The sequence below is a fragment of the Triplophysa rosa genome, linkage group LG5 (genome assembly GCF_024868665.1).
Source record: "Triplophysa rosa linkage group LG5, Trosa_1v2, whole genome shotgun sequence".
In the NCBI taxonomy this organism is placed as follows: Eukaryota; Metazoa; Chordata; class Actinopteri; order Cypriniformes; family Nemacheilidae; genus Triplophysa; species Triplophysa rosa.
This window is the reverse complement of record NC_079894.1, coordinates 9948637-10236994: the sequence shown is the minus strand read 5'-3', so window position 1 is coordinate 10236994 and position 288358 is coordinate 9948637. Positions and strand designations below refer to the sequence as shown.

Below are 288358 nucleotides of genomic sequence, written 5' to 3'. Positions count from 1 at the left end.
CGGGTAAAGAGAGCAAGGTATTAAACGTACCCCTTCAAATTGCCTCACACCGGCATGAACACCAAGATCCCCAAATAAAGTTCAACACAACATGTTTGGCTTTTTAATTACAGCCTCTCCCACAGTACAGCGTCTTTTTGAAGGCTCGTGATATGTGAGAGACGTTTGAGCAAATATTCCGGTACAGTGTGTGTGTAATCTGTGGTAATTAGAGAGGTTAAGACCACCCACCGCACACATTGTTTCTTAATAATTGTACAACGTGTTCTCAGGAGCGAAAAACCCAACGGAAGACATATAAACAGTAATATAGCCTCTCTCATAGTCCCTCATCTAACAGCCTACATCTTTCACTAGCCCCCACACAGCGTATGCCATGTCCTTAACCAATGTGTGTTGCTCACCGTAAACACAAAGTGTGGCTTTCAGTACCGTTACAGATGGGTTTCGATCTTACATTGCACGCGCACACGTTTGACGGACCGACAAACACACACCAGCATTTTACCGCATGACAGCTTTGGTTTGTACGTGTGCGGTTGCAAGTATGAGATTTGTTTGGCGTGACCAGTCGGGCTGTATGCGTTTGTGTGTGTGTGTGTGTGTGTGCGCGCGTGTGTGTGTGTGTGTGTGTGTGTGTGTGTGTGTGTGTGTGTGTGTACCTGTGTGTGTGTGTGTGTGTGTGTGTGTGTGTGTGTGTGTGTGTGTGTGTGTGTGTGTGTGTGTGTGTGTGTGTGCATGTGCAGTATGTGGAGGTGGCACACATGGCATTACACTTTAATCACCCACTATAGCTGTAGGAGTGAGTCAGCATCTCCAGTCTCATCAGAGGAAGAATCCTGCATCCTGGGCCCAGCTGACACAACTCCATAACCGGCTCATTGCTTCTCCTCTCAGCTCCAGCTAGCCGTCAACACACTGTGCTGCTAATCCCAGAGTATATAAAAAGTATTCCAGGATTAATTGTAAAGTTAATTTTTCCGGCAGGGTCGATGTGTGTTTCACAATATTTAGACAAACTGTAATTAAATTATAATCTATGTATGTGTGATAAACATTCAGCTTTTTTACAACGTCCAGTGATGGATGTGGATGTTTGTAATGTAATTTGTTGCAATGCGCTGGCAGCGTTTAGCAAAAATTCAACACTCTGACATTCAGAACTCTTCTCCAGGGAACCTTATTGTACACATAAACACAGATGTACACAAAAAAGAAGAGGCAGGGAGAAGCACAGGACAAAAGCATCAGGGGAGAGATGAGGCTCTCTGATACGGGCCCTATCAACAGCGCTCAACATTTTTGCAAGAAATAATATTTGGACAGTCCCAGAGGGAGCATGAGGTCAACTCATCGGGAGACAATGGCTGCCTTTTTCATCCACGTCACTTCCCTGTGCCTAGAATAACACTGGGACAACACTGGCCCTCAGTGAATGAGACGCACATCAGAGGCCGTCCCCAAGCCTGGCTGCTATCCCAACAAGCCAACTCAAGCATGAACAGTCTAAGCTTTTAAGAGAGGCAGTTTCTCATTTATTCCCATCTGCCGATAAATTCAAAGCCGGATTCATGTTTTTCCAGTTTCATATTTTTTGATGAATGAAAAGTTGGTCTTAGACCAGTTTTGTTTGTATGTTTTAACTGTAATGACATGAATGTATCAGATGTGGCAAAAGGTATTTGAAATAGTGATAATATGAACACACTGATAGACTTTTTATTGAATAGAGTGTAAAAGGCAAATTGAGAGATTTTTACATCATCTGAAAGCTGAATAAATAAGATTTCTATTGATTTATGGTTTGTTAGGATAGGACAATATTTGACCGGTGCAAAAAAATTGAGAAAATCGCCTTAAGTAAAGATCTTTACTTAATATCCTATTGATTTTTGGTATAAAAGAAAAATCTATAATCTGTTCTCGTGCTACTTAAGACTGGTTTTGGCACTAGCAGTACAAAAACATTTTTAAATTCAAAATAAGTGATATGAGTCCATGTACAACAGAAATGTTAGTTACATCCATTAATAATGGCTTTTTTAACAATGTGATACAGCAGTGACTGATGGCAACTGATAAAATCATAACAATAAAACAATATCTTTAAGAATAATCAAACAATAAGTCAAACACTGTAAATACAGCCAATATTATTGTTCAAAATCTATTATATATAACAAAACACACCAGTATAATGGTAATGAGTCTACAGGCACAAAGCTTACAAGATCCATTCTAGGCTTGTCTCTGTTCTGATGCTGAACTGGCACTGGTACATTGCTAGACAGATGATCTGAAGAGAAACAAAAAGAAAATGTGTGAGAAATGGTCATGGATTTTTCTCATTTAAACTCATTTAAACCAAAAGCCAATGGATATATTCTTTATATGTATCATTTCCTATAAAATAGCATATGCATTGAATTACTCACCTCTGTACCATCACCCGCATAGTGCATGCTGATACTCCAGATTAACACACGACAAAGGCATACAGATGGATAGCTTCAAGACCTAGCCCTCAATGCTGACCATCCTGTAGGTTGCAGACATCAAAATACACCATGAAATAAAAACATCAGCTCATTTATGGCATTTAATAGAATATCACAACATACTCTCACAATATAGAATTTTTCATACCTAGCATAATAGGTATGTCTCCACAGGTATGTCTCCACCGTACCTGACAGAATGAACTGGCCAAAGGAGAACCCAGCAGGCATGATGGAGTCGGACGAGGCATTTAGAAGCCGCCAGGCTCACCTCTTGTTCTGCTTCTGTCAGATCGGGGTTTTGGGTGTCGCCACACCGTCCTCCTCACCCCCTGCAGCCCCGCCTCCAGCCAGCCTCGTTGGCAAGCGTGGAGGCGAGAGTCTTGGGGGTCCTCGTCAGAGGCCTCCAACCCCGAACCTGCCGTGCCCTTCACCTCTTTCCTCCAGCCGACCACCAGACAGGTGGCTCGGCTGAAGAAGAAAAGACAACGGAGGGGGGCACGGAACCCAGCACAGCCGGCGCTGCAGCCGGCGTCCCAGCTGGTGGTCCAGCCAGCGATGCAGCCGGCATCAAAGCCAGCGTCCATCCCGGTGCAGCCGGCGTTCCAGCCGGCGTCCAGTCCGGTGCAGCCGGGATCCAGTCCGGCCCAGCAGTCGGCAATCCAGCCGGCGTCCAGCCCGGTGCAGCCGGTGTCCAGCCCGGTGCAGCCAGTGTCCAGCCCGGTGCAGCCGGCGTCCAGCCCTGTGCAGCCGGCGTCCAGTCCGGTGAAGCCAGGATCCAGTCCGGCCCAGCAGTTGGCAATCCAGCCGGCGTCCAGCCCGGTGCAGCCGGCGTCCAGTCCGGTGCAGCCGGCGTCCAGCCCGGTGCAGCCGGCGTCCAGCCCCGTGCAGCCGGCGTCCAGCCTGGTGCAGCCGGCGTCCAGTCCGGTGCAGCCGGCGTCCTGTCCGGTGCTTCCGGTGTCCCAGCCGGCCTTCCAACCGGCACTCACCCCTGTCCAGCCGGACTTACAACCGGTGCCCAATCTTGTCCAGCCGTTTTCTTCCCAGCCTGCCCCTGCCATGTTTATCCCTTCCTGTCCTGCCCATCCCATACCCCCCGCCCCAAAAGAAGTACCCCAGCCAGGTCGGTCCCTTCCCGTCCTGCCCCTCCTACACCTCGCCGCTCTAAGAAGCAGGTCCCTGTTCCTCCTAGGTCCCCACCTCCTGTCCCACCCCAGTTTAGTGTTCCCAGTTTCTTCCAGCCCATGCCCCCCTCCCTTCCCGTTGATGTTTATCTTATTGTCCAACCCTTTCATAGTTATGTCAGCCCTGCCCCTAGTATGTTCTGTTCTGTGTGTGTGGTGTCTGTCTTCATTCCTGCCGGTAGTGAACGTTAGATATTAAAAAGTAATTATATTGCATGGTTAGCAGCTACAGAGACATCACAGTCAGTGGTGAACTTCAGAAGTACTTGCCGATGTGATGCGGCGTTGAGCGGGGTAACGTACATGAGTGCTGAGCGCCGGGTCTCCGAATTCATATGCGCCAATTTTTAAACAGACGCTATCTTTATTAACCGACTGCATATTTGAACTTTAAAAACACACATTCTCGACTTAAAAAAGTCTTAAAACTACATTTTGTGACAAAATAACAGTGATATTATAAACTTTAGGCAGTTTTACTGCTCCACTGCTACTGCTGCTGCTGCACAGTGCATGTGAGGAAATACTTGTGTGAGGAAATATACATATATTAGCGTTAATATTTCATTGAAAATTTAACTAAGCAAAACTAAACATATACAGGACTTATTAACATTTCGCTAGGTATTTTACAGAAAATCTATTTTTAGCAGTTCTCACCTTCTGTCAGCCGCTCACTCCCTCCGGTGTCGCTCTCAGACGGACCAACGGTCGTGCTCATGCCAGGGTTGCCAGCTCTGCGGTTTTTACACGAAACACGCTTTCGCAGTAGTAAGTTCAAATTTGGCTTCAGGCTTGCATGCTTTAGTTATCCTTTTCTGTTCCTTAAACAATTGCCAATTTAAAATGTCTCTATGTGCTAAAGTTTAACTGACACATTTTTAATATCTTCCATGATCAAAGTCAGACTTCAAATAAAGTAACACTACTGCTTTGTGTCAACAGTAGAATACTGTAAATTCCCAAAATACAGTGCATCACTGTAAATTATAATATTACGTCATAAAAATGCCCACAATGCAATGCATATCACAGTAATTAACAATAACAAAAGATTATAATATTTTACTGGGCATTTTGTGGTAACTATAAAAACTACAGCAAAGTCTAACAGTGCATGGATCACAAATGTGCATTGAAAATTGCCAGCTGATAAAACCTGTGCTTTAGGCATTGTGTACTAGCTAAGGCAAAATATAACTCTTAACTGACTGATTTAGACAGTGATTAACAAAACCAGCAAGTCCCCCCAGCTGTCATTGGCTATTGAAATCTTTCTTGCAATAAATCAGAATGCTCTTGATTACATATAGAGGCATACTCTATGTATTTGTGAGTGTGGTGGTGCTCATGGGTTGTCGATCTGGGACGGATGAGTAGGCTGGGGGATCACACTCACTACAAAAAACTAGACTACACCACTGGCTTTATATGTAGAATTATTGCAATGTACAAACATAAAATATTTCTTAAATGATGTGTTTCCTGGCCATCGGTTTTTACACATACTGTATTGTATTGTTTTGTTCCCATACTGATCCCTGAAAACATGCTCTTCAGCCTTGGCCGACACGTTGTGCGTATATGAAATTATAAATAATTACATAAGTGCATGCTGAATGATGTCGTTCAGTCCCATTAGAAACTCTCTCATGGCATTTTGATCTGTAAATATTGCGCCACACACTGAGGCACTTCAGGCAGAATCCAATCCGTCCAAGTGTTTCCGTAAAAAGCGCTGACTAACCTGTCAACAGGGTCACTGCACTTTGTCTGTTTGCACAATGTTTTCCTTATTTACCTTATTTTCACTCAATCCATTGGTTTCAACACTCCCCCTTTGCACCAGTACATTTGTTCAGCAAAAATTCATGGACTGCTTAAATAAACTTTACCCATTTGTGAAATGGAATAAGAGTTTACTACAGCGCATTTGCATAAACTAAACATATTGGGAATGCAGTTTCATCAAGCTGACAGCCCGCACCTTCTCTTTTGCCTGAAGTGACTCCATTGCGTCGTGTGCTTTGTGAACATTTGGGGAAATTATAATGTGTCCCGGAGAGGAAAGGGATTCTTAAATTGCCATTAATTTGAAATAGTTTGCTGGTGTCCTCAGGAAAGTTAAGAATTGCAAGGTGCATTCAAAACAGATTTAAAACAAAAAGAAGATATTCAGTAACTAAATAATAAAAAAAACATGCAAATTCTCTTAGGGGATGACAATTATGTTTTTATCCATCTGGTCTTCATTTAATTACCTAAAAAAGAATTTTATCACTACCAAGTGGCCTTCACTTATTGGGACTTTATGCGTTAACATCTGCAGGGTCTTGATTGTGACATTGCTTATTGCCGTAAGATATCTACATTTACTTGTTGTGTGACTTGAATGACTTTTGTCTTAATGTCTTTTTTAATGCAATAGTATAAAAAGAGCGAGAAGAAAGAATCCGCGTAAAAGTTAGCTGAAATGACTTCACTATTGCAAGCAATGAAGTGTGAGCTTTTTTATAAAATTATTGCGCAATATAAGTATACATTTAAATAAATCCTGTTTTAGGAGTCAATGTTGGCCCGTACAATAATGGTGGCACTGACACAAAAACTAATGAAAATCCACAAGACACCCGAAAACTGCTAATCACAAATGCATTGATGAGATTTTGGGTCACTTCACAACTGAACGGTGCCATGTCGGGCCGTGCTCTCCATTGCCAACCTGAGTCTTATCTGCCCTCTTTCTCTTGTCCTGAATGCACTTTCTGTGCCCTCGGCAGGTATTACTTTACAGCTGTCCATGTTCAAGTTCACATACTACGCACTATAAAGGAGTTTATGTCTCAGCGGAGAGAAGAGGAGTCAGGGGTGGAAAAAAAAGGAAGAGAAGGTTTACAGTGATAACACAGGAGCCGTGCAGTCTGTAAGCTGCCGATCTAAATTTTCTCGGCAAACAAAGAGGCGAGTGTTAGATTTCCCAGTCACTCTCACTTCTATTGTCAAAGTGAGAAAGCTGACCAGACCAGCAGACATGATACGTTGTTCTCAGCCTTGAAAACAACAGACCACCTTGTGTGGACTTCTACTGTAGGCCAAGCCAGCAAGATCTCGTTTTTTTACCCGTTTTTTTTATCCTCCTGACTTTTTTTATCACGCTGAAAAGAGTGTCAAGATTTGTGCAACCCCTCGGAAGCCTGGCATGAGATTAAGCTCTTGACAACCTTGAGATAACTTTCTTCACTGGAATATTCCCAGGAGGCTGCCATTGTCAAGGCCCTTTTGAGTCTGGAATGGAAAGCTTGGGCTGTCTGCACATCAAGTATAGGATTAGCACCCAGGCCTACATCATGTGTCTCTAAAACGATGCTATTATAGCAGTTATCTGTTCATAGTTGTCGTATAATTTTGACCATTTATTCTTACATTGCCCTGTGGGGGAGATAAACTGACCAACTTTTGGAATTTTATCAGTTTTTAAATTGTTTTGTGACTAAAATGCATATATGCGTGCATAATCTTTGAACAGAGGATACTATTTTTCACAACTTTTGAACAGGGCACAGATCAGTATTGACCTTTTTAAGCCAGTCAGTCACCATTGGAGTCTGTAAATAAGGGGGCGCTGGCCTGATTCATGGGGATAAATTGTGTCAGCCTGTCAGAGAGATGGTATACACTGAGTCCAAGACATGTCGAGCACAGCTCCTGTCGTCATTTTGACAGATGAGGTGTTAAATAAACACTTAAGCCCTTATAACGTATACAAACACCCTTCCCAATGCATTTATTCTGGGTGGATTGATAATGCGTTACTCCCACACAAATTCTGCACATCCTTCCTCCCTCCCCTCTGGCTTTATTCATTTGTTGGGGGTATCTTAAATTCTCCAAGCTCATGTCCTTGAAGGGCAGGAATGCATGTGCTGTTTATACCTCGCAAGGTTGACTTACAAAAGTCAATGTCACTCTATCAGTGAGTTTGTTCCTAAATGCAAAATTACAGTACATTCAATATTGGTGCGGCATTTGTGTTCACTTGGAGTAAACTACATAACCTCAACTGTTGGTTTTGGTTTGGCTTTTAATATCCCAGACACAACAAACACTGCTTGTTATCACGTTAGAAATATTGCGGTTTTGCATGACACATGTCCTGCATTGCGCATGCAATAGTTGCAAAGCATTTATTGTTTCTGTGTATAGACTTAAAACTATCAGCTTTGATAGTTGACCTAAAATATGTTTACATTTCTCATAGAGTTTTCAGAGACGGAAGTCATATAACACATTTGTCACAGTTATTTTAAAGAAGGCATCTATAAGATATGAAAAGTAATTTGATGTGGGTTGATTTGCATATGATCTTTGAACATTTCTTGCATAACAAGCGCATAATGCCGAGAGATTTATTTCAAATCATGATTAGTAATGAATGAGCTGAGGCAGTGATGTTCTATAGCTGTTCTCTAAATGGCACGAAGGGTTTATAGGGAAGAGATTATGTTCTCCTCTGAGAGAGGCTCTTTTTCACAGGACCTGTGGGGGTTTTATTTGCTGAGTGATGATAGTGGTAATTACCTTTCTACCCCTGGGTCACATCTCTTGCCCTGACACTGCAAGCCAGGGTGCTGACATGATCCCTCTGCAAGTGCGCAGATTTCTGATTGAAGGCCTTTTATGCTTTGACTATGTTAAATAGAAAAGCACATGGTGGTAATACATACAGTGCCACTTTGACAAATAGAAAAGTCTTATTATTGATGCGAGCTGTGATTGGGTAGTTTCTGTATCTTTTAATGTACTTTTTTAAAAAGTTTGGATTAAAACTATTTGCTGGACTCATTTGCAGCAAATGATGCAGTTTCGCAGCAAACTGTATCATTTGCTTAAATGCTACAATCACCAAACCAATGTGTCAAAGAAATCTTTGTTCATTTGAAAGTCACTTGCCTGTGTTTGTTTTGGCCTGTGCTTAGCAAAGTGTTCATGACCTGCTACTCAAATAATTAACAGGTAAAACTGCAGATTTTCAATCACATTATGTGACAAATTTAACAATGTATAATAAAAAAACACTAAATATTTTAAACTTTCTATTTTTTATATTTCAATAAAATGGATTCAATATAATATAATATAATATAATATATTTATAAAAACAAATTGCACTGAGGTTAGAGCTGGTACTAATGATAACGATTAATAGTTTACAGGGGTGTAACCACCTGATAAGAAATAAGGAGTAATAGCTTAGACATCGGGACAAATCCACATTGGCACAATATCAGTTTTTTGAGAACTCTCCCAAATATGTACATCTGGGGATGTATATTTGAGTTAAACTTAATTTGAGAATTACCAGGTCTCTCTCTAAAACAGTTGAAATCTCACTTTAGACAGTTGCTATGTGGACTGAAATACCTTATGAACAGTGTTGGGTGTAACTAGTTACTAAGTAATTACTGTAATTTAATTACTTTCCCCTTGAAAAGTAAAGTAAGGGACTACTCTTATTTTTTCTGTAATTAATTAGTTACTTCTGATGTAATTGAACTAAATACTGTTTTAATATATTCAATAGTGGAAATGACATCAAAATTAAAAAGTCTAACTTTAAATATATGCATTAATGTATCCTTCTCACATTTGTATACTTTGGTCAGTTAATAAGAATAATTTATGTGGTTCTTTATTATTTATTTGAATGAATTAAATAAGTCGTTTCATGTCTATCCTTGATTCAATTCTAATCAAGGTTGATATAGGATATAGAAAGTAATTAGTAATAAGTAATTAAATACTTTTTGGAGAGAGTAATTTGTACAGTGATCTAATTATACTATTGAATATGTAATTAGTAACTAGTAATTAATTACTTTCCAGAGTAACTTACCCAACACTGCTTATGAAGTTTTCACTAGTTTGCATAGCATCTGTGCCTTGACAGACTGGTCAATCAATTCATAAACTACAGTGAAACTAGATTTAATGAAATGTAATACCAATAATTTTGTGGTATAATTGTGGTGGACAGCTTAAACACACTTAAACCAAATGCTGTAGTTGTACATTTTAGCTTTAATAGTGAAGCAGAGATTATGCTGCAAAATAAATTAGATATAAAACATAACAAGCACATATTTTGATTTGTACAACATAACAACATATCACCATATGTTGTATAACTCTACACAAAACAGAGTATTTTTTTAATCCAAAGTCCTTTAGTGTCTTAAACTTTGTCCCTGACAAAGAATCTCCCTGCCAGGAGATTTTTCTTTTTTATGTCCAGAATAACGCTTGAAGGCTGAGTTTCAGTACAGATTCTAAGACCTTTGTTATACATTGGTAGAGACAAACACTGTTGAAACACAGAGCAAAAAGTCTTCATGTTAACATTGTGGCTGTTTCAGGAAAAACAAACAGACAAACAAACAGAAAAATATCTTATGTGCTATATTATGTTAATGGTATATTATGTTGGCCATACACTGTTGTCGCTAATTTCAATAAATTTACTGAGCCTTGCATTGCAGCGATTTGCTCTGAGAACGGGGTGTGTATGGTCTTTGGTTTGCTATTTTTAATTTCCAAATGCATATAGTTCTACACTCTCATATGGCAACTGGAATGCAGCCCGTCCTGCTCTGGGGCTCAAAGGAATAGTTCACCCAAAAATGAACATTTAGTTATTATTTACTCACCCTTATTCGTGTCATTTAAACCACCCTATGGTTTTCCTTGTTCAGAACCAAACCAGATATAGTTTTAAGTTTGCTTTTTACAATGGGAAAGAATTGCGACTGCCTCATAGAAAGCTCCAAAACGATGCAAAAGCTTCATAAAAAAACTCCATGTGACTCATCCTGTATATTCCAAATACCTTCAAGGCATATGAACAGGTTTGTTGAAAAACTAAAATCCATCATTTTTTGAGTGTTTTGACCTGTGCCATTGTGCGTTCACGAGTGCAGGAAAACCGGCTTTGTTTTGTCCTGCACACATTTACATGATTACATATGGCACGAGTTGCATAGAAATGTATTGATTTTCTGCTTTTGCATCCTTTTGAAGCTTGAGAAGAGGCAAATGCAATCCACTTGCATTGTAAACCAAAACAATAAAATGCTGTTTAATAAACAAAACACAGTTTAGTTCAGAAATGGATGAAATAGGGAGGGCAAGTAAATGTTAACGTTTGGGCGAATTCTCCCTTTAACAAAGTTAAAATGTCAGCTTAGTGCAAATTCATATTACTTTTAATAAACATTCATAATGTATAATAATAACAATAATAATGTAGTTTGGCTCCAGCAGCTGGTCAAACTAGGTTTTGTTCAAGTATTTCTCAAAAACAGAATGAAATAAACACAACTACTTCTTCAACGTACTAAAATATGACTCTTTTTGTGAGAAACGGGTTTTCAATAAAAATGGCATAAAACCAAAAGCTAAGACAAATAAAAAAAGGACATCCAGTAATAATACTTGACATTGCATAGAGTTGCATGGTTGTCGTTCTCAGAATATATAATTCCACACTTCAGCATTATTGTCTCTTTATTGCAGTGCAGAGAATCAGGGCTGACACTTTTACCCCATGCACCCGTTCCCTCAGTCCGTGTGTCCCTTCATTAAAAAAAATATATTATCCTCCTTCATTTCATATATGAAAGTGCCACAAAGACCACTCCAATAACCAGTCCTATTGGAACGGTCTATTAACAATTACGTTGCCCATGTTCGCAGTTACCAGTTTGAAAGTTTGCGGGGCGAAAACACCATGCCAATCCTCCGATATGTGCTTTGTACCAACATATACGATTTACGTCCATAACTGTTTGTTAGGAGTCTTATGAGCAGCCACACTCATCCACTATCATGTTCTCGATGTCTTTTTTAACGATCATCTGCTCTTCATTGTAGTAGAGCATGGACATGGCCCGGAGGCGTGTGGGCACGCAGCAGGACTTGATGTTGTTAAAGGGGCTGTAGCCGTGCATGCGATAGTGATTTATCACGGTGGAATGAAAGGACAGGGCTGAGCCTGTGATGCTGGCCACATGGCTGGGACAGTTGCCCTCGCAGTAGTTAGCATGATATCCGGACGGGGCGATGATCCAGTCGTTCCACCCGATGTCCTTGAAATTGACGTAGAACTGCCGTTTACAGCAGATGCGGATTTTGCCGTCACACTCTAGGCCGCGCTTGCTCCGGCGGTGCTGGTGTTCTTCGGCTGGCTTGAGGACGACCATGAGGAAGGGTCGGTGCGATTGGTCTCTCTCCTTGGTCTTGCTGCCCTCTGCGGGAACCAGGATGGGTGTGGCGCCGGCTTCACCGCACAAGGGACAGGAAACATGTAGGCTGAGCGAACTGCTGTCCCCGTCCAGCAGGGCCTGAACCGTGCCGGGCACAGGTAACGTGTGCCAGCCGCTGCGTCGCGTGTCCACCGCCTTCTCAGAAACCACCACTTCCTGGGGTCCTGTGGTTAAGCTTTGATTAGCTTTTTCATGCAGTAGTAGCTGGATGGACACCTTTCCCTTTCTTTGGTTGCCTTTGGCAACCTTAAGAAACAGCCAAACATTGGCCTGCTCCACCACGGATACAGTGCCACTCTCCTTGGAGACTTCAAATTTCACGACGTCAGGGGCGTCACCTGTGGAAAAGACATGAAGCAATGGGTTACAGTGGAATCGCATTTAGTTGGGTAATGCAGACAAAATATAAGAAGGGCTGAAATTCTAATACTGACAAATACATAAAGGAAGAAGACAAAACTATTAAGGATTTGCAAAACTAAATATTTTCATTTTGGTGCTTTACATTTAGGCGCAACTTCCCTGACGCTACTTAAAGGAATAGTTCACCCAAAACGAAAAACTTTGTCATCATTTATTAACTCTTATGTTGTTCAAAACCTGTTTAAGACTCTTTTTTCTGTGGAACACAAAAGACTGTGATTATCGATACAGTGCTAATTCACATAAGCCTACCGTAATTATTTTTCGAATTATTCAGCACCCGTTTAACAAAAAAACAACTGAGAATGAATTTGACTGATTGCCTCCTTATTTATCTATAAAAAAAATGTTTCAGTAGATATCACAATGTCATTATTGTGAAATCCTTTGGCCATGATAGTCTTGTAATTAAACTGTGATATCGTGACAGCCCTAGAAGATATTTTGAGAAATGTGTCCATACAGTGGAAGTCAATGGGGGCCAATGTTGTTTAGTTACCAACGTTCTTCAAAATATCTTCTTTTGTTCTCTGTAAAAGAAAGTCATACAGGTTTAGAATGACACGAGGCTGAGTGAATTCAAATTTTTGGGTGAACTTTAAATCATTCTCTAAATAATCCAAAATAACTATATTACCCAAAACTAGACCGCCTTATCGGCATCTCCTACTAATGGCATAAACTTACAGTACACTCAGTTCCCTTGTTAGATTTTTATCAATTGATTCATGGCAAAAAGAGCAAAACATTGTTATGCTTTGTTGGAGCCAATCCAAACAAATGAGAAAGTTCAAAAGAATCAGTAATAAGACTAGATGCACTAACATCTCTCTTTTTCAGCCGACTCTCTCTTTCTGTGAGAGAAGATATGTACTTTTTGCAGTCAAGCTCCACCATCTGCAGTCTTTCGTCAACACCTAGCCTCAGTCCATAAAAACATTTCCTGCTTCTAAAATCCTGGCACTCCATTTGTGTACATAAAGCCTGTTATGTTATGACAAGGGCCTTCCCCATAACTTGCACATGACTGTCTGCTATAAGCCAGCTCAGCATCAGTAACCGCTGCTGATTTACACATCTAACATATCCACTCTCTTAAATTACTCGGCCAAGCCCTCTTCAACAAAACTGCTATTAATTCAACACTTTAGTCAACATGTCCACATTAAATAAATCCTGTGTTATCTGATATAAGTGATAGCCAGCGTAGCCATGAAAACACCCCCTTTTAAAAAAAACACACTCTTTTATGGTCTTGAATGTGGAATTGAGATACTGTATCTCAGAGAACTGCAGGTTTGCTTTTATTCAGTCATCTCACATGACACTATATAATAGCTCACGATGAAACATAAGAAGGGTCAGTGCAGTCTCATTCAAGTGTGCCTTTGATTGTCTTTCCTTTATTGACAATGTCCATTCAGACTACTGTTTAATAATTGTTCAGATTTATTCATACTCTTAGCTACTTTACTAGGTGCAGAAAACACACAAAACAGAACAACTGCTTTTAAAAGTTAAGTGATTTTGGATGTTAAAATACTTCCTCGTTTCTTAGCTTAATATGCAGAGACAAGCATATGTAAGCCATTCGTAGGCTGACTTCCCCAAATATGTAAACACTGCGGCTGTCTGGCACTTTCAAAACATTTCTGTGTTTGTCGGAGCATTCTGAACAGCCCGACACAGCAACACTGGCTTAACCAATGGTAAGGGCTGGGATGAGACTATCTGTTTGCTCAGCAATGGCAGACGGTGGGACTGTTGACACACTTCACTTTAAAGTTAAATCGAAGTGTTTTAAGGCAATATTGCCTTACACTGGATCAAGTTGTCAAACAGTTTAGTGAGAAATGGAGTGCCACCACACTAATGTGAATTGAAGTTTCCGTTACGTTCTCATACAACTGATTCATTTATGAGGTTTCTTTTCCACATATATTTCTGTCGAATGGCCCCTTTAGTCACCTGAGCAAAAACTCAACACACAGTAGGCTATATATGATCACACACACAGCCACGGAAAAATAAGACACCATTTCAAAGACCATTTTCAGTTTTTCTGAATTTACTATTTATAGATATGTGTTTAGGTAAAACGATTATTTTTGTTTTATTCTGTGCGCTACTAACAGTATTTCTCCCAAATGTCAAATAACAATATTGTTTCTATTTGAAAATGAAAACTAGAGAAACAGGTCAAATGAATACAAAAGATGCTCTGTATTTTTTCAGACCTCAAATACGGCAAAGAAAACAAGTTCATTTTCACTTTTAAGCAATACAACAGTAAAATTTGTACATGTAATTTTTTATGTGATAACCTCGATTTTAATCATAGTTTTCATGTGTCTTGTCATGCTGTCAGACTTTCACATTGCTGTTGGATGACTTTGTCACTCCTGAGGTTTGATTTTGTTGGAATGACTGGAATGACCACAATACGTCTAGAGAAATAAATAATTTGAAACAAGTTTCTGCGGCTATGTAGCTAACTGCAGTTTAATGGGGAAAAACCAGTGATAATATTCAAATATGAATATATTTAAGAAATATTTCACCCAACTACACATAATGAGTCTTCTCTGTGAAACAAACACACTGAAGCGCTGACTGGCTTTCTATGCAGGTGAATGCAGTTGCTCTCTGTATCATTATCCGACCCCGTCTCTTATCAGAGCACCTCGTAACTCAAACACGACCTGAAGTGTGTAACTATGTAGAAAGAGTCAGGCTTTCTTTCCATATTAAAGGGAAACTACTCTTTTGCCACTGTTGTGTAGTTTCTGAATCAGTCTTATGCAGAGTTTACTGTAGCTGACTGTTGTCTGAATGCCACGTGTCTCTTCTGTAAGGTGGACACTTAAGATACTGTACTTTAGTTTTAAAAGGTCATGTAAATCCATGGGTGTATGTTTCTCAACACATGAGTTATTCTTCCCATTTATCCATGCTTATCATACTGTCGCCATTTTGTATTTGTTTTATCTGTTGAAGGTTTGCAACTGTCTCTGCCATTATATCAGGCTTAACAAAAGAAAATTCTAAAACGTTGCATTGAAAACATTTGTGCGTAAACTGCCCTTCTCTTAGATTTAATCTGTCCTGCAACAGAGATGTTTGGCATTGGATGTGAAAATAGAAATTCACAATCAATATTAAAATGACTATGAAGGCATATTTCTTAGTTTCAGTGTTGCCATTACCTGTGTTCACAAACTAATGTAAAATCACTCAATTTATTTCGCAAATAGACTAAAAGTAAATCGCTTTATTCTTCGATAAAAACAGTAACCAAAAACAGATCTCAACCAGAGATTTCACTGTGCTCCTGTATTGTTGTAGCAGGATGTAAATTGATATCAATGTATCTGATCACAGCAGCATAAAAGATATTACGCACATAATCAAGAATTCTGGCGATTACCTATAATATAGTCTTGCACTCCTTTGTCTCTTTTACAATACACAAAAATAAAGCTTTAGGTATGAACTGTCAGGAGGCAAGGTTGAGACAGGGGTCAGAAGACAAAACAAAAACGAGTTGTGCCAAGAAGGCCAGGGCCCCGGGGCCTCTGTCTGCTAAGAGCCTCTAGTGGTGTCCTGACACTTGCAAATAAACACTGCAGGTGTAACATCGCTATACGGATAGCTTGAACGTGCCAGTGCCAGAACGTGACATGAATAATGAATCAATAAAATGAACAAGTGTGCTTGGAGGAAATCAAGGAGAGATTAAAGGAACTTTAAAGCACCTGCAGTAATTTATCAGTGAGTTGAGTCTTGAGCAGTTTCAGGAAGCTGAGCAAACAGGCAACAAGCCAAAAAAGAACAGCAACACCTAGTTCCACATCCAATGCCCACGTGATTAAAGAGCTGCCATGATTGACCTGATTTCTTCCTATTTGTCAAGTGCAAAAAGCTCTCTCCTACACCTCCAGATCGCATCAATAAAAACATTTCCAGTTTAGCGCCCTTTGCGAGCATGACATCCCCTATACAGCTGTAAATGAAGCATCGTTCCATCTCCGAGAAGCCCAGAACTGGCACAGGAATGTCATTAATTTTTTTAAGTCATTTAATTTTGAACTTTTGACGAGTCTTTCTTTCCCTCATCCAGTCTTTCTGATACTTTCAAAGAAACCCCGACCATTCCACACTCAACAGAGTAATTACTGGGCCCCATATTTTGATGAATGGAGCTATTATGGCCAGATAACTGCCCTGTGGGTTTTGTATGGGATCAGACCCCCCCACCCCCAATGCATCATTAACACCCCTGCAATCTCATAAAGAGGGGCCTTTTTTAAATCTTAAATTCATTCAAAAGAACTATTTATAGCATCAGGGTATTATGCACATTTATGTAAGCGACACTGCGTCACATGTTTTCTGTCTGTCTCTTGCGCTCAGCGATGACTGCAATCATCACGCCACGGAAAACATCCCATTAAGGAACACAGCAGGACTTTTGGTGGTCAATAGATGTATAAAATTATCGTATGTGACTGGCAATCAACAAAGCGTCCGATGGCTTTCTAAACATAGTGCCGCCGTGATATCTTTGGAAACACTGTTATATTGCTTTTGCTGGGAAAGGAAGAAAATAATGCTGTGCAATAATTGGTGCGCATTCATCCACCTCCACGGCACACTGTACCCCATTCAGATAAATGCTTTTTTTACAGCAGTGTAATGCTGATTTGTGGATCAGTGACATTGTTATAAATAAGTCATGAGGAACCAATTAAAAATGGAATGCACTTGTGGATCTTCTCGTCCAAGACTTAGCCCATTGAACCTACCAGCATGTCATGTTTATTACTGGTGGTTCCAAGAAAGCATTCAAAAAGATGATTTTAGTTTTCTCTTAACCACTATAAAAAACTACACAAACATCATTGGTTTACCACACTCTTATTTCTTTAGTCCAGAATTGCTCTGGAACTGTGAACAACACATAGAGGTTTAATATTTGGCAGTGTCTAAAGTTTTAATAACTTTAGTTTCTAAAGTCTAACGGCTTCCGTTTTGAATTCATTTTGACACAGTCTCAAGTTCTGCATTACTCGAATGTGCTGAAGTGGCCACGTTCAATAGCTGTTAATAGGGGCATCATTTCCTCATCTCGTGTCAGTAGCGCAGCAGCGCGCAGTCAGAGTGTTAATACTCCACAGCTGCAGAGCATGTGTTGCTCTCCCTCAGACCTCCACTAACACCTACCTGAGTGCTTTTTAAAAGCACTCCTAAGAAACGGCAGTCTGAGCGGAGCCATTTAAGGTGACATCCCCTGTACATCATATATACCGCAAGCCTTTTCTAGGCAGATCATGAAAAGGGAACTGTTAACGGCCTCGAGCTTAACAGAGTGTAAAAAAGTCGTTTTGAAACGAAAACATAGTCTTTGATGCAACAGAAATGCTTTCATAATGTGAAAACACATTATGAGCATTTAAGTAAAGCTTAAAAATCACTAGTTCATATACATTAAATAAGAATAAGAAATGTAATAATTTCGTTTCTACACCTTAACGGTGATCTGTTATTTCATTCAGTTGAATTAAATGCATTGTTATAAATAAACAGTTTAAGTTCACATGCACTTAACTTCTGTCGTCTCACTCAACAGGTGAGAACTCATTACCTAGCACCACAAACAGGCTATTAATGTCAGATTTCGAATGCAGACACAGCCCGCACTGCTACACGGGCACTGAAACACTCATAAATAATGAACTCACCCGGTTCTGCAAAGGTGATGATCTCAAAGGGCTGTTCCTCAGGTTGCTCTCTGTGCTCTCCGAGCCCCATTCCATCGTCCTCCATCTCCACCGTCCCATCTTCACCCACCCGCCCCACGTGAAGCTTCCGGATGGCATTCAGCAGGGCGGCGCGGGGCACCGGGTGCGTGATGTTGGGCCGGGTGTTCAGATGCAGCATGCTGAGGATGTGCCTCTTGACCGCCTCCAACATGCCGGTCTGCTCCCCCGAGTCTTTCTGTCTCTGGGCTAAAGCGCAAGACGGGCAGAGGGTCACAGGATCGTCTGTCTGCTGCACACCTTGAACTGCCTGATGCTGCTGCTGGTCCAGACCTTCTACCCCAGGAAGAACGGTTTCGGCGGGCGTGGGTGAGCAGCCGCCCGACAAGCAGCCGGAAAGCAGCAGCACCCCCGTCACGAGCGTAAACGAGGACATCCTGAGTGACGGCGAACTCACACCTCTGCTTCACGCGGACAGTCAGACGGACCCGCTCGGCAGTCAACGCTTGGCTTATTTGTCAAATCGATAGGGAAAACGAAGGGGCCAGTCCAGAAATAATCCTTATCTGAAGGGAGCAGTCATGTTGATAAAGTTAAAGAGAGAGCTGTCGCCGGTCCTCTGCAGGTGTACGTACGTGTACATATATCACGGCTCCTGCAGATTGGTCTTCTATAGGTCCTCGGTCCTGGTCCGTCTGCAGTGTTGTCTGCAGCAGAGCTTTGGAGAAACCTGACAGTGCAGAGCTCACTGTACCGGAGTTGAATGGTTTAGTGGAAAGTGGGCAGGGTTAGACAATTCTCTGACTCTTTCTCCTGCACTCTCTCACTCTCTGGCTTCTGTCTTCTGTTTGTCCTCTCTCTCTCTTCCTCTCCTGTAATTATACCTTCCACCTCTTCATCCCTCCCTCTCACTTTATTACTATCTTTCTCACTACTGAGTCACTTTTTTATCTCCCTCCCTCCCTCTCTCGCTCGCTCCCTCGCTCGCTCACTCACTCACTCACTCTTCAGTGGCTCCTCCAGTGTAGCGATATTTCTCTGGAGAAATATAAGTTGCTTTTACGCTTTCTCTCTCTTTCAGCAATCATTCATCTTTCCAGCCATCAATCCATCAGCACCTGTTGTGCAGGCTGGTTAACCGTGCGGTGGAATATTCTCGTGGGGAGGAAGAGTCGAAGGATCAATACGATTGTCACGGCTACCTGTGAGCATGACACACACACACACAGCGACGTACTCGTGCAAAGTACAAAAATGCTCGTCCTGGAAAAGACACACTGGGGATATATGTGAGAGTAAGTCACTTCCTGTACACCAAAACTGTTGTTTTTAATCATTTAGATTGATCGGGTGAGATATTGGCTTCATCCGTTTACATTTTTTAAAGAAAGCACCAAAATGAGAATTGCTGATGATTTCTATTGTTCAAAAAACATTTCACACAACAAGTCAAGGCAGAGTAAAACGAAATTACGTTTCCCAGGAAGCCTTGGTGCAACATATAACGACAAATAACATTTAGTAACATTTTCTAGTAACAAGCCGCAAAATGACCATTTATGCCTATGGCGCAAAAACTTTCTGTCATCATTTATTCACCCACATGTTGTTTAAAACATGTATATGACTCTTTTGTCTGTGGAACATGAAAAAAATATATTTTGAGTAATGTCTCAGTAGTTTTGTGTCCGTACAATGAAAGTCAAAGGGGTCCAATATCGTTCCATTACCAACATTCTTCAAAATATCTTCTTTTGTGTTCTGCAGAAGAAAAGAATGTTTTGTGTGTGTGTTTTGCACAGACAAGAATTTCTTACATTTCTGTCCATAAAATTTGATCTACAAGTCATTTACCGTAACGTTAACAACTAAATTAGATAACAAATTAAAACTATTTCTAACTTTCAAAAATGATATCTATATCTAAAACGTTCAGTTCATACAGCACAGTACTGCATGGCAGTCATACACCCTACTCCCTCTTGTGGTTATAATCCAAACATTTCCTATAATTAAAAATGATTTGAAACTTTCACCACAAGTAGTAAATAAGGAGTAATAAAATTAAACAAAAAAGAAGAAGCTAAACAAAACCATAGAAGGTTATTCCGCCTAACACAAGAATGTTGATGAGTGCAGAACAGAATGCACCAGTGTCTCCAGATGTTTGTGAAGTTCAGACATCGAGACCTCCAGAGACCAATGAGAACTGTTAGCTGGCCACAGCCCATGTGTGCTGCTATTAGACAGATGCACGTCTGGACCGTGCGTGTGTCTGAGAGACCTGCATCTCACCTTTCATACTTTGCTCTAAAACAAGCATTGTTCACAGCTCAGCTACATCCTCCAAAACTCCAGTTTTCAAGAATGTTGTCATGTATGTCTCCAGGTAGAAGTCTAGGCTGAACAAACAATAGACATTTTAATGGTTTATATACAGTAATATAACCATTAAAATACTATACAGACATATTCTCAGTTTAAAATGTCTGTTATATTTCCTCACCGTAAAACTTGCATGTCTTGCCTAATCATCGATTGCATCAGGCCAATGTTTTCATTTTGATTAAGGATAATGTGTACTAAAGGACATTGACTGAATTCTTTCATAGTCCTCATTTAAAGGCCATCAAATAAACCTTATGGGGCGGTTTCCCGGACAGGGTTTAAGGCTAGTCCCAGACTAACTCAAATGTTAGGGTGTCTTGATCGAAAACAACTCACACTGACATATCTTAAAACATTTTAGTGTGTTTGTTTTGTCTCGAGATGCACACCAGTAATGTTTTTATAAGGTATGTTCTTTTAAAAGGACTTAAATATCCTAATTTAACGGAGGCCTAGTCCTGTTTTAAACTAATCCCTGTGGCTGAAACTGCCCCTATAAATTACATTCTATGTAAAGAAATAATATAAACTGGCACGCTATATAGCCAAGCATATGTGGACACCCGAACACCAAGCATAACTTCAAACTCACTGGCATTAATAGGAAAAAGTAAATGAGAAATTGGGAAAAAACACTGGCATTGTTAGGGAGGTAGTTCTCTCCGACAGCTGCCACTCTTTTAGAAAGGCTTTCAACACAGTGAGGTTGGGCAGTGATGTTAGGTCATAAATGTGTTTAAAGGGATAGTTCACCCTCATGTCATTTCAAACCTGTATGACTTTCTTTCTTCAGCAGAACACAAAAGAAGATATTTTGAAGAATGTTGGTAACCGTACAACATTGGCCCCCATTGACTTGCATAATTTTCTACTTAAATAATTATATTCAACACGCTTGACAAACTATCTCAAACTTTCTTGCTGATGTGCATGTGGGTTCATCATAAGGGCAACCCTACATCTACCCACTGGCATCAGTGTAGCTATTCCGGGACTTGTTAACACTTCGAAAAGAACACAACACTCTAATGGATGATTCTCAGCTCTTAAACGCTTATTCTTAGCTTTGCCACATGTTCGCCTGGGCAGCGTGTGTAAGAGTGTGTGGTGAGTTTGCTATTTCTGAAAGGTGCCCATAAGGTGGTGTCATCACACATCCTACTGCTGCCATGCCTCCTCTCGCTCTATACGTAGATGACACACGCCGGGACTCTAGGAATGAGTAAGACAGACTTCATCATCTTTGCACATTCTCACGTGTTTCACGTTTATTTCTTCTAGAGAAAACGTCTACTGTCATTTCACAAAGCTCATCTGATCCTAAACGCTTTAATCAAACCCATCGTTTTTTATCGTTCATCTGTGGGCAAATTCCACATCTGCAATGAAGAATAAAACGACGAGAAGTATTCTCGCAAAGTTGTTATAAATGACTTGGTCTCTCTGTAGAATAATGGAAGTATTTTTATTTGGTGTTGTGGTATGGTGTCATAACTGTAAGTCTGATGATGTAAGAGAGGCCGTAAGTAGTTGAGTGTAAGTGTGCGAGTTTTGGCAGGAGAGTCCGCACCCACTACTACACCGCTCTGTGAGTCAGGGCCTGCCGAGTGACGCATCCATGGGTAGGCGGGATCCCTCGATCTCACGCTCAATGCTTTACCTGCTGCACCAGACTCTTATCATCGCCAATGAATCACCTGAAGTCATGTTTGCATCTTTCACAGCCAGCTGCCTCTGCATTTCTTGAAGCGATCACGTCCTCGCACACGTTCCTGACTCCTTCAACTACAAAATGACTCACAGTCAATGTTCCTCAAATCTCTACAAGTCCTTATGAAAGTATTACACAAAGCACTGGGTATTATACTACTTACGCATGACCCTGGATGGAAACACCCAGAACAAAATACCAGAAGTATTCGCTTGACCTAGGGCTGCTCCACGATGAATCGATTAATGTTTCCATAATATATAAACTATGTATATTTATTTTGTATTTATAAACACATACATGTATACATATTTAGGAAATGTATTTATTTATATTTATAATAAATATATTTATAATTAAAATTATATATAATTATATATCCACATTTATTCATTTTTATATTTTTCTTAGATATATACATGTGTATGTGTTTATAAATACAAAATTATTATGCACAGTGCACAGTCATATATTGACCTCTGTTTAAATGCATCCCAGTAGGTTTAAAGGTGAACAATGACTTATAAAACACTAGCCTAAAACGACACACTGGACCATCTGGGACAGGGAGTAACGCAGTGACTCAAACACTCCTTTGACATCCACAAGCTGAACTTTCTAAAGCCATCACTAACTTGCAGTATGACTTTGAGTCTAACGGTACCCACTTTCCTGAGGCGAGCTGGTAATGTATGCAGGTGATGTCAGAGTGTGGGGAAGACTTCAGTTAGTGCTGAATCAGAGGAGACAGCGAGGGAAGCCTCTTCATGTTTGCCTAGTCTAAATGTGGACATCCTCCCCGGCGGGCGGACGAGCGGCTGATTCATACTGCTGTTTAAACGGAGCGCTCCAGCAAACATTACGCCATTGAAGTGGGCTGTGGTGTATTTTTGAACTCTCATCACGAAGAGACATCACGAACGCTCGTGTGAATACATTTTTTGGTCTGTGCTTTCTTTTTTTTAGATGTTACCAGACTCCCACGGGGGTGCTGCAACAGTTCTTGAGGGGAAAATATTACTCATAATTGCTTACAGCAAACGAGAATGGAATAATGGCTCTGGGTAAAGGAATAGTTGACTGAAAAATGAAGATTCTCTTAAATTTACTTGTTCTCATGACATGACATATTCCGAAATGTTCTAAAAAGGACAATCACCCATTAAAAAGTAGTCCAAACAACAACAAATATTTTCAGCTTATTTTGCAAAATTGAAATACATTATGGTGACACGTCAATAACTTTAAATATAATTGGTTCTCTTAAAGGGACAGTACACCCAAAAATGAAAATTCTGTAATCATATACTGACTCACCCTCAAGATGTTTCCAAACGGTATAAAAATCTTTGTTCTGTTGAACACAAAAGAAGATATTTTAAAGAATGTGGGAAACTAAACTGGAGCACCAATAACTACTATCTTAGCTTTTCCCTACAATGGAAGTCTATAGTGCCCCAGACTTGTTTGGTTACGAACAATCATCCAAATATCTTTCTTTGTGTTAAGCAGAACAACAAAATCTACACAGGTCTGGAACAACTTGAGGGTGAGTAAATCATGACAGAATTTTCATTTTTGGGTGAACTGTTCCTTTAAGTGTCTTGTGACTAAATATGACTATTTGAAGTTACTGACATGTCACCACATAGAACTTCTTGATTTCAATTTTTATTTTGGTTTTCTAAATGTGACCCTGGACAACAAAACCAGTCTTATGGGTCAATTTTTTGAAATTGAGATTTTTACATAATCTGAAAGCTGAATAAATAAACTTTCTATAGATATATGAGTTGTTAGAATAGGACAATATCTGGCTGTGATACAACCGTTTAAAACTCAGGAATCTGAGAGCGCAAAACAATCCAAATATTGAGAAAATTGCCTTTGAAGTTGTTAATCAGGGGCACTGTGGCAGACCATCCACTCACAAAAATAAAGTTTTTATATATTTAAGGTAGGAAATTTACAAAATATCTTCATGGAACATGATCTTTACTTAATATCTTAATGATTTTTGGCATAAAAAAAATCTATAATTTTGACCCACACAATGTATTTTTGACTTTTACTAAAAATGTTCCCCTGCTACTTAAGACCAGATCCGGGGTCACAAATATAACGAGACTTTAAATTCACTTTAAATTCAAGACTTTCATTTCTCCTTGAGTTAATCCTAAATTTTATGTATTTCTCTCCAACATATCTCAGTTTATTTCTTAAACAATACAACCGTTCATACTATACTATATGTATTAAGAACTAAAGAGAATCCATTTTAAAGTTTACAATCTGTGCATTTATTCAGCACATGTTAAAGCCTTTTTCACAGAACAAAATACACATTTACATGTACTGTAATATCAAGCAAAGCTTGATGAAGTCACATAAGGACAATACATATTATGTTGACGTGTTCTGAATGTATTCCCAAAGCTTTCCAGAAATGTCACAATAAAAGTATCGTATCTGTACTGTCAAATAAATACTGAATCTACCTTCTTTAGCTCATCATCAACATAATGAACTATTGAACGGATTTCTGTATGACTTCATTCAATAGAAATGCGATTTGCGTAATATGCACATAGCAGCAACTTAGCAGCAACTAAGCAGCTGCAAGAGCAAAGAACGATAGAGGAAAACATGTCAAAAATGACCGCTCTGATTTTAAAACACTGAATATTTTGTTTCAAAACAGGCTGCATGAAGTAACATCGAAACGCAGGGCTGATGCTCATGGTGGTGCAAATGTGAGAAAAGACGGTACGTTATTTAACATGGATGACTTATGTGCTGTCTACAACATTCATCAAGTTCAATGCAGTCTTTCAGACAACCAGTAAGCAAACAGCACTGCAAACAAACCTCTTCCAAAAGGTCAAAATGTGTGGCAGTTAGTGCAGTTCAGTTTTAAACTGAAATGTAATTTACAGAAAGTAAAAACACAGCCAGCACGTCATAGAGGAAGAGATAGCAGGTGAAACTCAAAGATAATTTAATAATAAATTGTCTATATTTATGTATATTTATGTTCTCCTAGCCAATGATTTTGAAATAACTACAAAAACATTGCTTCTTTGTACATTTACAGCGCTTTCGCCTTGATTTTAAATGATTTTTGGCAAAGAACTTCTGCGTCACATTAAATCATCTCACCTTTTAAAGATGTTCTATGCAATTCAAAAACTGGATTTTTACACTGTAATACAATCAGCTTCAGCAAATAAAGAATGCGTTTAAACTGTTTACATTTCATAAACACCCTACTGTTTACAATATAAGTCCAATGCTTACCATTGGGAGGGAGCCCTCCAATCAGAGCTCCTCTGCAGAACAGGCTTACTTGAGTCAGTGTCCGCCTGACAGGGGCATCACGAAAAGCACTTCCCATCTCATAAATAAGTGCCATGACCTTTCAGGCCGTAATGAAAAGAGGGTCCTTAGAAGGGCATGCCACCAGTGATCTGCCGAGCCACCTGTTCCTCCGTAGACTCCTCCTTCTCACTGCTCCGCTCCCTGTTCCAGTCTTTCAGGCCTTCTGGGAGCGAAGTATCTTCGTCCATGCTCCCAGTTCCCTCAACAAAATCTTCATAAGTTGACTTTTCAGCAAAAGGCCTTCGGCCCAGCAGCTCCACCATGTCGTTCTTATCCAGCACCTCTTTCTCCAGTAGACGCAGTGCCACCTTGTGGTGAAGAGAGAGAAGTTACTAGACAAACTTGTTTTCTTGAGACATGCGACAAGAGTGATGAGAAAAACAAATCAATGCAAAAAGCATGTCAAATGTTCTTGAACTCAATCTCCTGCTGTGCTGTACCTTCTCCACCTCTGGTTTCTTCTCAGTGAGCAACTGTGTCGTGTGCTCATAGGCCATGCCGATGAGGTTCCTGACCTCAGTATCGATGAGGCGAGCCGTGGCCTCGCTGTAGGGCTTCTCCAGAACCATCTCTCCTTGACGTGGCAGGTCAAATGACACCTGTCCCACTTTTTCGTTCATGCCAAACTGCACGATCTGTAGACAAAATGTGTGTGTCAGTGAGTCACAACACAGGGTCATAACAAAATAATTGTGCATACGGTATATAGGTTAGCCAAATAAATAGTAAAGTGTTAAAAGGACATAAAATGCTGTATTAAAAAAGTTAGTGCATTTTAGCTTAAATGTATCTGTCACTTAGTTAAAATGGACAGATTGTGTAAGATGCCCTTATACTTGAAAACCATAAATAAAACGTATAAAATTATATATTCATTAAGATATAACGTGATCTACCTGTGCATATGCACTCTGTGTAACCTTCTTCAGGTCGTCCTGTGCCCCCGTGGTAATGCGGCCAAAAAAGAGCTCTTCTGAGACACGCCCACCCAGCATCATGCACATCCTGTCCAACAGCTGCTCTTTGGTGTACAGGTACTGCTCTTTAGGCAAATACTGTGCATAGCCCAATCCCTTCCCTCGTGGAATAATGGACACCTGAAATAAACCAACCAATTAATGGTCAAGTTAATAGTGAGGCTGAGAAGCCGCAGGAAGGTTACAAGAAAAAGTCTGTGTATTAAAATAAAGATGCATAAGATGTTTTTTTTACTTTAAGGAGGGGGTCAGCGTGCTCAAGGAACCAGCCAGCTACAGCATGACCAGCCTCATGGTAAGCCACTGTTTTCTTCTCTTCAGGTTGGAGCACCTGTGTTTTCTTCTCAAGACCTACACATACAGAGATCGTTTCGACTTTTACTAAGCACAATGCACATGTTGTGAATGTATCATTTAAAAACTAAAGTAAACTTCTGTCACCTACCTCCGATTACTCGCTCGATGGCCTGCTCAAAGTGTTTTTGGTTAATGGCATCGGAAAGATGGCGGGCTGCGATTAGCGCTGCCTCGTTGCACACGTTAGCAATGTCCGCACCTGTCAAACCAAGCAGTGAAGTTTAGTTCACATCACTAACTCAGAACACAACACAAACTGTAATTTATTCAAACAAGTCTTTGCTTGCCTGAGAAACCAGGTGTTAGGGCGGCCATTTTTCTTGCCAGCGCTTCTTTGTCCAACTCTGCTTCCAGCTTTAGTGGCCTCAAGTGTACTTTAAATATAGAGGCTCTGCCTTTGATATCTGGTGGCCCTGTAAATATTATACATTACATAAACATGTACGTCACTAAAAACTTTCTGGTTGTGTATAGATTCTCTCCAAGTTTCAACAGTATAATAGATAGGAGAACATGTGTATCTACAGTATATAAGGAATAAAAACATCTAAAAGAACATTTACCAATGTATATCTGCCTATCAAAGCGTCCTGGCCTCATCAGAGCTGGATCTAGAATGTCTGGTCTGTTGGTGCCTGCTAGCACCACAACATTGCTAGCAGTGTTAAATCCTACAAGACAAGTAAAATTAGACTATAAGGAGCATTTCAACATAATGCACCACTTCAGTTTTGCTGTGTTTATTGTTATAAAACCAAGGTATCATTAAGCAATAGTTAACCCCCAAATTTTTATTTTCTCATCATTTAATCTCCGTCTTCTACGAAGTACAGCAAAAATATATTTTATTTGTATATTTTTGGGTAACTTATCACCCATATATATTCATGGAAACCGCTGTTTGTCGGATACATACCATCCATCTCCACTAGTAACTGGTTGAGTGTGTTCTCTTGTTCACTCTGCCCACCAAAGTTGCCTCTACCTCTCTTTCGTCCTACAGCATCAATCTCATCTATGAAGAGAATGCATGGGGCATTCTTCCGGGCTAAGACAAAGAGATCCCGAACCTGTAAAAAGAAAATGCATTAAATACTATGAGCAAGGTACATTAAACAAAATCATATCAAAAGCTTTCAAACTAATATACTTACTCTGGCAGGCCCAACTCCCACAAACATCTCTAAGAATTCTGAACCATTGACCGTGATGAAGGGGACGTTGGCCTCGCCTGCCGTGGCTTTGGCTAGTAAAGTCTTTCCTGTGCCTGGGGGTCCTGTCAAGATGGCTCCCTAAGAAGCAAGATGTTGATTGAATTAACATTCATTACTGCTGTTCTCTTAACAATGCAACTTTATGCAATGTGGAAAAGTCATGCAATACCTTTGGAATCTTGGCACCCAAATCCTGGTATTGCTTTGGGTTCTTAAGAAAGTTGACAAACTCCATGATCTCCAACTTTGCCTCCTCACAGCCTGCCACATCCTTAAACTTGACGTCGATCTCATCCCTAAGCACTTTGGCAGTGGTCTCACTGACGCTGAAGAGACCACCCATTCCTCTCCCGGGCCGGCCCGCACCTGCTGGCCCTCTCCTCAACATGAAGAGCAGGAACCCAATGATCAGTACAGTGGGCAACATGCTAAGGAGGAAGGACCTAAGAACGACAGAAGAATAAGATTTGAAATTGAACATCTGGTTCAAAGTCCTTTTTTTCCAGAGATCAAACCATGATACACATTTAACTTCTTATCTCACCCATCACTTTCTGTGGAATAGACCACTGGAAGTCTATTCTCTCCTTCGATACCCAGCTCTAACTGAGCAGTCTCCAAGTTCCTCTCGAATGTGTCCACGCTGCCAATGTTGAACCACACATATTGCTGTTTGACAGAAAGTTGAAAGAAAGAAACTGGGTAATGTGTTTGATTATATGATCATTGCTGACAATGCCTTTATTATTAAAGACTACACAAAAATAATAATAAACATGATTGTACAATAGATAACACAAAAACTCACCCCATCAACTGGAGTTTTACCAGGGGTAAAGATGACTTTTACAAATCGCTTGTTTATGACCTCCAACCTGTCAACCTGCAAAAGATATGATGTATGATATCGCGGGTCAAAGTTTATTCACACTGTAGCTACAAATAAACATCACGTAAGTCGACACAATTGATGTAATATTAAAAGTAAATACATACCACTCCTTTAGCAAGGTAACCGTTTACAAAATCTTTCCAGGTAACCTCTCTTCCACCATCCCGAAAGAAAAAATAATACGTGACAGCTGTCCAGAAGGCCGTGCCAAACAAGAAATACATACGAAACTCTTTATCATCCCATGGGACATCACCCTGCATGAAAATGAAGGTCTTTAGGAACTTTGCAAATGATTCACAAACGTATATGTTGGATTTTTTTAAACCCCACTTTTACTACAATATATGTAAAGGAAGTAGATATTATTGAAATATGAAGTTATACTTGTTGTGTAACCAACCTGTATAATGAATTATAATAATCTATATACTACTACTATAAGGCCCAGTTTCACAGACACGGTTTAGCTTAAGCCAGGACTATGCCGTAGTTGAATTAAGATATTTATGTCGCTTTTATAAAAATGCCTTAGAAGAATACATTACTGGTGTGCATCTTGAGACAAAATAATGGCACTGATATATTTTAAGATATTTCTGGGCAAGTTATATTCAGTTAAGACAGGACACACATTCATTTTAGTCTGGGACTAGCCTTAAGCCTTGTCTGTGAAACCGGGCCAATGAGTTTAACCTTTTGAAGACGGCTGAACCATGTGGATTCATCCTTCCTTCCGCCTCTTTTCCCTCCTCCTCCTGCTCCACTTCCTCCTCCACCAGTGGCCTTCTGAGCATTGCTTGGTTTGGCCTCTGAGTTAAAACAGACATACAGGCATTGTACATAAAACACAGCTCTGCATAGTGATTAATCCACTTACAGGTTATGAGAAAGATTACCTTTGACTTCTCCGTTGGATGGCTTGGCCTCACCGTTTTTTGGACCACCATTCTTACTACTTGGAAAGTATTTTTCAAACCCTTGAATACAATCAGAAACGCAACAAGGATGAGACTCAATGAATGACAGTACCGTTGATAATCTGAGGATTTTGTAATTCACCTTTGGGGGGTTTAGAACTTAATCTTCTGTATGTGCCCAAGACCTCAGAGAGTAAATATCTTCTGTCTAGGGCAAATTCTCCAACACCTGTAACCTACAAAGATAAACATATTCAGCTGATCCACAGGAAACAAATTAAACATTAGTTTAACATTAGTTTTTCTGAAAAGCTGCTTTGAAACTATGAATAGTATGAATTGTGAAAAATAGCCTTAATCTATAACAATTGCTCGACTATAGTTTATAAGGAATTAGAGGTTCCGTTTTAAACACATATAGTAGCCTAATATATACTGCAATTCGATATCAGTAATTTACAGTAACGCATATAGGCAACACAGACTACACAGAACAGTAAAAGCATTAGACAAGCAATACTCTTTATTTATGGAAGGATAATGTTCTGGAAGATGTCTTTGTTGGGAACAGACAATATAGCAAGTCTGAAGAACAGTGACATAACAGCATCTAACCGCGTTACTCAATGCAATGTCACTCAGGCCGACTCTTGTTTATTAATTAACGTTACATCTCCGCGTTACAGCCTTTAACTGTACACCAGAGACAAACAAATGGATGCCATACGTTATAATATGTGTGTTTACGATAAGATCACATTCAGAGAAATAAAGTCAAGTTGCTCATTTACCGATTGCACACGGTTTGTTGATCTGACATTTGACAGCAGAGCGTGGAGAAGATTCCTGCAGCCTCGCGACATATGCAGATATCGGTGTGCCATTGTGGCACGTGCGCTTGTGATGCGAATCAATACAAACAATATAAACAACACAACATCGGAGGAAAAGTTTTCACAACATGAACTTGGAATGTAACGCTTGCCATTCTAGACAATGTACTTCCGGTGCACGCTGCTGATGACGCGCACACTGGTTAACCCGTTGTGGTGCAGCGTGCGTACTGTATATTAAGGTAAAATATTTATTTTCCTTCGTTTTCTTGCTATTTAGAAAAGAAACTGCTGCATCTTTAGAAAACATCGGTTTACAGAAAATTGGGGAAATGTGCATGCTGCCAAATAGCATTACACAGTTAGTAGACAAATAAATGTATGTGTCCTATGGTGTGACAGCAAACATGTAGAAAAAAACGAACAATGTAGATAAATCTCTTTTATGCTGTTTATTTTATAAATATAAATATTCATAATAATTATATATTATTAACCGTTTGTTTTCTAATTATTTGCTGTCACACCATAAGACACATGATATGGTTTATTTGCGTGTCCAAATTGGGAAATTAATAATTATAGTGTAAATTATTAAGTTGAATAATTATGTTATTAAATAGTCCAATAGGCAGATATGTGTTGGAAAAAAGAGATCAAAAGATATACATTACAATAAATGTTAGTGGGGTGTTTAGTGTAAACACATACTTATGTTCATCATTAGGGGGCGCAATACACCTTTCTTAGGGCATCAAATCAAATGGAACCACAGACTTTAGTTTGATAGAAACATTTTTTTGCTTATAGTTATTATAACTGTACATAATCTATAAATAATTGTGTGTATTATTTGCAGCATTTCTCAAAAGGAATATTAGGTTTTTTTAATAGAGTTAACCTTTTTATTTCTAATTAATTTATGATTTGTCAAGACTGTGTGGTCAGACTTAAATGGCCCCAGTATTTATTCAGAAGGGTCACAGCAGGGTCATAGCAAAGGACGGAGCTAAACACAAACAGAAATGTGTGCCGTTGCATGAAGCAACACGTTTCTCTATTCTTTGACTTGGCATTGCATCCTGCCCAACTGGAATGTTCACATTCTTGTTGAAATGTTAGGTTGTCCCGTTAAAGGGACCAAATCCTCAAAGAGCCAAAGACCCCATATAATAAATCATATATGTCCTACTATAATTCATATGATCTTAACACTGTGTAGTAACTCAAAACTTTAACAACCATTATCACATTATGTAGAACTTTTACCTTTAGATCCCTCTCTCACTTGCAGCAGGCCAGGCACATTGAAATGTAAGCAAAAGTGTTTCTGTAGACTTGTTAACACATCGACATTAAGTGGACTTTAGTTATAGTGGAATAGCAGAGGCTTTGAAAGTGGTTGATGATACAAAGAATCTTTGCAGAATGAATATTTTGTGAGCATACCATGCATGCCCTCTTCCCACATAACCATAAATGTCTCTCTGTTTCCCACAATCACTAACATGCATTGAGACTTTCAACTATTCACAAACAGAAACTTATTGGACACAATGCCATTGCAATTACAGCTAAATATTGTTTTTGAATGGCCATATTATGTTGTTTTTTCAAAGTAACAAAAGTAAAAATGTAAACATTCTAGAATTATAGATTTTTTTTGTTTAAATCCACTTATAAATCCACAATAAAACATATTAATCAAACCATTATTGTTTCCTTTACCTACATATGGAAGTCTGCAAAATGATCATATGAAATATATTCTTCTGATCATAATTCAATGTAGGGGTATCCATCATTCAAATAACATTTGCTTTAACATTTCTCTCTAAAATATGATTTAGACCAGAAATACTATTGTAGCAGAGGCGGACAAAAACAGATCGTCTGCATACGTATCCAGGGCCCCTTCAGCACAGAGATGGATTTGGGAAATGTTGTCTCTTCCTGAGACTGCAGATTGGCCTAATGTTAAAATGCACTCATCCCAGAGCTGACACTGCTCTCAGGATAAGCCAGCCATGAATGGGACTGCTGATTGGCACAACTGCAAACAGCTACTACATGATTTTTTGTTGTTGTATTGGGGCCAAGTAAATACCAAACTGATACACAGAGTGGAAAAGATGACAAGACATTTGCTTCCATAAAGCCTAAAGAGTTCTGCATGTTTTTCTACAGACATTTCTCGATCATGTATTAGTCTGGGCAGGTATTTTATCTTTGAAAGCTAAGATCTTTGCTCTGCCTGTAGGATGTAGATGTTTGCATGTCTTGGATTGTACCAATAGCGAATACATGGCAACAGGTACTTTTAACAAAGGGACAAAGCTACTTTCTGATCATTGAGGGGTGACACTGAGAAGTGATAAAGGGAGAATAAAAAGTCATTTTCTACTCTTCCAGTCCCACAAGTGAATTCTGTATGTTCAACACTAACAAACATTACACTGTTGTAAGAATTATAGTTCATTGAAGGGGACTTTCCTCGAAAGTGACAAACAATTCACAATACAGGGCACGATTTTGTGACATTAGCTGAGTAATAGAATATCAGTAGGATTTATTCAAGTTAATTCTGGCAAAAACAAATCTGTGTGCTACATTAAAGGCATTTCATTGCGACATTAAAGTGTTCCTTGATCACTATCAGTCTGCCAAAGGAATTCCCCCAAAAGAAGATAGTATTTTATCAACCTCTTACTCATAGCCGCTTTACATGAAAACCAAAGAAGAATTAATAATGTGAACTGATAATCAACACTTTTAGGAAGAGAACCCAAAACATCAAGACAAATACGTGTCAAATGTCTCATAGGACTGTATGCAGGGTCCAAAGGGATTTACAGTTTTTTACCTGTGTATTTGTTGGATTGTGCATTGCATTATTAGCACAAATGTCATGTGTCCCCATGGAACACACATAGCTGAATGCACTGTAAGTCAGTTAAAGTGATAGTTCACCCAAAAATGAAAATCCTGTCATCATTTACTCACCCTCAGATTGTTCCAAACCTGTATAAATGTCTTTGTTCTGCTAAATAGAAAGAATATTAGTAACCAAACAGATCTCAGCCCCCATTGACTCAGTAAATAGGGGATGAAATCTGTTTGGTTACTGACATTCTTCCAAATATCTTCCTTTTTGTTGTCACATTGTGTTTATCCCTGAGGATGCACTGTGCTTTCTTTTTGCAGCGCTGGGTTCTCAAATGCAAGCTGCTTTGGATAAAACATCTGTCAGTGCATAAATGTAAAGGTAAAAAATAATACTGCTCAACTCAAGACTCAAGAGTAGTTTAAAAAATTAGGGAGTAGACTCTAGAGTAGTAAAGGAAATTAGGGGAGTGCTTCCACAAAGGCAATTCTTGCTTACCTGTGAATGAGCTGATTGACCCACTTCGGTAATAATAAGTTATGAAGTGACAAATATACTGACTTAAAAAAAACATGCACACTAAATATTACCTGACATTAAAAAGCAACTTTCACTCAGGAATTTCAAAAGAGAAGAGGATTACTATTTGCTGTCTTTTCTACATTGTGTCCCTTTAAATGATAAGTAAGAGGAAATGCAGTCCAAAGTGGAAGGATTTTATTTTTCATTCCCCTGTACGGTCAACATACAACTTTCAAAATCCACTTTACTTCTGCAATGCAACATAGTTCTAACTGAAACATGATATTAAACAAGAATGTTGAGTGAGACGGACTTCTTCTGAACTAAAACATTTGAGTTACACCACAGCTATGCAACTAGATAAATTGTTATGCCTCAAAAACAGACCTTCACAGATCTGCTTGTTGTGTATAAGTTCTTATAACCGATTCGATTAGTTTTTATTATCAAAAATATTTTGAACAATAAATCTTTGGACTGTCAGTCTGTGCTGGATTTGTCCCGGCCCCCTACAGGCAGCTTGAGGCACTGCACGCAGCACTTGAGATGCTGAACTAATGGGTGGTTGGTGAGGCACTAACTACATAGGGGAGTGGCTCATCATGAGATACTTTATACTGGGACGATAGCACCCTGCGGCAGGTAATCCGTACCTGTGACGAAAGGATTTTCGATTTATATCCGTTTTGTTAGTTTGTTCCTCTCTTGAACGGGTTAACTGTGCGAAGTTAAATGTTATTTTTCTGCTGACGTTCAGAACATTGGATACATTGTGTACAACGAGGATAAAACAGTCTGCTGTTTTTACGAGAAATGGATTCCAACGGTATTGCTGATAAACAAGGTAAATTCTGAACGAAAAATGAAACTTAATGAGTTGAAATTAAATGAAAGTGATTTATCGGTGTTTGTGCGCATCAGAAGTCAATCGACTAACGTCTGAAAGTTGAGTTTGAGAAGCGTGAATGTCCAGACCTGTAAACCTGCACGCGCTCTTGAGTTCCAGCCACGCGCAACTTGATGTTAACCGCTGCTTGTTAAACACGATACTTTGAAACATGATGCATGCAAAGTTGTGTTTATCGATGTTGCATTTCGTGTAAACGTTTTAGATTGTTAAATTTAATTTTACTTTTTATTATTATACACTTCACAATTATTTTTTATTTAGATTGAGTTCAATTTAGATCAGTACCTTTTAGAATACTTTAAAACTATTGCAAAGCACAGATTTTTTTGATCAGCTTTTTATTTGTAAAAGAAAAAAACAGATGAATGGCTACTGCTAGTGTAGTGTAAATAGAACGGGCATTATAGTCATGCCACACCCTTAGCAGTTGTATTGTCATTTGTTGGGTGTGTTTGTTCATCTTACTACAGTGCTCCAATTTTGCAGCTATATAGTCAACTGCATTTTCTATTGAGGATGAGGGAGAGGTTTCAATAGCCTGAAGCAACATTCCGTCGACTGTCTCGCATAACATATCCCTTTCATTACTTCAGTTCCTCTACCTGAAAGTCTGACAGATTGTGGGTTTACGCACTTCAAATAAATGTTCAGCTTCATTGTTTAAGGGTTACAGAAGTTCATAATCAAATAATAAAGACAAAACCCTGGTGGTGATGTGTTATATAACTTGAGTCACATTTGAGTTCTTAAAAAGCACAATGGCATTCAAGAACATGCTTGTTGTGTATAGATATTATCTGTGTTATCCAGGTGGATCTTGACGCCAGCTGTATTTGTGGCACGAATATACCAAACCTGTATGACTTTCTTTCTTCAGCGGAACACAAAAGAAGATATTTTGAAAAGTGTTTGTAACCAAACAACACTGGCCCCAATTGACTTTCATTGTGTGGACACAAAACCACTGAAACATTTCTCAAAATCTTCTTTTGTGTTCCACAGAAGAGAATTAATAAATAATGACAGAATTATTGTTTGTTTTTGGATAAACTGTCTTTTTAAAGGAGACATCCATTACTTTTTCCCTTATAGCAGAGTTATTCTAACCTTGAAATTATAACGGCCTGAATATCTTCAGTGCAGATACGCTCTTCAACCATTACCTCACTATGCAAGGTGTAGAAAGTAGAGCCGATCATTCAATCAGTTATCCACTAGATGGCGCCATTGCTCGTCGGCACAAATAATAGCAAATCCCAACAGGTATTTCCCTACCCTAGACGTTTGCGTATTGGTGCTGTTTTGTGCTTTCATAATTAGTCGTATACATTTAACTGTGTTAAGTTACCAGTCTTAACGTGTTGTTTTAGTTTTATCAGCAAATTTAGCAGCGAGTCATCGGATCAGACAGGCGCACTGTATCGCTCACTACAATGACCATTACTCTAGGAATGAACTTTGAATAGTGCACGCCCCTAATCCCTAGATAAGCGAGTGTGCGAGGTACACAGTCATCGGGTTATGATTTCGGCTGCCTTTTCCACAAGCTGATTTCATTTCTGCGCGGAAAATTCACACCATGCAGTGCGTACGAAAACAAAATGTACGGAGCAAGTCTCAAGAGTTATTACACAGCGCGCACGGCAAGGCGAGCGCGAGCGACAACATGAGGCGGCTAGGTAAGAGTATATATCTCGGTATTGTCGCATCTCTTGTGTACGTTTTAGCTATGCTTTCTAACTTTAATTTACAGTTGTAATATTTTATACATGTTGGTTCATTGGCCAAATGTTGAGAGATTGAGCCGCTTTAGTAAAAAATACATATGGTTACTGTATCTCAAATCCGCCTACAACGCATTTTGGACATGGGTCTCAAAATGCTTTCTAGGTAGTCAGGTTACTAGTTTACAGCTATTGTCTTAAAAAGAACAGGAGCAAGTCACACCTGTTGATTCATGCTTGTGTGTATATTGCCGCTAAATACACACCACGCCTAAAACAATGGATCTTTGCTCAGGCTATTTGACCTAATAGCTCGACTTGGTCTGTGTCAAGTGTCCTGTTTTCAAGCAATTACGGCGGTCTGTTTTATTTGCATACGTTTTAAGCCACGTTCTATTTCTCAGCGTGTTGACTCATGAAAGGGTGGTTTCCTTCCTTATTTGAGCCATACCGTGACTATACAATTCTTTTGTTTGTTTTGCTTTCATGCAAAAAGGATGTCATGATCCACAAATCAGGCGTCGAAAAGGAAATAATTACAGCTTTGAAAAGATGAGCGGTCTTGGTTTTTCTTCCTCCCATTAGGTTTGGAGGGTGATACAGACCTGCAGTTCTTGCTGAATGGAGGGGATCTTTTGAAAGTGCGCTCAAACTCATGGAAAAAGAATCGCTACTACAAGCTGCAGGAAGACTGCAAGACAGTGTGGCACGAATCCAAAAAAACCTTTAAGTCCAAACAGACCTGTGAGTAGAAGGATGTTGACAGGGGTGTGGTAAAGCCAGCCCTTTCTTTGCATGTGTGGAGTGTCTGCCCACCTGTCCTGCATTGACCCGTATTGTATTTTGTGATGTATTTTAGTGAGTGTGTGATGTTATCTTCCATCGTTTAGTGTTATTTTGCATATTAATCCTATTTTAATCGTGATAACGATTTATGCTTCCCACAATTAACTGAGCATAATCGTTGTGATATTCATGTTTTAAATGCAAGCACAAAACATTAAAAAAAGGTTGGAAAATCACCGCAAAAGCTTGTAACTTTTAAACTGCCACTTCACAGCAAATACACATTTTTTCACTGCATTTCTATTATGAAGGCTGACCAATGATTTATAAACGAAAGACCAAGAAATCCAAAAAGGAGTAGCATGGTTTCATTCCGAAGGTCACAAAATGTATATTTTTGTGGTGGTGTGTTTAGATGATTGATTGCGGTGTTGAAGACGTTCAATGGCAGCAGATTATAACATATTCATTGGCTGTAAAGTATATAGGCCTAATAAACATGCGAAATTAAGTGAAATTAAAAACAAAAGTTCTGAACTGTCAAAATAATCGTGTTTATTAACTGTGATAAAAATGTTGATGATCATTTTACCCATGATCGTGCAGCCCTAGCTTTGCATAATTGTTACATGATTTATAATGCTGGTATTTTAGTTCAGGTTACAGTACAGGTTACAGTGATCATTATATTTGTTTATTTAGAGAGGGAAGTCATAGTCGGTGTGTTTGCTTTATATTGCTATTTGTATTTTCCTGTGTTCCAGGGTACATTATCACAGCTTGCTTAATGCATTTCTCAATGCCTTTTCGTTTTAAATGAGAAAAATCTTGAGATTTGACCTTGATTTTCAAATGAGTTTGCTTATCAAAAGGCATCGTTGAAACTGACACCACTTACATACTGAGAGACCCAGAGATATATTGGCATGTTGTGGTCAATGCTAGGGCTGTCACGATTATTAAATAATCGTCTCATCGCGATTGTTTGACCTCATCGCGATGATTTCGGATCATCGCAATTATCGCACATCTCTATAGAAGACACTAGGGGGAGCTGTAGTGCATCTGCATATTGCATATTTTAGTGTATATATTGTTACTAAAGCATGGTAATACTTGTAAAAATGTACCACCACAACACAATCACTTAAAAAAATAAATAAAACATATACAAATTACCTGCAGTACAATTTAATATTATTTAAGCAAATCTCAGTGTGAAAACCAGTCTACCAAAATTTCATTAACACACAAGTAAAATTTTACTGTAGTCTTGCAAGTGAGAAAAAAACAGACTAGAAGCTTTTCTATGACTGATAGTATTTTAATGGTGGCTTCAATTCACACCTGATCAATTTACTTCATTTACAAGTATTTGGTGGTTGTATTATTGACAGGTAAAAGCCTAAACCTTAATATATGATGACCCAATTTTTTCCGATGTATTTCCAAGAAAAAAACATAGTCTTGTATTCAGAACAATATGGTCGTTTCAATCGCTGAATCAAAAATGAATGAGAATTAAAAGTCAAAGCTCAAAAACAGACAATTAATCGTCATAATCGCCAAAGCCCTAAAACAGACAATTAATCACCATAATCGCAATGATTTATTAGACAATTAATCGTCAATCAAATTTCATAATCGTGACAGCCCTAGTCAATGCCGTATAAAATAACAACCTGGGGCATCATGAAAACCGAGTTCACTATGCTCTTATTATTATGTATGACGACCAATATACATATTTTTCCATATGCATATTGCCATCCAGACATGTGATACAGGCAGGCCTACGTGTAACTGCAAGTCTAAAAACTAGAAAAGAGGATTTTCTTACAGAAACTGCATCTTAAATATATAGCATTTACCTTACCCAACTTTTGCTTCTCCAGAAAATATGTCATGATAAAGGAACAGTTCACCCAGAATATGATAAATAGATATTTGAAAGAATGCTTGTAACCAAACAGTTTTGGGGCACCATTGACTTCCATAGTACAGAAACTACTATAGTCGTCAACAATACTGTTTTAAGTTTCCCATATTCTTCAAAATACAGAACCTAGAATTTTATAGAGTTTTGGAACAACTTGAAGGCGAGTTTTTTGGGTGAACTATCCCTTTAAAGGGGTATATTTTAAACACAGATGCTAATTAAGCATTTTACAAAAGCTATAATAAGACTATCCATCATTTTGAACTAGTTTCTGTTGAGGAAATTGAGGCGGTACGAACAGGCCGACAGACTGAGGGTTTGAAGAAGTACACAGAGGATGCAGTGGAGGGTCGAGCGTTCTCCATTCTGTTTAAGGGACGGCAGAAAAGCCTGGACCTGATCGCCAGCTCTGACGAGGAGGCCAAGAAGTGGGTCAGCGGTTTGGTGAAGGTCGTATCAAACACGAACAATCTCACCCCGCAAAAGAAGACTGAGCAGTATCCTTCTCAAACCCCTAAAGCTTTTAGGTATGATTAAAAAATCTTAACTAGATGGTGGTCATATATTGTCCTTACATCAGCGCTCTAGCTGGATCTACAGCTGCATGCGTAAAGCAGATAAAAACTTGGACAAGAAGATGAGTCCTAAAGAGCTGAAGAGCTTTCTGCAGCACATGAACATTGAGGTGGATGATGAATATGCGAAGATGCTCTTTGAGGTATTTATTTTTAATAACGCAGAATACATTTAGTTTAGTGTAAAATATTGTTGAATTATGAGTCAATAAGCTACATGTTTTTGATATTTGTAACCCTGCCCCTGTGAAAACCAACCTAACAGTGTAGATAACTGCAAAACGGCACGTTACATATAATTCTCTCCTTTTAGAAATGTGACGCATCCAATTGCGGATACCTGGACGGAAAGGAGATCGAGCATTTCTATAAAATCCTGACTCGGAGGGAAGAGATCAACGTCATCTATGGAGAATATGCAAAGACGGGTGGTCTCATGAGCGCCGCTGACCTGCAGAACTTCCTGTTGAAAGAGCAGATGGAGGACGTGTCTCCGAGCGATGCTCTTCAGCTGATTGACAAATATGAGATTGACGAAAACGGTAACTGTTGGATCTGACCCTCAGTTTCAGTTCGTTATTCAGCTAAAACTGCACCGCATTCATTTCAGAGAAGTCTCGGGAGTAAGTTTTCTGTGTTTAACTTTGCAGCCAAAGCCAAACAGTTAATGACAAAGGATGGCTTCCTAATGTACCTGCACCACCCGGAGGGCCTGATCTTTAACCCGACCCATAAAAGTCTTTACCAAGACATGAACCAGCCTCTCAACCATTATTTCATCTCTTCCTCTCACAACACATACCTGACGGAGGACCAGATCAAAGGACCCAGCAGCACTGAGGCTTACATAAAGTACAATATCATTTTACTGTAGTTTGATTGTGATAATAAACCCAAATTCAGTCTCTCTGTGAACAACTAATGTAAAGTTGCCATGTCCTGTTCCAGAGCGCTTGTGAAAGGCTGTCGCTGTGTCGAGCTGGACTGCTGGGATGGATCTGACGGCGAGCCTGTCATTTATCATGGACACACTCTCACCTCGAAGATCCTCTTTAAGGATGTGATCAGAGCTATTAAAGACTTTGCCTTTAAGGTATAAAGATCAAGGCTAATATTTGTTGTGGGACTTGAAGAGCTTTTCCGCATGTGCCTGACTGTTAACAGTCGTTTTATTTTTGAACAGACGTCTGAATATCCTGTGATCCTGTCTTTGGAGAACCACTGCAGTGTGGAGCAGCAGCAGATCATGGCTCAGCACATGATCTCCATCCTGGGTAGCGCTCTGGTCACCAAACCCCTCGGCGATAAGATGCCCACATGTTTTCCTTCGCCTGAGGTTAGCGACAGGATACACATTTTTTTGTAGGGCCACTGATCTGCTTAGCTCAGTAATATCCTGTTACTGTTTGCTGCACTCTTTATGGTTGTTTTATGTGCCACTGTATTGTCAATGCCAATTGCAAATCAAGTATTTGTTTAAAGCTTTTAAAACGATCAAGCCTTTGAATAAACCAGTAGGTGTGGATTGGCCAGTGATGATTTCTAGCATGTCTCAACAAGAGATTGCTTTTCAAGTTTTGTGCGAATGTAAGGAATGCACGCAGCTGGTCTCTTTTAAATCACCTCAGTATCTCAAACTATGTTTCAGACATTCAGCGATATTAATTACAAATGTCCTTTTTTGTGAACACAACACTGACTCTTAGCATATACCCTGCTCTCACACAGCACAAATATGACATGAAGCAATAGCAAAAGCAGAGCTATGTGATGATGTTTACTGTTCGGCGGTGACCTGCTTTCAAAGCTTCACTGAATTGCTATGGTGACTCGTATGCTGCTTTGCCTGCAGGGGGATGGGTCATTATCATAGCTTACATAACATTTGTTTTCCATTCCCTGCAGTCAAGGTGTGGCCTTGGTCACTGTCACAGTCAACAATAGAACCACTGGTCTCCTCTAGGGTTTCATTTGCGGAAGCGGTTTCCTAAAACTACTGCTTAAGAAACAACTCGCTGTTCTTCTGCTTGTGATACTACATTCAGGATGCAGCGAATATATTGTGTGGTGAATGTACATTTTTATTTTGTAAGTGATACCTAGGGACTGCCACTCGCTTCACTTTTTGTTGCTTTGCAAGTTAAATGGACAAGTTAGTGTAAATTGTTTCCAAATGCCTTTTGTTAAAGAATTTAAATGATCGGATGAAGTGGAGTCGCACATGACTTCCCAGTAAATATAATTGTTTTAATGGTGAGTTAACGTTAAATTGGTTTTTCTAAACATTAGTTCAGCATTAAAGGTCCAGTGCATGAAATTTTGCGGCATCTAGTGGTCGGGTTTGCGAATTGCAACGGCTCACTCCACTGCTCGCCCCTCCCTTTCTAAGCACTACGGTGGCTGACACAGGACAATGATGTCATCACGTTTTCACTTCTTTGCCAAAGGAGATAACGTATTTACAAAACGCGTTCTGTAGAAAGTAGAAACAACATGGTGAATTCCATGTAAGGGGACCCGCGGTGTATGTTGATAGAAATAGCTCATTCTAAGGTAATAAAAACGTAACGCTTCATTATGGAAGGTCTTTATACACCTCTCATAGTTATGTATATTATATAGAATTTCTGTCAATAGATCCTCCACAAAATAACAGGCAGCACCTTTAACTCAATTATGTTTACTGCCTGGGTTATGTTTGATATAATGTTGTTTAATATTCAGATTGTATTCTGTCCCTATTTCTTCTAGGAGCTAAAAGGTCGGTTTATAGTCAAAGGGAAGAGACTGGGCAAACTTGAGGACACGTTTTCAGATGAAGCTAAAGCAGCAGATGATGGAAGTGTAACGGAGGAAGAGGACGATGAGGAGCAAGAAAAGTCTAAGGTAAGCTGGTTTCTGCGATCTCTCTCTCTCTTAACGTGCACATATGAATGTGGAAAGTTATAATTTGCAGACTACACTTTCCCCGAACAGACGTCAAAGTCACTGAAGTTAGCGAAGGAGCTGTCGGATATTGTCATCTACTGCAAAAGCGTTCACTTCCACGGGTTTGAAGATTCTCGGGACAAGCAGTCCTTTAATGAGATGGCCTCCTTTAAAGAGGGACAGGCTGTAAAGCTGGCAGAGGACTCTGGTATGATGTCATGACTCGATTAACCGCACAATATAGACATGGACTCTGCTCAGCTGCACTGATTTATGACTTTATTATATGGCTTTACAATTATGCGTTTGATAGCTGTTTGTTTTCAAAGTGACTTGCAGTGTCAGTATCTGAGATGACCTTGGTTTTGCTGTGCATTTTGACTGTTCATTTTCTTATGTAAACACGCATTCTACAACAAATAAAGCAAGTATAAGTGTAAATGGAAAAAGACTGGGATGCAAGTACACAATATTCATTTATTTTTCTCTGTCACAGCAAATGAGTACATCAGTCACAATACAGACAAACTCAGCAGAATTTATCCATCTGGACTGAGGGCAGACTCTTCAAACTATAATCCTGTGCCTCTGTGGAATGCAGGCTGTCAGATCGGTAAATCTGATATCGATTGCTTATTCACCATTCTCTTGCTACTAAAGAATGAAACTAGCGTACATTCAGTATGTACTCAACAAGGCTAGTCATGGTGCAGGATGATGTTTACAGGGTCAACACAGTCATGGAAACCTGATAATATAATATCCTCCTGACACCGTGCAATTCGTTTTTGTCCACTGTGGTTGAAATGGGTCTGAGATCTCCAAGTCAAGCACAATTGACACAATCTAAGTCTTACTGTTTAGTCAAGAGGACATCTTGGGCTTTTTGGGGACGACAGACCGCACAGACTTCTTTTCTAAATGGCTACACAAGCCTACTTTATTTAATGTGTGTTGTAGTGGACATCAGGATTTACTAATTCCTGTATTTTTTATACATAAAAACGTATATGATATCATTACATTTTGTAATGAAGCAAGACCCGATTTCCACTACAGGGGATGTTTTTTTTGTTGTAAAGTGTTTCTTTTAACCAACATCTTTAAATTTGGTAAATAAAATCTAAATGTCAATTATCCAAACTTTTTCTGGGTTTCAGGAGGATAACATTTAATTGATTTTAAAATATATATTTTATAATATAATGATATACATGATTCTTCTATGACTATAAATTACAACGCTTTTAAATATTTTTTTCTAACTATGCACAATTTAAAATGTAATTGGCTATGAACTGCTTCTTTTCAGTGAAATCTACACTGCAAAAAATGACTTTCTTACTTATTAGTCTTTTTTTCTTATTTTCCAGTAAAAATGTCAAAAAAATCTTGAATCAAGATCCAATTTCTTGATGATCAAAATGCCCTAAGAAAATAAGTCTTCGTTTTTAGTCAAAAAATATGAAATTTCAGTGAATTTGTTCTTAAAACAAGCAAAAAAAAAATCAGCCAATGGGGTAAGAAAAATAATCTTGAATTAAGGTTTACCTTTTTCTTAGTCGCTCAATTCAAGATTCTTTTTCTTACCCCATTGGCAGATTTTTTTGCTTGTTTTAAGCACAAATTCACTGAAATTTCATATTTTTTGACTAAAAACAAGACTTATTTTCTTAGGTCAGTTTGCTCATCAAGAAAATGCATCTTGATTCAAGAATTCTTAGTCTTTTTTTCTTGTTTTCCAGTAAAATGTCTAAGAGTCATTTTTTGCAGTGTAACATTTATTTTTTGAAAGACATTTTATAATCACGAATGACTAGGAAAATGCTAACATTCAAGAGGTATGAGAACTCAAAGCACTAATCTCTTGTTTCTTAACTCTTCAGTGGCCCTCAACTTTCAGACGCCCTGCACAGAGATGGATCTGAACCAGGGACTTTTCCTTCAAAATGGTCAGAGCGGCTATATTCTAAAACCTTCTTACCTGCGGGACCGAGCCACAGAGTTTGACCCCATCACTCTCACTAGAGGACCGTGGTTAAAGCAAAAGATTCTTCACGTGATGGCAAGTGGACTTACATCACTTTTGGACTGATTATAAGCGTTTTACACATGAACCTTAATGTGAAACACATTTTGCTTTTGTATTTATATACTGATGTAACATGTTAAACGCCATTACTGTTTGTCAGGTGATCTCAGCCCAGCAGTTACCCAAAGTAAATGAGAGGAAGCACTCCGTTGTGGATCCTTTAGTTCAAGTGCAGATTTATGGTGTGCCAGCAGATACGACCATGAAACAAACACAGTACATTGAGAATAACGGTATAATATTTTGTAGACTTCTTAACAGTCAGCATGCAGAGAAACACAGGCTTGTGCATGTCAGCTAAACGGACTTCTCTCTTCTTTCAAGGGTTCAACCCCATGTGGAATGAAAACTTCCAGTTTGAAGTGTGTGTGCCGGATCTAGCACTAGTGCGCTTTTTGATCGAGGACTATGATTCTACATCAGGCAATGAGTTTATTGGGCAGAACACACTTCCCTTCAACAGTCTGAGAAATGGTGAGTGTTCGAATCACTTTCTGTATGAATCACATAGTCAAGTGCATAATTTCTCTGCTCTTAAGGGGCTTAATGACTTGTTTTACCACAGGATACCACCATGTGCCACTGCTCAACAAGAATGGAGACCTGCTTTCCTCGGCTGGGCTTTTTGTTCACATCATGGTTGTTCATTCTGAATAGCACACACATTAGCACAGCTCAGACTGAATCAGATGTGATCTTGCGCATCACCACATTTAACAATGCAGGCATATCTTTTTTAACTGGTCGACTCTACAACAAATAAGGCAGCTCTTAATATTAATGATTTTACTTTTTTTAAGCTTTTTTTAAGACGTGCAGTACAGCAACTGCATATGATGATCTCAAGTTCAACTACCACATTTTTTACTTGTAATTTACATTATACATTTCTGTATGCTATTTGCACTACAAATTAGCATGCTGCACATTCATATTCAATCTTGACAGTCTAGTGTTTTAGATATCCATTTTTAGCAGAGGAACAAATTTTCCAGCTTTGTCCGATCTCACAATATGTTCGTAAACCTGTATACATTTTTTTCTTTGTCTTTTATGTAGCTTTTATTTCATAAGGTACTGTGTCATGCATCTATTGGAACATTTAATAAACAACTTGCAAAGTCAGTGATTCTAATGAAACTTATTGTCAACTGTACACTACCTTGTGAAAGATAATAAACATAAGTTATTCAAAAGTGTGTTGTGAGTTATTCTGCAATTGTTTCAACCAAGAGAAATCCGTTTATAAATGTATCTTGACCAAAGGGATAGCAGCCACTGTTATATCATGATCAGTTGGATGCATTTCTTGTTGAACTCTATTATTTGAAACTTCAGGATGGTTCTGTCTGATGTTAAAATCAACCTTATAAGTTTTCTTTTGTTGCCATCCGGTGAGAAACTATGACATGACATAGAAGAACGTAAGGAGTAGAATAGAATAGGGAATATTATTTCTAGTTAACAGAAGCCGGTTAAACTTTGCAATTCATGTGATTCCTGAAATTCAAGTGGTTTTTGCTTTAGTAGAGTTCAAATAAATATTCCTGGTTTAAAGTAAACAAAGCTCAATCAAGTACTGAATTTATATCATGTTGAACAAATGTGAGTGTTAGCATTTTTTAAAGTGTGCTGTTTTAACAAAAATTATTATGGTAACAAAGCTCTGCAAATTCCTTTTTAAAAACTAGGTTGCTACCTGAACAGTTGTAGTTCTGTTGTAATTTCAATACATTCTGAAATGATTTAAACACAATTCAAATACTTTTAAAATATATTTGAGTGTTTTTACATTTAATACTGCATTATAAGAGTTGATCTCCCACTTCGTTTCACAACCTGTTGCATCTTTATTTTAAATCATTGAGACAAATTAAGTGTCTTCGAGTTACTAGCCAAATGTAAGCACAATGTTTCCTTCCTTGTGTTGACCTTCACAAGATGTTCATACTCGATCTTAATATGCTGAAACAGCATTACTTGCAGAGTTCAAAGCAACAAGAGCATACCAAATACTACAAAATGATGAAACTTAATTTTTCACATCTTTAACTCAAATTGTGTCTAAAAATTGCCAAATTTAAGCTTTTACTACTGTACAATTTCAAAATGTTATAAAACTTTTTGGCATCGGAGTCTATGGGTTAAGATTGTTTTCCTTGAAGTAATTCTGAACACAAGGTGTGCAAAAACAAAACAAAAAAATATTCAACAATCACGACTAAAGAATGCTGCCGTTTTAGTGAACTGCAATATAAAAAGGTCAAAATAAGGCATTTTCTGTTTTTTAAAAAGGTGCTTTAATATGTCAAGAGTCCGGAAGAAAACTTGCAACAATACAACCATGAATCAACTCAACTTGAAATATATTTCAAAATGAGCACTGTACAGCCTCTCCAAAGTGACTTTAACCCAAGTGAATCTGTTCAACGTATAAAGTGTCTATATGGCTTAACTGTAACGATACCAATAAAGTAAATACAAAACGTCAAATGTGTCAGCTTGAGACAACGAAGTGACAAAGAATTAAAACCGCTCTACACCAGACGCTTAGAAGTGAAGAACAAAACCAAAAGTGTTCTTACATCAGATCGTTGTGATGTCAAACGGTGAATGTGAATTATGCAAATGTGGAAAATATTGTGATTCTCACCACCACATGAAATAAAACCAAGCTAGAAATCAAATATCTAAATACCCAAGTATCTTCAACCACCAGATTTGAAAAAGCTGGCGAGAAGGGGAGGCTGTACAGCACCAAGACAAAAAACAGCAGGTGTGAGATAAACTAGTTGAACGTCTCAAATACTGACAGATACATGTAAGAATCAATCTCTCTCCTTTGCCTGAGAGAGATGGAGAGAGGTAGACGATGAAAGACCAAGAAAAGAGAACAAAAATGAAGCAGATGAAGTATGATGTGGCGGACTCTATGCGGAGAGGTTATTGCCTGCTCAGCAGCAGAACAGGAGACGCCACTGCTGCTCCTCTCATCTTAGGCACTGCGGTAGAGAGTCTGTGCAGCTCGCGCTCTCAATGGCAAGAATCCCAGCAGGAGAATTGGGTTCTGTTCAGATCTTGATGGGGGTCCGACCTAAAGCAACGGCCCTACGAAGCACACAACCGTTCTTTAGCCGCACAGACATTTCTCTTGTCCCTGGGCTGGTACTGTTTGTACCCTACAGGGAGGTCTTTAGTAGTGTAATATACAGTGGTAGCAGCAACAGGGTATGGTTTAAAACAAGTGAAAATTATAAAGTTGATGGACCTGTACCAATTGTCAACAATCCACTAATCAAACAAAGAAATCATTAAAAACAAAAGGGATACATTTGCAATTGTGCATCCTGGCTTCTAAAAAAGTACACTTCCACTTGAAAGTACAATAAAAGGGCAACAAATGCAGTGTCTACACTACTTCACCAAAGGCCATTGACTGTAAGTTGAAAAAAAGACTAACGACTACAATTCTACCTGTTATAGTAACTGGGATGAATTTTGAAATGTCCAAACATTTGTCTACGAAATATTACGCTATAAAGCACCAATATTACAACTATCAAATTCAGTTGCTTAATCTTGGGCAGGTAAAGATGGCATCACATTGTAAGACAAACTAACAACGATTGGCACAATACAACCTTATATGATTGTTTCTCCTAGTCTGGTAAGCAAGAGAGTTGGCAAGAGAGGACAGGGCAGACGAGAAGAGTAACCTAACAAGTGCAAATGCATTCCTTTGCAAACAAACTAAACATATACAAGTCTAGATAGAATCATTCTATATAATGGTACAAGCTAAAGCCAAAAGGAACCAGAGACAGGAACAAAAGAGCACAAGACTAAAAATGGAGATGTGTACCCAGCTTTACATAATTAGAAACCTCTGGCTTCTTTAACAGTGCTTTTATAAAAAAAGAGCCTGCCCTGCCTCTATTTTAAAGCATATCATTCTTGCAAAGTTTAGGTTCTCTGGAAATACATTGTGTACAAAATGTTATTTTTCCCCGTAAAAATGACATTCAAAAAAGGCACTTTGTTGGGTCGAAGAGGAAAACCCACAGTCCTTTAACCCTACAGAATTATCTGCATAGCAACACCGCAAAGAACGGTATGACTTGAATCATTTCATTTCGAAAAGGGAAAACAAGACATTGATTTTTTTTGGTTTGTCATAAGCACTTTTCAAAAGAGAAAGATTTGAGCGTCCTATAAATGGTAAAAAGTCTGCGTGTTTCCTATTGAGAACGCGGGTGGTGTTGTGTTCCTGTACTGTGAGGAGAGGATTGGTGGTAGCTGCAGGCTGGAGGAGAGGGGTTGCTTTGATCTCCACCGGGGGCTCCACTGACTCCCCATCAGCCTGCTACCTGCCCCTCAGGTTCTGCAGAACTCCATACACGTCCTCCTCTTTGCTCAGTCCCTCAAAGAAAGGCAGCAGGTCCAGGAGCTCCGTGTCAGTCATGTCATCAAACCACGACTGCACCGGAACCTTCACAACACAGTAAAAGTCTTTTAGATCGTAGTCCAGATGAATATCACCCGTCACGGTCCTAACCAGACGATATGTGATAAAACCAACCATCTTAAATGGATTTATTGCTGGCTGCTTAGTCTCAGACACGTCACTACAATGCGAAAAAAGCATTTTTTATAGCTATATTATTATAGGAAAAATATAGCTCCAGAAAAAATTTGGAGACCACTCTAGTTTTGGCTTTAATCTGCATTTCTACGTGCATTACGGTTATTCTAGTCCAGTGTATCAGTTTACTTAAAACAAACCTCATGACTGAGGAAATACCAAGACACATGAAAACTATAATAAACAAATCTGCATTTTCAACCAACCATTAATTTTTGAACTGATCCTAAAATACAAGTACAACATTAGTACATTAGATGTTCAAAAAAATAATATGAACTTGTTTTCTTGCAGTATTCAAGATCTGAAAACGTTGCATTTTTATTCTTTTAACTGGTTTGTCACATTTCAGTTTTCAGCAATTAACACAAAAAATATATTATTAATAATGAATATGACTTTTTTGGAATTTGGGAGAAATGTTATCATTAGTTCACAAAATGAAACAAAAATGATAAATTTACTTAAACATACTTATAAATAGTAAATTCAGGAACCCCTAAAATTTGGAGTGGTCTTATGTTTTCTGTAGCTGTTAGAAAGTGACTCAGACTTCCGTCTGGAGCTTAACCAAACTTGAACGTTTTTACCGACAAATCAAAACTCACAGCATTTTCGGGATGGAAAATGTAGGAAGCAGGAGAGTTGTCCACAATGATGACATTCCTGAGCTCTCTGCCGAGCCGGCTTAGGTCTTTAACGTAGTTCCCTCTGTGGAAAACGCAGGATTCTCGGAAGAGTCGCACCCGAAAAACACCCCACTGGTCCAGCAGGTCAGCCACCGGGTCGGCATACTGAAGCACACACACAGAGAAATGACATTTAGTCTCACAACTTATTTTTTAAAGACGATCAAGCTGGTCATGCACTGTCTGAACTGTTTTAATCCACTCTGGAATCCTCCAGTGGCTCCCTGAAACAAATACAGAGCTAAAACACAGATACAGAGAAAAGCAAGCTGCTACGGCAACAAAACACACTATTCTACAAAGAGGATTGTAAGGAAACCTACAAAACCATAATCGGATACAGTAGGTGCTCCTCAGTCAGAAAGCTTGCTATTAAAGCAAATGAGCCATTATGACCTCCATAAAACAAACATGAAAGCGATCGTACCACAAGATCTAAACTACAGAGGCTGCATACATTCCCGGCAGCCAATGTGTCATCAACAGGTATGAGAGAACAAAACACGTCAGGGACATCAGCTACAGATATGACCACAAATGAAACTTCACAGCATACCATTAAAGCTGCCAAACTAAAACGATGTGTGCTTTGAAAGGTGAGAGTAGCAGCGTGTGCATCTACGGGCGTGGATACTGATACACGGCACGCAAGAGTCAGTTGCCATAGAGACACTTACCCATGCATTAGCGGCTAAAACAAACACAGGCCACACAGAGACAAAGAGGGGGGTCAGATATTAGAAGAGCAGGTATGAAATCAACCCAACCCAACAGGCCCTACATCATCCAGTAGCACATAAAAAGGCCATCACAGCATTTTCATATGCATCAGTGTCAGCGGATGTGAACCCCTTAAATAAAATTTGGGCTGCTTTAGTCAAAGACGTGGCTGCAGTGGTGTAATCTGTTTTTTTTGTCAACAATAAATGAGTGAAAGATGGAGTGTGGAAAAGACAAACCTTGGCTAGGCTGGCTGTGAAAAGCACACACTCAAACAATTCGCCCATTTTCTGCAGGAACTCGTCCACGTGGGGTCTTTTGAGCACATATACCTATGAACAGGAGATAATGTTATGCAAAGAACTACTAAAGGTACAGGTATAGTTCACTTAGACAATTCAGTCAACTTTTCATCCAGGGAACACAAAAGGCAGAATCAGTCACCATTCACTTTCATTGCACATAATCAAAGTGAATGGTGACTGGAAGTTTCTAAATTCTGCTTTTGTGTACCAGGGTAGAAAAGAATGTCATATACAACACAATAATACAAAAATAATTATTTGTTTTTTGGTTTGAACTATACCTTTACTTAAACGTATAATAATTCATAATTCTTGCAAACACTAACATATTAACTCTCATGTTTGTACATCTGAATATGAAGACAGTGAGGAATGTAAATCAAGCATACACGATTGACATCTGCTCCTTGAAGACATACGGCGGCCACCTAGTGCAAGTAATCATGAATAGGCCAACCAGGACAGACAGCCTATCCTGGATTACTTGAACAAGGTAACAGCCTCTCAGCCACTGGGTTTTTCACCATTCATCGATCAAGTCTGACACTTTCACACATATAAACAATACGTGGTGAGACACTTCAACTTGATCATCTCCATCACTGTGATGTTATCAATCGATTAGGAATATTGTTTATTCATTGCTTCTACTAATCCTGTACCTGATGCACTGTGCCGTCTATCTCCACCGGGACGATGAAATCAGCATTGCTTATAGGCTGTGAGACACAGAACAATAACGATGAATTACGACTGTTTAAGATTCTCAAGCTCACATTTTATTACACAATGAATAACTCAGCTTACAGATAAGGTAACAGTGGTTATCAAGAAGCCATAAACTTTACTAAGCCATAAACTTTTTTCATTCTAAAATGTTTTAATTCACTTTAAATCATAATTTTTAAGTTTTTTAACATTTATTGTTGTGATTATTTTTATGTAAAGCACTTTGAATTACCATTGTGTATGAAATGTGCTATATAAATAAACTTGCCTTGCCTTACTTATTCAAGATGCATAAATGCAATAAAAGTCCATCATAAAATGAAACAGCAGAGGGCGCTGTTGTTCTTTTATTACAAACCCTCATGTTCTGAGGGAACAAAAATAAAGTATAAGGGAGAATTGAGATTTGTATTTCTTAATTGTCAGAAAAGGCTGAGAAACATACACATGAGCTCAAATCAATTTGAACAATTTCACCCCTGTACCCTGTAAAGGCCTGTTCACACCAAGAGCAATAACTATACTGTTTTTTTAATCTAAAATGATAACTCTTACTAAAGAATCTAAATGTTCTAATTATTTTGAACCTGAATTTAAGAGAACAGCAGTCCCAATTATGACAATAATGCAACAAAGGAACATATTGTTTTTTGCAGTTGCTGAATGACTTTGCCAGCCAATCAACATCCACTTAAATGGAGGATCTGAACTTTATCCAAGAGAGATGAATGAATTACCTTAAACGAGCTGTGCACCAGAGTCTCATCCAAGTCTATTACCACACACTTCTTTCCATAGTCATTTATGTTAACCTCAGGCAGGAGGTACTTCTCTGGAGGCTGTGGAGATGCAAAACACACAGGTTAACTGTAATCAACAGAGACTAGTTTTATTCATATGAGTGGGAATGGAGGCGCAGGAGTTGTTAAAAAGAAGACCGTTATCAAGCAAAGAGGGGGTGAGAAGCGGCACGGTCCCTGAACATCAACACATTTCCTCAGGAAATTTCAAGAAAAGCTTCAGGCATAGGAAATGTGTTTCCTGTGGTGCATAGACGACACATGCAGTTACACATCCCAGCTCTTCCACACAAAATTCTCCAACAGGAAGTGGAAAAGATTACAGCTGTGTGTGGGGATTACAGGTTTTTCACACATTATTCAGAGATGCAGGATGGGTAAGGTTAGAGAGGGGGACTTCAGCATGGCTAGCCTGTATGAAATCTCATCATGTTATATATAAAGTGCGGGTGAACGGGTCCCTCTCTCTTGATATAGTTGCCTAATCCTGCCTGGTCTTTCTCAATAGAAGCGGAGGCGATCTTGTTATAGATGGAGGCAGTATGCTGTGGAGGCTATCTAGTCTAAATCTCTGTCTTTTTAATGGGATGAATCAAGCTTGGGAGGAAGCACTGGAGTGCAGTTAAGATCCTGGTCCGAACTGCTGACAAATTTACGGATTAGCTGGAGTATGTTCCTGTACAGTATACAAACAACACTATGGCGTTACAGCAAGTCAGCAAGCTTGGCAAAATATTTACCGGGGAAGAATACGGAACATTAAAACTTTCTCTTAAAGGTCCAATGTGTCAATTTTTGGAGGATCTATTGACAGAAATGCAAACGGTGTATAAAGACCTTCCATAATGAAGCGTTCTGTTTTTATTACCTTAGAATGAGCTATTTCTATCTACATACACCGCGGATCCCCTTCATACACTTCCCCCTTCCCCTGTTTCTACAGTAGCCCTAAACGGACACACTGCTCTACAGAGCGCGTATCGCGAATACGTTATCTCCTTCAGCAAAGAAGCGAAAACATGATGACATCTTAGTCCTGTGTCAGCCACCGTAGTGCTGCAAAAGGAAGGGGTGAGCGGTGGAGCCGTTGCTTGCAATTTGCAACCTCACCACTAAATTTCACTGGACCTATATGTCATGTTTTGGAAGATGATGGTGAAATCATTAAGGGATTCATTTACATCCATATGGAAACAAAATGCCTTCCATTCAGATGAACAGCACAACTGACGCGCTATCTATTTATAAATGTTTCTCAATGTAATTTGTGTGTTTTTATTAACTATGAGCAAAATGTGGGATGTTTCCCTGAAAACGTAAACAATCTAGATCTCGGATCACTTTCAAAACACAGCTCCATTCGACTGAACTCCAACACTGACAAAACCACTGCCGTGAGTTTAGGGCTGGGCTATCTGTTTATCCAACCAATGGCGGAGGGAGAAGGTCTGGCAAACGGCGGAGGGAGAAGGTCTGGCAAACCTCTTTAAATTCCAATCGGTGCTGGACGTGTTGTTCAAATCAGAACTAGTCATACTTGTTTAGAACATGTAGCTGTCATATTTCATAAGCTCCCAACAGTTCAAAGTGAGCAATGTCTTGACCCAAACTGCATGAAAAGACGTTAGGCTTTCCAGCCGCCTCATAGGTGTAATGCGAAGTGCATGCAAGCATCCGAGAGGCATCAGTCAAAGGGCATCACTGTCCACAGAGGCACGTCAAAAGGCGGGTCGAGTGCACGGGGGAGCGATGCTCCGTGTGGCATGCAAGAGCACAGACACAGTGAACGGAATGGAGTCATACATACACTGGGAATAGGGATGACCTCAACCTGGTCACACTGGGTCATGAGAGATGAAGACAGAGAGGAAACATACAGGAGAAGAAATGAGATGCTGAACCACAAGACAAATGGACAATAATTGTGACACATGTGATACAGTCTAGATCGATAAGGAAGGTGTGACGATTTTTTAACAGAAGCACAATAGAAATGACGGGTGTTTATTATAGAGGTCGATTCCGACCGGACATTGAAGTCTCTAGATCCGGAAGGATGTTTGGGGCCGTCTCACCTTTGGTGGAGATCCATTCTCCTCCACAGGTGGGGGCAGAGGGCTGCTGTTGTTGTTGGGGGTGGCGGGGGGCTCGGCATCAGGACTTCTCAGGCAGCAGAACAATGAGCTGAAGATGCTTCGAGTTCTCTTCTTCTTCAAACTGCTGTTAGACAGCGAAACTGATGAAAGAACAGAAGAAAACATGTCAAATCAGGCTTGAAACATTAAAATTGACTAAGGTTGCATGGTTTATTGTAGGCTAATTCAATATTTGCTAATATTAGATTTTGGACAGTAATGAATATTAATATGGATTATTTCTTAACATGATATACTTTATGACACCTACGATACTATGGTTCATAAAGTTCTCTAACTCTTGTATTAGTAGTCTTAGTGTTACACGCTTAAAGGGATAGTTCACCCAGAAACGAAAATTCTGTCATCATTTAATCACCCTCTTATTTCAAATCTTTATAACTTTCTTTCTACTGCAGAACACAAAAGAAGATATTTTGAAAAAAGTTGGTAACCTAGCAGCACTGGCCCCCATTCACTTCTATTGTACGGACACAAAACCAATGCAAAGTCCAGTTAACAATTCTTCTAAATATCTTCTTTTGGGTCCTGCGGAAGAGAGAAAGTCATACAGGTTTGAAATGACAAGAGGGTGAGTAAATGTTGAAATTTCTCATTTCCGGGGGTGAACTATCACTTTAATCAAAGTTCTGGATTATAATTTGCTATGGATTTTGTCTATAAATTGCACACTGCAAGTGCAAATGAACATCAAAGAGCCTTGTGGTCCCTCTCATTCTCCCACACACCCTAATAATAATCCACCTTCATTCCAGCACAACGGCAGATGTCTAAATGTTAACACTGAGGTCACCAGCAAGAGAAGGCCCTTTATAAATAGTGACAAGTAGAAAAAAGATGAAATTAGACCCCTCTTGCTTACAAACCCCACCCCGTCCCCTTTAGGCTCCTAAACCCTAGTCCTTGCACTCATTGGCTGCCGACTCTAGCTCCATTTTAAGGGACAGAGCTATTTTCCCTCGTTCCTGAAGCTACAGGCAAGCAAAAGCGTGGAATGTTTGAGAGAGAAATAGAGAAGAAGAGGTGCCGTGAGTGAGGAGGAGCTAAAAAAACAAACAGCCAATGTGAGTCTGGCTTTCCTCTCCCGCCCCTTTAGCCACCTCTAGACTAGTGCTCTTACAGTAGTCCCTACAGTTTATCATGTCGACATTTTTATATTCAAGATAATATGAGTGTAACATTTTACACACTTATCTACTATGTTGTTAAGGAGGTGCTGACAACTATGTGAATGCATTTAGTGAAAGCTGTTAATACATCCACTGCACTTTCTAGTGTCTACATAGTTATGATGGAGATTGTAATTAAGCTATACAAGGTCTTTTTGTGTGTTTTTAAAGGAGTGGTAGCATCGTTTCTCATAAAGAGGAGGAGAGAAGTTTGAGAAATATAAGAGGAAAAGCATGGTCTGTATTTAGTAATCATTGAGAAAAAGAGTGATGAGAAAATCTTTTCACAACACAGACCTGCACACAAAAAAAACACATTTATCTGTAGAGTTGCATAACAAAAACAGAAAATAATCCAATAAAGAAGTAGTTGTAATATTAGCTCAATAAAATGTAAATGCCAGACAACATGGATCACTGCTGCACACCAAATATATCACCATCATTAGAAGTGAAGCCAGAAAAAGATTCACCTGTCTTAAAAATCCTGTAATTATTACTGACTTTAATTACTTCCATCCCAATATTAACGTACTGCACGCTTTCATATAAGGCAGCTCAGAAAAAACAAATTAAAAGGGAAACCAAGTCAAGTGAATGAGATCATCAAGGCAGTAATTGTGGGCCTCAATTAATTTTAAGTGTTACCTAATAGGCCATTAACAGCATGAGGACAGTTTTAGAAGGTTCAGATTCATTCTGTGCTGTTGTAAGAGGACAGCTGTTTAAGAGATGCTCCACTCAGCCACCCTGAGATCAAAGGTAAAGCTTTGCATGTGACCCATAGGAATTATTGCCGTCACCGAGCCGGACATCCTCAGCCCTGCAAAACTGCCTGAATATCTCTGCACCAGACATACAGAAACGAACTTATCTTAACTTTAAGATAAAAATCTCACATTTTGAACAAAAAGCGCATTTTTAACAGAACCCAATTCACGTTTATTAAACAACAGAAAATGTGACGTCTAAATGTTTAAATGCACCCGAATTATTAAATCCACATGAATAGCACACCTAACCAACTAGTCGTGCTGCTGACTTGTCTGAATGTACAACAAATCAAAGTCCACTATTATTTCACCTCATTGCTTAATAAAACTATCAACTGAGCAAAAATAATAAAACGTGTATTTTAAATATACAATATACTTTTTACACATTCTTGCAGCACTGCAACATGTTTATGTTGGTTTATGTTGGCCACATCACTGGTGACATTACCAAACTTTCAGTCTCTCCCAGTTACAACGTCACATTCCGCCTTTACGACCACCGAGCTTTAATAAACACAGTCTCTAAAATGTCGTTGTGCATGAACAAAAAAAAACCACGGTGATATGAAAGGATATAAAAAATAGCAAACAACGCTACATTCTCACTTCTGTCATGTCAAACAGAGATAACATTCCCGATTTTTGCCCTATCCGCGGACGCAGTCTCGCAGCCCGCTCGTTTAAAATGGTGGGCAGAGCTCAGGCTAACAAAACGCGCTGCGCCGATTAACCTCAACCCCCCAAAAACACCTCTCACCTTTCTCAGCATTTGACGAGAGTATCTCCTCCTCCTTGGGGTTCGTTACCTGCGTTATTATGGACGTGTTGTCCATGGAAACAAAATGTTAGCTCCTTTTTCCAGCGAGTTCTAGCCGTCTCCGTGTTTCAGACCGTGCTAACAGCTAGTCGACTTAATGGCAGATTTCCAGCCAGCCAGCCAGCAGACTGCTGTCGCTCAGGCTAGCGTGGGCGAACGGACTGCACCCGACCACTAATCTTTGCGTTTTGTTGCATTAAAATAAGCGTCGCGGACACACATCTGACCAATTAGCCCGTAAGGATGCGCATAACTAAAACAAATTTCGCGAGCGCGGCTAATAAGTAACGTCGTTGAAGGCAGGGTTGCTAATAGGATAGCTTTAGCGAGCTGACCATGAAAGCTCCAAATGCGTGTCGAATAAATCACTCGCGCAATATCGGAACGCTTGCGATTAAACTCTTGGAGCTATCTAGGAGAAACACGACATCTGTGCGCTTAAATGATCGTCAAAATCGGCCTCTTCATATTTTCCCGTGTTTTCTGATCTCTGCTTCCAATATGGAGACGGCGGGTGTTTGATATTCACGAGATAGAGCTGAGGAGCAGCGGGAGGAGGTATTTTCTGGGAACCCCCTCCCTCATAATAAAAATAAAAGCACGTACGGGGCTCCACACGCAGTCCATCCAATGACAGTCCGCGCAAGTTGACTGGTTACTTCAACAGTTTAGACTAAAGTTGCGCTATTTAAACAAATGAAAGTCAAAATACATTACACGATTGTATTTCGTCTAGTTGACTAATGTTAATTTTGTCGGTATCAGTCAAAATACACTATACCGTGGGGGATGAATCAAAGTTACTATGAGTGTATTTATAGATTTATTTACTTATTAATTTGATCCTTTGGCGTATTGCAGTTGTTTGTAGTGTATGATGTCAATTTGTACGGCCTTAATACAGCTGAGAATTATATATGAAAATCTCTGTCATTTATATTAACGATCTGCATATGGGCTTCACACTGTAATTTGTTTGTGCGTGTCTTTAATGGGACTAGTCGTGTATCAAAACAGACCATATTTCTGCCTTTGAGGTTTAAATAGTTAAGGGCTTTCCCTGCTTGCTCATTTAGACGGAATGTCTCCCTCTGCTGTTCAAAGTTTTTGTTGCACATGTGTACAATACTGTTTACATTATTTCACCATTTTAAAGTTATTATTTTAAAGTAATTATTCGTTACTTACTATTATTCAGTAACAACACTGACTACTTTCACTTCACAAAACGCTAAAATTGGTTAAACAAATATGAAAACAAACTATACGGTATTTAATTTAAATGTGGATTCATTTAAAAGATGGCAAAACATACAATATAGGGTTAGTTCATCGTTGCATTGATAGATAGGTATAGGCTTTTTTTTTTTTTTTTATAGGGAATGCACACACATTGGCTCATAATCCACCTTTCTCTGTATATTTTTCAGGTGGTGGCTTTGAAGCATGTACACATGTAGTTTTATTTGATCAATAATCTGTAGTCAGTTATTAAAACGATTTTCTTATAGCCTAATGTAATAGTTTTCCCTATTAATTTTCTCTTACAATAGGTTATAAACTAAACTATAAACTAAAATATGAAAATTAATACATGTAGGGATCCCAAACACAATGCCAAAGCTGAAGGAAATAGATGGGCTATCCTCAATGTGTTATCACATGGGACTGCTTCCTGCACAGTGGCCTACATCCTCCAGACCACAACCGAAAGTATTCATACAGCATGGGATTCTATTGCAATAACACGCACCTGCACCATTCATCTTTGTATCTTGAATTTGTGCGCCTCTTTGACGGACAGTGCTGGTGCCACCCCTCTGCAGCTCCAGTCCTTATTATAAATACACTCTACACCCCCTCCCGCAACATCCACACCAGCTACCGCTGCCTCTTACCCAGTGCACCATCGGCACTGGGAAAACGGGACGGATGTATTAGAAGCCCATACTTCCCCCCTTTTATTTTTTATTTTTTTTCCAAATTTGTGCGGGTTGACATCTGTCTCCAAACATCTGTACGGCTGTTAAAGGCAGATACAAGGTTAGTACTGAGAAAGTGTCCTCCTTTTTGATATAGCCTATTGTAATTACTGTACACTGTGTCGCAAACAAACAAGAACCATTTTTGAGTCGATATGTGGGCGTCTAGATTAGTGCAGAATCATTTACATTTCAAATGAGCTCAGATTTGCATGTATCACTTTTGCCAGCACGAATACCCAAAACTGAACTCACGAGATAGAAGCATACGTATTGTTTTCTTAAATAATTAAATGGTTAAATGAAACAAGTGCGTTCACTTGGGTTCATTTTATGTTTTTCATACTCCTGAGATTTTCCCTGATGTGTGGAAGATCGCATAGCGCTGCAGCTGCCGCACTGTACCACGAGCAACTGCTCAGACTAAAATAGGAAGGTTGTACTACGGCGCAGCTGACTTTGCTCTTTCTGAGGAGCCGTGAAAAGAGGCACTCCTATTTAAGTCACTGACTTAGTCTTGTCTTCTGAGAATTAGATGGGTGTTAACACTGCTGGAATGCTTTTTGTTGTTTTGTTTGTTTTTAGTTATGTTTCTGCTGTTGTAACTGGATATCCTTAGGCTGAGACTGCAGGGTACGTCTTGACGTTAACGTATAATGCGTGAAAGTATAAGTAAGTGTTGGTGGTCACTATATGAGAAGTTGTTGGACTGTGCAGAGAGAGAGAGAATGCTTGACAAAAAAAACAATAATGAGCCATTTCAGAATACATTTCATACATATTTGTATTATACTGCTGATAATCTTAGGGGGATTGTTCGGATAGATTCATGTTAAACCGTTTCTACATGTCTATTAAAAAGTAGCTGCTATTGTTTTTCACGGTAACGAATAAATAGTACGGAATGAGCGCACATTAGCCTACGTCTCTCAATAAATGCCATATCTCAACAATTTACAACAATTTATCAACAAACAAATTAAAGGCTCATATTTCACATGTTTTTGCTGCGCTCTTTTTTGTTCCTGTTTACTTCAAAGCATTTAAACAGATCACCACTCCTTTTTAAGCATAATTCTATTTTGCAAACTAGCTCTGCAGGTACAACTTGATTCTGGGTGTCACAATTTGCGCTATATAGCCTATGTGAAGTAACTAAAGCGCAGTAGTGATGGACAATGATTACACGGATTGATCTTCTAAGAATTCATATTTAAAATGTATTTTCTATAAACACATATCAAAACCACTATTTTGAATGCTAATTTCTTATGAGGTTTCTTGCCCTTTATTTGGACAGATTCTGAGCAATTTCTAACGTCATGAATATTAATATAACGTCCCCAACGTCACACTGTGATTGGACAGATAGTTGACAGATAGATATCATTTACCTCGTCTTCTCCGTCAGCTGTTGCTTCGCAGTGTACAGTAACCGTTATGTTTTGCTTGTCTAACATTTCATATAAAAAAAAAACATTTAAATAAAGCACCAAAACATCATCACATTGAGCATTTAACTGGTTGTAAAGTATCTGAAAGAAGGATCAGTGGATATCTGAGCAGTTGGAGTGACGTTTGAACTGTAACGGCCGTTAGTGAGTGTGATGCAGCGGAGCTAATAATAAAACACTTACAGACTACACAAACATTCAAACTAAGTCTTGGTGGTTTTTTGCTTATAGGTTTCTGTTAAATATTTCTTATAACCTGGAGTTGTTCATGTATCAGCTCAAGTGAAACAAGCTTTTTAATGTTAAGGCTTTTTAACAGGTTAACCATGGGGATCAAGGCAGCCCTTCCCAATTTTGAGCTGTACATCTACACTGCTGTTCTCGGTCTTGCACTCTTATGGGCAGGCAGCTGGATCATTGAAGCCTCTAGTGGTAATCTGTTTTCTTTTGCATTTTTATTATTATTAGGTTAATGAACATGTTTGTAATGAATTCATATTAATACTAGTACACATATAGTAAATATTTAAGCTTTCTTGCCCTAATTATGATTTATTTATAACCCTTATAAACAATACATGTAAGTGTGGGCAGGGTTTTTTGCTTATTGATTTCTGAGCATTTACTGGAGCAGGACTAGGGGCCATATTACGGAAACATCTTAACTCGGATTTCTATCTTATCCGTTTAGGAGCCAAATTATAAAAAAATATAAAAAATTAAAGTGATCCGATTCCAACTTTGCACTTAAAATACAAAGCATCTCTAATATGGCCCCAGTTAGTGAATATGATGACTTTCTGATTCATAAATGCATCAGATTAGGGTCTAAATGCTAGTCTTTCACTTACAATCCTTACCACCTTTAACTCTCAAAAAAGGTCTGTTATGCAATATTTGTATTATACTGTAATTCGAATGAAAAAGATTTGTCTGATTTCACGGGATCAAACAATCTCATAATCTCAAAATATATTTGAGAGGCTGGATTATTCAAAAGGTTTCTGAATAAGCAGGCAGGCAATTTGCATTATGTAATGCTATTAATATTTAAGCTTACTGCTAATGTACAGCCTAATATGACCCAAAACAAATGTTGTGCTCTTTTTTGATGTTCCTAAAATCATGATCATGATTATATGGCAGGTTTTGTTTGAAAATACATATTTACACTGCGTACGATACATTTACTACTGCTTTTTTAAATCTTTTCTCTCGTATTTCCAGAGAATGTAAACAGGAAAGCATTTAGGGAGAGTGTGAAACCAGGATGGCACTATTTTGGCAGAAGAATGGCAAGTATAATATTTATTACAATATGTATTACATAGCCTAACCGTGTAGGATTGAGGATGCAGGCATCTCTATTGTTTAATGTGATTATAGGCTTTTAGTGACTGGTGTATTATTTCTCTTTAGGATGTATCAGATTTTGAATGGGTTATGTGGTTTACCACTTTCCGTAACCATATCCTGTTTGCCCTCTCCGGTCATGTGATCTTTGCAAAGATCTGCTCAATGCTGTCTCCAAAGGTACATAGTTATCACCTTATGCAACATGGTTGAATACTGTACTGAGATTTAATATATGGTTTGTTATGATGGTTGTGGTGTTTATTTGTGTTGCATGGTCTGTTGTCTCCACAGAGGCGTCTGTAATAAAATGACATTAAAACAAATGCATTTTGATGTTAACAATGCATGTTTGAAATGATCTTATCTAAACCTTATAACAAATGTTACATGAATTCTTGTTTTTGTCTGCTGTCAATGTAGATTGGTATAGATGGATGCCAGGTAACTTTAACAGTTCTTGTCACTGCCTATTTTATTTGACAGTACTAATTTATTTACTAATACTTGTAACTATAATACAGCTAATACTGATAAAACTAATTTCACTTATACCTCTTCTGCTACAACTTTGGCAATCACATATCTTATTTATTACTGTTGCATTTGACAGCTGGATAATAGAAACTGTGTAAAAACAATGCTTTTCTTCTAACAGCACAGATCATTGATCTACATGGTGTATGGCTGTCTGGCTGTCCTGATTACTATGGGATGGACATACGTCTCTCTCATCCTGTCTCACTGCATCATCATCTACAGCGTGGCGCTCATGAAGAAGAAGTGGCTCTGCTTTGTGGCTGGACTTACCAGCCTGGCGACTATCAAGATGGAGCCCTTTAACACCTGGCAGGTGAGTCCATAGCCTGTATTTTATCTCTCAGATGTCAGCATATTAAAACATTTTGCTTTGTCACATTTATAATCTCTCTGTGTTGTGACGCAGGAAGGCTTTGTGACAGGCTCCTTTGATCTACAAGATGTCTTGTTCTATGGGGGTTGTGGATTCTCTATTATGCGCTGTATGAGTTTTGCCTTAGAGAACTGTGAGAAGAAAGATGGTAACTACACGTTCATGGATCTGATCAAGTACAACTTCTACCTCCCATTCTTCTTCTTTGGACCTGTCATGACTTTTGATCGATTCCATGAGCAGGTGAGTTCTGTATATTCAGAGAGACTGCTATCTTTCTTAATGTTCTTAAAGAACATTATTGTTTTTATTTCTATCACGTTTAGTCTGTGTTTTGCCACTCTGGTTAAGTGATCCCTCTGATTTTCTCAGGCTAACAACCCTAACTTGACTCGTAAAGAACGAGAGATGTGGAACATCACCATTCATGCTGTGGTGCAGCTTGGGGCTATTTTGGTGGTGGATGTCTTCTTCCATTACTTGTACATTTTGACTATCCCTAGCGATTTGAAGCTTGTGAAGCAACTGTCTGACTGGTCTTTGGGTCAGTTTGATCAAATTAGTAATTATATAAAAGAGTTGTAGCAACAAAACTATTATTGCAAATAAAAGTCATTTTTTATAAGAATATTTTGTATTTGGAAATTTTAAATTGCAAGTGTTTTTATGCAGTCACATCAGTGATATTTATATTGTTTTTTAGCTGGTTTGGCGTACTCTAATCTAGTGTATGACTGGGTGAAAGCAGCGGTCATGTTTGGTGTCATTAACACCGTATCCAGACTGGACCATCTGGACCCTCCTCAGCCCCCAAAATGCATCACAATGCTCTATGTCTTTGCTGAAACGTAAGTAATTGTTTGGTATCTGTAGATGTTTGATGTAATCAGGTTATACAGAGTTTATTAATTCTAAAATGTACTTTACAGGCACTTTGACAGAGGAATCAATGACTGGCTATGCAAGTGAGCAAATCATTCATTAAATTATATTTATAAATAATGTGAATCCTACTGAATTATTATGAATTGACTATATTGTTTTATTCTGTGTTCAAGATATGTCTACGATTATATCGGAGAAAACCATGATGCCATCTTGAAGGAGCTTCTGGCGACCATCTGCACGTTTGCTGTCACAACTCTGTGGCTCGGACCTTGTGAACTGGTTTACATTTGGTCTTTCTTTAACTGCTTTGGGCTGAACTTTGAACTCTGGGTGGCTAAGCTTTTCTCTCTGCCTCCATTCTCCACCATTGAGGTGAGATTCCGCACATCCACTGAACTCATGCCGTTTAATTACTTGTGATGGATTTGGGTTGCAAAAGTATCAAGCATCATTTAAATTTTTCCAGAATAATCTTATGTCTGAAGCAGTGTCACGTCGAATCAGGGGTTTGTTCAACGCTGTCAACTTCTGGCAAATCGTCCTGTATAATGTCCTGGCACTGAACAGTCTGGATTTTGCTCAGCTGGTTGCTAAGAGATTGCTGCTTAAAGGTAAGAGATTTGTTTCAGTTCACTGTATAATGATAATGAAAACTGAAACAAATTTGACTGATGTAAAAGTAATTAAACATTACATTTTTATATACAGTAAACAGTCCAACAAAACAAATAGGCATTTGTAAACTAATAATGTAAACTAATATATTAATTTATAATGTTATATTTTAAAACCCTAATAAACTTATTATTGTGTAGTGGTTAGTTGAAAAGTGTATTAGTGCTATATTTAAAAAAATAAACGCTGTTTGGTTTTATATAACACAGTGGCATTTAAACATTTTGAAGTGTGACATTGGTTTCCAAAAAAACTTTAGGGCGACACCATCCACCACTTATTTATGAAATATAATAAGTATATGATATAGTTATACATGACATTTATATCAGCACAACAACTCCATAATGGAAAAAACACAGCTTGTACCTGCAGAATAATAGCTCCCTTGTGTTTCCCTCAGGCTTCCCTGTGTCCACTCTCATCGTGCTGTTTGTGACTTACTGTGGCGTTCAGCTGATAAAAGAGAGAGAGAGAAAGCAGGCTCTGCTGGATGAACCAGAACCAGAACCAGTGCCCACCCCAGAGCCGGGCAAACAGAAAGCCGAGTAAAGGACAAAGAGGTCACTGAATCTGATCCAACTCTCGAGGTCTCTCTTGTTAATTCTGCCACTGAGCGTTCATGCCAGACCGCTGCAGTCCCGTCACTATGGTCACTACTTTGCACAAATCTGTTTTAGAAACAAAAATCTTTTTAACTGTGAATAGTTCTGAAGTGCACTTGCTGTATCCAAATGCAACCTGTAATACAGACAAACTATTATACACGTGCATAAATGCATTTTTTATTTATATTTTAAGTGGATATTTAAAGGATGGGCTTGCCAAATATTTTATGAATAAATAATATATTGAACAATAAAGAGAAAATGTGAAATATTTTGTGTGTGTATGTTTAACGATTATGGTTAAATCAAACTATGTGAGAATTTCAATTTGTAAAGATTAATGGAGTTAACTTATTATATATCATACCGCATAACGATTTAAACATATGTTTCATAAAAATATGTTTGTAGTTCAGCACACAGTTTACTCACTCACATTTAACTTGCTTTAACTTGTTTACTTCATTGTGGAGATAAAGAGCCACACTGTTTTGTTACTCACGTCACACTCCAGCAGACGATATTATCCAACATTAGGCTTTGTCCTACATTGAGCTTTGAGTGGCACACTGGAGATTTGGGTTGATTAAAAGGCCTAAAATACACCCTGAGACACACTGCTGTTATCAGCACACAATTACATATCTCCTAGTTTTGATCTCCCTTTGGATTTCTTTCATGTTACAAACTTGGCCTTTTCCTTGTAACGTACAAAATGTCAATTTTAACTTATAATTCAAAATGTTTTAATTATATACCAATTTATTTATATGCATATTTGAAAAGTATTTGGGGCAAAAACGTTTTTTGAAGAAAGTCGTTTGAAGATGTGATTCACACATACATGTGCTTCAGCATGGAGCTATGACAATTCTGACAGTTCTCTCTTTGCTCTGATATTTCTTGACCTCTCTGTACAATAATAAATAAAAATGTAATAAAAATAGCAAAATGGCCAACAAAAATCTCATCAGTTTAGACACTGCAACAGCTCATCTCCACAGTTTATCTCCACGTGTCTTGATTTGTGTGCCTTAGGAATAGTTCACCTAAAAATAAAAATTCTGTCATCATTTACTCACCCTCAAGTGGTTCCAAATCTGTATAAATTTCTTTGTTCTGATGAACACAGAGAATTATATTTGGAGAATACTTGTAACCAAACAGTTCTTGACCATCATTGACTACCATAGTAGGAAAAATTACAATGAAGTGCCCCAGAACTGTTTCTTGCTGCTTTCCTACATTCTTCTAAATATCTTATTTTGTGTTCAACAGAACAAATACATTTACCAAGAATTTGTCCTACTATGGTAGCTAAGAACTGTTTCATTACAAGCATTTTTCCAAATATCTTTCTCTGTGTTCATCAGAACTAAATACAGAAATGCAGATTTGGAAAAATATGAGGGTGAGTAAATGAAGAAAGAGTTTTCATTTTTGGGTGAACTGTTTCTTTAAATGTAAGAGCCCATAATACTCAGTAACTCCTCTACAGGGCTTCATGAAGAGACTATTACCTACTAAAGCACTACCAGCAACAAACACTTCAACTCCTTTTTTTCTACTTTTCAATGGACTGGTATGTGGTATCAGTCTTGTTGTGGTGCTCTGCTCCCCAGAAGATCTACAACTTAATAGTCCCTGTGAGTAACGTTTCAGCTGTTGGTATGATCAGTCCGGTGGGGGAAGGGAGAAACCAGCTTGAATTTCAGGCCTTCTTAAACCGACTGTGGTTCGTTTACTCATTTCTATATATAGACAGATAGACAGTAGCTGATAGCTTGTGACAGCTGTAGAAAGAGACCACACCAGCACACTATGGGATCATCCCATCCACGTTTCTCATTTAGAGGGACTCTGTTAATTCAGTCAGTCCAGTTTTCTTGTGGGAGAGGACCAGGACACCCCTCCTTCCTACTGAAATATCACATCGAACCATAACAAGATGGCCTCCATGTCGGTGGACCCGGTGACAGAGCCACGCATGTATCAGCAAACGCTTCTACAAGATGGACTTTGTGATCTCCTAGAAACCAACAAGTTTGTGGACTGTGTTCTGAAGATCAAAGACAGGGAGTTTCCATGCCATCGGCTAGTGCTAGCAGCGAGCAGCCCTTACTTCAAAGCCATGTTCCTGTCAGACCTGGAGGAGAGCAAAAAGCGTGAGATTGTTCTAAAAGACATCGAGCCTGGAGTTATGGGAATGATCTTGAGGTACATATACACCTCGGACATCAATCTTACTGAGCAGAACGTCCAGGACATCTTCATTGCGGCCAACATGTACCAGATTCCGTCCATCTTCAGTGTGTGCGTGTCATATCTGAAGCAGAAGCTGGTTCTCAGTAACTGTCTTGCCATTTTAAGACTAGGATTGTTACTGGACTGCCCACGTTTGGCCATGGACGCACGGGATTTCATCTGTGACCGCTATCAGCTCATCATCCGAGACCAGGACTTCAATCAGCTGGGTCCCAGCGAGCTGGCTGCTATCATCACATGCGACTCTTTGAACGTGGAACGAGAAGAGGTGGTGTTCGAGTCTTTGATGGACTGGGTTGAGTGCGACACGGCGGAAAGGCTAAAGGACCTGCCAGAACTTCTACACTGCGTACGTTTCCGTCTCATGCCGACGAGTTACTTTAAAGAGAAAGTTGAAAGTCATAGACTGATCAGGACGAATCACGAGCTCAAGAAGGAGCTTCAGCTTATCAAGGATGCACAGAGAGGAGTGCTACACAGGGTCAAAAGGTCACAAAAAGGAAAGAAAAAGGAAGGAGCGACGACAGATTCTGAGGACGAGGATGAGGAGGGTCTGCTGCCGGGGATCCTAAATGACAACCCACGTTTCGGAATGTTTCAAACGGACCTTATATTAATGATCAGCGACACGGGAACTGTGGCGTACGACCCTGGCTCAAATGAGTGTTTTGTGGCATCTGCATCCACCGAGATCCCTAAAAACCACTGCAGTCTTGTCACAAAGGAGAATCAGATCTTTGTTTCTGGAGGTCTCATGTATAATGAGGAAGATAAAGATGTGCCTTTCAGTTCATACTTCCTACAGGTAAACACACATTCATGTAATCTATACTCTCTAAAAAAATGTTGGGTTATTTCAACTCAAAGTTGGGTCAAAATGGACAAACCCAAACTTTCGGTTCTAAATTATCCTTTGCTGTGTTCTTTTAACCCAAACCCATTGTTGGGTTGAAAATAAACCATTTGCTGGGTTAATTTTACCTAACAGCTGGGTTTGTCCATTTTTGACCTAATGCTGGGCTGAAATAACCCAACATCTTTTAGAGTGGTAAAGTATACTATCATAGTCTCGATCATGTCTTCAATATAAATAAATGACTCACAGAGTTCCAAAAATAAGTTTGTGAGTCTGTCCATTGGGGTCTGTTCTGCTTCTGAACAGCTGTTATACTGTTGTACCTCATGTGTCATGTTTTCATTATCCCTACATGACTCCAGTCTTTAAAACCCTTCACATTCAACATTATGTTAAACGGAAAACTTTTGTATCATTATCGTGTGCTTTATGTCATAGTTTGATCCTATGAGCTCAGAATGGCTGGGGATGCCCTCATTACCAAACCCTCGCTGCCTGTTTGGGTTGGCTGATGCTGAGAACTCCATCTATGTGGTTGGAGGCAAAGAACTAAAGGAGGGAGAACGTGCTCTAGATTCAGTCATGATCTACGACAGACAGTGAGTCCAAGCAGACGCAACAAAAACAATGCGTTGGAGCTATAGGACTTGAAACAGCTGAAGTTAACGTCATTTTTTGTGATTTATTCTCAATCCACACAGATCGTTCAAATGGGGAGAGTCTGACCCTCTTCCCTATGCAGTGTATGGACATGGGACCATTTCACATAAAGGGTTGCTCTATGTGATCGGTGGAAAAACAGAGAGCAAGTAAGTTTGTCAAGGTTTACATGACATACATTTTATCAGTCCAAAATGTATAGAGAACAATTGTAATCTGATTTTTGTATTAACACATGGATCTTTTGGAATGTGATGATATAGGAAATGTCTAAGGAGGGTGTGTGTCTACGATCCCAGCAAATTTGAATGGAGAGATCTGGCACCCATGAAAACTGCCCGCTCACTGTTTGGCACTGCTGTCCTTAAAGACAAAATCTATGTGGTCACTGGAGTCACCGACACCGGTCTTACCAGCAGTGTTGAGGTCTATGACATTGCCAGTAAAACGTGAGTTTCATCACTTTCTGTAAACATACACAACACATTTAAAGGAAGAGTTCACCCAAAAATAAAAATAATGTCTTCATTTACTCACTCTCTAGTTGTTCCAAATCTGTATAAGTTTCTTTGTTCTGATGAACACAAAGATATTCGGAAGAATGCTTGTAACCAAACAGTTCTTCTAGGGCACCATTGTCATTTTTCTACTTTGGTAGTCAATGGTGGCCAAGAACTGTTTGGTTACAAGCATTCTTCCAAATATCTTTCTCTGTTTTCATCGGAACAGAGAAATTTATACAGATTTGGAACCACTCGAGGGTGAGTAAATGATGAGCAAATGTTTCTTTTTAGGTGAACTGTCCCTTTAAGGGTGAATCTGTTATGGATAACTGTGTGTCTTTTGTTTAGCTGGTCAGAGTTTGTGGAGTTCCCTCAGGAAAGGAGCTCTCTTAACCTGATCCAACTGGGCGGCTGCTTATATGCTGTGGGGGGTTTTGCTATGATGCCCAATGAGACAACAGAAAAACTGGAGCCCACTGAGATGAACGACATATGGAGGTGAGCATTTTGGTTAAGAACACATTGTTTAGTCTTTTGTCGTGACTCTTAACTTTGTTTTAGAAGCTGCCGTTTTTGGCTACTTTATTACGCAAACTGGTTTAATTGGATTTATTTAGCTGAAACAGTGTTTGCCGAACCTTTAAGAATAGCACCCCCTCTCTTTAGACTTTTGCACACAGAGTACTGTCACATGATGTATATTATGTCACTATAGCATATATCATACAATATTAAACACACAGCATGATTTTTGAATTTTCAAAAAGCAGCTAGTAGAAAACCAATAAAACGTTTTCAGTGTGCTGCAGTACACGTGTGGCTAAGAATATATGTACTGTAAATGCCATACAATATATATGATGCACACTCATGCTTTAGATATATTAACCTATTTGTTTTACATAGACATTAGCATTGTGCTGTTGTGTACCAAAGTTTTTAAATTCTGAGAATTACATCACCTCAGCTATATTAGTCATTAATATAAAAAAAGTTTGCATACTCACATTATCATTCTCCCAGTTTTGGAACAACTGAGCTTAATGAAACCTGGTTATGCATTTAGGGCAAGGTGTGTCAAACCGACTTGTGCTTTTCAGGTTTGATGAAGAGGAGAACTGTTGGAATGGGATCCTGAGGCAGGTATGCTATGCTGCTGGGGCCACAGTGCTGGGTGTGCATCTGAACACCTTGAGACTCACTAAAATGTGATCTACGGGCCTCATCTACAGGCAAAACCACATCAGCTGTATGATACAGACGACATGCAAAACATTAAGACCCCGTATTCATGGAACAATACTCTTTAAATATCTTTGTCTCTTAAAGAATAGTTCATTTGTGATTGATCCAAAGCTAAGTGGTGTGTCTGGATCTTGTGGAAGTGGGTTGGTCTGTCTACAACAGTTATGCAATTCTTTAAAAAAAAAAATCTGTTTCCAAGACATCTCAGCAGATGGAGACAAAAGACAGGACCATTTTTTTCATAGAAACATTTTAAGTCATGACTGGATAACTGCTGGATAATTTGAGTTTGTTTACTTTATATATCTATGTACATTGATTGTTATCATTCTATGATATGTTATATTTCAGATGACATCTACAGTTTAACATTTTGCTATTATGACCAAGTACAATGTTTTAACATTAGGAAAGGAGAGAAATAAATGAAAGGGATTGCAACACAACAATGACCAAAGTAAAATGAAAACAAATAACATACAAATCAGTGTTGACTATAGGCAATAATGAAAAGGTCAAATAATGGTTATAGATAATAAATTTGTGATATAACACTGAAACTATAAAGGACACTACACAGAATAATAGAGCATAGGAATACCATATGAAGATCTAGCCTTTTTTAAAGGGGTGGTGCAACGGTGTGTCATGCATTCTGACTTCTTTACAATATTAAACGTGCTGTCTTCTCATGCTTTATATGATCAACTTGTCAAAAAACGAGTTGGGTGTATTACGTAGTATTTCTGTGCTCACACTCCCCCAGCGATCGTACAGGTTTCTGAAAGTTTTTTTCGAACATATAAAACGGTTTCGTAACAATTTTTCTTAGTCCCTTATTGGACAATTCTCCCGGAAAAGCACGTGGCAGCAAGGAGAGCAGGAGAAGGAGCATGCGCAGACGTCACTTTCACTTGTGTGCAGGAGAGAGAGAGCATACGTTCACGAAGTTCAGGTGTTTGCTTGTTCACTGCATTTGGGTGATGAATGTTATAAAAACGGTGGATATAACGCTGGATTTGGAGATCGTTTAAAATTGATGTACTGTATGGAGCCGTCCCAGCGCTAAAAGATGCCGGACATGAACCGCATGCGGTGAGTGAAACTGATGTCTGTGTTTTGTTGGCAATGGGTGCACACGTGCTTTAGTTCAGCCTACCCCTCCTCCCTGCACGCGCCGTATGCTCTTGGAAATAATCGTACAGCTGTATCTATCTTTTATAAATGTGATCAAACTAAATACTCTTCAAAGATTCGAAGTATGCAATACTACTCTATAGATACTCAAGATTAATATGAGATTGGCAGAAACCACGTGTGTTAGGGCCGCTTTAATACATTTGCACTTTCCATTGACAGCTCGACAGCCAGTCCCTTTTCAATAAAATGAATGTAGGGCACAGTTTTGTGTTGCTGTTACCATTACATGCTAGAGTAGCATTGAACACAAGTTTTCCATCATGATTAATAAACAGCTAATGCAAAAGCAAAGACATAAATACTTTTGTCAACTAAATGAATAGTAAAAATGTATCTCTTGTTTTGAAACATTGTGCTTACAATATAATCTTAAAGGGACACTTCAACCAAAATAAAAATTCTGTCATCTTTCACTCACCCTTAGATTGTTCCAAACCTGTATAAATTTCTTTGTTCTGCTGAACACACAGGAAGATATCTGGAAGATTGTCAAATCTCACCCCAAGTATTTATTTTCCCTACTATGGCAGTAAATGGTGGGTGAGATCTGACATTCTTCCAAATTTCTTCCTGTGTGTTCAGCAAGACAAAGATTTATACAGGTTTGGAACAATTTAAGGGTGAGTAATGACTACAGAATTTTCATTTTGGGTGAAGTAGCCTATCCCTTTAACAATTTAACAGCAAATGTTAAACACTGGACATTTTAAACATTTTCTCAATTGATTATTTTTTTGCTATGTAAACATCTTAGAAGTACAACAGAGACTGTAAGTTCTCTCTGTTCAAAAAAGTGTACAAATGACCAGATAAAAATGACAAAAAAATGGACTTTAATTCGTAACATTAGTCTCCCTTTGACACTTTGTGATGTATATCAAATTGTGGACAGTATTTGCTTTTTTTAAAGATTTATACAACAAAAAAGTGTCACGTGATTTACCTTTCTGTTGTCTAACAGAATTACCATGATATGAACATCAGCCGAAACGCATTCATGATTTTGGACTCCACCAACAGCGTACAATTTTAAGTTTTGTAGCATAACCATAGTCATAAATTGTTGACTCCTAAATGACCAGCTTCACAAGCTGCTAAAACATATAATGTATAGTAATGCACAGTTAGAGAATAAGAAATAGACAATTAGTAGACACCTATTATTAAGGTGCTTCAATATACACACAAAAAAAATATGTAAATGTGTTATAAAATAGATAAACTGCAGACAACAAAGGTTTCTGAAGCCCATCACGCAAGCCAGTAAAGTGCCAGATTTGAAATACTGACTCACTGCAAAAAATGACTTTCTTAGTCTTTTTTTCTTGTTTTCCAGTAAAAATGTCAAAAATTTTTTGAATCAAAATCCATTTTCTTGATGAGCAAAATGCCCTAAGAAAATAAGTCTTGTTTTTAGTAAGAAAATATGAAATTTCAGTGAATTTGTTCTTAAAACAAGCAAAAAAAATCTGCCAATGAGGTAAGAAAAATAATCTTGAATTAAGGTTTACTCCTTCACTGAGGTCACTCAATTCAAGATAATTTTTCTTACCCCATTGGCAGATTTTTTTTTCTTGTTTTAAGCACAAATTCACTGAAATTTCATATTTATTTTACTAAAAACAAGACTTATTTTCTTAGGGCATTTTGCTCATCAAGAAAATGCATCTTGATTCAAGAATTCTTAGACATTTTTACTGGAAAACAAGAAAAAAAGACTAAGAAAGTCATTTTTTGCAGTGCTCAAATCTTTACCCCGAAAACAAACAATACATTTAAAGCATAAGACCAATAAAATGTAAAGACAAAGTATAAACTGAAAGCTCTATAATCATATCTGTTTATACTACTGTGCACAAAAACATACACTGCTGTGCACAAAAACATCTGTACTGTTTAGTATACGTAGTATACTGTATACTATATATGGGCTAAAGCTACAATATTTCTTGTTTAACTAGGTTTTAACATAGCACTAAGCTTATTCAGTGGCATTTAATGTGGAAATGCACGGAATATTAAAACAAGAAAAAACTACATAACAAAAGTAAAAAAAAAGCTTTTGCTACATAATACATCTCTATATAAACAAAACAATATATCACAGAGCATTAGTTACAGGTTCCTGGAGTCTGTCCTTACAGCAGATAAGAGTGGCGTAAGCTGTGAACGTGATGGGAAAGTGACTACACACCATCCAGATGTGATCCCGATCCAACATCTCTGTGTTTCCATCCTGACTGGAAGTTCTCGATTTCTAGCTGCTTCCATTTGATTTGTTATAGTGGATGAGTTACATTCTGAAAGACCTCAAATGTCAGAGGATTCCTGACCTGCGAACACTTCTCTCTGTGAGCTTTCAGCATGTTTGAGAAGCGGAACCGCTGACCGCACACTTCACAGGGGTAAGGCTTCTCTCCAGTGTGCGTGCGACGATGACGCTTCATATTGGGTCGACTTGTAAAGCTCTTTCCACAGATCTCACATATGTACGGTTTCTCTCCTATTAAAAAAAAACATTCGAAAATCTATATACCATATAACACAGACTGCATAAAATATTTCATAGTGCAGAAGAGCGTATTTGGACCTCACCTGTGTGTGTCTTCATGTGTTCATCAAAATACTGTTTCATGTTGAAGTCCTTCCCACACCACTGACACATAAACTGCTTGTGTCCGATGTGGATGCTCATGTGAGAACGTAGCTGATACTTGTATTGAAAACATTGACTGCAGACCTAAATGACACGTAGATGAGAAATTTGAAGCATGGCCAGCAGTTTGATCTATGGCTGATTTTATAAAATCATATAAACTGTTTCATCGGACGCACGTGTCTTGCCCAAAGTTAACTTCCGGTCTGTGTTTGTTGATTAGTCTGGCTAGTGGCTAATAATATAACTTTATATTTAATTTAATTTATATTAATATTTTATTCTACTGTATTGTATTAAATAAACAATTTGTTAAATGGGCTGTGTAACTTTGTCACATTTAAGTTTAGCCAAGTAACGGTTCTTCTGTATATGTAACCCATGATAATGCTAGCTAGACATACTTTTAACTTGCAAGCTAATGTAATTTACTTGTTATTTCTTTTGCTTCTTATCAGAAATAATCTGCAGGGACTCTATTCTTTGCGGATGTGTACCAGAAGTTAAGAAATCTTGCTGATAATAATAATAACATTATACAGCACCTCACACTGGAACGGCTTCTCTCCTGAGTGTTGTAGAGAGTGGACTTTAAGTGACATGCTCCTTTTAAAAGACTTTCCACATGTCTCACAGGTAAACGGCATCTCCTTTGTGTGGGCTAAAGACACACAGAACAAGTAAAACATTTAAACAATCAAAGTTTTGTTGAAATATCTGAGAAAGGGTTAAAGCACCACTAACACAACTTACCAACCATGTGTTTGCGTACATGAGCCATTGTGTAGAATTTCTTCTCACAGATCTCACAAGTGTACTTTTTGTCAGCATAGCCATGAACAATCTTATTGTGCTCATGGAGGGACCAGAGCTTCCTGAAGGCTTTTCCACAAGTCAGACACTAAATGACACAAACTCCGGTTAAAATGCTATTATGCGTTCTTATGCTTTTTCTTTCATGATTTATTCACCCTTATGTGGTTCAAAACCTGTATGACTTTTTTATCTATGGAACACAAAAGAAGATATTTTGAGAAATGTCTCAGTGGTTTTGTGAGCATACAATGGAGGTCAATGGGGAAGTGTAGTTTGGTTACCAACATTCTTCAAAATATCTTCTTTTGTGTTCCGCAGAAGAAAGAAAGTCATACAAGTTTGGAATGACATGAGAGTCAGTAAATAATGAAAGAATGTTCATTTTGGGGTAAACTTACACCGTTTCAACACCGGACGCCACCAGCGCGACACGACAACCTGCTTGTTCTCAAGCCACTCCGCATCCAGTGTGGACCAAATTTAAAATTAAAATGGGTTCTAAATGCGTTTCTAATGTCTTTTGTCGTGTCGCGTCCGGTGTGGACACGGTGTTATGTACACAAATGTACCTGTATTGTTTTTTCACAGTCAGTCTGGTGATGTAACAATAACTCGCTCTCCAAGAGGAAGCGCTTGCCACACTTATCACACACCTGCATGCGGTTATGTGTCATATTCGTGTGTTTCTCCAGCACCCAGCGGTTGTTGAAGATCTTGGGGCACCTTACACAAGAAAAACTCTGAGTCTCCATTCTATCCTTTTGTTCCAGGTCTTCACGTTCCTCACCGCTCCTGCTATGACCCTTCACCTGCCTCAATCCTTTATTGGCTTTCTTGGAGGCCATCACACCTGCATCAGCAGAGGTCTGAGTTTGCTGTAGGGACATGAATACAGGTAACGTGTGGTCACAATGAGTTGTGTTGCCTTCCTCTTCACTGGTGCCTTCTTCACTTGGCTCTCCATCCTCCTCAATAGTCACATTAGCTCTTGATTCATCATTCCTCATTCCCTGATCCTGCTGTTGTGAGGGGGGTGTTTTGGGAGATCCATCCTCTGAACCTTTGGACACGTTAAGGGTCTGGTTGTTCAAATTGAGCTCGACAATAATTTGCTCTCTATTAAACGAATCAAGATCCTCTGAGTCTTTCAAAGTTCCGGTTGCACCTTCTACTTTAAACAAACCTATATCTCCTACTTGAACAGCATATGAGCCACCTTGACTTTTCCCTACATAGATTTTGGCACAGGTTGGGTCATTTTCTTGCTTGATTTCCATGTGAAAGTTGGATTTTACAGAGTTGCTATTACACCAGCTCTGAGCACTGACATCCGGCTGGGCAACAGAAGATCTGATATCCAGCGAGCCTCTGTTAATAAGCTCACTACAGGAACTGGCAATGTTGCTCATCTGGAGTACAGTGGCAGCTTTGAGCACGTCCTGGCCATTGCAGCTGGTGACCAGTAGCTTGGAGGTGTAGATGAAGTCCAGAATTTGCTGCAGGCCTTGAGGTCTAAGAGCCTCCAGAGAGAGCTCCACTCGCTGCAGCTCCTTACTCGATGCAAAGAGCGAGTGGAAGAACGGGCTGTACGCTGCTAGCACACCCTTATGAGCACGGAATGACGTCTGGTGATGCAGGAGTACGATGTCCACGTCACATAGATCTGGCTGGAACAGACGCTGCTTGTTCAGTCTGTCCATCAAAAAGGTGCAGTGAAGGGTCACATCCTCAACCAGGGAGAACTCTGGAGATGGGTGATCAGCAGTTTGCTCCACTATGAGCTGTAATAGAACATGCCTGACATTAGGTAGCAGATTCACAACTATTTATATTTGAACATGTTAGATATTGCTTTATATTATAAATAATCTAGCTTGCATTATTTTTAAAACACGAACAAAAGCAAAATTATCAGCCTAGGACAAAGACAGTTTTTTGCACAAAGGACAATTATTGTTTTTTTTTGTGGAAAATGTAAGTATTTTTCTTTTAGCTACTGACGGGCATTGTTAAATGAAACAATAAGAGCTTGAAACAAAATAAGAACAATTTAGACCAATCATCCTGTTTAAAAGAAACAATTATGCATGACTCTGCATGTGGTATGTAAACGTATTTACAAAATTGTAGAGATTTTATTATTTGATTACATTTATGTTTTAAGACGACATTACGTAACTAACCAACCTTTTTTGAAGAATATGATCTTTCAATTTTCAGTATTTAATTATTTGATAGCATACATTACTAACAACACTATATCTACAATATCTTATTATATATATTAATATCAACAGCTGTGGAACAATTACGAGATTTTTGTTAAATCTGCATTTCTAGATGTGTTGTGGCAATTCCAGTCCCGTGTCTGTTGAATTTAAACAAAATCAAGCCTCAAGAGTGACAAAGTCAATCAACAGCAATGTGAAAAACTGACAGCATGACAAGACACATGGAAACTGTGATCAAAATCAAGGTAATTATTTGAAATAATTCAAATATTTTTTTTACTTTTCCTAAATACATGTGCAATGTACAAATATTACTGTTGTATTGCTTAAAAGTGTTTATTTTCTGCAAATAGAAATGATATGTTTATTTGAAATTTGGGAGGAATGTTGTTAGTAGTTCACACAATAAAACAAAAATAATTATAAATAGTAAATTCAGAAGTGGTCTCTTATTTTTTCCACGGCTGCATATTAGTAGGCTAACGTTATGTATATATTATGTAGCCTACTTTTATTATTAACAGGTACAGATGATTTTATAGTTACGTTAGTGCATAGATACAGTAGAGCATATTTGAAGAAATACATCAGCATTAAACATTTATACCACAATCGAACAAAAAAGGACCCAAAAGTTGTAAAAGTATAAAAGTAAAAGTAAACTGGATTATATTAGCACATCTGTAAATCACAACCATTGTTTTTTTCACTGTGATGACAGACATTTGTCACATTCTACAGGCCTTATAAACATTCACAGATATGCATGGCATCAATCCGACAGGAAATAAGCAGTTAGGGGGGCTTACTACCATGGTGATTCAGTGGTCTCTGCCTCGAAGGAGCATCGGTTATCCTCCTCAGCATTTCAATGTTTCGTCTTCATAAAAACAGCTGTTATTTATATCCCTTCTGTGTAGACATCTGTCCTGCTTCGCCATGTCCGCGTGCAGAAAGGTTCGCACTCTCACAGACGAGAGAGTTGATTGGAGGTCCAAAATCATATGAGTCGTTTTGTCTGGAGCTTTAAAGCGACAGGAACGTTATTTCTAGAGCAAAATACACAACCCATTGCCTTTCAAAGCGAAATCAATTTTCAATCATTACGTGTATAAATTGCAGAAAAATCTTTGGTACAAAATAGTGCGGATGATCCCCTGGCGCACCTGACGGCCGCTGAGCATTCATAACAGCGGAAGCCAATGACAGACGAGGTCAATGAGTCCATAGAGGAGTGATCCAGTTCACCGCAGACAGCACGAAACCGCTGTAGAGTACAACTATGACCACAGCATGTCGCCAAAACATAGATATTTAGACGCAAAAACCGACTGACAGGAATGAAAAGACCAATCTTTCTCAGGATTTCAAGACAAACATATGTGAAATGATGTGTTTGTTACATAGAGTATACAAGTTTAAAAACATGTCATAAATATGAAGACGTAAACGCTGTACTTTTGTGTAACAAAAAAGATGTTACATTTGCTTTCATTGTAAGAATAAAAGAGCAGTCAAAATACAATTTTATCTATTATTTTTCTAAACGTGTGAGGGCACTAACACTTAAAGGGATAGTTCACTAAAAAAAAAATGAAAATTCTGTCATCATTTACTCACCCTCATGTCACTTCATACCTGTAAAAATTACTAAATTATAAATTTTCAGTTCTGGGACATCATTGACTACCATAGTATGAAAAATTAAATGGTAGTCAAAGGTGTCCCAGAGCTGTTTCTTTTACCAAATTCTTAAAAATATCTTATTTTGTGTTCAACAGAAGAAATATATATATATATATATATATATATATATTTTCCTACTATGTTAGTGGATGATGTCCCAGAACCGAAAATTGCTAACATTCTTTCAAATATCTTTGTCTGCGTTCATCAGAACAAAGAAAATTATGCAGGTGAGTAAATGATGACATAATTTTCATTTTTGGGTGAACTGTCCCTTTAAAAAAGAACAATGGACTCATTATTGACCTGCAGTGGAGCCCTTTGGATAAAGTTAGGGTAATGTTTTATTTCTGTAAAGCAAACGTTCCTGGATAACGAAAAACAATGTTTGAGAACCAAAAACTAACATTCTGGAAATGTTCTGAAACACTTGTTGACTGGGTACATGCATGGGCGTATCATGAGGGCTTGCAGCAGTTATGTAGCAAATTTTTTGCTGTTAATAAATTGTCAAATGTACAACACTTGGTAGCCTGCCTGTTTAGCTCCACCTAGGGAAGTTGGCTATGTTCCCTTTTGCATCAGAAGGAGTCCAAGGTATGCGGCTGGTTCAGTCAAATCATGTAGACCAATGAAATTGTCCTCTCCTTCCTGATCTGGTACTAAAGTCACCCCTCTTGACCCACAAAGGTTCAAGAAGGTTTTTCATTTGTCTTAGCATCCTTACTTGATTTAAATGAGTCAAATGACACGGCTAAAACGAATATTATCATTTGTTTTAGATGTAATGCAATGTGTATACTATTTAAGGTTCAAAAACGCTGTATTTTCCACATACCGTGCATGTTTCTATCTCCTCTTTGCCCCGCCTCTCTGAAAGGTGCAGATTTTTTACAAAGCTCATCGCTCTGAAAAGTGAGGTGTGCTATGATTGGCCAGTTAACCAGTAGTGATTGGTCGAATACTGCAAGCGTGTGACGGAAATGTAACTCCTCTTACCATATTTGGAACATCAGGTTCCAAAGCAATTGTACTGACAGGTAAGTCCACCTTACTTGTGTATACATTTTGGCGGTCAAAGGGCTCAGCATAGTCCAGGCGAATTGCACTTTCATTCTGCGTTTTGGGGTAAAACGTAGCTCGAAAACGTTGAGAGACGGCATAGTGTTTTCGAACAATTCAACACCCCTTTGTTTCTGTAGTCGGGGTTTACATGATGTATGCAAATAAAATGACGTGTTATTTCCTACAGACCAGGCGGCGCTACATAACACACCCACCTACTATGTAATGGCCATGGACCAATGGTGGCTCGAAGGTGTTTACCGGCCAACACAAACTTTCTCGGAGAGTTCTGTTTGGTTTGCTGCAGCGAACTAGTGAAACGAATTGTCGTTTGGACCAGATTTTGTTCGAAATCAGGTCACAGACGGTCGTTTTTCGATTTCGAATGTAGTATGCTGAGCCCTTTAGTCAACTCATACCACAAACTGATGTGGATTTGTGGGGGTGTGGTTACACGAGGCGTTTCAGGCAGGTCTGGGTGAGCATTCGCTTTTAGATAGAATGCATCTTTTATTCCGACACTTCAATTTTTGCAATTTTACGTGTATAATACATGCATGGGCAACTTATAACACACCAAAGACACAGAAAAACACGTGTTCGCGACATATGACCCCTTTAAGGTCCATTCACAAGTTAGCAATCCTTCCCCCACTATGGCAGGTATGAAAATAATGCTCCTTCTGTTCATGTTATTACGCATCATTTTAGAACATGTGGTAATTTTTTGTTCTGTGTGTGACAAACGATAACACTAGATCAGAATGGCCATAAATCCTAAGGTGATTTCAATGCAGTCTACTGTATTGCACAAATATCCATAAATCATAGGCTCTATAAAAACTTTGTTAAACATCAGACTTCCAAACATCTCTCAATTTGTTTGTAATTGTAAAAAGGAGTTATGAATTTATTCATGACCTGTCATGTTTTCAAAACAACACATACTTTATATTTATTTAACCATTGGTTAAGTTTTTTTACATTGATGAGTTTCAGACATTTAACAGCTCATTACATCCTTTAATGTCATGTTGTAGTTTGGTGTTGACATGAAAATGGTTTATAGCTTATATAATTCATCATTATTTTAACTAGTTAGCATTGTGGGTTTCCAGCATGGGAGTCTATTCATTTAAATAAAAGTCAAATGAGCCTCCCGTTGGCTCCTCTGTGCAAATCTAACAACATTCAAACATTTTGTTTATTTGTTAGAGATCCGTCTTTGTAAATTTAAAGTAATCTGTATGCTGGAATAATCAGTGTTTACTGGTATTCACGCTTCTAAAATGTTATATGAGATACACAAAGGGACGGGGGGAGTTACAATGATAAAATGGGATTTGGTAGATACATAACAGATGTGTTCCAGAGGGGAAGTAAACAAAGATAACATCTCCCTGACTTTTCATTTTATCTAACACTCCTGTTTCCTTCGCTTTGTGTCTTTTTTTGGATAAGATTTGAATGTCATCCTAACAGTGATGTCTCAGGCCGGAGTCAACATGAAGATCTTTGTAACATTAGAAGAGCTCCTCAATGAATACAAATATTTTGTTGAGTCAATGCCAGAACTCATACAGTACATTATGTTAAGACACGTTTTGGAGCCATGTATGTGAGAATCAGCTATTTGATAAGAAACTGTCTTTGGCAGATTCTTTTGTCATCTTAAATTAAATTGCTTGGTAATGTTAATGACAATTTGTAAAAAAAAAAAAAAGTATACACACTACATGCAGAAATATATATTCTTCCATATTACAAAATATTTAGACATATGTACATGGTTTAAATTTTATAAAATGAGACATTTTAATTGTTGGGTTCTAAAGAGAAGGGGTCAATATCTTGGAAGGAAACTACTTTCCGCATTAATATTTAGTAATACAGTACTTTAGTTTTCACAATAAATGCACAGATGATTATATAAATGTGTGCTTCTAATATTTTTTTGCAAAAGTCAAATGCCAAAAGTGTACCTACCAGCAGCCACCAGCATACACTTAAATACTCTAAAAGAGCAAAGACGTACTAAGGTATAATGTACGATTAATTTGTATTCATTCTAAAACTAAAAAAATCTACAAGATACGTTGAAAAAACAACAATTTCCGAGACACTTTTTCTTGACTGTTATCTTACACTGAGGTAAAAGAACTGTATGCAAACATGACGGGCATGCCAGCAGCAACAGATATGAATAACACTACACTTTCGTCAGACATTTTGTTCTAAAAATCATCTTTTAAGAAGAACATTCTGATAAAAAGAAAACATTTCAGAGAACTGTCAACATATGGAATACATGCACAGTTACACAACCCAACTTTCACATATTTCACAGAACTGAACTGTACATTTTCGCTGAACTACAAATCATTACCATAAAACACCATATATAGTGACACACTATACATCTGCAGTGAAATGAAAAAAGGCTCTCAATAAGCGAGGATTCTCTTAATATGCATGTTCACTGAAACAGAATCACATGACACAAATTGGTAGGATACAAAAGCAGGATGTTAGCAGAATGTCAGATTGTCACATTAATTCACCCTGGAATAAGTAAAGAGACAAAAATAAGGGACACGGCTCCGTTTTTCAGGTTATTAGGAGTCTGAGGAATCTTAAGCAGCATAATGAGGGCAGGGGAGAGCAGAACAACAGAGCAGTATGCCATCACAGGCACACAGCAAACACTAATGCAGAGAATAAATGCACATACCTTTTTTGTGTACGGCAGACTGTTTCACAAATCAAACATACATCTTTCACCTCATGCATTAAATTTCCATTTCTTAAGCAACAGTCTGTAGCTTGGTTAGAACTGAAGATCCAGAACTTGCTCTTTGAACGGATATAGTACTTTTACTTCAGACTGTGTTGTTTTGAATCAGTAGTCTGCTAAAAACATACAAACGGTACTTGTATTTCCCCATCTTTCATCTGAGTTCTCTTCTGATAAACGTCATGGTTATGAATATACATCACCATGACTAAACGGTTCATGTACATCACATGCCAATCAGACTCCATGAGCACTGAGGTGATCGCCGTCCTGCATGTTCCCACTGAGCAGGAATTGAGCTGCAACCTTGGACATGATTGAGATGTGGGTGGTAGTGCTCCTGTGTGTGTAGAGCACAGACACGTTGGCCTCTGTCTCTCATCTTTGATGGAGCGTCGCTCAGACGGTGGAGAAATCATCTTGGCAGGTGGAGGCCCGTCGTGTGGCGGGGCTGTTTTTGGTCATCATGGTGATTTGGGAGCTGAAGTTGATGCCATTGCTTCCCATTGAGGGCTGCTGGTACTTGGTGTCAGCTCCTAGAAACCTCTGCATGTGCCACCGCCTCCACTTTCGCTTGATCTCAGACTGAACCTGTGTTAGGACAAGACCAGGATTTGATATGAACACATTGTTAGCATATGAACACACTCAGAGAGAACAAACAAAGTAGCCACAACACACTACCTGTCAAGAGTTTGGCTAGTTTCACCTCTACTTATTTGTAATATGGTATATAGGGCCTATTTAATGCTTTTTTTGGCCTAGAGGTGTTAAACATTTGAAAGATACGTGTTTGTTTTACTTAATGAACATTTAAAAAATATATAACTGAAAGAAATGATTTAAGTAAGGGATAATCCACAGCTAGCCATGCGTTAAAGGGTTTTAATGCACGACGTGGAGGTTAAGAACCACCCGACGCGAAGCGGAGTTAACTTGCATGGTCATTTGCCAACTTAAATCTTTTATTGATGTTTACAGTGAAATTTTAGATCAAACAGGTGAAAATTACAGTGATTTTGTCAGTTACATTTCAAATGTAATCAAACTTACTGGAGCTACCTGTGCGTTAAAGGGTTTTAATGCACACCTTCCAGCCAATCAGAATCACGTATTCAAACAGACCATGGTATAAAATGCATATTTTGATTAAAAGGAGGTGCAGTTGTTGTTTAGTGTTTGGGATAAAATCTCAAACGTCTTCTTCAAATTAGCCATTCTTGAACAAAATTAGAGTCCTGCACAGCCTTGCTATGTTGACACATGCATTCTGGGACTCTTTCAAGGGATACTCCACTCAAAAAAAGAAAATTCTGCCATGAATTACTTATTCTCAAGTTGTTACAAACCTGTATACATTTCTTTGTTGGGTTGTACACAAAGAAAGATATTTGGAAAAAATGTTATAAAAGTGAGATTTCTGGGGCACCATTGACTTCCAGAGTAATAAAACACATACTACATAATAAAAAATGGTTTTATAAAGAATTACATTTCATTATATCAAGGTCTGTTTGAGTACTTGATTCTGATTGGCTGAAAGGTGTGCATTAAAACCGTTTAATGCAGGGGTAGTTCCAGTCAGTTTGTTTGAAATGAACTGACGAAAATCATTTTCACCTGTCTGATCAAAAATTACACCGTAAACATCAATAACAGCTTTAACTTGTCAAATGACAATGGTACAAGCAGGATAGTCCACGGCTAGCTTTGCGTCGGGTGGATCTTGGCCTCCACCGTGCATTAAAATCCTATGGATTCAAAACAGCCATGGATTATCCCTTAAATTCAATGCATTTCACCCTTTTGTTAAATGGTTAGAAATGAAGATCCATAACATTCTCTTTTGACAGATAATGTACTTTTATATTTTATAATTAAAAATATAATTATAAATTCCAGATTACATATATTTTACATATTTATAGATATTGATATTACCTCTCCATTTAGAAAACAATACAGGACAGCAACACAAAATCCCTAAAGGAAAAGGGGAGAGGAAAATCGATTAGAGTTTCAGCGAACAAAAGTAATAATCCACGATACTTTATCTAAACTGTAACCGTGTCCTAACCAAACGCGATACGCGATAAAAGGTAACTTTTCCATGTTAAGCCGAGGTTTTGTCCTAAATAGCTGCGACAGCGCTGCGCGACGAGCAATGATCTATTTCTGCGACGTTGCGGCTGACAGCTCCGCCCACACAACAATCTCATTCGATGCAAGTTCATGAAGTCACGAGAACAGGATGTATCTCTCTTTCTGCACTCTTTAGCTACAGCGTGCTGCGTGGACAGAGAAAAACTGTTCTGATTGGCTGTGTTTTGTGATTGATTGTCGCGACCCGCCCCTTTTTTGCGGTCGGTATGGACAAACAAATTGCTAATGCTGCGTTCAGATTATAAACGACGCTGCAAGTCGCCAGTGGGCGTTCCCACTAATGGTTGCCTGAGTGACGACATCCACTGATCACGTTGGCTCTATCATCTTCCTATTGGCTGTCACTTCTGAAAGTCGCTCTACATTTGTATGAAGTTGAAGATCTCAACTTTGTCGCCTCGCTAGACACGCCCATCCAGTTGCCAACGGTTGCGACTGCTCGTGTCACCGGAAGTCACCAGCTCTCTATTGAAATAAATGGAATCATGTCGCTTTGTCGCTGGTAATGTGAACAAGGGGTTATCGCAGGGATCTCATCGCGTCGCGTTTGGTTAGTATGCGGTGTTACTGTAACTAGTCACCATCGGATAAAACATCAGCCAAATGCATATGTAAATTTAGCTGAAATCAAGTCTTATAGTTCTTCAACAAGCCCATTTTTAAAACTCTGAAAGTCTTTTTCTCTGATGCTTTATAGACAAATAATTTTATATAAATATATTTTTCAAATCCTGATTCCAACAATTCCAACCCAAATTCCAAATATGTTTCATATTTATAGATATTTCTACTTTTCTCTTCAGTTTCATTGATCAATAAATGGAACTTAATTCAGCAAAAAATACAATAGTTATATTTAACAAATCATTTATATGAATGTCTTTGGAAAAAGATAAATGGTCCATCCTGAACTATTTATGCCCATTTTTGTCTATCCTCACCCAACCTTTTCGTCTGGCTGAACAAACACTGAGTAAATATACTGTATATCACTGGGGATGTCTGGGGTTGAGGCAAGCTGGCAGATCCCACGGTGAGTCTATCACTGTGGCCATACTTAGTATTCTATTGCCAAACTGTGGGTATATAGTAACTGCGGGCAAAAACATGTTTGTGTGTCTGTTCTTGTCTCCTGCTGCCTACCTGAAAGGACCCCAGGATCAAGTCAAACACCAAACGCAGGTAAGACTGTATGTGATGAGGCATAAAGGCAAAGATTATATAGTTGATTCCAAACAGAGGAATCAAAAGTAGAGTTGATTTTGCCAATCTCCTGAAAAAAAAAAGAAACAACACAGGGTGGAATATATTGAGCATCATTTTGTGTTGGGCATATGATATGTCTTGAACACACTCACGAGTACTGATGTGAATCATTTCTCCCAATATCTCGGCAGCTGATTTTCTGACGAAGTATTCGGATTATACAAATAAACAGAATGAAGTTCATCTAAAAAAACAGCAAAGCAGATTAGGCACCATTTGAATTAGATTGTGCTGCATTTCATTTTAATTCCCTATAAGAAGAATGTAATGAAATTATCTTTCTGTTGCTGAGGATTCTCACCATTATAGTTATCAAAGTAGGAGTTTTAATAATCCACCACAGATCATCATCAATAAAATCCCAGCATCTGTCAAAAGGACACAATATCAGTAGAATAAAACTGATTTTGTCCATTTTCAAGACCAGACACACTATGTTAATACTCTATTCTAAACAAATTTGTTTAAATAAAATGAATAAAAGATTTTAAAAAAAATCACATCACATTGAGATCATATTTATATTTTTCAAGTGATGTGGGTCCTACATCTAACTAGCCACACAAATTTTACAGAGCTGTAGATTTGAAAGCACATATGATCATTCAATACAAACATAAATCAATACAAATCAATGAATAAAAATATATGTGACAATGAAAATATCATACATTTTTGCAGTTTCTTTACTGCATATGTAGGCAAGGCCCACTACGTAGGCATGTCATTTATCATCACAAGGAACAGCCTTAAGTAAAATGTGTTGAAACAAGATTTACAATGTCAGTGGTATCTTATCTATCGACCATAGATGTTGGGGATTGCCCCACTGAATGCCAATTTGGATGTTATTGACAGCCACAGAACCCCAGTCAGAGAGTAGAGTCAACAGAAGTTTCTTTGCCTTTAATTTGCAGTATACGACCACATACACTTCTGAGGTAGTTTCGGTTCAGTTGTTCAGTCGGAAAATATAAACAAAATGAAACCCCTCTGGAGTATTTAGTCAGCAGGTCTTCAAGCAAGTGAAGTGTAAAAACAGACCCGCTCTTATTTTATAGCAGGTGATCAGTAGGGTTGGGTATTGAAAACCGGAATTGATTGAGAATCGGAATCAAAAGGCTAGGAATCGGGATCGATAGGAATAGGAATCGGATACTTGAAACTAAAATTTCAATTCCTCTTATCAATTCCTGTGTGCATATTTTCAGAAATGTGCACGTGTTAACTTGTGATAGCCACACAAACACATGACAAAGGAGATCAGAGTGGCTAAGAGAAACTACTCTAAAAAGTTGTAAAACCGGTTTTCAGCCAACGACCCTGCGTCTGTGTGGAAAGGCCTAACTTTACACCTCACACCAACTCTGACATTCTCTCTACACAACACCTATCACCTTCAGTCACCCCACCTCCTGCACTTCAGATCAGTGAAGAGGATGTGTGCCGAGTCTTGAGGAAACAAAAGACAAGAAAAGCACCAGGCCCAGATGGTATCTCCCCAGCCTGTCTTAAAAGCTGTGCTATTCAACTGGCCTTCATCATCTCACAGATCTTCAACAGATCACTGGAGCTGTGCACAGTTCCTTCCTGTTTCAAGAGCTCCACCATAATCCCCATCCCAAAGAAACCCCAAATCACAGGACTGAATGACTACAGACCCGTCGCTCTCACATCTGTGTTTATGAAGTCATTCAAGAGACTGGTACTAGCCTATCTGAAGGACATCACAGAACCCTTACTGGACCCCCTGCAGTTTGCCTACAGAGCAAACAGGTCTGTTGAGGATGCAGTTAACATGGGGCTGCATTTTGTCCTGAAACATCTGGATAGACCAGGGACCTATGTGAGGATCCTGTTTGTGGACTTCAGCTCCGCTTTCAACACCATCATCCCATCACTGCTCCAGACGAAGTTAACCCAGCTATCTGTTCCTGGCTCTATCTGTCAGTGGATCACCAGCTTTCCTACAGACAGGCAACAGTTAGTGAGAATGGTGAAACTCACATCCAGCACCCGCACAATCGGCACTGGCGCCCCCCAGGGGTGCGTTCTCTCCCCACTGCTCTTCTCCCTGTACACTAATGACTGCACTGCCCAGGACCCTTCTGTCAGACTTCTGAAGTTCCCAGATGACACCACACTCATTGGCCTAATCCATTATGGTGATGAGTCTGCGTACAGACAGGAGGTTGAGCAGATGGCTGTCTGGTGCAGACATAACAACTTGGAGCTGAACACGCTTAAAACAGTGGAGATGATTGTGGACTTCAGGAGAAACCCCCCTGCACTCCCCCCTCTCACCATCATGAACAGCACTGTGGCAGCAGTGGAGTCATTCAGGTTCCTGGGCACCACCATCTCTCAGAACCTGAAGTGGGACAATCACATTGGCTCCATTGCTAAAAAAGCCCAGCATAGGTTGTACTTCTTACATCAGCTGAAGAAGTTCAACCTACCACAAACTCTATTAAAACAGTTTTACTCAGCTGTCATAGAGTCTGTCCTCTGCACATCCATCACTGTCTGGTTTGTTTCAGCCACAAAGTCAGACATCAGAAGACTACAGAGGATGGTTTGGACTGCTGAGATGATCATTGTTGCTCCCCTGCCCACCTTCCAAGAACTGTATACATCCAGAGTGAGGAAAAGGGCTCAGAAAATCACCCTGGACCTCTCACATCCAAGCCATCATCTCTTCACAATGCTGCCGTCTGGTTGGCGCTACAGAGCACTGAGTACCAAAACAACCAGACACAAAAACAGCTTCTTCCCTCAGGCCATCTACCTCTTGAACAGTTAAATGTTTTTTTACCCACCGTGCAATTAATAACTCTGTGCAATAATAATTAAGTGCAATATTAACTATATCCTCCAGATAATACACTATCTATTTTTATACAACTTTTTCTGTCAATTATATTTCATTCTGCTGTATAGAGCACATACCTTGTAAATACAATAGTCTATTCTTATTTTTTACTTGTACATATTTACATACACACATAGCTTTACTCTCTATATCTTTATCTTATGTTTATTGTATTGTATTTCTTAATTTGTTATACCCATAGGCCCTTATTTAAATCATCTGTGTACTGTATTCTATTGTGTTATGGTCGTTGTTGCTGTTTCTGTGTACTAGATGCTCCTGTCACCAAAACAAATTCCTTGTACATGCAAACATACTTGGCAATAAAGCTCTTTCTGATTCTGATTCTGATAAAGCACAGAAGCCACAAATTGTCTATAGTTTCATTATATTAACTACAGTTTAACCATGATGTAGTTAAGCTATGGTAATACAAATTGTAATAAATCAGACAAAACATGGTTTCTGTGTGTATACACAAAACCAGTCAATAAGCAGGTTAAATGACCATACAGGTAGATATCTAAATGTTTTACTTCAACTGGGAATCTAAACTGGGAATCAATAAGAATTCGGAAACGATACCCAAACCTAGTGATCAGCAATACAATAAACTACAAAGTGAACTAACATCATAACCTAGGAAGTTCATCAGTACAATAGCCTTGATAATAGATTAACATGGTAATCTACAGACATTAGCAGACATCTCTCTATCTAAAGCCCAAAACACAAAGGATCACGTAGACCACCACAAAACACTCACCCTAATATAACATGTAACACTATCGGAATGCTTTTGTAGTCGTCATCAACATATACGCATGATTCAAACTTACATTATCACAAACTTTATACTGCATGACAAGCTGCTGCATGTGAACAACAAGCGGATCCTAAGCTCACGTGAAAGGGAATATGCCCTTACACAAACACTGAATGGCATGTTTACATAGACACCCACTAAACATAAACATGTATGTATAGAATTCACAACAATAGACATCCAATTCAATTGAGTGCAAAAACTCATAACTCATATTTTTCTGTCTTCTATTAATGTGTAGAAACAAATTACAGTTGTAAAAACATTGGTAAAGTGCTGATCTCTAAAGAAGAATTTACTTACCCAATATCATGTAAATAAGCTTTTGTGATGCTCCAGACTGTTATGAAGATACCTGGCACTCCTGTCACGCACACACACACGCACGCACGCACGCACACACACACAAACACACACACATTTACTGGCATTGTCTTAACCAAGGTTTTTTTTAAATGTTATGATCCCAAGGAAGGACCCCCAAATAAGATTAACCGGGACCCCTTTCTAAAATACATATCCATCTATAATTTTTATGTATAAAGAAACATTTAAACTTTGTTAGATAAATTGTAAATATGACATTATAAAGATAACATATTGTTTCTAAATTTAATTAGGTACATTTGTTGGATGTACAGTATATACACTGAACAGACTATTTCAATTCAAATGTATTTGTACTGTAGCAACTTTCACTTAAAGGGATATGTGGCAAGGTGGGCGTGGTTCAGCGAAGTCTGCAGCAGGAGAGAGAGTGAGGAGACGTGCGGTGAGTGAGTGGCGCTCACACAAATAATGAACACCTGTGCCTTGTTCCAGTAACTGGCGTGGAGAGTCTTAAAAGCAGCGAGGCAGAGACAGTCGGGGAGAGAGACCGGAGCTGACGGCTGGTGGCGAGTGGCTCTGCACGAGTGACCAGAGGAAGTAAAGCGGCAGGCTTTGACCACTAGAAAGACTGTTCGGCCACAGAAGTGTCAAGTGTTTTGAGTAGGCGCGTACGGCGCGTGTGTTATTTTGTATAAATAAAAGTTCTTAGTCGTCAGCTCGACCCTGATTCCAGCCTCTTCCTTCCTGTCCCGCTGAAGTCTTGTTACAGGATACTTCAGTCAAGAAACAAAATTTCCCATGCATGTTTAACTCACCCTCAAGGCATCCTAACTGAATATGACTTTCTTCTTGAAGAATAATGCAGTTATAATACCACATATCCTTTTTCTTTCAAGCGGTAGAATGGGAATGAATGGGGGGCAATTTTTTGAAGCTCCAAAAAGTGCATCTATCGATCAAAGAACTGCTCGACACGGCTCTGTGGTCTTAACAAAAGTTTTCTGAAGCGAATTGACCTTGAGGTTGAGTTAAACATAGGGAAATTTTGTTTCTTGTCTGAAGCATCCTTTTAAGTACGAAAAAGTAACTGAGAAAATCTCACTAAAAGATACAAATGCAAACATATCTGAAAACTATGTATGAAGCAAAACAAGAGATATAAAACTTAGTAATGAAACATCTTTTTCCCCTGAAACCTTTTGGGGGCCCCCTGGGGACCCCCGTTTGAAAACCCCGGGCCTAAACAATCCCTTCTTCCACCCTGTAACAGCAAAATCTTCTTTCACTTAATCTTGCCCATAAACACACATGGTCATAATGAAACGAACGATATTTAGGTAAACTGAATTAAAATAATGCACAAACCCCCACATATAAGCTAAATCTGTTCTTGTAATGCTGTTGACTAAATTAACATTTGACAAAAAAGCAAAAAGAAAACAATACTAAAAATGTGTTTCGTACATATGCCGTTGACATAAATATGGCTATATGTTAGACTGACTTTTTTTCCCCCAACGCCTTTTATAAGCCTATAACGTAATAAGGAATTCAGTAAAACAGGTGACAATGCCAGTTATCATCTAGGCTCTTTGATCAACATGTGAAACATTTGCCATTACTATTGACGTCAATGGAATAATTAATTACTTAAATTTGGAGTGTGCACATGAACAAGGTCCTTTTGACTTTATTGATCCATTTGTCATTCACGTTTGACAGCGTACGCTGTTATTACGAGACCTACGGGCAATTTATCACTGATGCTGAGATGTGAACACATACTCACCCCATCCAATCAGAATGTACCACCAGAAGTACTTCCTCTCTGAGAAGAAAGAAACAGCCAAGAGAGCATGAAGATAAAGACCCTCCACCAACAACCAGAAGAAACTGGCCATGACACCATACTGGAAGAACACCACAGCCGCCTTGCAGCCCACCTGTAAAACAAGACGAGAGCTTTGTTTAGATCTATTTATGCACTTGTGGATAGTATAACAGGAAATGTGTTCTTGCGTGTTTACAGTGTATTTAAACAAAGGAGAATGCCTTTGCTGTTTATAGCTCTGGTTTGTTCATATGCTAGGCTACACATTTCGAAAGAAGGCCATTAAAAGCAGTGTAAACACAAAAAACATTTCTGTATGCTGTTCTGTTAATGTTCAACACCTGTGTGCTGACTGGTTACGTATACTGAAACTACGATGTACTGATAACCACGATTATCACCTACTGTATAGGTTTGACCTATACTTCAATGACCTCATAGCAATACACAATATAACAGTAAACCCGTCATAAAACTGCAAGCACCCGCAACCATTGACTGATTTCAAATAAGTTCCCTAAAAAATGCAGAATCCGTTTAAATCTAACTAAGCCTGATTCATCTATGAACCACAGAGTTGAAATATTAAACATATTGTGACCTTGCACGAGTGTTTACAGTGGGGATCTCATACTATCTTGATTGTTTAAGCACCCTCTTGTGACGTATTTCATTGACCGGCAGCTGCGTCCAGGCGGCTCAGAACATTTTCAAGAGTGTTTATACAGGGAATGCTACACAGAACACACACAACACTACAAATGAACCCTCACACACACACGCGACTTCAAAACCTAAAGAGACTCACTGTAATTAAGCAAATGTCATTGCAACACAATTTTTCGTAACTGTGAAAATATCACAAAACAAATCAAACACGACCTCGATGTTGTGTACACACGCGGTCCATCCGTATCCGGATAACAGAGGTCATTATCGTGCTCTTTAAAGATCCCGAAGGACTGATCAAACACAGCTAAGCCTCGGCACTACGTACCATTAAGCAGCTTGCCGACCAGCATTTACAAAGCAAATTTACTATATGTCAATGTTGAGGAAAGTCTGTTTGATTCACCTAACACATCTCTGTTCAGCAGCAGGGAGATAACAGAACAAAAGTGTAACTGAAAATAATATTGTGCTGGTTTATGCTAAATTTATGAACCACTTACAGATCCATAATGGCAGTCATCGGGTTCCTCCACCTCATATAGAACTACATCCTTCATTATTACAGCGATAGCTTTTAGTACAAAGGACACGAACAGATGAATATGGATGTAGTTCCTGGTGCAATGGAGTTTTCTAGAAACCAAGGACAAGGAGAGAAACAGATTGAATGGGTTGTTTAAGCATAATGAATGATAGGAGAAGATACAGTATAAATAACAGTCTGTTCTTCACATAATATGGTTATGCGTTTTAGATGTATTCATTTATTCAATGTATTCATTTATTCCAGTTCCTATATCCACACATAGACAAGCACATATTCACAACCCAACAAGAGCTGTGTTCCCGTTTCATTAAGTGTGAGGATTCAAAAGCTGAAAGAGGAAGGTTTGAGATCTGGTCTTAAACTATAGGAAACATTCAATGGGTCATAATTACTGCTGACCAGAGGCCTCGTTAACCGAAAATTCTCCGTCATTGACAGATTTTTTTTACTAGTGATTTACCAGTCATTTTGACGGATTACAATGAGGGCAATTTGTAATTCCCCTTTATGTCAAATTGGTAGCATCCAGAGCTGGGTAGTAACGGATTACATGTTATCTGGATTACATAATCAGATTCCAAAAATCAAGAAATTTGTAACTTGTAATTAGAGTAAACTACATTTTGAAATATTCGTAATCAGACTACAGTTACTTTTTTATGGATTACATGATTACGTATTATTCACAGAATGGCAGGTAGTTTCTTTTTCAATTTTTTTTCTCAATTTTTTATAATAAACATAGCTACCAATTATATATGTTTGTGATTCTTCGAGCTCTTTCCGGCAGAGAGGGGAGGGGTTTGGAATCGTACAGAGATGCAAAATGGAGCGGCACTTAGCATTTGATGGCTGGATGTATAGGGATGTGACGAGACACTTATCCCACGAGATGAGACAAGACACAAGATTGGGTTCATGAGAACAAGACAAGATTTTTACACTATTTTTAAGTAATCTACTAAGGAATATTAGGAATAGCGTATTTAATCAATAAGTGTAACAAAATATAAAAATATTAGTTAAGTTCAAAATATAACCATGCAAATAAAAAGCCATCAGCCTTTGGAATTTCTCCCTCGATCATGACCCCTGAGGTGATAATGTCCCATTAGCAACCGCATTAGGTTAGGTGCGGCAAGTCAATTTACAGCACCACGTTAAACATTCACATATGTGCTGCAGATTATTTTTAAGGCTTTAAGTATAGGATATTTTTATTTGTTTAAATGAAACATTGGTTAATATCGACCAAAGACAACGCAGGGAGGCCAGCGGAGGAAGGCGGAGAAGCGCTGCAGTCAGAAAGGCTATCGTCCTCAGGTACGAAAAGAAGCCGGCGTTTGCATAAAGAGGATATCCATGAGCACTCAAATCAGTTTGATGAAATTTGACCATCTGTAGTAATAGTTAATGGTTTTATGACAACAAGTAAAATAATGATTATAAAACGGTCAGTTCTGGTCCTAGTTTCTGATTGGCTGAGCCGAGTTCTAAGCCGTTATAAAATACCCAGATTTATAACGGCTGACCGCATTACTTAGCCTAAACATAATTATATTTACTTTATTTTATGAAACCTTGCTACGCATATGGAATAACCGTTTTATAAAAGCAATAAGCCCCGAGAAGCAGTGGGTTACACCGCTTCGTGTCGTGCCACAACTTTCAGAAATTTCAGCAAGGTCATCTGGTTTGATATGATTCAGCAGAATGTTGATTCACTCCACATAGAAAAAGGTCAATCAGATAAGATCAACAAAACTATCAAATGTAAGATATTCGAGAGAAGAAGCACCTGAAGAAGCCCAGTATGGTGATGGCAATGATGAGAGATATAAGAGACACAGTGTGGCCAATAGTGTATCCGATTCTCACAGAGCCCAGAAAGTCACCCTACAAGAAAAAGACAAGTGAACAATGATTAAATGACTACAGCCACTGAATACAATAAGAGTCCTTTCCAAATTGTCATTATCAGCATAGATGTATTGTGAAGTCCAGTGTCTGTTGGATTTCAACAAAATCAAACCTCAGGAGTGACATAAAGTCATTCAACAGCAATGTGTAAGACTGACAGCATGACAAGACACATGAAAACTGTGATTAAAATCAAGGTTATCACATAAAAAATCATTTTCGAACTTTTCCTAAATACATGTACAAATCTTACTGTTGTATTGCTTTAAAAGTGAATATGAACTTGTTTTCTTTACAGTATTTGAGGTCTGAAAAAACATCTTTACTGTTATTTTGACCTTTTTGTTTGAAATTTGGCAGAAATATTGTTAGTAGTTCACAGAATGAAACAAAAACGATAATTTTACCTAAAACATAAGAGTGTAAATAAATTATTTTGAAATGGTTTCTTGATTTTTTCCGTGGCTGTATATAACTGTAAGGTAGCTGAAGATCTTTCATTTAATCATTTGGCAGACAGTTTTATCCAAAGTGACTTCCGTATCATTTATCAGTAATTATTACATGGTGCTCTGAAATACTTGATTCTGATTGGCCAGTTGTGATATTTCAAGGTCTGTTATTCTAATAGACATTGTCATCCGGGTACTTCGAGTCATCACCGGTGCAATTTAACATTTCACATAAATTAAATATAAATATGTATATAAGATTATTTTTACAAATGACTTAAATGCATCATTTGCACTTAGTGTCTTGCTCTAAACCCAAAAGGAAACAGGTTTTTTGGAAGGTCCACATATATTTCAAATGAATGTTTCATATCCAATAATTCACTTATGACGCAAGTGTCACCCTGTCAGTGTTTATTCTGCGATAACAACCGTCTGGCTGTACATTATCCTATACGTGTTTCCTGGGAGTCTAATCCATAACCTTTGTGCTGTTAATGCAATGCTCTGCCAGTTAAGCTACAGGAACACTTTTGGATGGTTAAAGTTCATTTGTTAAGCTCGTTTCCATTTATCAGTTAAAAAGCACAATTATGTATACAATTAAGTGCAAAGGTACAATAAACATCCCATGTATTGATTGATTTTATTGTACATTTAATTGAGCGTTTGACTGAAGACATGTTTGGTACCTGTGAACTATGCTATTATCGATTAGCAAGTAATGAGGGCCAATCAAAAAACAAGAAGAGGTTACGCACCATATTTCCATCCTCCGTGATATTAGGGTCGTAGCCACAATTAATCGCAATGACAACTGGGTTTATTTCTGTCCAGCCGTTCTCAGTACAGCTCTTAGAAATGTTTCCTGCATGGGGCGAGAGGATAGTGAACATGTCAGTCAAACACTGTGCTTAACCAGAGATTTCAATCACATTATGCATCACTATGAATCACACTCAAAACTAAATGAATAAAACAATCAACAGAAAATGACTAACATGCATTGGACAACAGCATCTTAACACTTTTTTCCTGTGTGATGCAACACACAATATCATGATCGGATTTGTTTTATTCAATTTTATCTGTGCGTTTTTCAGAAGCAGATATAAGCGTCTGATTAGATGGAATCATCTCTGATTCCTGCAGCCTGGCTGGTTTTGTCAAGTACAGAAAGAGAAGGCAATCATCAGGCAATCATGATTTGCCACGTAGAGGAGGAAACATAATAGATGTAGTCCTGTCTATCTTATCATTGGCTAAAAATCTGCTGGAAAATGACTTATAGTGACTGAACACATTATGGTGTTCTCGCAATGACCTTCTCTCATCCTCCTCTCACCTATCTGCTGTACATGTCACCCTTATCAAATTCATGCCCTCTCTGACATACACTTTTAGCATGTTTGAGGCCAGATTTCTTGAATGCTGATGTCAGATTATGAATAGAAAGGAATGGAATTTTTAAAAACAGCACCTCCCGAAATATTCCCAGCACTACGAGGAAAGGATTGTACATTTACTTATCAAATCTAACTTATCAAAATCACATGCAGATGTCTCACTTTGTATTTGGAAATATCTAATTTTCGACCAAAACTAAAAGCAAAAATAAAAAAAGACTTATTTTAATGTTTTATTTGTCACATGGTGTTTTCCGTACATTTCCCAAAGGTCTGCAATTAGAGAGAATATTCATGAATAAAACATGACCATCTTCCCCTCTGGAAATGTTACTCTCATTTGCAAGAACGCTGTCATCCTCAGTAAATGTAATGGCATGTGTACAAGTGAACGTCTAGAGATTACAAGCAGATTCCATTGTGCATAGAAATACACACCAGTATATAGAGTTTGATGTAAACCAACTACATGTCAATTAAAACAGAATGCTGGTAACAAAATGTCACAAGATATTCTTGCACCTTACACTTCATAATGTACAGTTTTTAAAAGCTGTAAAACACTTTTTATGTTTAGCATCTTGCAAACACTTTTTTCTTTTAATGGTAAAATATAAATATATTAGGCTCTTTTAAAGGTCCAGTGTATGATATTTAGCGGCATCTAGTGGAGAGGTTGCGAATTGCAACCATCAGCTCACTCCACCTCTCCCCCCTTTTCGAAGCACTACGGCAGCTCTCACAGGACTAACATGTAGTCATGTTTTCTCTTATTTGCCGAAGGAGAAATTTAAGAATCACGCTCTGTAGAGTTTGTCCATTTAGGGCTACTGTAGAATTCCATGTGAGGGCACCCACGGTGTATGTAGATAGAAATAGCTCATTCTAAGGTAATAAAAAACATAAAGCTTCATTATGTAGGCCTTATACACCTCTGAAGACATAGCTATGTTATATTGCATTCCTGTCAATTTTTCCTCCAAAAAATTATACACTGCACCTTTAACTAAATGCTAGTGTTTTGATGTAACTTCAACAGGAAGACAGTGCGAGACATATTAAGTAGCTCCTACCCCTTTTAAAAGAACCATAGCAGCATAGTTGAGCAAACCATTCCACTGCTTGTGACATCCACAGTATAAAATAACAGATTCCTGAATTAGATTATAAAACTGTTACTACTGGATAAAAAACTGTGCTAACAGTGATGTGTAATTTGGTGCTGTCGAATGTTGAGGCTGTCTAACCATTTGTGATGTTTAAACTCCTTCACAGTGCTTTAAAATGCAACATTCTATGATGAATTTATATGCTTCGGACTCTGCAGTAAAATGCAGAATGACTGTATTTTGATGCAGGTGAGAGATGTGAGAGCACACTACAGGGTTTTTCCTGGCTCAAAATGAGGCGGGGGTGGTGCCATCCTGATAGTCCTACCGTACCTTTAAGTGGCTTAACCAAAGTGACTTTGACATATTTCTGTGGGAAACAAACAGATTTTTGAAACATTTGTTATGCAGTTGACTGCCTGGTGTGGCAGTGATCATTAGTCTTAGATGAAAACTTGTTAGTGTGCAAGCAGCGAACAGATCGTGTTTTACCTAATCTGAGGGTAAAAATAAACAACATTAGACAGTGAGGATTGGGGACAATCACACAGTAAAAAACTGTATTGGTTGCTTTTTCATAGTTCTGAAGTTGTGTTTCATTATCAACTTTGTCTCAGCACCTTCACTAAAATGGCTTATTTGTATAAAATAAATACAAATCGTTTTTTTGAACAATTAAAATACATTACAGTATGGAGAAATATAAATGATGTAAAATGTGTAGCTAAAACAATCTGGCTTTGGATACATTTATTTGACATTTTTAAGTTCCTATTAAAATCTTCAATAATCTTGTCATTTAATTGCAGAATGGGCAAACATGAGAATCAGAATCAAAATCAGAATCAGAAGAGCTTTATTGCCAAGTGTGCTTGCACACACAAGGAATTTTCTTTGGTGTATATAAAATAAAGACTATTTTACAGAAAATGGGGGATAATAACATATAAGAGACATTGTACAGGGTAGTATATAGTAGAATTTACATATTAACAGATTAATATGTATATGAGCTCAGTTAATATACAAATAAATGGCCAATCATCAAAATCTCTTGTGCATTACATTGTCTGTGTAATTTCAAGCATCGGGACCAGACAGCGACAGATAAGCTTGCAGCAAGAGTCCGGATTTGTTTTGAATGAGGGATTGTCAGAAGAATGCTTTCATCACCCCGAAAAACAAGAGAATGAGGATTGTCTACGGCACGTATGAAGATGTGGACTGAACATGGGAGCTAATCAACCCACAGTTATGTTTTTTCAGAGGATGAAGGGCTCTTCTTTCTGTAAGCGTGCTGCGGAGGCCTCAGGTTTAAGCTTGTCCCTGTGAGAAAGTAAGAATTTGCAAACCCAAAGGAAGAAGACATGGGCTTCTGACTCTGTTGAAAGATTTGCTCCCTAGTGCTAATAGTGCTTGTATAAACATGAATGAGAGTGAGCTTCTGATCAAGCCCTTCGAGCGGGTGTTTTTACAGTAGATCTCTGCACATGAATGCCCTACAAAGGCTAAGCGCAGTAACTACACATTTACTCAAAATTGAGTTAAGGCTTGAAATGGGCTTTGTGACACCTGCTTTGTCTTTGTCTCCTGGTTCAATCTTGTACCATTTCAGAGAAACAAGTGCGTCAAAATTGCAGTTACTACTAAATTAATTACTCGAGTAAAACTTTAAATGGATTTTATTTTAGTTCTATTGTTCGCATGGTTACTGTACTTTGTCTTTGGAGGGTAGGTGGGTGTGTGGGTGTGTCCTTTGTGTCTTTCAAACGCAAGCTGCATGTCGTATTACAACAACAGTTCCAGAAACCTCACGTACACGAACCACCAAAACACTCGAAGCAATGTAGGACAAAACATTGACTTTTTACAGTATCTGAAATATTATGGTGTTTACAGAAGTATTGACAATGTGACCGTAGCTCATTATATAACGTTGATTTATAACCTAAGAAACCACTCAGGACGGTTAAAAAGATTAATGACTGCATGTTTGCTCTCAAGCTCCTGGGTAAAAAGTTCAGATGTGTTAGGACATCAGAAGCTCCACCCACCATAAATTTATGACATGTCCCTTGATCTCCGTGCCGCCAAGTTTCGTAACGCTTGTTTTCCTTTCCATGCTCTGGAAAAATGAATCGCCTCTTGATTTTAGCATGACACAAGACCCTGGAGATTCTTTTGTATATGTAATCAGATACTAAAATTGGATAGATTAAACTTCTGGTGGACAACACACCAACTTGAACTATGGTTTGGTATAACTACGATATAGTCATAAACTGCGATATTTCCACATATATATCTGGGCCAGACAAAAATTCATACCCACAGGTACTAATTTCATAAAATTTCACTGATTTTATTAACTCTTCTTCCTAGGCAATGGCACTGAGAAGAAAAATATTTATTTTGATTGGACCAGAAAGCCTCAATCTGTTTGCTATAAATTCATGAGGATTTCCATGTCTACTGGCTCCATACAAATCCTTTGTTCTTCTCTCTGGTACACAAAGTGCTCCATCACCTCGCAAGTGATATATGTCTCCGTCTACTTTAAAACATAACTCAACATTCCCAGTCTGATGTGTTTCATCCCAACAGAGAACCAGAGGTGTGCATGAAGTCAAAGTGGCCCAAACTAACATGTGGACCAATCACATATGGCCTGTATCACTGCCATCTCCCAAAACCACATGAGAAAGATAAATCCACTGCATTTCAACCATCTAAATGCCTCAATCCATGTTTTGGATATCATTCAAAGAGCACCCTTTCACAGGCTCAGAGTTTTACAGGAAAGGCATGCCCCTTTCATCGAGACGCAGATATGACCTGGAAGCCATTAGATGTATCTAAACAAAGTTTACAGGATGAAAATCAGGGTTGTAAATCAAACCTGGAATCGTGACAGAGAACATAACAAACGACTATCAAATGCACATGTAAATAAATAACGAAACAGGCGATGAAAATCTGTGTCGAATCCATATGTTGGTTCAATGAGTGGTTGGTTCAAACGTATCACAGCCTTTTAATAATAAAATAAACCTTTCAAAAAAATAAACCTTTACTTGAGACATGAATGTCACATCTGGCTTTCAAATAGAATTGCTCGAAGGCCTTTTTGAACACCGGTACACTGTTGTTGTTTTTTGCGACTTATTGATTATTAGACAACCTGATCTTAGGAAAAACATATATCGCTGCTGTCGAGGCAAACATAATTGCCTGAGACTGTCCACTGACATTTCGATCATTTCAATTACTTCAACTGCAATATTTTGCTCCTCTGTGTGTGCTTTTTAAATTTCCCAGATGGCAACACGATCAAGTATGGAGTTCATTTAAACTTTGACTGGCATGCTGTGTATGTTCATGTCTAAAGTTGCCAGACACGGTTTCATTCACACACTGCATGACTGACAGGTGCAATAGATGGTCTAATAGAAGGCAGAAGTCAAGGGCAATCCACATTACAGCAGGTTAATAATATATGCTAAAAGCGGTCCAGTCAGCAAATGATACAGCAAGAAGTATATTGCATGGAAACGAAAACACGATGAAATGAAAATCACCCAAACAACAATATTCTCATAAAGGAATTCAATTTATTCAGCCTTTTATTCTAGATAAAACAATCACCATCTCACATCCCATCCCATATTAGAGCAATTTAATATTTAGACATCCTTAGATAACAAACCAACATACATTTAATGAAACAACATTATAGTCTCCTATTTAGTATTCAAACCAAACAGCCCAAACTTTGACATCATGTGCAATTACACACAGCTAATCCTGATTACTATTTGCTGCGTACACACCACAAATATAACCCAATTACAGCGTTCATGAATTCCCAGCTAATTCTATGCCCACCAGAGGCCAGTTTCATGAATACAGTTTGTATATCTACATCTCTGCTAAATTAAAGCACAAGGTCCCAAATGCACAAACAATCTTTTTCTTTTGCCAAAGTTATTGAAGCCTAATTGAAAGAGATCGGGAGATGGCTCTGACATAATTCTTACACAATGCAACCTCTGTGACTGTTTTTAATACACTGGTTGGTTACAAAACTAAGGGTCCGTTTACACAAGACCGTTTTCAACTGAAAATGCAAAAAAATGTATGCCTCTTGGCCGCTCGTTTAGACGGAACGCCGTTTTGGGGGACTGAATGTTTGAAGACGGGTTTCAAAGTGCAACTTCTTGAAAACGCCGCCTTTTTTGTTTCCGTGTAAACTGCAAGACAGAACTTTCTGAAAATGATGACGTCACGCGCATGCGTATTATATAGAGAGTATGCACATGTCGTCACTTTCACGTGAACACGCCGGAACGCGCCTGCTTGAGTGGTAAAACACTGGGCAATATCATTTACAATATCAGGAAACGCAATTCCGCGCAACATTTGAGTGTCTAAGACAGTAGTTCTCAAACTGGGGGCCCCGAGATGGATCCAGGGGGCCACAGATTTTGTGGCATTTTATGAAATATAGAGATTGATCATAGATTTTATGCAATCAAACATCAGAAAAATAAGACCACCAGACAAAAGAATTGATGTTTCAGCATTGTATAACCGAATATGTTTTTGTTTAAATAAAAATGTTACATTTAAGATTATAAGTCTTTATTTGGGGGGCCGCAAAGCGATGCACTCTACACAAATGGGGCCTTACAACGAAAAAGTTTGAGAACCACTGGTCTAAGAACACCTGATTCCTTTGTAAGTCATAAGGTAGTCGTAAGGATCACCGTCGAGTCCAGCTGCTTGTAGTTTCAGCAAATAATTGCATGTTTTAGTCCCGGTTTTTGTTCCTCCTATTGAATGCAGCCATTTTTCCTTAGTTTTATCACTCAAGGGAGCGTGTCCCGGCGTGTTCACGTGGGAAAGTGACGTCAATACATACTCTCTATAGCCAAAACAATATGGCGGCTTCCCGTTCTGTAAGCTCTCTGCTCGACTATGTATTAACGTTTCCCCATCAAAATGTGGATTTGCTGCGCCAATAAGACCAGCGGAGACACACTATTTACATTCGCCAGACTTTAAACACACATATACGACGATCAACGGTATTAAAATGCACTTTTGCCTTATAACTGTGCATGTGTATGTGCCAAGGCACGTCCTGTTTCTTTACAAAACAACATCGCCATCCACTGGCCTGGCGTGCATACTACAGCGTTTTTATCCATTTTCCTGGATCCGTGGAATCCACGTTTTGATAACGCTGTCATGTGTACGTGAAACTTTTCAAAATCGCAAAGGAAAAACTTTTCCGTTTTTCATCGTGTAAACGTGGCCCCCATTGCTGAATTAACATTATAAGTTGAATAAGTCTAAATTGCATTTAATAAAACAAAATGGTGAGGTTTTTTTCAAAACATTTGGCATCTTCATACAGTATGTTGGGATAATATATTGACATACCCCCCAGATCGCTGACATGACTGAAGTAATTGGGGCAGGGGATGGTCACTATCTCTCCAGCCTTAGCTGATGGCCAACATGCTAGGTCCCATTCACCTGGGCAACCTTAAACGAAAAAAGAACTGAGTTTAGACACTTTAAACTGACCACTTATCTTGGTAAACTGATTTAATTTTATATTTCATGCAGAACAGAAAACGTGTTTCAAAAGTCAGACAATCTGATCATTTTTATCAGTTTAAAAAAAACAGGCAACATATGACAAAGAAAAACCAATCAAACACAAAAACGCATGGGGGAAAGCTTTAACACAGTTCATCTCACAAGAAACCAATTTGCATTGCAAGATTTATTACTCGGGAGATTTGTAAGTTTAAACCACAAGTTACACAAATGAAAACAAAAACTCACTAGCCCATAGATAATCAGACATCAACTTACACAACCAGCTATGTCATTGCATTGTCTGTTATGAACTCAATCAGTTTTAGATTAAACTAAAATAGGCAGTGTTTCAGTTTAATGAGGATCAAGCCCAGTGGTCACGGATTTCCACTCTTGGTTTTGTTAACAAACTAAAACACACACAACACACGCACACTGTGGGTTTTCATGTTTTGACTGTAATGATTTATATACTATGTATATTCTATCCTCGAACCCTACATCTAAACTTAACCCTCACGCAAACCTTTTTGCATTTTTACATTTTCAAATTAATATCATTTTTTTATTTATAAGCTTTTTTTCTCACATGCAGGGACCAAAAATGTCCCCACAAAGTCAAAAATGTACTGGTATTACTATCTTGGTAGGGAACCACGCTGTAGGGTTTACCTGGACAACACACACACACCCCTATTAATGATTCTATTAATTAAAGTGCTTTATTCAAATCACATCTTGCAGGCATTCTTAAAATTTGCCATTAAATATGTGTTATCTAACACCTGCTTCACTCCACTCAGCTGTAGTTATTGAAAGTAGTAAACTTGAGGATAAGGGATAATGAAAATATGATTAGAAGAATTCCAGGGAGAGTCATGAATGTGCACTCAGACTTTCTGCTTATAATCATCTGGGAAAAGTATATCTATGAAAACAATGACTAAACAATTTTTTTTCTCAATCATTAAAATGACACTTTTCATGTGACATCAAGTAACTCTCCAGTTACCACGATTGCCAAAAACAACTCGACAATCATTTGTTTGAACCCCAGTATCCACTGCGATGAAAAAAGAAAGAACCCTTGCAGTCTGATAGAAATTGTGCACATTGGCTGGTGAAGAGAAAAAATGTTTTTGCTGTGTTGAGGCCAACGTCACACTTTTAAATTTATATTTAAAATATTTATAATATTTATATTTATAACGATCCTACAGTCTGTGGAATTATACTGTTGGAATGTCTAGTTGATGAACACTGGTTGTATTGAACGTATTGAAAATCCAGACCATGACCTCACTAGTATATCACAGTTTATAAAACGGTCAGTTTTGGTCCTTGATTCTGATTGGCTGAGCCGAGTTCTAAGCCGTTATAAAATACCCCTATTTTTTACTTTATTTACTTTATTTTATGAAACTTGCTATGGAATAACCATTTTATAAAAGCAATAAGCCCCGCGAAGCAGTGGGTTACAGTGCATTTTATAACAGCCACAACGCCCTTAGCTGTTATAAAATGCAAAGCTGTCACACATAGTGAACTATATGCAGTGCACATACCTGTAGTGATATTTTCCAACTTGGACAAACACTCCCCTTTCTCTGCTTCCAGCTCCCACATGACCTCACACATCTGGACAGACAGCATCTGCTTAAATCAATAAGGTAATTATAAGATACTGACAACATGAGGTACTTTATTAAAACAGAACATACTGTAGCTTGACAGAGAACATTGCATCAAATTTTGAATAGCAACAGTCCTTTAATGACATAAAAATCTAAAAGTAATGACTGTTTGAGAAGAACCCAGTGAACATCATTAACATGTGACACCGTCTCATCTCTTCCCTGAGTGTCATGCAGATTTAATGAAGTCATATTCATCTTTCATTTTTTCACAGTGATTTAAAAAGAAGAGCTTAGATACCTGCTCTGTGCCCCAGTGGACATCTTAATCATGTCTTCTCTCACATCTGTTGATCCCAAAAGAACTAATAAAAAATGCAGGGCTTCCACACTACATTGTAAAAAACATTCATTCTGTAAATTGTTATCCTGCAGCTGCATCCAATCTTCCTTAAAATGTGTGCTTTATGATCAGAGAATCTGCACTCTTAGAGTCCTTTACAGAGCACCAAAGGACAATGAGATTTACAGCAGGTACTCTGGCAGATGAAGCCAGTGAGAGGGGACATCAATCAAAATTTTACAACAGAGTTATGGTTTCCGTAAATCGAAACATACTCCAGCACCTGGTGTTTCAGGTTCTGAGTAAGCAGTAGGTCTTTTCTTTTGCAGAACACAAAAGAAGATATTTTGAGAAATGCTTCAGTGGTTTTGTGTCCATACAATAGTCAATGAATGTTAGTGTTGTTTGGTTTGAACGTTCTTCAAAATATCTTCTTTTGTGTTTTGCAGAGGACAGATATTAGACAGATTTGGAATGACATGAGGGTGAGAAAATGAACTATCCCTTTAACATGTACAAATGTTTGAACGCAGAAGAAATGAGGATTGTTACCATGATGTCACATGAGGGTGAGTAAACCATTCTATTAAAAGTTTTTTCATTGCATTGTTCACAATAGTGGGTCTGGGGCATGTTGTCACACTATGCACAGTACACTATAAGGTCAGAATCCTGAATTTAGACCGCATATTATAGACCCTTTGACTGAATTTAAACAGTAAATTAACTATTTAACAGTAAAAATGTGAAAACGGATGCACAAAAAACAGACCAGTGCTTTAATGGCAAAAAAATGCATAAATGTATAAGTGATAATCAGCATTAGACTTTATATGTGTATGGCTGTTATTAAATTTTATGAAATCATGTGAACGTGTATTAGGCTCAACTACAAGTTAACAAGTATTTTTTTTACATGAACTTCTGTGAATTACATTGAGAAAGCAAAGCAGAAACATATTCCTAATAAATTGTGCTGTGATGTGTACACTGAAGGGAACAAGGGAAGGGCCTGCAGGCCTTTAAATAGCAATAAAATCCTTTTCAACTTTTCAACTCAGTAAAACAAAATGAAAAGGGAACTTCTTGACACTATGTCAAAGATACACTGGGTCGAATTGCAAAATTATGTTTTTAAATACATTTTATAAAAATAAACAAGAAAATGTACATGTGGGCTAAGCTATCAACATAATTATTTAATTTCTGCCCTGTTAAATTTCATTTCTGACGGTGATGCAGGAAAGTCACAAAAGCAAGTCACAAAAATAGCTTCAGGAGCCTAGCAGATTTATAAAAATAGCCTTTATATTTTGTTTTTATTTGCGTTACAAATCTCTTCGGTGATCTACAGCACTACTGTGAGAGGTGACTGTGAGGGGTCAGAGATTAGATCAACGGGTGCTGTGAATTTAAAGAGACGCTCTGCAGTTTAATATATGTCAGATAAAACTTAATTCAACAGTTTAATAAAACAAATTTTATGTTTAGGGAGGCTTAAGAATACAGCATAGTAATAGGTAGCCTAATAAAAATCATACTTCCCCTCTATTTCTGTTTATTATCATCTACTTGACAGCCTTGTTTGCTATCATCTACTTGACAGCCTTGTTTGCAGACTAGGTGTGATAAATCATTGAGTGTTTTTCTTTCACCCCGATGACTAATAGGAAAACTGGATGAATTAAAGTGATACTCACAGGTCCGAGTGAACAGGTTAGCCATAAAATCAGCATTCGTTTAGACATATCCATAGCGTTCTTGTAGCACTTTCAGCAGATTCAGCGTTAATATCAGGTCCTCTTCCCCTTAGTTTAGAGTTCTTCCCTAAAAAAAATATGCGCGTGGACAAGTTGACCTATTAAAAGTTGCTGACAAAGAATCCGAAGCGTCAGGCAACTGTGTGCTGCGCGCGCTCCGGTGCGCACGGGCTTACCAGCTGCACTGCGCCGCGCGTCCTGAGCGTTTACCTTCACGATCCAGAAGATGCTTATTCATGAACGACTCTCCGCATTTATTGACTCTACATTTACCGATAGGGGTTTGCAAAAACCACATGCATACATGACACGGATTGTAAATCCAAAGCTGTCACTCAACGTCCTGTATACTTGCAAAGTGGGTGTGTGCATGCGTACGTGTACTCTGTTGTGGCAGCACAACCCTGAAAAAAATCGTTAAATGACTTGTTCGCATAGCACAGGTTCTGCTCCCTCTCCTCATTCCCACCCGTCCCCGTTCTCTCATTATTTGTAGCGCAGCTTTTGCTCTTTGGACTTGTAAAATATCATCTAAACTTTTGTTTTCTATGAAACGATCTATAGCATAACTTCTAATATTTGTTCTCTGTCATTTTTGATTCACCCTAAAATGACTAGAAACTATTTGGATATAGCTAAATGCTACTGTGTTGTGTCATATTTTGACATGTCATGCATGATGATAATGTAAACTAACACACCAATGCAAACAGATGAGCTTTGAGCTTTAAGTTTCCACCTTTCACTTATCATTACTGTCCTGACCCTTACTGTACAAGTGCCTCAGAGCTTTCTTTCCCACACTTTGCTTCTGGACACAGAAATTAAATATAACAGAAACCTGAACATATCATTTGTTGGTCAAATTAACAATCATTAGGCTAATGTAAATGTTTCTTATGAAATCTCTTTTTGTTAACATTAGTTCACTATAGTATGATTCTATTTTCTAATTTTAACATTTAATACAATATTTTCAACACCAAACAATCAAAACGGTTAGCATTATAATTACAGTAGAGTTAATTCAAATGATATAAAAATTGTATTTAGTCTGTCATGTCACATGAGTCTAGATATATAAGTTAACTCTACTTATTTAACTAATAAAAGATGTGTTTCTTTTGAAAAGCAAACCAGAGCATGGGTTACTATGTAAACTATGAAGTAACTACACATTCTGTTTTCAAATAAGCTACCAAAAAGGTAAGTGAATGTACCTGCACAGCAAAATCGCCAATGTTAAAAAAGATCAAATTAACTCTCACAGTGTATATATAATCCACACTTCGATAGTGATTATATATACACTGAGTGTTAATTTGAGCTTTTATAACACGATTTTGCTGTGTGGTATAACCCACAGACAAAAATTTCTAGGGTGTCTAGATTAAATAGTGTAGTAGATGGCCTCAAGAACTGATTTTCATCTTTTTTTTATCGGTCTCTCACATTATCTAAGATCTTTTATCTTTCTTGAACTTGTCTGCTTACTTCATCCGTTAAGATTAATCATGTACTGCAAAGATGTATTGACTTTATGATGTGCTACCCCAGCACAAGAAAATGCACCATTCATGAGCAATAATATTACAACCAAAGAATAGGCTATTGAAGAAAATACAAAGTCAACAATTTATGCAAAAACTGTTCAATTTCTAGTGGCATTAGTGGATGAAACAAATGGTGTTTTATACACAACAAACTTGCCTTTCATTAAATCCCAGTCGACTTCAGCATAATTCTTGTTTAAAAAACAGTGAGTTTAAATGTACAGCATACAGATGTAAGGTAAGAAAAAATAACATTAGGTTTTTATTTGAAATGGCATTCTGCTGTTGTTTAGTGGCCAGGAAGAGTTAGGCCTACTGCTAAGTGGAATGCCATAAAATCCCACTATCCATGGAATTAAAGCGCTGGAACATTAGATAGAGCTATATGTTACCGCAAAAGTTTAAAATGTGCTTTTTTTCCTCTGTTCAATAACTTAATTTGGAATTCAAACGATCCTTAATAGCACTTCTTACTTCCATTTTAGCGAAGAAAGTAAACTTCTGAACTGCAGTTTGTTTAACTTTTCTGATGGATTAAATGCATTTATCATGACTCTGACTTTAGCAAACAAAATACATTCAAGAACATTTCATACACATTACTAAATTATATTAGTCTGTGTGACAGGACAGACAATACTGTCAGTCTAAATGTAAAAATGTGGAAAGGTTGAATTTAAACAGTCTTTTGGCTGTAACACAATGATGGAGAAGGAATATTGCACTTCTTATCTCATGTTTCATCTATCACTTCAGGATTCTACAGCCCATCCATATCCTGTTTAAAGTCCCAGTGAAATTAAAAATTACATTTCTTATCTTTTCATGAAATATTGCAGCGTTTATAATTGCTTATCAATGGGTCATTTTCTTTTTAAAATTCATGTACCCTCATAATCTTCAGTTAAAATCTGAAAATGTACTTCCGCCCTGAAATGACTATCTGACGTAAATTAGACGACTTGGCCCAAGCATCCGTTAACTCCTCCCCTTCAACTGTCAGTCTGCTGCCAGTTTCGTTTCAAAATCAATGCAACTGCTTTTTTTACACATCCAATCATTTCGCAGTGAAAAACGCAAGCCACGCCCACCAATTTTCTCCTTTAAAATTCCTTTTCACTCGAAATGTGTCAGAACCTATATCTGCACTGTGTGTAATCAAACTGACAATGGTGTTAATCTCACCTACAGTATGTGGTTGATCCATACATACACGTTCATGTGTGCACCTGCATATTTAATTTGTATATTCAACATCTAATGTGTATATCTTGTGTTTACTGTGTATATACTGTGCATAGGTGTATAATGTATATTGTCTTTTTTGTACAGTCTTGTCTATTTATACATTGCACTGTTCATCTGCACTACATACTGTCACTTAAAGTCACCATCAAACGGAAGTTGCGATTGATTTCTTTTCTTTTTTGCTTCTGAAATTTGAAAAAAAATGTAGGGCGGGGCATTATTTTGCCTTTCCCTTTTTGATTGGTTTGTTGTAAGTTGGGCCTGGAGGGGAGGGCTAAAAATGCCTGGCCATTGGACAGTGAGTATAGTCCTACCTCTTTTTTGTTGCTTACGTCATGTGGTGAAGCGTTGTTGTTGAGAGGGGGAGAGGAGCTTAATGTTTTTGATTAACGATTAAAATTGCAAATTAATTTTGAAAAAATAATGGTGTGCACAGATAAATCATTTAACGGCATGAAACGGAAGTAGCGATTTTTTCCGTATCGTGACGTATGAGTGAAACGACTTCTGAAATTAGAAAAATGTAGGGCGGGACTTGATTTCATCCACCGCCAACTGATTGGATCGTTAAAAGGTGAAAGATTTGAACGCCAGTCTGTCAGACTGTTTGCAATCTGTCAATCATTGCAGCCCGGTCCTAGCGCCATTCCTCTTGACCAGAAGTGAAGAGAGGTCGTTTCGAGAGGGGGAGGAGGTTAACGTTTTTGATTAAAGATTACAAGTGCAAATGAATTGAAAAAAACAATGATGTGCACGGATAAATAATTTATAATAAATACTTCACCACTGTGTAAAACAATTAAAATGATCATTTATCATTTCATGCCGACTTTAAACTCACGGAACCCTGCACTGCCCCCTATAGGAATGACTGGAATACAGCAATCCCTTCTTAGTTATTAAAAACTACACACCTAATTGTGCGTAGAGTTAGATAATCGAGTAACAATGAGTTTCAACTCTAAGCGCTAGTTTAAATATTGTAATCAAACTGACAATGGTGTTGTCTGGCAGATACTTTATGAGATTACTTTTGTGATGCTGTTTAGAGTGCAAATGCATTAAATCACATGAACTCAAATCTGGCATTTGAAAGTGAAATGGTATCCTGCAAATCTATTATCATTTATAAAATACTGTAGTATAAAATGCAAAATAGAAATAATTATTTAAGTGGCCTAAAGTAACACATATAAACCATCAATTGTGCAGCCAATGGATTTTGAAATTACAATAAGTACAAGAATCTCACCTGTGTGTAATCAGCAGGATTCAGTTAACTATAGTATAAATTTACCTCCATGGTAAATCATATGTGGGCAGTGAAAAGAAATATAACACAACCAACTTAAATACAAGTCTTTGAATATATAAACCAAATAGTCAAGAAATGAACAATTAAATCAATAATTAAATTGTAATATATGGCAGACTGAGGGAGTCTGGTGAGAGAGTCCAAGAAACCAATGCCAACTCTTAAGAAGTTTCAAACTGTGGTGATGATGACTGAGAAAGCCATTGTTAAAAAAACATGTAATATTTACAGTTTGCTGAAAGGCCAGCAGGAAACTTCAATTCAAAAAGTTTCTGTGGTCTGCTGTGACTAAAATTGAACTTTTTGACTGTCAGAAAAAAATATCTAGCGTAAAGAAAACACTGAAGCATGCCATCCCCACTGTGAGGCCTGGAGGAGGCAGCATCTGACTGCAGGGATGCTTTTATACTGCAGGCCCTGAAAGGTTTGTGAGGCAAAAGGACATGTATTAGAAACAATGTGAAGAAGTCAGGCACCTCTGATTTGGGAGAAGATTTGCTTCCCAGCAAGACAAAGCCATTAAACAATAATGTCAACGGGCTGGTCAAGTCAGCGTCCACAATATACATGTGCAGTATGTGAGAAAACAACAGCATGCATATTTAAAAAGTATATGGAAATAATGTAAAGGGTGTAAATCTCTCTATCCAAATCTGTCACAAGTTCAAAAAATGTATTCCTTCTGCCCCAAAAGGGGCAAATCACTGGAGCCAGATACACAGACACATACATTATCCATCTTAATGCTGCGGTTTCAAAAAAAAATTGCGTCTGTCTGATTAGACAGATGCATCGCCTAACGAATCATTTGAGAGTCAGTCAAGAAGTAAGGTACAAGAATAACTGCCTATTATTAGAAAATGAAAGTGTTTACACCGTGTATGTATGTAAACTTGTTGTTGGACACTCCATAAACCAAAGTAGGACCTTAAAAATCACAACATATTTACTCTTTAAGACTCTCCTTGTGCAATCTTTGTTTCACACAAAAAGATGTGAAGAATGTGAAAATGTACTATGCAATGCATAGTTTTTGTCATAAAAGCAGAGATGTGCACGCTCGATAGCATTTATTTAATTAACTTTAAACCTGCAGTTTGCATAAAAGACATTCAGCGCAAGTTGTAACCTGTTCAATGTAAGGAATACTGTGGTGTGCCAGTGTAAAAATCACAACCAAAAGCTTGCACACCCTGATAAGGACAACTGAATAAAATTATTTTTTAATCAAATGATTTTTAATGCATTGAGACATACACTTAAGGGGATAGTTCACCCAAAAATAAAAATATTGTCACCATTTATTCACCCTCATGTCATTCCAAACTGGTATGACTTTAACTTCAGTGGAACATGAGAAAATATATATTTTTAACAATGGAAGTCAATGGGGCCTCAATGTTGTTAGGGCACCATTTCTTTTCAAAATATCTTCTGTTGTGATCTGGAGAAGAAAGAAAGTCAATCAAGTTTTGGAATGACATGAGGATGAGTAGCCTAAATGATGACAGAATTTTATTTTTTTTGCAAACTATCCCTTTAACAATGCTGCTTGCAGCTGTTTCTTGTGAGTGTTTCACCAAGTGAAGTACATGAATGTCTTCCAGAATCAGAAATATTGATTTTATTGATTGAAACCAGAATCATGCGTGATACTGTACGTGTCAAGGCTTTTTACATTCATTAAAAATACAATGACTCATTGTAGCAAGGATTCTTTTAGCACAGTCGCTGCATCTTAAAGAGTACATTCCTCGAGATCATAAAAAATACATTTCATGAAGTGTTTAATTTTGCCGTGTTTGAATGTAAGCAATCTGCCAAGTTGTAAATCCGAAGGTGAACGAATAACAAAGTTATTAGCTTATAAAAAAGGTAATCGACTCTGAATCACGCGAACAAGCCATGACCTGTCCGAATCTTTAACCACAATGTACCTACGTCACTAGAAAAATCCCCGCCTACTGACTGCGAAAACTTAACTCTCTCCTCCCCAAACACTGTACTAGCTCGTTCGTGACGTGTGCATCATGTCTAAGAGAAGCTGTGTTCTATGTAGTGAAACTAAGTCAGTCTTATTTTCACTACCAAAGGAAGAACTTCTGAGGAAAAAATGGTTACTATTTATTTTTCAAACGACACCAAAGGAGTATAAACCGAACGTTTTACTTTGCGCGCGTCATTTTACCGAAGATTGCTTCATCAATCTTGGCGCCTTTACTGCAGGATACATTAAACGTCTTTCCTTAAAAGATGTTGCAATACCAACTTTATTTGGACCTGTAAGCTCCACCGAATCACAACCTGTAAGTGTGACTCTTTATTTTTGTCTTTACTTAAAATTAAATTTGTGTGACGTTATCTCATGTCTGTGTTTAGCTAACGTTACCGTTATTTTTGGGGTTGTTACTGTTTGTTTACCTAACGTTAGCTATAAACTCGTTGCGCTAATGTAAGTGTTCAACCATATTAACTCGCAAAGTCTTTATTTCAAGAACTGCGTGGTGTACTATAGTTATAATAACATCTGAAGATACGAACACCGTACACTGTATGCCGTGATAACTAACTGTTACAAGAGAAGTGTCTAAAACAGTCCTTTTTCTTACTGGCATCTGTATAAGGATTAAAGAATGATTCGTCAGACTCGGGCTCGAACTGGTAAGGTAAAATCGACGCCATCTCTCTCTATACACTGTTAATATCCAACCACCTGCAAACCGTAATACGCAGTAATGATAGGCGGTCCATTTGCGACACATGCTGAACGCGTTTGACCAATCACAGCAGACTAGACCATTTGACCAATCACAGCAGACTAGACATCTGACCAATCACAGCAGACTACACTATCTGACCAATCAGATCAGACTACGCTGGCGGAAAGGCGGAGATTACACAGATGATTCGCGGAACGAATCATTTGAGCAGTAGCCCCAGTAGGCCTCTCTCCAGTTGAGAGTCAGTCAAGAAGTAAGGTAATAAAAACTGCTTATTATTACGAAATCATAGTATTTTTACATTATGTATGTACATAAACTTGTTGTCGGACACTCCATAAACCAAAATAAGCCCTTAAAAATATTGAGGAATGTACTCTTTAATAATTGCTTTTTTGTCATTCCTGGTACAGCTAAATATGAAAGCAGATGACTTGTTAGCTTAGACTGCAAAACCACAATTTCTGTAATGGTTGGTATATTTGCCTATAGGGGGATTTCCCTGATGTTCTTCCACAGACAAGAAGGATTATGTTTAGAAGTGATTCTCTTTAGTCACCTGCTTTAACACAGCTTTGAAATGTATTTATTGACAAAGGCTTATTGTGTATGGGGCAATTTAGTGGATTGTTCTGGTGTTGCAAAATTGGATGCTATACTGTTATTCAGTCAGCTCAATATGTTTTGCTGTTGTTGTATCATGAGGCCGCTTGAATGAGGAAGAGACACAAATAGTTGACAAGAAACATATTACAGTAACCTCATAACTGACAAACATGTCAATTTAATGCTGTGATGTTATGACTCGACTTGATGGATATTGATTTTATGACCTGACCCCAAATAAGGATTGACCAAACATTTTTAAAAGCAGGTTGTGACTCTACATCTCACACTGAACATTCAGGAGAAACAGGAAACTCTTTACAGAGGAAGTGTGCTATAAGTGAAATACTATAGAAAACCTCAAGCGGGCATTAAGACTTTACTTTTGTTGATTGTCAACTCTGGCTGGTTACTGTCTTAAACTTAAAGTACAACAACTTTTACAAAATCTTCAAACAGGTATATTTATGCAACAAAAATATATAAATATATTTTAAAAGAACATTCAAACTCTAAATCGACTGTAATTTTACAGGTTCTCTTTGAGAAGATATGGGAGAAATGTGGATATCTGGTGAGAAATTAATCCATTGACTGCTTTTGTTCTATTGTGAACCATGTAGTTGTCATTTCTTGCTCATGTGAATACTTTCTACCTTACATATATACAGTAATAGCAAATATATATGATTTCGTTTTATGCAGCACTCTGTAAGGACATGAAAATATCAACATTTTGGGAACATTTTGGCCAAGCACATTTATCATGTTAATTTGTGATTTTTCTTTTTTCATGCATATTGAAGACAACGCTGAATGGTTTCGCTACATTTTGTTCTGCATGTGGGTCATCGATATCGTCCTGATATTTATTGTACATCACATGGAATCCTGTAATATAGATGCACTTCAAAAGTACTATGGGGATGAAAATTAGCAGGACTGTCTTTTTTATTTAGACCAGTTAATAAACTATAAAATTATGCAAAAGAAAATAAATATATATTATTTGTTGTCAATTAAAGAAGCCAATTTATCTGTATATAAACTGTTAGAAAATGTGTTTTTTCTGTCTAAAATAAATTCAATATTAAGTTTTTTTTAATATGCCCTACCTTGCAAGATCTAAATACAGCCAGCTTTTTTAAATGACTGATTTTAATATTTTACTTTCATGTGTCATAGGTGACTCACACCTAAATATCAATTCTAAGAAACCCATTGTTACAAAACAGAAACATTAACGATTATCCACTTAGCACTGTCTTCATATCATCCAGCTATATCGATGATTTAATGGCACAGAGCTAATCAGAAAGCTCCTTTTACTTCTTTGTAAAGAGTAGATGTGCATGCACGTGTTTATAAATTCAAAATATTAAATGCATGCACCATTTGTCTCAGAAGTCTTAACTGTAAACGAATGACCATCATTAAATAATGACATGTAAACATAACAAAAGGAAGCATTCTTAAAATATAAAATTTGTCTGATCCTTTCTGATGAAAGGATGCTAATCTCCCGGGAGTCCTTTATTTGTCTTTTAGTTTCTCATGAGTAATTTATCATGTAGGCAACAAGCCAAAGTACACTTGGTCAAGCTTGTTCCAGCTGTTGCCAGCTAAAGCACACATTCCAAAGGGCAACAACGTGCATGACAAGATGCTTCAGTTCATTTCCACACCAAATTAAAGAAGACTATTAAAGAAGGTTTTATTTTTACAAGGCACGCAGGTTTTTGTGCAAACAATGAATGTCTCATTAATGCCTGTGGAAAGCCCAGAGATATTAGCAGCTTTTCAGCCACACTGAGGTGGATTCCCATGCACTTAAACTGAACCGACACAGTGTTTTCAGACATGTTTGTTATGAGTCATTCATCTTGTTAACACGCAAGTCATCCTTAAGAAATACTCTTACTCTGGTCTCTGTTTTAAGGAAACATTAACAAAAGAGCATGTATTGTGATTATTTTCTTAAACATTAGTGTAGAAACCTTCTTATAAGTATGAAGAAATTATAATAAATTTATGTATAAAATTATTAAGCAAATACAATGTTTACATACAAATATAAAATGGTACATAATTTCTCTAGCAAGTATTTAGACACGTAAGTCTATTAGCCAAAGGATGTATGAAGTCAGATCCCCTTAAATTCACCCAGACAACAAGCAAGTAACAGACGACAAATTAACTGTGGATGTCAAATAATGTGAGGTATAATACAGATATATATGTAACTCACAAATATTAGTGTTCAGGATTAGTTACTGTATTTAATCTGTACAATACAGTACAGAATATCACATAAATTACAGACTCTGCATGACCGATGACCCAACAACAATCCTTTCTAAAGCATCTTAATAGGCTGATCAAATATTCCTTCAGGTTATCACATAGGTACGTTTTAGCGTTTAATGCACATTAACTTAGATGTTCCACGAGCGTTTACAAGCATTGGCATTGTTACTTTTCAGCGCCACTATTTGGTGACATCAGGACTTCAGCGCCGACTTCACGGAACAGAGGCAGAGTCCTGTGTCTCCAAACCACCAGCCCCACTCGCACCACTAACACAATACAGGTCACCACCAGCAACACCACTGTGAAAAATAAAACCAGGGCATTATACTTTAATATGCAAGATCTTTATGTGGGATCTTCTTGACACGCTTTAGTTAAATAATATGTAATGGTTAACTACAAAGAGATGGATGTATTTATCATTGTCTTACCTGAAAAGACTGCATTCCGGCCAGGATCTGCTGCATTGTAATGCTTGCTCAAGTTTCCAATTAGAGCATAAATGATGACAGGGTAAACAGTGAGGATGTAGCGCACATGTCTCTCTATTACAAAGTTTTCAATAATAAACCTGCGGAAAACAAAGAAATATAGTTTTGACAACATGCAGTTCTAATAACTTTAACCATGCATTATATATCAAAGGATAAATGCACAACAGAACAGTAAATGAATTATAAATACCATGTCACTACTTCAAGCAGAAGTATGCATAAAGAAGCGGTAGCAGCATTTGTTGGCGAAACTGATGCCATATCCAACACAACAGTGAAGTTAAGCAAAGTGGCGATGGTTGTCCATGTTGCATAAGTGGCAATGCCGTTTTGAACCTGAGGTACACAACCTGCAGTCAGTCCCAACATGTTTTTTTTGTGTGTGTGCTACAGCACGGCCAATTGTAATTTTAATGCATACCAGCACAATGATGCAGATAAGGTCTTTTGGGTGGTTCTGTTTGAGCCAGGATCCATTGGCCCGAAGACCAACACAAGAAAATAAGATGAGCAAATAGTTGGTAAAAGCGATCAGTGCTAGAACTATCAGTGCAGCGATCATCAATCTGAATGGAGAAGAAAAGAAACGCACGTTTGTAGTATTTTTTGTTATTTCATCTGAAATTTAAAAATTGTGTGTTGTGTTGAAAATGTGTTGACTAACAAACTCACTCTGTCCCACAAGACAAGCCACGTGCTATTTAAAATCATGTTGATGATCCATGAGACAAAGAATGCGGAGGGCAGGATTGCTGGCCTTGAATACAACCTAAATATTTCATTACAATATATTTCATAACGTTGTGACTTTTAAACAATGATTGTAAGGAAAGTCCTGATATATAGGGTGTGTGTGTGGTACCTTCTGCAGAGCCAAGTCAGGATATATATGGTCATTAGAAAGAGCCAGGAATAGATAAGACCCCATATAGAGAAGGTCCATCCAGCAGGAGTGATTTCTGTGTCGTATCTGCCCGACACATTTCCTGTGCTGTGCGTAAATGGTCCTTTAAAACCGATGAGAAATAGTTCGTTTGAGCGCTTCTGACGTAAATACGATCGATTTTGTTCTGTAAAATATATACGTGAGTAAAACAGTGCGATTCCTACCTTTTCCCGATCCTGCGAGCGCGTTGATGAACAAAGTAGCAATGTAAGCAACTTGAGAAAGGACAATGAGGAAAATACGCAATATCTTGCTATCCCCAATGAGGGACATAGTTTTATCGAGGACGTGGGAAGTATTTCTGAAGCTAAAACAAACTTTTCTTCACGTTGTTGTTATTTCGATGGCTACGTAATAAAGTTAGCAAGCTAGTTAGAGATGCAGTTTGCTAATAAAAACTCAAAGCGCAATACGACTGCCTAGAGAGGATATCACTTGATCTTTTCGTTGAATTCTACTAAAGATATAAACAGATTTTTAAATTATTTTATATTTTGTAACCACGCACAAGTCCCACCCCACTCCTTTCCGTAAACAAATACGTTTGGAAGGCGAAGAGAGACATCTGCTGGACAAGATGTTTGTTTCTATGAAAATATGTGAAACAGTCCTGTCATAGAACAAAGAGAAGATTGTATTGAAGTTTGAAATTGAGTCTTGGTCACATTTAATTCATTTAAAGGGTTTTGTACTGTTTCCCATTTACTTTACCTTCCTTAAAGCACTGACACAACACAGATGCATTAGGGAATGTTGTAGGCATTAAAGTAGTAAAAACTTCTTATACATTTTAAAATGTAGGCCTACTGTATGATACGTTATTTAGGTGAATTCTAAGTGTAAGTTGATAAAAAAGATTAAAATAGCAGTATTAAAAGATATGTGATGTCACCTGTCAATGTATGGTTTTGTCTGTATCTTACTGTAGCTGTTTAATAGAAGGTTTCTTTAGTGGACAAAGAAGATAAATGTCCCAACACAGTGAAACTGAAAGTGTTCCTGGATGTTCCGCACCACAGACAAGAATGTAAAAAATGCAATGCAAAGAAAAAATAAAGAATGGAATATAAATAAATTTAATTTCATGTGAGTGTAAGGGAAAGCCAGCAAATGTCATCTCTAAAATCAGATTTTTCCTATAGTAACCATTATTTGATTTGCTGAAAATAAACAGGACCAGACAAACATTACTTACAGCAGCAGACAAAAACGACTATTCTCCATAATCAAAACTAAACCTTTAAATGCTCAGAATAAAATAAAGGAAAATCTACATTCACTGTTGAACTAAAAGAAAACGTATACGAATACATTTTAACTGCTTAAGCATACTGCTTTCTCACTCTGATCTTCCCATTTTGTCTTGCACAGGTAGGAGAACTATTCATCTGTAAAGAAGATCTGCCAGTAAATAACCTACACCTGGCTCAAGCCAGTTGGTTGTGATATTAGAAGGTGTGTAGACAGGGTCACCTTGCTCTACCACTTGCAGTACAGTGGCAGTCTGCATAGTCATTGTGTTACAAAATTAAAAATAGAGTAAAATAAAGATACATTTATAAGCTAATTAAAGTTTTACCTTGTACGACAGTGCCCTCTGCCGTTCTGCACGTTTTTCTGCTCTAGCAAATGTCAACGTTGCCTTGCGTTGTCTACATTTTTTATCTAAAAAATATTTGTCAAATCTGTTTATTAAATGAAGGTAAAAATGTGGAAAATTAGAAATAGTTTAGATATTTCAAGAATCTGACAAGTCTGTAATTACACTAGAACACACATGCAAGTAATAATAAAATGTTCTCTATTCTACTATTAATAGTCATCTAACATTTAATATTTGATATAATTTTAAATATTTGATATCACTTGACTTCCCATACACTGAAAAAATGAAAAGTTGGATCAAATTAAAAAATATATAACAATTGGTGACACCTAAAAAATTAAGTTTTCCAATTTAAATTTACTTTAGATGACTGAATATTTAAATATAAGTTGGACAAACTTAATTTTTTAGGTGTTACCAATTAAAGTATTTTTTTAAGTTTAGTTTTAAGATCCAACTTCTCATTCTTTACAGTGTAACGTGAACCTGCTATTTTATAATAATCGATAGATGGCAGTCTCTGCAAAGCAGTTTAATCCGGTTTGCTCCCAGCCATATGGACTAAATTGAACCTTATTCCTTAATGTAATCTTCAGTGTAATAGATTTTCCCTAACAAAATTATAGTAATAAAATGTCATCTATCAAAAAAATTGACATGTAGTAAACACTTAAAAATGATTCCCATATCTTTTGGCATCAGTAAAACAGTTTTGTCAATGTTCATTTCTTAAATGGCCGTTTAAATTTATTCAAATCTGTCAGTGTCAGATTCAAAGCCTCCAAACAATGTTCCTAATACACAAATGACCAAATAAAACACGTACTCAAGCAGTAGGTTAAAAGTAATAGAAACTAAGTAATAGTGACCACAGAAGACCATGACACCTTGAAAGGTTGCAAGCAATACTTTATGTTGTAACATGACTATGACAGATCGCAGCACAACACTGTGCTTCTGAAAAACAAAGTTTCAACATGTCAAGCGAAGAAAGAAAACATTAAAAAGTGACTCTTCTGCTCCTCTGGTTGCATAGAGAAACAAATACAATAGAGTCTAATACCTGGAAAAGATTCTAAAATAAATAAAACCTTATTTCATTAAATGTGCAGCTTCAAGTGATAATTCTCAAATATGAATCTCTCCAAATAGTAATGCTGACGTTTCAGGCTCGGCTGAACATGGCACATAGTCTGGCAACATAACTCAGGGTTGCATTAAGGCACATCACAAGCAGGTGAGAGGTACTGTGAAATACTGAAGACCACGAGTCAACTCTTAGCCTGTTTCCTTTTCTGAATCAGCTCTGCCAACAGTTTGAAACGGGACATGCACTCCTCCTGAACAAGTAAAAAAATAATGATCATCACAGGAGAACAAAAGGTCAAACCCAAATGGTCTGAAACAAGGGTGTGGGTAAGAATATCTATGCTAAAGAGTATAAGCTCACCTTGGTTTTTCCTGGCACCACTTTAGCAATCTTATCCCAGCGTTCAGTGGTGCCACGTGGGTATTGTTGTAAGGCCAGCTCCAAGAGCTTTTGATGGTTCTGTGTCCATACATCATCAGCAGCACTGGGTTTGTCTTTCGTAGCAGGTGTTTTTTTCTCATCCTCGCTGTCATCATCCACAGCTGTGGGGTCAAAGTCTTTCTGTCTACGCCCTTTTACCCTCTCATCCGTCAATCCAGATACCGCGCTCCCTGACTTCTTTGTCCGCTTTCTCAATGTTTTAATTTCGGAGTCCTCTCCCTCAACAGACTGTCCGAAATCTTCCGGCTCCTCTCGCTGGGTCATCAGACTGTCTGGTACCGTCACTGCTCTGGAACTCTTGCCTACAACAGTGCCACCCTTCAGTTCAGAAAGCTTCACAAGCCCTGAGTATAAAGACAAAATGTAGAGATAGCTTACAAACTATTTACAGAGACAATAGGGGACAATAGATTTGAAATTTATATATTGAAACAAATCTACCTGGTGTACTGCTAACACAGTCTTTGACTTGTTTCACTTTTGCTGTGACCTGTATGCAATTATTTTCATTATTATTTTCAAGTTGACATGAGCAGAATGTAAACAGAATTATTATTATTATTTACAGAATACTGCTTTTCCCAATTATGCTTTTTTTAATCACTTAACAGTATAAATAAATAGTAGTTCACGACAAAGTTTTTATATAATCCCTACTTAAAGGATAGTTCTGTCATCATTTACACGCCCTCTTGTCATTTCATACCAGCATGACTTTCTTTCTTCTGCAGAACATACAAATATATTTTGAACAACGTTGGCAACCGAACAACAGCAGTACCCATTCACTTCTATTGTATGGACACAAAACCATTGCAAGTCAATGGGTACCTTCATTGTCCGATACAAATATTCTTCAAAATATCTTTTGTGTTCTGCAGAAGAAAGTTATACAGGTTTGACAAGAGGGCGAGTAAATAATGACCGAATTTTCATTTTTAGGTCAACTATGCCTTTAAGAATGCACCTGATCAAGTACTCTCATCTACTTCCTAATCATTATTTGAGCACAAAAAAAAATCCTTAAACATTTTTAAGGTCGCCCACGTCACTCACCTCAGTCACTGATCTGTTTAACTCGTGAGCAATCTTCTCCCACCGTCCTGGCGTTCCACCAGGACACTTGGCCATACAGCGGGAAAGCTGGCTGAGATCATCCTCTGTCCACTCATGAGCCTGCAATCATCCCTGGCTATTAGTTAACGAAACACTTTCAGTTATCAACATCCTTTCAACAGAGATGAGTACATACTTTCTTCTGCTTCTGCTGTTTTTCTTCTAACCAGTCATCCATTTGATCTTCAATATCTTCAATAGAAGTTCCCTGATCATACGCTGGCAGAAAGGCTTGATCTGTATAAGGTTCATAGACTGGAAACTCCACTTTAGGTTTCTTTACCTTAGGCCGTTTTTCTTCTGCAGACCGAAATCACCCATCACCACATATTATTAAAGCTCGGTAAGCAAATTTCCATTACACTCGTGTATGACAATATGAACAGAGGTCAAAATGTAAACAGCGATCACATCATGGCCTTACTCTGCTGTATTTCCTGCTCAGCCCGAGCCTCTGCCTCCTCCTTTTCTTTCAATTTCATTTCCTTATACTCTTTGTAATACTGCTTTACATCCTGAAATTACAGTTACAGATGCATGTTTGAATCAAAGTGAAAAGACCACAGAGTACAAGTGTTTTTAATCCGGTAGAACCGTACCTGTATAATATGAGGGAGAGACTTCACAGAATAGTACAACCAGATGCTTAATTTGAGAGGCAAAATGTCATGCCAGTGTGGCCGGTCAGATCTGGAAAAAGCAAATTTAAGATTTAAGGTTACACTTTACATACCACAGTTAATATTTCTTACGAAACAAAAAAGAAAGCTTGTATCTTGTGGTATGAGATTAGATTACCTCTCATTTTTCTCCTGTGCCAAGAATTTAATCTCCTCGGTTATTTTACTGCTTTGTTTTTTCTTCTTCTCTCGTTTCTTTTTACTCAGAAGTTCATCCTGAGAAGAAATTAAGCGTTATCTGGAGCCAAGATATCTAACTCCTAAGGTATAGATGGTTTCATCAGACACTCACACCTGTCCCGAAGTTAACTTCCGGTCTGTGTTTGTTTATCGGTCTGGCTAGTGGCTAATAAAAAACTATTTTAATCAAGTTATATTATTTTTATTAGTATTTTATTATATAATTACCGTGTTAAATAATTTGTTGAATTTTATTGGATGTTATTACATAAACTATTTGTTGAATGGGTCGTGTAACATTGTTTAACCACATTAAGTTTAACCAATTGACAGTTCTCCTTGGAACTCAAAATAATACTGGCTAGACATACTTTTAACTCGCCATCTAATATAATTTACGTGTTGTTTCTTTTGCTTGATTTCAGAAATAATCTACAGGGACTGTGTACCAGAAGTTAGGTTTGGGCCACAAAAGCGTGCATGTGCAGTAACGTTTATGTTGTTGTTTTGAAACAGTCTATAAAACTATTCACTGCTTACCAATTGCTTCTCCAGGTAGATGGACCATATAACCGCATAGTGACCCACTGTCAGAATGAGGAAGAGGAGGAAGCCCAGCTCTCCATTACTCATCTTCCTAACACGTCGATAATAGAAGACAGGCTGTCTCCAATCCGGCAGCCCATTAACAAGGATGTCATCATATCTGTGGATGTAGTACAGTTACCTGTAAGAAAGTACTCCTAGGCGTAATCTACTTTTAAAACCACTTTTCATTCAATATACACTTTTTGTTTAATCAAATGACACTCGGTGTCATTTGATTAAACTCGGTGTCTATAGTGTCTCTTTTCAACATTATTCTGCAAGCATTACTGACAAGCCCAACTGGGTCTCATTGCATTAGACAGGATTTCTGATGGACATCTTACAGTGTCTAAGAGAAACAGAAACCAAAGACAAGTCACAACGAGGACAAACATAAAATGACTCACGTTTGTCTTCTTTCCTCATCCTTTAGAACTTCATAGATGGCAACTAACTAGAAAGAGATGGAAGAAATGACAAGTCTAGAATGCAAATGATCAAAATGATCTATACGTTATATGGCTTAAAACACTCACCTGCCTAAACTGGTTTTCTGCATCTTCATCTTTGTTTTTATCTGGATGTAATGTAAGAGACAGCTTTCTATATGCCTTCCTGATTTCAGAGGAAGATGCATCCTATGAGAAAACAGAAACTGAGATATGTAGGATTTCTCAGAGCCAAGTCTTTGAGGATTCAATGCATTTTCACCAAACGTATACTGGCGTCATTGTAACATTTATGCCACATGTCTGAATCACAGCTGGTGGTTTTGAAAAGATAAGCGGACGTTTTATAAGAATAGCTGTTATGGTGGCAAAAGCACGCGGACTTGTGGATCATTAGTGCATTAAATATATTTTATTCACCGAATTGTGAAATGACATCAGATCAGTAAACGGATCGTTTGAGCTGAAACACTAGACTATGTGCTGAATAATGACACGTCATTTGATGGCGTCTAGGCCCACAGCCCGGGGATTTCTTACACAATGGTCACCGCCATCCAGGTTCTGCAGCAGGCAGAGGCAATTCGCCTCTTCCCTGTGTAGAAAAGCTGTTAGGAGACGTTGAGCAAACGTTAAGCTGCTGTACGAGATGATAAAAACGATAATAAACGCGGTGGATGCAACACTGCGATGTTTTCTACGTTGGTAACGTCTCGTTGTAATACATTTTAGTAACTGCATGTCGCAAGTTAACTACATAGACATGATTTAAACAGCCGAGATAAAGCGTGATACGACACAAACAGCAGATAAATACAGAACCAGTCTTACCTGGCTCACAGACAAGAACTCGTAAAAGGTTTGTGGGATCTCCTCCACTAGGTCGAAAAGCTCCAGGTCAGCGTCCCATGCTAATGTTGGCTGAATAGCAAGCAGCCCGGAAAACAGCGCCAATGTAAAGATCCCCGGTAAAGTCATTGTTCAAAGTTTTTTGATGTGTTCGCGAAGATTTACCACCAACTATCCATTCGGGAAACCTGGGTTTGAAGACGATTTTAGCATAACTTCCCGTCCTTTAGCTTACACAGGCCCATGTCTTCAGCTAAGCGTCGTAAAGGATCAGCTCTACGTCCACACAACACGTTTCACATGCAGCCGCCACATCAGGAGCCAATAAGCATGAAAGCTTCAATGCAGAGCCGTTGCTTCAATGGTTACACGGTTCGTCGTGTCCAATGTTGTACTGGCACTTGGATTCGAGTGGCATTCATTATTTACTATACGTAAAGCACTATAGTTCTAGCTCATCTAAATAAAGATGAAAATGACCATTTCTGACCTGGTAACTTTTCCCACAAACGACGTCATCTTTTTCCTCTCTTCTGCTTATTCTTTGGATTGAAGCGATGTTGCCACCAGAACAAACGTCCAACAGATTGATAGTTTTTTAGGAATGGAGAGAGATGAAGAAAGTATTGTTGTAACGGTTAAAACACAGTAGTGTATAACTGTCCCTTTTATTATTTAGTCAATTTTGGAGGACATTAACATTCTACGTTGTATCATTCCTCCTATCTCTACCCTTAAGAGAGGACAACACAACCAGGTGTCCAGGTGTTTTGTGTCCAGGCCACTTCTTTTTGACAACAGCATGATAAAGTGCAGATAAGAGTATTGTGCCCGGTTTCACAGACAATGTTTAAGACTAGTCCCAGACTAAAATTAAAGTTTGTGTTGTCTTAACTGAAATTAACATGCACTGACATACCTTAAAATATACCATTGCCATTGCTTTGTCTCAAGATGCACACCAGTAATGTTTTTACTGAAGCATTTTATGGGGGAAGTCGGTTAGAGGGTCTAATGGTTAGAAGGTCGGACTCGTGACCAGAAGGTTGCCGGTTCGATTCCCAGGGCCGACGGGTAACGACTGAGGTGCCCTTGAGCAAGGCACCTTACAAGTTCACTACTCTCTGGATGGGTTAAATGCAGAGGTCACATTTCGGGTATAGGTCACCATATCTGACAAATAGGTCACTTTCACTTCACTTTTTAAAAGCGATTTATATCCTAATTGCACGATAAGGCATAGTTCTGGTTTAAAATAAGCCCTGTCTGTGAAACTGGGCCTTGTTTTTTTTTATTAAAGCCATCTTATTGCCAGCAATAATCTACTCAGTAAACGATTTTGGCTTCATATGGGTGACTCATTATTTTTCATAGCTTCTAGAATTACATTTTTCTTCAACGTTCCTGTGACCAAGAAAATATTCGAGTGAGTAGATTGGTAGATCAGACAGTATAAAGTAACTAATTAAGACAATGTATTAAGGTTAATCTTAAAATAAAGATGAGGTAGAAAAAGCTAGGATTACAAAGATACAGTATTTTAAAGTAATAACAATCTGAGCAGTATACAAATTATATTTTTTGCAAAACGTATTCGAAATAATGTAAGAAATATGAATATTTAAATAGACTAAATATTATAGCGTAATAGCAATGCACATCTTATATGGTCTTCATTGTAGTTGTTCTAACATGTAACTATTATTTTTTTCCTTAATAAATAAAAGGTCAGATTTAATTGTTATCCAGTTTTTAATTTTTGTCGTTTTAGTGGCATTGTTTTTTTTTTCAAGAACTGCGCACGTTTATTTTATGTGATACTCTTTAGCAAATATTTTCTAAAGAAATCTTAATCTCATTTCCTTACCTCAGACCTGTGAAACAATTGCTCTAGTTGAAATGCACTCGTTAGGCATCGTGCATCATTTAGTAATAACGTCAATCTAAAACAATATATAGCCCCTTTACTTTTAGTTTAATAGTAAGTAATTGAGGTCATTGTTCTTGATGTAGCGAGCTCCTGTCTTTGAGTCGGCGCCCAATCAAATTTAACGGACTTAACGCACCAATAAGAAAGCGTATAGAACATTTTCCTCCGAATGAACCTTCATACCAGAAAGTTTTACTCTGCCATCCTGTGGGAGTACAAAGAGAGATTTAACTACTTGACAGAGCATTTAAAACAAGTTAAACAACAAATGTTCTGCTGCAAAGTAGGCCTATAGGCCATATAAAAGTTAATTTACATTAATTTAAATACTACAAAAAACATACAATATATAGCCATCGTCTCATAAAAACAGACAGATAAATTGTACAAAAGTCCTACTTGTTTAAAAATTAACTGTTAAAGCCAAAACCAAGGTTTTTACCATGTTTTGTGCTCAAAATATTTTGCAAATGAAAAACTTTTTAATTATCGGGCAAAACTTTCAGTAAGTGTTTATCACAAGCCCTATGGTTTATACTTTTTTTTTTATTTCCACATTTATTTGTCCATGCACATTTATTTCCACATTTATTTATTATTTAAAAGTAAACCTTTCCTCGTGCTTTCGGGTGAGCAAAATAATAATAATTTACTTGCAATAAGAAATTTCCCCTTGAAATATATAATATTTCCAATAAAGTGTGTCAATCCCATGTAACAAATCAATAACGCTGACTTTTCATCGTTTCTTTCTAAACTGTATGGGGTGTCGAAAAGGAAGAAAAATGGTTCTTCCTTTTGACCAAGATACCTAAATTCACATTGAGCTGATGACATACGACATGCGTGATTCTGATTCAAAAATAATCTGTACACAATATCAATATGCTACCTTTGGACTGTAATTTGACTAGAGAATGTTATTCGGATGGGAAATTTACATTTTATTTATACACAAGGTAAAATGTATACAAGAACGGCAAACAAGCGGATTTCACGACTATAACATACGTTTAACGTGTTACAATTAGGCTATATGAAATATTAATATAGTATCATTGCATGCCCGTATCGGACCTTTCATTCCACATATTTTGTTTCATGTAGGGCCTACGTTAAGCTAAAATCAGAATGGGATTTTAATCATTTTCCTTGGTGAAATTTCCATGTTTCATACGATTCAAGACGTTTACACTCAACACTTAAATCCTGTCTTAAATCCTAACCTCCATCTTCTATTTAGTCCACAAATCAATAGTGGTATCAGTAAACAATCAATAGGCCTAATCAATGAGTTAATTAAAACAATAAAACAACGCCAAGAGAGGAAACACTTTTCTTAAAGACACTGTGACTAATCATGATCTATTTCTTGGCCACTTTATAAAATATGTATAAGTGAATAAGTTTTTATGCTTTGTGCTGAAAAAAATCCTGTCTGCTGAAATAAAGAAAATGATGCATTTCATCTTTCAAAATGTTAACAAAATGTTGTTTAAAAATAAATTTCGGGTTAAAGTCTTCAGCATTTTTATAACATTTCAGCGAGCAATGAGGCAAATAAACCGTTGCAATGAACCAATGAAGGGTGCATTTAATTCTTAAAAAATAATGTGTCCTTTACGTAGCCTATGCCACTATTTTGTCGACGATGCCTGTGTAATGTGCAACTAAGCAGTCGTCAAGAACTCTACTCTCTGCAAGGGGAGGGCCGTTTTATCCTCCAAGTTGTTGCTCAAGATTTCTTGCATTAACACCCACTAGGCCACTGAGGTACGGCCATTTTGAGTCACATCTGTGGTCTAAATAAAAAATGACACATATCTTTGAAATAAAATATAACGCCCACAACAGATAAATGTTGTTTGACTAATTCGATTGATACAAATAAATCGATTGTCTGAATTGTGGATTATCGATAGCGTGTGTGGAAACTGTCACAGTAGAAATAAGCAAGAAGAGACAGTAACGTTTTGCAGAACCCGGTACCGGGTTAACGCGAAGTGTCTCGCGTTTCCGCCAGCATGCATGCCGAGCTTCTTTGTTTTCGCTCAAGTGCCTGTATTTGAGCAGCTGACGTCATGGCAGGCACAGGCAGACTGAGCTTGTGGTGTGCAGCTGAACGCATGCAGTGCAGTGCGTTAAGCCAGCCGTCCAGGGCTACAGAGAAAAACTCAGACCTACCGCACACACGCGAGTGCACACACAGCAGCGCACGTTCACGATCTCTCGGACCATACAACCAATGACAGAAAAATATGCATTTGTGTTGTTACATCGTAATTTGTTAAAGGCATATGTAAACGCTATAGAAAACGGTCTGTGGAATATAAAACTACACGCGCATGTTGAACTTTTTATATAAATGTAGGCCTATAAAACAACAACTAAACCCCAAAATATAAATATAAAAAACTATAAATTATAGTTGACTTAAGCATGTCGTTTCTAAGAAACGGCTTTCAAATTTCCTTTTACTGCATGTTCATTGTCAGACTATTTAATGGATTTTATACACCTTTATTAGAGCATCTTTTTAAAATTAACAGGTCGGATATTGCACATAACATGTGGCTACACCACAGCAAAAACATTTGCATCTTTCTCTTGCTTGACCGCGGGATCAAAGTGCTTTTGTTTGCATCAATGCATCCAGAGCACAATTTACCAAGAATTTGAAACTCGAAGCAAATTTCAAGTCTAACCAAGAATTATCAATAAATATGAATCGCTTATTTCGGTCATTTGTTTCAATGACTTTCAGTTTATATCAGCAGCGCTTGCGTAGCCTATCTCACCGGGTGCGGACTACATTATTTGTTTAACCACAACAATTATATTTAATCCCTTTTAATTAAGCATTACGCATTTTAGGCTACTTGGAATGCAGACTCTATTTCTTTTAAAGATGATGGCATAATAAATCAGCCTAGTCGTCTGCGCATTGTTTCGAGAAGGTCACACTAGGCGTTAACAAGTTTCATTATGAGTGCTTTATGTTTCTTGCTAACGGCATTAAAACTTTAAAATGATATTGGCTAGAAAATGCACAAATGGTTTATTCTAATATAATTGTTTATTAGAATAATAATGGTAGCAAAATTTAAATTAAAACGGCTTTAACTGAAATAATGTTGAGTTATTTTCCTTGACTAACTTTACCAAGCTTTTTTTTTCAAAATGCATCTTAACTCGCAGATAAATTATATGAGCTTGTTCTGCCTTAATTTTCACTCTTCGTATAAATTGCCTAAAAATAAAGAGAAACGCAGCTTTTAAAAAGTTCGTCCCTACCGAACTATGTGATTTAGCTAGGTTTTTTCCTCATCAGAAGTGATTATGTGGGTGGTGAGGTTTGACAAAGACATCCGTCAGAGGGGTACCCTATTGATGATATACCCCACTACTAAATCTAATTCCCAGGCTACCCGTAAGGAATGAGATCACGTGACGGAGTGGGGCGGTCGAACTAAGCCATTTTGGGGAGTGTGTCAGTTTGCACTGAACCATCACACACTGTGTTGTGCTGATCGCTACGCTGAAAACCTACGCCCCTGGAATTAACCATATACGGCTGAAATCTGTGGACTTATCTGTGAATAAAATCGGAAAGTGTCTGCGAACAGTGAGCTACCGTAACCTTTGTGCAATTGCGCAAAAAGGCCACAATGAACACGGCGGTGGTACGTTAGAGCCATTGACAGCGTCTGCAGCTCATTCCAAGATGGCCGCTTCGGTAGCATTCATTTTTTGCTGATCGACTCTCAAGTTTCATTGTCTACTAGAACAAAGCTTAGAAACCATCGGGGAAATATACTGGGTATGTACGTTTGCATGTTTAAACAAGCGGGACCAAGACCCTTTCTGTCATTGCTTTCTTTTGCTCTCTCAAGACAAGGCACGGTGTTACCTTCTGAATGTGTGACTGTTTCTCATGCGTATGAATTTCATTTAAATTTTGTTAGATGTTATGTAAAGGCACTCTGTGACATCTGTTAACACAATATGTATGTAAGCGAGTATGTCATTTTTGTAAAACAGAGATATATCTTTCTGTGCTTTTTATATATATAACATTAAAAGGACGGCGCGCACTCGAGAGCAAGCGAGTCGGGTCAGGTGCAAACGGGTGATCATTTTCATCCATTTCTTCACGCTCGAAAAGCAGACACTACCTTCTTTGTTTTATAGAATCATGGAGTCCCAAGAGTGTAGATTTAGACAAAATTAACAGTGGAGCGTTTTGATGTTATAAATTAATTTTATTAACTTAAATCCATACGCGTAGCCTATTGGCTGGGTTCCTCCTAAAGCGCAATACGCTTTAATTTCGAGTGTGGTAACTTTTGAGTAAATGTTTTAGCATGTTTACTATTGATTATTTGTCTCGAAATGCAATTTGAATTGTTTGTTTTGTTTTAGCCATTTTTAAAATAACAATCGCGTGTGCCTGGAGTCTATCTAACCTGTGACAAGGACACGTCAGGTTGGACAGTCAGTAGGTTACGAGTGCTAATTCCAAGACCTGATTTTTGAAAGACTATTTCGTTCTTTTTATTTTTTTTTAATATCTTTAGTAATCGATAAGCGACTAAACATGCCAAGCGACCCACCACTGATGGGTGAAAAGTTAATAAAAAATAATGCTGATAACTTCATCCAAGAAATGAAACAATGTAAATAGTCTAACCGTTGTTTATAATTCAGACTGGATTGTTAGTCCTCTTTTGCCAAATGATCTCTCTGGCAAAATTGTAATGATTAAGCTGTCATTGGAAAATATGTGGTGCTGTTTTTTTCCACTGCCTGACTTTGCCTGCTTGCCATGTCTTGCATACCTACATTTAAATTTCTTCCACACACTTCACATACATTTTACCGCACTTCATGTATTTCATGGACTGTCTGTTTCGATCAGTTGTAAAAAATACAATATTAACATTCATGACAATAAATAAGGCTTATCATAATATTGCAAAAGTCAAGATATGTCTCTGTCACCTGCCACTAAACACACAGATTCACTGTAACTGCAACATATTTTCAGATCTCCATCTGTTCAGCGGTTAAACTGTTAATTATGACACTAATCTGAATCATCTAAATAGGATTACCCATGAATATACCTATAAAACTGATTTATGTGGTTTTCATTAGTTGGCTCAAGCGACTGAAATGGTTTAACATTAGGCCTGCGCAAACCTCAGCACATCTCACATTAGCCTATATCTGAAGGGATGGCCAATTTGTTTATTCTCCGATCTACTGATTCCCATATGTAAATCGTGTTGCAGCCTGCATAAATCCCCAAGAACCGATGTACAAAATTGTTGATGTAGCCTACTTTTCATAGATGTTGAATTCGTTTTATCACCGACTAAAATACGGCTACACGCCGCCTTTATAAAAGACATTCAGTTTCTTTTGCTGCGCATTATTTTACCTACGATATTGAGTTTTTACTTCACAGTTTCAGTGTTCTCTTGTTATACAAAGTATGCAATTTCAGCCACTGGGCAACTGTTTATTGGTTGGCACGTGCCATGAAATATTCGGCCAACATGAACTTTCTAATAAAACTAACAAGTGTAGGCTATTTGACGGTCGTTTAGTGCGTTGGATCTCGATCACTTTGCACAAGCGATGGTTTATAACATTATTCGCACTTGAATGATAATTATCATGATAATTTCAGCATTTTGGACTGCTCACTATAGAATACGCATATAGCGGTCCAGAGATCACAGCAATGAGCTCTCGAGCTTACGTTCACTGGGTTCCCCGTTTAAGACATCATCACGGCGGAAAAGTATGCAGTTTATTCTCGATCACGTTTTAAAGCGGTGTCTGGTGAAATTATAGTCGTAAAACGTGTTTAAAATGTAACGGAGATGACCCCTTTTGAAACAATAGCGTGCGTTGTACATGTGAGCGAACTCGTCTGGACGCGGGACTGTCGAGGAAAATGGCAGCCACGTTCAAGCTGCATTCTGTTATTGTGATGAACACATGAGCAGAGAAGAAGAGAAGGCGTCTTGACTTTACTGATTTCTGATATAGAATATTTAGTTGCTGTCCCGACAATCCGTGAATCTGTCGAAGTAGGCGGCTGCGGTTAGACTGGCAACGAGCCAATTACACCCCGTCGTCATAGCAACAATAAGTGTGGGCATTTTGGCTTTTACGCTTACCTGTACGCAGCCCGGTATACTGTAGGCTATGAATGAAAACCATATCAATGTGTCTACACTTATGAAATGTTTTTCCCAAAGAAATTATGAGTTACGAATGTAGATTTGTAAATATATTGTCGGGAAATATATGTTAAAACAGTCCGGGTGTATTTTATCTGTCATTATCTAAGTATTAATAACCCGGCAATCATTTTTCTATGGCCTATTTTAATTATGTCTGTGGACATTCATGTGCTTGTTTGGTTATCAGGTCGCCGTGCTGGCATGACAATGCACCGAACAACAAGAATCAAGATAATGGAGCTAAATCCTCATTTGATGTGCGTTTTATGTGGAGGATACTTCATTGACGCGACCACCATTGTTGAATGTTTGCACTCATGTAAGTTCAAAAATACTTCATCCCGTATACCCACAATCCCTTCATTTATCTTGTATAATTAATTCGTTGTGTTTGCTGTTTTCACAGTCTGCAAAATGTGCATTGTGAGGTATCTGGAGACCAGCAAATACTGCCCTATTTGTGATGTTCAAGTACATAAAACAAAACCTCTCCTAAATATCAGGTAGACGTATATAATTGTTTTATTCCACTTAAATTCAAGGAAGTGTAGTTTTTTTGTAGACCTCTGTTATAATGAAAACTGGAATATGTGCTGTAACCCCTCAATTCTATGTTTTTAGGTCTGATAAGACCCTTCAGGACATTGTATACAAGCTGGTACCTGGTTTGTTTAAAAGTTAGTGTTTACACATCTTTTAAAAGTATTTATGTTAATTATATTCACATAACTTGTCTGAAAATATAATGATGTCAGAATTTCAACTCATCATAATTATTGGCCTACTAATAGTTGGTTTATCTTTGTGTTTTTGTTACTTAGATGAAATGAAACGAAGGCGAGATTTTTATGCTGAGCATCCATCAGTTGGTTAGTTGTAATAGCAAAATAGTTATTATTATATTTTTAATTCACACTGATAACTCACGGCGTGAAATTTTTGGTCTTTAGCTACAAATGGTTCTAATGAGGACAGAGGAGAGGTGGCTGATGAAGACAAGAGAATCATTGCTGATGATGAGATCATCAGCTTGTCCATTGAGTTTTTTGATCAGAACAGGTTGGTTCTGTTTAATATAAACTCATTGTGGTGCGTAAATTAAATAAATAAATAAATTTGATTTGTATAATTTCTTCAGTAACCTTTGTTGTTTATGGAATGATAGCAAAGTAGAAAATCAGAAATTTAAGACTTATAATATAATAATTCATATATATATTCACTTCTCTTAAAATGCTCAGACTTAATAAAAAAGATGGGGTAGAAAATGAGACTACAAGAGAGGTAATTAATAATTTCCTTTAATTTTACATATCTAATATATAGTATAATATGGTTATAGTGAAGAACTTACTAAAATGTTTGTGATCATCTAATTTCCACAGGCTAATGTAAAACGGTATCTGCAATGCCCAGCTGCTATGACAGTTATGCATCTCAGAAAATTTCTCAGAAGTAAAATGGATATACCATGCACCTTTCAGGTAATCTTTAACTTCTTTCTAACTCACATGTACATTTTAAGCACAAATGTCTGTTTTTAAACACATTGGGCCTCATTCATGAAACAGGAGCATAATGATTTTTGTGTAAATCTTTGGTAAAGTCGTTTTGACGTAAATGTTTGGATTCATGAAAATGTTCCTATTTTCAAAATGTTAGCTGGTACGAAAGAAACGTACATCTGCTCCACGTGTAAATGGTGCGTAAAATATTCAAACGTTATGTATTCTTTTAGACAAACTGATAACACTGCATTTTGATGCACTGTGTATCATAATGATATTTCACGAGTTCTTTTGCCCTGTGTTTTTTCTTTTTTACTCTTTAACTTTGGGTAAAACGCAAAGCTCGTCACTGTCCTTTTTTGCACAGCTGTCCAACCACAGTGGAGGAGAAGCGGGACACACACTACATTGACCAACCATCATACACAACAATGGAGAAGTTAATATTAATGGTTACTGCATTTTTATAACGGTCTATTCAGTAATATTCTTTAAAATAAAACACTAGTAACATGTAACTGTCAACGCGTCTCCGGAAAAACGCGCCGTGCTTCCAAAGCGCTCTCAGGCGCCATCAGCTGGTCTTTTTGAGAAGAGCACCAGGTATTATTTCAGCTTGCTAAAATAACTTGCTACGCTTTTGTGGACACAGTTTAATTTATAAATTATTGGTAAGCATATAGCCTATTATGCATTTATGAAGTCCAGAGGATTCCAGCATCGGTAAAAGATTAGCTAATTATGAAAGAGCGTGCAGGCGCGCCCTGTTTACGAGTGATTGGAATTCATTAACATACACACATTTCACTATAAAATCTGACGTTTACGAGGTATTTGTGAATCCGGAAGAAGGTTTTCGGGAAGGTCCGTTTTACGCGCAAATTACTCAAAATTTACACAACCTATATTTGCGAATGTTTTAAGAACGAGGCCCATTGCATTCTCTGTGGTTCAAGAATTGGTCAATATGCTTGTTTAGCAAGATTTTTTCTTTCAGATTGAGGTTATGTATGAAGATGAGCCTTTAAAAGATTACTATACGCTTATGGATATTGCTTATATCTACACATGGAGAAGGGTATGACTAATGCATTTTTTATACATACAAAAAATTTATTCTTTTTGATTTCCTAGAGTTTAGTTTGAGTGGGGGTAATAACAGAAGTTTATTTGTCACAGAATGGACCCCTGCCACTTAAGTACAGAGTTCGGCCTGGTTGCAAAAAGATGAAGTTAAGCAGCCCAAGGGATGACGTGACTGGTGGAAGAAGGCCTGACACAGAAAGTGACTCCAGCAGTGACAAACCAAACAGCCCGGCCGCTGCCGCCCCCTCTACATCCTCTTCTCTGCCCAGCCCAAGCACTCCTGTCCAGTCTTCACAACCCAGCTTCCCCCATATCTCCACACTTAACGGAGTTTCTGCCAAAGTGGGCCCAAACGGCCAAGCTCCTTTCAGCAAAGCCTGCAAAGCTTCTCTTAATGGCTCCAATTGCCTTGGGTGACTTGCTATGAATGCCAAAGCCATGAACCCCACGCAAACACAGCTGTGATGTAGATGCTTTCTTTATAAACCACCTCGCCCGTTTTTTACGTCATTTTTAAATGTGTTTTGTCACGACGCGTGAAAACTTTGTAACACAACATTGTGTTATATTTTGTATTAATTACTATGGCTTAACTAATATTGTGATGAGAACTGAGGGAAAGCTCAAGAGAATGTATCTAGTTTTTTTTTAATAAAACGTCTTGTTCCTTTAGATTAGAGCATAAGTGTATAAATCGTTTTCTTGTCCACAAGTCTCTAATAAAACGTGAGGGGCACGTACGATGGTTTGATTATCGAGGAATTGTTTGTCATATCTTAAAGGGCATTATTCAGTCGTAAAGGACATTTCAGCTTTATTCACATGAAATTTGTAAAATCAAACCAATTTTTGATGACCGATCTTCACCTGTGTTCACGAAGTAAATGGGAAAGTTAGCATGTTCCGAGTGTTACATTTACAAAGGGGGAAGAAATGCTGTGTCAGTATTGTTTGGATATTACTTGTTTGTGCTCGCCACATACGTTTGTTGGAAAATATAGTCTCAATATTTTTTCCTCAACATTTATCTTATTACACGAAGATATAGGTTGATAGAGGACTCCGTACACATATAGCCTTAAATTCGGATTTTCTTTTTGCTCTACCTACATTTCAGTGTTAAAACGGTTGTTTGTTCGATCCAATGTATCATTTACTGTTGTATGTATGAAATATGAAACATTTTGTCTAAATAAACATTTTACTTTTTTTATTACTAAATACACTGGAGTTTTTACCAAAAGCAACATTATCTTGCACTTAATGATAATGGCCGCATGCGGCCTTTCAGTCAGTCGGTTCACAAATCAGAACAGTTACTTTTATTTATAACTGAACAAAAAGAGGCTGACAATTTTATAAATGCACGAAATATTCATCTATGCATTATTTGTGTGCTATTAATGTGATTGTTATGTGTAGGGTCGTTTGATCCTCATGGGAAAAGAATATTCACTTAGGAGAAGAGCAGCTGTGCTTTGACGCCCTTTGTCAAACTGAGCATTAGACATAGTGTTTAAACAACAAACATTGCAGTCGGCTTCTTAAGTATAGCTGCAAATTGCTAAAATAGGTTATATTCTTATCGAACAGACTTGCAGAAAAAAACTCACAAAAGTAAAAGCTAGTAAGCTACATTTAGGTTTGTTAGCTTGTACGGACGGATATTGCAAAAATGTATAAAGTTATCTTTTGTCTTTCGTTACTGACCTCACGCAAGGACTGCTGCTTACGGCCCTCGTGTCCCACACTGGAATTGACAAAATTACTAGACACTTAGTCAAAAGATTAATTTCGTTCTCGTAGTGTCAAAAACAAAAAAACATTTCACAACTGTAGCAACAAATTATCACTCATTTACGCAGACACTTTTATCCAAAGCGACTTATACATTGCATTGTATTATACATTTGTTTCTGCCTATGTGCAATCCCCTGGGATCGAACCCATGACCTTGGCGTTGTTAGCGCCATGCTCTAACCACTGAGCCACAGGAAAATAAGTTACCCTTTAAAAATATCATAATTGCATAAATTAATGATTTAATCCCATCCCCCGCGTCTATTAGTTTGAATATTATCTTAGGTGACTAAATACACAATATTTAGCTGCTGTTTAACAGGTAGTTTACTGAAATTGATTTTAAATTAACTGCTGTTATGAACGCTATATTTTTTTTTTACAAAATAATAACGATGATTAAGTTAACTAAACGGTTTTGTTAAAATGCCTTAAAGTTATGGGCTATATTAACAACACTGACCGAAACGCAAACTTTCGTTGTATATTTCATTGTGTAAAAAAAGAGTTTTTCTTCAATAAGATGAATGCGTTCTTTTTTGCCATAGTTACGCACGTGAACTTTACGGAGTGGCCTATTTTTTTGTTTACCAACAGATTACATGGACATGAAATTAGGAAATTGGTATACTGTAGATGAAAGTATCAAATTAAAATAAAAAAATATTTTCCCTTGGAGGTGAAACACCGGTGAAGCATTAAAATAATCGAAAAGATTATTTTAATTCACAGGGGGCATGTAGTTCAGGAAATGCTAAGCTAATTGACTGATGCCCCTGATTGACTCTGTTACACACGACTGAGTATGTCTAACTTTAAAATATAACTAATATATATTTTTAAAGTTTTCTACACTGAGTTAAAATCTGAAAGTATTAGTCACAAAAGCGTGTTGTGACAGCAGGCCTACCTTGCTTTGCTGGAAACTGTGACGGAAAGCTGTGAGCAGTGCGTCCTCGTCTGGTTGATAATATGTACTGCACCCAGAGCCACTCATTCTCGACCAACAAAAACTCTTTATGACTTTATGATATTAAAAAAAACTATTTAAATCAATTCCATTTACATTTAGCAGAAATACCTATGCTTCACTGCATATATAATTTTTTTCACACAAAAAACCCACAACCAAATAAAAATATTTTGTAGGTTTTAATGGTTTGTTTTATGAGTGTAAGATTTCACCATGATACAGGCATATTCCAAACATTAATCAAGCTGAGCAATGCATCATTTTATTGAGCAATTCTTATGGGAAAGAGTGTTTTTAATATTTTTGAACTACAGCACACACACACACAAGAGCTGCACACTTTCATGACAGAGTAACAACAGATATGACAACTGGCAGACTGACAACTTATAAATTTGCCCTTTGACAGCATATTTAAAAGGCTTCATATTTCCTCTTTCACGTTTTCTCTCTTCCTCAAAGTGTTTACCCAATATCATCAAACATGACAGCATGTTAAAGTGTAACAAATTACAACAAGTGATCATAACTTTATACAATTTGAGACAAAGTTATTTTTGGATAAAGGATCGCTTTCTTTTTTAAAGTTCATAGAAGTGATAACCTTCATTGCGGCTTCATTGAGATTTAAATGTGCTATACAGACCCAAAAGGGGAAAAAAACAAGACCTCATTGAGCCGCTTGTTTTGCAGAGTCAAAGACTGAAAATTCACTGAAAGTTGTCCAACAAACAGAAATTCAAATACAGCAAAACATGAAGTTTTAACAAAGAATCATTTCAGTGAAACAATCCAATTGAGAGCAGATTATTTCAGATAATGCCAACAGTATGCAGGAAATCTGAGTGTTTGTACCTGTAACATTAGTCATATTGCAAACAGATAATACATTTGCATATTTACACACCTACACAGGAACAGCCAACCACCTTAAGAATCATCCGAGTCACCTTTCCCTTTTTAGAAAATAACATTTTCAATTGCTTCTTTTTTTTTAAAAAAAGATTGAAATACAAAATTAAATAATCCAGAGTAAAAAAGGCACACCCTTGCACAGTGTATATATCTCAATATTTCAACACAAATATTTAGGATTACTTCGCAAACAATATTTCAGAAGAAGACATATCACAATATCTAGATATTTTATAATACTAAAGGTCTCAGGGACACGAAGTTTAAACAATGACGGGAGAAAGAGACAGAGAGAGAAATATCAATAGAAAGGCCTAGAGCTAGGCAGATTTCTCTCTCTCTTTACAGGTGTGCAACTAAAACACTGTACACAAATTCAAGCATCAAAATAGCTTCAGCCCAACTGCATTCTCACCAAGAGAATGACCAATTGTAAATTTGCTAATTATTACTGTAAAAAAGGAAGGTACAAAATATGCATTATTTGTTATAATGTTCTCTAATTCAGAGCTAAACAACATAAAACAGGCAATATTTCGTTCTTTCACTGGGGATACGAAAGTAACCCATCAGGTGCTTAACACGTTCTACGAATCACTACTATTGCATGACCCTTCATGAGTCAGTGGTAAAACTGGAATCATTTGCATAAACATTTTCAATCATGTGCAAAAACACAAGTTTTATACTAAACATTATCGGAGTCAATTGCAAATATTGAGCTCCTGTGCAAGACATTACACTGCACAGCAGACACCTAAACTACATCCAGTTTTGCTGAATTGGAGCTTTACTACGATTTATGCAGTCAAACCTGAAGTTGCATCTCTTTGTGGTTACACGTGCTTTAGTAAAGAGATTTAAAGGTACAGCCTGCAGCTAAAGAGCAATAGTGCAATTAACACTTTCAAATACGCTCCAATTTATTTTATGCTAACTCTTAGGGCGATTTTTACAGGTCAACATATATTTAAAATGTTATTGGAAACAGGACCTTTCAGAACATTAAATAATGTATCTTTCTTTGCAAAAAACAAGGGCAAGGTCAACACATAAAATAAGCAGCTTTTGAAAATTCCAGTATGATATTCATACCATGTAGCTGGTCACAAACAACATCACTCGATTCTCAATCAACAATATCTAACACAAGGGTACAGAACTGTATTTTTCTATTTAGGAATATATATGACACATGAATCCCTTATCAACGACATGGAGCCTTAACTCTACTCCAGAGGCGAAAAAGTCAATAAAATTGTAAACACAAAAGATCTGGATAGATCTGAGACGTGTTCCTCAGGGGCTGCAGGAGAGACAGTGGATCCATGACCCACAGCAGGATTTTTTTCCTAACTAATATGTGACCTTCATTATCACTGCAGCCACCGTCATGTTCCAACCTGAGGCGGCGGTTAGGACAGAATGGTGGTGATAAAATCATAAAATCGCTTGGAGTATTGCTCAGGGTTAACTGTTGAGATTTCTGCCCCTGCCTGAAGAAACACACGACAGTTAGGAAAATAATCAACTCAGTGCACATTTAAGGAAATGTTGCGATTCTAACTCTTACCCCGTGTTTGACTGTTTTAGCTGCATGGGCTGCTTTTTTCTTGGCATCATATGGGGTCAGAATGTCAATCACTGCCATAAAGTAGATTTCTTTTTTAGGAGCACCTGTAGGGTAAAAACAACTAATGTTTTAATGCAAGCTAGACGAACTGCAAAGATGTGAATAAACAACAACAAAATCTGTGGATGTCCATGAAACGGATGTTATGATAGTGTTTTTTTCTGAATCTTGATATACAGCCATAAAGAGAATTAAGAGGCCATTTCAAATTTATTTTCAGTTTTTCTAAATTGACTATTTATAGGTACAGTATGTGTTTAGGTAAAATTAAATATGTTTCATTCTGTGAGCAACTAACAATATTTCTCCTAAATTTCAACTAAAAATATTGTTTCTATTTGCATTTATTTGCAGAAAATGGAAACTGGGGAAACAGGTCAAAATAACAGAAAAGATGCTCTGTATTGTTTCAAACCTCAAGTACTGCAAAGAAAACAAGTTCATATTCACTTTTAAGCAATACAACAGTAATATTTGTTCTGTATTGTATTCAGAAAAAGTTAAAAAAATATATATTTTTTATATGATTTTATCACAGTTTTCATGTGTCTTGTCATGCTGTCTGTTGTGAATTCTATACATACACGTTTATGTTTATTGGGTGTCTATGTAAACATGCCATTCAGTGTTACGGAATTGACGTAGGATGTTGCTGTAGTGTTTGAGCGCATTTTGCCTATTCTCAAGTCTATTGTATGAGGTTATGATGTTTCATTTTGTTCATATTTTCCGACTGAACAATTGAACAGAAACTACCTCACATGCACACAAGTGCATGTGGTCGTATACTGCAAATTAAAGGCAAAGAAACTTCTGATGACTACTCTCTGACTGTAGTTCTGTGGCTGTCAATAACATCCAAAACTACCATTCAGTGGGGCAATACCCAACAGTCTTACACATTGCTGTTAGATGACTTTGTCACTCCTGAGGTTTGATTTTGTTGAAATTCAACAGACACTGGACTGGAATGACCACAATAAATCTACAAATGTTGATTAAATGAAAGTTTGGAATGGTCTCTTAATTTTTGAATGACTTCTTGAATGAGAAAAAATGTAGGGCGGGGCTTCATTTTGACATTTGGGAATTGATTGGATTGTTGGAAATTGAAAGCCTAGCGATTGAACCGCGAGAGCGATTCGAAAAACCATAAAAAGTTTGCTTTAGAATCGCTCTCGCTGTACTTTGATGTCATCCGCCTGTCGGATCTTGCGGCACCGCATCAAGTCGAACAAGCCTAATATCATTCAGAGGAGAGCTGTTGTTTGAAGAGGGAGGAGAATTTATGTTTCTGATTATAAAGCATTTATAATAAAACTGCAATATTACTTCATTTAGTATATGCAGATCTATGAATATGCAAATTAGTCCCTGCCTCCACTCAATCATTTCCGTTCAGACTGATCTGATCTACTCAACTGTGTGACGTGTCGATTACATGTTTGTGACGTAGTAAACATGTTTTTGAGAACGTCTTTAGTTAATGGCATTTTTAAGGAGAAAATACCCAGCAATGGTGTTGACTGGTGGATTCACACAGACATTACATACACCACACAGACATATAAACAACATTAAAACTAGATTTTCACCACATGAGGACAGATGAGTGATCAGATGAAATGAAGCTGGAACTTAGTTACTCACTTTCATGGCTCTTGATAGCATACACGTCAATAGTGGGGTCGAACTCTCCTGGACCCAGGGGCCTGTTGCTGTCCAGTGTGTTACTTGGGCTGTCTGGTGGTGAGCCGGTGGCCGCACCATCACTCTCTGTGCCCTCCTCCTCCCCCGCATCATTGTCTTCACTCTCCTCCTCAGGCTGTTCCTGCTCCCCCCTCTCCACATCATGAATCCCCACCAGCAGACTGTAGTCCATCAGCTTCAGCTGGGCCAGAAACTAGAAACACATTATTCATCCTTTATAAGAGACTGGATACTTAACATTTATTCTCTTTTTAATTAGACACAGTTTATCAGCACAGAGGGGTATTAGGAAATGAGGTTGGATAAGAATTTATTGATGCTTTTATCCAAAGTGACTTACAGTGTATTTAAAGTATTGTATATTTTAACACTTGCTGTGGTCTCTGAGATGGAAACTCATAACTTGGATGCTTTCAAGGGATAGTAAAAAAATTCTGTCATCATTTATTCACCCTCACGTCATTCAAAACCTGTATGACTCTTTGTTCTGTGAAACACAAAAGAAGATATTACGTGTCAGTGTCAATACAATGGATGTCAATGGGGTGCAATGTTATTTGGTTCTCAACATTTTTCGTAATATTTTCTTTTGTGTTCTTCAGAAAAATAAAAGTCATACAGGTTTGGAATGACAGAAACAAGCTTTAATCAGTATATAAAAGATACAGACCTCTACATCATTCTTTAGTTTTTCCAGGAACATTTTCTTGTTTTCTTCATCTATGTAGATTTTCTGCCCGTCATTGATGAAGTCATTGTCTTTGTAGGTTGGAAGTTCCTTGGTCTGTCATTCGCATAGAAAAAAGTGTTAAAGTGCATCAAAAACAAACAAACAAACAACAACAACATCTGTGTAAGTTTAAGCTTGACTTTTGCTAAGCAAGGACATCAAGAGACATTGGCATACAACTACATAAGTTCACATTCTGATTTTGTAACCAGACTAAACAATTGACATAGCAGTATATTTGTATAAATATTTTCATATGGGGAACAAAATTAAAAGTGAAGCTTATAAATTCTGCAACATTAATGACACCAAACTAACTGCAGTACAAGATGCTCGACAGGGCTGGTTGGCTCAGCCAATGGTATGAGTTTGTGATGGGATTGTTTAGTTGAAAACAGTTTCTTGAAAACAGTCATTACTTTAGCTATTCTGTTTAATGACGCTAACACAGAAATTACACACTTCACTATTAACTTAAAGGGATAGTTCACCCAAAAATGAAGATTCTGTCATCATTTACTCACCTTCGAGCTGTTCCAAATTTGTATAAATTTCTTTGTTCTGATGAACACAGAGAAAGATATTTGGAAGAATGCTTATAACCAGATAGATTTTGTCCCCCATTGACTCCAATAGTAGGAAAAAATGCTTTATCATTTTTTTTATTCTATTGAATGAATGAAGCATTTATATAGTGCTTTTCTGTGTATTGCTGTACACCCAAAGCGCTTTACAATCATATGAGGGGGGACTCTCCTCAACCACCACCAGTGTGCAGCATCCACCTGGATGATGAGAATGCAGCCACAGTACATCGGCGCCAGTGCGTTCACCACACACCAGCTGTAGGCGGAGAGGAGAGAGAGAGATAGAGCCAATTCAGAGGGTGGGGATTATTAGGAGGCCATGATTGACAAGGGCCAGTGGAGGGGATCTGGCCAGAACACCGGGGTCACACCCCTACTCTTTACCAGAAGTGCCATGGGATCTTTAATGACCACAGGGAGTCAGGACCTCGGTTTAACGTCTCATCCAAAGGACGGTATTGAACATAAAAGACATTTTGAAGAATGTAGGACAGCAAACAGTTCTGGGGCACTTTTGACTATACCATTGTATTTTTTCCTACGGTAGTAAATGGGGGGCAAAATCTGTCTGGTTATAAGCATTCTTCCAAAATGTTCATTAGTACAAATAAATTTATACAGATTTGGAACAGCTCAAAGGTGAGTAAACAATGACAGAATTTTCATTTTTGTGTGAAGTATCCCTTTAAAGATTCACACATTTAGAACTGGTGAGAATTAGCCGACTTGTTTTCATCAACTCTCTTTGAAACACTGTTATATTAATGTAAATATAATACATTACTAGGGTGTAAAATTCTAATCAATTATGGTTTGGTATTATTACCGTCTACACACAATCTACGTCTGGGAAAAGAACTACAGTCAAAGATAAACCACTACTGATGTAGTGGATTGTAATATAAAGCTAACTGCCTCTCGTGAACAATCAGTGCAACAGGGTGTGATTTAGATTTCATGAGTACAGAGAACACACAATTAGCACATTTGCAGTAATTACAATGATTTAACGTAGGCTGGTTTTCCAAATGCACTCTTCTGCAAATATCTGTGATTCCAACCCAAAGCGTACAGTTAGGATCAAGCCTATCGCATGTATCAGATTTTTTATGCATTCGATTTCTGATTAGATATTTGTCTCACACAGGCATCACTGATAACAGGTAAAAGATAGGTAATGACATTTAACCAGGGTCACTTCTGGATATTTTCTACAAAACACAGATGGACAAGATCCTAAAACATTCCCTCAAGACACACCAAAGCATTTACTGTATCTTGGCCTTTTATGGCCTTAAAATGATAGTTCACCCGAAAATAAATATTCTGTCATCCTTTACTCACCCTCTTGTCATTTCAAACCTGCGTGACTTTCTTTCTTCCACAAAACAAGATATTTTGAAGAATGTCGCTAACTGGCCCTTGCATTCACTTGCATTGGTTTTGTGTCCATACAATAGAAGTGAAAGGGGGCCGGTGCTGTTTGGTTACCAACTTTCCTCAAAATATCTTCTTTTGTGTTCCGCAGAAGAAAGTCCTATAGGTTTGAAATGACAAGAGGGTTAGTAAATGATGACAGAATTTTCATTTTTGGGTGAACTATCATTTTGAGAAATTATGAAATGTTTCATCTATTTTTGCAAGGCATAGAATGAAAAGAACCTTAATGGTCATATAGAATAGAATTCCACGGTTGAAGAAAGAGTCACAACACTATTTTTTGGAAAAAATTAAAGCATCATCGCTGGTCCTGGATTTACAGTTCCCTGTGAGATCCTAAGGGTACAGCGCTTTCCTGAGGCAAAATGTGGGTTGATGCATGTTGGAGTAGAACATAGCAATTTGACACAGTTCTTTGCTGTTGTGTCCTTACGTGTCTTATGGCGCAGTAAAAGCGTGTGGCGATCCGGATGGTTTGTAGTTTTTGGCTCATGCGAGATTTGGGCGGAGCCCCCTCCTCAGGTGGGCGTGGCTGCCAAGAGAAGGGAGGTGAGATGCAAGTTGCTCAAGCAGCATCAATCAATTTGTGGAGCTGGTGAGCAGAAACTGTCTAGATAGCTTTTGACAAACAGTTTTTTTCTTTTGTCTTTAGCTATTTAAAAAATATATTCATATATTAAAAAATACAGAGATGGAAATATTTCACATACGCGCACCAAAAGAACACACCAAGAGGACAGAATTACATAAAATTGTATGATAACATGACTGTTATACAGTAAACAAGTGAAGACACGAAATGTCTCCAAAGGATGATAAGGAAACCACACTTTAGACACTTCAATAAAGTACAGTGACATGTGACAATAAAATCTAGTCTGTATATGACACAATAATACAAAATATACATCTGTCAGAAAGTATACAGTGTTAGAATACATATAAAAAAATCTGACATGAAAGAGATATAAATCAATACAGAAATACTTCATCATGCCAATAATATTAACATGCATAGTAAAAGAGAAATTTACATGCAAATTATTCACATGCTCTTCAGATGTATGAAGTCATGAGAAAAACATGACATCAGGTTTGCCTTATGTGAGAAATACTATACATTCTTTTAATGTTGGAAGTCATTTTCAGTCTTTTTTCTGATTCACAACAAGTTTGCTGTTATGTAATGTGTAGGTCGGAGCATATAATGGTAATTGGCTAATAACATTTACATGCTGATTCGATTATGATCGATCAATCTGAATATGTATTGCAATGGTTCATACCACCTCATTCTTTAAAGACAAAGAACAGTGCACTTATAATATAGAACAATACAGGATATCACAATATAAAGGACACTAAGTTTCTCACTTACTGCAATTTTCCTAGGAGTCATAGTGAAGTAAAATAAAAAGCACTGGACTATAAAACTGAGTTGTCTCACACCCTGAAGCAAATGAAATCAAGCAAACACTGAAATGAAACGGAGTACTGAGAGTTTTCAAGGTATGTAGAACTTGAGAGGAATGAGAACTTTCACACAGGAGAACTGTATTTTGAATGTTTATTAATACACAACACACATGATTGACAAATAGATGTTAAAGTATGATGAGAAAAAGTTATTTCTTTACATTATGTACAAACATAACATGCAACACATCCAGCATGCAAGTGTGAGGTAATTTTCTAAACATCTGTCTTAATGAACACGGGCACTCATTGAAAACACTGAGCATGAAATTCTGCTTTCAAAGTTTTCTGCTTTCTACACACAATATGAAAGAAATGAGAGTTTACCTTTTCTTTGTCACTAGCCTCTCTTGCCACTGTGGATCCCTAAGAAAGTTATTCATAAAAAAAACAATCAAATTGCTCTTTAAGATCTGTAACATAATACTAAAAATTGCACCAATTACTTAAATAATTCTGTCATTATCAAAATAAAAAATAAATAAAGCATTACAATTGAACCACACAGCATCTTCAATGACAACCAAAGACACATGAATCTGGCAATGGAGAGGGATTAAAGTGATAGTTCACCCAAAAATAAAAATTCTGTCATTTAATCACCCTCTTGTCATTTCAAACCTGGATGACTTTCTTTCTTCCGCAGAACCCAAAATAAGATATTTTAAAGAATGTTGGTAACTGGCCCCCATTCACTAACATTGGTTTTGTGTCTATACAATAGAAGTCAATGGGGACCGATTCTGTTCGATTACCAACAACAACATTCTTCAAAATATCTTCTTTTGTGTTCTGCAGAACAAAGAATCATACAGGTTTTAAATGACAAAAGGGTGAGCAAATGATGACATCATTTTCATTTTGGGTTGACCTATCTATCACTTTAAGAATTCTTGTTTGTCATCACTCACCTTCAAATCATATTTTTTGTAAACAGGCAGCCGATGGCTAAAAACGTTGCGAGTGACAATCATATAGGTCTCATCTCCGTCCACTGTGAGGCGATACATTCCCAGAAACTGAGGGAGAAGCGTGTTGCCATGGCACTCAACTATATACTACAGGGGGCAAGTGCACAAACGACATTAGCTCTCACCCTGCGTGGCTCATTTCAGGATAATTCTTAACACAAAGACACATCTGACCCTTCTACCTGATGGTACTTCTTCAGAATGTTGTGCATCTCAGCGACGTCCTCGCTGGTGATGATCTTGATGACGTACTTCTTGTTGTATGACGTGTGGAAACGTGCTCCGCTGCGGCCCTGAGCGTCGCTGGGAATCGGAGCCCTGCGTGTCAGAGAATTCTGCAACAGAAAGAGAGAAGGATTTCACACTAGTCTGCCTCCATAAAACAGTGAAAAGCCAACGCTGGCACTTCTCCTAGACTGCAGTCTGCAGTCAGCCTGGAATGCCAGACAGTACAGTCTGGGCCCTTCTTTCATTGAGCCTCATCACTAACTGAAATATGTTGACAGATTTTGCTCGTTCGGATGGCAATATGCCCCGTCTTGTATTTTTACAGCATGGGAATGTTTACCGATTAGCATGCTGTGCAGAAAACTGAGATCTTTGGGGTTTGCATTTATCACGTATATAATGGCTTCATCGAAACAACAGAAGTGCTGGTGCTTTACTCTATGCGCCCTAAAATACCCCCCCATCAACATTGCTGGCATACATATGAGGTCTCTGCAGCTGACTGAAATTCGACACATTCTGTGTAGTTTTAAGTGTTTCCAAGTAACTTCTCCCCAAATCAATATAAATAAGAGTCAAACGAATAACAGAATAGAATTTATTGTACTCATGTTCCACACTGTTTCAAGCTCTGTAGCAGTTACACAAAGTAAACTGATTTTGCAGATATTTATATTGGATGTAATATGGTGCTCAGACCAAGCTTCCACTTCAATGAAACGCTAGTGCTGATTCCCACAATCACAGTGCTGGATCAACAGTAGTGTAGTATTGAGATATTCTGGGAGATGGCCAAATTCATACTCTGTTTTCAGCATTTGGCAAACCAAGGTTTTCTGAGGCTGGAAGAACTGATCATTTGATCTCTAATATTATTGCACAAAGCTAAATAGGCAAAATGAAGAGTTATTGAAATTGAGCTGAAAAGAACAATTCTGAACCTCCACAACTGCGTGACATCATTAATGTAGATTTAGGTAGGGATGAAGAAAATTGAAAATGTCCTAACCACCATTCCCCCAACATTTAGAGTTTATACTAGACATAGCTCTGACAAACAGTTTGAGAAATGCAGGAATGCAGCAAATTACATTTCTGAAAGGACAACTACTGTAGACCCGCCTTTCTGAAATTCTCATTGGTCAATGGATACCTATGTCACAGCTTAGGAAAACTCAGCTTCTTATCCAAGCATGAGCTAATGTGGCTTAGGAGAATGTCTGTTGTCAGACTGTGTCAGTGGATGTATATCAATAACAGTGACAGAAGTGGTTGTGTATAAAATGGTTCCCTATGTGCCGCATACTGCCACCTTACGTCACCTACTGTACAACCAGATCCGCCACTGACTACAGAAAATAACAAATTGTAAAACTTGTAATGACTTTAGAATGAAATAACTCCACCATCTCCTGTTCAGAGATGTATAGTAATGAAGTATTTTTACTTTTACTCAAGTACATTTTTTAAGAATCTGTACTTTATGAGAATGCTTTTACTTTGGAAAATACTAGTTTTACTCCACGACATTCACTGAAAAAAGGGTTTCTTTCGACCAATTAAAAAATTTTAGGGTAAGGATTCACATCTATATTTTATAACTTAAGCCAATGAAAAAGAATAAAGAAAAGGTATATATTTTTAATTGGCTCAAGTTATAAAATTTAGATATATAAAATATTTGAATTGGTTGAATGAAACCCTTTTTTCAGTGTTGTTTTTTACCTAATACAGTGCATTTTAAAAATCTAGTACTTTTCCACTTTTAAAAGTAAAAAGATGTCATGTAAAAAGTACCACATTTATTTATGAAATGTAGTGGAGTAAAAAGTATGACATATGCTTGATAATGTAGTGAAGTAAAAACACAAAGTAAAACACAGATATTTAAAATGTACCTGAAAGTGAAAATACTCAAATAATATCCTGTAACACTGTTTATGGGCGATCAGAAACTCTGTAAAAAAGAAACCTACACCGATGATATAATTATTAAAGTTTCCATGAATAGACGTTGTGGTGGTGTTTTCTTGTGAATTGTGATGTCTGAATGTCACAGCTTCTTTAATGAGAAACATGTAGGACGGAGCTTGATTTTGTCCTTCGGGAATTGATTGGATTGTTGGAAGATGAAGGCCTGGCCATTGGACAATTAATATAGTACCATTCTTGGGACGAGACATACAGTACGTCACCTAATCAAGACATTTCATTTGAAGGGCAGTTTTTGTTTTGTTGAAAAATCGAGGTCATGTTAAAGGAACAGTTCACCCAAAAATGAAAATTCTGTCTTCATTTACTCACCCTCTGTATACGTTTCTTTGTTCTGATGAACACAGAGAAAGATATTTGGAAAAATGCTTGTAACCAAACAGTGATGACAGAATTGGGGAAAAGGGGAGAAAATGGAACTGTCCCTTCAATTAAAAACAAAAATGACCCACACGGGTAAATCATTTAAAATAAAACACTTGAAAAATTATATTTGACATGACAACAAACTCACAGCTTGTGTGTGAGCAGTGCTGGAGAGAAAATGTCAAGCCTGTTGCTCATTTCACAGGGAATGTCTCAAAGGAGACTTCATTTCTAATGCTCATTGAAAACAAACATTAAAAACAAAGAAATGCATTGACTCCTAAGCACTGGTATACCTGATATTCCTGATCATCAATGGAGAACTTCTCCCTCAGATTGCGGAAGACAAGAGGACAGTACTCCTTGAACTTGAAATGGCTTGGCATGTTCTCTCTTAGAAGAAAATATGCAAAAGCCGATAACTAACATAAGCAAAGCAACAAACACATACATAGCAAAATGATCTCTTTCATTCTAAGTGTATCGTCTCGCACGCCTCACTCACTTGTTGAAGAGGTGGTTGTCCACCTTGATCTTAGAGTTGGCTTTGAAGTCATCAGGCATCAGCATTACAGGAATCTGGATATGACTGAGTTCATTTATCTGAAAGCAAACAGCACAAGATGTCAAAAGCGTCAGAAAGCGATCAATAATGCTATCAAACACATATTTTAACAGCCGAAGTAAATCAAAAATAGTTTGATGACTGTCCTACAAAAGACATCTGGACCTGCTCCAAATGAAATCAAAAAGCTTTTGTAATTTACAGAGAATTAGCTGCAGTACAGGCCAGGGCACATTCCTCAAAATGTGCTGCACCGTTGGGTCACTGCCAGAAAACAAGTTCCTTTCAGTCCTAACAGCAGCAGTGAATAACAGGCCAGCCCGTGCCAACACGCTGAGCATTACTTATGAGGCTGGACTGTCCACTTCCTTTCATACGGTACTAAATTATTTAATACTGTACATCACGTGTTAGCAGCTTTCCAGGACCAATATCACATGCATGCCTAGACATATAGGGATAGTTCACCCAAAAATAAAAATTCTATCATCATCCCCATGTCGCTCAAAACCTGTATATGACTTTTTGTTCTGTGAAGCTATTTTGAGAAATGTCTCAGTGGTCTGCCAATGGGGGGCATGTTGTTTGGTTACCAACATTCTCTAAAATATCTTCTTTTGTGTTCTGCAGAAGAAAGAAACTCATTTGGAATGACATGAGGGTGAAAGGATTCATTTTTGGGTGAACTATCCCTAAATGCAGTAAAAATCCAACACAAGTATATTTGTGCTAGTGTTGTCCATTTGTCCTGCATGATGGAATCCAACCTGCCTTATTTACACGTCCTTTCATCATATAAACACACACACACACACACGGGCTGTGACGTGTTGAAAGCTATTTTTGTGCATCTTCCTGCTCCCATCTGTCCCCGCATCAGGGGGTGTCATCATGTCTTTAAAGAAGCCTTTCACTCAATAAAATGTGCTACAATATGTGCTTAAAAACATCTGATTTATGTAAAGTGAGAAGAAAGGAATTTTTCATCATTCCATTTATTGTCCAACTCCGCATGATATGTCACAGTTGAGATACAAAGCTGAACAGTAGTGCAGAACAGAGAAAGAGGGACAAGAGAACCAGAGAAGAAAGAGACTGAACAGACCAATAAGGGAAGAGGGCAGCAAGTTTTCTGTGAGCAGCTGAGAACAGGAAAGGACACGCCAGGGTCAACTAGACTGAGCTGTTTGTCACAAATACACACACAATTCTATCCTTTATGCTGTATAATGTATACAGTGAAACGTCTATAAATGTATGTGTAATGCATTACTAGATATGTTCACGTGCGCATAATGAAAATGATGAAACTGTACTGATGACACAAATGGTCCAGTGACAAACATACTGTATAACGTAGCGACTAGACTGTCTATTCCTTATAAAAACGATTGTGTCGAAGTTATTCAGCCTGATCTCACACGAATTCAGAACAATTTTTCAAGGTGGCTTGTGTAATTTTACAGAATTTTTCTGTTAATTTTTAAAGATTTTCTACGAATAGTGTCAAAAAACAGTTTTTTCATGTATTTAAAAAAAATGGTCAAAAACTGTAAAATTACAGAAAGAATATCGCAAATGTACAAAAAATGGAAAACGCGTAATTTTACAGGAAAAACAGTTTTACGGTTTATTTCTGGCGCTCCAGCTGCCAGAAAATGTCTGTTTATTAACGGGATTTTTACAGTGTAGAAAACAGCAATAATGAAGCCCACCCCTAAACCTATTCACTGTCACTGGTGCAAAAGCAGATTGCACTAAATTTAAATGGTATGAATTCAAATTAGTCACCTTGTAAAATAGGCCTAGTTATGAATTGCCATGAGATTGTGTCATGTACTTACATGCAGATGTGGTGTAGTGACTCTATACGCCCCCACCCATTACACTCAGTTACATAATCAAAGCACAGTTTCATTTGGATAAAGCTATTGAGATTAATCAAGCAAGAGACCAGAGGCTTTTGCAAGGAAACGGACCGTGTGTTTTACACACATTAAATCTACTGTGAAACATATGCGCTACAATACAGAACCATTACGTGGTTGATTTTTTATTGTATTTCGGCATCAGACCTAAAATTATACCATCACTGGAGCCTGTTTCCTAAGAAGACTAGCACATACAGCTCATCATCCAGTTTACATAACACAGTGCTACTACAAATCAAAGATAGCTGACAGTGGAGTTCCTCACGGGCGGTAAAAATAGGCTAACGGAGTGTGTTTTGGGCTCTTGTTCCATTTCTGTTTCTAGTTAAAGCACAAGTATTAAGCACGTTCTTTCACCTCATGCCTCTGCGACTCTTATAAAGTCTCTTTCAGGGAAGTCAATTCACTCGACGGACATATTTGGAACGCCCCTGGGCACCAATTTCAAGTCGAGCAAGTACAATACAGCTTCTATCTTCTTTAAAGGGGAAAACACCATTGCTCAAGATTACGTAACACAAACATATTTTAAACCAGACAGCAATGGTAATGCATGTGTATTTTAGAGCAAACAAAAAGTAAGATGGGAATTATTTAGCGCATTCGAGGTTACGATTTCTCTCATTCTTATATGTATGAGTTGCTCATCTCTGCTCTTACGTAACCAACACGAACAAGCTTATCTGAGTCACTGCTCAATGAAAGGATAAGAAATCTACAGGAGGGGGAAAATTATAGAAAAAGGGAGGAGGGGTGGGGATTAGATGAGCACTGGGAATGAATCTTGAAGATCTGTGAAGAACATGTGCAAGTGCAACCAAAACAATTGCTGTTAAAAACAAGACGAGTTCTATGTGAAGGGAGTGGCTCTACTGGCTTAAATGTAAAAAATAGGCTAAATCCAGAGGCAATATTCCTGATCACTGCATTTATGAGGTCAAAAGTTGCCACTGTCACATAGTGCCAATAAATTCAAACATGCAAGATGGACAGGGAGGAATGTGTTAATGACGTATGGGAGAACAAACTTGTGGGCAACTCATTGTGAGGCTTAAGTTGTCATGTCATTCTACACCTACACGCAAGAGAAAATGAAAGATCTTTTAAGATGGAGTAGAAGCCAAGAATTTTGTTTCACGTCTTTTAATCTGCAGGGCAGATGAGAACATGAGTCAAAAGGTCATTCTAACAACCTCTCAACATAGCTTAACCTGGAAGAGACAACTGGGATGCTGACGGTAACTATTTCGTTACACTCAAACCAAGAAATGTATGCTATACAGAAGAGTCCATTTTTGAAATGAGGTATTAAAATATAGCCTAAAACAGATGACTTAACAGTCAGGATAAAGTCATGAACAAAAATCATAAATGACAAAATATTTAAAAAACATTTTAACTATTGTATATCAGACGCTATAATCACAAATATTTTGTTTAATGGCCTATAAACGTATGAGTGATTTTAGACAGTTTATGTAATTCTTAACAGACTGCGGTAATGCTACACATCAATTTTGTTCATGCTATTTGCACATCTGATGAAAAGAGACATCCACAAAATAAAAAGCTTATAATTGTGTATAAAATAATGCGTTAAACAACACATTAAAAACGTTCTTATTAAAACTACAAATAATAATTTGTGAATCTTTTCATCCAGGTACCAACATAAGGATCTCAGACAGTGATGCTCAGATTCCCAAGAGATCAATTAGGGCTTGTCAGACAGCCTACCTGGAAACCTTCCATTCCCATTGGGAAATTGTTGTTTAAGGTTTAAAAACACATTTTTATCCAACAGTTGGATGTTAGTCAAAGAGCAAAACATTTATTCTAAATTGACCAACTATAAGAAATGGAAAAGCTATGTTACTAATAAAAAAACAGATTTTGGTTTCTTGCAGCGTTAAGAACTGGCAAGGAATCACGACCTAAAACCCGTCTGCAGTCTGTCTAGTTAATCATTCAGCATCCCATCTGAGCAAACGCTGGCTTTGCTTGCTGTCACGATCATCTGTAACGCATCAATTCATGTAGGAACAAGAAAAATGTCACACGTGCATTTAATCTTCTCATGCACAACATCACTGGTGTTACAAACCTGTAAAAAACCGTAACCCTTACCGAGTGGTTCACTCCCCACATTAACACGCTGAGCAGCGGGTCGCTGGCCCGAAACAACTTCACCTTCTGCGACACGAAATGTTTCTTCTTGGTTTTGGTTTTGCTGGCGATGGCTGCAGCAAGGTTGCTGGCTACAGAGGCCATGTTTAGTTAGCGGATGAATGAAATCCCTCTCTAGTCGTGGCACTTATACGCTACTAGCGGGCACGTCTTGAGAATCAGCAGCGCCCAGCCGGATCTTCACAAGCAATTCTCTTTCTTTTTTTAACGCATCACGTCCACGCATCCCTCTGCAAACGCGCAGCTGACGGACGAAAACTGTCAGAAATCCCCTTGCCACCAACGCAAAGCAGCTAAGCGCTAGCTGTCATTGACGTTAGCTTGAAGGTTACAGTTGGCTGGATGCGCGCGCTACCGACTCACAAAAATTTTAGGCAAGGCATCTCAGAAGCTCAGATGAATTATATATTTGTCCGTCATCTGGATGAAGGTTAAGTCTAATTAAAAATAAACCAACAAACAGAAGAAGACCCGTCTTCCGATGAAAAATGCGGATATTTCATACCACCCCTCTTTAAAGGTGCGCCGCCTAATTTAATTCATGGTGTAAACCGTAAAGAAGCGTAATCCCTGACAGAATCTCTCAGAGATATCTCTTAATGGCGAACGAAACTTGCTAATATAAAAAATAAATTAAGTGACGGAGACAGCGTCTGCGCTATTCAATGCGCCTGCATGCAGCAGCTGCATCAGGCTCAGCTGTCTCTCTGACAGTAGTGTGTATGAGCTCAGCTCAGCATCTTCACACATTAACCTTGCGTTTCGCGTAAACCTATTGGCCTAGCGCCACTACTGGATAGATAAGGGACAACAAGATATATATCCGTTCAGCACAGTACCCAACAGTGTTCGTTAATATTGTGAAAAATCAGAATCTCAATCTGGATGAAAGCTGGATTTGAACAGATTTGAGCAATTTACATCGTTGCATTTGTTTGAGTTCATACACAACAGATGTCGCCAGGGACTGAAAACCATTTGTGTATATCACGTAAATTAACACCTGCAGCAGGGTAAAAAACACATTGGCGGATAACGTGTGGGAGTAGTGTAAATGTGCGTGTCAAATCTACTTCACGTTAGCATTTAATATGGAATATAAAATGTTCATGGCAAATTTCAGTTTTTTAATAAATAAAAGCCAAACTGTAGATGCTTGAAAAATGCTTTGATAGAAAAAATACGCTCTAGCTATTTCATTGCAATTTTGCAGAAATACAATGTGGCACATTTTTTTAAAATATATTTGTTAATGGTGTAAACAAACTAACGATTATAATGACTTCTGGCTTTTATACGGCCCTAAAATTAATTACGTCTTATCTCTCAATCAGTAAGACCGTTGCTTCTACATTTTATTCACCCCGCTGAAGTCTGTGTTATACTGCCATCTATTGGCATCACGTTGTAACTATAACCAGTCAGGAGATTTTAAACAATTAGACATATTATTGAAATCCTCTATTATTCATTCGTCGGCATGTTCTTCTCGATAGAACATGTTCAATTAATAATAACGAGAGAACGAGAAATAATAAGACACTAAAAATAGTTTACATCTTCACAAAACGTATTCGTCATATCTAGATCATCATCATTTTGTCAGCCCTGAAACATTCACAGCGTTTTCCATGACCCAAAACAAAACGTCGTATCTGACAATTATATTTCATTATTTATCTTGCCTCGCTGTCCATTTACAGAACAGCGTAAAGTGTTTGAAGGCTCGCGCAGTAGTCTCAGTGGGTGATGTTTGGTGAAGATCTCACGCGCGTTTGCTCGAGCACCCTCACACTGCGAGACAAGCAGCACGCTGATAAACACACTCGACTTTAATGCTCTGCGACACAAACTGAACGCAATCTGCGCCGAATCTGAAAGAGATATTTCAGAAACAAGTCGGGCAAGCGATTTTTGGAGTTATTGTATAAGTTATGTCATTTTCCTGGACCATCGCAACAGCTTCAAAATGAACCCTCATTGCGCACGCTGTGGGAAAATTGTCTACGCAACAGAGAAGGTGAACTGTCTGGACAAGGTATTTCTCATACTTATTATGAAAAGTGAGCCATTCGTGTACACATAGTCAACATTCGTACATACCTGTCATATCTCGTCAGATTGTGCCTTGTTTTTCCAAATTTTGTAGTATTGGCACAAAGGATGCTTCCATTGTGAGGTGTGTAAAATGACTCTCAACATGAATAACTACAAGGGATACGAGAAGAAGCCCTACTGCAACGCGTATGTTATTGTCCATCTTTTGCCGTCATTTTCATGGAAATTCAAGAAATGTTTTTTCTAACGAGTAACATACATATTCATATACTGTACATTATATAGCCTACTGTCTTTTTGATCGTAAGGGAGGCATGTACAGTCTCTATATACAGTCTAACTAAATGTTTTAACAACACCACGAGTTTCATGTAACGTTACTGATAGAAAGAATGTTTATAAATTGCACGTATGTATCACTTTGAAACAATTGAAAACACAAGTGTCTTTCTCCAAACAGGCACTACCCAAAACAGACCTTTACAATTGTGACAGACACCCCCGAGAACCTTCGGCTGAAACAGCAAAGTGAGCTCCAAAGTCAGGTAAACAGGTGCCAACCATATATGTGGTTTGTTGGATGTTGTAATTACATTATTAAATGCCCTTGTGTCATTTAGCAATGTTATTTTTAGCCTAGGGTACATAAATAACAAAAGCGCACCTTGAATTGTGTTGGAATAACACGAGAGAGACAGAATAATTTATAGACGGTGGGGCGAGTGTTTTGATCATTGCCAGTGCGGGACTGGGTGTGATGCTTTGAGGTCAGCATGGAGAAAAGGAGGGCAGCTGTCTACTCTGTGGTGCACTGGCAGATCCCCTCAGCTTCTCCACCTGGCAGAGAACATGCCGCCAACTCCATACTGTGGGCAACCTAATCCTGGCATTCTGACAGATGCATTATTTCGCTGAGGGATCGGTCAGCAACTACGACAACGTGTTTTGTGTCCTTGCATACATTTCCATCTGTGGTACTTTATTTGCACTCACATTTGAAGTTGCTGCTAGGTTGTATTAACATCCATTACCCCTTATTATTATTAATAACTCATCACCAAGTAGTGATTGCTGTTGCTTATCAAGTTGTACTTTCAAAAATGCTGGGTTACGTCAACCCATGGTTGAAAAAAATGGACGTATGCAAATATTGGGTTTAAATTAGCCTATGACAACAGTTGGTTTTGTCCATATTTTACAACAGACTGAAAAAAAACTATTTTGACCCTAAAAACCCCATGTAAGCCATCATTGAGACAAAACCTTAGCAAATCTCTGACAATCACAACATCCTATAAAATCAAGAAAGCAAGTCTTGCACGTTTTCTTCAAAAATTATGCAATCTTTTCCTTGTTCTACAGGTCAAGTACAAGCAGGATTTTGAACAAAGCAAGGGTCGAGGCCACAAATTTGTCCTGGACACACCAGAGCTACAGAGACTGAGGAAGGCCCAGGATCAGATTAGTAATGTATGCTGTAAAATCAAGAAACGCTAAACAAACAGCAAGAGCGAATATGCATACTTGACTAATTAGTGTGCTGGAATTGCTGAACAAATTGATGTAGTGTGACCTCATGTAACATTTCTATTCTTGCAGGCGAAGTATCATAAAGACTTTGAGATGTCTGGTTTGCATGGGGTCACTCAGGGAACGCAAGGGCCGTACCTGGTGCACGCTCAGATGAGACCTAACCACGAGACAGCAGGGAACGGCACACACAAGGGCGTTCATCAGTATATCATGGAGATGGATCGAAGACCTGGCGTCATTGTGGGTAAGTTTTCCAACGTGATATCCTGATATTGCACAGTTAAAAAGCAAACTTTTGATTTTTAAAAATCTTGACAAAAGTGATGTGATTACTTACAATGATGATAAGATCACATAGCAGGAATGACTTTAGTAATCCTGATCAACAGTCCATTAATAAAACACAATATTACACAAAATATTAAAACAGACAACATTTTAGTCGGAGCAGTATACTTTTCTGACTCATGTTACTTTCATTTCTTCATAGCACCTGTACTTCCCGGTGCATTCTATCCCAGCAGTCACACCCATGGCACGCACAGCTACATGCATCAAACCAGAATGCATTCACTGAAGTCAAGGTCACAACATATGAGCATGGTGAGTCCTTAAACAAATCTCAATGTTATCTTTTCAAATAAAAACCGCACTCATGAGTAATGTGCACAAACACGGCCTCCAGACTGTATACAGGGCCATGTATGACTACACAGCACAGGATTACGATGAGGTGTCTTTCCGTGATGGTGACATCATTCACAACGTGCAGTCAATCGATGAGGGCTGGATGTACGGAACGGTACAGCGGACAGGGCGATCGGGAATGCTGCCAGCCAACTATGTGGAGGGCATTCGCTAGGTGTCAATATACCTCGTACCCGCTGAGCCACAAATGAAACGCTTGCAGCTTCATTGTTTATAGGTAAAAAATGCTTGTAAATGGTCGCAGGTAGATATCTATATTTTAATAGTGCTTGTCGTAACATTTTGTACGTGTTTATATGTCTCTCATTTTGTAACACTTGCAGTTACAGCAATGTATAAGTGAATGTATGTAATTCAATGAATAGTTTTGTACCAGTTTGGTATTTACTTTGAAATGGCTGTTAAAGGGATAGTTCACCCAAAAATGAAAATTCTGTCATTTATTTATCCTCTTGTCTTCTGAAACCTGTATGTCTCTTTTCTGCAGAACACAATAGAAGATGTCTTGAAGAATGTTGGCAAACCAAAAAATATTGGTCCTGTTGTATGGACACAAAACCAATGCAAGTCATAATTTTTCTGTTACCAACATTCTTTAAAATATCTTTTGTGTTTTCCAGAAGAAAAACTCATACAGTTTTGAAATGACAAGAGGGTGAGTAAACGATGACAGATTTTTCATTTTTGGGCGAACTATCCCTTTAAATACAACAGAATGTAAAAGATGTCTAGAGAATTGTAAAGAGAATTCTTACTTCATCAAGTATGAAAAACATTTTTACTTGCATGTTTTTGTTGCCATGAAAAACATGAATAATGTTGCTGTTCTACACAATGTGTATTAAATATACCACTATAACAATGTTGAGGAAACATTAAATATCTCTTTTGCTCCCTCCATTCAAGCTGTGCGATCAGAGAGATAATTGAAGTTTATTAAATGACTCATCTTAATGTTTTATAAACAGCTGATGCTGCTGACAGCTTACGTAACAGGAGCTGGCACTCCATCATCATGAATTAAGTCCCAGAGCCTGATTTAATTTGGATACCGCTCCTCTATTAGTCATCTATCTTTGTCTTCATAAACCTCATTTTCCTTTCTTCATTTTAGAAACTTTCTCCTTACGTTTCTTCAGATGCTTAGGCACCTTATTTTTTCTTTTCTCCCTCTGGGCATCTTTAACCAATTTCTTTCTTTCCTAAAAAACACAAAAACGGCAACTTGTAATCAAAACTCCAGAAAACAGATTTTTTTAATAAAAAAACTAACAAGAGGATGACAGGTACCTTTTTGTCCAGTGGTGCTGCCTCACTGTTACTGCCACCCTCTTGTGCATCTTCCTCTCCCGATTCATCTTCATCATCATCTTCCCCCTCTTCCTCAGAGCCCGAACTGTCATCCTTTCCGGAGTCTTGCAATATCGAGGGTACCTGTCAAATAAAAATTCAGCGATAGCATTTTTAATCTGATTTTGGCTGCTGTCGTTGTTTATATTCTCCATGGGAGATACCGCCTTAACCCTCCCACATGCTATGTAGGCGCAGAAAACTCCAAAGAGACCTTTGCACAGACGGACCACATGCGTTAATAGCAAAAACAAAGTCTTGGTCACATAATGCCTCTTAAATCTAATGCTTAAACTGAAATACAGCAAATGGTCTGGTGAAATACAAAGAAAATGGCTTGATTCATCCTACCGTTTGTACACCGGAAAGATCTTTTCTGAGTCCTGTCACTGTCTGATAAAGGATCTGTAATGGACAACACATATACAGTTTTTAACCACTGTTAACAACAATCCTACCACTAGTTTAACGTTCATTTAGAACACCGAAACGTACATTATCATTTTGTGTGTTTTCAGAAGATTCTTCCTCCTTTTTCTTCAACATGATGTCTACATCCCTCTCGTAATGGGCGACCTCATTGAGTGTTCGTGGAATGTAGGCTTTCTTAAACACCTTATATTATATAGCCGAGTTGTTAAAGGTTATTAAAAGTATTATGATAGGCATATTGGATATATGACATGTATTACGGTTGAAAATAAGCACACCTCCTCATCAACTTTATCTTGATTGGATCTTTCTTCTGCAGTTCTTTCAGATGATATTTCCATTGCCTGCAAATGAACCACAAATACAGTGTAGAATAGTTCAAAATAGTACTCAATACTCTATTCAATATAGGGACCCAGTTACATTAGGCTTGAAATATATGAAAATGACGGGAAGAGGAGAAAACGATATTCAATAAGAATAGTTATGTAAAATGGCTATTCACTGACCTTATCAATGTACTCATTAATGTTGTCATTTGTTATGGAGGGATCCGTGACATACTCAAACAACTCACGTACAGTCATAACCGCTACATTATGTTTCTGGAAGAAGTCTGAGGGAGAAAATGTGATGTCATTAACTACATATTTGTTTAATTTAACAAACTATGCTGTAGGTTTGATTATAGCAATGGTGAAACAAAGCTCTGTACTGTACACTGCCGCCATCTGGTGGTGAAAAAGAAAGGCAGCATACAACAAACAGCTAGTTTTATGTCTGGATTTTATGGTTTGTTTTATTTCATCCTGCTTTTATTTGATTAAAAAAGCTGCCAATGTAGATTAGTAACTTTGAATATATTGTCACAAAAGTAAAACTATTGCAAACAAGCCCCAGTATTTAACATAATATTTTATAGGCAAGGTGCCTGTGGGCTTTTAATACCAATTATTTGTTATCAATTCAACACAGCATTGTGTAAGTCCACAACCATTCAAACATTTACATTCACATACTGACTGTTTATTAACATTGTTATAAATAAATTATGAATATTTTATTTATAATAGTGTTACATTAAAATAATACATATAATTAATACAAATAATTAATATTTTTACATTATAATAGTGCATTAATATAAATAATATCCTCATGAAAAATTTGAAATAGTACAAATGTAGCTATGGCAATTATGTTGTGACTAAAGATAATTAGAAGAAAACCAAACTATGTTGTATTTTAGCATTTTTAAGGTATTAAAAATAAACAGTATTAAAGTTACCATCTGTGCTGCGCTCGTATTGCCTGGCCTCATTATTCAGTCGAAATCCAATCCATTTCACAAACATTTTTTATTTGAGTATTATAATTAAATAAATTAATTTGTTGGCACAATTATTATTGTCTATACAAGTAACTTGAAACATTTAAGCATACGCCCACAGACAAAACGATATTTAAGATCATACAAAACATTTAGCTAATTAATTAAAGCGCTTTGAGTGCCCAGAAAAGCGCTATATAAATGTAACAAATTATTATTATTATTATTATTATTATTATTACAAATAAACCAAAACTTTTCAACTATCGTGAATGTACTATTTTGACACAAGCTTCAAAGCCTAACAGAAAAAACTTTACTGGTTTTCACACACTTACCATTTACATTGCTACAATCCTTGCGAAGAAACTCCAAGGCATGAGGGTGATCATGTTCAACAGACTGAGACACATCTATAATATAAGCATCTCCATTATGATACCTGCAAAAATAAAGGACCAGTTTAATCACACAGGAACTACCCAGCTTTACATCAGTGGTTCTCAACTCGAGATCCTTTTTCCTGCTGGGTTTTACAATACAATCATCACCATTTCATTGAACTTACAGCATGTTGAACTCGCTAAGGTCAGCGTGGACCAGGCGAGCATCATGGTACATTATCCTCATATTCTGGATGACTTGTAGGTAGAGTTCCCGGGCTTTGGATTCAGACAGGACAGCATTCTTCAGCAGAGGAGCAGGCCTGAGATAAAACAACACCCATAATGGATTATTTCAAGTATTATATACAGTAGGAATAAGGTGAAAACATGGAAACAATGCTTTCCACTAGCTGGTCATCAGTTGATAAAGGTGCACACACTGAAAAAATGTGCTATTTTATATAGCCAACAACAATTAATTTACTCAGAGAAACTGGAAAAAATGTCTGACAATGTGACCCCAAGCTGGCAGCTATCACAAGGCAGTAAAGTACTGTAAAATAAAACCCCCTACTAAAATGACTAAATCACATGTGTACATGCACATTTTTACCATGTTTTTCATAAGTATTACTGAAATGTGCACCTTTAAGAGGTGAGAATAAATGCAGGGTATAGTGAGTAAATGTCTGCATACATGTCATCTCGACCAATGAAGCTCATGACAAGTACGTGACTCCGCAAGATGATGGGCTCTGGACTGGGAATTTGTGCCGTCTGTAGTCTTGACATAAACACATCAATATTAGAAACAATTGTTGTGGCAACACAGACCTTAAGCAGCATAAAATGAAATATTATAGATAATATTGATCAAGTCACCTGATCAAGTTTCTCATCTCTTTCTCTGCCCAAGTACGCACCATTTTCCTAGGATTGCCTTTGCAGTAGCCATGGCGGAACCTGAAGTGGCATTCAAATGTTGCTGTTTTTCAATCAGCTTAGCAACATGAATCAGTAAAGACTAAACTGCTGCACAAAGACACCTGACTTACCTGAACTCCCCACTGACATATTTATCTCTGTCTTTGAATGATAATATGGAAGTCTTGTATATTTTGATGGCTCTGCTTTCTCCTTTGGCAGTAGTTGCATGGTAGACGTTCGCCTGTGGAACACACATCAGAAATATCAAGTACTATCAATAACAGTTCTGGTTATACACAAAGTAAAACAATTAATATACAGATGCAATATCTGTTGCGTGTGACATATAAAGCAGTGGTATTAATGCCATTCAGAAAACAAACTTGCCTCTTTGCCTGTGCTGATACAGCCATTGATCTCTGTAATGACACCTCTGCTGAGCATTTTGAACAGAATCATACGTGTCCGGGGGTCCAAAACCTGTGACATCACAGTAAAGCCTCAGAATAAATAACACGGCCATAGTGTTGCAATTGAGGTGCTATTCAATGTATATTCATCGAGTTTAATCATATTTAGAGTTATGTTGTGTAAAATAATACCTAATTTAGTACAAATAATAATAAGCTTGAAAAAATTTACCTGTTCAACGGTTGCCCGGTCTGATTTGTCCTTCACTCGAAATCTAAAAATGAAATTGATAAAAAGTACAAGCTTTTATAAGGTTTAAAATAGGGCTGTCAAATGATTAATCGTGATTAATCGCATCCAGAATAAAAGTTTGTGTTTACGTAATTTATGTCGGTATACTATTAATTTTGTATTTATGAACACATACACATAAATGCATTCATTTTAGAAAAATATAAAATATAACAATTAATAAATGTTTATTTAGAATTTCAATTATTGGTAAATAATAAATATAAATTAATACATTTAAATATTTCCTAAATATAAATTGTGTTTATAAATACAAAATTAATATGCACTGTACACAGATATATATGACGTAAACACAAACTTTTATTCTGGATGCGATTAATCGCGATTAATCGTTTGACAGCCCTAGTTTTTAAAACATATCTGAAAAGATTTAAACAAGGTTACATACGTGTCTGATTCTCTCTGTTTTTGCATCACAGTCACTTTATTGATCACAGAATCTGCATAAGTTAATTTATCTGTAAAACATGAACAGATTTAAATCAGACAGCATAAATATCAACATGCAGTATGCTTTCCCTCATTTCACAACTGCCTTATTTTAGAAGGAATTGTGGGCTTACCCAGGTTTATTTTGTTATCATATTTTCTCAGGACCTTGTCAGATGGAGTGGACATTTTTGAAGATTGATTATTAGAACACTGTCGATTAGCCTGGTGGAAACAGACAACATGTACGTAATCCAGCATACTGCCATACGATGTAGTTGTGTTTTCCACAGTCCCTAGAAATAATGTACAGAGCTTCTTGACATGAATACCTGCTGATTATATCCAGTCCTCATTGAAGTGTAGCGCTTGGTGAAGTCTCCTCCTGATTCATTCCAATCCCAATCATCATCATCATCATCATCATCTTCATAGTCCTCTTCATTTTCATCTTTCTTGTCATTAGTAACTTTAATAGGATTCTCCAGCAAAGGCTTGTCATGGACGTGACCGATTTCAAAATCACTGAAAGAAATGGCAGATTTTTTTGTACTGTCTAAATATAGAGATTTACATTATTTCAAGTAACGTAGTTACTTTTTTTGTCAGCAGACCTCAAGAGTTTATCGTAAAATACTAACAGTTTGACTATTGTTTTACTCTTTGTTTAACTGACCCTGTATTTAATACCACATAAAACTTTGTAAAGACACTCTTCTGATGCGGTTTTATATTGTGTTTGACTGTCTGATTAACAAATGGAAAGTTTCATACCTTCCCGTTTCCTCCGCGTCATCAAACTGTCCTGGTACAACCTGGGACATCGTGATACTTGAGTTTTATTTGGTTAAAACGAATAAATTTGCGTGGTATTTTAGGTGAACTGTCAATACTCGTACCAACAACAGGCACGCTGTGAACGCGATCGCTTCCGGCCACGTGGGTAAGGGTGCTGATGAGGCCCAACCAAGAACACCATGTCAAAGCGAAATATCCCACAGACTTTTTTTCAAGAAATTTATGTAAAGACAGCAATAAATATGCTGGTAAACATAGGACATATTAAGTAAAAAAAACTATCAAAACAAAATACGAAGATGTAATCACATGACCAACCGTATTAAAACTTTACCTAAAACTAAAACGTATTAAAACTTTACCCTGAATGAATCTAATTTAGTAGATTGGATTTTACAATCTTTTAGTTCTTTATAATAGCCTTTTTAAATTGAAATAAAGTGGTTCTTGCGACGAGATTTCTTATGGATTCTTGGTAGTTTCTCTAACCCAAAATAATTTATAAAATGACTAATGACAAAAACACAAACCACCAGCACTTTCATTTCTCACTCTTTCTTAGTGTACATTTATTGATTGCATGATTTATTCACTTTACAGGGATGAACAGTGAAGTGAGAAAAGTAAAATCATCTGAATTGATTTGCATATATCTGAATTGATCGGATATTTACAATCCACCTGACAAACATAGGCACTGATGCTGAGGCAACACCTTTGAAAGAGCTATTAGTTTTGTTTAGAACAACTTTGAATTTCAGCCTGTGCATGTTTGTGACCAAATTCGTTCAAATGTTTTTAACTGCAGTGACTGTTTACAATAGAACCCAAGTTTTATACACCAGACACAACAAAATTCAGAATTCGAAAAGCCCCTGAGAAAGAGAATAACTGAGAAATTCACCACATCAGATTAACATGTAAAATCATTACGTTTATAATCATATTGTCAAACCCATCAATAGTAGCTATACTCTCTGGTTTAATGCTTAGATGTCTGTTTTGGCTGAAGATTTCATTAGCTGAATAATAAAGACAAAAAAAGATGTAATTAGGCTATCTAGAGTATCTGAAAAACATACAATCTAAAGAAATTCATCTTCTGATTTTCTTCGCGGCACAGACTGGATTTTACATGGCTTCTCAAAAATGACAACCATGCTGTTTATATTGATCAATAAATTACTGCATAAAATGTTCAGTGTTTTCTATCATTGATATGACTGTGCACACCCATACACTCATTTACAAGTACATACATCATTGCACACATAAAAAAGAGGAAAACAGATTTCATCTAAATATATATAGATTTTTGCTAAATTTAATATTCCAAAAACTTAAAACATTTTGCGACTAAAGGGCTTCAGAACTGAATAAACTGTTGTTTGGGTTTCAGGACAAATACTGCAACATTAGTGTAAAATAGTATGAAGTTGTTTTTTTGTTCGAGGATGAAATAGTATCCCTTCAACATAAAAACTGATTGTCAATGGTCTCTACTTTTTAGGTTTCTTAACTGAAAGTTACCAGGCATTTTAGTGTGGACACCAGTGTTGAGAAAATCAAAGTAAATCCTCGAAAGATTTCCAGTACAAGCGCAAAACCCAAAGAAAAGCAAAACAAATCTTGAATCTTGACAAACACAAATCACACATGTAAAGATACATAAGATTCACTCTGATTCACACTGACATCAAATACATACTGTGTAAATCTCTGTGTGTCACTATTCTCTTTGATGCACAGGCCTCGATATAATACTTCACGCTCTGAACCACCAGAGGGCGCTGTTTCCAGTAACGTACACACGTCTGCATCATTTGTCAACGAGGCTCTAAGATGAAGGATCATTTACAAATAGGCAAATATTGCCAATAAATTGATTGACGGATGATCATCCAAAATACAATATAAAGCTAAGTTACAGAGCTAAACAGCAACTTTATCAGATATGTAATCAGCTGATCTCCAAAGTCAGGCACTTAAGCTCTTCAATTCCACAAGACAAAAAAACCTTCTTGACAAAAAACAACCAAAAACTTAAGAATAATACATTTTAATGCTGACATATAAATCTGTTTATCATACAAATGTCTCTTCTTATTTACTGTAATATAAAGGCTTTATATGACTCATTAAAAAATCATAGAAATAGGATTAAAATGCTACCGTCCAGTAGATCCAGATCTTAAGAAAAAGCATCAAGGCATCAAGAGAAGAATCACTGTGCTTCAGAAATTCTCCAGTGTGCATTTTTCATGCGTACTGTCTAAGACAAATATTGGCATAGGCCATACTTTGTGTCTTCTAGTGTTTGTGGAAGCTTGAGAAACAATGGCACAGAATGAACACAGTTAAAGGCCTAGTGAATTTTCCTCTCCGCTGTTTCCTGAGCCATTGTACACTGGATTTTTGCAGGTTCTGAATCACCGTCTGATGTGTCATCTGAGGCAACATGGATTAAAGGCTCCTCCATTCGAACTTCCTCCTGTCCGGCTCCATCTAGCTGAGGATCTTTGGGAGCGTCTTCAGCAGAATCCATCATCACGTCTGTATCTTCAGGGTTCTGCTCTTCTTTATCCTCCTCAACTATCTGTCTTTCATTCTCCTCTGCTCTCTCGCGTTCGCTTTCAGTTTGGATCGGAGATGTTGCATCACCTTCCTTTCCAGAAGCACACACGACCTCGTTTCCCTCCAGAACGGCAGCGTCATCTCCTGCTCCGTCAATTTCTCCGTTTATTTCTGCCTCGTCATTTCCTTTTTCATCTGTGGGTTTCTGGTGGACACGTTGGTGCCTCACCAGACTGTGTTTCAGAGTGAAAGTGCGAGAACACGTTTGACACTCATAAGGTCTCTCACCTGCAACAATCATTTCAGAGCTGATCATTTTGATTTATTTTGATTTTAAAACGTGAAAATTCTAAACGTGTGCTCACCTGTATGTGATCGCATGTGTCTGGTTAGATCCTGCAGACTCCAAAAGCGTTTGCAGCACACATCGCAGACTTTCTTCCTCTTATCGGCTTTTCCTCCAGCCGGGTCAATTTCGTCTTCTAGGGCTCTGAACTCTGAGGAAGCACCGTCCTCTTCATCATCACTCATCTCATCCCTCTCTTTCGTCTCCTCCTCGGCCCCACTTTCCACACTCTCATTCTCCTCTTTGTCACTGGCTTCTGACTTGAGCTCCGTCTCTTTTCTGGGTGCTGTGAGCGGGGTTTGGTTAGACTCGGTTGGTTGTCGTCTTCCCTTCTTTCCTCCATCTTCCGACTGAACCACCTGAACGTGAGTGTTCTGGTGCCGGCTGAGAGTAGCAGCGTGGCGAAAGGTCTTCTTGCAGGTGGCACAGGTGTGGGGGAACTCCTCCTGCTGACCGGCTGGTTCTGTGTTTGTTTCGGGTAATTTAGGCTGGTGCTGTTCGTCTTGAGAAATCTCGACGTCTTCAGGTGTGTTAGCGAGGTTTGTATCAATTTTCTTGATGGTTTGAGAGTCATCTTCATTCTTTTCTATTTTGTCAGGGCTCTCATCAGCTGGCGGTGTTGTAGTTGCATCTCTGCTGCTATCTGTTTGTTCTGCGGCTGATTGTCTTGTTTGTTCGGGTTCTTGTTCTGGGGATGAGACGTTCTCTTCTTGCTTGGGGTTGACCAAGCTCATATCTGTAGTATCTCCAGCTACAGAAGGCTCAGTGTCGGATATACTTTCTACAAAGACAAGCAGAGGTAACAGTAAGCTTCAAACACACTGCACATTACACAAGCCTCCAATAATGTTATATTATTCATAATTTCATATTAAATTTATGTAAATCGAAAAAATCTATATAATAATATAGAACTATTAATAAACGAATAATATAACTATTTTTATACCACGGGGCTGCTGAATGCTTCAATCTGATCTCAAACGTTCTTTGGGTATGCATTAACTTTCGGTAAATGCACACCTATGAAGGTGTTCTAGGTCTGGAGACCGCATTACAGGTCCATATCACTTCGCCAAGTTAAAATAACAGAAAGGTTATAGTGTAGCCTACAGGCCATCACCTCACACAGCACCCTGCTCTTGATCTGACGTTTATAATGTCAAACTTTACTGCTAATGAAAAGGCGTGCACAGTTTCATTCAATAAATAAATAAAATAGAAAAACAAAATGAATTAATAAACATGTATAGCCTACTCCGCTTTGCGTCGTGGCTGCATTACCACCTCGGGGTGTGCATTAACTTTCTAATAATTGAATGGCCCGTCGTCAATTGTTCCTTACATATTTTATTTAATTTATGTTCATATTATTTTTCATTATTTTATTGCATAATAATTGTATTAAATAAACGATTTGTTGAATTTTGTTGTGTTATGGTAATTTTATTAATAAACAATTTGTTGAGTGGGTCCTGTAATTTGGTCGCATTTAAAGAAACCATATGGGACATTGATATCTAGCGGTTGAGCTTGGAGCTTTTCGGACAAAAATTGTACACAAAAAAAAGATTTTACACAATAGACTATATAAATAGACTAGATAAAACAACAGTACTGACCAGTAGTTCCTGTGCTTCCTTGAGATCCTTCATCAGCCTTGGGTTTGGCTCGTGACACATTGTGCTGAAGAGATTGATTAGATGCTAGATGTTTTCGATGCAGGTGACGCTCACAGTTTGACTTGGTGGAGAAGAATGACTCACACTGAGGGCAAGGATATGGCTTCTGACCTATGAAATCAATGCGCAATATTAATATTCATGAAATAAAGTGTTTAGAATGGAATGGAATTCAACCTATTGTAGCTAAAATGAATGATATTAAAAATATTAAAAGAATGTATCTTCCGAGTTTTATTTATAATAACGTGGTTTTTATGTAGTTTGTAAGGTATTGCTTAATATAATTAGCCTATACAGCAGTGGCCAAAAGTGATATTTTGGCATACTTGTATAGTATTTGCTTTAAATGCTCTCTCAGGTTTGCTAAACTATCAAAATAAGAGTATGGCACAAAATGGAGAAAACACAATTTGGTAAAGGTATTCATCTAACAAAAAAGGAAAACTGCAGTGTATCAGGAAATATGGGTTATATTCTATTGTATAAAAATTAGGGCTGTCAAACAATTAATCGCGATTCATCACATACAGAATAAAAGTTTGTGTTTACATAATATGTATCTGTCTGGGTGCTGCATATTAATTTTGTATTTATACACATACATATATATTTAGGAAATATTTTGATGTATTTATTTATATTTACCAATCATTTAAATTATATATGTAAATGTTTATTATTTTTTAAATTTGTCTTAAATATAATGTATGCATGTATGTGTTTGTTTTTTATAAATACAAAACTAATGTGCACAGTACACAGACATATATTATGCAAACAAATTATTTTATTCTGGATTTATCGTTTGACAGCCCTAATGAAAATGCATGGAAAAGTAAAAACTTTGCAGGAAAAAAGCCTCAATTTACTACAATTTTATCAGTTAACATTTGTTAACCTTCTTTTGTTTTAATATTTTGTAGTCATTCCCCTTTGTCTTTATCTCTAAGCTTTGTGCATATGTTGTTTTTTCCCAAGCCTCCTTAAATTCTCAAAGGTGAGCTTCAATTTTATACTCCAAACACACCAATGCAACATGAATCCATTTAATACATATTTATTTTTAAATACTTGAATAATAAGCTCAGACATGAATTTTCCAAAGTTGGTCATCACTTTTGGCCAAGGCTGTATACGTCTTCATCCATATAAAGATGCAAAACCTTCTCAATCCGTCAGACGACTTTTCGTGTAAATGAGCATTTTTCATTAGGCTACTACATTTACTTTCAGCAATAAGTAAAAAAAAAAAGTGGTATTTAGCGGGTTTTGAAGCAAAATTATTTGAGTAACGTATACTATGTGTGAAGTGCATTCACCATCGTAATCTCATTTTTGACAGAAGTGGCTTTTAGAGGGTTTTGCATCTGAACTCTTCATATAAAGGACGTAATAGAATGTATAGTCATAATGTATGAATTATAATCAAAGTGCCTCACCTGTGTGTGTTAACATATGCCTTTGTAATGAGCTGGCCCATGGAAACAGACGTGGACAGTACGGGCACGTCATTTTCTGCACTGAATTAGAATATGCGTTCTTCTTTCCTTTACTCTGAGGAGGTTTCTTTGGCTTTTCCTCCTTTCCTTCCATCATCTCCTCACTGATGGCATGCTGCTGCTTCTCCTCCTTCACAGGCTCCATCTGATTGGGTTGCAGATAGGTGCTAAACTTATTGGAATCAGTAGTGGCCAGCATCTTCTCCACACTGGGAAACTCTCCACTTGATTCCAGATCGATGCCACCGCCGGACGCCAGCTTCAAATCGCAGATCTCTTCTTGAAATGGTCTCTTTTTGCATTTCCTCTTTGAAGTATCAGGAGAAGAGACATTTTGTGTGGAATCTGGCTTGACGGTGCTTAAGAGAGGCTTTTTTTCAATTACGCTATTAAATTCCATTGCACTGGCATCTGCTTCGATCAGCACTGGGGTAGCAGATACAGAGGAGATAATCTGAGCGATGGAGGCTAGCGGTGGCATTTCTGAAGTACTGGATGGTTTTGGTAGCAGTGGCTTCAGGCGAGTTACAGGTTTGGTTAGGTCACTTGATAAGGCTGGGGCCAGACTAGAAATGGACAGCGCCAGAATTCCAGAACTATTTTCGTTTTTTGGCGAGGTCTGTTCTTTTTTAACCTCTTTATGATGATGATTCATGGACGTGCTGTGAGCAAGCTCTGTCTTTCTTTTCTTCTTCTCTGGATCTTTCGGTAGAGAGAGATCAATGGGCTCTATCGAGCAGTCATCAAGCACAGGATACGCAGTCCCTTCCATCTTATCTGAAACATTTACTTTTTGAGATTTGCTAGAGAAATCCAAAGGCTGGTCCTGATCGACAGGAAGAACGGTGCTGTTAACCAACCCATTCGGGGATAGAGTACCACCATGGTTGGTCTGAATGGTGACATCTCCACTAACAGGTAAAAGACTTTTGATGTGTTCTTCAATCTCCCTTTCTGGAACCTCCGGGTGTTGCTTGAGCAAATGAAGAATGCAGTTTCTCTTAGCGAGGAACGCTGTACCACACTGGCGACATTCGAAAGGCTTTCGCTGACACCCATTGTGCGTTCGCAGGTGAATCTGAAGGGCTCGGTAGTTCTTAAGGTCCTCCCCGCAATAGCGACAAGATGTGGCAGTAGCACCAGATGCATCAAGGAGGTCTGGCGTAGGACCCCCGAACACACCGCTGGCGCTAGACGAGGTGGTTACATATTCAATGTTTTTCTCGATCTCCTTACGCGTGTTCTTCATGTGTTTCCTGCGCAAATGGCGCTCGCAGTTCGCCTTCACAGTGAAAGGGTAGTGACAGATGCGACAGACGTATGGCCGCTCGCCGCTGTGCGTTCTCATATGGCGAATCAGCGTCGCTTTGTCAGGAGCTTCATAGCTACAAGTGTTGCACTGATACGGTGACGCTCCAAGATGATGACGCATGTGAGCCTGGAGACCCCCTGAGAAAGAAAACACCTCCTTACAGAACCCGCACGGGTACTCTGTCCTGGTTGTCTTTTTGCTCTGAGCTCTTAGCCCCTTGCTATCAAACTCTTCTTGCTTGATCTTTCCAGTCTCAACGTTGTACGAGATAATATCTGAAGTCATCTGACTAGCTTCCCAGTTTGTTGGAGAGGATGACGTCGAGGAGGATGCCGAAGATTGTCTGGCACTTCTCTGCTGCTGGCCCGTCTGGGGTGGAAGGCTAGGACTGATGTTGCCGGATGAGGCCTGTTGGGCGCTCATAATAGGCGGAGGGGGCGTTGAGGTGCCCATGCTGGATCGAGGTGTAATTAAGGGCTTTTGTTTCAGAGATGCAATCTGTTTGGGGTCCACCTGTAGAGGACTTCTCTGAACTGTGGGGACCAGAGACAAAGACATCTGTTGAGGCACCGATGCAGCAATCTTAAGGATTTGTTCGATGTCCGCAAGCTCCACCGCCGTTTGACCGCTTATTGGGACAAGCATACCGCCGCTGACAACACCGTGGAGGGGCTGTAGTGACAAGAGACTGAGAGCAGCGTTTTTGTTCATGCCTTGAAGAGAGACGGGCTCCAGAAGCGAAAGGCCGAGACTGCTGCTGCTGGATTCTTGAGGTAGATTCATTGAAGGCGTATCAACGCGAATGAAGTGGATGCTGTCTAAAATCTCTTGCTGGATTTGCTCTTCGGTCCTCTCTGGCTTGGCCAGAGAGGAGTGTTGGAGACCCAGCCTTTCCAGGAAACCATTCTTCCCATCTGAATTAGAAATATCAACTGGTTCATTGACCTTCATGGAATGGGAGTTGACTGTGGGTGGGTCCGTAACAGTATCTGCATTTGGTTCCTGAGATTCAGTGTTGATGTCTGTGGTGTTTTTGTGTGAGGATTTGTGAATATCTAGGGACTGCAGAAGCGGAAAAGCTTTGTTGCAGACGTCACAAACAAATTTGTGGAACTTGCTAGCACATCGGCGCAAGTTGGTCTCGCACCAGACCTGAATAAATTAAACAAAGCAAGGTTGAACTTAAAGTCACCTTCTAGGCTAAATCTATTCTTTTTCATTTCTCATTTGAAATTTCTCACCTGTGCAATTTGGGGAAACTTGTGACAGCTAAAGTCAATAAAAGCCAAGTCACCAAAACCCAGCGGGATAGAGGGGTTGCTCTGAATAAAGGGTCGTCCATTGGGGTCTGTGGGGAGCTGCTTATGTACGGTGGAATTATGGCGAATGAGACCGCGGTGTGTCCGAAAAGTAATGCAACAAATGTTACACCTACAATTAGAAGAAAGAGTCTTAAAACCTTGCAGAGTCCTAACATAGCGCTCAAATATAATACGCATGAATATATTTTACTACAATGCGCTGAGACAATATAAAGATCAAGCCTACAGGAGTATGTCCACCCACCTGAGTGTAGTGTCAGGATGTGTCTCCATATGACTTTCCAGACCATATTTACAGATGAACGTCTTAAAGCAGATGGTGCAATGGAGGAGCTCTTCTTCACTCTTGACAGAACCAAGATCTTCAGCCTTTTGCATCAACATCACCTAAATATGGGCAATTTGGTGACATACAACAAAGCACAGCATGTTATGGCATAGGCTTAGCACAGTGTAATAATAGAACAAACTTATGCAATAACTTAACATGATGTGTATTATAAATGCAAAATTATTTTTGATTTATTTTAAAATATAAAAAAATATATATTCATTTTCCATACTATCATCAGGGTGCGTGCAGTTGTACCTTTTTGTTTGACGGCTCATCAGCCTGCTCTCCCTCTTCCTCCACACTCTTTCTCTTAGAGAGACGACGGCGCTTGTTCAGTTGGGTAGGAATACTACTTGCATCCTTTTCATGGATTTTCATGTGCCTGCAGAAATAAACAGTACATCGTTAACTTAATTATATACAGTTTTACATAAACTGTGCAAACTCTTGGTCCATAACAATCTACTGATGCTGTGCTATAAAAACAGCTCACCAGCAACAAGTATAAAGTAATTATATTAGGAAACAAGCTTTGTACACTAAATTTATATTCCATTAATGTGGTAAATTAACTGACTTGCACATAAAAAAAACACAACGACAATAATTGTCAGTAAAATTACGTCTATTGTACTATACATGGAAGGGTAACCAATGAACAACTTTATCATTTTTTTGTAAGTGAATGCTGGCAGTTACTTCATTTTCATTTAATTTAGTATACTTCAGTAAGGTTTAAGTACATTTTAAGTATCCCTTATGCAGTAAGTATACTAATATCAATGTACAAGTAGAATACTTGAAAGTGTATTATTTTAGCACTACTTGGGACTAAATCAACACATTTTTACATCATAAAATAAAATAAAAAACATGAAAAACTATGTACCTAACTTTGAGGACACAACTATGTTTTCGGTTTGTATTCCAGCTATACTACAAGTGAAATTATATGTATACTAGTTTTAAAAACTTTGAATTATACTCTTAATAAACCACAAGTAAAAGTAGTGAAAAAAGTAGTGGCATTTAATAGATCACTCACTCAAAAGAGTAAATACAACTACAAGCCAAGTATACTTAGAATACTTTCATCAAGATATGGTTAAAAGTACAAGAGTACAAGTACAGGCCAAATATAGGCTACTTAGACATTTCTTTCAGTGTAAGTCAAGTGCACTTTATTGTAATCTGAATCATATTTCTGAGTAGTACATGACAAGTAGACTGAATCCATACTTTAGATCACACTTGAAATAACATTTTTGTGTTTTCAGTGTGTGCCTGTTAATACACGTAATACTTGTTTGTTAAATGTTCTTTGTTTTCGTGCTGATGTGATGGTAACTTGTATACTTCAATATTAATGAAGTGTTGCATACACAGAAGTCACTGGGCTGGTCAGCTGCAATTATACGAGCAGTAAATGCTTTCTCTCCGAGAGGTCAAAGGTAGTATGTGAAGGCAAAGTGCTGAGAATCACATTACGACACGCTGGAACGTGTGCACCCCCCACCCTCCTACACTTCACAGAAACTAACCCAACTTTCAGGTTGGACCAGAAACAAGGCCTCTGATGCTTCTGTGCAGCTGTGTGTGCTTAACAGAAGACTGAACCGTATTATGTCTATACAGTGTATGTATATGAATAATCTACCAAATGAAAGTGTTGTGTTTGTGATCATTGAGTATATATACTTAACTGGAAAGGGAGGATAAATGTCAGCAGACCCAGCGGTAAGAATCTTGTTTTACATTCTGCAGCCAAAGATATTAATAGCAGAGAAGCAGAGTGATGACCACCCACATGTGGACCTAACCCTGATGGCCTGAATCCCTTTCCATCTCACGGCTCTAGCCTCACTTACTCTGCATAATAATGTTAATCGTGCATTCCAACTCTTGCCATTTCTTGTCACATGCCACTTAATCACGTTGTGGTTCTGTGTTTGAAGTTACTTGATGCAAGACTCCAGACTAAATTTTGCCTTGTGTAGTGCCTTATCAATAGTGCCAGATGGCACGGTGGCTAAAACTGCTCAACAACATGATCTAATGTTGTGGAGGTCAAGGATGTGTTTTGTATGTTTTGTGAGATATTGTTAGCAAAACTGTATCATTTTAGTGTACCATCCAAAAGATATTTTAGTCTCTTTTATTCCCTCTCTCTCACTGACACAAACTTCTTCCACCCCCATCTGGAATGCCTGCATGTCTCAACTGCACAAGGAAGCCCTCTATGCACATCCCATCAACATAAACAGAAAGAGCTCAGTCACATTAAGAATCCCATCCACAAAGACACATGAAAGAGATGCATGCATCTTTTCAGAATACATATACGGAGAAAAGAGAGAAGCTATTGCAGCTATCAATGCCAGTCACCCTTAAGAAACAGGGTTCTCACATCACATGTGCAGGATATACTTTGATCTCTCAAACTTCTGTCACAGTGCAGGCCAACCTGTTTCATGAACATAAGACAACTGCTGCTGACGCAGCCGAGAAATCGTATGTGTTCACATTGCATTTGTAGTTTAAACGCTAATCTTGCCTACCCAACCAAAGCAAGGGTTTTGAATAAACTACATTTCATTCAAAGCACCCACATCCAAAGTTAAACGTATAGTTCACCCAAAAATGTAGTTTTTCATCACCTTGTCATTCCAAACCTGTATGACCTTTTTTCTTTCGCAGAACACAAAAGAAGATGTTGGTAACCAAGCATTCATTGACTTCCATTGTATAGGCACATTGAAAGACATTTCACAAAATATTTTCTTTTGTGTTCCACAGAAGAAGGAGCCATACACCGGTTTTGAATAAAATAAGGGTGAATCATTTTTATTTAGGGGTGAACTGTCCCTTTAGTTTATATTTCAAGGGAATGGCTTAACATATTTCCCAGTAACAAAATTAAACAGGAAGTAGAATAGCTCTCTTTGTACAATCATAAGAAATCACACAAGCTTATACTTACACATAAGATAATGACACGTAAAAATGATCTGCATATCCGAGTATTCACCTGTGCATGTTTCCATTGGTGGTGAACGTCTGGTGACATACCACACAATTGTATGGCCTCTCTCCACTGTGAACCAGCATGTGACGGTCCAGAGAACTGGCCGAGCTCAGAGCCTTTCCACAGATACTGCAAGAGTGATCTGTGCCTCCACTGTCTGTATTATGCTGGAGGAGAAAAAAATGCAAATAAATCATCTCAATAATTTTGTGATAAATGTCCATGTTTATGCGCATGTATAATGTCCATGGTGGAGTGCTAGTGTGTAGAAACAAATACCTGTCTGATATGCATAGTGAGTTGGTGCAGTGTCAAGCAGTTTTTGTTGCACAGGGGGCAAATGAAGCTTGAGCGATCTTCCTTGACTTCCTGTGACACACATACAAGAAGTCATTTCAGAGAGACCCTAAAAATTCTTGCGCGTTATCTATGATCAGGTCTTTTCTTAAAGCTACAGTTTGTAAAAACTGCCGCTAGAGGGCGCACGATCAAAACAACAACAATGACACTGTGAAGGAGCGTGGAATGATGGGATCTGTTGTCTTCAACTCCACCGCTGATGGCCATCAATCAGACGGCAATGAGAAATCATGTTAGCGGATGAGGTAAAGTAATAAAGTTTTATAAATGTTGCGTATAATTGTGGTCCGTAAATAAGTGACTTCTCGAAACAACTAGACGCTAGACACTATTTCCGCATTTGCCCATGACACTGTTGTCATGCGGTTTCTACGTCAGTAAAGGCGGTAACAAAGGGTAACGCGGATATAAAAAAAAGAACGCGAATATGACGCCATTGACAGGTGACTGCACAGCTCCGTGTCACTGTTTAGAATGGCGATTTTCTCACGATTTACAAGTAGTTTTTGACAAACATTTGAGATATTGTAAGTACTCAGCTTAACAAAATATACAACACTGGCCCAGTGGTTTTTGGATATTTTACTGCAAAATTGTTACATACTATACCTTTAACAGATCAGACATTAAATATTCTGGCGTGCATTTTGGAAAATGGACTGGTTCTGCAATCTAGAAATCATCAGTTAAAAACACCTCGCACAGGTGGGTAGAATGAACGATCAAAGACAAAATAAAAATAAAAAAATCCCCCATTATCAATCCTAATCATGTGCATATACATGCCTGATGAAGGTCATGAGACCAAAACGTTGTAAATAAAGATATTTTTTATCTAGATACAAACATAATAATAATAATTCAATAATTTCATTTACTGTATATTTGAAAATACAGTATATAGAATAATACATTGTTTATGTATTGATCAATATCACAAAATTGTAATAAAACGAATTGGCACTTTTCATGAAAGTGGTAATTCACCCCAAAATGAAAATTATGTCATTATTTACTCACTCTCGTCATTTCAAACCAGTATGACTTATGCAGAACACAAAAAAATGATATTTTGAAGAATATTGTTAACCGGCACCCATTAACTTGCATTGGTTTTATGTCCATAGAATAGAATGAATGGGTGCCTGCGGTGTTCTATTACCAACTGTCTTCAAAACATCTTTTGTGTTTTGCGGAAGAAAGTCATACAGGTTTGAAATGACAAGAGGGTGAGTAAATGATGACAGATTTTTCATTTTGGGGTGAACTATCACTTTAATTGAAAAACAAGCACTTGGTAAATGTAAATGTATTATTTAATTTATTGCATTATATTTTTCAGTATTTTCTGATATAGTTTTGTTTCATAAGAGTAGGCAGGTCACTGCAAAAGCCTGGATAACCAAGTATAAATGAACAAACTTAGTTAATCTACTAACCTGCATAATTATTAACTAACCACGAAGCAACAACTTAGCATGCGGTATGAATGCTTGAACACAAACAATAAACATAAACAACGTATAGCAAATATCTTAACAAGTTGTTAAATACCCCTACGGTTCTGGGACAATGGGAAGATGTTAAGGTTAAAAAACATAAAAACAGGAAAATGCAAAAGCACTGCAAATTTCAAAATGCCTTGAGTTTCTAGGTAAAGGGGACAGACTCTGTGCAGATTTCTTCATGTGTTGACTCTGGAGCTAATAGTTAACTATTACACTTCATCACAGCCCTGGATGCCCTAAAACAACTCATAAAAAAAAAACTCAAATCCTACAAACATTTTCTATCCTATGACCTCAACACATGTTGCTCAGCATGAACCCAAACCCCCCACTGAGAAGTTTATTTGTCCCCCAATGAGAGAGATCAACACAAGGCAAAACACGCTGCCTCGTGAAGACGGTATGTGTCAGAGATGCAGGAACGGTTGTGTGCTCTCGTCACACGGTGTAACAAGTGTTCTCCGCATCTGTTTCCACAGATGACAACAGCAGCGCTGGCTGGAGGAGAGCATCACTAATTCGGATCGTTTTGCAGTAGGGCAGCAGCGCAGAGATCTGTGTCAGCATATGGAAACATAGTCAGGAGGGGACACGGGAGGGGGTTCGGAGACGAAACACCTGTTTTCTCCACAGAGACGTGTTCGAGTGAAATGTCACACTTTAACTGAAGGCATACTACATGTATTGGCTCTGACAAAGGGGGGATTGAGAAAGCGCAAGGACCATTTGTTGCCAGTCATTTAACACAGCTCGTGTCACTGCCAATCTGAACCGCTGCAAAACACTACAGCTGTACTTACTACAGGAATCTGATCGGGTGAATTTTACTCGAAAGCAAGCCCACCATGTGTGTGAAGAAATTTGTATTGAATTTAAAGGACAGAGCACTTGAAGTGAATTTCTGAAACATTATCCAAACTGTCATTTAAATCAGTTACCGTGATAATTTTGCCATAATTTGTATAAACTTTATGCTTATAGCTGTTAAGATGGCTAATACACTTTTTTTCTAATACACAAACATTCAAATATGAAGATATGCAAATACGTAGCAAACTTTTCAGTTGCATGTCTTGTGTGCATGAGAGCAAATAAGGCCTTTAAAGGCACAGTATGTAATTTTTGCTGCTAGAAAGTCGCATACTTAAAACAATGACAAAGCTGTAGCTTGATGAGGCTGTGAAGGAACGTTGCATGAAACTGATGATAACGCAATGAGGATGGATGTTACACTGAATAGATTAAAATCTTTCTAGATTCAAATATTGTTGGAAGCAATTGGATTAAAATACAAAATACATCCACTGTGATCGTGTTTTTTTGGACATTTTAATGCACAAATCTTACATCTTTTGCCTTTAAAATCTAAGATAAATCCCAACTCAGGCTCCAAACTGAATCATTCTAGCACCCAAAAATTGTGTGACTCTAGTGAGCAAAATACTGATATGCATTTATTCAGAGTGTATCGAGCAGTTGCTATACCTGATTTCTTCTCCCTGTGCGACTGACTGTGAGCGTTTTGCTTGTCATTTTGGAAGATGCTTTGGTGGAGTCGGCATCGACTCCATTAATCTGGCCCACATTCATCACAGTACTCATCATGGAGTTGATGGAGGTCAGTTCCTCCTCTGTTCTAATTCCACCTTCTTCTTCTTCTGCCTCGTGTTCATGTGATTGCATGTCCATTCCATCACTCTTTGCTTCCTCCGCTACATTTTCTGTAGATAACACAATTACTCAATTTTTAATCATTTAAAGCATTGCAGCTTGTTATGTAAGCACTCAAGGAGTCATTGTGATATTTTACCTTCGGCAGGTTCTGCTATATGTGTGGAGGGCTGATTCTTCACAGGCTCTTCTTCATTCCCATCAACAACACCGTTGCTGACACACTCTTGCATGGAGGCGTGCTCGATTTCTAAGAACAGAGAATGATCATTACTCACGCTGAAGTATTGAGGGAAGGTATTCAATCATAACATTACAACAAAAACGCAAATACTACATCACGGTTACATCAGATATGTCTCATTAATTTTCCACCTGGACAGGAGTTCGCATGAAATTATGGAATTTGTCATAAGGATTTTTTGTGTCTTATCATCTTTTAGTCTCTTATTATGTGTTTAGTTGTCATTTCTGGTAAATCATTTAGGCAAGCCGCAAATCGCACATAAACGCTGATGGTCTGATAAGCAAAGCTTGCGAGATCCCTGCAAAGGCTGTAGTTTGCTTCAGTCACATTTCAGGAACAACTTTATTGGTTAACTTCCTCTTTTAGCACATGTGCTTGTTGAAAAATGTTTCATGTTCCAGGATCAAACACGCAGTTTCAAAAAGTAAAGCGCTCAGCTTTTTGACATAAAAAAGACCATGCACACAAATCTGTGTGAAATGTCTGTTCAAGTTTACAATTGATAAAACAAATTCTTAATGAAATGAGTATTGTATGTAAATTCATCACTTATACTGAAAAAGAAAGCAACGCTCTTTCAACAGCATCTGAAGTCAAGCGTGTAGTGTTGTCTGTGAGTCACTGTGGACAGTTTGAGGCAGCTGGAGGAGTGTGATACTACAGCAAGAGAGGCCCATCCCAGTGGGGGTGGGGGGAGAGAAGAGCGGCACATAAGTGAGACCAGCAGAGGGCTGAGATGGGAGCCAGGCAGAGATGGAGGAAAAAAACGAGAAACTTGAGAGAAGTGGAGAGAGTGAGAACAGGAAGAGAGACGTGCATGTTCACACAGAGAGAGAAACTTCTGAAGTTCTGAGTGGCTGGAGAGACAAATGAGAGAGAGAGAGAGAGAGAGAGAGAGAGAGAGAGAGAGCAGGAAGTGTTTGTAAGAGCAGTGGAGGGTCGACTGTTATCTGCTGTACACCAGGGTTGTTATAGGTTTAATTGTTTTTAACAAGATTGTAATCTTTATTTTATTATGTATTTTGACTATTTGTCAAAATCATAAATGTACTGCTTGTGGGTGTTTGTCATTAAACTAATATATTTAATAAAATCGTCGTTTAATAGACGTTATATCGGATCGGTCTATGTTTGGTTATCGGTATTTTATATTTAATTCATATCAACATTTTATTGTATATTAACTGTATTAAATTAAAACTACCCAACAGTTATTAATTCTTTACAGGAAGTTAAGTTTAGGCCACATAATGTTTCCACATAAACGTCTATAGAGAACAGTGTCATTATTGTTTTTGTCATGATATTGTCACTTTCCTGCCCCCAAAAGGTAACAAATTGTGGCGCAGTTGCACTTTCTACTCAAGTTTTTCTTCTCAAGTCAATGAAAATATACCCTTGTAGTTTTTATAACACCAAAGTCTTGCTGTACACCCTCTTCCTCTCTCTCCCTCTAACCGTGCGGTCCTCCCGCGGCGTGTGTGTATGTGCCGTCGCAGGGTGTGATCTCCTCTGCTACAGTGGGGGAAGGGTAGGAAATCCCCCTCCCAACATCCCAACCACTGTTCATGTACTTCCACCGGTTGGAAAACTGAGGACGGAATGGTCTTCCACTGCCTGTCCTTGTTTCCAAACGAATACACAGTGGGGCCGGAGAGAGCTAAATGTTCCCATCATCAAACGATTCGTTCATGAGATATTTAGAAGAAAATACGAGGAATAAGAGCTGATGGACTATCCGAGATGAATGAACTGTTATTAACCAAGCATCCCCAGACACATTTAGAGGATCAGGATTAATGACAGTAAATGAAAATCCACTGGGGATAATAACAACAATGGAGGGGTGGAGTGGGGGATACGATGCTCTTCAAAACATTATCATAAGCAAAGGGGTATTTCTGTGATATTCTGGTCCAAATATAGTTCAGGTTTCTCCTTCTAATGTAAATCTATATATATATATATATACATTTGATTAATAGTTGCTGTACAGTCAATGTACTATCAAACTGGAGGATTACAAAAAGCCACCTGTGATTCACAGATAGAAAAAGGAGAGCTGATGCTATGATGGACGCTGTCCAGAGAAGCATATGACCTCTTACATCTAGAAGCCATAAAAGTGTCTAAGTTAATGGGAATGTGAGGCTTATATAGACTCTCCCTCCTACTGTGAAGAGATAACACTGGATAACCGTGAGTCCATCTGCCCGTGACCATCACTCTCAATAACACACTCACATATTAAGGTGAACCAAAATCTGAATGTCTTTACCGAAATGTCATGCAATGCTCATAGTTTAGCATCCATGAATCCCCATGGATGCTGACAAAGTCCACTTCTGCTTTCATTCTGAACGTTTAGACAGTTTTGTTCCTCTTTGCTTGGTGCAATGGAAAGTCTGACCCCTCCTCTCTCCGTTGCACTAGAGAGAAATCAGGGAACTTGTGTATTTCCTGTTTGGTGTGGTGGCTGCGAAGGTTTAGGGAATGCTGGGCCATTCTTCTCCTTGGCTTCCTCTAGCTTTCCTCTTCACTCCAGCGCTCCACTGTTCTTCCTTGAGCCTGCGATTATCCTCCATCTTGCAGGCCATCCTCCATCTCACTAGCTCACATTCCACCTCTGCTCTACACACAACCCCTATTTCTCTCTCCTTTGGCCTCATTGCGAAAAATCTGCCTATAAATCGACTGCACTATTTGACATTAAAATAGAGATGCTCAGTTTCATACGCAGAAACTTTAAAGGGATAGTTGAGTTCACCCAAAAAATTTAAAATCAATCAATGTCATCATGTACTCAACCTCTTGTCATTTAAAATCTTTGCATTAACACAAAAGAAGATATTTAGAAGAATGTTGGAAACTGTACAGCGGCAATACCCATTCTCTTGCATTGGTTTTGTGTCTATACAATAGAATTGAATGGGGGCCAGTGCTGTTCGTTTACGGACATTCTTCGAAATATCTTCTTTTGTGTTCTGCAAAAGAAAGAAAGTCATAAATGACAAGAGGTTGAGTAAATGATGACAGAATTTCCATTTTTTGGTGCTCGGTTTCAACTCAGATGTTTCTTTTAATATTTCTCAGAGACTAGAAACAGACGAAACAATTGTTGACACCCAAAGTGACTTAACATTGGGAAAATGAATCCTTTCCAAACATTGTTTGAGTTGTATGAAGAAAGGTTGTCTATCACTGCTTTGGACAGAATTTACATGTAGTTTCGCCTAAAACCGAAGTGTCTATTGATTGGATGCGTGTTACGGAGGTCATGTGACCCAGATGTACTTAATATAAATGATGTAGTTTTATAAAATATATATGCAATTAAGAGAATGAATTAACATGAGGATCACAATGCAGGTTCAGAGCAGACCATGAACATACGTTCTGACTTTTTGATGACATCGTCTTTTTATCCTTTATTTTTGTTTTGTTAAATTTGAGCACAGTTTGTGTCATCCGTAAGATGTATTCTAAATCCCTCTGATGCATTTTTATTAATGTTAATGTTTATTATGTATATTATGTAAATACCAACATGATGTGTTTCTTGAGAAAGACAGAGCTCTGTTCACCTACAGAGAGCTGAGAACTGAGCAGATGTGGGAGTGGCCTGGAATGCAGTTACCACCACACACACACACATACACACACGCACACAGGAACAGACACACCTCACACCGAGTTGAGCAACACCACCTGACTATCCACACATATGTCCTGGTAGTCAGGCATCTCTATCAGACTACACAACTCCGAGTGATTTGACTGGGGGTCCATGTTCCCCATTAGGCGATATATGGAAATACTTCACATTTCTTTCAATAAAATTATAAACCAAGAAGGTTCATAGTTTAACCTTTAAAATATAAAGGGCCGTCAATAGATTAAAATGATGTCATGATTTTTTAGTAGCTAACGCATTCGGATCCTTTTACCTCATGGAAAAAAGTCATTGAATGTGTGTGGATGACTCAAAAGAAATTCATGTCCTACAAGGCTGTATAAAGACAACAGAAGGTGGGTGGAAAACAGCAGTTCCTGTAGCTCAGCCGATGGTGCTAACAATACCAAGGTCATTGGTTTAATTCCCAGATTGAACATACTGATCAAATAAATGCTTGATTAAGTCACCTTGGATAAAAGTGTGTCAAACGGGTACATGGAAATTCGTTTATATGTTAATGGATAAGGGGATATGTCATATGCCTGACATCTGAACGAAACACCCATCCCTGCACACACACGCATGCACACACACACACACACTGGTTTCCATATTGTATGGGGACATTCCATAGACTTCCATTGATTTTATATCAGGCTTATGATGTATTCTATCCCTACCCCAACACCTAAGCCTAATAATCACACGAACCTTTTGCGTTTTTAAATTTTCAATAAATATCATTCTGTATGATTTATAAGCTGTTTTCCCTCATGGGGACCTGAAAAATGTCCCCACAAAGTCAAAATCTACTGGTATTACTGTCTTTATGGGGACATTAGGTCAGTGATGAATGCCAGTACACTCACACACACAGTCAGTAGAGTCAGGTGTCGTTGGTATATTTACCCATTTTAAGGTCTGGGCTGAACACGTCACAGGGTCACGAAGGCACAGGGTCATGGGCAAAGGACAAGGGACAGCGACCTCTGCTCATACTAAAAAAAAAAAAAACATACATACAAAGTGAGCATTACATTTCCAAAAAACTAAATTCATATATAAAGGATTAAGGAGTTGGGCCGCCGAAAGAAGGTGTTTCCCTTTTGACATTAAGGCTAAAAACCTGCCTCGTGACAAGAACCTCACGGATTCACAGAGAGTTTCCCCGCGAGGAGCTGTCCAGTAAGAGACGGTGACCTGTAAATGCTACATGAGAAAGAGTGACATCATTTCAGATGCGCTTTCTCTGTGGTGTAGAGGTAAGAGGAGAGATCCAGCCTCGGGCCTCTTGTTCAGCTGGTAAACTGAAACTCGCTGCCATCACATAACACAAAGTCAGATGCACTGCCAAGTTTCCTCTCTGGTGAACGCAGGAGCCAACGCTACAGGCATCTGTATTGAGCACTGCTACCGCTTTTACAACAGCATATCACAAAAGTGGGTATTTAAAGAAGCAGGGACAAAAGAAACACGGAAGAGGATGAAAAGGTAGTGACAAGATGGAGAGGTGGATGATGTTACGGACCTGGGGTTCGGGTTGTCATGATGCGCAAAACAAGCTGTGAATATTTTTGACAGCATAGAGGCTAAATATTGTGATATTGTGTGATGGTGCTCATATGAAACGATGCAGTTTCGATTCTGGCTCGTGACATTTCCCAACTTAATTTATCCAAAATGACTATGTTACAGCATGGTGCAAACACCTCAGAGGTATTAAAGGTCTTAAAGGGATATTACAACTAAAATGGAAATTCTTTTCTCATGTAATCACTCACATATAATGTTAAACCTGTATAACTTTTTTTACTTCTGCAGTACACAAAAGAAGATATTTAGAAAAATGTTAGTAACCAAACAACATTGGCCCTCATCGACTTCCATTGTATGGACAAAACCATGGAGAGATTAAAAAAATATCTTCTTTTGTGTTTCGCATTAAAACGTTTTTTTCAGAATTTAAATGTATCCGTTTTTATTTTTAGGTGAACTATCCCTTTAAGAAGGACTTCATGACAGAAAAAGTGTGCATGAGGGTGTCATAAAGCTCCTGCATCCTTGTGTGATGATAGGCACAGGCAAGTGTTGGATTGAGGGCAGGTGTTGGCTCACGGGGCTATCGCGTTCTGCTGGCTCTACACTCCGTACGCTACACTCGTTCCTGTATCGGTTTCAGCATGTGTGTTTATGTTGAGTGGGGGAGGTGTGAGAATGGAAGGAGCTTGCTGGGGATGGGGACTACGAAGCCAGAGGAGAAACCGGGAGGAGGATTCCTCGCGAGAGGAGCCACCCTGAGAAGATTTCTGGCCAAACTGGTTCTGCGACTCAACTCTTGTCTCTGGGTTACACCTTATTTCTCTTCTCGTCCACATACCTGTACACAAATCTGAGCGCCATCTCTTTTGAGCACAGCTCTTTATTTCCCCCACACTTCCCTTTCCAGAGGACGGAAGCATGCGTTGACTTCGATGTGTGTTTCAGTGCTCTACAGTTGAGTTGAGTAACGCAAAAACAGAACCAGATGAGGTCACGATGACAAATATCAAATTACGGGGTCATATAAAAACATGGGATGAATTTATGGACGTTCCCTTATGAGCAATAGAAACCCACGCAGTGAAGAACCAGGAGTATATTTTAATGGTAAGATGGGTAAAACGAAAACCATTGGACCCTGCAAGAAAATCCTGCTGTGACCAACTAACAAATAGTGATAGCTGTGTTTTAGTTCATGGTAGCTGGTTTCTAAATAATCTAAGATGGTTCATCAGGTGGCCTGCATGCCAGCTGAAGTAACAGCTGTTGGAAACTGAGCTATTAGACCAGCTTGGACCAGTAAATAACCAGCTTGAAACCAGCTACCATGTTTCAAAACACAGCTACCACCTTAAACTAGTTTCAGCTAGATTTCGCAGCAGGTGAGAGAGCTATGATACGCAGAGACAAATCAAGAGATGTCCTCAATGCGCCTGATTGGAATGCCCATAAGGGGTTAACATGGGAGGGGGGTAGCACACGAGGCCTTTGGCAAAGCAGCACTCAGCTGTCACTGCAAACAGGTGGCCCTGACATGACCTTTGGCTTCAACTGCATACAGCATCCATTTTGTTTCAGGCAACGAAGCCAGAAACTCAAGCACAACGCATGAGGTAACCTCACTCCAAAAAAACTGCATCTTATTTTGATGCTCACCATGCTTGTTGCATGAGCTACTAGCTATTACAGACTGACGAAAACCAAGTGTCTAAAAACATTTAATGAATTATTTTAAGATATTGCAGCAGCTTCGTGAATAACAATTTCTCTTTTCGGAACAGGCACACTGTGCATATACTGTGAGGAGACCCTGACTGCCTGTCACACACAGCTGCCGTTTCGAGATGAGACACACACTGCAACACAGAAGATGTGAAAACAAACCAGTGAGGGGTAGGCAATAGTAGATAGACCAATATTTTGATATTTGGAATTATAATTCATTATCAGCATCGGATGATAAATCTTTATGTTCATCATATAGCGCTGTAGCGCTTTGTACCTTAAGAGATGCCTCTCAGAAATAAAGCCAGCATCTGACACACAGTAAAATTACCAATCATCATTCACATTTTAATGTGTTGATTATTTTTTTTATTGATGATCAATAATCAATAAATGTGAAAATATTAATTATGTATTCATTTAACTGTCCACAGTTAAAGGAACAGTTCACCCAAAAATAAAAAGTCTGATACCGAAAATTTAGGATGCACTCGGCGGAAAACCTATACCGAAGATTACTTAAAAAAACTTTTTGAAATAGTTTTTATTTAATTGTATTAATTACACACACTAAAACCACAAAAATGAAGGAGAACATATATTAAAACAATACAAAATATATTACTTTTCCTTGGTCATTGTAAAACAATCATATATAATTTTTATAGCACCTCGGTCACCCCAAAGAACCTCTGAAGAAGCACTGAAGCACCAAGATATGGTGCTTTATAGCACTAAAAGTGGTTCCCCTATGATTACAAGCAAAGAACCACTTTTAGTGCTATATAGCACCATTTGTTTTTGCGTGATAGGGTGAGGAATAATTTTAAAGGGGTCATATGACACGGCTAAAACGAATATTATTGTTTGTTTTAGATGTAATGCAATGTGTATACACGATTTAAGGTTAAAAAACGCTGTATTTTCCACATACTGTGCATGTTTGTATCTCTTCTTTGACCCGCCTCTCTGAAACGCGAGAATTTTTTACAAAGCTCATCGCTCTGAAAAGCGAGGTGTGCTATGATTGGCCAGTTAACCAGTGCGTAGTGATTGGTTGAATACTGCAAGCGTGTGACGTAAATGTAACGCCTCTTACCATATTTGGAACATCAGGTTCTAAAGCAATTGTACTGACAGGTACACCCGCCTTACTTGAGTATACATTCGGGCTGTCTTGGTCAAATCATACCACGAACTGATGTAGATTTGTGGGGGTGTGGTTACACGAGGCGTTTGAGGCAGGTCAGGGTGAGCATTCACTTTTAGATAGAATGCATCTTTTGTTCCAACACTTACATTTTTGCAATTGTACGTGTCTAATATACGCACGGGCAATTTATAACACACCAAAGTCACAAAAAACACGTATTCGCGCCATATGACCCCTTTAAGAAAACAACACACAGAACACAGAGGGGCAGTGAGTCTGTTCATGTAAACAGGCTTAAAATGAGCTTCAGTGATATCAGCACCTGCCGGATGATGGTCCACGTGAGCTACATCATCAGTTACTGACAGATCGTTCCCCTGATCATTCACATATGAAGAGTTTGTTGCGTTTAAAGTTTGGCTTTAAAACACGGACGAGTCAATGCGCGTGATCTCCGACAATAAAGAAACACAAAGCCGGTCATGCACATGCCGTCACACAGAGCTTACGTGTCATTTTCTGTCCGCTGGTATTTATTAGTTTCAGCCTTTGTTATGGCGGGCTTACATGATTGTTATTTTCGCCAGCCGAAATTTCGGTGCATCACTAGTTGTCTTTATTTAGCTGTCCCTCAAGTTGTTCCAAATCTGTATAAATTTCTTTTTTATGAACACAGAGAAGATATTTAGAAGAATGCTTGTAACCGAACAGTTCTTGGCCACCATTGACTACCATAGTAGGAAAAATTTCTTTGTTCTGATGAACACAAAAGAATATATTTTGAAGAATGTAGGAAAGCAAACAGTTTTGGGGCACTTTTGACTGCCATGGTCATTTTTCCTACTATGGTAGTCAATAGTGGCCAAAATACATCTGCATTATATCAGCATCATACACTATAAAACATCTCAACTCAAACTTTTTAAGTTCCATTTTTTTTTGTTTAGTCGTACTGATTCCTAAAAGTTGAGATAACTTATAATCTTGTCAAATCAAATAGACTGGACAAATCAATTGGATTAACACAGAAAATTAAGTTGACTACAATAAAAAAAATTTACAGTATACCGACCCATTGGCCACATTGCTTTTTCACGTTTTAACTTTGTACTCAATATTGCAATATTGTATTGAGATATTTTCAATGCTGCTTTATCCCAATGACCAGAAATTCAATATTACATATGAAATGACTTAAGTCTATAGCGCCAAGCACTCTGAACTACCACCCATTTCCAGCACTGTGCATTCCAAGCTATTTAAAACTCAACCCCAGTGCAGATTTACCCAAGCCTATGCTTCTGGTCATTATTTCACAACCCACTAGCACCCCCCACCCCACGATCTCTCTCCGTCTCATCCTCTTTCTCCAAACCCATCTTTAAGGACTTCTCTCTGGCACTGGAATCTTCGGGTGAAGCACATTCACGGACTTGAGGTTTAAGGCCTCACAGACAGCCACTGTCTCGGACCAGACAATACAGTGTATTCCCAGTGAGCTGAAGTAGGTCAAAAAGTGTATTTGGCAGTGCTGCGCGTGTTTGCGCTCTCTGCTCACTGTCTCTGCTGCGGTGCATCAGTGTGTACGAATGCATGCCAGTTCCTTCTGCTTTTGATCTCTTTATATATTTACATTTACAAATTTGTTCTATTTTTAAAATAACACATCATTACTGTCAGACTGAAATCTTGTATCTCCAAAGCTGCCACTTTACAAGAAATTAATAAAAACACTGCTTTTTTTCAAAGTTGACAAGCTCTTTTCAATAGTTTTAACTGCTTACATATTTACAAAACCCACAGACAAACATAAAGTGTGACTAGTAATGATTTATGAAATGATTTAAGGAAAAAAAGGGAGATACTAAGTTTCAGTACAACAACAAGTACGTTTGTGTATACATGTAAACACATTTGGCAGTTATATCCACCCATCCAATCTTGCTGTGGTCCTCTGTCCTTCTCCACCCACCTTCAACTGAGTTTTTTCACAGTCCTTATCATCAGACACAGACTTTGTCTATTCAACGCGCCCACTCCTGCGCCTCTGAACGTGTGCATGCATGCATGTATGAGTACACGCACGCACACAAATCAAGCAGCACAATGTCAAAGCTACTCCTGAGTCAAATATGCTTAATAATAAACTAAACGTGGTCTTTCATCTGGAGAATGTGTTGAAGGGGAATAAGAAGCTGACCGTACGAGTAGTTTCTTTCTCTCTAACAATTTTTACACTGTAACTGTTATGGCCATCTCCTGAGGGGGGACCCTGATCAAAGTACAGGGCTACATCCCTGACCGCTGGTCGCCATAGAAACCACTATTCACTGACTCCACTCAGTTGAACCATTCAGAGCCCTGCCCAGTTCCCACTGCCAGCCTCTAAAGCCCGCCCCTCCTCAAGGGCCCAGTCATCTAACAGCCAATAGTGTTTGAGCAGTCAGGTGGCATTCAGTATATAAGCAAGTATTCGTTCGCGCACACACACAGCCAATCTAACAATGTTTTTAAACGCATCATTTGTTTTTTCATGTCACAGACACCCGATGGTAGTCCAAACCATTGCAGTCTATCTGTCCTTCCGGTTTTCTTCCCACCTCTGCCTCGTTTTCGATTTCAAGTCTATAGTTGAGAAAAGCAAACTCCTTCTACAAAAAAAGGTTTATTTTTCACTGACCTAGCTTTTTTTATGTACATTAAATGATGTAAATTCTATAACAAGTTGTATGCACAATAAAAGTCATTGAACACTGTTAATGTTTTTTAATCGTAAGCAGAGCGTTACTTTTACAGTGTTACCTAGTAAAACTAATAGGCCTAAGTGATGCATGCACAGGACCTTACACGAGTGGTTTGGAAGTCTCTAAACATAGTGCACACCCCTAAATGTTTACATTGAAGTTATTTTCAGTGGACAAAGTCTATATGTATACGTGTGTAGTATGATAATCTTTCTTAACTGTGGTCCGCCCCATAATCTTCTGCATTTTGCCTTTGTGAACACACTGATTCAGAGTCAGAAATCATCTGTCATGGCATTTCCTATTCAAGATGGTCACAGAAATAACAATACTGCAGCATTTTCTTCAGCATTTTGTGTTGAGTCAGTACATACATATTCATATACATGCACTCTACCTAGTTCACCCAACTGGGAAATACAGGACTGGTTGTATCTTTGATTCTGACGTATCCCAAAATTTGTGAAATAGCATGCGTGTTTTAATAGCTGTGTTGTTTACATAAAAAGCACGTGAAACACTATGACTGGTGTGAATTAGCTTTGTACATATAAATTAATACACACGAGGACCAGCTTTAATCAAACGAAGAAAACCTGCACACAAGTACTGAGCTTGGCGATGGAGGGCACTGCAGAGCAGGTGGTCCAGACTTTACTATGTTAGGCAATTTGTAAAGAGAGAAAGAGTCCCACACTAAACCCGTATTTTTATGACAGGAATTTCAATGTTGATTGCAACATTGTACCAAATCATAACTTTGTGTTTGATGATCTAAATTTATCATCAAGTTTAAAAAAATAATCATCAGATTAAAATAACACATTAGTGCTCATTTTGAGAACAATCTCTTTGTAATATGCTATCAGACCAGAAGAACAAACTCTGTGATAAGCAAGTTAATATTTACTGCAACCCTGAGATGAACCAGGCCACAAAAGAGGTTGAGTGACCTTTGCCTTGTTCCATGTTTTGCTTTCTCACTCCTGTTCCCTCAGGAATACTCTCCTCTTCAATCCTCCACTAAAACTCTTTTGCAAATGATTTTATTCAATTAGCGAAACATCAAGATGCAAAGTTTCTTTTCATGTTTCAAACAGTTGCATGAAGTTATTGTACTGATCAAGAAGACATCCTGATAATCCTGTTTGAAAGCAATCAATTTTATTTTGTAGACAGAGTAGTTCCAGCTGTGTATTATACATCAAAGGTCCTTTCCTTAAAGAGCACAGATTCAGAGTATTATTCAGTTATACAAATATGATTCATTTCTAAAGAAACCCTTCCTAAACCACAAACTACTCCTTGAACTTAGGGAGATTTTTCTCCTCCACTACTAAACACTATATGGAGTTTCTCGTCCCTTGCTGCAAATGCCTTTGACTGTCTCACTGGGGTCTACAAAAGCCGCCTTTCCACTATCGAGCCAGAAGCGGGCGTGCTAGTGCGTGCCAGGGCCAGTCGCGTTTCCACAGTCACTTCCGGGGCCTTATTTTGCTGCCTCATCTTTCACCAAGCGGACATTAAAAGAAATAAACAAACAGCCACTTCTGTTTTCTCCATCATGTTTGTTTTGTAATGATGCGATTGCTATCCAGCTTCTCTCCTTCTTTTGTCAATCTGCTTGAAATGTGCATCGTGAAGAGCGCTATAGAAATAGGGCTGTGAAACGATTAATCGCATCCAGAATAAATGTTTGTGTTTACATAATATACGTCTGTGTACTGTGCATATTAATTTTGTATTTATAAACACAAAACATATTTAGGAAATATTTAGATGTATTTTACTATTTACTATTAATTAAAATGATGTATTAACATTTATTCATTTTTCTTAAATATATGCATGTGTATGTATGTAATTATAAATAGAGATGCACCGATTGCAATTTTCTTGGTCGATTTCCGGTTTTCCGATTTTATTACAAGTAAAACCTGTCGATTCCGATTTTTGCCGATTCCGATTTTCTATCCACAAACTATAATTGACAGTTTATATAAATGTAGGGGTGTAACGATACTTTGTATTACGATATTTCGCGATGCAAAAATGTTACGATGCGCATCATAGAGAGCTGGGGATATTTTACGATATGTTTAATTCTATTCGTTCAGCGGTCAAGACGCTACCTACTCTGCGCCAGCGCATCACGTGTGCTTATCTCACATATGCAGTAGAGAGAGAAGCACAAGACACAATCTGTGTCTCCAAGTGGTTTACAAAGCTTCATATTTTCCTTCACAATCGCCGTTAAAACACAGCAAACTTGAAGCGTGACTGCAGGCGAGTCACCCCGAAACTCATTACAAAGGCAGCACAAACGTTTCTAAATGCCAATGTTAATTTATCCGCTAATGTGAGCTGCTGCATAACGTGATATGCAACATAAACTAAGGCAAAAGAAACCAGCGCTGTTCCGATCAGAGAAGCGATGAAGTGAGTCGTACGTACTGTATATTAAAAGATCGAATGACATGCTAAAAAACAAGTATGTGATCTGCATGATTGAAGAAATGTAATACAGTTTATGTAATATGTCTTTTTGAAAGATATTTCTCATTCATTACTGTCTCAAGCAAAGACAGCGCAGCTTCAAAGAGACACGAGCCAATAGCGCTTGAGCGTGAGCTCTGTCAGAGCGTTTCATTGATTGAATGTACTGAATGAACACGCCCTTCACTGAACTAACGAGTCATTTGAGTCAAAATGAGACTGAATGAACTGCTACATGTCGTTCATGGTCTAATATTCTCTGTGTTACAACAATGCATATCCAGTAGTTACTCAACTTTTCTGAAAAATAAAGGTAATGACCTGGTTTAATTTAATTCCAAGGTAAAGAAAATTATGTCAAAACAGTTAAATCTTTGTATGGAACATTTAATTACACCAATTAAATGAGTTAATCCAGATAGATTTTAGTAGACCAATATAATGTAGATTTCGTCGACTAAAAATAGACTAAAACTATGATAAATTGGGATGACTAAAACTAAATTGCATTTTAGTCAAAAGACTATGACTAAAATTAAATCAAAATTTGCTGTCAAAATTGACACTGATCTTAATTCTAATTTCAGTTAAGCCTTAAAAAGTTAAAATTCTTTAAGTTGTATGTGCAACAAAATAAGTTACTGAAATTGTTAATATTTTGAAAATAAATGTTATTTGAATTTCAGTTTCATTTTTGAATTTTGTTCAAAATATCGAGATATGTACCGAATCGTGAGCTAAGTGTATCGTTACACCCCTATATAAAACCATATTTACTTTTCTTCAATGCACATTTCTTCATAATAACAAATTTTATTTTCATAAGACAAATTATTGAACATTACAATTTCTCCAAATTTCCCTAAATGCAGTTCTCAAGTTCTCAAGTTCTTTAGGTGATCTTCTCTCACCTAAACAACTCTTAAATTGAAGAACTCGGTGACTGAAAAGTAGAAATAATAAATATAACTAAACAAATGTCACTTAATTGACCCTTTTCTCTTTTGTACTCATCTCACAAAAGTCTAAGATTACAAGCCTATGAATAAAATAGTACTTTAACTTTATTCTTGTCTGTTCCTGTTAATGAAACTAACATTGCTTTATTTTCTGAAATGTAAAATAAACTGTCTTTATCTTTGGTCTGTAGTATTAAAAGAAGTTGGTTGGTTCATTTTAGCTGCAACTTCAATAAAAAGTTAGAAATCTTATTAATTAACTCTACTCTAAGATTTATATGTATCATCACATTTCTTATGTTAGTAAAGAACTGAATCGGATAATCACATATATGGGTTGATTTAGTCATTTTTTATATTTTGGATTTTAAAAACAAGTAGAAGTTGTTTTGAATGTCAAGTGAAATTACCATAGTTTTAAACGTAAGACAAGCAATCAGGTTGAATGGAATTTACGTTTGTTTTACACCGAGTGAACGACTTCAACAAGAGTTTAGCATGTGTCAGAGTTTAGCATCACTGTTAGCATACATACCCAAAGTAGACAGAGCAGTGCACATTTTTGTCTGTACAGTACAGTACATGATGCATATGTGCATGCGTGCAGTCAGCGGATATGAGAGATGCGTGTCAGTCAGCAGAGACTGGCGGTACGGTGGACCCACATGCGAGTATAAATGAGCCGTGAAAGACAGGCTGTGCGCACACACGTTTACATGTTTACTTGCGGCTTTGAGTGTACTGATGGCTGTGACGTTATTGCCTGCGTCGCGGGCAACATAAGATCGGCTTGGATTGGCCAATTCCGGTCTCTGGCCGGTCAATATATGTCAGATGTATATATTGCGTAGGATTTTTTTTCTTTTATAAAGAAGACTTTTACCGAAATGCCCATAATGGGAAACTCCAGTGGGAGTGCGTGACCGTAACTACATTTCTTAGTTCACCGGTGCACCTCTAATTATAAATACTAAATTAATATGCACAGTGCGCAGACATATTATGTAAACACAAATTTTACACTGGACGCGATTAATCACGATTAATCGTTTGACAGCCCTATATAGAAATAAAACTGACTCATTAAAATTATGTATCAACGTTTATTCATTTTTCTTAAATATATGCATGTGTATGTGTGTAATTATAAATACTAAATTAATATGCACAGTGCGCAGACATATTATGTAAACACAAACTTTTACACTGGACACGATTAATCACGATTAATCGTTTGACAGCCCTATATAGAAATAAAACTGACTCATTAAAATTATGTATCAACGTTTATTCATTTTTCTTAAATATATGCATGTGTATGTGTGTAATTATAAATACTAAATTAATATGCACAGTGCGCAGACATATTATGTAAACACAAACTTTTACACTGGACGCGATTAATCACGATTAATCGTTTGACAGCCCTATATAGAAATAAAACTGACTCATTAAAATTATGTATCAACGTTTGGGCTGTGCAATTAATCGAAAATAATTGTAATCGTCAATTTTGGCATTCAACAATTACAAAAACAAAATAATCGATGTAAAACAATTATTGTGCCGCATTCCATTTTGCAAGGATCCTCTCTTTTCTTTACAAGCACCCCCTTCCTTTACAGTTGTTCAGCTGCGCTATTTCTTTACATTTATTTTTCAGTTGAATTCACAGTTTAAAAGCCAAGTTTTTTTATTTTTCTATGTTGTTTTAAAACTTGTAATCATGTTAAATAATCGGGATCTCAATATTGGCCAAAATAACCGTGATTATGATTTTTGTCATAATCGAGCAGCCCTAATCAACGTTTATTAATTTTTATATTTTTCTTAAATATATGCATGTGTATGTGTGTAATTATAAATACTAAATTAATATGCACAGTGCGCAGAGATATATTATGTAAACACAAACTTTTATACTGGACACGGTTAATCGTTTGCCAGCCCTATATAGAAATAAACCGACACATGCAAACTGCTACAGTGAGTGTGGATATGAACCTAAATCAATGTCAACTAGGGCTGCAACGACACATCGACGTCGTCGATTATGTCGATTACTAAAATACGTCGACGTGCGTGAAATGCGTCGACGCGTCGTATTATTTACGTTTATCTGCTGTAATAGCAGTTTCTGTTCCCGGGCGTGTGTAAGTGAATCAGCAGAACAAGAGAAAGTATAATACACCCGACAAACAGCGATCGAGAGCCTCGGACGCAGTAAGTTAGTGAATGGAGGAATTCCCCCTAACGTTAAGTTACCCCCAGAATGCCATCATCACAGCATGGACACACAATCACAAACGGACGGAGAGGGGAACGTAGATGTAGCCTTTCATAATAAATTACTTTATTTTAACACTATGCTTTACATGAATGATTTACATTAACGCTATTGTACTAGTGTAAGTTAGTGTATGTGAACCTTTGCAGATTGTGACCCTGCTTAAATTACTCTTAAGCTTCAAAAAGGACTAACTATCATGAAACCACCAATGCACTTTTTATGTCATTCGATAGCTTTATGTGAGGAATAAACCAATACAGCATAATTAAGAAACTCTGACCTCCGCTGGTGCTGTCTGTCAATCTCCAGTCAGCATGCGTGTGTACGGTGACGGTCAGGGCGCTACTCTTTCCAACATGTTCCAATGTTTTCATTATTCTTCACAATGACAAGATGATAGTCTATGGTTTAGTTTAAAATGTATTTTGCTAGAGGCTGTGAGTTAACGTTACTCGCTGAGTATAGCTTAGCTTATTAGAAGCACTGGAAGCGGTCTGAATACGAAATAACTATTTTTAAACCTCTGATTTAACTGTAAACTTTTGGACTGATGCAACGCACTGTGTTAAACATGTAACATATAGTCTCTTCTCGTTGTGTTGTAACTATTATTTACTTTGGGGAGCAAAATGATCCCCGGGACTTCAGAAGGAGTAGGTGCTTTAAGCGCATCATTGTGCGTCCGTGATGCGCATAACTGTAAATAACGAAGCGAATGCATTAAGCGCATCATTCTGAGTTCAGGGTGCGCGGGCTCGCTTTAACGCCACTCTGCATTAAAGTGTTTTATACGGTGATAGTTTTGTACAATAAACAGAGACAGATAGTAGTATTTTACTTTTACTCAATTACATTATGAGACTGAAAATAGAGTCGGATATTACTTGGAGGAAAAAAATACAGAGCATATATCATGCGCTAGTATTTCATAAACACATTTTTTAATGTTTTTACATTTACATTTAGTCATTTAGCAGACGCTTTTATCCAAAGCGACCTACAGATGAGGTAAACAATGGAAGCAATTGGAACAACATAAGGACAACAAAAAGCATAAGTGCAATAAAAAAAAACTGGTCTCATATAGCCTACCACAGTATACAGAGCTAAGTTTATTTTATTTTTTCACCTTTAATACAGTACTTAAGTACATAAAAAATCTGTCTTTTTTACTTTTAAAATTAAAAGAAGATCGTGATTTTAATGTAAACACGGATTAAAATGTTAAAACAACTAGTGGAGTAAAAAGTATGATTTGCTTTATAATGTAAGAAAATACTAGAACTTATTGTTTATTTGCAAAATTTGCCAAAGGATTAATAAAGTAATCCAAAAAATCTTTATTAGATTAATAAAATAATCGTTAGATTAGTCGACTAATTGAAAAAAAAAAAAATCGCTAGATTAGTCGACTAATCAAAAAAAAATCGCTAGATTAGTCGACAATTAAAATAATCGTTAGTTGCAGCCCTAATGTTAACAGCTTTTAAAAAACACATGTCGTTTGAAGTATTAAACAATGGCCATGTCAGGCATATAGACAAAGCTGTTACTGTAGTAAGCATGGATTAGGAGACATTAGTGAGGGCTAGAATGGTGGGCAGGAATATTCTTGGTGAAAACACTGTCTGCCTTATGTTTCGAAAGCTGCGAGAGATGGGGAGCGGCCTGGTTTCTCATCCTGAATAGGCACCATTTTTGGTCCATTGTCTACACCGCCTCAGGGCATTGTGCGAGAGGCTGCTAGAGAAATGCCTGAATCAACTTAATCCTATCAAATGATAACAACCAACTGTTAGCATCTTTCAGCTAGCCGTGATTGCAGAACCTGTTCAAAGTTGTTTTTCAACGGGGCTGACGAAATCAACACGATGACGATGATTCAGTAAGATCTTGTGATCATTTGCCATGACATGCTCACTAATGAGATGAAGCTGGGGAATAAGTGTGCTTTGAGTTACATCTTTGTTCAGCAAACACTGTAGAAAATATAAGTTAATGCATTAATGCATGCCATACATACTGTAAAAGCTCTATTTGGATGACCCAAAGTAGGATGCCAGTTACCTCATCCATTCAACTCGACCAACTGGAATGCAGATTGTTTTAAAGACTCTCAAACAGTGTCATCTCACTGCTCTATGCTAATATTTGCGTTCCCCTCCATCACCCAACTGCCACTCGTTTGGGTCCGTGTTTGGTAGACCCCTCGCCCACCGTCATCAAGTGATCAGATCCCGTGATTCCACCAAGAATCAGTCATCAGATGGCGGTCCGACCGGGCCAACGCTAAAGACATACCACAAAGGCATTTTACTATCACTAAACAAAGAAGTAACATTCTTTTTCAGACTTTTCCTGGTGTAAAATCTGCTTCGCCAAGTTGTTCTGTATACTGACATGCTAATTGAGGCTCTTTAAAAAAAGGCACCGAGCTAACAGCCCAGCCACATCTGTTTCCCATTGCACATCGCTCGCAAAGACACAGAGGAGGATCTGTCCTGCTAGCTAGCAGCCGTGATGTTTCTCTGTAAACTTTCCTTGGCTTGTTGCACTTAGCAAAAGCACACAAGCGCAGAATGTATGAATCAGCGTCTATAAAAGGTGTTTGACATCATCATTTAAAAACAACAATGACAAGCGCATGATGACAAGGTTTCACAACCTGCGGTGCACACCTTTATTCTGCAGATAAATGACTACTGCACTGTCATAAACACTCCCTCGCTTCTTTTTTTTTATGAATCACTACAACAGACTGAAACTGAAGTCATGAGATGAAGCACGATGCTGTCACAGTGAATGGTATTACATCATTGCATTAACAGTTTTCAGATCAAATATGTGATACAAATGCATTATCCACAGCCACACTTTCACATCTTTCAAACGTGAATGCTCAATGCAAGAACGTAAAGCTTGAAAGCCTCAAATATAAAGAATGCGAGTACAAGACGAACTGGTTCCACAAAACTTTCGCATGGCGCGTGACGTTTCGAGCACACAAGCTCTTCATCAGACGAGTGTGCTCGAAACGTCACGCGCCATGCAAAAGTTTTTTAAATAATAAAGTATCTTTGATATTTTTGGAGTTCTGGTGTGCCGACTTTTGTTACTACTTGGATTTACTCTCTTGGTCGAGCACCCATTTGAGATTGATGTGCGTGTTTTTGTCCTCACTCAGACCTGCCATCTTCCCATTTCAGCAGCTTTCTTTGTCTCTTCCTAACCTCCTCACTAAACCAAACTGAGCAACAGGAGTTGTTCTGCAGCATCCCGCCTACGTTCCACCTCTAGAAGCTACCAAAAATTCACAGACTGTGGGGCAACTGCCAGCTGACAGAACTGTTTAGTCAGCAACAGAGGCAGGGTAGGAAAAGGGGGCGGAGTCGGTAGCAGGGGAGGCAAAGGAGGATTGCAAATCCGTACGTGATTGGCCATCTTTTCGCTCTAACAGACAAACGCAATAAAAAAGAAAGCAAAGCTCAAAGATCCTTCAGAAAGGACTGTTAGCATCCACTAAAAAGTAAATGGCCCACTATTTGGAAGTGTTCAATATAAATGTATTATAATATATCAAGCCAAATAAATTGTAGCATTGAAAAATGACAATTGTAGCATTAAACAGTAGCATAAAATCAAAGACAACTTTCTATAGCCAATTCTCAATTTAGCCATAAATCACACATTGTTAATGAGAATCTATTCAATTCTATTACATCTTCAAAACAAATTTATTTTGCCCCACAGATACCACAATATCTCATCCAACAGCCCAGGACCAAATCAGGCTTCCCATTCCCTACGAGGGAGAAGGAACATAATCTTATCTAAAATAGACAGGTTAAAAATAACTCCAGAGAGTAACATGATGCCCAGCTCTACCCCTGGATGGGTGAACAGAACACCTATCATTAGGGGTTAAAGTCTCAGTGAGGTGACCAACTAGTTTCTCCATCCACCCCAGGATAAACACTGTCTTTACGCTGCATAAACAATCACAGTTAGGCATGTTTGTCAAGGGAAGTTTACTAGGGATCCCCAAATGAGTTGATTTTAATGAATTTGTTACAATCAAAGTTAATGAGCGTCTTTAAGATGCATATTAGTTCCAGGTCTGAGCCTCAATATTCAACAAACACCAACGTGAGGCAATCAATCAATGGGAATTTGTTTGGTGAAGAGCCTCTTTTTGAAAACAAATTGGGGTAAAAGCTGATGGCCTCTTTCTATCACTATAAGCATGGCAGCTCTGATGGGTGACAATGTGTTTTCTCTATTCAACTCTGGCGACTCCCTGCTGAGGAAAAAGGAGATTACAGCCCAGACCACTGGCTGACTGTTCAGTGGAACATGCCTTTGAATTTTCAATGGTCCTCTTGCTTTACGTGTCTCATTTGTACTGAACAAACAGATCTCCACCCAACACCATCAGGTATTGTAAGCGAAGCTATTCTAGTAGGAAAATGAGGATTTGTTTTAGCTTGGCTCCCTGCGTGTTTTAAGAAAAGAGCTGGAGGTGCGCTTGCAAATGACACAATCTCTATACATTTCATTTTCAAAGAAAAGATGCAAAAATGCTCATGCAAATATTACACAAATGAACAGAAATGCAATAGTAAAATCAGGGTCTTTGTAAGAGGGCAGGGTACAACCGGGCCCTGTGATGGGGCCCACCAAATATGTCTTTAAAGTGTTGTGGACATTTAGAATGAATTCTAGCAACGACACCCGAGTCTCGGGACAGTTCTCAAGTTGGAGCACAAATATAATGGTTTGATCATTTAAGATATTGTTTTGCACAATGGATCTAATATCTAACACTATTTAAGTTCTCAAACTCAACCTGTAATTCACATACGATCGGTAACTTTCTATATTATTAAAAATTGTATCATCTGTATATATTGTATTGAGGTAAATTAAATATACCACAGCATATAATGCAGACGCAGATAACCATCTAAATTTACAATAATTGTTTAAAAAAAGTAATCAGACTGAAAACGGAGTGTGGGTGAATAATGCTGCCACGGCAGGCCTCCTGGAGCCAAGTGTTGAATTTAGTAAAGGAATGTGAACTGCTCATCCGGATCTCTGATTCTCCAAAGAGACGCGAGAATGGTCAGAGGATGATGGAGGAGGGCACGAGGACAGCCTCTATCGCATCAGAGCAATTCGCAGACAACGTTTCAAAGCAGATACTTTAAAAATGATCTCAAATCTATATATTATGATAGGATATGGTCAATACCTTCGTGATTTCAAACCTTCGAGCCGAATGATTGTTTTGTAAGACACTTCATCTTGTGTAGCAAACCCAACCCAAAGATAGTCGAGCCGAGTAAACCGACGACAGCGAACTTCCTCCTTTAAAAGTTTTGACATTCCCGAACACTAACTTTATAAAGTTTGACAGACACAATGACGGTCGTCTCAAGAGCAATAATAACGTATCAATAGCGAAAACCTGTCGAATGAGCAAATAAAACGTAAACACAAAATGTCCCGACAAGGTCAAAATATAAAGGGAAGCGTGTCCAACCCCCACGCGCTAGCCTCGATCAAAGTTCAAAGATGTGGATGCTTCGGTTCGCAATTAAATAATTCTCACTTTTAATAGCAATATATGGGCTAAACTTAGTTTTGTCAAGTAGGGGTAATGGCGTGTTAATGGCACAAGGCGAAATGGCATAAGTTAAACTCAGGTAAGTTGGTTGAATGCATGTGCGCTGGGTAGACGCGAGCGAATTCCTGTAGTCAGGCGTTCAAACTTTGGATGCGAGAATGAAACGAGGAAGCGCAAACCCCGTGCGAGGAAGAAAAGATCGGACATCACCTCAACATCTTCAGCCTTAACGTTACAAGTTTACAAAACTTACAACCAAGTATCCATCCAAAAAAAGTTTACATTCGACAGGATGGAGAACGTACGCGAAACATCACGCGATAACATTTAGAAAACCGGTCGGTAACGTTACTTACGTTTGACTTTGTCGATGCTGGGCAGACTGCGCTGAGACATGGTGATGGTGAAAGGAGATGATGGACTTCGAGAAAAAAACGGCAAACTTGTTCCGGAGAGCGATCAAAATGGCGCATTTGAGGATGTGCAAAGTTCGCCAACTGGATACTTTACGTCGCTCACTGGTTTAGCTCCTTAAAGAAGTGATGGCCATCGAAACTTCCGACGAATGAGGGTCAGAAAAGTCACTTTTTCCTCAAAGTGTGTTCCTGAGCGCTGCTCAGTGAACGTGATAAGTAGACGCATCACGTGTTGCGCTAGTCTCCAAGGGGACGTGTGTTACTGAGGCTGCCACTGGAGTTCAGCTGTGAGCATCTTTATGGGAGGGGTGGAAGTTAAGTTTTTCCTGTGAAGTGAAGATCCTGTCCAGCCTCATCCAATTGATTAACTTGAAGTTAGACACATACATTGCAAAAGTTTTTGAAATTATATATTTCGCGCTGTTGGTTTAAGAAACAAATTCAAATAATGTTTAATACAGAAATAAATATTTATAGAAAAAAGTAAACAGAAGCCTACGTAATAGAAAACAGTATCCCAATATTATTAGTAATGATTATTAGTAATGATGATTTGGCGCCTACTTGCTATCACATGAAAAACACTTGTTGGACGTCACACTGTATTTGTCATCACCAAACACACACATACATTACATACATACATACATACATACACATATATATATATATACTTATATTTCTATATATTATATATCTATTATTATATATATATTTGTGTGTGTGTGTGTGTGTGTGTGTGTGTGTGTGTATATATGTGTGTGTGTGTGTGTGTGTATATATATTATATATATATGTGTGTGTATATATATATATATATATATATGTGTGTGTGTGTATATATTATATATATATATATATATATATATGTATGTATGTATGTATATATATACTATGTAAATAAATGAAATAGAAAATAAATACACCTAATTTTTTAAATAAATACCCTGCATTTGATAATAAAGACAAATGAGTTCAACCTTTAAAGAATGACAAAATAACCAAAGTATGACCAGAGATTACCCCATCCATTTGGAATAAGGTAGCACAATGGTGGTGTTCAATTTAAAAAGTCTTTAAAAAAAGTTTGTTTTTAAATTTTAGATTTAGATGTGCTATGTATCTTTTGTGTATAATTTGTTGAAATAAGGCTGTAATTTTTATTCCCACCTCCATGCCCCTATGCTGCTCACTTATATTGAAATAATGTGGCTTAGGGGAAAAAAAGACACAAAAAAAACTTCTTAGAGCGATGAAATTAATTTAGCAACAAGTCATTTATTACATGTTTCTATATTTATCACCACAGCCTTTTCTCAACCCAGCCTGTTTAGTTGTAAACCACGATATTTAACAACCTTATCAAAACTTCTTGAGCTCTCATGAGTAACCCAGCAAAACTAGTGCTTTGGGTGGTTAACCCTAGCAAAGTGGCCTAACTCTTTCAGTGCATTTGACAAAGGTTAAGACAGAGATCTGACAAATACTTGAATATACCACTCATTTAGCAGTATCTAACTACCTTCCTGGCGTCAGTATCAGTTTGTGAGCTGAGTTTGTCTCTAGCTACCACTAGAGAGCGGTCTCTCCATCACGTTATGTAATCATACAAGAGTGACCTTGTGCTAGTATACAAAGTAATGCCTCTGACCCACACTGATATGGATAATTACCTCTGGCCTACATTGTTTTCTTCATCCTGCAAAAACTTTATTAACATGCTATTTTGTGTCTTTTAACATGCCTATTTTTGTATGAGAAGAATTAGACTTAAACGAACACACTGAGTTACATAAAACTTGTATTAGGCAACAGAGCAGAACTGAAATAGCTATAAAGGTGTAAACGGCAAATTTAAAATAATGCTGATGGGTAAGATAAAACAGCTACAAGATACTTGTGTTTTAATTGTTTAAAGTAATTGTTGAAGTGTTTGCTTGTTTGTGTGTGTCTGTAGGCATGAGTGTTTGCTTGTGTTCGCGTGTACTCATGCATGCATGATTGTTTCAGTGGTGCATGCCACCACCAATGCTATTTTGTGAAACACCATGGCATATTTTCAGCATGTATTGGGGAAAATGTGACAACAGTGCCCACTAATGGAAGGAATTGCAACTGCCTAATGATGACGAACATAGACCGTATATTGATTATGAAACGAATGATCAGGAGTTGATGTATTAAAAGTTGATGTTGAAGTTTTGTATTTATGTTTGAAATACAGACAGGCTGAGTTTCTAATTGATCGAAGTTGTTTAATAATCAATCAAAAACTCAACATTACTAATGTAAACAACTGATGAAACATCAGTAATGATGCAAGATAGTTTTACCTAAATGAATTGAAGTACATTCTCAGATTCCTGTAGATAGCGGTCACCTGTCGCTCCAGAGTGTATGACTACAGTCATAATTTGTTACGTTATGTTAACATAGAATTATTTTATTCCAGTGACTTTGGTTACCACTTTAAATGCAAAAGAATTATTTAAAGAATTATTATCTCAATGTTAAATGTAAAAGTAATGCGTGAGGTTTTATTTGTCAGGCACATGCTTACGTCATATTAAAAAGGGGTAGTGTGAATGTAACTACATTTCTCAACAATACACTTTATGACAGGCAGCTGTGGAGAAGTCGGCAGTCATTTTATTCCTTTAGAATGCAGAATTTTTCTTATGAGTGGTAAGCAATTCCGAACCGCATCCTCCTTGTTAATCGTAGGCTATAGGATGAATTCGTCAGATAAATACAACTCGGTACTCTTCACGTTGGAATTAGGTGAGTCAATCATGGTTCTTGATCATTTGTAAGTTATAAATAATTGTTCGCTCGTGTTTTAATGATTCATATGCTGATACGACATTCTTTTTAATTATTTAAATAAACCATCTGTACGTTTATGACTATATGTGATAAAATATATGAGTTAACCCAATAAAGGATTTTTGTTCTTTATTTTAGGAATGATTTAAAATTGAGGATGTTTAAGCTGTTAGACAAAATTCAGTTTATAGGCTATTATGTGCGTTCATATATTTTGCTGCTTTTCAGTTACTTTGGTACAGGCCGTATGTGCTGCAGGGACATGTGATTCTGTATTTAAAGGTTTCTCTGACTGTCTGCTCAGTCTTGGAGAAAACATGGTGAACTATCCCCAAGAGCTGAACCACAGTGAAAACCTACAGACCATCTGTTCGTAAGTTCACATTGCCTGCTATTTACTGAAAGAAAATAATTCAATATTAAAATAATCAATTGTACATGGGTGTCAGAGGCTAAGCAGCATACAGAAGACTAGGGCAAAACTTTAAAACATTTCAAGAAATACTGAGTTATGAGTTAAACATGTAATCCGTGGCTCTGACTGATAAAGCTTTTATTTGCAAAGTGTGAAACATAATGTGAACCTCGTGTTTATTTACATGCAGATATTGGGATGATTTCCACTCATGTGCCTCCACTGCAATTGCTGATTGTCAAGACGGAGCAACAGACCTTTGGGAAAAACTTAAACTGCAGTCTTGGAGTTTAAACTACCAAGGAAGTTTGTTTGAATTATGCTCAATGAATAATGGAGCATCCAGAGTTTTATTTTCAATGGAACTGAAGATATTGCTGATGTGTTTCACCACACTAGTAGCATGACTGGCTTTTGAGTAAAAAAAAAACAGCAAAACTAAATCAATTCATGTTTATGTGCACACAGTTGACAAGTTGTTTTTAATACACTATAGTATTGCAGATTACATGCAGTATACTGAGATTGATATGTTTCTTGTGTTAAAACTAAAGATCATAAAAATACAAATCAACTAAATCACATACTTTTCGAATAAAAACCCTGTAGGTTTAATTTCTTGTTTGGAGTGAATAAGAGACTGAAGACATTCAGTGCTGTTTTACACCTGTCTCTGTGAATGTGAGTTGTTTTGGATAAAATTAACAACTAAACAACAAGTAACTCCACTTTCTGTGTTTCTAAATGAGTAGTTGCATTTACTCACTTACAGATACAGTACCGCCAACATTAGTCCTATTTCTAAAGTATGATACACACAAGGTTGTACGTTAAAATAACATATTCCATCATTTGATTAAGAGGAAAATCTTGGAATATTAATGGCCTGGGAAATGCAGATGCACTCTTTCCTGTAGATCATAGCGCTTGAATTAAGACTGTGACCTGGTTATAAACACGTACTGTGTTGAGGATCCTAAACATTCCCTGAAGAGGCTGTGCTCTCATCCAGCACACCTGTCTTTCTGTTACATAGCCTGTGACGTATACTTAATAAACGCACATGTAATTCGGCCCCTCTGGGAATAGAATATGAATAGCTCTAATCCTTACATGCGCTGATAAATGATCGAATACTTATTTTATTTAAAAAAGTGTAAATAAACATGCAAGGTCAATGCAGAAACTATACTCTTAAATATGACTGATAAATGTCCCTATAGACTCAGGACAGCATCCCAAACATAATAAACCACTTAAATAAATGTAAACACACAGTATACTGTATGATACCCTACTGTATTTATAAAAATAAGTATGCAAAGCTCACAACACTAAAACATTTTTACTAGTTTTAAAACTAAAGTCTATTAGCGTGCGAATACTTAAGTCTAAATTATTTTACATGACGGGTTGGTAGTACTTTCTCTTTCATCTTTCTCATGTTAAATCTACCAATTCTTCCAAATCAGCCTTTGGACTAAACATGGTAGTCTATTTCAGATACAAACCTGTCAAACAGGTTTGCAAGACTGGCGACACAATGACTAACACAACTTACTGTACGTCTATAGTCTTTTATTTTTAAGTAATCATGTCTCCCTGATTCTGTACATTCATCAAGACAATTTACTTAATATGCACAAAACCTGACAACCTTGAAATGCTTAAGTTCCTTGTACTATCATGTCCCTCTCCAATCCAGTTATGAGGGTTACAGCAGGAAAGAGCTCTAGTTGTTAATAATGCAGTATGTTCTGTGAGTAAATGGGGCAGGCAGGAGATACCATGGACCCTGTGGACATGAAAGCAGGAAAGCAGAAGATGAATAATACGCACAGGTCACATTATAAATAAATTCGGTCTCATACAGTCTAAAGCCAGTCTAAGATAATCCTTATCTTATTTATCCATGTTATATTATATATTACTTTTTTATTATGCCATATAGCCAAACAACATTTGAAAATAAAACAAAAGAATGTTAGCTGTAGGTTGCATGGTAGTGTTTAATCAGAAGTGATACAATGTTCAGTAAAAACAGTAAAAGGACATATTGTTGCTGTTTCTATAACAGTAAACAATGCATTTTGTTTGCTTTCTCCCCTCGTTTATATGAGAAACTCGCATGCCAACCACATCACAATGTCTGATGCTTACAGGCATTAAAAGAGGCCCCATGTGTGCCACAGTGAGCCATGACGTGCATGGCCCAGGGGATCTTCTGTTGTCCCCCCAGGAATAAATACAGCTTTTTCCATAATGTGATGTGAACTGCTGCCCCACCCCCAGTTTTCTCTGCATTCCTTCAAAACCCATAAAACAAGCATTTATATTTATATTTTCATTTGAGCTACACCTTTATTGTAAAATTCTGCTACTGCTAAAAGAATGAAATACTGTCTTTAGCAATAGACAGTGTAGCCTTGACAATGTAATTAATTGCAACATGATTCATTCATCAAGTAGGCTTTTTATTTTTATGGATGGAGTGTGCAGTTTAACAGGCCCCTATACAAATAATATTATTTTGTTTCTAAAGGCCTACATATGAATCTTACGATCATACATCCGCGGAAAACATTAACAGACCATTGCAAATTTTCATTTCAAATCAGCATTTCTTGATGTATTGTGGTCATTCCAGTCCAGTGTTTGTATTTCAACAAAATCATACCTCAGGAATTATATAAAGTCATCCAACAGCAATGTGAAAGACTGGCAGCATGACAAAACAGTGATAAATGTGATAAAAATCAAGGTCATCTCATAATTTTTTTTTTACTTTTCCCCTCGTTGTACATGTAGAAATATTACTGTATTTTAAAAAAGTGAATATGATCTTGTTTTCTTTGCAGCATATGAGGTCTGAAAAAATACAGAGCATATTTTCTGTTTATTTTGTATTATATATTTGTATTGTTTCTCCAGGGTTCATTTTCTGCAAATAAATGCTAAAAGAAACAACATTTTTATTCGAAATGTGTGAGAAATGTTGTTAGTAGTTCACATAATGAAACAAAAATGACAATTTGAGCTAAACACATACCTATAAATAGTACATTTTAAAATCAGAAAAAGGTCTCTGAAATGGTTTCTAAAAGTGATAGTTCCCCCCAAAAATAAAAAGTCTGTCATCATTTACTCACCCTCAGGTTGTTCCAAACCTGTATACATTTCTTTGTTCCCCCCATTTTCTACCATAGTAGAGAAAATAAATACTATGGCAGTAAATGGGGGATTTACTGAAATTCTTCCAAATATCTTCCTTTGTGTTTAGCACAGTGGTGTAAAGTATTGGAGTAAATGTACTTCGTTACTGTACTTAAGTATCTTTTTGGCTACTTTGTAGTTGTACTGAGTATTAAAGATATTAGCAACTTTTACTCTCTACTTGACTACATTTTTGAACAAGTATATGTACTCTTTACTCCACTACATTTGTAATGACTAATGCAATTACACATTACATTTCACCTGGTACCCATCATTCTTTTGCGGCAGTTTATTTTTGATACAGAAGAATTAATATAGCCATTTACAAGGCATTGAAGGTACTATATCTTGTGGGTTTTGCTCTTACTTACTAAAACTTGTCAACATGGCTTCTTTATGTGAATAAAGAGTGCATTATCAATTAGGGTTAGGATAGGGTTATCAATGTCAATCGCTGGCGGTTTATGTGAAATGAGGACATGACAGCAGCTGATGATGAGGCCAAAACCAGCATGCCCAGTTTAAAAAGGCTTTGACTTTTTAATTGGACTTAACATTATTTTATTTATCCGTTATATTGAAGAAACCTTTTGAAAGAGTTTGGTTTATTATGATCACTTGAGCTTAAATGAGACTTGAGTGTTATGGTGTCCACCATGATTTGTTGCAATTTTGAGGTGTTCAGTCTTATTTTGATTTAAGAAAATAAATGCGATTGCTCTCCTCATGAATCAACTGTTTCTTGTTTTTCACTGACATGTCTCTTAAGTGTTCAAGGACTAGTGCTGCTTTGAGCCTACATTCAGTACGAGTAAAATACTCAAGTACTGTTAAATTCAGATACTCTAAGACTTTTACTGAAGTCATTTTTGAATTGGTGACTTGTAACTTGTAATGGAGTAGTTTTCGCTGCAAGGTATCTGTACTTTTACTTAAGTATGGTTTTCAGGTACTCTTTACACCACTGGTTTAGCAGAACAAAGAAATTCATGGTTTGGAACAATCTGAGGGTGAGTAAATGATGACAGAATTTTAATTTTGGGGTGAACTATCGTTTTAATTATTTCCGAGGAATGTGACAGACTGAAGGTAACGCTAGATGGCGATATACCATCTCCAAACTGGCGCTTTGCAACACGAGAAGAAAAACGTTCAACATGGCGTCATGCAGCAGGGCACAAGTGATCTCTCTCTACAGGATGCTTATGAAAGAGAGTAAAAAATTCCCTTCATATAATTATAGGTACGTCTAACAGATTCAGTCTCTACCCAATCTGTGCCTGTTTTACTTCATTTTATTGATTTAGACTTAAAAGTGTTTACTAAACCAGGTATTTGTTATAAGATAACATTTACTGTGGATGTAATTGTGTGGCTTTATATGTTAATCACGAAAAGATGGTTTTCAATGGCTGTAATGGACCGCGCTATTTACTGTACTTTCAGGACATACGCACTTCGCAGAGTGAAGGAAGGCTTCAGAGAGAACCTTCAAGTTGCCAACCCCAAAACACTTGATATGCTTATGAATCAGGCTAGAGAGAATCTGGCAGTCATCAAGAGACAGGCAAGCTATGCAAATATGATTAAATATGAACTCAGATATAATAATTAACATTTAATATAAGAGGGAGATATATACTGTATGTTCTTCAGCTTCATGTAGTTGTTTGTCTCACAGGTGTCAATTGGTCAGCTGTATTCTGCTCAGAAGACTGTTGTTGAGAAAGAGCCTATTTTTTAATTGTCTTAAGCCTCAGAAAAATATAATACTGTTTACTGTGTTCTTTGAATTTTGTAGTATGAACTGTACTAGGCTTACCTGTCTGTTGGTTATGTATACTGGTCTTTAATGTAATGTATGATATAAATGTATGCTGATGTAACATTTTTATTAAATAAATTAAATATATTGCACACTGAGACAAATTATCAAGTATTAGTATAACCTGTAGATTCAATTTATATTCAGTTTACTGACCGTCATTGGACCATAAAAATGCGTCAAGTAATCTGAATTCTTAATGTATAGTTCTGTCCATCGTTATTGTCCCAGCATTCTCCACGATCAGTTCGACAAAACACGGCGAAATGCACTGAATCATCTTTGTCAAAGGAGGGTGGTGCGTGTAAAGCAAAGTGGAATTTTTCCCATTGTAGCACATGTTCTTTATCCATTATGGGTGCAGCCTGTAAATCCGAAAATGTCAGCCAGTTATTGAAAGTGTACATGACCCCAACTTCTTTTCTTGCGTTGCTGCGCATCACTCTGATAAGACCTTTAACATCGGATCCAGTTGTGACACTCTCCAATGCAACCCCCAGACGCCTTGACTTCAGATCGACTTCATCCGAACAGATGCGCACGTTGAAAGCTGGTACTAAACGTGCGAAGTTAAGGGCTGACGTGAAATCACTGGCATGTTGAGAAAGGAGATTCTGGACTCCAGATACATTGCGTGTTTCTTTCAAAACATCGGATGCGTCAAAGTGTCTCACACTTGCCAAGTTCAGTCCCACCGTGTCTGCAAACTGGACCCTCTTAACACGTTCAAGACATTCTTTGAATGTGGATGACTTGTCCAGATACACAGGTAGGGATTTGGCTCTTCGTGTCAGTTTCATAGCTCTTTGGGAAAGGTGATCATTTCTCATCTTTTGACGTGCGCTGTGGTTCACATGGGCATGCAGTCTCGTCCAGATCCGAAGTTGCGCCGAACGGCTCTGACTGCTTTTCCTCCATCAGCATTCATGAAATTAACCAATTCCGCACTAACCAAGAATCAGAAAGTCTTAAATATTCGAACAGACCTGCTGTTTTTACGCAGGAAATTGCGTACATATTACGTGCTTACGAGTTGCGTCATAACAACATCGCCTGTCTGTGTAAACAAACTGATGATGTCGAATCAGCTAAATCAGTGGTCACCAACCCTGCTCCTGGAGATCGACCGTCCTGCAGACTGCAGCTCCAACCCTTCAGCACACCTGTCTGTAATTATCAAGAAAACCTGAACACCTTGATTAGATAGTTCAGGTGTGTTTGATTGGGGTTGGAGCTGAAATCTTCAAGACGGTCGATCTCCAGGAGCAGGGTTGGTGACCACTGAGCTAAATGACAACCACGACATGACAAGTGGCAAGTTCAATGAAATGGAAGGAAAACAATAATTTGTTTAAAAAATATGGTTAGATTTCTTGATATATACTTTATTTTTTACTAAATATTTAAGTTATGTTACCTCTTTGGTCTTTATTGTATGTTATACACAGCAGCTTTTGTCAATCATAGTGCACAAACTGCATTACGAACTGAAAGCGCGCACATGTCAGATCAAATGGAACTGTTTACACTTTTATTTGTGACGCACTACAGGGCAGTCAGTTTACTACGTATGTGCTGAATATTTTACAAGAAAACACTCGAAGTGCCCAGGGGAAGGTTCAAGTTTATTTGCATTTCCATGCTTTCGTGCACTTAAAAGTGTGCATTGCACAAAGGCACTCAGAAAACAAAATAATGATAATAATTATATTTAAATGATTATATATTATATATAAATTAAGTATTATTACTTTTATTTTTATTAGTGCTTTGTTTTTAGTTAGTTAATACCAACAACAACAACAATAATAATTAGTATTATTGTTGTTATTATTATTGGTATTGGCTAAAATTATAAATAGCTAAATGAGTATATAAAAAAATTGGGTTTTACATTATAAAAAGACTATATAAAGGTCTTCTAGGTATCCAAGTTTTAAAAGCTGTTCCAACTCAGTTATTCACATTTTTCCAATTTAATGAAGTGTTCATACAAATGTAATGATTGTAAAATTGTTAAGTAATACACAAAACACTCTTGTGTGCGCTGTAGGAACTGACGTCAGAAGTTTGCCACGAGACAAGTTGGTACTGTTTTTGAAACATTTTTATCACACCGGCAAGGAATATATAATATAATAATGTTAGGGCATTCAAATTTAAATAGTACACTTACAATAATAGGGAAACATCCAAACGGATTATGTGAGCAATGTTACGCTGAGGAACAGGGGCGTAGCAAGCTTTTCAAAAGTGCGGGGGATGGATGTGGTTTGTTTGTTAACAATAAAAACGATGAATACAATGACAGAAGGGTACAAAAGGTATAACATACAAGATATAAAAAGCTTCCCATTTAAATGAGTGATACTAGAAAAGTATAAAAACACACTCGGAACACACAGAAAATAAGTCAAAACTCTGTTGTGAAAATACACAACAGTAGACTTGCTAAAGAATCAGAATCAGAAATACTTTGTGCCTTGAAAAGGGGAGATATATAAAAAAAAAACGCCCACACAAAGCTTTTTCTCTGGTGGTATAAATAATGTAACAATTTACTGTTTTTAAACATTAAAATAATATACACTTTTCTTTCATAGTTCTTCAACGGTATGCAAACAATGACATCATTTCTCACTTTTTTCTCCTCAACAGGTACAATCAAACACAACAGGTAAGTATCCACAAAAGTATTCAGCTAATCAACAAACAATGCTCAAAATATCAAAATCAATTGCACGGGCAATAAACCCATAAATACACTGCTTAACAATGACAATGTGTCCCTCCTCCTCGTCAATTCCCTGCCTTATTCATCACAGTTACTTTATACATTGCATGCCACATACATAACCGAATTTAGCTAGCTGCTGAACAATATCCCAATTAGCATTAGACTAAAAAACGAAATATAATACAGAAAACACTCGACATGTCAACAAAACATAAACAGAACATCTTCCCAAACACATATCAAGCTTATTTAAAAACCTCGTAAGCATAAACACTCATTCAAAGTACCTGGAAAAGGGAGATGTAAATAACCATAAGTTCCCGCCTCCTCAGCACGAGCTGACCGATAAATCTAACACACCAAGAGAGGCGGGACTTAAGGCAGAACAGCCAATCATCAGCCGGTCACACTCAAAGCCGGTGTCATGTTTGAGAGGGAGGGGAGAGGAGGCAGCCTGCTGCAGCGAGCGCAGACACAGAGCGGCCAGAGAAACGGAGGAGCGACTGCTGTAAGGCGTTTGTGCAAAACTGCGGAAAAACTGCAGAAAAAGTGCGGGTGTTGAACCCTCTCACCGGGAAACGCCACGGGTGCGACGCCCCTGCTGAGGAAACAATAACTGTGATTCTTGAGTGCAGTATATGAACAAGAAAGGAATACTATGATAGGATAAATGAGGAAAAGTGGAATCCAATATTTTTTATAATAAATAAAAAAATGGTCAAGTGACGTAAATAGTAAAGCTTTCTATGATTTTATTAGGGAGACGGGGTTGATAATAGAACATAGAACTCCGTTCCACACTCCGGAGCAGGAGGTGGCGGTAATGCACCTATTACGTTGGTTGCCAGCCGCCGTTAAAAACGAAGAAGAAAAAGATCACACCGGCAAATTACGAAGGGGGAAAGTTTCGTTTTTTGTTTGGTCGTCATAAGATGTAGATATTGAGCATTGATATCAGAATGTCGCCAGAGCTAGAAAAGTGTCCAAGAAGCTTGCTGGTGTGCGAGAAATCAAACTTCATGAATGAAAAGTCTCGGCATGACATCCACGTGTCTAAGCACAGCTTTAATTACAAGGTGAGTTTGCTTAATATATCTTTTAATTTCAGGATCGCGATCATTTTACACGTAATATCTTATGTCTTATCTGTCTCCACAGATCTCAGTACTGATACCTGAATGTGCAGTCCTCCCTGCTAACATTTCCGGGGTTATCAGCAATTTCAGCCCGTATTACCTTGTACGGGACCTGCCGGTTTATGAATTACTGCAAGACAAATCTCATGAAACGGTTGTACAGAAAGGTAAGAGGTGTTAGAAAATGAGCGGTTGTTAATCTCTCCTGTTGCTATGGATGTTAGAATGGTTTCTATTGCAAATACCATTGTGAGCCATCAACATGAAAATAACATGCATTTATGTAGTGTGATTTATTGTGATAGGAATATTGGTGCCCTACTGGTTCCCATCTGCCAGATATCATGGTCACTAATAGAACCCAACAAATTACCAATAGAGACTCAAAGAGACCATTGTAATTTAAACATTTAAAACCAATACAGTTTCCATTTTAACCCCTAAAACCAATAGATTTCTTGTGCAATTTTCTATTGTTTAGGCAGGTTCTTGATTTTTTTGTCAGAGCAGAAAAATTAGAAGCCCATGACATTAAAGGGAGAGTTCACCCAAAAATGAAAATTCTCTCATCATTTACTCACCCTCAAGTTGTTCTCACCCTCAAATCTGTATAAATTTCTTTTCTCCCCTCATGAACACTGAGAAAGATATTTAGAAGAATGTTAGCAATTTTCATTTCTGGGAAATCATTCACTACCATAGTAGGAAATATTTAAATGGTGGCCCCAGAACTGTTTGCTTTCCTGAATTCTGAAATGAATATCTCATTTTGTGTGCAACAGAACAAAAAAACAGCAACAATATTTTTTTCTACTATCGTAGTGAATGATGTCCCAGAACTGAAAATTGCTAAGGTTCTTCCAAATATTTTTCTCTGTGTTCAACAGACAAAGACATTTATACAGGTTTGAAACAACTTGAGGGTGAGTAAATGGTGACAGAATTTTCATTTTGGCGTGAACGGTCCCTTTAATACTGCTGGAATTGTTGTGGGTGCTCCTACACATTTAGGTCCCCAGAATCATTCCCACCTTTCACTTCAGTAGCTACAGCTCTGCTCTTTGCTATTAAACTAAATATTTTGATTTTGTTATATAGGAACCGTCTATGCTGTCTCTTACAACACTAAGATTGATGAAGATAATTCCATTGCCCTTTTGCCTAGCGGTAAGCAAAACAACATGTGTGTTCAACGTTTGGATCCATGGTTGTGTATTTCTTACCTTATGTATCACAAATATAAATTGGTTACATTGATACTCTATGTGGTTTGTGTGCGTGTATTCTCCCCAGGTCAGCTAGTTTTGTCCCTAAATAAAGACGCATATGAACAACTTGGTCTGGAGGGACGACCATCACTGTATAATCACAGAAAGGCTATGAGATATGGTAAATGTGTTTTCTGTTGGCTTTTAAACAAAAATAATATCTTTTTTGATTAAATAGGTTAATAAAAATCAAAATGTTAGTATTATAAAAACTGTTTTCTTTTGCAGTTGTTACTCTGAATCTAAGAGACAAAACTTTGGCCCCAGGCACCAAACGATACCAAAGAGTTCTGTCAGGTTTAAAGGACAGGCTGCCACTCAGATATGACTTTCTGTTTACTGAACACAACACAGGTTTGTTTAAAATCGGCAAACTAGAGTTTGTTCATATAGAAGGTGTATAGCCTAGAGACAAAGCACATTTCTTGACTGCCTCGTGTTTATTATTTCATCAGGTGGAGATGAAGATAAGACTCTTTACAAGCTGTTGTCCCAGTACAAACCTGTTGAGCACAAGGCGGTTCTTAGCCATCACACTTTAAAAAATCTACCGTGCCCCACACTCTACCCATCAGATCTACAAGGAACTACACTGTCATGTGATCCACATTCATTCTTGGAGTGGCTTGGAGCCGTCAACCTGGACATAAGCTGGTGAGAAAGCTGTGGAATTAAATTCACATTAGATTGTCGTCTGTCAAATACACATTTCTCAAAATGTATAACTTTTTTTTATTAGTGAAAATGCTGCTGACAGTTTCCTTTCTACGTATATTTGTCCGGAGCCAAAGAGCTCTGTCAGCCAGGCCCTGCTGTGCACCATTACTGGTTTTATCTCACCTGAGGATGTGTATTTGCTGCTACAAGAGCTCAGGTATGACTTAAAACATTGTAGTCGTGTTCCTGAACGTTGTTTTCTGACCACGATTGAACATTACATTTGTCACGAGCTGTTTTTTATCTGTACCTCGTGTGCTTATTTCAGGAAGTATTTCGATGAACCAAAATTTACACAATGGCTTTCACTCACTGTACATGGGTTTATGGATAGCCCTGTGTCATGGGGAGCCACAGAACATGGATTTCTCAAAGGTGGTGAAAACTTCTACAATTTGGTTTGTTTCAAGAATCAGGACTATTGGTTACATATGGCCACTGGTGCCCATGATGGCTGCCCACCCTAATGTGAATTTAAAACTGAGGACCTCTTTTTTATTTTCAGTTGGTTTAATACATTGATTCAGTTTCTTTAAAAAAAAAGATAATGTGGTTATGAAAATTGTATAGTATATCTGTTTATTTTGACCAGTCATTTTCACAGCTGTTACATAAAAAAAACACTTCAGATTGTACAACTTGTAGCATTTAGTATAATATCAGCTAAAAGAAATAAGCCTGGCCATTATTTATATAAAAAAATCAAAATTAACCAGCATTTGATACTAATGGCAAATAGCATATTTACAGCCACTTTAAAAGTTTGGAAGGGGTGATGATGATAAAGAAAAAAATACTGTTGCCAGTGAAATGACAAATGAAAATTAATGTTATATTTAAACAAATTCAGTTACTGTTTTATTTTTATATATCACCCTGTATAAGAATTTAAACCTGTCAAGACTAACAAATGAGAAAGTGTATGGGCCGAGCTTAAATGGATGCAAACGCAACGCTGCACTGCTAAATTGGAGCTGATGTTCCTGGTTCTTGTCCTATAAGGTGTATTACCAGATCTAACAATGTTAATTATTGTCACACATCAATTAATAGCCAGATTAACATAAATTACTGTCCAACAAAGCATTTACCCCCATCAGTTAACAATCCAATGTACCAACCAAGAGATTACATAAAACAAGTTTTTGAAATATATATAACATTACTCGATGTCATAACATACGCTTCGCAATCATACATAACCTGCGACTTTGGTTTGAAATAAAATCTAATTAAAAAATCTCTAAACAATAGCATTCAATAATTATAAGAGGAAGAAAAACATTTATGATTTATTTGATCATAAATACAATTCCATAAACACTTTACATCACCATGTGGAAGGGGAAACCCTCTATTATTTCTTGTTAAAGAACCACTCCAGAAAACTACACCTATAGTCAATAAATAATGAATAGAATTAACAACATAATTTAAACTTTATTGCTGGGGCTAAACCGAACTCTTAAGAATGAAAGTTTGTTAATATGATGGATCGTGTTTTGCTTCGCTAGTGAAAGACCAATTCTGAACAAGTGTTTCAGAACAACAACAAAAAACAGTGCATACAAGAACAGTGTACCAGCAACAACAGAACATCTTCACATCTCCAGCTAGACTGCAACTGGATACTTAATTGCTGAACAAAATCATACTGTTTTTTTTTTTATAGGCAATACATCTTGCAGTCACATCCTATGGATAGAATGTGATAAATCTCTTTTTGTAACTTACTTCAACCACCTTTTATTATTAAAAAAAACATTAAACTTAGTCATTCAGATCTAATAACAGTTCACTCTAGCAAGTCATTTTTTGGGGGGGTGTATAAGGCAACATTGATTTCAGCAGGATCTTAGATATGTTCAATCTCCAGGGCTCTTCTGATAATACAGCAGTCCAGTTGTTCAAAACAGCTACAAGGATGCACACAAAAACACAGCATCCTTTATTGACTAATGAATTTATCATAAATTACTATTGTTAAATTAGGAATATTGTGAACATTTACATCAACGATATTTGGTGGTATAATGTTACTCCAAAGCAAATAGTTTGTAAGCTGAAAACATAGATACTAACCCATAAAAAGGATGAAAACTTCAAAGCTATCAAAACTTAGAAGAGTTAACATTTGAATAGAAATAGCTAATTGTTGCTAAGACAGAGTCTATGCTTAATCCATACGAACATGAACGCGAATTTAAACTGAGCATGCTCTTTTACATAAATAAAATCAAACATTTTCATTTTAAAACATTCATTAATTGTGTCGTAATATGCTCTTTAATCTTAAGTGTATGTTGACGTTATAGAAGCACTGATGCTTTTCTACCCGACAAAAAGGGAGTATCCATTCTTACAGCCAATATGACTACAACAGGCTGATCAACGTAAATGCAAGATTTCTCTGAATGTTCAAGGTTAACATGGCTTGAGATGATTCTACGGTCATGAAAACTATGTAATAAAAGTACCTATTACCTACTAAAAAAGTCAAACTGCATAAGTCGGGTGATTAAATGTAATCAAAATCTTTTTTTCAATCACAAAAGGACTGTGTTGTTATTAGTCGTCATACATTTGGAAGCAGCTCTGATACAACAGAGCTAAAGCTAAAGGATGACAGGAATTTGCGTGGTGTCGAGTGAAAATGTTTCCTTCTGCACAGTGCCTGGAGAAAGACGTGCGAGATTTATCACAAACATTGAATTAAATTATCAGAAAGACATGCTGCTCTTTGCAGTCTGATGAAAAGGAAATACGTCCTGGACGAAGGGTGCGGGTTAGACCACGCCAGTCTTTCTGGAATTCTTCTTAAGAAAACAAACAACCATAAAGAAGTGTTGCAATGAAGATTCACCACTGACAAATCCTTCTCCAAATAAATCAACTTTAGGCACTTGAGGATGGTGTCCGCAGACAAATCTGGAGGTTTTCACACCCGCAGGACATAGAGACAACTTAGAATTCATCTATTTTCTTCTGGAGATATTTGAGTATGGAGTCCATTCCCTGAGGAGAGCCCCAGACCCTCTTAAGTGCCTCACATTCCCTCTCGTTGGCCTGCTCCAGGGCGGTCCGGTTAATGTTCCGCACCAGCGCTTTGGACTCGCGCAGAACCTTCAGTGTTGCCAGCAGCATCACCATGAAAAAATAATATGAGGGGAACAAAATAAGGGAGAAAAGGAAAAAAAGGCACATGACTTATGGATGTGGATGCATTGTGAATCTTTACAAGTTAATTGTTATTGTCACACTTAGAAAACATACAATGTTTTAACCTACTAATGACTCAAAATGTTAATAGGATAATTAAAAAAGGGCAGGAGTGATTATCAACAATTTATGAATTGTTCTACTTTATGCATGGCTGCAAGCCAAAATTAACTGGATGCAGAGCATGTGTACATGAAGCTGTTTATCTTCCCAAGGCCTTTGGTTAGAGGATCTGCATGAGGACCAAATGTGCATGATCTACAATGAATGGGCCAATAAAGCCAAATGATAACAAAAGGTTCGAGGATGTGTAGATGCATGTTTTCTTTGAGAAAATGTGATGCAAAAAAACAAAGCAAATGATAACATGACTTACAACTGAATTACAAGATACTAGCTCCTTAATGCGAACCATGACTTCCTGTGTGAAGGTGCCTGGCCACAGAACCTGGGACACGAGTCCTTTGGCACAAGCCTCCTGAGCAGTCAGCTTCCTCCCACTCAATATCATCTCATTAGCCTACAGTGACACATGAGAGGGAGTGATTGACAGAACATTAAACAGTCAAATTGAAGAATTGAGTATTAAAGGGATAGTTCACCCAAACATGAATACTCACCCTCTTGACATTTCAAACCCGTATGACTTACTTTCTTCTGAAGAACACAAAAGATATTTTAAAGAATGCTGGTAACCAAACAACATTGGCCCCCATTGACTTGCATTGGTTTTGTGTCTATACACTAGAAGTAAAAGGGCACCGCGGTTGTTCGTTTACCAACATTCTTCAAAATATCTTCTTTTGTGTTCTGCACAAGAAAGAAAGTCATACGACACAGGTTTGAATGACAAGAGGGGGAGTAATTGATGACAGAATTTTCATTTTTGGGTGAACCATCCCTTTAATAAACAAGCAAAAAGTTGCTATTGAAAAATGCTATTCATTTTATTATTATATATATTTTTTAGAATTTTATTCCTTTGGTGATTTTATGTTTGATTGTCACATATGGCAGCCATCTATTAGTTTGATGCTATGCAAGAAATCAAGAAAAAGTAAAAGGTCTTCAGTTACAGATGCTTCTTTGAGATGCCCTATAGCAAAACCCTACTTTTATTTGTGCAAAACTGCAATAAGAAAAGTTACCAAGTGCGTCTTTAAGAACATGTTTTTTTACTCAATGTTGTATAATTTACTTCGAATGCAGTTTAGCTGGAAATGCTTTGGCAATACAAATGTATAATAATTTCTTCTGTCACACAATGAGCAAACAGGGTAGAGACAGAAAAGTATAGTATTGCTATCTTACATTCACAATTCAAATTTAACCTGTGGTTGTAACTTAAACTGTAAGCCTCATTCAATAAAACAAGGCACAATCATACTACTGATGTACTGACCGATGCTACTCCCATGATGAGAGGAAATGTTAAAGAGGAGCAGGCATCTGGGGTTTGGCCAAAGGTTGTATAAGGAGTCTGAAACCAAGCTTTCTCATTGGCCCAGATCACATCACATAAGGGCAAGATGGACGCTCCGAGCCCGACAGCAGGTCCGTTCACAGCAGCAATGATGGGCTTCTTGAACTGGATGAACGTGTTGACAAATGTTCTGGAGAAAATAGAAAAAAAACGTATAGCCACTTAAAGATCAGTTCATATCCTTATCACTGAAATATGTTTCAATGCATTCAAAAATACCAACTCTCTGGTTCAAAAGACATGGCCTTGTACCTGATTGTCTCTGCCATTTTGATGCTTTCTTTTTTCCTGTCATCTGTGAGCCGTCCGATGAAGTAAATGAAATCAAGGCCGAAGCAGAAGTAGGTTCCCACACCGCTTAGAAGCACGAGTTTACTGTCATCAGCTGCAGCCGTCGCCATGGCACTCTGAACCTCCTTCATTACCTGAACACCACACACACCAGTTACACCAATCAAAATGATGAGTGTTATTCCACTGGCATTATTGAAAAAAAACAATGAGTCAAATGTCAGAATATGCCTAAGTTGTTTTTGTTACCAACATACTGAACCATCAGTTTATGTTTTGCTAAAACCCTGATGCTGTCTAGTCTAGACATCAGAAAATATCAGTATATATTCTCTATTTGAGATGAGGCAAAGAAATGTGTTATGTATGTGACAAAAAAAGGACAGTTTTTGAGAGACGGATGAATTATGAAGATGAATTAAAATACACAAACCGGAAGAATAATACGAAAACAAATGGAGAAGGGATAGCTCTTCATAGAACATAAAATATTTATATTTAAATGTCCCATTTATAAGGAATATGGACCGTTATGGATGTGACCGTTCTAGAAATTTTGATATTTTTATATAAATGTTTGATGTGTGTGTATATGTAGACTTACATCAGGATTTAGTGAGTTGTTTTCAGAGGTCTTTGTAGAAAACAGAATGTGTGTATAGCCATCTTGTTTCTTAACTACAATGTCCCTGTAGCGGTAAGCGCTCTCGGTTTGACGAACACTAAAGCGCAGCCGCTTGTCGAAAGTCGCCCGGTCCTCAAAACGCCGTTTCCCCGTCAGCCCTGAGCTGCCCATCGCTCCTGCCGCAGCACTTTGTGTGATGGCTGTTCCGTTTGCTGAGGAAGCCTCCATGAGAGTCGTCACGCCTTTAACACAATTTAAATTAATAATAAAACCTTTTATTATTTCTCAAATGCTGTAAAAAATATATTTTATATTAAATAACAAAACAAAATTGCAATTAAAAAATAATAATAATACAAAAGTCTCTTTAATATAAACAAAGACTTTGTCTGTGCTTTTCCTAAACTGGATTAAACATTTTTTTAAAGAAATAGCAGCATATCCACGTTCACCAAGTTTGCAGTAAACACAGCGGCCCCTGCTTTCCAAAACATGTATTGCGATTTATTTAACATCTCAACCGACTTGAATCGTCACATATTATAATCGATTTGCAACCAGCTCACAGTGAATCTTACATTCCTACATATTTTACTACCTACGATGTAATATGTTCAAATCTATAATGGATGCATCACCATGGGCAAATTAGAGGTAAAAATGGTTATGCCATGAAGTGAATAATTCATTGTGGAGCACTTCATTTGCATACAACAAGGCCACACAATATCACACATGACTTGTTAGTAGTTGGACTTACTGTTATGTTTCATAAGCAGCAAAAATATTAGAATGTGCTTGTTTGCTATGCAAAAATCCAAAATATAAAGGTAAAATTAAGCATCTTCATATTTGGGATGAAGTATATCCCTGCTGTCATATATCAAATGCTTGTTTATTAGTCTGTTGGAGGACTGAATTCACATAATCTATTAAATTATACGAGCATGGCTAAAGCAAAGTATTTAATAGTGGTAAAAGTAACACTTTTTAAAAAGTACTGTATCATCACAGTTAACATGTCTTTACCTTTCCCGTTCAACGTACGAACGGCAGCTGGCGTGATTGGTATGTGTGGTGGTGGAAGGGCTGTTTGCGTCCTGGGCCTAGTGCCCATACGAGCCCGCTCCTCCCCTGGTAACCGTACAGCTCCCACGGGTTTCTCCAGCAGGGCTACTTCAGGGGGCACCGCATCCGGCTCTTGGCTTCCCTCTTCCAGACTGTGCGCCGCTTCGCTGGGAGACTCCTCAGCATCTGTGCGATTGTGCATTGGGCTCTTTGGCACTAGAATTTTGATGCCTGATTTAGCCAGGTCCATACTGCGGCGTAGCGTGCTCATGGTGGGGGTTGGTGTGGCGGTCAGGCCCGTGGCGGCGATCGGGCTTGTTACTCCGGTGCTATTCGTGCTAGCTGAACGCTTGTTCTTCTGTTGCTGTGGATCCACCTTGGAATCGCTGTCGCTTGGCGAATGCTGTTGTGGTTGATGTTGTTTTGTGGAGCTGCTGGAAGGTGCGCTTGGGGTGGACGGAGAGGTCTTCAGCGTGTTAGGACTGGGTTGCTGGGGCCTGCTGATCTGTTTGCGGGCATTGATGCTAGTGTTGCCTCCGGGTGAGCTGCGCGTGGAACGGAGGAAAGTTCCATCTTTTTGCTTCTCGGTGTGCTGACGATTAAACTCGTGGATGAACTCGATGCAGCTGGACAGATGGCTTTCCGGCTCCCAGGTGTCTCCCTCAAAGCCGTAGCCTCTCCAGCGGACCAGGTACTCGGTCTTCCCCTTCTTGTTCTTTCGTTTGCCCACTATCCTCTCCACCTACAGGGGGGCATGTGTTATAATTTAGTCAAACTAATGTGAATTGATCATGACATTAGAGAGACAGTTCACCCAAAAATTTTAATTCTTTCATCACTTACTCACCCTCTTGTCATTTCAAACCAGTTTGACCCTGCAGAACATATTTTGAAGAATGTTGGTAACTGAACTGAACATCAACCTGTATGACTTCCTTCTGCAGAAGGAAGTCATACAGGTTGATGACAAGAGGATGAGTAAATGATGACAGAATTTTTATTTTTGGGTGAACAATCCCATTATATATACATATATATATATATATAGATATATAGAGGGGCCCAAACACCAAAGTCTCACAAGGCTGTCGTCGTCTTAGTCAAAGGCTTTACACACCTTTACAGCTCATTCAATGGTGTTGCATCATATTATTAAGCTGCCGATGACACCACTTTCGCTGTGATTGGTGTGATCTGCTATAATGATGATGAGGCTGCACGCAGGAATGAGGTGGAGTATAATGACAATAATCTGACCATGATTGTCAATGAGACAAAATAAAACCCAGAGAGTTTCACTCCCTCATCAACATCAAAGGCACTACTGTGAAAATTGTCTGCTGCTCAGAGTTTCTTAGCATGCAAATCTATGCTGCCTTGGCTTGGTGTCAGCCATTCTGAATGAGACGCAACAACAGGTTGTGATTTCTAAAGGTGCTTGTAAAATGTCTTGTGGCTTGAGGAAATTGATTTTTTAACAAAGGGACACCGAATGTGTCCTTGGTGCATCACTGGGCAATATGACAATACTACCAGACACAATAGAAATGCACCCCAAAATGTCACAACAGCACAGGCAATTACAAGATATCACCTCAACAAGATAAACAATACATTCTGACACAGTAAGCCCCATATACCACCAGAGATCCTTACCATAAGGTTAGTGTACACTATCACAATCATTTTCATGACATTTGGTCATATTAACAGTTCCTGTATGTTTGCATTATACCGGCAATGTGGATGGACCAGTGCACTCAAATAATCTGACATTAGCCCTTTTCAAACATACAGTCTTTAACCTTTTCAAAACTACCAGTGAATCAGTACTGGGCATTTTCTGGTATGAGTAACATAACTAGTAAATTACAGGTATGGTGGTGCTTTATGTGAACAAAGAATAGGATTACCACTTACAAAATCAGAATGTTCATTGGGCAAATCATAACATTCCGACACAGATGACGTGTTGACATGGAAGTCAATCATAAAAGGAGACTTTAGTCAATATGGCAAGAAGATCTTGCCACATTGGCAAGCAAGTATTCTGCTCCAGATGCACTGTTTGTCTTTTTTCGGCAATGGGTGCTGCCCAGTCGCTCCTTCAAACTTGTGAGATAATTCCATTCCTCTCCAAGCGAGTCAATTCTTTTTCTACTGCTTCTTTAAGAGCGTAAGGAACAGGTCTTGGTTTGTGAAAGGTGGGTTTAAATTTTTTCTGCACTTTATGCTTTTCCAGTACATAAGAGATAGTGGAAGCATTAACAGCCACTGCATGACTTAATCTAAAGATCTCCTTCCAATTTAAGGATATTTCCTGGAGCCAGTTACGACCCGTTAGTGGTGGTTTGTTTTCTTTAACCACGACCAAAGAAAGTGAACACTTTAAAGCCGTCTAATTGTAGGGTCAAGAGAAACTGCATGAATATAACTGCCACAAATATGAAAACATGAACAAAGAGATGCACTGACATTGTTGCTTGGTACCACTTTGTGTGACCCAAGTCTGAGTCCCGGCTCATGGTCCTTTTCCAGCTCCTGTTTCTCTCTCTCTCTCTTAACCTGTCGCACTTCCTTTTTCTCTACACTAAACTGTCCAAATAAAACTAGGGTTGTTCCGAATGCCGCTGATACCACAACAAATTCTGCCATCGGCGAGTACACTCTGCAATTTCGAGGGGTCGCACAAGTACTTTAACACGAGTAACTTAATAAAGCATTTGAAGACGCGTCACCCTGAAGAACACGATAGCTACACAAAGGCTAGGACAGAGAAGGATGACCCGTGCTAGAATCAACAAACGTTTGGAATCTTCATTCAACGAAGAGAAAAGTTTTTGAAAGACAGCGATAAAGATAACTGACAAAATTGTCATATTGTTCTGGATCACCAGCCACTGTCAATCGTCAAAAATGTGGGATTTCACCGCTTAATTGAACATTTGGAGCCCCGTTACAGTTTGCCTGGTCGGAAATACATTACTGAAACAGCGCTCCCTAAACTATATGAGACGGTGCGTGAACACATTTCATGTAAACTAAAAGATATGCAAACAATCAGCATTACGACCGACATTTGGAGCTGCGATGTGACACCGCTGTCTTTACTAAGTTTGACCGCACACTGGGTGGACACAGTGACGACGTCATCTTTTCCTCTTCAAAGTGCAAGCTAACAAGTTTCGTGGGTCACATACCGGCACATCCATAGCTGAATCAACTGAGGGGATGCTTGTGAAGTGGAATGTCTCTAAGTCCCGTGTTCAGGTTATTTTGCGCGACAACGCAAGCAACATGAAAAAAGCCATGGGCGTGATGGGTTTGTTGAGTTTGGGCTGCTTCGCACACTCTCTCCAACTGGTGGTTCACGAAGGCCTTTTATCACAGAGAAGTGTGAGTGATGCGCTGGCGAACTGTAGGAAGATAATCGGCCATTTCAAACACTCGCCATTGTCAACAACGCGACTGGAGGATATTCAGAAGGATCTAAAAATGCCCACCAAAAGTTTGCAACAAGATGTGGCGACGAGGTGGAATAGTACTTTTTATATGTTAGAGAGTAGGGTTGCACGGTGTACCGGTGCTACGGTAGCATCGTGATGCTAAAGCTTCAAAATACCCGCGATGCCTCTCTATTTTTGAAACGGTAGTATCGTAGTACCATAGGTAATGTTGCATATGCGCATTAATATTCATTTGAACACTTACATCTGCCTTTCTGCGGTGTTTATCTCCTAAATTAATGTGTGTTTTGAATGACTCAGACGAGATAATGATTCAAATTAGCGTTTTGAACAAGTTGGTTAAATGATACACTAACTAGAAAATTGACGCCACCTACTGGCCGTCTTAGTTCTGAATTTAAAGTAAGCCTAATATTTCCCTTTATAAAGACTGCTGTATCAATGAAATTTGTCCCACATTTGAATTAGTTCCCAAGTGAAAAATGATCTAGAGTACTTTAGTATTTACTACAGTAAACTACTAAAACTCATAGACACTACTGTTTTTGAGTCTTACCATAATAAATATTTAAGTATACTACAGTATTTGCTACAATTTATCCAATTACTACAGTAAATACAACAAAATATTCTAGTGCAAAGTATAATACAGTTTACTATAGTAAATACAAAATGTTTCATCTAAATCTGTGTTTTTTGTATAGATTTGAATTATGAACATGGCACAGCATCGTGATACTACTTGGTATCGAGATACTTCAGCTGGTATAGTATTGTAAGACATGTTTATGGTACCGTGACAACCCTAGTAGAGAGTATACTTGAGCAGAATAGGCCGATTTCAGCATACAGAGCTGATCACGACATGCCAGCCACACTGACAGCCAACCAGTGGGCTTTGCTGGAAAAAACGGTCACTGTTTTGGCACCATTTGAGGAACTGACCAAGCAGATTAGCTCCTCCACCTCTCTGTAGCGGATGTCATACCCTCAGTTGCAGTTCTAAAACGGCTACTTGCTCGGGAGAGCCAGGAGGACAGCGGTATAAAAACAATGAAAACTACCCTTCTTGAGGCCGTCAAGAAACGATTCGCAACCATCGAAGAAGAGCCCTTGTACGCAGTTGCATCTCTCTTGGATCCACGTTTCATGTCCATATTGATTATTGTCATTGCCATATTGAGTATATCATTTTACTTGTTATATATTATTTTAAATGGTACTGTATAAATGCCATTTTCAAAAACTTTTTGCATTTAATAATTACTGCTGCATTAAGTCTGTGACCATACTAGGGATGCCACAATACTCCATATAATATTGAACCGTTCGGTACGACCTCCACGGTTCAATACATGTAAGTGAATTGCGGTTTTCCGGGTTTGCGTTTAAATTATTTCTGTGCGCTCAATTACACTTTGAACTGGCTCTGTCCGTGTTTGTCTGTGCGCTGAGATAAACGCATCCCCACGAGTAATATCTAATAGCGAGTGGTGGTCGGGCGGTGAAGCGTGGCTGCCTGCAACACAAGAAGCAATGTGCTGTTGAGAGACGCGGGCTGGCTTTATTGTATGCCTGTTGTACTAAAGTGATAATCTCGGAATTTGGCACATCAAGAATGTATTTTTACACTGCATACGAAAGCAGCACGTTCACGTTGCTCTCACCCAGCACATGCAGAAAGAGCGTCTACAGCACCATGCCAAAGTCTGTTTAATGAAAGTCATGCCACTCGGCGGCCTTTCAGACAGCTATTTACGTCATAGCAAGAGCGCCTCCAGGCAGATATTTAGCATTGCATTTCTCCCAACTTATTGCAATCGCAGTGGCGCACCTTGTTAATATATTATCTTTGGGATTTCCCATTGAGCGCTAGTGTTTGCAGTGTTACGCGCACCGCACGTTTAATTCCATCACAGCAATCGCAAGTTTTGCATTATGTTATTTTAAATACTCTGATGTGCAAAACCTCTTCAAGAAGCTTATTTTACTGGCATGTTGATGAACAGTAAACCAAAAACTGCTATGAGCCAGGAATTTGTACAAGTTGATTTTTGCTTACAGATAATAAAATAAGTAAAGTTAAATAAAGAGAATTTCAGTAAAATAGTTTTTTCTTCTTCTTAACTTTTTACTGTTCCTGAATCCTGTCACATAAGCATAGAACAATGAAAAACACTCTAATGTGCCAAGCCATAAAACCGAATCGAACCGAAAACCGTGGGTGAAAAACCGAGGTTTGTATTGAACCGTGGGTGAGCTGTATTGTTGCATCCCTAGACCATACCAAAGGCTACTTTGGAGGAGATTATTTATTTGTTACATGTATTTATTGTTTTTCATTATTATTTCTTTCAGATAATTCTCAAGTGCAGACAACATCAAGCATCCTAAGGATGCTCTGACAGTAGATATGGAGAAGATTGAGAAGTCACTGAAAATGACCACAACAACTGTAGCCAAATAGTAGACAATAGTCGAAAACCCCAAGAAAACTCCACGAATTGAAGTTCAGGTAGGAGGCAACAGCAGCAGAGAGGCTAGCTTGAAGGGCCTGTTTGAGGAAATCCTGCAGGAGCATGACGAGGAACATGGCGCAGGTCCTACAAGCACACATGTTCAACTTCAGACATATTTGATGGACTATGATACTATCTCACGCTCAGACAGCCCATTCCAGTACTGGGCAGTCAACCAAGTTTGGTTTCCCACTCTGGCTGCCACTGCTGCAAAGTTTCTCTCCGCCCCTGCTAACAATGTGCTAAACATGTTATATGTGCACTCTAATACTCAAGTCTCTGGCTGCACTTAGTGCCTTTAAAGGACAACTTAGATTGAGTATAAGGATCTGTTGCACGGTATTTTGTACTTTTGTACTTGAAAACTGAAATGCCTTATATTTAACAAAATTGTTCCTTGACTTGAAGTTTTAAAGAGATTATTCTCTTATATTATTCATATTTTTTATATTCCTAGATTTATTTGTTGCACTGTTTTTATACTGTTATATTGTAAAACTAAAATACCTTTTCAGTTTCAGTGTTAGATTTGTGCTTCATTGTGCTTAAAAGATATTAATAAATAATAATATTGTCACATAATAAATGTTATCTGCATGTCAGATAATAAAAACACTTTAGTTCACTGTATGTATTTGTTCATGTTTTATTAAGGGATAAGTCTGAAGCACACCATAAAATAATTCTATCAATTCATACAGGGCTAGCAATATACAGCTGGGGACAAAAATATTAGCCCCCTTGGTAAATATGAGCAAAGAATGCTGTGAAAACAATTGTTTGCATTGTTGCATTGCATTGTTTCTCCTTTTGATCTTTTATTAAAAAATTTCACAAAAATCCAATGTTTCATTTGAAATAAAACAATTGAAAGTGGGGGAAATCACATTATGAAATAAATGTTTTTCTCTAATACACACTGGCCACAATTATTAGCCCACCTTCATTTAATTTGTGTTGCTACCTTCATTTGCAAGAAAAACAGATCTGAGTCTTCTCTTATAATGTCCGATGAGGTTGAAGAATACATGACAAGTGATCTTAGACTATTCCTCCATACAGAATTTCTCCAGATCCTTCAAATGTTGGTGCTGCCTCTTCTTTAGTTCATCCCACTCATTTTCTATAGTGTTCAGGTCAGGGAATTGGAATGGCTATGGCAGGATCTTGATTTTGTGTTCAATGAGTCATTTTTGTTGATTGGATGGATGTTTGTTTTGAACCAATGTGCTGATGGAAGATCTAACCACGACCCATTATAAGATTTCTAGCAGAGCAATTCAGGTTTAGATTTTTTTATCTGTTGGCATTTAATATAATCCATGATGCCATGTATGTGAACAAGATGTACAGAACCTCTGGTATAAAATTAGGTCCAGAACAATGACGTTCCGGCAGTATATTTAAATGTGGACATGGGGCACTTTTTTATCCCTGTGTGCACCAAAATTTTCATTTCATATGGCCATAGAACCCAGTCTTGGTTGAAGTTCCAGTATGGCAAATTAATATGGTGGAGTTTATTTTTGCATGAGAGCAGAAGATTTGTTTCTTGAACAGTGTCCCAAACAACTTGTGGTGATGGAGGTGCAGTTTTCCTTTATTTTTCTTAAATGCTTTCTGACCCCAAAATTAAACTCATTTCTGAAATTCTCCAGTCGATTAAAACTTCTTGCTCATTGCCTTGATGTTGGAAATTAGAATTTTTATTGTTTTAACTATTTCTTTAAAGCTTCTTTCTATTTTGTGTAGCTCAAAAATCTTTTGTTGCCCATCAGAACTATATTCTTTGGTTTTACCCATTGTGATGAATGATTAAGGAGGTTTGGGCTTTGTGTTGCTTAATATTTATTCTCCTGTGCAAAAAGAAGTAATGACTGGACAACATCATGTTTCTAGTCACCTTGGTGTGCTAAGAAAATGTAAAAATCAATGAAAATATACTTGAGAGATGTTTCACTGGTAAGAATTTCTGGGGGGGCTAATAATTGTGGCCTGAATGTATTACAGAAAAACATTTATTTTATAATGTGATTTCCCCCCACTTTAAATTGTTTTATTTCAACGAAACACTGGATTTTTGTGAATTTTTTTAATAAAAGATCAAAAGGAGAAACAATGCAGATTTATTTTCACAGCATTCTTTGCTCATATTTACCAAGGGGGGGGTAATATTTTTGTCCCCAACTGTATTTACAGAAACACACCCAGGTATCGGATCAGTACTCGGTATCCTGAGCCCAGGTATCGTAATCGGTATCAGGAAGGGAAAAAGGGTATCGGAACATCTCTAAATAAAACGGTAAAAGGCCAAATATACCGTATATATATATAAGGAATGCTTATGTTACAGTATATCCCACAAAGTTCTAAAACATAATAGCAGCAGCAGCACAGCTATTTAGAGGAAACTTCTGCTTAATCATAGAGCTTACTGGTAATTTGGAACTGATTTGAATGATATCTTACCGGTTCAAAAACAGAACACTGTTACTTGTGTGAACAGCACATGTGACCCTGGATCACAAAACCAGTCTTAAGTAGCAGGGGAACATTTTTCGTAAAAGACAAAAATACATTGTGTGGGTCAAAATTATCGATTTTTCTTTTATGTCAAAAATCATTAGGATATTAAGCAAAGATCATGTTCCATGAAGATATTTTGTAAATTTCCTACCTTAAATATATAAAAACTTTATTTTTGTGAGTGGATGGTCTGCCACAGTGCCCCTGATTAACAACTTCAAAGGCGATTTTCTCAATATTTAGATTTTTTGCAGTCTCAGATTCCTGAGTTTAAACGGTTGTATCTGAGCCAGATATTGTCCTATTCTAACAACTCATACATCAATAGAACGCTTATTTATTCATCTTTCAGATTATGTAAAAATCTCAATTTTGACCCATAAGACATATGTGTATTTACCAGAAAAGACTTACAGTCATTTTACAGTAATTTACCAGGATTACGGTGTATACCGAACGGAATGAATTTATTATGTTGAATTTAAATCATTTGCATAGTTTGCAGACTTTGCACTCTTTGAAAAACAGTATTTATCCGTTCACAAGTAAATCTGATATTTAGAAGCAGCATCAACATCATTCAGAAAGCAACATGAACAAGATTTTGTTTGGGTTAAAAATAGACACCTTTTTTATATTTCCCCAAATCACAACAGTAAGCTTAAGTTATAATAATGATTTATAATTTGATATGACGAGTCAGATTTCATGGAAAATATCACGTCAATTCATCATACGCCTTGCATGGTTATGTCACGCTCGTAAACTGACCCAGCTAACACTGTCTGACTATGTTTACATGCAGCATAAATGCGATTAAGGTGTTTACATGCCTTTTTATTGTGATTAAAACCGGCGTACAGCGCCACATTTGTTACTTTGATTATGCTTACTGCGATTATGAGCTTGATCACATTATTTACATCGAATTATTGCGTTAACATGAGGTGAAGTGTAATCGCAGTATTGCCAAAAAATCCTATTATAATCGCATCACGAGGGTGCATGTAAACATAGTCATTGACACACAACCCATAGCTAGGCTATACCTCAAACCATCAGATTCATCTGCACAGAGGAGCAGTGCCAAAGCACAAACCACGTGAAGGAAATAACTATTAATCAATCTCCAATTTTGTGCTTCAAAAAGAAACGGCGATACAGGAAAAATCTAGTTAGTTTTGATTTACTGATGCATTAAATAGCAATGAAGTCATATAGAAACAGTTCTCAGCTTGTTCCACAATTCACAAGAGAAATTTGATTTCTGTCATCACAGTGCAGCCCTATATTATTACATATTACTATATTATTACATTATTACATAAATTAAAATTACATTTTTTTAGGCTATTACTATCTTCAAAGTATGTCCGTGTTGGATGCTGTATATGCTGTTACTGCCTGCAATATATTTGATGGCTAAGTGGATCTAAAAAAAAGCGGCACCGCTCAGCCTAAATCATATTCCCCTGGCATCAAGCTGCCTGAAGAATTCTGTGTTTTTTGGATTCGGAAACTGCTGCTCTTATCACTCTTTATCATACCAGCAGCTTTTTTAAACATTATAGAAGATTCACATTCCTCCTTTCTGACCAGCTCAATGGTTTGTCATGTCAGTGTAGAAAAAAGCCCAACATATAACTCTTATACAACTCTTACGAAGCATGACTGGACAACTAATACTTGTATTTTCAATATGATAAAATGCTTCATTGAGTTTGGATCAACTACTTTACATCTGAAACTGGTCTTAGGTTTGGCGAAGCGTCTCTCTTTTTTAATTATCAGACAAGCTCACATATGTTTAAGGGACAGTTTACCCAAAAATTCTATCATGAATTACTCACTCCGTGGTTGTTCAAAATCTGTATAAATTTATTTGTTCTGTTGATCACAGAGAAAGATATTTGGACGAATGCTTGTATCCAAACAGTTCTTGGACACCACTGACTACAAAATTACAATGGTAGTCAGAAGTGCCCCAGAACTGTTTGCTGTCCAACAAAAAAACTATGAAGTCATTTATCCTACTATGATAGTCAAAGGGGTCCAAAAACTGTTTGGTTACAAGCATTCTTCCAAATATCTTTCCCTGTGTTCATCAGAACCAAGAAATTCATACAGAAATTCATACAGAACTCGAAGGTGAGTAAAACATGACAGAATTTTTATTTTTGGGTGAACTATTCCTTTAAAGGTGCCAAAGAATTCATTGATACAATGGGCCCTATTTTAACGATCTAAACGCATGGTCTAAAGCACAAGGCGCAGGTGCACTCAGGGCGTGTCCGAATCCACTTTTGCTAGTTTAACGACGGGAAAATGGTCGGCGGCGCCTGGGCGCATGGTCTAAACGGGTTGTCCCGATTCTCTTAACGAGTAATGGGTGTTTTTGGGGCGTAGCGTGCAGTAAACCAACCAGTCTCATCTCTCATTCCCTTTAAGAGCCAGTTGCGCTCGCGCCATGGCGGATTCGCAATTTGAGGTTAAAGTGAGGTTAAAGCGCACGAGTAGACCATCTACAGGACAAGCCGGATTTTTATCTTTATACACAATAATAATCTTTTACGTTGTACTCCATTTATTTTTTATATTTGGCATGTTTGTGTGCTCCTACTCTTCCCTCTGTGTAATAAGTAAAGTGAAAGCGCGTTGTGTCAGTTCCTCAAAATAGCAACGTGCCAACAATGTGCCTGAAAACACCTCTTTTTTAGACCAACACGCCCATGGGCGCACAAAATGAGCGCAAATGCATTTGCTATTTAAACAACGCAGCATAGGACGGGAAAATGAGAACTGCGTCGGGCTGAAACTAGCAAAAACACTTGCACTGCGCCTTGCGCCGTGTTGTGCCGGGTGTACGATAGGGCCCAATAAGTTACATTTTTCTCTGAAATCTACATAAGGTATGCGTCTTTATTAAGTGCCAAAGACGCGCCTCACTTCATAACGTCGCGGTTGTTTAAAGAAGACAGCGATGTCATCGTCCATCACAAGGTTTCACTGTAGACATCGTCCGATGCCAATTTGGTAGACATTGCCCCAACCCTACTCACAATACCTTTAGAGCTTCCAATGATTTGGCTGTGCACGTCCGGCTGGCCTAGAACATGGGCGGGTATATGCAACGTTGGGGGCGTACATCCCGACTGTAACGTCACAGTCGATGTTATGTTGGGATTGGCCTCTTTTTCAGTGGTCTTTTGCATGCACAGGATTTACACAAGAAGGAGGAAACAATAGTGTTTGAGGCTCACGATATGTCATTTCCATGTACAGACCTCTTATTATTCATCTATGCCTAGGTAAATACAGTTCCCATTAGGGTTGGGAATCGTTTCAATTTTATCAATTCCGATTCCAATTCCGATTCTGCTTATCGATTTCGATTCTTATCGATTCCCAGTTTCGATTCCACAGTTGAAGTAAAACATTTAGATATCAACCTGTATGGTCATTTAGCCTGCTTATTGACTTGTTTGCAAAATATATATATTTATGAGCACCGTTTTGTGTATATTTACACGTAGAAACACATTCTGATTTATTACAATTTGTATTAACGTAGTTGAACTACATCATGGTTAAACTGCAGTTACTATAATGCAACTATGTTTAATTTGTGATTCCTGTGCTTTAATGCAAATTCTATAGCTAAACTATGCTTACTATAGTAAAAAATATCGATAATTTTCATAAGGGCTTTTATTGAGATATCAGCAGATCATGCAACGCATGTACTTTTCTGAAAATATGCAGACAGGAATTGATAAGAGGAATTCAAATTTTAATCTCAAGTATCCGATTCCTATTCCTTTCGATTCCGATCCGATTCCTAGCCTTTCGATTCCGATTCCAAATTGGAATTGATTTTCGATTCCCAACCCTAGTTCCCATTCTATGGCACCTTTAATCTGGCAGATTATATGTCTACATATTTGTAATAATCTGTTTTAATAAAGAGGATAATAAAGAGCCAAACCACCCTGGTTCAGAGAAAATTAATAACAAGACTCATAACTTGAATTCTTTTAAGGGGGAATAAATTACTCACCCCCATAAAGCACTTTGATTAATACATTTCAATAAAACATGACAGTACAATTATACTAGGGATTAATTATCGGCCATATCATTTATCATTTGTTTATTAAATAAAAAATATACTAGGACAGCTTTAAAGTTAAAGAATCTTTAACTAGTGTAAAGTAGGCTTGGTACATGATTTTCAGTTACCTTGTGTTCTGCAGTCAATGTTTTCATATAAAAGCAGTTTGTTTCAGTCTTATGGAATTTTATATTAATATTTATATACCGCATATCGGCCAAATATATCGGTTATCGGCTTCCGATGTTAAAGAATTATTGGTTATCGTTATCGGCCAAAATGTACGTATTGGTGCATCCCTAAATTATACAATTACATTTGCAAAGCATTATGGGAAGTCACTGCTGGGTTCTTTCGTTTAGGGCGGTCACATAATTTTTTCCCAACACAACTTTCGCGGCCAAAATAATTCACAAACCGCTACTGTTATGATATAATTAAATAAATACATGATGCTCTCACTCAGTTTCATATTTCATTTGGATTATTAAATTTTTTGGACAATAAATCGCACTCAATCTACTACAATAAAGTGTCAACCAAATTTACAATATTATCATGTGTGTATTAACGCAATATCAACATTCGCAGATATCACGGTTATTGCCAATATCAGAATACGGTGACTCTGATTGGTGAACCTATTTCATGGGTCATGACTAAGAGTTCTGGTATTGCTTGCTGAATGGACAATGTTATTATCAAGGACATTATAAACAGAGGTTTTTATGAACTGGTCAAACATGTTTGGATCTGTTCTCATCATCACACTTTTGCATTCATGCGTGAGACTCAAACAACTTTAATCAAGCTGGTGAAAATATTCCAGTAACATCAGTTCAAAACTCTAACCAGTCACAAGAACCAATTTAACCCAATTCATAACAGAATGAGTGACAATGACTTAAAGAACAACCAAACATTATAGCATGTGACATTTTTAGTTTCTTTATGCGCAATGTCACGCAACGTTCAGTCTACGCTGTAACTCATAACGTCAGCACCAAAACTTGAAATGACCTAACTTGAAAATGAAACAAGCAAAGGCTTTGCTGTCCAGTGGTAAATAACACACAACACAACGGCTAGTTATGAGAAGCCACAGTAAAGCAGGTTGATGCCTGTGCACGTGTAGTTAATTCCACGGGTTGTGTTGAACAAAAACGGAAAACAAAGACAGAGCTCAACACAGGGACGGAGGTGTCTTTCAGCTGTCTTGTGGGTGTCCAGCACAACCCACAAAGCTCATGGTTAGCAGCTAGCTTGATGAAATATCACCCTCCAAAGTGCCGTGCCCTCCCCCGCCTCATCATCCACTGCCTCCACCAGCATCTCTTCAGACTTAACGATCAGCACTACTCGTAAACTCTACAAAACTAACAGACACCACAACGCTGACTACACACTGCCGAGTGAATACCTTAAAATACTCATTTATTTTGCTAGCACGCACTCCTTATAACTAACATTAGAGTGGGTAAGTCAGTTGTTAAGACTGTTTGCTAGAGCAGTCCACACGAGCTTCGGAGACCCGTCGTATGTGTGTGTGCCACCAAACACAAATGTAATCGATTAAGTGCGTCTAAACGGTAAAAACGCAGACAATCACCTCGTAGAGTTCCTCCGTGGCCATCGTGCCCCGATAATCTTCGACGTTGCGACAATCCGCGAGGATTGTAGACACTTTTCCCCCAGTTGCAGTTTTCTTTTTGGCCTCTCCTCCTTTTTCAGTTTGTCGGGTGAGATGTGCTGACCCGCACCGAGGATCGCTTCGCTGTCTAAGCTCTCCGGTTCGCGCAGTCAACGTCCAACTGACAACATTCCAGATCTACCTGCGCGTTTCCTTCCCTTTTAAGTAAAAAAGACTTTAAAAGTCGTCCCAGGCAGCAATTTTGGAGAGTGTTACCGTGAAATAGTCCGTAGGCAGTGCTGATACGCGCTCGCCTGCTTCAGCTCAGCTCTGCCACACAGGAAGTCTCAATCGAGCGCAGATTAGAGTCGAGATGGCTTTGCACTCCCTGCAACCTTTGTGATAGAACTGTACACGAGTCAACCGTTGCGTACAAATCAATATCGGTGTTGGTTTGAGTCTACTTCTAACGAACCAAGTCCTTAATGTTTCCAACCATAATAGCGTTAGGTGACAGGGGAGTTTGAGTCATGACTCACTCATGAGCATTAAGTACTCACTATACTGAGTAAACGTGTATTCCACGTGTATTCTAATTTTTATGATGAAAATGTTTTATTGTATTAGGAGTGCCTTTTAAAACTGTTTATTTTAAACAGCCTATACAGCTTAATGAAATAAAGCTTAATACAATTTCTTTAAATATTTGGTAATAGGAAGGAGCTCTATTTGTTATTTTAGGCTACTGTATGTAATTCTTACAGTTGATGTAAAACTATGTTTAAAGAAGTTGTGAAATATCTGAACTTTTTAATTACAATATCAGTTTTCTTTGAAATTAAAATTGTAAGAACTACCAGCAGCTCCAGGAATTCAGTAAAGAAGTCTGCGGAAAAAAGCATACACCAGCCTAGCAGTTTAGGATGCTTAGCAGGTTGGACTCGAAACGTGCCCTAACCCATTCCAAAACAAGTGAACTATCCAGCTGGAAGACCAGCTAGGACCAGCAAACCTGATCATTTTACGCTGGTTTAACAAGGTTTATTTCAGCAGGGTGGGTAGTTTTTCTCAGTCTGCCTTCTCTGATAAGTAGACTTTGTTGGGTTCAATATATCTCAGAGAATGACTGCCGAAGTTTTGAAACGGGTGTTTTCATGATAATCAGAAAACAAATGAAATCACAACAAATCAGTGAAGCTATGAAAAAGATGAAATATGCTGAATAGTGATAATACGATACGTGTCTTAACATTCATCAACATGTTATTGTTTTCTCTATAAATATTTAAATATACAATCCAACATCGCAGCTTTTTAGAGACATGGAATTGGGTCTGTAAAAGTAAAAACAGCAGATAGCCAAAAGAGAACAAGGAAGTGGGTGAAAGGGCCTATATTTTGAGCAGAAGTCGCAGCTGACTTCTGCTAACCAACTAACTAATATTTACTAATGTTTGATGGTTGAGTGGTACAGGGAAATAAGGATATGCATGTTACATGCACTCTGCTGTTCCCAAGTGACACCAATGACTTCGACAGCATACCTTGCATAAACGTATGCAAACCCTTTATGATATTACCATTTCTGTTGAGATCTGTTTGATTTTTCCCTGAATCAATACTCTTTCCCTGAAATTCATTATAGTGGACTGTTTCTGCATTTTGCATATTTCATTAGGGGACTTGGTCACCTTAAAGGAATAGTTGACTTTCAAAATGAAAATTCTGCCATCATTTACTCACCCTGTTGTCATTTTAAACCTGTGAGATTTTCTTTATAAAACACCAGTAGATATTTTGAAAAATGTTGGTAACCAAAAACCCTTGGTCCTCATTGACTTCTATTGTATAGACAGAAAAACCCAATGCAAGTCAATGGGGACCAATGGTTTTCTGTTACCAACATTTTTCAAAATATCTTTTGTGTTCTGCAGAAGAAAGAAAGTCATACAGGTTTGAAATAACAAGAGGGTATGTAAATAATGACAGAATTTTCATTTTGATGAACTATATTCCTTAAAGTCTTCATTAAACTATCTGCATCTTGGTTTTAATGTTGAAAGCTCGTGTCCCTGTTTGTTCTATACTGCATGTGTGTTTGGTGTCTCTGCTTTCCCCAAGTCCAGTTTTTTCCAGGCCATTTATTTCCCACTTTCAATGACTGCTTCTCTGTAGGTACGTTGCATCACATGAAGAGGCTTGTTTGGCTATATTTACAGCCTCAGATGTCATGCCCACACAAACCGTCTTGCACAAAAAAGGCAAAAGTGTTCCAAAATGGCAAGATCCAACCTGATTACCTGATTCATTTCATTATTCTGTTGGATATCCTTAAGCTGTGTATTTTGTTTAAAGATTTTTATATATGTTAAGAAGCCGCAAAGTAATAGTTTGCTAGTAGTGAACGGACACAACACTTGTTCTTCCTGCTTCATGAAACATTTCATTGTGTGTCATTTGTCTGATAAATTCATTCAGCAAACATACAGTATAACATTGCTAACTAATGATGAATTTAGCTGAGTGTCTGTACAGAAGAAAAAAAATCAAATGATTAAGGAATTTAAAGTTTCTTTTGTCACGGTCGTTCAAGGGAAGAACCCAAGAGCAGGCAGCAGTGGTGAGACAACAAAGACTTTAATAAAAACACAAAGCAAAGTCCCACGATGGGGTAAACATGAACAGCACAGGAACAAAAACAGAAACCAAAACAATATCCACGTGGGGGCAAAAAACAAGAGAACAAGATACTAAATTAAACTTAACACGACTAGGACTAGACTAAAGAAAGACAGCAACAAGACAGGGTATAATTCCAACAAGGCTGGGAGTAATCCACAATATTGTTATAATGTTGTTAACTGCCCCTCATTCACTTGCATGTCAAGTGAATGGGGGCCAGTGCTGTTCGGTTAGCAACTTTCTTCAAAATATCTTCTTTTGTGTTCTGCGGAAGAAAGAAAGTCATAAAGGTTTGAAATGACAAGAGGGTGAGTCAATGAGGACAGAATTTTCATTTCTGTGTGAACTTCAAGGCAGGGAATTAAAAACACGGTTATTTCCCTTTTGCTCTTTAATATCCTTATGTTATGCATTCTGAATCGTACACTTTTAAAGAACGTGGTTGTTTTCCGTTTAATTGCTAAATTCTGTTTAATTCTGTTTTGTTCAAAGATGTCCCAAAGCATTTTTGCCAATTTGGCGTTTTGCTCACATTTCATATGTGAAACCTCTGGTACCTTTTAGCAAACATGACATTAGATTGTGTGGTAATGCTAAAATACTTGTTCCTTGTCCTGAGGACCACCTGCTTTTTAAAAATAATCTTTAGCCTAGTCCTAGTGCCGGGATTTTTATTTCTCTTCTACACATTTACAAATAGGTGATTTGCTTCTCTTTTCACTGCCTAGAACATGTTATCAATGAGATTTTAGGTCAGTTTCTGGGAATTTGTTGATCTTTCCCCAAAATATTTAGGTGTAAGACTGTACCACTAAATTAACCTGGAAAGTCCCTTCCTGCTAAAAAGCAACAGTTGTGTTTCTATTGCAAGAAAATCACCATATGGCCACCATCATAAATTTTGTGTTGGGCTTTTTTATATTGACTATAACAGGTTAGAAGTAATAAAGAACAGTGCAAGGGGGGAAATAAATGTGGTTTCTTTGGGAAAGATTTATACATTAATAGACAAACATGAGGTATGTGATAAACAACAATAAATTGCAAACTGTATTTACATAACAATAAATATGTATGTATATTATTATCTTTATATTAAGATAAATTATTTAATCATTTCGTAATCCAAAATGATTAAGTGACTTAAAACAATAAATAAAAATGCGTAATTTTTTCTTTAAAACACTGTGTGAAATGATCTACGGACGGTAACCAAATAAAAATTAAAAATGCACATTTTAGAGTGGTCTTTAATTGTGGCCAGCCTAAGGCACACCTGTGCAATAATCATGCTGTCTAATCAGCATCTTGATATGGCACACCTGTGAGGTGGATGGATTATCTCGGCAAAGGAGAAGTGCTCACTAACACAGATTTAGACAGATTTGTGAACAATATTTGAGAGAAATAGGCCTTTTGTGTACATAGAAAAAGTCTTAGATCTTTGAGTTCAGCTTATGAAAAATGGGGGAAAAACTAAAGTGTTGCGTTTATAATTTTGTTCAGTGTAATAAGAAATTGAAAACATTATTACGATATGTATATTGAAGTCATTATATCAATTGCATTTTAATAAACCCTTTATGAATAATTTATTTAGTTTAACCAATGTTATTGACCCAGAAAATTATCGAACAAAAAAGTCCCTTGAGAGTGTATACTGTATAGTAAGCACAGCATGTGAAATTGACTGGAGTGCAAGGATGTGGCACAGTATATAAAACAGCATACCAGCATCAAAACTCAAAAAATGTTTTATGTACAGTAAAACTGTGAAACAAAACCTTTTTGATGTACTGTAAAGCGTTCCACAGATTTTACCATGCATGCTGTACACGTTTAATTTGATGTTCTCTGAATAACCGGTAGGTGGCGTACCGCCGCATCATATTAGTCGCCTCCAAGATTTTGACACGAGGAAGAACGTTTTCCGCCTTAGGCGGGGTCATCATCTTTCCTGTCAAAGTTTGGCTGTTAAAATTGACAGAGATCGGCGAAATTGAGCGAGTATTATACCCGACAGTCCGTTTTCTAACCGGATCGATCTGAATAGTTTCACAGCTGTATAAGTGAGCAGTGTAACGTACGGCGGACGTTATCTGACTGCAGTCATGTCCGAGGACCAGAGCTCTCAACCTTGGTCTATCAATAAGGATGACTATGAGCTACAGGAGGTGATCGGTGAGCTAGCTCTTACCACACATCAATGTCTTGATCACATGAAGATGATAAAATTACGAAGAGTAAGATGTCTGTCCTCGCATCTCTGGGGTTCGATTGGTCTCTTATTACATTTCAGATCTCCATCAGTAATACAGTTTCCTCGCTTGCGAGAGGCTGTTTTCAGGGCGCTAGCCTTGCTAACTAGCCACCCCAGATGCCAACAGGCTGTAATGTTTGCAGACCGCGACCGATATATTTATTGACTGGTTGTGTAATGCAAACATGTGATGTAAATAAAATATAGGTAACTTATTGTTCAAGGTACCATTTCAGTTGATATATTGTGTGCTGGCTAGCAAGACGCTTTGATGCTCGTGTCAGGCGGACTGAAACTCAGACTGAATCAGTTTGGAAGGCTTAAGTCAGATAACGTTAATGCTAATAGACTGTTAACTAGATTGTGGTATTATGGAAAGGCTTTGATAATTGTAATAAATGGCTTTGATGTGACGGGACATTTGTGTTAGCATAGTTTAACTATGGTATTTGTAGTAAAACGGTGGTGCAAATGGTAATCTGACAAGATTTTTTAATAAGAAATGATATACCAATAGACTAATATTTTTATTAGGACCAGCACTTTATATTTGGAAATTCCCTGAAATATTAATATTAACACAGGTTTATATTTGTCATCTAAATGGCTTAATTGTGTGTTTGAGTAATATCAATGTAAAACATGGTAAACAAATGCCAGTGTGATGTTTAAAATACCATAACCTTTTCTCATCTTTATATTGTGGATGCTGTGGCTTTCTGCATCTGTCATGCTACCTCATTCCTTCAATTCTCTTTTTCTTTATCATTTATTTTACTACATTTGTCAATAGCATCGGGATTCGGTTTATATTGTAATTTTGTGTTAAACTGGGAGCGGAGCAACAGCAGTGGTCCAGGCCGTATATTGCAAACCCAGGAATGAGAAAGTGGCAGTTAAACGCATCAATCTTGAGAAATGCCAGACCAGCATGGATGAGCTCCTGGTAATTTCTGTTTACTGATCAAATAACAAGACACTCCTCCAACTGGTATTTGAGTAGTGTGGACAATCTGCTTCAACCTGTTATTTATTGAGGGTAGTTAGTTGCCTGTGTTCTTTAGAAGGATAACGTGTCCTAAAAAGTGAGCTGAACAAGCATGCTCACTTTATCACACCATTAGTTTACTGGCTTATAAATGTGCATTTGTTTGTGTAACTCAGGTCATGGGCAAGGCAACATGTCTGTCAATCAGAGAAGGATTAAACTGGCACAGACACGAGAAAGATTTTTTCTGGACTGATTGCACTATAGATCAGAGCCTGTCTCGGATTTAGTTTTACTGTACATGTTCAAAAGTATTTTATTCTGTGTTAAAAGTGTCTTTTCTATCACTGAATGACTGGGCATTTTTCATTTGAAAAATTGTGGCATCGTCAATGGCCACATCTTGAAATGATTTGATGCTAAAAAGTGGTGGTTGAGCAACCTTGGGCAATAAAAATAGGACTTTTGTTTGCAATTATTCACTAACACTGCCTTTCAAAAACTGCAGGTTTCAGCTTTTACTGCTTTCTAACATTATTTGTACCTGTTTTGTTTAGAAAGAGATCCAGGCAATGAGTCAGTGCCATCACCCAAATATTGTGTCTTATTACACCTCCTTTGTGGTCAAGGATGAGCTCTGGCTGGCCATGAAGTTGCTCAGTGGTGGTTAGTTTGTTCATCTTTATTATGACTTTAAATGCATTCGTGCCTTGAATAAAGGCGTTTTTAAAGTGCTACACAATACGAAATCCTTCCACTCATATGCTTTCAGGTTCAGTCCTTGATTTTATAAAGTACATCATTTCCAAAGGAGAGCACAAATCGGGCGTCATGGATGAATCCAGCATTGCCACTATATTAAAAGAAGTGCTTGAGGGTCTGGATTATCTGCACAAAAACGGTCAGATTCACAGGTATGTGGATATGTCAACAATACATCAAAAACTCATGGTAATATTTAATAAGGGATAAACCATTGGATGCTTGCTATTTAGAACCAATAGCCGCTTTAAACACGGATCTTTAATAAAGATCGGGTAACATGCTATGTCATGCATTCTGACTTCTTTACACTGTTGAACGTGCTCGCTTCTCGTGCTTATCATGGTCAACTTGTTAAAAAACGAGTTGGACGTATGACGTACGGTCCCAGTGCTAAAATTCAATTCAATTCAATTCAATTTTATTTATATAGCGCTTTTCACAATGTGCATTGTTCCAAAGCAGCTTTACAGGAGCAAATAAGAAAAACACAGAAAGGTAAAACACAGCACAGTGCATGGTGTTTATAGACCAAGCAAGATCATTATAATAAATAATATCTAATAAATAAATAAATAAATAAATAAATAAATGCAGTCTCCCGGTGAGCAAGCCAACACTGCACTGCTCTGCTGTGGCGAGGAACCCAAACTCCAATGCTGAATAATGGAGAAAAAAAAACCTCGGGAGAAACCAGGCTCAGCCGGGAGGGCCAGATCTCCTCTGACGTGTCATAGCTGCACTCAGTGACCCCGACCAAAGCCACCGAGCAACGTCCACGAAGAACAGGGAGAGCCCACGAGCCGCGACCCAGGAAGCCCCACCCGCCGAAACCGTGCAGGTCCAACCCGGTCCCATTCCGCGATCAACAACAGACAACAGAGGAACAACCAGGGAAAAGTAGTAATGGCATAATTAACTTTATTCCTCTGTTGTCCGACATCGACCACAAAACAAGACCAACCAGACCAGACCCACACAGTCCCAACAAATGAAACGCCCCGAACCACAACCAACAAGCCCCCCCACTCCCCACAACACCCACCCAGCTACCTCCAATCAAAGTCACTGAGTGCAGCCATAACTTCAAACTGCTGTCGTGTGATGTAAGTTTAGCATTAAATACCAAGTATTGTAAATTTAGCATTTATGTGACAGGTAGTCCGTCTTTGCTCTCGGCTGGGGATGGAATTGTCTGAGCTGGGCCGGCCAGATGGTCGCCTTTTTCTTGGGTGGTGATGGAATTGCCTTGGATGGAGCTGGATGGTCAGTCAGTCCGCAGGCTCTCGCAGGAGGATGGCACGGGATTTTCAGATGTAGCTGGCGTAATCTCTAGTTGTGGATGGGCATATGACGTTCATCTGGGCCTGGCGGAATCTCTCCCTACCTCGGGATGGGCATCCCGAGGCGAGGGCAGAAGCAGAAAGAGAATAATTAGCGTAGCTGCTGTTCATTAGCTATGTATTAGTGAATGCTTGGCTGAAAAGATGTGTCTTTAATCTAGATTTAAATTGGGAGAGTGTGTCTGACCCTCGAATAGTATCGGGGAGGCTATTCCAGAGTTTAGGTGCTACGTATGAGAAAGCTCTACCCCCTTTGGTGGATTTAGTTATTCTAGGTGTTATCAAAAGTCTGGAGTTTTGAGATCTTAGAGAGCGTGATGGGTTGTAGTGTGGTAGAAGCTCTGTTATGTAGGTAGGGGCTAAACCATTTAAGGCTTTATAAGTAATTAAAAGAACTTTAAAGTCAATACGATACTTAATGGGTAACCAGTGAAGGGTTGATAACATTGGGGTTATGTGATCGTATTTTCTGGACCTGGTTAGAACTCTGGCAGCTGCGTTCTGAACTAACTGTAGTTTGTTTATTGATGATGCAGGACAACCACTAAGCAGTGCATTACAGTAATCAAGTCTTGAGGTCACAAATGCATGAATGAGCTTCTCTGCATCAGCCACACATAAAATATTTCGCAGTTTGGCAACATTTCTAAGGTGGAAGAAGGCTGTTTTTGTGACATTTGAGATGTGATTTTTAAATGACAGGTTGCTGTCTAATATAACGCCAAGGTCTTTAACTGTATTTGTTGGAGTAACAGTGCAGCCTTCAATTTGCAGGTCATAATCCGAAATATTCTGCTCACGTGTCTTTGGTCCGATAAGTAATATTTCTGTTTTATTAGAATTTAAAAGAAGGAAATTACAAGTCATCCAATGCTTTATATCGTCGATGCACTCTGCCAATTTGGATAGTTGGAAGGAATCATCTGGTCTTGATGAGATATATAGCTGAGTATCATCTGCATAACAGTGGAAGCTAATTCCATGTTTTCTAATAATGTTTCCAAGGGGCAGCATGTATATGGAGAATAGCAAGGGTCCTAAAACCGATCCCTGAGGTAATCCATAATTTACTTGCGTTAGATTTGATGATTCCCCATTTAAATGGACAAATTGATGTCGGTCTGATAAGTAAGATCTGAACCATTGTAGTGCCTGTCCCTGAATACCGGTATAATTGTGTAAGCGATCTAGAAGTATTTTATGGTCTACAGTATCGAACGCAGCACTAAGGTCGAGCAGGACTAGGAGTGAGATGTTACCTTTATCTGATGCTATGAGCAGGTCGTTTGTAATTTTAACGAGTGCAGTTTCAGTACTATGATGCGGTCTAAAACCTGACTGGAATTTTTCGTGTATGTCATTATTTTGTAAGAAAGAGCACAACTGAGTGGACACTACTTTTTCTAGTATTTTAGACAGGAAAGGGAGATTTGAAATCGGTCTATAGTTTCCTAGTTCATTGGGGTCTAAGTTTGGTTTCTTGATAAGAGGCTTAATGACGGCCAGTTTAAAGGCTCCTGGGACATGGCCTAGATTAATTGACGAGTTGATAATGTTATAAATGGGCTCAATTGCAACGGGTAATAACTCTTTTAATAATTTAGTTGGTATGGGGTCTAATAAGCAAGTTGTAGGTTTAGATGTTGCAATAAGTTTAATTAAATCTTCCTGTTTTATAGGTGAAAAACACTGTAGCCTTTCTTTTGGGGCGATGGTTGGTACTAATTTATAGGACAGACTTGGAGGTTGAGATTTTACTATTTTGTCTCGTATGTTTTCGATTTTCTCTGTAAAAAAGTTCATGAAATCATTGCTACCAAGGTGCGGCGGAATACCCAGGTCAGGTGAAGTCTGTTTATTTGTTAGTTTAGCAACTGTACTAAATAAAAACCTTGGATTGTTTTTGTTAGTTTCTATGAGGCTAAAAGATGCCGGACATGAACTGCACGCGGTAAGTCAAACTAAGTCATATGTCTGTGTTTTGTTGGCAATCGGTGCGTATGTGCAGAATGTAAAAAAACACGAAGGGATTAATGCGATGATGTATTGTGTGCTCGTGTTGTAGTTCCATCCCCCTGCCTGCTTGCTTCCAACAGCTCGTCTTTTTCCAGAAATAATCGTACAGCTGTATCTCTCTTTTATAAATTTCATCTAACTAAATACTCTTCGAAGATACGACGTATGCAATACTACTGTATAGGTACTCAAGATTAATATGAGATTGGCAGAAACTGCGTGTGTTACCCGATCTTTAAAATGTCAAATGTGTGGCCTTTTTATGTACATTTATAGTCGTTTTGTAGAGTCAGAATTGTCTGTTGTTGCGATCTTGTGTTGGTTTCGCTTTGTTTTCATGTGTTTTTCTCTACTCAGTACATTGAAACGGACTGTTTTCTTTACAGGGATGTGAAAGCTGGAAATATTCTTTTAGGAGAAGACGGCTCTGTTCAAATCGCAGGTGAAGTTTCACTCTGTGCATCTTTGTAAATTTCTTCTGGTCTTATAAACGATCCTCCACAGTTTTGGGTTGGGAGAGGGAGTCATAGAGACCAGTATTATTCAGTTACACACTGTTTACCTAAAACTAAGGAACGTGAGCAGAAAATGTACTTCTTTAACATGTAGTTACACTGTTAATATTACCCCTAACCATAACCCAAACCTTAATCCTAACCCAAACTGATTTTACTCCATGTATTTATATACATATACTATAAGCAGGGATTCATATGTTTTGTATTTTGCTTTTCCTGAAGATTTTGGTGTCAGTGCCTTTTTAGCAACTGGTGGAGACATGACTAGAAACAAAGTAAGAAAGACATTTGTAGGAACTCCATGCTGGATGGCTCCAGAGGTCATGGAACAGGTCAGTGTTGACCAGGTTTCTATTGCTACAGATTCATATATTTTGTAAACAAAATGAATATCTTTTGTTATGATTTTACAGGTCAGGGGATATGATTTTAAAGCTGATATTTGGAGTTTTGGGATTACGGCTATAGAGCTGGCGACCGGGGCTGCTCCATATCACAAATATCCTCCAATGAAGGTGAGCAGTTGGCACTCAGGAGAATCTGCCATTGAACTAGCAACATAAGTGTTTAAAGGGGTCATATGGCGCGAATACGTGTTTTTCTGTGTCTTTGGTGTGTTATAAGTTGCCCATGCATGTATTAGACACATAAAATTGCAAAAATGAAAGTGTCGGAACAAAAGATGCATTCTATCTAAAAGCGAATGCTCACCCAGACTGGCCTGAAACACCTCGTGTAACCACACCCCCACAAATCTACGTCAGTTCGTGGTATGATTTGACTAAGACCGCCCAAATGTATACGCAAGTAAGGTGGGCGTACCTGTCAACACAATTGCTTTGGAACCTGATGTTCCAAATATGGTAAGAGGCGTTACATTTCCGTCACACGCTTGCAGTATTTGACCAATCACTACGCACTGGTTAACTGGCCAATCATAGCACACCTCGCTTTTCACAGCGATGAGCTTTGTAAAAAATCTGCGCGTTTCTGAGAGGCGGGGCAAAGAGGAGATACAAACATGCACGGTATGTGGAAAATACAGCGTTTTTGAACCTTAAATCGTGTATACACATTGCATTACATCTAAAACAAATCATAATATTTTATGACCCCTTTAAAGTCATGTGACTTCTGCTAGTTTTCATAAGAAGTCTCATTCTTTCTTTTTTGGTGCCATAGGTCCTCATGTTAACCCTTCAGAATGACCCTCCTTGTCTGGAGACTGGAGTTACAGATAAAGAGATGGTCAAAAAGTATGGAAAATCCTTCCGGAAGATGATCTCTTTGTGCCTTCAGAAGGATCCAGAAAAACGGTATGCTTTTAAAAGTTACTGATTTTGCACCTGAAAATTTTCTGTTATAAATTCTTAACTTATTAAATTCATATTTTCATGCAACAGGCCCACAGCTGCTGAGCTTTTAAAACACAAGTTCTTTACAAAAGCCAAGGTGAGATACTGCATCCTACTGTTTCACAAAGAATGTCTGGGCTACAGCTGGACTAGTTAAAAGTTGCCATTTCCTCGGTGGTTATGTAAGCACACAAAAGTGTCTGTTTTGTGTAATGACTGCCTCCAGTTGTTATTTAGTTTGGCCGAAGCAGCAGTCCACCTAAACATTCCCAAATCACCGGTCCAGCATGGCTACTGTGCTGTAACAAACACATAGGATTAGTGTTTATAAAGGCCATTTCCTGCGCATGGGATGTAGCCCACACGCTAACATGTGCGGTGATGGCTCAGCAGAGTTTTCTTTCATAATGACTCTATGGCAGTGCATTCTGTAGGAACAAGAAGGCCTGTTCAAGTGGTTGTGTTTGCAGTTACATTGTTGCTCTTTTACTTTTAGAATATGTTCGATTTCATAGCAAAATCAGTATAGAACTAGTAAAGTAATTGTTGAAATGTTATATACAGGTGCTGGTCATATAATTGAATATCATCAAAAAGTTGATTTATTTCACTAATTCCATTCAAAAAGTGAAACTTGTATATTATATTCATTCATTACACACAGACTGATGTATTTCAAATGTTTATTTCTTTTAATTTGATGATTATAACTGACAACTAATGAAAATCCCAAATTCAGTATCTCAGAAAATTAGAATATTACTTAAGACCAATACAAAGAAAGGATTTTTAGAAATCTTGGCCAACTGAAAAGTATGAACATGAAAAGTATGAGCATGTACAGCACTCAATACTTAGTTGGGGCTCCTTTTGCCTGAATTACTGCAGCAATGCGGCGTGGCATGGAGTCGATCAGTCTGTGGCACTGCTCAGGTGTTATGAGAGCCCAGGTTGCTCTGATGGTGGCCTTCAGCTCTTCTGCATTGTTGGGTCTGGCATATCGCATCTTCCTCTTCACAATACCCCATAGATTTTCTATGGGGTTAAGGTCAGGCGAGTTTGCTGGCCAATTAAGAACAGGGAAACCATGGTCCTTAAACCAGGTACTGGTAGCTTTGGCACTGTGTGCAGGTGCCAAGTCCTGTTGGAAAATGAAATCTGCATCTCCATAAAGTTGGTCAACTTTTTGATGATATTCTAATTATATGACCAGCACCTGTATATAACATTTCAACAATTACTTTACTAGTTCTATACAGATTTTGCTATGAAATCGAACATATTCTAAAAGTAAAAGAGCAACAACGTAACTGCAAACACAACCACTTGAACAGGCCTTCTTGTTCCTACAGAATGCACTGCCATAGAGTCATTATGAAAGAAAACTCTGCTGAGCCATCACCGCACGTGTCAACTTTTTGATGATATTCACATGTCAACTTTTTGATGATATTCTAATTATATGACCAGCACCTGTATTTTACATTGTTGACATTTTCTTAGTTGCAAAATATAATGTTTTCCACAATTCTTTCATAGAACAACGAATACTTGAAAGAAAAATTGCTGGAGAGGGCACCGACAATAGGAGAGCGATCAAGGAAGGTGGGTGTCAAAATTACTCGCTGTTGTGTAATGTTTTAGTTTTAATGTTTGAGAAGACATCAAAGAAACTCTGTACTATAAGCTTATAGTTTTGTAATCAAGTGGTCCATGTATGTTTTTATACATGCAAATAGGTGCGCAGGGTTCCTGGCTCCAGCGGGCGGCTCCACAAGACTGAAGATGGCGAGTGGGAATGGAGTGATGATGAGCTGGATGTGGAGAGCGAGGAAGGCAAGGCCGCAGTGGCCGCTTTACGGGTAAACGCTCGTCTGTCTTTATGTAGTGTGTAGATGTTTCGAAATCATGTCTTTCAATGTCTGTGTTTGTCTTTTTAGTCACCAAGAGTAAAGGAGGATGCCATGACAAATGCGGAGGTGAGAATTCAGTCCCGATCCCTAAAACTGCGATTTTGATTTTAGTGTGCGAACTGAATTTTGGGTCTGCTTGTATTGAAGATTTTCGCAGCAGATCCGTCAGGTCTTCTGCAGCCGGCACCTGCAGGGCAGTCCGAAGCACCACACAACACAAATGAAACCGCCACGATATCAATTTCCTCTCCAGCCCCACAGGTAGGTGTTTCTTCTATAGCTGCGTTTCCATTACCAGAAAACTCGATAAAGGAATATTTTGCAAAACTGCAATGGAAACAGTTTTTGTCACATTTACATGTTATGTGGCGTACAGAAAAGTCACATGATCATTTTTTAAGATGCCGCTGTATGGTTGGGCTAGATTTCTCTTCACACTTCCTCTCAGTAGGTGGTGGTTTGCACCTCTAAAGTTGGTTTGCAACCTGCCATAAAACCCAGTGAAGTTTGGCATAAATTACTTGCCTGGAGATAAAAACAGTTTAGTCGTATAACATTGTTTAATGAAAATGCCATCCTTTCACAATATCAACGTTTAGAAAATATTGCATACGTTTTCTGGAAATCTGTAATGGAAACCCAGCTTATGTGACAGCAATGGGAACGACTCAACAATTGGACTTGGGTCATTATTTAAGGGTCATTATAAAATTCAGTCATTTTTTAACTTATGCCTTTATAATTCCAAACCCATGCTTTTTGATATTAGACTTCTTGTTTTATAATGTTGCATTGCACCTCAGCAGGTTGTTGGAGGACCTACAACAGTGGGCCAGGACTCTGCCAAAACTCCCATTAGCCTGGTTCTAAGATTAAGGTATTTAGCATGATCAATGAATGAAAATAGAACATATATTTACAGTTTGTGTGGTATATCATTTTGTAACAAAATAAAGTTTTTGACTTAAAGTGTTTTGGTACTGAGATGATAACGGGTCCATATTTGACCAGAATACCTTGTGAAAGTGTCGCTTCAACTCTCTCACTTCTGCGTCATTCCTTGTTTGTCTCACAACAGGAATACAAAGAAGGAGCTGAACGATATCCGATTTGAGTTCATGCCAGGGAGAGGTTTGTGCAATTTACTGATCAACTCTGTGTCTGCTTCTCTCCAATGTCATATTTGCCATAAATTCTAATCTTGATCAGAAAGCTCATAAAAGTCTGTATGATTTAACACCCTTTTTATCCAGACACCGCTGATGGAGTGTCTCAGGAGCTCGTGTCTGCAGGACTGGTGGATGGGAGAGACTTAGTCATTGGTGAGTGTGTAAAATGAAAATAAGACCTAGTTCAAGTCGCTAGTAAAAGACAAAACCAAATTATGGTTCAGTTGAATTTGTTTTATTTCTGTGTTTTTAAATTTTAGTTGCAGCCAACTTGCAGAAAATTGTTGATGATCCTCAGACTCACAGAAACGTCACTTTCAAGCTGGTATGTTTGTTTATTTCTGCTGGAATCTTGTATCTTTGTTCAGGGTTGTAGCTAGTATTTCTGAGCTTAGCTCTGGGTCCCTTTAGACCTGTGGGCCCCTAAAATTGTTCCCACCTTTCAACCTGCTAGCTACGGCTCTGACTTAACTTATGAGCTGTAGTGTTTTATATTTGGCACCATGTTTCTCTTCCATTTAGGCGTCAGGAGTGGACAGCTCCGAAATTCCAGATGACATTAAACTCATGGGATTTGCTCAGCTGAGTATAAGTTAAAAACCGCAGTATTACCAGCAACCGGAAAACACAGACTGTGCACGACAAACGGTGCATTGTAAATGCTTTCATTGGCCTGAAGAAACCACTACTGCCAAAGAAAAAGAAGAAACCTGACTACGCATAGGATTAACAAATGTTAAATAGGACTCCATCCGAGTTCATAGGAGCGCACTTCAAATGTTTACAGTATTCATGTATGTTTTTTTTCTCTGTTGCTTTAAACATTTGCACAATCTGAACCAACTCCTAATACTGGTAGATGTCAAAAGAATGCCTTACTTTAGTACTACTGAACTGTAGGTAGACAGTAGCTGTGAAACGAATGAGTGACTGCACTTTCGGCGCTCCGGGGAGAGTGTCGTTGAAGAACATTTAAGACAGACAGCATGTCGACACACTTCTGTAAAGTCAGTTGTTCAGCACGCCACTCGCCGATGTGATCGGTCATTTTGTAGCTATGAAGTTCACATTGTCCTGTAACCATGAGAGCCACGTCACCCACTCTTTCACCTCTAAACGTGTCCAGACATACCTGTGCACCCACATGCATTTCCGCAGCTCTCGCTATAGGGATGCATTCCCATTTTTTGCATGGGCTAATGCCAGATTGCATGAATGATTTTGTCTTATAGAACATACACTGATCATTTTGCTCTCATTAGCTTATGATGAATGGGCCCTCTAAGAAAACCTCCAAGACTTTGTATCGTAAAGAAAAAACATTAAGAGAAATGAAAACATTTAGTGACGTTTTTTTGATTAATTTCACACAGTAGCAGATGTTTTCATTCTCTATACGCAGTTTTGTAAATTGAACATCATTTTGCTGTTTAATTTACATGCATATCAGTGAAGCGTAGTGGCAGTTTTTTCAATAGTGTTACAAAACGTGATTCGCATTGCGTGAAGGAAATATCAGTGCATGTAATATGGCAAAGCGGAATTGTGTTGATTTCTTAAAAGAATTAAACAGTAAAGAAGAAAACCAGAGTGATGCATACAGACCGTTAAATAATCACTGGCAGATGGAATTCCTGAACATTGCAATGGATCATTTTGAAACTTTAAGATCTAGTAAAAAGCTTATGAAGGATAATCTCAGCAAAATAAAAGGAGTGCATGGAGATGAATGACGAAAAGTTGTGTAGAAGATAAAAAAGATGTTGAATGATATTGGTTTCTTGAGCAGTAAAGAGCATTGCAGCCGTGTCCTACTCACAGACCAACACAAAACAAAAGGCAAGAGTAACTTTAGTCGGTCTGTTCCTTCCTGCTTAATATCATCTGTCTCACCTGTAGACTCATAACTGACTCCTTTGGTGTATAGGACATGTATTCACATGTGTTTTTATTTCTCCCCTAAACAAAAGTAACATTGTCATTATTGCCTCTGGTTTTCTGTGGGCCAATAACAGTTTTTATGTTTTGCTGGATTTGTTTTTGTTTTTCTACACTCCATCTCAAGGTTACGGTTTCATTTTTTTAGGTCGTTTAGATTGCTCTGTCTATTTTAAGGTGGTTTTAAACCCACGAGTTTCAGACACGGTCAATGATTCATTCGCTGTTACTTTCGAATATATGTGTGTGTTTGTGGAATTGACTTTATGTGAGTTGAATTCTCAAGTATAAACAATGAATGTGGGTGGGGTCTCTGAGTACTTGATCAAAAAGTCCTGTAAATAATAAAATTGATGTTGTTTATATATAATATAAACAGTATACAGTACATACCGTTCACAGTTGGCCTTTATATGGAACGCACGTGCTGGTTTGTCTTATGTTTTGTCTTATTTTGGTTTGTGTTGGGAAACATTTGGCTCAAAGGGTTTCATTACTAAAAATTTGTAGCTGGTTGAAGTCCCTCCTCTACATTTTAATTTTACTCCACCAGCATTGAAGCGTTCCAAAAAGCCAACCTACACCCCACACTCATTTAGTGTCTCTTTAGCCTCTTGATGTTTGATGACATTGTTAGAGCAGTTTGGAGGGATTCCTAATAGTATTTGTAATACTCAATTTTATTTGTAAATGCACTTCATTCGTATTCAAAGCACTAGATGTAATACAAGTTTTGTATGAGTTACATGGGACGTCATAGTGAGATAAACGTAGGAGTTATTTTCACATGCACAGCAAAATCGCCAGTGTTAAAAAAGGTCAAATTAACTCTCTCAGTTTTTATATAATCCACACTTTGAGAGTGTGTGTTATATATACACCGTGAGTGTTAATTTGACCTTTTTTAACACTGGCGGTTTAACTGTGTGTGAGCAGGTGGTTGGCTGTTCTTTCTAGTATTCTTAGGAAGTAATTCAACTGAGCACATTGAAAATGAAAATTGTATGCTTGTTTCCTTAAAAGCACCTCAAAATTTGTATAAGCTGATTTGACTTCATATTAAGACACCAGCCTCATTGAAGAAAGCTGATCTCTTTAGAATACACATTTAATAGTCTTCTGTGGTGATGTTTGCGTTTTATGAGGTGAGTTATCTGAGATCATTTCACTTTCTCTCTTCACACCAAGCGAATGAATGCAGCTCTTTCAAGAAGGGTTAAGCTATAGATAATTCATTGAAATGTTTAAACAGCTTTTGCAGTTTCAGTGTTTTATTTTGTTTGGTGTTTGTAAGGAATGGCCTGTCACAGCACAGCAGCAATGGAGGTATTACAGTCACACCCGATGTTGTGTTAAGGAGAATGGTAGGACACGGTATAGTATTTGGGGTTTCAGTGCATGTGTATTTAATTATTTTTAATAATAATCAATAAAGAATGAAACAATGAAATTTTCCCTTCAAGCTTGTGTGAATGTGTTGTGGATTTGCTATCAATTTTTATGTGACATTGTTAAAGTTCCTCGTAATCTCCGTAGTCTTGTCTGGCGCAAGTTAATTGCTGACATTGTTATAAAGTTTAATGATACAGCGCTCTTTTGAATTTCTCAACCATATTTATTATGCTGCTTTGGTTGTAAAAAACTACTTGAGTTTCTGTTAAAAAATAACCAGTTTTTGCATGTGCTTTGTGATGGTCAAACGTGATGATGTAGAATGAGTATGCAGAAAATACATAACTGTATTTTTGCTTTGAAGTTTTATCATAAAATTCACACACATGTAGAATGTTAATAGGGAACAATTAACATTTTTCAAGATTAATTATTCTTTATAGTTATTATTAATGGTATAAATATATGAGGAATTATACTCAATTCAATGTTAGAATAAGATGTTTACATACAGTCCATTTGCACAATAACAATTGGATTTACATTCTGCCGATTCTGCAAAGTGCATGTAAACCTGTGACTCTAACTGTATATTTACCATAAGTTCAGCTTTGGCAGAAATGAGAAGCCTTATTACCACAATACTTTGAACATTGCTCTCTATGATGTTCTAACCTATTCACAAGGTCGTGCAGTTAAACATTAATTTGATGTTAATTTAATGTAACCACCCACAAGCTTTCTTGCCTTTATGCAGTGACCACTCACCTGTGCTTTCTGTCAATCACTATGGTTGATTTTGGGGAGATTCTTGAAGCTATTGGAGGCTTCGGGCTTTTCCAAAATCTTCTCCTTTTTGCACTGTGCTTCCCGAACCTCATACTGCCTTTTCATTTTGCCAGCGTCCTCTTTATTAATGCCAACACCAGCCACCATTGCAACACTGACTGGATTCTACAGTTGGGTCCAAATTTGACAAGGGAAGAGCAGCTTCACCTGACTGTACCCACACTCGAGGATGGTTCCTTTAGTCCCTGTCTGATGTACAAACCTGTGGATCGGAATCTCAGTGCTATACAGGAATATGGCTTGAATGAAACCACTGCTTGCATTGATGGATGGGTTCATAATGATACTATGTACGACTCGACTATTGTCACAGACGTAAGTAATGAGCTGTTTTAGATGGTAACTTTAATTGACTTGTGTAGTTTAGTTTAATATATTGATGAAGCCTGTATGTTGATTTTTATTTGTTTTACAGTTTGATCTTGTTTGTGGCAATGTAAATTCACTTAGGGTTGCACAAACGGTATTAATGGCTGGAATACTAGTTGGAGGTCTGCTCTTTGGCCCTCTTTCAGAATCGTAAGTGTTAAAAAAGTTTTGTTTGATGCTTTTCTGCATGCACTTTCTAAAACGCATGCACACCGTGGATTTCTACACATTAAAATGCATGTAAGAGCTGGAATTACATTTTTGCTATTCATATTTTTGTACATCTTTAAAAGTTACTCATTGAATGACTTTTTAGAAAGCTATCTTTTTTAACTCCAGGTTGGGACGCAAACGGGCCACACAGATTCCTGTGGTGCTCATGCTCATTTTCACAGTGGTGACTGGACTCGCTCCGTACTTTTATGTGTATATCATATCCCAGTTTATCATTGGTATCTCCAGTGGAGGATTTCGGATCAACTGTGTTGTCCTTGGTATGTTACATAAATCATCCTTTTCTGTAAATTACATCATGCTGGCTATCGGCAGACTGACGTGTACATATTAATGCCAAATAAAGAACACTATAAAACAGCCTTTTTCTTTTTTGTATCCTTATCAACCCAGTTGTTTTTGTTTTAGTGTAATCATAAACCTATAGTGTTGTGTGACTATAAAGTACAGCACTGTTATTGCCGTCTTTATCATCATGGCTTTGTGTTTTTTGTAGCCACTGAGTGGACTGGAACCGCTCAGAGATCCTATGGATCCTGTTTGAGTCAGGTACTGTCATCTCTGGGACAGGTTGTCTTTCTTGCCCTCATATATTACTACAGGGACTGGAGAATGTGCCAGTTTATAATGGCTGCTCCGATTGGATTTGTGGTCCTCTACATATGGTATGTGTGTAATAGAAGTTTTTAGAGAACATAGCTATTTTAAGTTCACCCAAAATGAAAATTCTCTTATAAATTACTCACAATCAACAAAAATCGTATTGGTTTTTCGCATGTCTACTGAGAATGCAATTCCAGAATTATGGATGTGACATTTTGAGTCAAAACTTAAAAATGTCACGGAAATGAATTTATTACGAATATATTGAATCATCTGTTTGCATCATATTTTACTAAACCCCATAATGACAGAGTTCAGACATCAGAAAAATATCAGTCTATCCATACAAGAGTTTTTTATAAGAGAGAAAACAAATGCAGGATGTGATAAAAAAAGATGCACATTTCTGAGAGACAGCATACTGTTGGATTTCTGTGAATTAAAATGCACAAACCAGAAGCAATAATACCCAACAAATGGAAAAGGAATGGCTCTTAGAACATAAAATTGTACTTTCTTTTTTATGTGCCCATTTATGAGCAAGATGGAACGTTATGGATGTGACAACTCACTTACAAGACAACGGACAATCATGCTTAAGAAAAAAAATATTTAAAAAGTATAAGAGAAACTTCACATGGGTATTTGAACCACCAAATATTGACATCTGATTTATTAGTATGGTGAAAACTTCTGGCAAAAAATCACTTTTTTATCTTAAGGTTGCCTTATGATATTTCGAGAATGGATGACATGTGAAGATTTGCAGTGTGTCGCCATATTGAATTTAGCACTCTTATGAATTTGAATTTTGAAATTAAATCTTCTCTCCCACAGACCTATGTTTGTGACCTATATAAAGGGAAAAAATGGACTGAAGAAAGTAAATATTAAGTAAATTATGAAATTTAGGGGTGAACTATTCCTTTACCTATCTGTTATTTAAGCACAGTAATGCAGTGATGTAATTTTACCAGACATTACTTGACACTGTTTGTTCTGAGTAGTTAAGTAAATACTGTATTTGATGTGTATACTGATATAGGTTTATTCCAGAATCTGCTAGGTGGCTTCTTGACCGTGGTAGAACTGCAGATGCGAAAGAGCTCATTCAGAAGGCAGCTAAGATCAACAAACGCACAATTCCTGATTCATTAATGGCGAAGGTGACGTGATTTATAATCAAGACAACATGATAGATGCATCTCAACTGAATAATGGATATCATTGTTTGATGTTGTAGGTCTTATCAGAAAAGCCTGCTGAAAGAGAGGGGATAAAAATCCTTTTTGCTTCACCTGTGCTCAGGAAATATTTTATAATTATTAGCTTTGCGTGGTGAGTTCATTTTCCAAGCATTTTTAACAGATTCAAAAAGTTAAATAAATGATTTTTTTTTACATAAAATCATCCCACATAATGTAGATAAGAACATCATGCGAATATATAACCTTGATATGTTTAACAAGGACTGAGTAAGACCATGTCAAAGATTGTCATTTTTGTTTAGGAAGCCTATTTTTTTGTGCAAATTATAAAATACATTTATTGAATATTTTATTTTAGTATTTAAATTCAATCCTTTCAGCATTATAAATGAAAATAAATGAAAAAGTATTGTATTTCGTAATCTGTGGTATAAACATTTACAGTGATAAACACAAATTACCTATTTTTTTGGCTCTGAATACTTTGAGAATTTAGCGTGGATTTCACAGATCTCTGCATTTCAAGCTTACATTTCAAAATAAACTTGTGTTTGCTTTGTTAATATTCAGGGCGGCATTAACCCAGGCATACTACAGCCTCTCTCTGAATGTGGGGAAGTTTGGCCTTGATATTTTCCTCACTCAGCTCATATTTGGCCTCTCTGATGTGCCTGTCCACTTTGTCTGCATGTGGTTGTTGGAAGCAGTTGGAAGGAAGGCATGTCTTATTGGAACCCTCCTAGTGGGAGGCCTTTTCTGTATCCTGACTATTGCAATTCCGCAAGGTAGTTCCTTGATATCATTTTGTTTATAAAGCTAGATAAAGTGATAGAGTGATTTAAACAATGTAAAACTCTGCAGGCAATTACATAGCTGTCACTGCTCTTGCCACATTTGGAAGACTTCTCATGAACGGGGCAGGCAGCGTTACCAGCGTTTATATTCAAGAACTGTTTCCCACCTCTATCCGGTAGGCACAAGCACCAGTATATGCATAAATGAGACATTATTTTTAATGCAGTTATATAGTAAGTCACTTGTGTATTTGCAGTCAGACGGCCACAGGACTTGGTGCCACAGCTGCACGAGTAGGAAGTATGTTGTCTCCTGTTCTGGGCATGTTGGAGGTCTACCATTTTTCCATTCCCACTGTGGTGTTTAGCAGTTTAGCAATAACAAGTGGGGCACTGGTCTTCCTGCTTCCTGAGACCAGATGTACTGAACTGCCCGATTCCATAGAGGAGGCAGAAGGCAAACGGTATTTGTACTGTACTAGTACTGCATTATGTTGTTTAAAGCAGTGGTTCTCAAACTTTATCAGTGTAAGGCCCCCTTTGTGTAGAATGCATTGCTTTATGGCCCCCCAAATAAAGACTTATAATCTTAAATTTAGAGTTTTAATTAAGCCAAAAACGTATATTCAGTTATACAATGCTGGAACATCAATTCTTTTGGTTGGTGGTCTTATTTTTCTGATGTTTGATTGCATAAAATCTATGATACATTTTCTATATTTCATAAAATGCCACAAAATCTGTGGCCCTCCTGGACCCATCTTAGGGTCAACCCAGTTTGAGAACCACTGGTTTAAAGTAATATTGTAAATTTAAAGCTATTTCTATTACATTTTATTTTTATTTAAAAAAGGTTTAAAACTATACCTTTTCTGTTGCTGGGGTGGTACCCCGATTCACATTTCGCGTCTAAAACCGCGTGGAAAACGTGAAACAACAAACTTGTGCGCGCAAAAGACGCGACGTGAATCGGAAGTTGCAATCGTTTTTACTTCCGTATTCTGACGCATTTCTGAGTGAAGCGAAATTTCAAATTAGAAAAAATAGTGGGCTTGGCTTGTGTTTTTCACTGCGAATTGATTGGATGCATAAAAACAGCCATTGCATTTTGAAATGGTATTGGCAGCAGACTGACATTCGAAGGGGAGGAGTTAGCAGATGCTCCACCCAAGCCATCAAACATACGTCATTTGAGATGGATAGTCATTACAAGGAGGAAGAGCATTTTCAGATTTTAACTAAAGATTATAAGGGCACACGAATTTTAAAAAGAGAATAATCCACATTGCTAAACTATTGACAATAAACACTGTAATATTTTCATCAAAAATATCATCAAAAATAGAAATTGTAATTTTTTATTTCACTGGGACTTTAAAGGTTCCTTTTTGTGCCTTTTTTGGGTACATAATTGCAAACCAGTTAAAAATTAGGGTTACAAAACATTTAACTGTACCTTTGAAGGTATACCATAGGGTACAATAATGCACCCAAAAAGGTATAACATTATATTGTTTTGTATACCTGTAAAGGTATAGAAAAGAACCTTAGGTTCCACCCCAGCGACAGAAAAGATACGGTTTTAAACCTTTTTCAGACAGTGTACCATGCCAATGTCACACATTGGATATTATCTGTATTTATTTGAGAGACATTGTTTTTTTTTGTCAAAGGAAAATAACTCTTTATCTGTATTTTCCCCAAAAAAGGAAACCGAGGATGTCAGCTAAGGATTGGGAAGAAGTCAATGCAACCAAATTATAAGTCTTTAACTTGTGTGAAGTTGTTTTTGTGTGTCTCATTTTCTATTAAATATGTTTTTGTAGTGTTTTGATTTGTTGCTGTTTCTTTCCCATTCAACATGACAAGATTTGTAGAATCTGTGGTGAAGCTTGTAAATATAAAACGATACAGTCAACCTCTTTGTGAATCACTGATTTATTTACTCCTGTAGTTACATGACATAAATGTGTCATACAATATTGTGGCTCATTTATTAACTTGGTCATCATTGCATTGCACCTTTAATCTTAATCCCATATTTCTGTCAATTATCTGATTTTTTAAAAATCAATACTATACCACTTAAATCTATTTTGCAATATTACCCCTATATTGACAGAGAAAGTCTTTTAAACATTTTTCTGAGTAATCTGAGTAATAATTGTACAAAAATAAAAGTCAAATCTACATCTGCTCATTAAAGAAATATTTTTTTCTGTTTATTGGTATTGAAGTTTAATCATGGAGCCATGTTAACTACCGAAACTGTACTAACTCAAGAAGTCAGACAGCCAATCATTTTCAGCATTCTGTGGCATCACAATATTTGTGGCAGTGTTTGTTTGATCTGATTTGCTAGAACTGTCCTGTGCTGGAGCCATCGCAGGAATAGATGAAAATATATCATCAAATAAGGTGCTCTCGGTTGTCTTGGCAACCTCAGTGGGACCCTCTAACCCACCGAAATCCCCAAACGGGTTTGCATCAGTTTGAGTTGTTTCCACATTGAGTGTATTTGTGCCTGTGTTGTCATTACTATTTGCAAAAATGTAATTCGGGAAAGGATCAAAGAAAGATTCAGCGCTGTTTTGACTGAACGCAACTGAGGATGAATCTTGTTCAGCACTGAACAAATCGAAAGCCTCCATTTGAGTCGATTTAGTTTGTTCTACGTCAGAACAACTTTCATCAAACAAATTAGTAGCTGATGCATCATCAAATACAGTATTAAGCTCAGACTGAATGAGACTTGATTCAGGGCTTTTCTGATCGAACAGATTTGAAGTATCTGACAGTGTTGATGGGTCACTCTCTGAACTTATCATGTCAAAAACGTCATTTGGAGCAGGTTGACTAGTAACAATTTCCTCAAAAGGGTTTTGACTATGACTCTCATTGTTTGTCATCATTTCAAAGAAATTTTGTTGAGCAGGCGTTTGATCATGTGTACCAGTTTCACCAAAGATATCCATCACTGGCACGTTGCTCATGGCGAAGGGGTTGTCAGACACTTCTGAGGAAACACCAGTTTCATTTTCTTTAGATGAAGTCAATATGTTTCCATATGACGTCTCAATAATTGACTCTGATGAATCGAAAATATTGACAGTCTCTTGAGTCAAATTTACAGAAGGACTCAATACCGCATCTTCATTTGATGTACTTTCAATTTCTTCAAATGGCTCTCCCTGACCTAAAGAGCTCTTTATATCAATTGACGCAGTCTCACAATGAACAGCATCTGTGAATGTACCGATGTTTTCAAGTGTTTCTGTGTTAGAATCAGAAAGGGCAGAATTTGTGTCAAGGCTCGCTTCAACTTGAGATGTAAACACATCAGATGAATCAAGAAGACCGGATGTATCTTCATTCTGAAGTGAAGAAGAGTTTATGCTGCCCTGAAGAATTGATGATTTGGAAGTGCCTGGAAGGGGGAGATTTATATGACTGCTTTCTTGTGAATCCATGAGAGCATCACTGTTATCAATCTCTGACAAACCATCAGAAAGAGATTTGAGTTGTTGAGTTGAATCAAGCTTTATTGATGATGCAGTCAAAATGATGGGTTCCTCGCTCTTGTCTGTATGAAGTTTTTCTGGAGCATCACTAGGTGAGAGTTGTGTTGTTTTTATGGGATCATGAGGGATGTTTTGAGAGGTCAATTCATCTTGAATCAATGCATGTTCTTTTGTTCCTCCATCATTCTCTTGTTCCTTCTCACATGCTGTCTGTGCGGTTTCTGGAGGAGAACATAAAGTAACATTATCTTGAATCAATGCAGTGTTCCCATTCGCTTCTTTTTCTCCATCTTGCTCTTGTTCCTTCTCAGAGGCCGTAAGCACAGTTTCGGTGGATGACAGTAGCCTGCTCAATACATTTCTAGGTTTGGCATCAGGTCTCTTGCTTTCGGTTTTTTGCTCACTCTTGTTCTCTTTTCCTTTCGAAGGAGATGTGAAGAGTTTGGAAAGAGGGCTTTTTCCTTTCGACCAGGACCCTTTGTTGGGTTTAGCCATTGGCTTTTTCTCAGCAGCAGCCTTTGTGTTGCATTTGTCATTGTTCTTTTGAGTTGTATCCAACGAATCAAGATCTTTCGATTCATCTGTAATGAAATCTGTGGGTTCTTGGTTTGTGGAGGTCACATTGGTATTAGTCTGTGTCCCAATAATCACCTCATTCTTTATCTCCACAACCTCTTCAAAACCTCCTCCACATTGGCTATTGGGTTTAAACACCTCGTGTTCACATGCTTCGGTGTCTTTTACATGTAGTTCACTGAGATTTGGGATTGTTTGTAGCTCGCTGATATTTTCCTCATCTGCATTTGTTTTTTCATCCAGATTGCTTTGCACAGGCGATGCGTTTTCCTGTATATCTGACTGAGGTAAATGAACTTCGTCTGAAGCTATGGGGTGTTTAGAAGAGTCATTGTCATATTGAGTGTGTAAGGTTTCATCTAAACGCTCCTCAGCAGTTTCTTTGTCAGATGTTAATGTTGTCAGGTCTTCACTTGCTTTCATTGCATCATCTTTAAAAACTACAGATGAAGCTTCACCAGTCTGGATCTTCACGGTATTCTTCACATCCGTGTTTATATTTGAAGCAAACCGAACAGTCTTTTTTGTTTTTGTTGTGCTGCTAATGTTCCCAACCTCAGGTAAAATGTGTTCTTTCGCAGAATCTGGTCTAAAGGTTCCAGAATTTCGGTCTTGTTTTGTCATTGTACCAGCCTTTGGGACCCTACCTTGTTTTTCACAATGGACAGATGAATCTAACGTCTTTAAAAACTGACCTCCTGGCTGAGGTGCTTTAACCCCACCTGTTATTGTGAAAGAAGTGAGTGACTTCTCATGAACATTAGCTGACAAATGAACTGATGTGTCTGTTTCATCCAGCCCAGAATTTCTACAACTAGATTTTGCCGAAGAATGGTTTCGGTGTGACCAGTCGGTTATCTTTCCCGAGGCTGAGGAATTGCGTAGTGAAACATGGCTGTGCTTGCCCCCTTTGTTTTCAGGTGGCCAACTAATCTTAAGCTTGCTCCTGTTGTCAGCACTGCTTTTGTGTTGTGTTTCTCTTTCTCTGTGCTGTGTTGAGGAAACACCAGCAGAAAACCCCAAAGGACCATCAACATGTGTGGGCTCTGTTATACGGGCTGAGCTAAACTTGTTAACAGGTTTAAGTTCCTCTGTTTTTGCAAGCCAGTTGTCTTTGTGTTGTTTGTGACCAAAACCCTCATCATAGTTCCCCTTTCTCCTAAATAACTGTTGGTAGTGTGATGTGCAGTAGAATTCTCCATAAAGGGCAGAATAATTGTGAAGGCTGTAATGAATAGTAGCATGTCAAGTTTTGAAAGTAAATTTTATAACTTCATACATTTAAATTTCATGAATCGATAAACTGTGGTTTGATTGGAACAATAAATCTCTATGCAGTCAAATATTTGTGATTTTCATTATGAATCAGAGGTTTGATTTTAGTATTACACCTAAACTGATTTGTCTTCTAATGTTTCAGAAAAGTGGACGATCTCCAGTTCATAGTCCTCACCTTAACTTTGTCTTACAATGTTTGCAGCAAAAGCAGTTGTAATGTAGGATTAGTTTATCTGCCACCATTTTCTCCACTGTGTAAACTGGTGTCAGGCAGGCAGAGCACATCTCTTTAGCAGGTGACAGGAACTATGACAACAATATAGACATACATAGATTATACATGCAGTATATAAAAAATGTACACAGAGCATGACCTTCCTATGATAAAAAATCTGTACTATCCATTAAAGGAGTAGTTCACATTCAAAGGGAAAATTCTGTCATCATTTACTCAGCATCTTGTCATTTCAAACCTGTATGACTTTCTTTCTTCTTCAGAACACAAAAGAAGATATTTTGAAGAATGTCGTTAACAGTCCCCCCATTCACTTGCATGTTCCACCTTGCATATTGTAACAATAGAAAGGAATGGGGGGCTGTGCTGTTCTGTTACCAACATTTTTCAAAATATCTTCTTCTGTGTTCTGCAGAAGAAAGAAAGTCAGGTTTGAAATGACAAGAGGGTGAGTATATGATGACAGAATTTTCATTTTATAAGCACCTTACATGCATTTAAAGATTTTAGTTTATATTTAGTAACCTTTATCAAAATTTCAACTCCTATTTAGAAGTTCAAAATTAAATCATTACAGCAAATACGTTTTTGAATTTTATTTTAGTTTAATATACAACATTTGAAACAAACATACATATCAACATTTCATAATCACAAAGTTACAACAGTATGAAAAATCCAGCTCATCCTTCATGTAGATAAATATCACAAAACTGTTTAACTGTACACACAAAAACTAAGGATCATTTTCATTTTTTCTTTTAAAGAAGACATCACCAAAACAGTATTCTTACAGTATTTCTTTTAAGTCGAAAAAAGGGAATGAACTGCCAGGTTATTGTTTTTCTGTGTCTGAATGACCAAAAGTAACAAACACTTTGCATTTGTCTTTTTTTTCACTTAGAGAATTTGAAGAGAAGGTGTGGCCGGTCCTTTGCGACACAGGTAGAGTCATGACATCATACTTCCCTGAACTGGTAACCACATCAAATGAGGAAGATAATTCTCTCTCAGACTGCCTTGTGACAAATGTAGATCTTTTAGATGAGAAATATGTATATCCAAAGCAATCTGTCTCCTCATATTTCTCACTGACAGTCTTTGTTCCAATGATTCCACTTCCAGCCTCGGGAACCGTTTGTACCTCAAGAACGCTCACGTTTCTTTGAGGACTTAGAGGGCGACAAATGTGGTTGGCAGAGCTTTTCTCAGCTGAGGACTGTTTGAAGGTGCTACATAGATTAGGTTGGTCTGCTTTTGTCTCCACTGGTTTTCTTGCAGCTGAATGAATGGAAATAAATGATGGAGTAGAAGGAAGATTGGAGGATGGTTTGCCCTTTGGAAGTTGTGATGCGTCTTTTGGCAGCTCTGAATAGTGTTTCCTATCAATTCTATCAGTGCTATGTACCTGTTTCGATTGTGCAGGCTTTGCTTTACTGGACGCTATGCTTATTTTCCTAATGTTATTAGTACCTGGCGAAACATTGTCAGTGTTTAAAGATTCACTAAATAGACTTGATAATCCAGCAATGTCAGCTTCTGACTTCAAATTTGATATGGAAAACAACGCTTTTTTTATAACTTCCTCTATGTCCAAAAGTTTAGCTAATGTCTGCTCTTTCAAAATGGCAATGTCCATGCTTGCTTTCTCTAGATCCCCAAAAGCAGCCTCGACAGAAGACACACTCTCCACATCATCCCTTGAGCCCTCAGTTTCTGTGCCAGATCTCGTCTCTTTTGATGAAGGTCTATGTTTCGTAATTTTTATTGGATTGGCAATCCAAGCAGGCACATTCTCATACAAAGTCTTCAAAGATCTGACATCCACCTCAGAAGTCTCCCCTTCTATTTCTTGAACTTTTGACAGGATTATTTTCAGTTCCTCTCGTCTCATAAGATTTTCAAAGATCTCCATGGCTGCTTTCACATTGCCCCTCATGATCTCCTCTTTGTGGACGGACAGCCTTTGGCGACGTTCATCTTCCGTTTCCCGTTTTACTTTCTTTTTTCTCAAAACAACTTTTTGTGCTGTGTTTTTGTGCTCTTTAAAGGTTTGGTTGTGTTCTGAAGGCACTTCACGTTTATCTGGGATATTTCTGATGTTATCTTTTCTAGGCAGGTGTAGGGCAATTTCAATTGCGTTGTCTTTAGATTCTTGAGCTTCCAGGATGTTTTTATTTGGTACAACTTTAATTTTCTTCGAAGAAGATGAGGTTTCTATAGTGGCTGTTTTCTTCTCCCCTAAATTCTGAAGCGCAACCTTTAATCCCATGTTTAACTCTTCACTGTTATTTGAGTGGTTCTGCATACACATCTTGATCTCTTCAGCAGCATTTATCTTCTGAATCACATTTTTCTCCATTCCTGGTGTATTACAAGCAAGTGAACTATCATAAATGTTTTCAATCTGGCTGACTGATGCCGTGTCCATATGTTGCATGTGTGAATTCTGAACCCATTGTTCAGTGTACTGCATTTTCTGAAGATCCATAGGATCTGTGACTTTTGTTCTTTTAACTGGTTCATGATTGTTGAGTAGCTTGCCTTTCATTTTGTTTGAGCTTTCAAAATTCCAGGTTTCCTTTTTATGCAAGGGAGTTTTCTTCATTGGTGTATTTTTGGGTGGAATTGATGAAGTTGGACAGATTTGTAGGGTTTCTGCAGTGTGTTCAGAAGGAGTGACGATGTTCAATGGCTTTGGTGGAACAGCTGGTTTCTGACCTTTAACCTGAAGAGCAGTTTTAGGAAGGATAGGTGGTGGATGTTTCTTAGGGAGCTGGTTTGAATTGTCTAAGGTGGAACTTATAGGTTCGGAGTTCAGTGCCAAGAAGGTCAGATGCTCACTGCCAGTCACTGAAACCGAAGAAGACAATTCAATGTCATATGAAGGCAATGGTACAACACAACTCTGCTTGCATTCCTCAATCCCTGAGTCATTTTTCGACCTTTTCTTTTCTGTACAAGATTTTCTATATAACATTGCTGCCTTATAATCACCTTTAGAAACATTAACGCTAGATTTTTCAAGACACTGGAGTGTCTCTTGCATATTACCCCTTACAATGTCCTCTCTGTCTACACTTTTCTGCTCCTTTATCACACTTTGCAAAGACTGAATTGCAGCCTTCACATCACCTTTAACAATTTCAGGCTCTGTTTCTGAAAATTGAGCATAATCTAACCTTGTTGAGTAATTTTCTGTACTATTATCTATTACACCTCTCCTTCTCACTTCATTCTGATGACTTTCAGTGGATCCCTGATCCTTTTCTATATCACTAACCTTTCGAAATGTTGTAGTTATCCGCTGGTTGCTCGAGGATGTTGTTGTAGTCTGCTGCACTGTCGAGATGTTTTGGCACTGAGATGATTCATTTATATCGTATAACTTTCCAGGAGTGATAGGTTCCCGTTCCACTCTAATACTTTGGTTCTTCGCCATTTCCAGTGACCTTTTGGCGGCCTTAACATCTCCTGAAATGATTTCCTCCTTTATTACTTTTCTTTCGTCTTCCTCTGAGCACATTTCTACATTCAGATCGTAAATGGTGCCTGGTTCGATGACCTCGCGTTCCACTTGCATACTTTGCTGCTTTGCTCGCTCCAAGGATTCGAGTGTTGCTTTAATATCCCCAGACACTATTTCCTCTCTTTGTACCATGATTGGCTGCTTGGTTGCTTCATCAAGTTGCTGTTTGGCTGAGAAAACATCACCTTTAAGGATCTCCTCTTTTGGCATGCAGTTTTCAACGGTCTGATCTACACAGCCCTCTGAGAAAACCTTTTTAACGGTTTTCACATCTCCAGGTACAACATCCAGAACCGTTCTCTCAACTTGTTCTCTTTGTTGCTTGAGATGTCTCTTTGCTTCTTTCACGTCACCCTGAATGATTTCAATTTCGTCCCTCAAGGAGGATGTCGGTTCCTCTTCAGATAGCTCTCGCTGTAAAGTCTTAAGAAACTGAAGGTCACCCTTTTCAATACAATTTCTGTACAAATCAACATTCCCCCTCTCATTTTTTTCTAACCTGCAGGATGGCTTGGTGTGCTGGCTGTGGACTGTGGCAAGAAGGTTGCCGATGGTGGACTTGACATCTCCTCGTGTGACATCGCACGACTCCGTTGTCAGGCTTTTTTGATAGTAGAGGGAATACACTGTCATCTCTGGTTGTTTTCCTTTTGATTCTTGCATTACCAAGCCTGTCTTGATTGATTTTTGCTGAACCAGCAAGCTCTCAATAATTGTAACAGCTTCTTGAATCTTGCATTCGGCATCTGGGTTGTTCGCAGATTCAGCCTGTTGAAATGGTATTTCAAGCACTGTGCTGTGCAACTTGCCTTCTTCGTCCTCTTTAAGAAGAACAACTTTAGGTTTCAGGTTTGGTTTGAACAATAACTGTAGCATTATGTTTCTGATGTTTCCCTCAACAACTTCCTCCTTTTGAACTTTAGGGCCCTCACTGTTGACAAACTGATACTTTGCCATGTTTACATACTTATAATCATCGGCTTGGATGATGATGCCACTTGAATGAATAAATGAATGCTGACAAAGGCGGTAGAGGATGTCTGTAACGCTTTCCACTATGATTTTGTCTAGCGGTGTGGTTTCGAATAACCAAGTTGTGCTTTTGACATCCGCCTTTGGAATGTCTTCCTTTGACAAAACAAACTCTTCGTTAGATTCGTGGTTCTTAATCTGATCCAGGGGCTGGGATTCCATCAGCCAAGTGCATCGTTTTACATCACCCTTCGCGTTATCCTCCCGAAGTACAGTTTGCAAGGTATTCTGCTCATGTTGCTCACCTTTCAGAGTATCGATTGGCTGGTTCTCAAATAGCCAGGTGGAAGTGCGCACATCACCTTGTTGAACATCTGTAACGCTCACCATCCTTACATACTTCTTTTGGGCTACTTGCTCGGTCTCAAAAAGTTGTTTGCTTTGTTGCACATTTTTTCCATGGCTTAAATCTTCCACAACCCTGACTGACGGTCTTTCAGATTCTGTGAGGGAGTCCAAAGGCTGTGTCTCAAACTTCCAACGAGCTGATTTTACATCACCCTTGAGCACATCCTCCTGTGTAACTGCACGGATAATGTAAATTTCTTTGTCTGCTTGAATGGTATCAAGTGGCTTCGTTTCAAACATCCATCTTGCTCCCCTCACATCTCCTCCCATCATTTCCTCTTTCTTCACTGTGGTAACTTCATGAAACTGTCCATCTTTGTCTTTAATAGCATACAAAGGCTGGGATTCAAAAAGCATTGTGCTGGATTTAACATCAACGCTTGCGTTCACATGTTTCTCAACACTCATTGACTGATGCTCAAGTAGTTGGTCTTTATCCTTGATTTTGTCCAGAGAGAAAGTTTCAAAAATAAACTTTTTGCCTCCGACATCACCACTTTCAACATCTTGGACACTATAGTTTATTTGATCCTCATTCTCATTAATATCACAGATCGGTTGATTCTCAAAGAGCCAAGTGAATTTGTGCACTGATCCTGATTGAATTTCATTGTCTTGCTGCCCAGTCTTCGACTCTTTGATGCACTTGCTTCCTATTTCATCAAGTGACTTGGATTCAAAAATTTCTTTTACTCTAGATACATCTCCAGACTGGACATCAACTTCACTGACATATCTTATATTTTGAGCAGAATCTGTTTGCTTTGTTATTCTGTCCAAAGTCTCCGTTTCAAACAGGTGTTTCACTGTCTTCACATTGACATCACTTTTTACATCTTCCTGCACAGGACTGCACAATTTCAAACTGAATTCATCTTTGTCCTTGATGTTATCTAATGGCTGGGTTTCAAAAAGCCAAGTGTGTGATTTCACATTAGCCTTTGGCACCGGTTGTACATCCTGGTTTCTCTCAGACTTGTCATACAGAATGTCCATTGGTTGTGTCTCAAATAGCCATTTGCATGTCTTTACACTACCTTTTTGAAATTCCTCCTGTAATGCTGTTGAGTCCACTTCTTTCTGATTGAATTTTAAATGGATATTATCTAAAGGTTGTGTTTCAAACATCCATTTTGCTGTTCTCACATCATTTGTTGTGTCTTCTTGCCTTGTGATGCCTTTGATGACTTCTATTTTGTCTTTACCTTCTTCGAACTGGTCTAGAGGTTTTGTCTCAAACATCCATTTGTAATTCTGTACATTTCCTTTTACGCATTCCTCCCTGCTGACAGTTGTTACCTTATGGAAGTTTCCAGCACTGTCCTTCATCGCATAAAATGGAGTGGATTCAAACAGTGATCGGTTGCCTTTGACGTCCCCAGCTGTAACATCACAAACTTGAGCGGGTGCATTTTCAGATTGAGACATTTGACTGAGAGGTATAGCTTCAAAAAGATTCTTGAACGTCTTGACATCTCCTCTTTCTTTGTCTTCAACTTTGCTCCCTTTATTTGTCATTTTACAAACCCTGGTATTCTCAAAGTGCTGCCTTTTGTCTTTAACTTCTCTTTTTTCATCGCTGGACACTAGAACTTTTTTGAGATGTCCCACTTCATAGCTGTCTTTCAGAGTGTTCATAGGCTGTGTTTCAAAAAGCCACAGGGTGGAGCCTACATTTCTTCCAACAATATCATCTCTTTCCTTACCCATAAGCTCTCCTTTAGCTGATGACAGGAGCTGGTTTTCAAAAAGTGTAGATTTGTTCTGAACATCTGCTTCTCCTGAGAAGTACTCCACTGTTCCTTGAAACTTTCGTTCTTCCACAACACCTTCATGAATAGCGTCAAGAGGTTGGGTCTCAAACATCCATCTCTTTTTGTCAACACCGCTCTTCTGGTCATCCTCAAGTGAGATCCCCCGAATGATTTGCACACCAGTTTTTCCTTTATTAATGTGGTCCAAAGGTTGAGTTTCAAACAGCCAACGTGCTGTTTTAAAGTTACTGCTTCTGATTTCTTCTCTACAGATTGACTTGATCTCATGGATGTGACCATTGCTGTCCCTAAGAGCACAACAGGGATCTGCTTGAAAGAGTTTAACAGTTTTCTTCACATCTCCTTTGATTTCCTCTAGTTCTGATTTCAGTGTTAGGAATTGCTGATCTTCAACAGAACAGCAGCGACCCAGGGCATCCAATGGCTTGGATTCAAATAAGAGACGCGCACCGCTCACATCTCCCTTCTGAATAGCTTCCTTAAGTACAACCTCCACAATTTCCTCATCCTCCATTTTTGCCTTACTGATTGAATCCAGAGACTGCGTCTCAAACAGCCAGGTGGCAGTGCGAACGTCTCCTTGGACTAAAACTGGTCTCTCACCACCTGTGATATGTTGACCACCAAACACTGAATGTTCAAACAAGGAAGATGTACCCCTCACATCCCCACCTTGAAGATTTTCCTCATCAAGTATTTTTTTCGTTTCATGTGGGTCTCCAATATTGTCAAGACTCCAGTTCTCAAATATCCATCGCATGGATTGGACTTCTCCCTGATATGCCGTATCTCCTGCTTGGGGATTTATTGCTTCGATAAGTTCATCATCTACGACATCCTCAAGATTCATTTTTAACTCAGGATGAATGTGTTTGAAAAGACGTTTCAGTTCGCTTTTCTGTCTTTGCTGGTAGAACTCTGTGAAGGTTTCTTTTGGAGGTGGTACAGGGAGGAAGTTCTGGCTGAGATCCTTTTGGATTGCCTCCAGAACTTCAGGTCTTGGTAGAGGAGGTGGAGGGGGAGGGATATCATCATCTCCACCGGCTGGATCTGTCACTTTTACCTGTTTTCTGACTTCTGCCATCTTGGGTGCAAAGAAGAAGTATGAAGTCTCAAGTTACTCTCCATAGTACAATGAATTAAACTGCCATAATGGTAAATTCTTCATTAATATGTTAATAACTCAATACAATCATACTTTACCTTGTTGTGTGAGTTTAGATGGACATGGTTGGTTAGTTCACTGCACACCATCTCTATTCATGTGGGGCTTGACTCCATTTATGAGAGTATTTCACCCTTGTTAGTACAAAATTCAGCTATTCTTCATAACAAGTTTTACTCATGCAATCCTTAATGACTGTAAACTTGACAGTAGAAACAAGAGATATTTTTTAGGTTATGATATATTATAGCCACTTTCCGAAGCATGCTAATAAATGTACATTATCTTAATACAGTTAGGTCCATAAATATTTGGACAGAGGTACAGTTTTTGTTATTTTAGCTGTGTACCAAAATATATTCAAGTTACAGTTATATAATGGATATTGGCTTAAAGTGCACACTTTTATTTAGAGTGTATTCACATCGAGATTAGCTGAAGGGTTTAGGAATTACAGCTCTTTAATATGTAGCCCCCCCTTTTTCAAGGGACCAAAAGTAATTGGGCAGTCGAATCAAAAGCTGTTTTATTCACAGGTATGGGCTTTTTGTTAAATAATTTCCTCATAAACGAAGCATGTTAAAGGTCTGGAGTTATACCTATGTGCAGGGGCGGATTAAGGTGGTCAGGGGCCCCTAGGCTGCTCTTTGGGTGAGGCCCCCCTTAGGTGACTTTCAGGTGCCTTTCACGCTTGCAGTTTAGTTTAGAACAGAGCACGGTTTGCATGAAAAATCTTTAATGTAAAAGCTGTCACGCGAACTCAGGTGCGCACCAGGATACCGATTACTGCGCATGCACTTTAGCTGATTACAATGTATTTACTTCAATGCAACACATGTAAGAGATGATAGCGTTTGTAATTTACCTTGGATTTGAGCAAGAGTGAGCCTGCATTGTTTTGCGCGTTGCGAATGGAATCAGAGCTGCAAATTAATGGTAATACAATGTTTCCAGATTTAAAAATAAATGATAAATAGTCTGTTTGCAAGCAGCTGAAAGCTCAGTAAGGGGCTGAAGACGCGAACAGCTGTCGTTTTTTCCCACGCTAAGCGATGTATGATGAATGCAAACGTGCCAGGGTTCGATAGAATCTTGTTGAGACACAAACCAACGCTGCGAGGGGCGTTAGAACAATCGCACTGACGCACTCGGATACACACACATCAAATACTACAGTGTTTCCTCTACATTCTTGGTTACTTTGCAACGGCAAAGAGAGCGCACAAAGTATACACAAAATATAAAAGGGCCGCTAAAAACGCCTCGGTGGATCTTTACTGAGACACAAAACACTATGCATTACATGAACTGTTTATAAAACAAAGCCATAATTAAAAACCAACCTGTATGCGTGTCATTGTGGAATAACTCCCTGAAATATTACACATGACATGATGAGCTAACTGCTGCAACAGCTAAGGATCCCGCTGCAGTTGTTTCAACCGCAGCACCGATGTAAGCCAATGCGAGCTGCCAGTTCTCCTGCTGCTATATTATTCACATTGCTCTTTTAACCTTTGTATTTTCCATTTTTGTGCCCCACTATTGTACTTTCTTTCTGACATTTTGCCGCTATGCCGTCTAGCAATAGCATTGACGTACACTCAAAAAAAAGATTTTTGCTGTTTGTTCAATTTACTTAACTTGCTTAAGTTAAATCAACACAACTTTTGGAAAATTTGATCACAACATGATTTTTTTATGTTTAGTCATATAACTGAATCCATTCATGTTGGGACAACATAAAGGAGTTGTGTTGTGTTAACATAAAACAGTTTCAATTGGGCAGAGTACTTATATTTCCCAGCATGCTTTGCGTGTAACTGCATTTTGAGAGTTATTTCCTTAAATAAGTGTTATTTTATGCATTTTTCGGTAAAAAGAAACACTTGTTAGTGTTTAATGTTCATTTATCTTTAAGGTTTTGAAGAGTTTGTTATATTTTGTGGTTACCATTGTTCAGAAAAGCGTTGATCCTTCATTTGTAGTTCTGTTGAGTTCTATTAACTCAATATCTTCTTATTGAAGTTAAATGACGTAATGTCTAATTAATGTTAAAAAATGTATAATATAAAAAAGTTCTTGAGTGCTTTCTTTAAATAATCCAATCGATAAAATTGGGTTTGTTATATTGGTTTTATATCAAATATGCATGTATATGACACAAATTCATTTAATCAAGTCTATTAAAAAATTAATTTAATACAACAAGATTATAAAGAATCGTTTTAAACAAATTAGATTTTGTTGGAGAAATGTAATTGAATTTCGTGGAAAAGTTTTCCTTAATTTAATTAAGTTCGTTCAACAACTTTTTTTGAGTGTAAATCACCTGCAGCTGATTGGACAGATGTGACCCAAATGTCACATCTATCCAATCACCGGCTTATTTTTTTGTTATATTTCTTATGGGCCAATGAGGGTCTATTTTTTGTTAAAAATAAAAAATCTTGCCAATCAGAGGCCGCTAAACAGGTGGGGCCCCTAGGCTGCAGCCTAGGCAAGCCTGTGCGTTAATCCGTGCCTGCCTATGTGTGGTGTTTGCATTTGGAAGCTGTTGCTGTGAACCCACATCATGCTGATCTAGTGCTGGGCGATATACCGGTTCATACCGAATACCGGTGTGTATTTTTGTTATGATATGAATTTTTAATATACTGCATTACCGGTGTATGTCGCTTAAACAACGTGCGGAACACAGCAAAGCGCGACACTGTTTCAGTGGGGTCCCTTTTCACTGTTGCACTGTGACCGGCCATTCACACCGAATGCGTTTTTCTATGCTGCGGATAGTGTTGGGCAAGTTACTCTGAAAAGGTAATTAATTACTAGTTACTAATTACATATTCAGTAGTGTAATTAGATTACTGTACAAATTACTCTCTACAAAAAGTATTTAATTACTTATTACTAATTACTTTCTATATCCTACATTAACATTGATTAGTTAAGTGATTCAAGGATAGACATGAAACGGCTTATTTGATTCATTCAAATAAATAATATAAACCTACACAAAGTACAATTATTAACTAGCAAATGTATAACAAAATGTGATAATTATACATTAAAGCACGGATTTTAAATTTAGACTCTGAATTTTGATGTAAATTCCACTATTGCACACACATATATTACACAAAGTATTTAGTTTAATTACATCATAAGTAACTGTAATTAAATTACAGAAAAAATAAGAGTAATCCCTTACTTTACTTTTTCAAGGGAAAAGTAATTAAATTAAAGTAACTAATTACTTAGTAACTAGTTACACCCAACACTGGCCGCAGCACTACTTTATCATAATTTTTCTATATAAACGTGCGCTAAATGGAAGCGTTTGGATGTCTACGTGCATCTCGCGCATGAGCAGTGACGTTACATATTTCTTTCCCGTCACAATGGGAGCGCGCACCTCGCGGCTGAACAGCAGCACAAGTGTAGCAATTGCAAGTTCGCATTACGTTATATTAAATATACTCACGAACAAACATTTTCAAAAAACGCTCGTGTTCCCACTCTTATATGCTCAATATAAGCATATAATATGATGTGTTTTTAGTTTGAACTGTTTCTCTGTATGCTTTGATGAGAAATAAGGGTCAGTAAGGAGGATTGAAAGCGTGATGCGATTGTTTTCCTCCCACATATTTAATTTAAGCCTTTGTTTTATGATTAAAAAATATGATTTCACAGCTAAAATAAAAAAAAATGTGCCTCTGTCCAAATATTTATGGACCTAACTGTATGCATTTAGAATATTTACAAGCTGTGTCCCAATTCTCCAAAGGCTGCAAACGCTGCTATAGGCTGGTAAAGCCGTTCTATAAACTGTGAAGGGAGTTAAAAGGCTAAAGCTTCCCTCCAAAAATATTCATGCTTTCCTTTAAGGTGACTAAAAATGCATTTGTTTTAATACCTCTCAGATTAGGAATAAGAAATGATTAGCCTTTTCTGTATCAAAGCATTCAAAGAAATTTAGTTGCAGCCTCTCATGTAACTCATGTTCCTAATACATTTTACTGAGACCATTATCATTTTCATCATATTTCTCTAAAGGATCACACAGCATTCATATGCATTAGTCATTAGTCACACAGCAGGCTCACATGCTAAAGGTCAGCCAAACCTGTTCATACCTTGTTTTGTTTCTTCTTTCCGTGCTCTTGGATCACGCTGCCCTGAGGAAGAAAATAATTCATTATCCTCAATAAGCATTTCTCATACGACAGACTTCATTTGCATAAAGCTGCATTTCAACACATCACTTATCCGCTGCTGACCAACAAAGTTGTTGAGTTTACTGCAATACAAGTGTGCACCAGACTTCACAGTATGGCATGCCTTTGTGTCACCTAGTCTGAGCACTTGACCTTATGGTCATGAATGCCTGTGTGGCGTGTGTGATATATGACTCAAACACTCACTGTCTGTTCGGTGGATCCTGAGGCGTCTGAAGCTGCTAACTTTGAGCGATAAACAGCAGATCTGTCTTTCACGGTTGGGATGGGAGAGGATGTAAACTTCTGTTTGCCCTCTTGAATATAGGATGATTCTTTCCGGTCTGTCTTGAAAGGTCTCTTCTCATCTAAATCACGTAAGAAACACAAATGTTACAGAAAACTATACACAAAAAATTTTATGACTTAAGAATGGTTTCTGTTTATATGCAGATTCAGCTGTTTCTGAGGTATTTATGCAATGTAAATGTGACAAGAAATACCAGCTGCAAATATATATCTGGCATATTCTCTGAGCACGTTTTATCATTTAAAATGTAAATTTATATAAATGATACATGAAATAAAATATAAAGCAAGGCCCAAGGCTCCAATATTCCACCTTAAAAAATGTATCTGACCCAGTTGTTTGGCCATGTAATAGTCCTGGGAACAGATACACTGATAGTTGTGTAGGCCTATAGAGCAGATGGTGTTGGTATGCTTTTTATCTGTGGGCTATTATTACTCCTCAAGGGCGTACGGAAACTATTTAGTTATGCTTGTGTGATTGCAAGATATTTAGCTGTCCAATTTCTGTTGCTACCTATGATATATGTTGTATAATATAACAATTAGATTGTATTTCTTAGCATGACTGCACTGTCAGCTGTGACACGGTGACCCTTTTTTTAAGTTTCTCATTCTCTGGGAACGAAACATTCTGTGACAAAGCTGCTCTGGTTGAGATATGGATCTTAGTGGATTTAGTTGGCTTAGCTGACCAGTGGATTTCTGTAGATTTGTTTTGCCAGCATAATTGCATTTTCATGATGTAAATGCTATATTGGTGATATAATAAGTAACATCGGTGTGAAGTTTGGGAGGTGATGTTCTGTGCATCTTTTTCATCTCAATCGACTTCTTTTTTTTTTGAGAAATCTTGATTCTGCTGTTGGTTATTAAGGAAATCTTGGCACCCCTATAGCTATTTTTAGCGTACTTTATGCACAGTCCGATCAAAAGCCTTTCCCTTTCCTTTTGTCCAAAAATCAAGAGAAGCAGCACAAATAATGTAAATTATTACATTATTTATATACATACATAATAATCAGCTGTAAATAATGACTGTATTCAAGCATATCTCAGTTTTCACACTGTAAGCTCTAATAGGACAAAAGGACAGAGACTGCCACTGGCGCCACTCACGAGTCTGGGCTTAAAACGTTTGCATAGCTGGATGAGCACACAGAATAACAGGGTCATACAAAAGTCCAACTAGACTTTACTGTTACACGGAGAGATATCAGACTGCTTACAAACCTGAAATATTGAGCTACTATCATTTTAATTGTAAACTTCCTGACATTTAAATTAATATAAGTTTGACTTTTTCTGTGTATCATAGTAATGTGATAAAAGTCCCAGCCAGCATGCCCATTCAGCACAAACTGACATAGTCAAATTTATAGAGTTTAAAGTGTGCTTATAAACCTCGATCAAAGGCCTTTGCCAGATGGTTAATGTTAAACATTATGCCAACCTGCTTTCTTCCCTCCTTATTTACTGTATACAATTATGTCATTTAGAAATGAATCTAACCATCTAGACATGTAAATCAAAGATCATCATGTCAGCTGAATAAGTGTCATAGCTGGAGCTATGCAGGAAGAGTCGACACACAGACAGGAATGGGTGCGTCTCTATTATTGTCGTAGAATGTGAGTGCTTTTGTGCCGCTGACAGCTGTCCAAATGATTGTGATATGTGGATGGTATTTATTCCTTTCAGCTGCCTTCTTTAGTTTCCGGTGAACAAGGTCTTGTTAAGACAACGAAAACGTCAAACCTCTACTTAAAATACGCAGTGTCAACAAAGACCTTTTTAGCTGACAACTGAGGTGTTTGAAGAAAGATAGTATATCAATTTCTTACTGAACAAAGCCATCTGGACTGTTTTGTCTTTCTGCATCTTCTTTTATAGCATATCAGTTTATGATATTTGCCACCGTAAATTTAATGAGCTGGTTTCAAGTTCTGTTTTAAATATTGGCCTTTGTTTTTAGATACAAATAATCGCATACCTGTAAACTTGATGATAAATTAAAAGCATTAATTGAAACTTTATGTTACTATGTTACTAAAGTAACTCTTCTATGTCACTCCATAATGTTACTTCAGAAATTCTTTGCTTATTTTAAACCAGGGGTTATTAAACTTTTTGATGCCAAGGACCCCCAAATATGATGAGCCTTTTCCTTTCGTGAGGAACCCCCTTTCTAAAATACACATGTTTTTATAAAGAAGCATTTAAACTGTTACACAAATAGTAAGTATACTATGAAGACAACATATTAGGCCTATTTGAAATTTAACTGTAATAAATAACATTTGCTGTCTTTTGTTTATCATGAAAATTTCTGGGGACCCCTTAGAACATTTTGGAGGCACCCCGGACCTCACTTTGACAAACCCCTGTCCTAAGCTATACATAACATAAAAAATGTTCTATCCTTACTTACTTTCTAAGTTAATTACTGTATTGTAGCTAATTATTACAAGCATGCTCCTCAACATCAATAAATGTATCTAAAATTCACAGGCATTTATTTAAATTTCTTAAAAAGTAAATATAATAATAATAAATGAATATAATAAACATAATTTTAGTAATATAAATGAATAAAAATTCTTACTAATAAATTAACATTTACCATGCTTTCTTTCCACTTCACACACTGCTTATTGTACTTACAGAATAAAACGCTGCTCCGTTTTTGCTTTCTGGTCTTTCTGGTCTTTTTGGCCTTTAAGCCTCAATCTTGTATATTTCCCTGGCTGATGACTGTGTCTGTCTGTAGCGGTGGCCCCGTCTCTCTCTGTGACACTCAGCTTGTTTCTGGCCCTCTCTAATGGATGACAGCTGACTTTTATCACTGCTCACTGTGAGCACGGATGAGGCCAGCCTGCTATTTTGGAAGCAGCATGCGGGCGGTATTCCACACGCCTGAGTCAATCAGGGCTTCTGGAAGTGATGGGGTATAGAGGGAACCCCCTTGAGCATTGTTCCCACTAATATCATGTAAGCCTCATATCCCACATTTGCTTCCTTGTGTCTTTTTGGATGTTTCAGAGTTAATAAAATAAATTTAAGTGGCAAGGTTGGCAGGTTGTTTAGAAAGAGTCTCATGTAACGTCTCTATTTATAACTGTTGTTTCATTTAATAAGGTCCGTAAGCTGCTTACAATAATAACATGCACAGTGACGTATGTGGTATGTTGACGACTAATGATCTCAAAATAATGACAGCGCGCACTAACACCATACATGTACTTGTGAATACTACTTATGATTTATGTTAAAACAGAGTTTTATTTGGTTCTTTTTGGATCTACATTTTTGAGCCCTTATTGAAACTATTTTATTATAGTTACACAGTTAACCTTTAATATTTTCTCTATATCCCTGTGCTGAAGAATGATTGTTGGTGATGCTATAATGATCCTTTAACCAAACAATATTTTATCCACTGATCACAAGGTCTTGTAGTGTGCGTAGTAAGTGTCCCCACAGATCTCCTATGCCCAAAATCCTTTATATCTTCATTTTGAAAAGCATATATTGTTATAATTGTAAATCTAACAAACAAAACCTCAGAAAAAGGTCACTTTTTCTATCTTTCTTCAAAATGTATGTACTCTAATTTGCTTTGATATTGGATTATCCAATGCAAAGTCAATCACAGCCTGTTATGTCTCCTGAACGTGTTGTTCTCATAGCTTTATAATGTTTGCACACACAATCCTGTGAAATGTTATTCACAGAATAGATTATTGTATGTGATAATAAGTCAAAACTAAACTATTAATAAATATGAAAGAAAAAGAAAAATGTACGGTAAAGGTAATTTTCTGCCAGGACCACATCCATTAACTTCAGCATTTCCATTAACCTTATACTAGAACTACCAAGGCAGTCATTTTGACCGTTTTTAAACATTGCAATGTAACAACTTTGTTGAAATAAAACCCATATAACTACAGTACCCTGACTTTTCTTAAATATATGTATATTTTGTTCTTACATCGGTGCTTTATTAAAATGACTAAACACAAAAGAGTTCTGAGTATTTCTACCTCGAACTGCCATGGCGGTGAAATTGACTGTATGCATTACAGACATTGTATAATTTCAGCGCTCTTTCCCGCCATTGAAGATTGGCCACTGTTGCCTAGCAACTTATTATCTGGCAATTCGTTATTGCTAAGCTAAAACGTAGCTTACCCTCAAAATGTCAGCAAAAATTAAATACAGCTTTCTAAATCAGTTCGTTTTCCCGGATAGCGAATATAACTGTTTTTGATCTTGCTAATTTTGTCATACGTCCATACATGTCTATGAAGGTATTTACTATGCAATGAAATGCATATTGTAATATTTTATTACTTATTATATTCTAAAATTTGTTTTTATTTTACATCATTTTATCTACTTCGAATATGTAATTAGCATGCTACCCAATATGTTCTGTGATTGACGATGAAATAATCCATTTTTACATTCGTAAGAATTTCAATTTCATGTCCTGATGTTTATTATTACCTATATCCTAACAAAACACATCAATTTAATCATACATTTTGATTTCAGTGGTGTGCGATTCGTGTGATCCAAGAAAAAAGGTTAGATATTATAATTTCTAAAATTCACAACATGTTTTTATCTAACGAAATATTCTGCATCAATCCATATTTGTTGCCGTTTAGACTTTCAAAAACAACATTTTCACTGCGGTGAAAAAACGTCGCTCTTCTGCTTGCCGGTGCCCTAAAACAGAACACCGGACACAAAGCGAGGCACACACCTTCGGGTGTGGTCTCTTTGCTTTGGTAAAATTATATACAAAAATGAAGCATGTCAATTGTTTATTTTATTTTATTTTAAACAATCGTATTATGTATGCCCATCTGAGTTCGCTTGGCACTTGGGGAAGTGGTTGAGGATTTTGAACTATTCTAGTGTGATAACATTATAATATATGACAACAGACATTCAAAGCTTCCTTCTATAATCTCAATAGAAGCTTTGAATGTAAATTCTGCATGGCAAAAATGACATTCAGTACAGGGGACCTCACTTCAAACGAAGGGCTAAGAGAAATTTCCAACATGGCTGCTCACTCGAGGATTTTTATGACAATTTTTCCTTTTATGTATGTTACATTCAGTCTTGTGTTTGTATTTACGGTGATGTTCTTTTAACGTTTGCAAAAAAATCGCTAAGGTTTGCTAGCGGACAGCACTGACTGCACGATATTAGAAAATATATTTTTATGTCATATACCCGGCGCATTGGCGCATGTCCTCTGACGTAACGTTAGGAGCTAGCAACGACGTATGATGACGTATTCCAGTGTAGTAGTGGTGTCCCATTTCTTAGCGAAAAATTCCCTTGCCACTTTGTTTCAAAGGGCAAGTGGAAGGGGCGAGGGGTAGGCGAAGGGGTAGAAAATAGAATTGGGATTTGGGCCTTAGTCAAAAACAACAAGCCACACCAAGGATTTAGTGAGAGCCGTATTTGCACAGTGTATTTACACATAATAGGACGGCCACAGGATTTGTTGCAACACCGGGAGTTCTAGTGTTAAAATGCAATGCAATGCAGTGGAAAATTCAAAATACATGTGAAAAAGCTGTAAAAATCATTATGAAAAAATCCTATTAATATATTAAATGCTATTTTTTTTACAATTTTCTCTTTACAGTGTAGATGCAGTTGGGAATATTTGAAGAATATTTTTAACAGACACAACCAGTGAATTCCTTCTCTACGGGAGCCTCACACGGTCCTGCATGCTTGTGTTGAACACTTGAGATGCTTATGTCTCACATGAGGCATAAAGTTCATATGATCTTTGACCTCATCGTTCCTGAATAACATGCAGCTGAGTTAAGAAGAATAAAATCTAACTGATAAAAATTCTCTATATAAAAAATTCTATATAAATTATAAAATAATTTTTACACACAAGTTGCATTGATAAGTCATTACAGTAAGTTATTTTCATAACATGTTACGCAACGTACCATTTAGTCCACTGGGGTATCGAGTGGTGACATATCCAGGAACCCCAGTGACGGTTCTCCTTCGTGTTGACTCAAATCCTTTGTCCATCTGCCAATATAATTTAGACACATTGAACTTCATTTTAATGCTTAATGTAGAACGTGTGAGTTTTTATTAAATTGACTCTAAACATTTTTTTTGTAGTTGGAATCCAATGGATTAGGTAAAACACATACAGTACTTTACACACCAAGACGCAAAGGCTACATTAGAAATAAGTCACCTATATATATTCACCTATTCTGACTCATGTCAGTGCACGACACGAACAGAAATAAAACATGACGTGAGTGTTTAACACACCTGATGAGTCTTGTCCTTCATGGATCTAGTGACAGTAGTACTGGAATAACTTTTCTCTCGCCCTGATGACGTTATGTGACTCACAGGGCTCATTTTGGCTTGTGGTGGGATGTTGAGCCGGGGGCTGCTGGTATAGTCTCGGTGCAGGGCATTCTTCGACTCAAACAGAGTCCTTTGTGAATTAGCGCCTGCTGGATCTGGCTGGGGTAGCATGTCCATAGAAATACTTCTGGACAATGTGGGATTAGAGGCACTGAAGGACTCATATCTTCTCCAGAGACTTTCAACTT

At 37.9% G+C, this 288358-nt stretch overlaps 23 protein-coding genes across 31 annotated transcripts; 10 read left to right on the top strand and 13 right to left on the bottom strand.

Annotated features, from left to right (window-relative positions):
- Positions 1-9747: 9747 nt before the first annotated feature.
- Positions 9748-22526, bottom strand: inhbab (inhibin subunit beta Ab). Its single transcript, XM_057333224.1, has 2 exons — positions 18165-22526; positions 9748-12338 (listed from the first exon to the last, which is right to left on the bottom strand). Exons 1-2 carry the CDS (start codon positions 18616-18618, stop codon positions 11536-11538), a joined length of 1257 nt encoding a protein of 418 aa, XP_057189207.1. The 5' UTR covers positions 18619-22526; the 3' UTR covers positions 9748-11535.
- Positions 22527-24557: 2031 nt separating this feature from the next.
- afg3l2 (AFG3-like AAA ATPase 2) lies at positions 24558-31033 on the bottom strand. Its single transcript, XM_057333207.1, has 17 exons — positions 30811-31033; positions 30162-30255; positions 29999-30079; positions 29796-29911; positions 29204-29356; positions 29016-29090; positions 28752-28876; positions 28377-28650; positions 28148-28285; positions 27910-28063; positions 27557-27664; positions 27281-27406; positions 27082-27192; positions 26872-26987; positions 26556-26756; positions 26100-26294; positions 24558-25967 (listed from the first exon to the last, which is right to left on the bottom strand). Exons 1-17 carry the CDS (start codon positions 30901-30903, stop codon positions 25725-25727), a joined length of 2403 nt encoding a protein of 800 aa, XP_057189190.1. The 5' UTR covers positions 30904-31033; the 3' UTR covers positions 24558-25724.
- A 3841-nt stretch (positions 31034-34874) lies between these two features.
- Positions 34875-46402, top strand: plcd1b (phospholipase C, delta 1b). Of its 2 annotated transcripts, none has more exons than XM_057333209.1 (15): positions 34875-35102; positions 37478-37636; positions 39886-40114; positions 40206-40335; positions 40506-40734; positions 40843-41044; positions 41141-41285; positions 41376-41528; positions 42944-43078; positions 43169-43328; positions 43617-43733; positions 45007-45185; positions 45313-45445; positions 45537-45686; positions 45778-46402. In XM_057333209.1, exons 1-15 carry the CDS (start codon positions 35072-35074, stop codon positions 45867-45869), a joined length of 2244 nt encoding a protein of 747 aa, XP_057189192.1. In that variant the 5' UTR covers positions 34875-35071; the 3' UTR covers positions 45870-46402. The 2 variants fall into 2 exon arrangements, with proteins under 2 accessions (XP_057189192.1, XP_057189191.1); XM_057333208.1 differs by lacking the exon at positions 34875-35102 and adding an exon at positions 36506-36847.
- Positions 46403-47494: 1092 nt separating this feature from the next.
- ctdsplb (CTD (carboxy-terminal domain, RNA polymerase II, polypeptide A) small phosphatase-like b) lies at positions 47495-58581 on the bottom strand. Of its 2 annotated transcripts, XM_057333226.1 has the most exons (8): positions 57956-58581; positions 55173-55333; positions 54905-54937; positions 53035-53136; positions 52231-52287; positions 51503-51595; positions 50463-50648; positions 47495-49701 (listed from the first exon to the last, which is right to left on the bottom strand). In XM_057333226.1, the coding sequence occupies exons 1-8, from the start codon at positions 58029-58031 to the stop codon at positions 49576-49578; spliced, it is 834 nt and encodes a 277-aa protein (XP_057189209.1). In that variant the 5' UTR covers positions 58032-58581; the 3' UTR covers positions 47495-49575. The 2 variants fall into 2 exon arrangements, with proteins under 2 accessions (XP_057189209.1, XP_057189210.1); XM_057333227.1 differs by lacking the exon at positions 54905-54937.
- A 1024-nt stretch (positions 58582-59605) lies between these two features.
- Positions 59606-66149, top strand: hhatla (hedgehog acyltransferase like, a). 3 transcript variants are annotated; one of them, XM_057333210.1, is made up of 13 exons: positions 59606-60058; positions 61771-61883; positions 62679-62746; positions 62871-62984; positions 63228-63248; positions 63463-63657; positions 63751-63960; positions 64090-64261; positions 64421-64565; positions 64647-64682; positions 64776-64977; positions 65072-65216; positions 65684-66149. In XM_057333210.1, exons 1-13 carry the CDS (start codon positions 59652-59654, stop codon positions 65830-65832), a joined length of 1977 nt encoding a protein of 658 aa, XP_057189193.1. In that variant the 5' UTR covers positions 59606-59651; the 3' UTR covers positions 65833-66149. The 3 variants fall into 3 exon arrangements, with proteins under 3 accessions (XP_057189193.1, XP_057189194.1, XP_057189195.1); XM_057333212.1 differs by lacking the exon at positions 59606-60058 and adding an exon at positions 60470-60630; XM_057333211.1 differs by lacking the exon at positions 63228-63248 and having other exon boundaries at positions 59609-60058.
- Positions 66150-67715: 1566 nt separating this feature from the next.
- klhl40a (kelch-like family member 40a) lies at positions 67716-73946 on the top strand. Its single transcript, XM_057333218.1, has 6 exons — positions 67716-68958; positions 69448-69608; positions 69711-69818; positions 69933-70118; positions 70521-70670; positions 71273-73946. Exons 1-6 carry the CDS (start codon positions 67837-67839, stop codon positions 71382-71384), a joined length of 1839 nt encoding a protein of 612 aa, XP_057189201.1. The 5' UTR covers positions 67716-67836; the 3' UTR covers positions 71385-73946.
- A 369-nt stretch (positions 73947-74315) lies between these two features.
- zbtb47a (zinc finger and BTB domain containing 47a) lies at positions 74316-79525 on the bottom strand. Of its 4 annotated transcripts, XM_057333215.1 has the most exons (7): positions 79428-79496; positions 79130-79344; positions 76659-77870; positions 76027-76174; positions 75819-75934; positions 75213-75357; positions 74316-75120 (listed from the first exon to the last, which is right to left on the bottom strand). In XM_057333215.1, exons 2-7 carry the CDS (start codon positions 79133-79135, stop codon positions 74897-74899), a joined length of 1851 nt encoding a protein of 616 aa, XP_057189198.1. In that variant the 5' UTR covers positions 79136-79344; positions 79428-79496; the 3' UTR covers positions 74316-74896. The 4 variants fall into 4 exon arrangements, with proteins under 4 accessions (XP_057189198.1, XP_057189197.1, XP_057189200.1 ...); XM_057333214.1 differs by having other exon boundaries at positions 79130-79525; XM_057333217.1 differs by having other exon boundaries at positions 76743-77870; positions 79130-79524.
- A 2166-nt stretch (positions 79526-81691) lies between these two features.
- On the bottom strand, positions 81692-109054 carry vipr1a (vasoactive intestinal peptide receptor 1a). Its single transcript, XM_057333223.1, has 13 exons — positions 108547-109054; positions 106435-106522; positions 104705-104809; positions 97506-97612; positions 96171-96268; positions 94326-94458; positions 93112-93265; positions 91296-91356; positions 87596-87662; positions 87387-87478; positions 87172-87301; positions 85807-85848; positions 81692-84456 (listed from the first exon to the last, which is right to left on the bottom strand). Exons 1-13 carry the CDS (start codon positions 108598-108600, stop codon positions 84265-84267), a joined length of 1323 nt encoding a protein of 440 aa, XP_057189206.1. The 5' UTR covers positions 108601-109054; the 3' UTR covers positions 81692-84264.
- An 8521-nt stretch (positions 109055-117575) lies between these two features.
- si:dkey-29d8.3 (uncharacterized protein LOC556220 homolog) lies at positions 117576-120331 on the bottom strand. Its single transcript, XM_057333229.1, has 7 exons — positions 119963-120331; positions 119715-119859; positions 119517-119621; positions 119274-119418; positions 119043-119188; positions 118790-118929; positions 117576-118657 (listed from the first exon to the last, which is right to left on the bottom strand). The coding sequence occupies exons 1-7, from the start codon at positions 120069-120071 to the stop codon at positions 118521-118523; spliced, it is 927 nt and encodes a 308-aa protein (XP_057189212.1). The 5' UTR covers positions 120072-120331; the 3' UTR covers positions 117576-118520.
- Positions 120332-122296: 1965 nt separating this feature from the next.
- dnajc1 (DnaJ (Hsp40) homolog, subfamily C, member 1) lies at positions 122297-127313 on the bottom strand. Its single transcript, XM_057333220.1, has 12 exons — positions 126780-127313; positions 126036-126137; positions 125907-125953; positions 125452-125617; positions 124850-124947; positions 124651-124741; positions 124476-124566; positions 124188-124351; positions 123992-124111; positions 123377-123425; positions 122855-123279; positions 122297-122744 (listed from the first exon to the last, which is right to left on the bottom strand). Exons 1-12 carry the CDS (start codon positions 126924-126926, stop codon positions 122676-122678), a joined length of 1569 nt encoding a protein of 522 aa, XP_057189203.1. The 5' UTR covers positions 126927-127313; the 3' UTR covers positions 122297-122675.
- Positions 127314-132212: 4899 nt separating this feature from the next.
- bmi1b (bmi1 polycomb ring finger oncogene 1b) lies at positions 132213-138786 on the top strand. Its single transcript, XM_057333225.1, has 10 exons — positions 132213-132547; positions 135172-135303; positions 135391-135487; positions 135606-135661; positions 135806-135853; positions 135935-136043; positions 136226-136268; positions 136370-136468; positions 137490-137570; positions 137672-138786. The coding sequence occupies exons 2-10, from the start codon at positions 135186-135188 to the stop codon at positions 137993-137995; spliced, it is 975 nt and encodes a 324-aa protein (XP_057189208.1). The 5' UTR covers positions 132213-132547; positions 135172-135185; the 3' UTR covers positions 137996-138786.
- A 1731-nt stretch (positions 138787-140517) lies between these two features.
- pip4k2ab (phosphatidylinositol-5-phosphate 4-kinase, type II, alpha b) lies at positions 140518-158072 on the bottom strand. Its single transcript, XM_057333221.1, has 11 exons — positions 157023-158072; positions 152905-153002; positions 152696-152792; positions 149996-150148; positions 149754-149900; positions 149170-149208; positions 147800-147898; positions 145280-145393; positions 144550-144802; positions 142840-142943; positions 140518-142762 (listed from the first exon to the last, which is right to left on the bottom strand). Exons 1-11 carry the CDS (start codon positions 157164-157166, stop codon positions 142682-142684), a joined length of 1329 nt encoding a protein of 442 aa, XP_057189204.1. The 5' UTR covers positions 157167-158072; the 3' UTR covers positions 140518-142681.
- Positions 158073-158804: 732 nt separating this feature from the next.
- On the top strand, positions 158805-162281 carry nebl (nebulette). The gene is made up of 7 exons (XM_057333228.1): positions 158805-159120; positions 159232-159326; positions 159601-159685; positions 160503-160610; positions 160740-160917; positions 161164-161276; positions 161359-162281. The coding sequence occupies exons 1-7, from the start codon at positions 159052-159054 to the stop codon at positions 161533-161535; spliced, it is 825 nt and encodes a 274-aa protein (XP_057189211.1). The 5' UTR covers positions 158805-159051; the 3' UTR covers positions 161536-162281.
- A 122-nt stretch (positions 162282-162403) lies between these two features.
- riok1 (RIO kinase 1 (yeast)) lies at positions 162404-167894 on the bottom strand. The gene is made up of 17 exons (XM_057333219.1): positions 167736-167894; positions 167294-167486; positions 167096-167186; positions 166921-166990; positions 166449-166491; positions 166194-166286; positions 165935-166047; positions 165762-165842; positions 165577-165663; positions 165062-165199; positions 164832-164935; positions 163673-163779; positions 163442-163507; positions 163227-163346; positions 163083-163136; positions 162672-162815; positions 162404-162583 (listed from the first exon to the last, which is right to left on the bottom strand). The coding sequence occupies exons 1-17, from the start codon at positions 167783-167785 to the stop codon at positions 162473-162475; spliced, it is 1665 nt and encodes a 554-aa protein (XP_057189202.1). The 5' UTR covers positions 167786-167894; the 3' UTR covers positions 162404-162472.
- A 410-nt stretch (positions 167895-168304) lies between these two features.
- rreb1b (ras responsive element binding protein 1b) lies at positions 168305-206548 on the bottom strand. Of its 2 annotated transcripts, XM_057334593.1 has the most exons (13): positions 206210-206548; positions 188228-188316; positions 183535-183645; positions 183210-183445; positions 180136-180225; positions 179860-180023; positions 177087-177213; positions 176742-176884; positions 176417-176606; positions 173804-176327; positions 172302-172472; positions 170699-171460; positions 168305-170621 (listed from the first exon to the last, which is right to left on the bottom strand). In XM_057334593.1, exons 2-13 carry the CDS (start codon positions 188229-188231, stop codon positions 170125-170127), a joined length of 5019 nt encoding a protein of 1672 aa, XP_057190576.1. In that variant the 5' UTR covers positions 188232-188316; positions 206210-206548; the 3' UTR covers positions 168305-170124. The 2 variants fall into 2 exon arrangements, with proteins under 2 accessions (XP_057190576.1, XP_057190575.1); XM_057334592.1 differs by lacking the exon at positions 188228-188316.
- Positions 206549-208841: 2293 nt separating this feature from the next.
- Positions 208842-209939, top strand: nrn1b (neuritin 1b). The gene is made up of 2 exons (XM_057334826.1): positions 208842-209468; positions 209701-209939. The coding sequence occupies exons 1-2, from the start codon at positions 209293-209295 to the stop codon at positions 209915-209917; spliced, it is 393 nt and encodes a 130-aa protein (XP_057190809.1). The 5' UTR covers positions 208842-209292; the 3' UTR covers positions 209918-209939.
- Positions 209940-213834: 3895 nt separating this feature from the next.
- On the top strand, positions 213835-214643 carry lyrm4 (LYR motif containing 4). Its single transcript, XM_057334296.1, has 3 exons — positions 213835-213969; positions 214173-214293; positions 214408-214643. The coding sequence occupies exons 1-3, from the start codon at positions 213884-213886 to the stop codon at positions 214468-214470; spliced, it is 270 nt and encodes an 89-aa protein (XP_057190279.1). The 5' UTR covers positions 213835-213883; the 3' UTR covers positions 214471-214643.
- A 77-nt stretch (positions 214644-214720) lies between these two features.
- LOC130554559 (protein phosphatase 1 regulatory subunit 3G-like) lies at positions 214721-216185 on the bottom strand. Its single transcript, XM_057334295.1, has one exon. The coding sequence runs from the start codon at positions 215379-215381 to the stop codon at positions 214731-214733; it is 651 nt and encodes a 216-aa protein (XP_057190278.1). The 5' UTR covers positions 215382-216185; the 3' UTR covers positions 214721-214730.
- A 1937-nt stretch (positions 216186-218122) lies between these two features.
- rpp40 (ribonuclease P/MRP 40 subunit) lies at positions 218123-221904 on the top strand. The gene is made up of 8 exons (XM_057334294.1): positions 218123-218364; positions 218447-218591; positions 219523-219591; positions 219718-219813; positions 219921-220046; positions 220148-220346; positions 220432-220566; positions 220678-221904. The coding sequence occupies exons 1-8, from the start codon at positions 218248-218250 to the stop codon at positions 220874-220876; spliced, it is 1086 nt and encodes a 361-aa protein (XP_057190277.1). The 5' UTR covers positions 218123-218247; the 3' UTR covers positions 220877-221904.
- A 129-nt stretch (positions 221905-222033) lies between these two features.
- cdyl (chromodomain protein, Y-like) lies at positions 222034-241677 on the bottom strand. Its single transcript, XM_057334293.1, has 7 exons — positions 241328-241677; positions 227057-227837; positions 226007-226269; positions 225364-225536; positions 225031-225241; positions 224005-224148; positions 222034-223532 (listed from the first exon to the last, which is right to left on the bottom strand). The coding sequence occupies exons 1-7, from the start codon at positions 241349-241351 to the stop codon at positions 223374-223376; spliced, it is 1755 nt and encodes a 584-aa protein (XP_057190276.1). The 5' UTR covers positions 241352-241677; the 3' UTR covers positions 222034-223373.
- Positions 241678-245940: 4263 nt separating this feature from the next.
- oxsr1a (oxidative stress responsive kinase 1a) lies at positions 245941-259111 on the top strand. Its single transcript, XM_057334165.1, has 18 exons — positions 245941-246212; positions 247125-247236; positions 247836-247944; positions 248051-248192; positions 251786-251841; positions 252140-252249; positions 252331-252432; positions 253100-253233; positions 253321-253369; positions 254812-254877; positions 255012-255134; positions 255213-255251; positions 255333-255446; positions 255989-256062; positions 256264-256316; positions 256439-256507; positions 256615-256679; positions 256877-259111. Exons 1-18 carry the CDS (start codon positions 246142-246144, stop codon positions 256949-256951), a joined length of 1563 nt encoding a protein of 520 aa, XP_057190148.1. The 5' UTR covers positions 245941-246141; the 3' UTR covers positions 256952-259111.
- A 779-nt stretch (positions 259112-259890) lies between these two features.
- Positions 259891-266187, top strand: slc22a13a (solute carrier family 22 member 13a). The gene is made up of 10 exons (XM_057334166.1): positions 259891-260848; positions 260949-261052; positions 261242-261396; positions 261633-261801; positions 262785-262905; positions 262983-263077; positions 263518-263732; positions 263809-263917; positions 263999-264205; positions 265451-266187. Exons 1-10 carry the CDS (start codon positions 260474-260476, stop codon positions 265503-265505), a joined length of 1605 nt encoding a protein of 534 aa, XP_057190149.1. The 5' UTR covers positions 259891-260473; the 3' UTR covers positions 265506-266187.
- A 5903-nt stretch (positions 266188-272090) lies between these two features.
- xirp1 (xin actin binding repeat containing 1) lies at positions 272091-284643 on the bottom strand. The gene is made up of 5 exons (XM_057334842.1): positions 284394-284643; positions 281628-281788; positions 281340-281381; positions 272635-277119; positions 272091-272204 (listed from the first exon to the last, which is right to left on the bottom strand). The coding sequence occupies exons 4-5, from the start codon at positions 277117-277119 to the stop codon at positions 272202-272204; spliced, it is 4488 nt and encodes a 1495-aa protein (XP_057190825.1). The 5' UTR covers positions 281340-281381; positions 281628-281788; positions 284394-284643; the 3' UTR covers positions 272091-272201.
- Positions 284644-288358: the final 3715 nt, after the last annotated feature.

Coding starts and splice junctions, on each gene's coding strand:
- inhbab (XM_057333224.1), bottom strand. CDS start 18,618: ATGTCCTCGTTTACGCTCGTGACGGGGGTGCTGCTGCTTTCCGGCTGC. Junction 12,339..18,164: donor CATCACCTTTGCAGAACCGG/GTGAGTTCATTA, acceptor TCTTTTCCACAG/GTGACGCCCCTGACGTCGTG.
- afg3l2 (XM_057333207.1), bottom strand. CDS start 30,903: ATGGCACACCGATATCTGCATATGTCGCGAGGCTGCAGGAATCTTCTC. Junction 28,651..28,751: donor TATTCCACAGAAAGTGATGG/GTGAGATAAGAA, acceptor TGTCGTTCTTAG/GTCCTTCCTCCTTAGCATGT. Junction 26,295..26,555: donor CACAGAGTGCATATGCACAG/GTAGATCACGTT, acceptor TTTTGTCTACAG/ATCGTGCAGTTTGGCATGAA.
- plcd1b (XM_057333208.1), top strand. CDS start 36,748: ATGCAGTGCGTACGAAAACAAAATGTACGGAGCAAGTCTCAAGAGTTA. Junction 43,079..43,168: donor AGGAGCAAGAAAAGTCTAAG/GTAAGCTGGTTT, acceptor TTCCCCGAACAG/ACGTCAAAGTCACTGAAGTT. Junction 45,446..45,536: donor ACAGTACATTGAGAATAACG/GTATAATATTTT, acceptor TCTTCTTTCAAG/GGTTCAACCCCATGTGGAAT.
- ctdsplb (XM_057333226.1), bottom strand. CDS start 58,031: ATGGACAACACGTCCATAATAACGCAGGTAACGAACCCCAAGGAGGAG. Junction 53,137..54,904: donor AGGTCATCCCTATTCCCAGT/GTATGTATGACT, acceptor GCATCTCCACAG/CCTCCAGAGAAGTACCTCCT. Junction 50,649..51,502: donor TCACAGCCAGCCTAGCCAAG/GTTTGTCTTTTC, acceptor TGTGTGCTTCAG/TATGCCGACCCGGTGGCTGA.
- hhatla (XM_057333210.1), top strand. CDS start 59,652: ATGGGCTATCCTCAATGTGTTATCACATGGGACTGCTTCCTGCACAGT. Junction 63,249..63,462: donor TTGGTATAGATGGATGCCAG/GTAACTTTAACA, acceptor TTCTTCTAACAG/CACAGATCATTGATCTACAT. Junction 64,566..64,646: donor CTCTATGTCTTTGCTGAAAC/GTAAGTAATTGT, acceptor TGTACTTTACAG/GCACTTTGACAGAGGAATCA.
- klhl40a (XM_057333218.1), top strand. CDS start 67,837: ATGGCCTCCATGTCGGTGGACCCGGTGACAGAGCCACGCATGTATCAG. Junction 69,819..69,932: donor GGTGGAAAAACAGAGAGCAA/GTAAGTTTGTCA, acceptor GTGATGATATAG/GAAATGTCTAAGGAGGGTGT. Junction 70,671..71,272: donor GAGATGAACGACATATGGAG/GTGAGCATTTTG, acceptor TGTGCTTTTCAG/GTTTGATGAAGAGGAGAACT.
- zbtb47a (XM_057333214.1), bottom strand. Junction 75,935..76,026: donor TGTACGCAAACACATGGTTG/GTAAGTTGTGTT, acceptor GTGTGTCTTTAG/CCCACACAAAGGAGATGCCG. Junction 75,121..75,212: donor ACACATGAAGACACACACAG/GTGAGGTCCAAA, acceptor TTTTTTTAATAG/GAGAGAAACCGTACATATGT.
- vipr1a (XM_057333223.1), bottom strand. CDS start 108,600: ATGGATATGTCTAAACGAATGCTGATTTTATGGCTAACCTGTTCACTC. Junction 106,523..108,546: donor TAACCTGTTCACTCGGACCT/GTGAGTATCACT, acceptor TGATTTAAGCAG/ATGCTGTCTGTCCAGATGTG. Junction 94,459..96,170: donor ACCATACTGGGCTTCTTCAG/GTGCTTCTTCTC, acceptor CTTGGTTTCTAG/AAAACTCCATTGCACCAGGA.
- si:dkey-29d8.3 (XM_057333229.1), bottom strand. CDS start 120,071: ATGTCCCTCATTGGGGATAGCAAGATATTGCGTATTTTCCTCATTGTC. Junction 119,860..119,962: donor GCTCGCAGGATCGGGAAAAG/GTAGGAATCGCA, acceptor TCGGTTTTAAAG/GACCATTTACGCACAGCACA. Junction 119,622..119,714: donor CTGACTTGGCTCTGCAGAAG/GTACCACACACA, acceptor TGAAATATTTAG/GTTGTATTCAAGGCCAGCAA.
- dnajc1 (XM_057333220.1), bottom strand. CDS start 126,926: ATGACTTTACCGGGGATCTTTACATTGGCGCTGTTTTCCGGGCTGCTT. Junction 124,112..124,187: donor AACAGCAGAAGCAGAAGAAA/GTATGTACTCAT, acceptor GGATGATTGCAG/GCTCATGAGTGGACAGAGGA. Junction 122,745..122,854: donor TGGTGCCAGGAAAAACCAAG/GTGAGCTTATAC, acceptor TTACTTGTTCAG/GAGGAGTGCATGTCCCGTTT.
- bmi1b (XM_057333225.1), top strand. CDS start 135,186: ATGACAATGCACCGAACAACAAGAATCAAGATAATGGAGCTAAATCCT. Junction 135,304..135,390: donor TGTTGAATGTTTGCACTCAT/GTAAGTTCAAAA, acceptor CTGTTTTCACAG/TCTGCAAAATGTGCATTGTG. Junction 135,854..135,934: donor TGCTGAGCATCCATCAGTTG/GTTAGTTGTAAT, acceptor TTTGGTCTTTAG/CTACAAATGGTTCTAATGAG.
- pip4k2ab (XM_057333221.1), bottom strand. CDS start 157,166: ATGGCCTCTGTAGCCAGCAACCTTGCTGCAGCCATCGCCAGCAAAACC. Junction 153,003..157,022: donor TGTGGGGAGTGAACCACTCG/GTAAGGGTTACG, acceptor GTTTGCTTTCAG/ATAAATGAACTCAGTCATAT. Junction 142,944..144,549: donor TGCTATCAAGAGCCATGAAA/GTGAGTAACTAA, acceptor TTTACCCTACAG/GTGCTCCTAAAAAAGAAATC.
- nebl (XM_057333228.1), top strand. CDS start 159,052: ATGAACCCTCATTGCGCACGCTGTGGGAAAATTGTCTACGCAACAGAG. Junction 159,121..159,231: donor AGGTGAACTGTCTGGACAAG/GTATTTCTCATA, acceptor CAAATTTTGTAG/TATTGGCACAAAGGATGCTT. Junction 160,918..161,163: donor AAGACCTGGCGTCATTGTGG/GTAAGTTTTCCA, acceptor ATTTCTTCATAG/CACCTGTACTTCCCGGTGCA.
- riok1 (XM_057333219.1), bottom strand. CDS start 167,785: ATGTCCCAGGTTGTACCAGGACAGTTTGATGACGCGGAGGAAACGGGA. Junction 166,048..166,193: donor GTATCAGCACAGGCAAAGAG/GCAAGTTTGTTT, acceptor TGTGTTCCACAG/GCGAACGTCTACCATGCAAC. Junction 163,347..163,441: donor AAGATAAAGTTGATGAGGAG/GTGTGCTTATTT, acceptor ATATAATATAAG/GTGTTTAAGAAAGCCTACAT.
- rreb1b (XM_057334592.1), bottom strand. CDS start 206,249: ATGTCTCAGCGCAGTCTGCCCAGCATCGACAAAGTCAAAC. Junction 180,226..183,209: donor GCACAGGGAGAAGAAATCAG/GTATAGCAACTG, acceptor TGTGTGTCACAG/GAAGTCAAGGAAGATCGCTC. Junction 180,024..180,135: donor TCACTATGCATATCAGACAG/GTATTTGTTTCT, acceptor TTTCTCCTCCAG/CATAATACAGACAGTGGAGG.
- nrn1b (XM_057334826.1), top strand. CDS start 209,293: ATGTGCGTTCATATATTTTGCTGCTTTTCAGTTACTTTGGTACAGGCC. Junction 209,469..209,700: donor AACCTACAGACCATCTGTTC/GTAAGTTCACAT, acceptor ATTTACATGCAG/ATATTGGGATGATTTCCACT.
- lyrm4 (XM_057334296.1), top strand. CDS start 213,884: ATGGCGTCATGCAGCAGGGCACAAGTGATCTCTCTCTACAGGATGCTT. Junction 213,970..214,172: donor TTCCCTTCATATAATTATAG/GTACGTCTAACA, acceptor CTGTACTTTCAG/GACATACGCACTTCGCAGAG. Junction 214,294..214,407: donor TGGCAGTCATCAAGAGACAG/GCAAGCTATGCA, acceptor TTTGTCTCACAG/GTGTCAATTGGTCAGCTGTA.
- LOC130554559 (XM_057334295.1), bottom strand. CDS start 215,381: ATGAGAAATGATCACCTTTCCCAAAGAGCTATGAAACTGACACGAAGA.
- rpp40 (XM_057334294.1), top strand. CDS start 218,248: ATGTCGCCAGAGCTAGAAAAGTGTCCAAGAAGCTTGCTGGTGTGCGAG. Junction 218,365..218,446: donor AGCACAGCTTTAATTACAAG/GTGAGTTTGCTT, acceptor CTGTCTCCACAG/ATCTCAGTACTGATACCTGA. Junction 220,347..220,431: donor GTCAACCTGGACATAAGCTG/GTGAGAAAGCTG, acceptor TTTTTTTATTAG/TGAAAATGCTGCTGACAGTT.
- cdyl (XM_057334293.1), bottom strand. CDS start 241,351: ATGGCCACGGAGGAACTCTACGAG. Junction 225,242..225,363: donor AAAATGGCAGAGACAATCAG/GTACAAGGCCAT, acceptor TATTTTCTCCAG/AACATTTGTCAACACGTTCA. Junction 223,533..224,004: donor TAGTATCTTGTAATTCAGTT/GTAAGTCATGTT, acceptor GCAACACTGAAG/GTTCTGCGCGAGTCCAAAGC.
- oxsr1a (XM_057334165.1), top strand. CDS start 246,142: ATGTCCGAGGACCAGAGCTCTCAACCTTGGTCTATCAATAAGGATGAC. Junction 253,370..254,811: donor AGTTCTTTACAAAAGCCAAG/GTGAGATACTGC, acceptor ATTCTTTCATAG/AACAACGAATACTTGAAAGA. Junction 255,252..255,332: donor ATGCCATGACAAATGCGGAG/GTGAGAATTCAG, acceptor CTTGTATTGAAG/ATTTTCGCAGCAGATCCGTC.
- slc22a13a (XM_057334166.1), top strand. CDS start 260,474: ATGGTTGATTTTGGGGAGATTCTTGAAGCTATTGGAGGCTTCGGGCTT. Junction 261,053..261,241: donor TTTGGCCCTCTTTCAGAATC/GTAAGTGTTAAA, acceptor TTTTAACTCCAG/GTTGGGACGCAAACGGGCCA. Junction 263,733..263,808: donor GACTATTGCAATTCCGCAAG/GTAGTTCCTTGA, acceptor AAAACTCTGCAG/GCAATTACATAGCTGTCACT.
- xirp1 (XM_057334842.1), bottom strand. CDS start 277,119: ATGGCAGAAGTCAGAAAACAGGTAAAAGTGACAGATCCAGCCGGTGGA.